Source organism: Podarcis tiliguerta (assembly GCF_965153285.1).
Source record: "Podarcis tiliguerta genome assembly, chromosome: 2".
NCBI lineage: Eukaryota > Metazoa > Chordata > Lepidosauria > Squamata > Lacertidae > Podarcis > Podarcis tiliguerta.
In genome coordinates, this window is record NC_139535.1 from 35,353,257 (window position 1) to 35,613,959 (window position 260,703).

At 42.4% G+C, this 260,703-nt stretch overlaps 1 protein-coding gene across 3 annotated transcripts; it reads right to left on the minus strand.

The window, feature by feature from the left end:
* Positions 1 to 102,302: 102,302 nt before the first annotated feature.
* RAD18 (RAD18 E3 ubiquitin protein ligase) lies at positions 102,303 to 213,594 on the minus strand. 3 transcript variants are annotated; one of them, XM_083426059.1, is made up of 13 exons: positions 213,462 to 213,594; positions 208,155 to 208,236; positions 203,106 to 203,167; positions 201,714 to 201,784; positions 185,619 to 185,956; positions 181,418 to 181,517; positions 174,659 to 174,843; positions 170,637 to 170,713; positions 169,914 to 169,974; positions 155,929 to 156,060; positions 152,134 to 152,296; positions 129,691 to 129,753; positions 102,303 to 102,953 (listed from the first exon to the last, which is right to left on the minus strand). In XM_083426059.1, exons 1-13 carry the CDS (start codon positions 213,513 to 213,515, stop codon positions 102,860 to 102,862), a joined length of 1,482 nt encoding a protein of 493 aa, XP_083282185.1. In that variant the 5' UTR covers positions 213,516 to 213,594; the 3' UTR covers positions 102,303 to 102,859. The 3 variants fall into 3 exon arrangements, with proteins under 3 accessions (XP_083282185.1, XP_083282186.1, XP_083282187.1); XM_083426060.1 differs by lacking the exon at positions 129,691 to 129,753; XM_083426061.1 differs by lacking the exons at positions 201,714 to 201,784; positions 203,106 to 203,167; positions 208,155 to 208,236; positions 213,462 to 213,594 and adding an exon at positions 191,403 to 191,787.
* Between the last annotated feature and the right edge of the window lie 47,109 nt (positions 213,595 to 260,703).

A 260,703-nucleotide genomic window follows, 5' to 3' on the forward strand; every position in this document is an offset into this window, starting at 1 on the left:
ACAGCACCACCCGCTCCCTTAGTTGTTGCTAATAGCCATAGACAGACCTATCCTTCATGACATTGTCCCATCCTTGCATAAAGCCAGTCTTAGTAAGTGCTAAAAGCCATTGGTCTGGATCAAGTCAAAGGCTGAATGCGCACTAGGTTGTCAATGCACATGTGACTTGCACATTTGGTCACATGGGTGCTTTCAACCAGTGCTTTTTTCCTTTAAAAATGTTTAGGGGTACTCTCATTTTCCTACTCATATTGAAACACTGCCCCTCAATGAGGCCAAACTTAGATTCACAAAATGTTTAAGGATATGCGTACGCCCAGAAAAAAGCACTGCTTTCAACTGAACACTTCTCTCAATACTTCTGGCCTCACTAGTGGGCAGTGTTTGATGGCATGTATTCGCACTGTGTATTGTTGTCCCCCTCCCGTCAGTTATTACTTCCCCGCCCTACCTAAGTTCTGGAAACTACAGGTCCATTGTGGGCCCGTGTGCAGGTATTTGTTTACCTATGCACAAGGCCAATTCATTTTTTTTGATGCAGGTTTTTCAAAAGACCCAGTGTCCTTTCTCCAGAGTTTGCCTGAAGTTCTGCCCAGTTTCACAAAAACCGGTTCACAGATTTTGAAAGGGTTGTCTTCTCCACTCGATGCTGGGGATCATAAAGGGGGAGGGTGCTGTCACACTCAGGTCCTGCTGGCAAGCTTCCCATATCCATGTGGTTGGCCACTGTGAGAACAGAATGCTGATCTGGTTGGGCCTTTGGCCTAATCCACAAGCACAACCCATCACAAACCCTTTATCTTCATTTTGTGAAGCTAAAATCCATGTGTCATGCTTCCTGGGTCCAGATTTCTGTGCCAAGTCTTTAGCACGGCTACGAATACTGTGATTTTACTAAGATGTTCCTGTCAAGACATACTCCTGAGCATTGCCTGATTTCTTTTTATTTTCTTTCGACACAGCTTGCAAACTGAAGAGATAAGAATACCAGTATTTCTATTTGACAGGCTACTCAGTACTACAAACAATGAAATGTGGAAAGTTCTCCTGTGGCATAAGAGAGCTCTAATTCTTCCAACAGGCCTTGTTCGAATCTGGGCCAAACACTTGGAGGACTTAAAGCCACAGTGCCCATCTCTACTGTAGATAATTTTGCAAAGCCTAGAGTGGCCATGTAAAAAGCTATTTGGAAAGAACATCCTATCAAGCCTACACCCTGTGGGGCTTAAAGCTTTAATTGATTATTCTCTGTGATTAATTCATTAAAGCATTAATCCTGCCTTGCAGATAAGTACACACACATTTTTTTAAAAAATTAACAGCCCCGCTCCCCCAAAAGACATGCTATTTTGTCTGCCCACGTAACATGTTCCTGTGTGGCTCAGAGAGGCTTGCATGTTAGGTCTGCCAAGCTTCACTTCAGCAAGACATTCACACTCACCCCAGGCATGTCAGTAACTGGGCAGTTATATTAATTTCAAGATTTCTAAAAGGTTTTCAGTTAATTAGTGACTGTGGGGAGCTGCAACATAAGTGGTTGCAGAAGACAGCATGTTCTGCATTTCAGATACCCCAAGGAGAAAAAGATAATGTGTCTGCAGAAGCCGCCGCAGGCAGAGGCCCCTCACGGCAAAGACTCTTCCTACTCCAAAATCTGGGAAGGGCATTCCAACCCCAGGCAAAGAATAAGCTCCTGTCATTAGTATTGAAATTTGTGCAAAGAGAAATTATCAGATTTACGGAGCACTTTTTAAATGGCTTTTCCATCACCCTTGCATCAGCTCTAGAAGGTAGATCACAAACATTCCCCAGTTACAATGGCATGAGCTTTCATAGCCTACCGCCCACTTTACTGAATACTTTGTTATATTTGTTAGTCTTTAAGGTACTATAAAACGATCTGTTATTTGCCCAGGCAGGCGCATTATGTGACCCGTGAGAGCAGCAAAATAACCAGACTGTACAACAGTGTTGGGATAAAATCAGGCCAAATCTTTATTGACAGCAGCAGGCAGGGCCAGGGTTGGCATGGCATTGGGTCCTACGGTCAGTTCATCATTCCACAAGCCCCATGTTGGTGGAATGGATCCGCTGGGTTTGGATCACTCCAAACCTGTATGATGGGAGTCGGCCAGTGTTGAACCTTGCATTGGTGCAAGCCAAGCAAGCAAGGTTTCACTGGGGGACCAGGGTGCAGGTTCCAACCAGGCAAATACCGAACCCACACTTGGGTTTGCCATGGTCAATCCTTGCTCCAGGCCCCTTATGGGGCCCCCTCTACTATGTTGATCCTGACCAATGAATCAGCATTGAAAGAACATATAAGAACAGTTGAAAAATCTCATGCAACAGAAAATGAAAAAAAAATTGTTCCCCAGTATACTGTGTATCCCAAGGGAATACTTTTTTTGCATACCTCCAACTATACATAGATATACATGTCATTTTCAATGCTATACATGTCATGTTCAATGCTATATAAGTCACTTACATTTATACTCATATTGTACTAATTTGGCTATGTGTGTAATAAAATACTGAATTTTTGCATTGTGAAAAACAAAGATTATGATGAAAAGTGAAAAACATGAATTGCAAAAAAAAACCAACCTATAGCTTACAGAACAAAATTAACTTCATATATGAAATCAGCACGTCGAAATTAGGTTAGAACAACTGCAGGTGTCAATGCAGCAAAAATTGTGTTCCCCAGTGATATTCTACCACCTAACAAAGGAAAGCCATAATTTCACTGAGGGAAAGGTGGTGGGGGTGGGGGACCCAACCAAGTGCCAATCAGGTTGAGAGAGAAACATTCCTTCCCAGCCCTGTCAACCAGCGACCCTAAATTGCTCAGTGAATGTTCTAACCTGAGAGTGGGCAGGCAGGAAGCTCTCAAAGCAAAATGGCTGCGAGCTCCAGGGGAAGCAGCGTTATATACGTTTCCTCCTCTCTTCGTCAGCAAGGGCTCATGGGTCACCTTTCCCCCCATGAGCCCATCACACATAGAAGATACTGGGCAAAACCTTGCCCAGTATTTTGCTGCAATCTATGGGACACAGTGCCGCCAGGTAAAGACGTCCAGTGCTTATTGGGCAGAGAATGGGGCTTCCCAGATACACTGGAGAAAATCTTACTTGCTTGCACAGCTGCCAAATCCGCCTGGTTAAAAATGCTATTTAATCATCTGAAACTGACCAGCACACTATGTAGAGTATTCCTTTCCTGTATTACTAGAATAGTAGAAATACTATTCTAGTAATACAGGAAAGGATGCCTCCCACATGACACCACTACTCGTCTGCCGTGTATGATTTCAACCCAACAACACTATGACTCTGAGATATACTCCAGAAATAGGTATATCCTAGGCTACTCAATGAACTTTCTACAGAACAGCATATGCACCGCAGATGTTGGCAATGCTCCACTTTGCTACACACCCAGATCTCCAGACCTACAAGGAACGCATCCTGACGGTGGTATTGTCACCAGATTAAAATAATAACTGAAGAGCTAGCACTGATAAAAAGGAAGCGTGCCACTTGCTTTGCCACAAGGAAAATGTAACATGAAAGCAGCCTTTGCATTGCTGTACACCCCACCACCGAATTCCTACCACGTGATCAGTCATTCTGATTTAATCATCAAAAGCAAGAATCCTGAAATACAGTGAGAAACATTTTCCCACAGCGTATCTTAAACTCAGCAGTCGCGTGTCCACAAAGACCCAAAACTTTAAAGCTCATCAAAACTTCAAAGTTTTGAAAAGTTTGGGTCTTCTTGCTTGCTGATTTTTGGTGGTGGTGGTTTGGTTTTTAAAAAAGTACTATTCCACACTTCTGAGCCTCATTCATCAGTTACTTTTAACATGAAAGAAGAAAATTCAGTTTGATTTCCCCCCCCCCCCCATTCCCTTAGTTCGCAGTGTTCCTGTATTAAGAACAGAGTGCAGTCATTCACACAGAAATTATGTATGGAATATTTTATTGTAATGTCCAGCTCTGCTGCCTCTTAGCAATGAGTGTAACAGAAAGGAAAAACCTAAAAGCTCCTGGTATTTCTTGTTCGACGACCGTACTCCCAAAGGCTATGCGTACATTTGCACGACCCATTCTATGTAAGTCAAGAGGTGTACAATAGAAAAATCAAATGATTTAAGTGTGTGCGTGTGAACGAGATTGAAGCTATTTTATTTATTTATTTATTATTTAAAGCATTCTTACCCTGCTTTTCAGCTCAAAGGGCTCCCAGAGCGCTCATATAAGATCAATAAAAATAAGCCAGTCCCTTCCCAGAGGCTTTAAATCTAAAAGACACAACAGAAAAGGAAAAGGGACAAGGAGGGAAGAAAACAAGTAAACTCAGGCACTGATATTCTCCTCACAACAACACCATGATGACTGTCTCAAGATCACTCAGAGATCTTCATGACTAAGTGGGGATTTGAACTTTGGACTCCCAGGTCCTAGTTCAACACTCTAACCATTACACTACACCGGCTTTCTTTGTTAAATGTATGCCCCTACATTTCTATTTTAAAAAATGCCCCAGCTAGACATAAAAGCTGGCAACAGTAGAAATCCAGTCAGGAAAATAAGACTGGCCTAAATTGACTTGTATACAACAGAAGTCTAGGCATCAGCTTGGTGTCTCTTGGGAGCGTGTTCCAAAGACAGGGGACCATCACCAAAAACATTTTGGTCCCAGTTGCCCCACTTCTAATCTTTGATGACCAGGGTACTAGGAAGTTCAATGGGACTTCCTCCCAGGGGCTGCAGTCCTATGCTTGGAAGCAAGTCCCATTGAATTCATTGGGACTTATTTCCGAGTAGAGATTTAATTAATTGTACTCTTCATATCCTCCCCCCACCAACCCAACCCACCGTCATCTTGTAATTTATATGAGGCAGGGAGCATGGGTTGCTGTTGTCGGAATTATTTATTGCTCTTATTGCTGCTTTTGTTATTGTTATGTTATCATCATTATTTCAAGCACATACTCTAGACTAATATAAAGCTCATCACACAATGTTATATTTCATTTCATTTTAAGTAAAATAACCATCTCAAACCCCAGCTTTGTAGTCCCAGTAAGGGAAGCCACTTGGCGCAGCTACTGCTTCCACTTGAGGAAAGGCTATTGACTTGCAGATCTGAATTGAAAGTCACCCTGGCCCCTTTCCTCTTACATACAGAATCAGTAGCAGAGCTTTCAAGCCCAAATGTTTTATCTGGCCAACTCTCCGTGGGAAAGCATCCTGATAAAGTGGTAGATTCCCAGCACTTAGATCTCATCACTAACTTCCCTTGCAACAAACAGACCAACTTTTTTTAAATTGTGGGTTTCATAGCATTAGGAAGAGCCATGCACCCGGGGAAGGCACAAGCTGCTTGTGAAGGCAAAAACCATTCATTGTTGTTAATCTGCCGCAAGGCAAGCATTTGAAGATGCACTCTTTCCTCTTACCCAGCTTTGGCTACAAAAGGTGAGATTGCAGGGTTTGCTGCTGCTGCAAGGGTAGCCAAAGTAAGCCATTTTGGTGTGGTGGAATTCAGCTCCCATTAGCCTTGACCCTGGTTAGAGCTGATGGCAGTTGTAATCCATGGCAGAGGGCACCATGTTACCTACTCCTATGCTAACAAATGCAACAGGCTACCCCAATGTGGCATCCTCTGTGAAATGTTGAACTCTCATTATCCCTGGCCATTAGTCATGTTGGCTGGGGATGGTGGGAGTTGAAGTCCAAAATATCTGCAAGGCACCATGTTGGGCAAGTCTGGAATGCAGACTCCAAGTCATATGGTTCCAGGTGATTAGCCTATTTTACTTTGATAAGACTGCTCCTACACACTCCTACAGCTGACTTATGGTCAGAGCTATAAAAAACCAGACATTGCGCCTTGTGATAAAACGATATCATGACTTGATTACCAAGGATAAATAGCTGCTATGGGCTCAAGAACATGCCTTGCCATCTCACCTTCCCTTGAATTATTTGACTAGCCAAGGAGGCCTTAAGACTCAGTGCAGTTTGTCTTGCAAGATCAGACTGCAGCCTCCAAATGATGTGTGTACTCCTTCTGACACACTTTTGACTGCACATGAACTGTGTGTTCATGAATAATCCTCCTCAGACACACAGTCCTGCAGCCTCACACTAGTTTTCATTTCTCTGGAAAAGCTCATTTGAAAGGGGGAGACATCATACTTCGCTCACAAAGCCCACACAGATAGGGAAGGAGCTACAAAAGGTGAAATCAATCAGTTAGGGAGACTCCCTTGGTGTGTCTCTGTGAAGTGGATTTCAGTTCATGAAAGCTGGTGCCATCATAAATTTAATAATGTTTAAGCTGCTGTACAACTCAGTTGTGGATTCAACACCAGATATGACAAAAGATCTGTAGGTTTCAAAGACGTATTTTTCTTTGAATGAGATTTGTGTGCAGGGGCTGCTCTGATAGCTCATGCAGAGCAAATTCTAAGTCTAAATCTGGCTTGCCAAAACCAAATTGCATTGCATTGCATTACATATTATATAACCTTATATGGAAAAGTGCATATAAAGTTTTAGCAGAGCAATTGCATCAATGTCCATTCAGAAGGAAGTCCCAGTGGGGCTTATTCCCAGAAAAACATGTATAAGGTTGCTGCCTTATATAAATATGTAAAGAGAGGTAGAATGGATGTATACAGGGGCAAGGAATAGTACTGCAGCAGCAGACTCTACCCCTGACCACAAACATTCAGCAGAGTTTTATGAGCCACCTTGAAAGGCTTTGAGGTCAAAAGGCAGAATATAAATAAACAAGGGAATCAATCAAGGAATCCTTTCGCCAAGCATTCATACTTCTGGAAATAGCCTCAAAATAAATCACACACAGAACAGTAAATTGGTGCCAGTGTACACAGTGTGAATAATTTATTGTGTCGTCGGGAAATGAAGTTTTGTGGCATGTGCAAGAGGGAGTGGATCACACCCTTATTTTGCATCCCAGCCTTTGCCAACCTGCTGCCCTGCAGAAGATTTGGGCTTCAGCCCCATCGTCATCCTCAGCTGCCACCACACCAGGTTAGCAAAGTCTTTTCTATCCCTATTTGAACAATGAACTGGTTTGTTTAATGAGAAAGGTGCGTCAAGGACTTCCAGTTATCTTTACAAGTCTACTCTTAATGAGTACACTTTATTTTACCTGGCATACATTTTATTAATCTTTTCAAGCACCTCAAACTGAAATTATACAAAGCCAAAACTATGGCTGCTACAGTATGTTGGCAATGCAGGCAAATTAAAGTAATGCAGTTTGATTATTTATTTTTCAGAATGTAAGGACAGCTCTGCTGGTTCAGACCAACGGCCTCTCTAGCCCAGTATCCTCTTTCCCACAGCATCCAACCAGATGCCTCCAGGAATCCCTCAAGCAGGCCATGTTGGTTGGGGTTGGTGGGAGTTCCAACAACATCTGGAGGGCACAAGCTTGGGGGAGGCTGGCCTAGACTGGGCTGCATATTCCCTCTGTGTGTTTTCTTTCTCACAAAGCAGGCTGCTCTTTTAACTCCTCGAAGTCTAAGAAGCATTTGAGATGTAGCTACAATGAAGTGCATGTCTCAGCAGCATCCCCCATTGGTATCTGAAACCAGAGAAGTCTAAAATAACATTTTGAGATTACTATGGGAAACTTTATGAAAGGCAGAATAGAGTGAAAAGCAAACCAAGCAGACCTGCGTTCAGTTTTCCAGAAACTGAATAACATCTCTTCAAGTGGAGTATGAGCGTGTCTATCCACTGAGTTTTTATTAAAACCAAGATGTTTCCTTTTTTAAAAAGAATCTCAACTGATCTCTGAAAATTATTTCCACAACTAATACTATGTTTCTATCCATACACATCCTGGACTGTCATTGTAGGAATTTTCATAACCACTGGATTAAGTGCCATGGTTTTTGTTTTGGAAAAACATACTCTTGTAACATTTATTTTGGAAAATAAGCAATTTTTTAAAAAAGGATTGTATTGAAGAACATATTGAGGGAAATGCCATAGGGCAACAGCTCATATGGACGAAGGCAAACCTTAGGAAGTTCTTCTCACAGGACTAAACTAGGAAGCTTGTAGCCTGGTCCTCACAAAATGGAAGGTCCAGTGTTGCAGGTTTTCATGTTACTCTTGCATATCCCACTCAATATGCTAATAAAAGCCCCTGGGATCTCTCTGAATGTTTTGTAACCACAGCTACAACTATCCAGATTTAAGGCCATGGTCCCTGAGGTCAACATAAGAACATCAACACTAGCACAATTAGACCAAAGGAACACAGAAAAATAATGGCAGTGTGCATTTGTTCTGGTAATTTTCTTTATGCTATAACTTTCCCCCACTGTAATACTATTGAATCATAGAATCATAGAATCATAGAATCATAGAGTTGGAAGAGACCACAAGGGTCATCGAGTCCAACCCCCTGCCAAGCAGGAAACACCATCAGAGCACTCCTGACATATGGTTGTCAAGCCTCTGCTTAAAGACCTCCAAAGAAGGAGACTCCACCACACTCCTTGGCAGCAAATTCCACTGTCGAACAGCTCTTACTGTCAGGAAGTTCTTCCTAATGTTTAGGTGGAATCTTCTTTCTTGTAGTTTGTATCCATTGCTCCGTGTCCGCTTCTCTGGAGCAGCAGAAAACAACCTTTCTCCCTCCTCCATGTGACATCCTTTTATATATTTGAACATGGCTATCATATCACCCCTTAACCTCCTCTTCTCCAGGCTAAACATGCCCAGCTCCCTTAGCCGATCCTCATAAGGCATTGTTTCCAGGCCTTTGACCATTTTGGTTGCCCTCCTCTGTACACGTTCTAGTTTGTCAGTGTCCTTCTTGAACTGTGGTGCCCAGAACTGGACACAGTACTCCAGGTGAGGTCTGACCAGAGCAGAATACAGTGGCACTATAACTTCCCTTGATCTAGATGCTATACTCCTATTGATGCAGCCCAGAATTGCATTGGCTTTTTTAGCTGCCGCGTCACACTGTTGGCTCATGTTAAGTTTGTGGTCAACCAAGACTCCTAGATCCTTTTCACATGTACTGCTCTCAAGCCAGGTGTCACCCATCTTGTATTTGTGCCTCTCATTTTTTTTGCCCAAGTGCAATACTTTACATTTCTCCCTGTTAAAATTCATCTTGTTTGTTTTGGCCCAGTTCTCTAATCTGTCAAGGTCGTTTTGAAGTGTGATCCTGTCTTCTGGGGTGTTAGCCACCCCTCCCAGTTTGGTGTCATCTGCAAATTTGATCAGGATGCCCTTGAGTCCATCCTCCAAGTCGTTGATAAAGATGTTGAATAAGACCGGGCCCAAGACAGAACCCTGTGGCACCCCACTAGTCACTCTTCTCCAGGATGAAGAGGAACCATTGATGAGCACCCTTTGGGTTCGGTCAGTCAGCCAGTTACAAATCCACTGAGTGGTAGCATAGTCAAGACCGCATTTTACCAGCTTCTTTACAAGAATATCATGGGGCACCTTGTCAAATGCCTTGCTGAAATCAAGGTAGACTACATCCACTGCGTTCCCTTCATCTACCAGGCTTGTAATTCTGTCAAAAAATGAGATCAGGTTAGTCTGACATGACTTATTTTTCAGAAATCCATGCTGACTATTGGTGATCACAGCATTCCTTTCTAGGTGCTCACAGATTGTTTGCTTAATGATCTGCTCCAGAATCTTCCCTGGATTGTGCCTGGAGCTGGCAATAATGCAGGGCTAGAAGTGAATATGGGAGAATAGACACCAAGAGTGGATACATTAGATCACCATTTTGATTAAAATGAATTTTCAGATTGATATGTCAGGAGTGCAGAAGTGATTCCTCAGGCCATTGCCTCATATCTACTGCCAGTGGGGCCTCCCAGTGCCTCTCAGCTGGGTTGAAAGTGAGCCATTACCCCCAGAACCCCCTGCTTGTTTGACCATGGTTTAGAAGAGCCCTAATTCCCCACCAGGACGGCCACCTGTCCTGTGTTCAGGAATTGAAGGATATATTTTTTTCTTGTTTTCAGGAATGGAAGTATATACTATTTAGTATATATAGTCACATTTAATTGTTTATAATAGCCACGCAGTGTGTTTAATCAGTGAGTTAGCCAAAAAAGTTATAATTTCAGAGGAACCACCATCTTAAAGTGTTGCTATTTGTGACACCTTGAAGACCAACACATGTTATGTATTAAGAAATAAGTTGCACCTAAGTAGACTAGTTCCTGGCAACTTATCCCATAATTAAATTTGTTAGACTTCAAGGTGCCTGAGTTTATAGGTATTCTTGAGGAATAATCACATTGTCTATTGACCTTTTAACTAAATGGTCTCCTGAGGAGGAGGTGTCCATTTATCACACCCAGGTCTTGTACATAGGAAGTGAGACTATCTGGTCCGGCTAGCTCAGAATTGTCTACACTGCCTGATGGCAGCTCTCTGGGGTTTCAGGCTTGGTTCTCTCCCATGCCTATCTGGAGATGCTGGTGATTGAACCAGGAACCTTCTGCATTCAAAACAGGTGCTCTGCCGCTGAGCTAGCAGTGTGGACATACAGGATTCAGGCAATTGGTAACAGGAACAGTCTTCAGGATCTAATTCCAGATGGAGCTTTCTTGTAGATGTTTTTGGCTCACATAGCAAGCCTCTACAGAAACATCAGGAGGACAAAGGAGAGCAGACAATTGCACAATCTCTGCTAGTCGATGTTTCCATATATTGTACCATGGCACATTTCAGCAGTATTGACCTTTCCTCAAAGCTAGTGCAGAGGAGCTTCTAACCTGTTTGGTTGGGGCAAACATGCAACATGTGTGTGCATGTGTTGTTGTTGTTTAGTCATTTAGTCGTGTCCGACTCTTCGTGACTCCATGGACCAGAGCACGCCAGGCACTCCTGTCTTCCACTGTCTCCCGCAGTTTGGTCAAACTCATGCTGCTAGCTTCGAGAACACTGTCCAACCATCTCGTCCTCTGTTGTCCCCTTCTCCTTGTGCCCTCCATCTTTCCCAACATCAGGAGTCTTCTCTTCTCATGAGGTGGCCAAAGTATTGGAGCCTCAGCTTCAGGATCTGTCCTTCCAGGGAGCACTCAGGGCTGATTTCCTTAAGAATGGATAGGTTTGATCTTCTTGCAGTCCATGGGACTCTCAAGAGTCTCCTCCAGCACCATAATTCAAAAGCATCAATTCTTTGGTGATCAGCCTTCTTTATGGTCCAGCTCTCACTTCCATACATCACTACTGGGAAAACCATAGCTTTGACTATACAGACCTTTGTTGGCAAGGTGATGTCTCTGCTTTTTAAGATGCTGGTGTGTGCAATTTTTTTTTTGTCCATTTGTGTGTGCATGCACACACACACAAATGGACAAAAAACCCCACAAAAGTGTAATCTTTTAATTTAGAAAGAAAAATGTCACTACTATAAATCTTTCATCTTGGATTGCTCATATTTTGTGAAGGCTGAAGAATTTCCTTTTGAAAGGTGGTGACATTTACATAATCTACCAATGCAACCTTTTAAATAGCATATAACATGCTCAAAATGTCTGGTGCTGCTGCCATAATTCTGAATCAGCTGATGCTGAATCAGTATCCTCAAGGCGATGCATTTTCTAAGCGCAGTATGAAGTTTCACTCACACACAGCTACTATGAATGTTGATGGGTGTCATGCAGCACAAAATCGATTATGCACTTCACAACATGGTGTGGTTTATATGGCTGGCTTGATACCTGACATAGAAGTATTTGGACGCAGCATTGAGGACCTGTTTTCCTTGTTATATCAGGCACAAATATTCCAGTGATCTCAGTGTTATGGCCTTTTGGGATTTTGATAATTTAATCCAGGGATAGGCAAAATCGGCCCTCCAGATGTTTTGGGACTACAACTCCAATCATCCCTAGCTAACAGGACCAGTGGTCAGATGATGATTTTGTAGTCTCAAAATATCTGGAGGGTCGAGTTTGCCCATGCCTGATTTAATCCTTATGTTGTTTAGATGGGTAGAAATTGTGCCAATCTGAATGGGAAAACTTTAAGAATTCTCCCCTGCACCGCCGAGAGGGACTGCAACACAGCAGAGGCCCCAGGTGTGACTTAGCAGGTGATGGGTCTATCCTCAGATCTCTTAGTTATGCCAGCCTGGAGCCAGCATAGTAAAATAAAAGGAATACCTGTTCCCCACCTTCTACCTTGGCCAGCAGTAGATCCTCTGATCTGCTTCTCCACAGCTCAAAGTTAGGATCACTCTGCTATTTTGACTACACTTTCTGCCTTTGGTCCTCCAGATGTTGCTGAACTACAACTCCCATCTGCCCTAGCAGGCCTAGCCAATGGTAAGGGAAGATGGGAGTTCTGAAAAATTCTAAAGTGCCGTGAGAATGAGGCAGAAATGGAGAAACCTCTTTTGCAGGGGAAGCAAGCTTTTGAGAAATTGGAGGACACATTTTTGGCGCAGCACCAGTTAATATTATTCCAATGGGAGTTGTATGTATTTTTTTGCCTAAAGTGTGTGAAGAAATCACAGTCATCCTTTGGACGAAGGCCTTGGGCCAAATTTTAATCTCCATTTTGAACCTGGCTCACTTTGTTGCTTCTGGATTACTTTAGAATAGATTCATCATCTGGTGACCTGCACTAGGGCTGATGGATGACATCTGTACAGGTCACTTGGATCATCTGCCAGCATGGTGTTTTCGCTGCTAAAACAGATGTCAATTTTTGCATTTCCAGGAAATTTCATAGTGTCTTCTTCTCCCTCGGCAGCCACTCTGAATGGTTTAATACAGGTTTATTTTTCTTTCTTTCTTTACTATGGTAATACTGCACGATCCTTTATCCTTTTCATGAACAACTCTACAAACCAAAATGTCACCAATTCAGATCCTGAAATTATCCCAGCAAGGGAATGTATATTTCCCATACAGCCAAGGAACAGAGGAGTAAGGCTCAGACATGTACGTTTAGTGCTCTTTGGTTAATCACAATATGAGATCCCAGTTTGTGAAGCTGGACTGTGAGGGTTCATGAAGGACAGAATTTGGGTCTATTATAAAGGACGCATAATAGGACTCCCCAGGGTGCATCTGTTGCTGGCATGAGCAGCTGCAGTCCTAAAATTTCTTGGCATTTGAAAGCAGGTCACTGATTCTTCAGCTGATAATAGACTAGACAAAATTCAGGGCTTCTCCACCTTTTGCCCCATCCTCTTCTAGGCACAGGTCCACACTTTAAAGCTCTGTGTCCTAGCTCTCTTCTCTTTTTGCCCAGGTGCTTCCCCTATGAAAATCCACTCTTTAATGCTGAATCGTAACAAATGGCAGTTTGGATTTTCTGTGGATTGTCATTTGCTCCGATTCAGAGCTAAAGAGCTTTCATGGGGAAAAGGAAGTCTGGATGAGCCCTCATTCTATTGAACAAACCCTGGAAGAATGATGAAAGCAAAAGTAGATTTTCTTCTCCTTGGTCCACTTTGTGGTTGTGTGTGGCTAGGCTCCCCCTTCAAACCACAGAAAAACTTCATAACATCTCATCTCATCTCATCTCGTACCGTACCATCTCATACCACACCATGACATACTATACCATGTAGGGATGCGGGTGGTGCTGTGGTCTAAACCACTCAGCCTCCTGGGCTTGCCGATCAGAAGGTCGCAGTTCAAATCCCCATGACGGGATGAGCTCTTGTTGCTCTGTCCCAGTTTCTGCCAACCTAGCAGTTTGAAAGCACACCAGTAGATAAATAGGTACTGCTGTGGCAGGAAGGTAAACAGCATTTCTGTGCGCTCTGGCTTACGTTACTGTGTCCCGTTGTGCCAGAAGCAGTTTAGTCATGCTGGCCACATGACCTGGAAAGCTGTCTGTGGACAAACGCCGGCTCCCCTAGCCTGAAAGCGAGATGAGTGCCGCAACCCCATAGTCGCCTTTGACTGGACCTAGCCATCCAGGGCTCCTTTACTTTTACCTTACCTTTTACCATACCATACCATACCATACCTTACTATGTTATTTGTTTGTTTGTATTATTTAGAATATTCATATTCCACTTTTCAACAAAATGTTCTCAAGGCAATCTACAAGGCAGCATGCAAATATTTTTCAATAAAGTGATTTACATTCATGGCAGAAATGAGATTTTCTTAACAACAGCAGCAGCAACAGTAATAATAATTATATGTGAGCATCCAGTGCGTCTGAATTGTTGGAATATTCAGGTCAGATAAAGGAAAGTACTTCTTCACACAGCTTATAATTACACTATGGAGCTCCCTCCCTTAGAAGGCAGTGATGGCACCAATTTAGATGGCTTCAAAAGAGGACTGGACAGATTTGTGGAGGAGTGGGCTATCGATGCCACTAGCCATGTTTTACTCTAGTTTGAGGCAGCGATGCTCCAGAATACCAGTTGCTGGAAACCACTGGAGCGGAGAATGCTCAAATCCTGCTTTGTTGGGTTGGATAAGGGATACTCTACACTGGTTGCAGGTTTCCCTCAGGCATCTAGCTGGCCACTTTGAGAACAGGATGCTAGACTAGATGGGTCATTGGCCTGACTCAGCAGGCTCTTATGTTCTTACATTTCAGTTTGAACCCTCCCCTGTGTGTGTTTAACTTGCCACAGGATCTTATCCCCATGGCCAATCTCTCCATTCCTCGCAGCTACATGCACATGACATAGGTGAAGCATCACAACTTGGCAGCACAGCACAGCGGCTTCCCTCAAGCAAGCAAGAAGAAAAAAAAAGGTTGTTTGGGCCAACAAGGTCACGGAAACCTACATATATATCTATCTCCTGTAAATGAGTCTGCACTTCAGACACACTCCTCTGTTCCTTCAGGCACAAATAAAATGAAAGCACATTTCACAGCAGTGCAGGAGAACATTTATCAGAGAGTAAAGTAGTACAGGGCGGCATCGCTTTATCACTTAAGGTGATGAGAGCGGCAGGCAAGAAGAAGGGAATTTAAAAGCATGGGAATATCGACAGTATTGACCTACTTTTGAATCAGTTGTTTTTAAACACTCTGATAGGCTGCAGGGAATGCTTTGACATCACTGGAACAACTATGATTGGCCAAGAGCAGCTGAGATTCCAAAACACCACATATGCTTGTACCCAAAGGTACTTTGCTGTGCAATTGAGTTTATTAGTGAAATGTCACACTGAGAGAAATAAGCAAATGTTAATTAGACCAGATGTTGAATATTTATCTTTCTTCTCTGGGTCCCAGGAATCTCCATGAAGAAGCTCTAAGCCACCTGTGGTGAGAAATAATATTTAGGCCTTTCTTCACTTCCACACAGGCTTTAGGGATATTTCTTTCTGCAATGTATGCCTCCTTCTCCTGAATCACCCCGAGAACAGTAAATGTCATACTCATGGCTGCTGAAGTAACTGATTCACCTTTATCAGAGGCTCAGAGGATGTTAGTACAAGTACTTAAGCGTTATTATTCTAGAATATTCTCCATTGTCTGTGTCAGGTATTGCTGAAATGCAGCTATAATCCCAGTAACCTGCACAAGAAGGAGAAGAAGAAGAAAAATTATTAGATGGAGTGTTGCTGCCTATGGATGAAATTATACCGGGCAAAATCCTGCACTGTGCATTATTTATTTAATTTGTTTATTTTGAAATATATATGAATTGCTCAAAATCATAGATCTCAGGGCAGTTTTCCAACAGAATAAAATAAAGAAGAACACACGCTACAAATAAATCAGTAGAGTATTAAAAGTGATCAGGTAAAACTGACATTTCTGAATTGCTTACTGAAAGAAAGATGTTTTCATGACATGCTGAAATCCATAGGATGTCAGTATCTGCCTCACCTCCTCTGGGAGGCTGTTCCATATGCACATAGTGGAACAATATCGGGCACCGTTGAAGCCAGTAGAGTCTGGCGCATTGGGGTAAATGTGGCATTCTCACTGTCCCATCAACTTAAGGGCTGGTGCTATCATTAGGCCAACACTACAATTCTATAATTCTATGATGGGGGTGAGCAGTAAGATCCCTTTCCCAGTCTGGTTCAACCACTCCTTGTACTAGTTATTTGGTTTTTAAAGAGCCTTATGAGGGCAAATGTTGGAAATAACTACCGTAGTTTCTCCCTGAGAGAACACACAAGACAGCCAGCTCTGCTCCCCACCCTAAGTAGTGCTGTGGTTATCAGCAAGTCTATTAAAATCTCCAGAGTGGCTTCAGGGAGAAGCATCAGTGATTTTAGATGCAGTTAAAAGTACAGACAACCACCTAGTTTGGAGTTCTCTTGTCTTCAGATAGGATTGATTCTTATTCTCTGCCCACCTGGGAGTTTTATATATCACCAGGAAGTGAAAAGCAGAACCAATGTATGCCACAGCCCAATTTGTCTGTGGCAAATTATCTCACTTGGGGATGTGGGGTGGGAAAGCATTTAGCCTGTGTGCCTGCTCTTATTTTTCAGACTATTTGTGATTACAGGAACAGGAACACTTCTGATTTCGGCCTATCCCCCTTGAATTTTTAACAACGTGACCGTGTGTCTATTACTACCTGCATTCTCAGTATTCTCATTTCATTTTTAGAAGAAAAAGAAAAGGATAAGGTGAGGTGAGGTGAGGTGTAATATCCATCAGGCTCCTGTGACACCACCCATGTTTTGAGATAGCTTGTCCTCTTTCCTGGTGCCTGAGCCATCCTTTTCGTTTCAGAACTTGTTTACTCGGGTATAAAACAAATGCAGAATAATCAATCAATTGGTTTTAGATTATTAAATTCTATAATTGGTAAGATTCAACAAAGGGTATGCTCCCCATTGCTCCTGGCACCATGGAAAGCTGTTAAAGTTTTTCATCTTGCTTCCTTGTTCTGGGTGGATGGTTGTCCACCCCCCCACACACACACACACTTTCAATCATGTGATTGGTTTTATATGCATCTCATAATTGGCCCCTCATAGCCATTGCTGTGGCACAACATTAATTGTTGGATGTGTGCCAGTGTGGAAGAAAAACAAATATGGATCATCTTATGCAACCCTATGCTCGCTCATCTGAGAGTAAATCACACTTAATCTAGTGGGGTTTACTTCTGAGTAGATGCAAAGAGTATTCCACTGTGAGGCAACTTTCAGTCAAATGCTACTTGTGAGAATTCCACAAAAATTTATTTCCCATTAAGCACTTTTAATTGGCAATGATTAGACACTGTGGGCAGCATTGTCACCTGAGAAACTCCAAAATAAGGAACACGTTGAGAGGCCGTAAAACAATGGCATATTGTGTATGTCAGAACGCTAATGATACTTCATTAGATACCTTTGGCAGTTATGGAGCACCACCCAAATAAATAAGGGTTTGTAAATAAGGAACTACACCTTGAACAACTTCTTCTTCTTTGGCGATCACTCATAGCTGAGTAAGATTGTCTTCCATAAACATGGTTATAACAGTGAGTCCGTAAGTGACTGTGGAGGCCACTATGTCCTTCCACAGTAGGAACATAGGTTTCCAGGTGGGAGTTGATCACGGTGAGGGTTTGCCAAGCATGCCTTCCTCTTAGCACATTACTCCCTTTTGTCTTCAAAATCTATGACACCTTTGGCAAAAGCTGTTCTTCAACTGGAGCGCTTGCAGGCCAGTGGTTCCCAGTTGTCGGTGTTTATACTACATTTTTAAAGATTTGCCTTGAGAGAGTCTTTAAATTTCTTTTGTTGACCACCAGCATTACGCTTTGCATTTTTAAGTTCGGAATAGAGTAGTTGCTTTGGAAGACAATCATCAGGCATCCACACAACGTGGCCAGTCCAACGAAGTTGATGTTGAAGAATCATTGCTTCAACACTGGTGATCTTTGCTGCTTCCAGTACACAGATATTAGTTCACCTGTCTTCCCAAGTGATGTGTAAAAATTTCCGGAGACACCATTGATTGAATCTTTCAAGGAGTTGGAGATGGCGTTTATAAGTGTTCCATGTTTCACAAGCATACAGTAAAGTTGGTAGTATAATAACTTTGTAAACAAGCAAATGTCCTGGTCCTCAAACACTCTGCACTTCAGTTGGGAGAAAGCTGCACTCGCAGAGCTCAGGTGATGCTGGATTTTGGCATCAATGTCAGCCCTTGTGGAAAGATAACTGCCAAGGTAGGAGAAGAGATCAAAATTTTCCTATGTTACACCATTAAGCTGGACCTAAGGAACTGGTGGCAAGTCACATCAAGGCAATTTCACACAGGTTGAATGAGAGAACTCCTCCGCAATCTGAAATTTCTGGCTTTGTGCCTTTACAAAGTACCTTGACTCTTTTCAGAATGATTGCCTCCTCATTGCTTTCGGCTCCTTTGTCTTGCACACATTGTGGAAGGCTTTCAGATCACTCAATTCCATGGCATCATGGAAATTCTTTATCAGTGTGCTGCTTTTAAGTCTCTCACTCTCAGTCCTGACCTTGGCATAATTCAGGTGTCTCTGTTGGGTCTGTGGATAAGCAGCTCCATTCACTTTGGAGAGAATAATACAATGTGCAGCAGCAAAGGGATTGGTCCAGCTCTTATGAAGACTCATCAGCAACAATGAAATCCTGATTTTTATTTTTGTTTTTATTCTTGATTTTTGCAGCTTTCCATTACAAAGAGCAGATCTGTTGCTGTGCACCATTTCTTGCATCTGAGCCAGGAAGGGACGTCTGTGTTCTGCCATAATGTATTCTATCTAAATGGCACCAGAAATTAGGCTGATCTTATTGTACTATCTCCGGGGACGCGGGTGGCACTGTGGGTAAAAGCCTCAGCGCCTAGGGCTTGCTGATCAAAAGGTCGGCTGTTCGAATCCCCGCAGTGGGGTGCGCTCCCGTTGTTCGGTCCCAGCGCCTGCCAACCTAGCAGTTCGAAAGCACTCTCGGGTGCAAGTAGATAAATAGGGACCGCTTACTAGCGGGAAGGTAAACGGCGTTTCCGTGTGCGGCTCTGGCTCGCCAGAGCAGCGATGTCACGCTGGCCACGTGACCCGGAAGTGTCTCCAGACAGCTCTGGCCCCCGGCCTCTTTGAGTGAGATGGGCGCACAACCCTAGAGTCTGTCAAGACTGGCCCGTACGGGCAGGGGTACCTTTACCTTTACCTTTATTGTACTATCTGGAGTCTTTGTTTTAGAGCTATTGTGAAACCTTTCTCCCCACTATTATTTCCCAGTGATTTCTTCAGTTTGAGGGAAAGTAAGTGGCTTTACTCAAAGTAGCCCCAGTGGATGCTTCCCTGATTTAATTCTTCATCTCAATATCTTCCTGACCATTCTGATTATGGAGATGATAGCACATCGCCAGTATTAAAATACTCTTGAGGCCTGTTATCAGCACCCACAACGATTCTGTGGATAAGTCTGTGGAGTCCCCTTTGGGGATTTCTAGCTTGCTGGACTCAATGCCCACTTTGACGTACAGAGTGGCATCACCTCCAGTGCTGCTTTTGCTATAGAGATGATATCCAGAGATACATATGTCCCACTGGTTCTCTGCTTTTCTACCAGGTTTCCATTCTGCTTACTATATCAATGTCTTCTAAGACCAAGCACTTCAGTTCATCCACCTTAGCTCAGAGGCATCTAGCCTTAGCATATAAACCAGGCATAGGCAAACTCAGCCGTCCAGATGTTTTAGGACTACAATTCCCATCATCCCTGACCACTGGTCCTGGTAGCTAGGGATTATGGGAATTGTAGTCCCAAACATCTGGAGGGCCGGAGTTTGCCTATCCCTGGATTGTTTGTTGTTGTTTAGTCGTTTAGTCGTGTCCGACACTTTGTGACCCCATGGACCAGAGCACGCCAGGCACTCCTATCTTCCACTGCCTCCCGCAGTTTGGTCAAACTCAGGCTGGTAGCTTTGAGAACAGTATCCTGATATAAACACTTGTGTAGTGTCTCTCTCTTCAAATGTCTTGGGCACTTGAATTGCTATCCTCTGCTTCTGCATTTAAATTTCCATCCATTTTATCATCTTCATCCCAAGGGGGAGATTGTTCCAAACCTGACCCACCTCACAACTCCCCAACGATAGCAAAAACCGTGCGCACAAAAATTGCAAGGGAATAACTTCTACTAAATTACAATCAACTTTTCTTCAAGTGAAGCACTTATTTTATTCCCCAAAATAAATTTTAAAAATGCCACAGCAATTTGGTGACATTTAACTTTTATTGCTAGAAATTATAACGCAGATAATATTTAATGGCTTGCAGATTGGCTTCTTGGCAAAGGATAAATCTCTGATACATAGTCTGGAATTATATGCCATAGTGCTGGAATATTTTGTTTTGTACAGTGTTACATTAACCCCCTTAATATTATCCAACAAAGAACTCACATAATACTATTTTATTTCTTATACCCTTTCCATCTGACTGTGCGGCCCCAGCCACTCTGGGTAGCTTCCAACAAAAATACAAAATCAAAAATTAAAAGCTTCCCAAAACAGGGCTGCCTTCAGATGTCAATGAAAAATTGTATAGTTGTTTAACACTTTTACATCTGCCAGGAGGGAATTTCACAGGTTGGGTGTTACTACTGAAAAGGCCTTTTGCCTAGTTCCCTGTAATTTCATATCTTACAGTGAGGGAACTCTTATGCAAAATGGAAGGGACAAAACAGAAGCTACAAACATCATGAATGTTGCATCTGAGCCTTATTTGGGGATTCAATGAGAACATGAGGGAAGCATGAAGCATGCAGGTTAGGGCGGTTCATAAAAAACATTTTTTTGAAAATACCTGCTCCAAAGGTCTTATCTTACTACACTAGGGATTATATAGCTTTATCTGAAATTTCATGCATATCAGTTAATATCTTGACCCTCCTCCATGAAAATAGCTGGTTACTTTGATTTGGGTATAACTGTAAGCTGTTTATCACTGTTGTTATTACCATTGTTATTATTATTGTTATTGGTTTTTATTGATTTATTGGTTTGTTTGTTGCTTGTATAGTATATCTTGTTTTTTAATGTTTTATGTTTTGCCGTGTTTTATATGTTGTAAGCTGCCCAGAGTGGCAGCCAGATGGGTGGGATATAAATTTATAATAATAATAATAATAATAATAATAATAATAATTTATTATTCAGCGGTATGAGTGCTTCGTCCGCTTCCAGCATCCCCATACATGCTGGCTGCGCCCCTCACCTGCACTGACTGTGGAGTTCTGAAAGGGGATTCTAAGCTAAGTCTCACCATGATCACCTCTGTTATGATTATGGCTCCTGAACGCAGGAAGGATTCCAAGGCCGTTTGTGAAGAAGCCCCCTTCCACCCAGCAAGCAAAGGTCTGGGGCTACAGCCAGCAGGGACAAGGCTAGATTGCACAGCCCCACTATTCCCTCAACACATCTTCAGACAAGGGCCTAAATAGGGATCTAGGAGCTGGGTTACCGTGAGATGAATTTGACGCTGTTTGGAACAAGGCGGTGGTGATATGTAGAAAGATAGCAAAAGGTTGCCTAAGGGTTGCTTGTTTGATGTGGTTGTGCCGTGTCAGCAAAGGGCAAAAGTTGTTATCCATCATCACTGTGATGAGTTTTTATGCTCATTACAACTACTACCGGGTGACTGGCGTGCTTTGCTGTTCCGAGCCCAAGTGTCATACTGAGGAGGGCTGCACTGAGGATAAATGGTGGGAGCCGCCCCCTCCCCCTGCTCCTGAATCTTCTCAGGAGCAGGAGGACAGTATAGCTTTGGAACAGTGGTTTGCAGAGGGACACAGTTCAGAAGGCAGAAGCTGGGAAGTACTGGATGGGGAACAGCTAAGAGAAGAAGCACTGGGGGGCAGAGAGTTAACAGATTCACTGTCTCTGGAAAGCATTCCTCCGCCCAGCCCAAGGACAAGAAGAGCTGATAAGGTGGCAGCACAGAAATTACGAGCTCAGGTCACAAGACACAGTAGTGACATGGATGACTAGGGAGGAAGTGGGTGGAACCCTTAATTGGGAGCACCGCCATTCCTGTGAAATGGATTCTTTGTCTATCGCTGTGATCATTAACGTTTCTAACTGGTAACAAGACTCCTTTTCCTTTGTTCTGCTTATCTACTGCCAAGGGGGCAAGGAAGCCAATTCCCTGAAGCCTGACACCAAGAGACTGTGCGTTGTGAAGGGTGGCTGTGGAACAGCAACAACCCCTGAGCACACAGATGCTTTCTGGCCTTTGTCTAGGTCAGCAGTGAGAAAGCCTCACTCAGATCCCATATCCTAGATGTAATTTGTTTGCTACATTTGCACCGCACCCTTTCTCAAAGGAGCACAGGGTGGTGCCTACAGTATCACAAGCTGCCTCCAAAGGTTAGTGTGACCGTTTTCTGGAATCAGTGAGAGTCGCTTGTGCAGCTCATAAGAACAAAGTGACAGTCCATTAGGCACCAAAGCACGCCGTCACCTGACAGTTTTATAAAGTGGTTCCCTGGCACTGAAATATATTCACTGGGGAATGAATGGAAGGGTGTGAGGCATGCACCATTGGCTCATAGTTCAGGATCCTGGAAAGAGCCAAGCATGAGCCTACATGTACACATTCCAGTTCCATCAAGGTCCAACTCAAAACGTATTTGGAGTTAGGACTAGAGTGCAATCTAATCACAGCGTGTTGAAATTAGAGATTCTAGGTCACTCTCTTAGAACCGGTTGAAATGTTCTGTCTGGGATTTAGTGACACAGAGAACAGTGATGTTTTGCAGCTCATCCATCAATACAGTGCAGATATGAAGAGTGCCCTGTTAGGCAACCTTCCTCACCAAAGTCTCTATTCTATCTGTAGTATATTTTGAGCTACAACTTACATCAGCCACAAATAAGGATGGGCAAATCTGTCGATTTCAGTTTCTCTCAGTTTTTCATTTTCCCAGTCTTGTTCAGTTCTCTACATTTCCACATCAGCTTGCTAATAGAAATTTAAAAACTAGTTCAAATGAAAATTCAGTAGCATTTTAGTATGAATTTCTCCCAAGACACCCATTTTTGTCTGCAATTTTTCCTGATGCACACATTTGTGGCAAGTATTTTCCCCTTATATGAGGCATTTTTGTATGCTATTTTCACTAATGCATGTAGTATTTTGCACATTTGTTTAGTCGTGTCCAACTCTTCGTGACCCATGGACCAAAGCATGCCAGGCACTCCTGTCTTCACTATTTTGCACACTTCACCCTAATACAAGCATTTTTTTAAAATACAATGTTTGGCTAAAGAGCAACATTGCAAAATTCTGAGAAGTATGAATTTTAACTGATTGCAATATTTGCAATATTACGAATGAGCCACAGACACTGGATTAGAAGGAATCAGCTTTACGTAGCAGCATACTGCTACCAAACCGTATACAAGACTAAAACTAGTCAGATATTAGCTTTCTTTCCTTGCTGGTCGCTCCCAGAACTGATCCCCTGCTTGCATAGTTGTCTAATTCTTCCTGCTCACATGATGTTCTGTATTTCAGAGTAGAATAGCTTCTCCCATCCCAATGCCAGAAAACCCCTCTTTCAAATCTCACTCCCTCATGCAACTTTCCCTCAGCATCAGCACAGCCCCATTGTTCCCCATCAGGAGATCGGGTTAAATATATTGGTCTATTTTGCAGAATTGTTATTTGCATGATCGTTTAAATAACGTGTGTGAAGTGCTTTTAGCAACTCAAACTACAACAAGTAGTTGCTAAGCAGTAACATTATGATCATTATTGTTAGGTAGAACATGATTCAGCTGCGGTCAAGAAATATTAAACCCCTTTGATTTCAATGAATCTTGGCTGCAATCCAATACAGTGCTACCTTGGGTTAAGTACTTAATTCGTTCCGGAGGTCCGTACTTAACCTGAAACTGTTCTTAACCAGAAGCACCACTTTCGCTAATGGGGCCTCCTGCTGCCGTCGCGCTGCCGGAGCCCGATTTCTGTTCTCATCCTGAAGCAAAGTTCTTAACCTGAAGCACTATTTCCGGGTTAGCGGAGTCTGTAACCTGAAGCATCTGTAACCTGAAGCGTATGTAACCTGAGGTACCACTGTACACACTCACCTGGGAGTAAACATTTCAGTGGGACTTACCTGTGAGCCAATATACATACAATTGCACTGTTAGGCATATGGTTAACTTTCCCAACAAAATCAATACACTTTAAAGGTGATTAGCTTTGGCAGGATTGGGCCTTTTTATATATATAGCATAAGTGCTTTACATCTTACATTTTGCATTTCAAGAGATCTTACATTTTATTTCAGGCTAGGTGCATTTGTCCATTTTTCTATGCAAACACTGGTGTTGTTGTGACAACACCTTCTATTCTGAGGGCAATTTTATTTCCAAAAGTGACTGTGGGATTGATTAAATGACTATAAATACATGTACATGCATAGCCTTGCATATCAAGATATATTTTCAGGAGGCTCGTGTTTGGCTTTTAGATGTTCAAGCAAATACACATTTGTTATGTGAAACTGGGTTCTGAACGCAAACTTGGGCATGGAGAGACTGGTCACATTTATCTCCTGCAGCTCAATGGGAAGTTGCTAGAATGTGAAGATAATTTGTATTGGGGCAAAGAAAGGCCAAAACCAGTCACAATTAATAATATGATCTAGTCCGGTGTTTAGTTTGATGCAGACTTCCCTAGGGATGCACAGGCAGTTGCCAGGCTGGGCATGAGATGATCATTAACCTCTCCAAGCATTCATGTCCATCAGTCCAGAAGATAACATCTCCCTCAAGTGTTGTAAATCAGTGTGTTCCAAGAAATTATGTGCCTCATCCTTTGTAATAGGGGCCAGTGGAACAATCCATTGTCTTTGCAGCATGACTGTCTACCAGCATGGTTAGATACAAAATTTGGGGATTTCTGGGCCGCCCAGTAGGTTAATCATAATGAAGGATATGATGCTATAGTGTAGCTTCAGAGCTACAAAGCCCTTCTGGTTTACACCTTCTGGGTTCATCAAGTCTAGATTAAAACATAGTCTCTTGAGTTCCACTCAACATTTTCCCATTAATTTAATTAAAAATAAATAATGAAGGAAATACATTAAACAACACCAAAATATCAAACTCTGAAAAATGTTTTTGAAAAGCACAATCACACAATCTTGAGAGTGAATTTAGAACAGCTAGCTATGACCTAAATCCCTGTTTCAAATGCCCCTTCTATCATGAATTCCGTAGGTGAATTCGTCTTGCAATCTTATCTCCTCCCCACAACTAACAAGATGAAGGTAGTAAATCTGACCTATTAGGATTATCTGTAAGGATTCCTAGAGCTCATATCTCATGATAACACTAAGTTCTATAAATGCTAAGTATTGTCATTAAAGGAGAGCATGTTGTTTAGTTGTTCAGTCGTGTCCGACTCTTCGTGACCCCATGGACCAGAGCACGCCAGGCACTCCTGTCCTCCACTGCCTCCCGGAGCCTGGTCAGACTCATGCCTGTAGCCTCGAGAACACTGTCTAACCATCTCGTCCTCTGTCGTCCCCTTCTCCTTGTGCCCTCCATCTTTCCCAGCATCAGGGTCCTTTCCAGGGAGTCTTCTCTTCTCATGAGGTGGCCAAAGTACTGGAGCCTCAGCTTCACAATCTGTCCTTCCAGTGAGCACTCAGGGCTGATTTCCTTAAGAATGGATGCATTTGATCTTCTTGCAGTCCATGGGACTCTCAAGAGTCTCCTCCAGCACCATAATTCAAAAGCATCAATTCTTCGGCGATCAGCCCTCTTTATGGTCCAGCTCTCACTTCCATACATCACTACTGGGAAAACCATAGCTCTTACTATACGGACCTTTGTTGGCAAGGTGATGTCTCTACTTTTTAAAATGCTGTCTAGGTTTGTCATTGCTTTCCTCAAGGAGAGCATACATAAGTGCAAAAGGGAGGACACTTGAGTCATAGAAGGGATTATGAGGACCATCTAGTTCAACCCCCTGCAATCCAGGAATATGCAACTTTCCCTGAACCTGCAACCTTGGCATTATCAGCACCATGCTCTAAACGGCTGCCCTCTCCAAACCTGCATCTCTTCTTTCCACACAGCCTGTTAAACTTTTAAATTAACCTACAACAGCAAGCTGGGTGATTATCCTCTGCTATTCAACGAGAGCACACCATTCTGAATGGCTAGGGCATCTTAGAGGAAACTGCTGAAGTGCATAAGATTGGACACACTTCAGAACTCTCACTTCATAAAAGGACATGACAGCTGGGCTCTCTGACCTGCTCCACAGCCTGCTTACTCAAAACCAGCCCTTGGCAGACTCAATTAAATATCATTTTAGGGTCTATTTAAACAAAACATTACTTTGAGTTAAATATCCTGAAGCAAGCGAGGTGACCTCCAGCCCAGCTTCAAATGATTAGGATGAAACTGATTTCAGGCAAGCAAAGTCATTTGCTTCATTAGGAACATTTCTTGCTTTCATGGTAGAATGCACAACTGCAATGAATGACATACACTTTGCATGCTTAATGAATATAGGTGCAGACGAAGGATGGGAATGTGTCAATCGACCATGAATTATGATTATGCTCAAGCAAAAACGAGAGCAACTGGAGCTCCTTTATTATGACTAGCAAACCAAGAGGAGTCTGGGCCAATTGTGATGGGTTAGATTTCAAAACTCTCTGAACAAATATTGCATCACAATGACTGAGGCAATCAGTTTCCTTTTGGCTCAACCTGTTTCCTACATCTGACAATCCTCAAAGCATAAGGCTGCATTTATCGGATTAATGCAACTCCTCTCTTCCAAAACGGCAGTGTCGTGAGATAATGTTAGGCAGATTAAAAAGAAGACAGCTACCTTGCACTCCTTACTTAACTAAAGAAATCTCAACTAGGAGGAACAGGGCACATGAGTGTAAAAGGGATTTATTATCTTAAGTGTTTTGAGTTTTGGAAATCCATCCAGGTTTTTGTTTTCTTTTACATGACTGGTTTTTGAACAAATGGGATCACCTTTGTGACTCTTTAGGAAATGACAAATGAAAAACCACTGAAAATCTACTTTCTATAATACAGTGGTACCTCAAGTTACATCCGCTTCAGGTTACAGACTCCGCTAACCCAGAAATAGTGCTTCAGGTTAAGAACTTTGCTTCAGGATGAGAACAGAAATCGTGCTCCGATGGCGCGGTGGCAACAGGAGGCCCCACTAGCTAAAGTGGTGCTTCAGGTTAAGAACAGTTTCAGGTTAAGAACAGACCTCTGGAACGAATTAAGTACTTAACCTGAGGTACCACTGTACTTCTGATAAAATGAAAGAGACTGCCTCTTGTTCTGCAATCTCTAAGGCTGGAACTATGAAAACTTCTGTTTCCCAAATTCTTGTTGGGAATATTCTAAAAAATGCAGGAGTTGTGGAGAACTTGCACAGAGGCATCCCTACTGATGCTTCCCTACAAATTAGTGGGAATTTTCATCCCCTCTCAAAGCCACCTGTTTTGAGAAGAAGAAGAAGGAGAAGAAGGAGAAGAAGGAGAAGAAGGAGAAGAAGGAGAAGAAGAAGGAGAAGAATTTATTATTATGACCATTGGCTGAGCCTCATGGCTATTGTAATCCAACAACACCTGGAAAACCACAGGTTGCTCACCCCTGGTCTACACTCTCAGAGGAGACATTAGCTGGATCCATTTTGATCTCCTTTGAAGCCTGGCTATATCACCAAAATAGACTTAGTCACCCTGGTGGATGACCTATGCTGAAAGAAGGACAGAAGGAGTGTGACAACCATACTAGGTCTCTAGGACCATGTCTAGATTGGGGATTTGGGGAGGAGACACTGTCTTTCAGTGGTTCTACTCCTGCCTTGGTAACTAACTGCGGAAGATGGTACTGTAAGACTGCTTCCCAGACCCATGGCTTTTATCTATCCTACATTGCTATGTCTTGTCCATTTAACACAGGGACAGCCACAGTTGTGCCCTCCAGATGTTGTGGACTACAAGTCCCATCACCTCCAGTCAACATGGCAAATGGTCTTGGGTGATGGAAGCTGCAGTCAGCAACATGTGGGAGGTGTTTTCTTTAATTGCTTTGAACTGTTCTTGTGCTCTGTTGCACTACTTTATCTTGGTGTGGTCAGTAGAATTTTATTGTATTGTATTAGATTATGTTGTTATATATTTTATATTAGGTGTTGTTTTATGACTGCCTGAGAGTACTGAAGGGCTTCATCTCCAACTTCAACTAACTTCGGTGCCCTTCACTGGGCAGCACAAACCAAGTGCCTTACCCTTGCCAGCCGATGTCACCTCCGCCAACATTTCCATTTCAGTGCAATTAAGAAAAACAGAAGCGCTGTACATTAATTGGGGGGCAAGATTGTCTCTTAACATGAAAAGCAATTAGAGCAGATGGCATCAAATGGATCCACCCGCATAATATCCTGCAGATGGGGTGATAGCAGTTGTGTGTGTTTTAATGAATATCAGACCTGGCAGCATGCTTTATCAAGGTTATGTTTTGCACGCTTTGCTGTTGTTATGCACACTGGAAGCTTCAGCAGTTTTGCTCAACGTGTGCATAGCAGATGTGTCGCAGAGCTGAGCAGCTTTGCTCAGTTTGTGAAGTTTCCCTGAATCAACATTTTTCTTGGTCATGGTTATGCCTTGCAAATTGGGCTCGCAATAGGCAATGCAGTTTCGCCCTATTTGGCTGCTCCCACTGATGTGATGCAATGACAAACCTAGACAGCATCTTAAAAAGCAGAGACATCACCTTGCCAACAAAGGTCCTTATAGTTAAAGCTATGGTTTTCCCAGTAGTGATGTATGGAAGTGAGAGCTGGACCATAAAGAAGGCTGATCGCCAAAGAATTGATGCTTTTGAATTATGGTGCTGGAGGAGACTCTTGAGAGTCCCACGGACTGCAAGAAGATCAAACCTCTCCATTCTTAAGGAAATCAGCCCTGAGTGCTCCCTGGAAGGACAGATCCTGAAGCTGAGGCTCCAATACTTCGGCCACCTCATGAGAAGAGAAGACTCCCTGGAAATGACCCTGATGTTGGGAAAGATAGAAGGCACAAGGAGAAGGGGATGACAGAGGACAAGATGGTTGGACAGTGTTCTCGAAGCTACCAGCATGAGTTTGACCAAACTGTGGGAGGCAGTGGAAAACAGGAGTGCCTGGCGTGCTCTGGTCCATGGGGTCACGAAGAGTTGGACATGACTAAACGACTAAACAACAACAATGAAATATGATAGTTTATAAATATGACTTTGTCCATGATCTATATATACACTGTAATTGATTTCTGCCTCTGTACACCCCTAACAAAGGAATCAGTTCTAGACTTGCTGTACTCTCTTTGAACCTTTTTGGTTTTCATGGGGACTCCACTTCCAAGTGTCCTATGTACACTTACACAGTATTTTGAAACATGTACTTTCCTTGGGTTCACAATAAACAAAAATCCTTTGGGATCAATCATTATTAATTTTATTTTACAGGTGGGAAACTGAGGCTGAAAGGTAATTATCTATTGAAAGTCAACCACTGAATTCATGGCACAGTGAAGACTGTTGCTTATATAATTCCACCGCCATCATGGGTCAGTTTTCCTCTAATGTATTGTGTTCTTATTGAACTGTGGATCATGCCGTGAGTCCATATTTTTAAAAGTTCAGAGCATATTGATAGTAAAACTCTTCAGTTTCTCCTGAAGGAATGATAAAACGCTTGATTGAGAGAAGAAAGGCAAGAACTGACCCCCATGACTTCCATTCCTTTACTTAAAATAAGAGACCTATAAAAAATTCAACAGCCCAAGGCATTATGGCTGGCGGCACCTGCTAAGCAACCTTTAGATGAAGTCTATTTTGAGAAGTCTATTTAAAAACCCACATGCACATTTCAAAGTTTCCAAATATAGGGTCAATTTTTCCGACTTGTGGGAGCCAGCATTTCATGATAATAGATCAGCAGGTGTTACTTCTTTGTTCTGTTTTCATCAATGAGCAGAAGCTGCTTTTGAAGGGACTGTCGCTCAATTTTGTTCATTTTCCTCGCTCCTTTGATGTGTTTAGTCATCCCATTAGGTTTTTCTTCTTATTTCTCTTATTCTAAATGTCTTTGATTATATTACCTGAATCTACCCATTACTGACAACTATAATTTCTTTGTCCTCTTCGTTTTAAAGCAAAACCTTCCCCGCACTCCAAAGATTAAAGAGTGTTAAACCACTTAAAAGTGACAAGAAGGAAAGAGTAGTATGTTGACGCCTAGATGTCTAAGTTCCGTTTCCTTGTGTACCAAAAAAGTCACTGCCATCCATTTTTTAGGATGGAAAACGTTGTTTCTGAAAGAACTGGTTTCAAATCCTGTTGTTGCCATCCATAGGAGCTGGGAGGTGTTTGTCCCCCGTCCCCCCCATAAAATTATTTGAGGGGGCTAGGCCCTCCCAAAATTGATGGACATTACCATTCAAAGTGTCTGCATGCACTGCATCATGTGATCAATTATGTGAGGTAGGGCTTACCTGGGCCCTCAATATTTTATTCCAATTGGCACCCTGTTGCCATCAATTTCGGTAAGGAAAGAGGAAGTGCTGTCTCTTCATCTCAGACTGCCTAATACGTGATATGGAAAATGGGTTCTGTGGGGGTGTTCTGTGGGTGAACACCTGAAACAACTGCAATGTACACCCCATTACAAGTAATATGAATACAGTCGTACATCAGAAGTCAAATGGAATCCATTCCAGAAGTCCGTTTGACTTCCCAAACGTTCGGGAACCAAGGCACAGCTTCCGATTGGCTGCAGTAAGCTCCTGCAGCCAATTGGAAGCCATGGAAGCCACGGCAGACGTTCAGATTCCGAAGAACGTTTGCAAACGAGAACACTCACTTCCAGGTTCGCAGTGTTTGGGAGCCAAAACGTTCGTCTCACAAGGCGTTTAGCTTCCAAGGTATGACTGTACTACATAACTGGAGAATGCTACTAGTTGCAAGGTTTACAACAGGATCAAAACAAATTCCAGAAGAGCAAAATCTAGAAGTTGTAGCAACAGAAGCATTTTAAAGAGGTAAATGGTCTTTTGGCTCTCTAGAGGGGGAAAAGGAGCATAAGAAAAGCATGATGGATCAGACCAAAGACCCATCTAGTTCAGCATTCTGTTACCACAGCAACCAACTATATGCCTATGGGAAGCCCCAAAGCAGGACACAGTCCTATCTATGTTTTGCATTTTTATCTTTCAACTGCCTTGAGACGTAGTCTGGGGGAAAGGCGGGATGTAAATGAATATAATAAAAATTAAAATAATAATAATGCCCCAGTCACTGGTATTCAGTAACTGCAGCCTCTATATGCTCAAACATTTCTCCAATGAAAACAGGGAAATCCTAGTTCATAATATTAATAATTTTATTATTTATATCCTGCCCATCTGTCTGGGTTTCCCCAGCCACTCTGGGCAGCTTCCAACATGTATAAAAAACATAATAAAACGTTAAACATTTATAACCTTCCCTGTGCAGGGCTGCCTTCAGACGTCTTCTAAAGGTTGCAAAGTTGCTTATCTCCTTGGCTTGGAGGTCTCATAACTCCATACCCTCCAATGTTTCTCCAGTGGAAATTGGGAGGTCCTAAGGAAAAATGGGACATTCCAGGATCAAATCAGAAACCGGGACAGCTTTTGTAAATCTTGACATTCCTTGGAAAATAGGGACACTTGGAGGGTCTGGGCCTCTGATCCCGGAAGTAGTATACAGCCTTAAGGACTAGTGTCCACTGAGAGCCTTACCCTCCATGAATTTGTCCAATCCCATTTTAACATCATTGAAAGTGATGGTCATATCCATTTTTTCCCCATTCAGGAAGGTTTTTACATGTTCTATATTTTATACAACACCTCTAGCATATTTGGATGGGCAATGTAACAAAATTTTGCTAAATCTATGTGTATGTGATCAAAATATAGTCAAGAACCTACTTCATTTTTCTATTCTGCCAGACTGCCAGGAAGAGATTCCTCACAGGTCTTTTCAAAGTTCAAACTGGATTAATAAATTCCAGCAGAACCCATTATTTGCTGTCTGGTTCAGATAAAAATGTTAGTTTTAAGACAGTAACATTAGTAGTAGCCGCTGAAACAAAATCAGATATAAGTAGGTACCACTGATTGCCATGGAGACCATCTGATATAATATTTATCACAATGCTACTGTTGCAAATGTAAATCTTTCCACCTTTATAAAAACACATAGTAATTTGCTATATTGCTGAGCAAGTGTGGATCTAATACCCTGAGCTATATAGATAAGATACATCATATCTAATACCCTGAGCTATATAGATAAGATATATCATATGTAACATATTGCTTTTACAAGGAATGTTAGTTTAAATAACACATCTTTTGGGGGAAATGGAACCAATTCCATTCTCTTTTTCCCACTGCTTTCCAATGAAATTAGCTCACATTTTCAATTGTCAGTCACGAGGTGTAGAAAAATTAAGCATATATGTGGATAAGTATGTGTAAAGCTGACCTTGATACCTGGCAGCTAAGATGTCAACTCACTCCACTGGAAAGTATTGCATATGAAAACAAAAGAAATGGAAGTTCTTTCTGGGGTGCTATACCTGGGATGGTCCATTGACATATGCAAGTCGTCACTTGAAATTTAAGTCATCCTCAGATAATAAATGTGTGTGTATGTGTGTGGACCTGCAGATATATACCCTCCAACATTTCTCTGATGAAAATAGGGACGTCCTATTCAATAATAATAATAATAATAAAATTATTTATATCCCCCCATCTGACTGGGTTGCCCCAGCCACTCTAGGCAGCTTCCAACATATAAAACAAAATAAATAAACATTAAAAACTTCCCTATACAGGGCTGCCCTCAGATGTCTTCTAAAAGTTGTATAGTTACTTATCTAATTTGGCTCAAGGGTCCAATGAAAATAGGGATTTCCTACCATACCCTCCAACATTTCTCCGATGAAAATAGGGACATCCTAAGGAAAAGCGGGGCATTCTGGGATCAAATCAGAAACCGGGATGCCTTCTGTAAATCTTGGACGGTCCCTGGAAAACAGGGACACTTGGAGTGTCTGCAGATGACAAAGGCAGATAGCAGGGTGGTCAGTCATGGTGTCTCCTGGCCTAGTGTTGTGTTGTGTTGTGTTGTGTTGCGTTGCATTGCGTTTTGACACAGTGCTGCCAAGAACATCTTGAAAGGCACGTTGTCACATAAATGCAGAAAAGTACAACCAAAATTACCATAGAGCTGTGGCAACTCTTATGGAATGTAAGGTTATAACATTTGGAGCTATTCATTTTGGAAAAGAAGCAAGTAATGATAGACATGTATATAATTAGGCATGATGCAGAGGAAGAAGATATAGTGAAGTTTTTGTACATTTCACATAGTTCTTGAATTTAGGATGATCCAGTGAAATAATTGGTGGGGGAGCAGTGGCATAGACGATTCTCCCACACAGGGCACTGAGCTGAGGGGGCATAAAGTAAACAACAACAACAACAACAACACCTATATTTATGCAGGTACCTACAGGAAAGATCAATTTTAAAAGCAACTGTACCAAAAGGAATTTTGAGGAATTGTTGTGAAAATAAGAAATGGAGGGGGACAATTTTTTTCATTGCTCAGGGTGCCACATTACCAAAGTCTACCCCTGTGGGGAATCAGGAGAGACCAATGACTTCTTTGAACTTCCCCAAGATGCAGCAATGGTCAACAACAAGCAGCTTTGAAAAGGAATTAGACAAATTCATATTACAAAATATATGAACCAAAATTCACACTTCTCCAAATTGTGCAATACAGTTCTTCAATCAAGTTATATGTTCAAAACTGCATCTACTAGGATAAAAATGCCTGTATTACCAAAATAACATAAAAATGCATTATATTAGTGTAAATTGCTTTGCAAAATAATATGTTTATATTAGGCTATGTTAGGAGAAATTCACTTACGAATTTTCATGGGGACTTTCTAATTACAGCTGATACAGAAATGTGGAGAACTGAATTCAAGCTTAGAAAAATAAGAAATTGAGAGAAATCAAAATTTGACAGTTGCTCATCCTCAATGACTACCGTAGGAGAGGTCTGTTGCCCTCATGCCCTGACAGTGGGTTTCCCATAAGCATCTGCTTGACCACAGAATGTCAAATTAGATAAAACTTTGGTCTTATACAGCAAGGCTGTTCTTATGTCCTTACATAATCAAATCATTTTTCCAAACTGTGAATTTACAGTGCATGTTCTTCCTATGAATATTTAAAATCTAATTCTCCCCATGAATGCTTTGTGTTGACTTCCATGCTACACTTGTTTTAATTTCGAGGAAGCACTAAAAAGACGTGAAGCATTTTCTAAGTGTTAGGTTGAAGGGAGGGGAATTTTGTTTCTGAGGAGGGCTTTATTTCAAAGAGACTGATATGGTCAGTCCATTTACCTACTAAGTAGTGGCAACTGTATTGTTTCTACTGACTGACTCATTACAACTCTGCCAAAAGTTTATCACTACACTTCCCTAGGCTTCTATTGAATCCTTGCCCTGTGGTTCTTTCTTAATAAAATCTGAATTACTACACCCGCAGTACAATTTCACTAATTTCTAACATTCACCACTGTGAGAACAGGATGCTGGAACGGATAGGCCACTGGCCTGGTCCAGTAAGCTGTTCTTTTGAAGAAGAAGAAGAAGAAGAAGAAGAAGAAGAAGAAGAAGAAGAAGAAGAAGAAGAATAGTAGTAGTAGTAGTAGTAGTTTGGATTTGATATCCCGCTTTATCACTACCCTAAGGAGTCTCAAAGCGGCTAACAATCTCCTTTCCCTTCCTCCCCCACAACAAGCACTCTGTGAGGTGAGTGGGGCTGAGAGACTTCAGAGAAGTGTGACTAGCCCAAGGTCACCCAGCAGCTGCATGTGGAGGAGCGGGGAAGCGAACCCGGTTCCCCAGATTACGAGTTCACCGCTCTTAACCACTACACCACACTGGCTCCCAGTTATAATATTCCAATAGGTTCTGTTATGCCATGCTTAACTAATTAAACTTCAGAACAATTCCAAAGACGGTACTAGAAACTTTTAAACCATCTTAAACTGACTTGTAAAACTCCTTATGTAGTTACTCAGAAAATGCTCTTCCATGGGATACAAACTGGTCCAGGATTACAGATAAAGATAAGTTTCAGTGGTCAACCTGTCTCTGTTTCCGGTCTAAAAAACATGCATTCATAATCCAATATATTTATCCAACTGTAAGCACATGTTCATAGCCCAGTTGTGAAAAGGCCAAATATGGTCAAATTAAAAGTCAATTTCCAATGATCTGTTTCAAAACATGTTTTTCTCAAGACCAAAAAGAACACTGAAATGACGACCATCGTCTTTTAAAAGCATACGCAGTATAAATATATTCTATATCTCATTCTCATCTGGTTATGGATACTAAAATATTTGCTTTCTGTGACTAAGCTTAGATATTCAAAGGCAAACATTATATGAAGGCAGCGGTCCTTGAGCCACAGAATGACATGATGAGCAGCTTCAAAGGGAATTGTTTACAAGGTCATTTCAGATGGATGAACTATCCCTTCTTTCATTCTTTACCTGGTCTTTTGAACAGATAATTCAAGATGGTTCAAGTGGGGCAAAACGAAGACTCAGCATGCACTAGCCAACCCTTCCATAAAACATGAGGACTGTGGTTTCTGCCTCTCTTTGTGTGTTTTTTGTGATTTTCATACCGTTCTGAATATTAACAAACATGCAGGTTGGTTCACCCTCTCTCCCAATCAGCATTTTTAAATGGGAACAATTACATTCTGTTTGACCTTTGGGGGATTATTTCTATTATAAACTTTCCATTGCTGCCACAGTGATATCTCTTTTCTGGTCCAAGCAAGGTTGTTCCCCTATTATGCTTCAGTTTTCGTTTCTATTGACTGTGGCTTCTTACCCATTCCGTAGCTGATATTATTTCGACGTGCTGTTACCTAGAGATAGACAAAGCTGCTGACGAATGTCGGGTTGCTTTCAAAGGCTTGTGAAAGGTGGATAAAGTTTTGCATGCTAGGAACCTTTGGCTTGCCAGACCCTCAGGGCCGACTTGAAGTCTACAGGTTTACCTGCCCACTCTCAGGTGGCAGGGGGAGGGCTTGAAACCCCAGGTGAGTGAGAGCAGCTTCCCTACTGAGGCTCCGTAAGCAGGTGAGAAGGAATGCTCGCCCTCACTTCAGCTAGATCTAGGAATACCCCCTTTAGCTAAGGTTCTTTTCTTTAGAACTACCCCAGCCAATAGAGAGGGTGATGATGCTGCCTCAGGTTGTAGAAGCCCTCTCCCCGGTGGCAGCCCTATGGGCACCCCACTTGCCCTGCTGCCTCCTCCAGCAGCAGAGAGACGCCGCCGCCACCAACCCAGAAGAAGAAGAAGAAGAAGAAGAAGAAGAAGGAGAAGAAGCAGAAGCAGAAGCAGCAGCAGCAGCAGCGCTGATTTCAGGCAATATCACATACATTTGGGGCAAAATCTCACCCACAATTGGTGCAATCTTGCCTGATGGCGCTAGCGTTTTCCTGCCAGTAGCGAATGTGGCAGCGTATGCAGCGGTGGCAGAGAAGACAGTGGCTGCAGTGGCAGCAGGAGCAAGTAGGTGGTGGCACCTCAAACAGTGAAATGGTGCGTGCTACCCTGCTTCTCTTCATTGACATGTTTGCTCATTGGTTAACTTTTGCGTCTTTTATTTGAATGACATGCGCTCAGTGATCCTTGGTTAATGCTTATTGTGTCATGCTTAATGGCAGCACAGGGCCTACTTCCTGTGACATTCCCAGGGGCCACCCCTAGGCCTCAGTTTGGGGCCCTGAAAACTCGGGGTCTGGGGTGCTCCTGGCCTGGAAACCCTCATGAACCTGTGGATTTCTGGTAAATTGTTTTCAATCACATTCTCTCTCCCTCTCTCTCTCTCTCTCTCTCTCTCTCTCTCTCTCTCTCTCACACACACACACACACACACATTATATATATATACAGTGGTGCCCCGCAAGACGAAATTAATTCGTTCCGTGAGTCTCTTCGTCTAGCGGTTTTTTTGTCTTGTGAAGCAACCCTATTAGTGGCTTAGCGGATTAGCGCTATTAGCGGTTTAGCGGCTATTAGCAGCTATTAAAGGCTTAAGGGATTAGCGGATTAGCTGCTAAAAGGCTATTAGCGGTTTAGCGGCTTAGAAAAAGGGGGTGGGGAGCGGAAAAAAAATCTCAAAACTCGCAAGACATTTTCGTCTTGCGAAGCAAGCCCATAGGGAAATTCATCCTGCGAAGAGCATTGAAAAACGGAAAACCCTTTCGTCTAGCAGGTTTTCCGTCTTGTGAGGCATTCGTCTTGCGGGGCACCACTGTATATATATATATATATATATATATATATATAATACTGCCCTTCATCCCTAGATCTCAGGGTGGTTCATAACATTGAGTCTGCAGTCCTATACCCACTTACCTAGAAGTAAGTCTCATTGAACTTTTAAGTAGGTGTGTTTAGTATTTCAAAAAGCAAAAAAGAAGGAAGGCATACAGGTCCATGACCTTGTTTGAAGCGAGCCTAGCAGCAACTTTAAAAAAAACAAAAAAAACCTTTAAAATTAATCATAAGCAAAACCTACTGAGGAAATACCTGCTTGATTTCCTGTACTCTGTTCCGCTCATAGTTCCTGGTCAACATGAATGCTTTTAGTCAACAGAGAATTGGCTCTGGGAGTATAGTTCTGGCAACATTTAAATAACCAATCCAAGCAGAAGACAAAGGCAATTTGTTTCTCCAGACCATGCTTTTTTATTTTAGTCTGTATTTTTAAGGAGAGAACCAGCTGGTAGAAATGTCAGAAATTTCGAAGTGATGTCCTCAACGTGAGTCAATGACCTTGTTCACACATAATGCCAAGCCAAACCATAGCTTAGCACAAATGTGCAAGTGTTCTTCGTATGCAGCACATGGTTTGTTAGAGGAGACAAACCTCAAGCTGGGGTTCAGAAAACACACTAAACCAAACCATAGCTTAGCTGGGGGTAGGGAACTGGATCTGGGCAACTGGGCCACAGGCCACACTGACAGGTAGGTGTGGTTGCCTGGCTGTCAATTACCTGACATCACCATGACACCAGGTGAAGCATTTTCCTTTGTCCACATGATTTAAAATTAAAATCTGCAGGCCACTAATAAGCCTGCCATATTGAACTGATTTGAATAGCATGAACTTCTTGAAATGAAATCACAGGATGAGCAACATTAACTCTGAAAGAGCTTCAAGGGCTCTTGAGATTATTTTTCAAAGTTCCATACAGATAGGTTGTTCTCAACATTTTGCCCCAGTGCTAATTAGACCAAATGAGTTTTACAATGCCTAGAAAAGGAGGTCTGGCCATCAGAAGGGACTCTTGGATAACACACATTTGGCAAGCAATCACTCAGTGACGGGTTGGGAAGCACCTGAAACAGATGCTGATTTTCATCCGCTCTGCCAATTGGGCATCTGAATTTAAGACAGAAAGATGAAAGGCTGGCTTGTCCTTAGGCTGACACCCACCCACAGGAAGGCTCAGCCACACACAGAAACTGTACTCTGGATATCTAAATATCCTGGCACAGACCCCCAATTAGCACCATAGCAGCTCTTTTCTAGTTTATTATTTGTGATCAACTGCTGCCCAAATGATAGGGCTACATTCTTTGGGTGGAATTAAACGCTGAGCTACTACTGAGCTACTACTGTTCAAGCATATCGGCTTGCCAGATAGAACTATCCCCCTCCCCCTTGTACACTGATGAGCCAATTTGGGGAGACACAGGGGTGTGGGGTGAATGGGAGGGGAGAAAGCACAAACCCCATTGCACATTCTTGTTTTGTGATAGCAATGCGCGCGCACTGCAGTCTCATGCAGAAGAGTAAGTTATGCCTGTAGGAATGGGGGTTATTGTTTTGTTCTTTTGCTTTACTTATTTAATTGTGTGTTGTCTTGTACAGTGGTACCTCAGGTTAAGTTCCGGAGGTCCGTTCTTAACCTGAAACTGTTCTTAACCTGAAGCACCACTTTTAGCTAATGGGGCCTCCTGCTGCTGCTGTGCCGCTGGAGGCCGATTTCTGTTCTTATCCTGAAGCAAAGTTCTTAACCTGAAGCACTATTTCTGGGTTAGCGGAGTGTGTAACCTGAAGCGTATGTAACCCAAGGCACCACTGTATTTTGTTCTGTGCAAACAGAAGTGGGGAAATATTGCCAACCCCCATCTCTGTGGCGCATCATTTCTATACATATTAGAGGCATCCACAGTTCTGAAGCGGTCAGCTCCGCGACTGGAGGAAGCTCAGGGAGCTAGCGCCCCTGCACAATCAGGGTGGTAAACAGCATGGGCGTCGACTGCAGTTCGGCAGAGGCAGCCTCCAGAGAACCATGTGCTCAGCCATGTTCTGACCACAACACTACTCTGTCCTACCTTGCCCTGCCCTGGTAGGCAGCAGCAACATCACTGCCAGGAGGGCAGCTCTGTGCACTTGCCACACCGGTCACCCCTGGGGACCCTCCACAAAAAAGGGTGGCTCCTTCCTTCAGGCCTTTGTCCTCAAATTCATGGACTGCGTAGAGATGACATGCTGGAGAGGGCAGGGCTTGGCATTGGGTCCCAGCTTCCTCTTGTGTGTTCATTTACACACAATAAGATAATAATAAATAATAATAATAATAATAATAATAATAATAATAATAATAATTTATTATTTATACCCTGCCCATCTGGCTGGGTTTCCCCAGCCACTCTGGGTGCTTCCAACAAAGTATTAAAATACAGTAGTCTGTTAAAGATTAAAAGCTTCCCTAAACAGGGCTGCCTTCAGATGTCTTCTAAAAGTCTGGTAGTTGTTTTTCTCTTTGACATCTGGTGGGAGGGCGTTCCACAGGGCGGGTGCTACTACCAAGAAGGCCCTCTGCCTGGTTCCCTGTAACTTGGCTTCTCGCAGTGAGGGAACCACCAGAAGGCCCTCGGCGCTAGACCTCAGTGTCTGGGCGGAATGGTGGTGGTGGAGACGCTCCTTCAGGTATACAGGACCGAGGCTGTTTAGGGCTGTAAAGGTCAGCACCAACGCTTTGAATTGTGCTCGGAAATGTTGTTGTTTAGTCGTTCAGTCGTGTCCGACTCTTCGTGACCCCATGGACCAGAGCACGCCAGGCACTTCTGTCTTCCACTGCCACCCGCAGTTTGGTCAGGTTCATGTTTGTAGCTTCGAGAACACTGTCTAGCCATCTCATCCTCTGTCGTCCCCTTCTCCTTGTGCCCTCCATCTTTCCCAGCATCAAGGTCTTTTCCAAGGAATCTTCTCTTCTCATGAGGTGGCCAAAGTATTGGAGCCTCAGCTTCACGATCTGTCCTTCCAGTGAGCACTCAGGGCTGATTTCCTTAAGAATGGATGCGTTTGATCTTCTTGCAGTCCATGGGACTCTCAAGAATCTCCTCCAGCACCATAATTCAAAAGCGTCAATTCTTCGGCGATCAGCCTTCTTTATGGTCCAGCTCTCACTTCCATACATCACTACTGGGAAAACCATAGCTTTTACTATACGGACCTTTGTTGGCAAGGTGATGTCTCTACTTTTTAAAATGCTGTTTAGGTATGTCATTGCTTTCCTCCCAAGAAGCAGGCGTCTCTTAATTTCGTGGCTGCTGTCACCATCTGCAGTGATCATGGAGCCCAAGAAAGTAAAATCTCTCACTGCCTCCATTTCCTCCCCTTCTATTTGCCAGGAGGTGATGGGACCAGTGGCCATGATCTTCGTTTTTTTGATGTTGAGCTTCAGACCATATTTTGCGCTCTCTTCTTTTACCCTCAATAAAAGGTTTTTTAATTCCTCCTCACTTTCTGCCATCAAGGTTGTGTCATCTGCATATCTGAGGTTGTTGATATTTCTTCCAGCAATCTTAATTCCGGCTAGGGATTCATCCAGCCCAGCCTTTCGCATGATGAATTCTGCATATAAGTTAAATAAGCAGGGAGACAAAATACAGCCTTGTCGTACTCCTTTCCCAATTTTGAACCAATCAGTTGTTCCATATTCAGTTCTAACTGTAGCTTCTTGTCCCACATAGAGATTTCTCAGGAGACAGATGAGGTGATCAGGCACTCCCATTTCTTTAAGAACTTGCCATAGTTTGCTGTGGTCGACACAGTCAAAGGCTTTTGCATAGTCAATGAAGCAGAAGTAGATGTCTTTCTGGAACTCTCTAGCTTTCTCCATAATCCAGCGCATGTTTGCAATTTGGTCTCTGGTTCCTCTGCCTCTTCTAAATCCAGCTTGCATTTCTGCGAGTTCTCGGTCCACATACTGCTTGAGCCTTCCTTGAAGAATTTTAAGCATAACCTTGCTAGCGTGTGAAATGAGTGCAATTGTGCGGTAGTTGGAGCATTCTTTAGCACTGCCCTTCTTTGGGATTGGGATGTAGACTGACCTTCTCCAATCCTCTGGCCACTGCTGAGTTTTCCAAACTTGCTGGCATATTGAGTGTAGCACCTTAACAGCATCATCTTTTAAAATTTTAAATAGTTCAGCTGGAATACCATCACTTCCACTGGCCTTGTTATTTGCAATGCTTTCTAAGGCCCATTTGACTTCACTCTCCAGGATGTCTGGCTCAAGGTCAGCAACCACACTACCTGGGGTGTACGAGGCATCCATATCTTTCTGGTATAATTCCTCTGTGTATTCTTGCCACCTCTTCTTGATGTCTTCTGCTTCTGTTAGGTTCTTACCACTTTTGTCCTTTATTATGGTAATCTTTGAACGAAATGTTCCTTTCATATCTCCAATTTTCTTGAACAGATCTCTGGTTCTTCCCATTCTGTTGTTTTCCTCTATTTCTTTGCATTGCTCATTTAGGAAGGCCTTCTTGTCTCTCCTTGCTATTTTTTGGAATTCTGCATTCAATTTCCTGTATCTTTCTCTGTCTCCCTCGCATTTTGCTTGCCTTCTCTCCCCCGCTATTTGTAAGGCCTCATTGGACAGCCACTTTGCTTTCTTGCATTTCCTTTTCATTGGGATGGTTTTCGTTGCTGCCTCCTGTATAATGTTTCGAGCCTCCATCCATAGTTCTTCAGGTACTCTGTCCAGCAAATCTAAATCCTTAAACCTGTTCCTCACTTCCACTGTGTATTCATAAGGGATTTGGTTTAGATTGTATCTTACCGGCCCAGTGGTTTTTCCTACTTTCTTCAGTTTAAGCTTGAATTTTGCTATAAGAAGCTGATGATCTGAGCCACAGTCAGCTCCAGGTCTTGTTTTTGCTGACTGTATAGAGCTTCTCCATCTTTGGCTGCAGAGAATATAATCAATCTGATTTCGATGCTGCCCATCTGGTGATGTCCATGTGTAGAGTCGTCTCTTGTGTTGTTGGAAAAGAGTGTTTGTGATGACCAGCTTGTTCTCTTGGCAGAACTCTATTAGCCTTTGCCCTGCTTCGTTTTGAATTCCAAGACCAAATTTGCCAGTTGTTCCTTTTATCTCTTGATTCCCTACTTTAGCATTCCAATCCCCTATAATGAAAAGAACATCCTTCTTTGGTGTCACTTCTATAAGGTGTTGTAAGTCTTCATAGAATTGGTCAATTTCAGATTCTTCAGCACCAGTAGTTGGTGCATAAACTTGGATTATTGTTATGTTAAAAGGTCTGCCTTGGATTCGTATCGAGATCATTCTATCATTTTTGAGATTGCATCCCAGTACAGCTCTCGCCACTCTTTTGTTGACTATGAGGGCCACTCCATTTCTTTTGCAGGTTTCTTGCCCACAGTAGTAGATATGATGGTCATCCGAACTGAATTCGCCCATTCCCGTCCATTTTAGTTCACTGATGCCCAGGATGTCAATATTTATTCTTGCCATCTCATTTTTGACCACATCCAACTTACCCAGGTTCATGGTTCTTACATTCCAGGTTCCTATGCAAATATTTTCTTTACAGCATTGGACTTTCCTTTCGCTTCCATGCATATCCGCAACTGAGCGTCCTTTCGGCTTTGGCCCAGCCGCTTCATCAGCTCTGGATCTACTTGTACTTGTCCTCCGCTCTTCCCCAGTAGCATGTTGGACGCCTTCCGACCTGAGGGGCTCATCTTCCAGCGTCATATCTTTTATATGCCTGTTGTCTTTGTCCATGGAGTTTTCTTGGCAGGGATACTGGAGTGGCTTGCCGGTTCCTGCTCCAGGTGGATCACGTTTGGTCCAAACTCTCCACTATGACCTGTTCATCTTGGGTGCCCTGCTCGGCATAGTTCATAGCTTCTCTGAGTTCTTCAAGCCCCTTCGCCACGGCAAGGCAGTGATCCATGAAGGGGGCTCGGAAATGTACTGGGAGCCAATGTAGATCAAACACACAAACAGGGATCAATTTACTGAGTAGTTAATGTGCAGAAATCGTAGTAGCTTGCTACAGCCCTCAATCTTTACCACACATTCACATTCAAGACAGGACAAAGATCTTATCAAACTGTCTTTAATTCAGATGGCCAAGCCAACTCAATCGGTAGAGCGTGAGAGGGTTGTGGGTTTGAGTCCTATGTTGGTAAAATATTCCTGCATTGCAGGGGGTTAGACTAGATGATGCCTGTGGTGCCTTCCAACTCAACAAATGTTTTGATTCTGTGATTCCACTAAGTCCTACTCAGGGCAGACCTGTTGTAATTAATGCACCTAAGTTTGACATGTCTATTAACTTCAGTAGATCTACTCTGGGTAGTTCTAGCACTGAACACCACCCAGAAAATCTTGCTACTTGATAAGTTCATCAACCTGTACTTAATTCCTTTCTTATACATGGAATTAGTCACCCTTTAACGCCTCACTTCATTAGGTACATAATGCATCCCTTACTTTTTAAAATGAGCCCTATTCAGTCATTAGCCCTCTTCAGACCTTTATTCGTGACAAATGAATCTGTAGAGGGAGAAATGCATTTGTCATCTTTATTCTAATATGTGTAGAAAGCCTCTGAAAAGAGCTTTTGTTCAAACTAGTAGTTTAACTGGATTCTAATGCTGTTTTTGTATGGTGCTAGGTTATTCAGGGAGACTGGAACTGCAGACAGAATGAAATCACATGGCAGAAACTATTAGCATTCCAGCAATATTGTCACTATCATATGTGAACTTTCTTGCCATTGACAGATACTGTCAGTACCCTGATGAAAGACTACCATGTGGAGAACTGGTACGTGATGTGCATTCCATAAGTGTTTTGTTTTGTGTTGTTTTTGGAAGCCATTTTTATCATTTTGAACTGGCCAGGAACACAGAGCCTTCTGTATATCACAGATGCACACAGACACAGGCATCTTGATAGGTATTGCCACATGTTCTCTCTCTCTCTCTCTCTCTCACACACACACACACACACACACACACACATACATACACACACGGGGGGGGGGGAGAGAGAGAGAGAGAGAAAGGGAAAGAGAAAGAGAGAGATTTTTCTTACACCCCAAATGATTTAGCAGTCACTCCCCACTCCTCCATCACCAGGCTGGTTGTCACAATCACAAAACAACTCTGTGGAGGAACTCTTTATTATGATGTAAAGCAATTGGCAAGTCAGCATCTTCCATGCCCTTCTTGCTATCTCAAACAACAACAACCTGCTATGAGTAGTCTGCATATACATGGCTGGCATGCGGTAGACTTAGGCTAGACCAAAAGCAAAGTGACAAAAGTAGAAATCCTGTTTTGCCTACTGTATTTCAGAATTTGGGGATCTAAACTGTTAACTCCCTGGCCTGCTTCTGTTGTCAAACACCAAGTCTGCCCAGAGTAAACTATCTATCACTCACAGATTGTTCATGGATGAGGGGGCCAATGTAGCATGTATAACTGAGGCTTGGGTGGATGAGCAGGGTAACTCTATGCTAACCCAGCTGCTTCTACCTGAATACTTGGTGACATGCCATGTCAGAGTGTCATTGATAACCATCATTGATAAAAAAAATTCCATCTCTCTTGCTAGGAAACTGATCCCCACTGTGTTTGGGTTTAAATGGTTGTTTGTTACGTTGGATCAGAAAGAACAGGGATATTGTTCTATTGCACTAGAACCTCCCTGAGCTGGCAAGATGTGGTGATGGAGAATCCATCATGGTTGTGTTGGGGGACTTCAGTGTCCACTCTGAGGCTGCTTCAGATGGCCGGTTTGGAACTTCAGGGCCTCCAGGACAACCATACATGATTGGCCTGATGCACGTGGCCAGACGTACCCTGAACCTGGTCTTTGCCAAAGAGTGGATCTGTAATACTCCACTGATGGTGACAAGGAGGGAATCTTTGTGAGTCTGTTGTCATGGGCAGGCCACTTTCTGTCTGTTGTCATGGTCAGATTGACTCCTTCACTCTGCAGAGCTCGCCTTGTTCTCTTGATTGTGATTTGCTTTAAATGATTCTAATATTATATTTTTATAATTATTGTAATTCACCTTGTGACTTCATAGGGAAGGGTGAGTAAGATATGTAACAATAAAGGCAGAAGAAGAGAGAGGGGGGGGGATTTGCCTGTAAAGTCCCTGCTGTAAGCCATCACTTATTCCACATATACCGAAACAGTACCAATTGTATTGAACACACACAGCACATTCTTTAAGCTTATTTATCTACTTGGATAAGGAGTGATTTTACAGCAAGAACAATTCTATTACTTTCATGAGATTTGTTTACAGGGACAGGGACATTGTTAATGGAATACCAAGCTCCATTTGGGACAATCAAATTCCAAACATTTGTTTCCCATGTACAATTTGTTGATGCCTGCGGCAGACATTCTAAATTGCTGCTAGTTAATAATGAACAAAATAGGCTGGTGAAATATGTCGTTGAGTAAATAGATTAGTTCCTGCACAAGGACTCTTATTCCCTTAGAAAAGGCCAGTAAGTACCACACGTGAAAAAAGTTGGCTATGAATATGAGAGCTAATTTCCATCTAATATTAAGTGGCAACTCAAAAGCGCATTCATACATTATATGTCAGATCTAATATATGCTAATATATTAGCAGCCAGAAGCAGTCCTATTTAACTGGTTGCAGCCTCTGGGAGCTCGTGACCAGAACATGTAAACAGGGGCATTTGCAAGGGCATTTTGAGGGGTGAAGGTGGAGTGCTGTCCCACAGTGCATGTGGTAGGACCCAGAGGCATGGATGGCAAGGGAGCTGCTACAGTTGCCTGCAACTCCTGTGCCATGTTTGTCCTCCAGCCTCACAATAGGCAAAACTACACCTGAAGCAAGTGCAAGCTGCTTGCCTCGCTGGAAGAGAAGGTAAAGCAACCTGAGGACCAACTATCCACACCTTGAGTTATCGGGCAAGGTGAGGAATTTCTTGATAGAGCAGAGTGTACCGTCCTGGAACAGTGACACAGGTGGGGTGCCCCTAGGGAGGGGGAAGATCGCCCATTTCCGGAGACAGACCCCTTGAGGAACGTGACACACAGAAACAGGACATTCAGGAGCCATGTTGTGTCACTAGAGCTGCAAAATCAATTCCATGCCCTCATCTCAGACACCAGGGAACAAGGACAGCAGTTGCAGACCTCAGAATGCACCAAGGCAACTGTTGAAAGTACAGCGTACAGAACAATTCTTGCCAATCTCCAGAGGAGGAAAAGACGTGGTGCTGGTAGGTGACTCTCTACTGTGGGGGACAGAGCCAGCAGTGTGGGGAGGTAACAGGATGTCCCGGGAAGTAAGCTGTCTTCCAGCTGCAAAGGCTGCTCAAGCCACACCCAAAACATCTCCACATGTGTTGGCCCCACCTGCATAGTCCCTCGCTTTCCTGTGTTGAGGAAGGAAAGTCTGCAAGGGAAGCACAACAAACAGATATGATTGTATCTGCCATATTTAGGGTACAGAAAGTATTCTCATAGCAGTCCCCCCCCCCCCCGAGGTTGGTTCAGGGAGTAGTGAAAAGGGAGTGGGCCTTTTCAGTTGTGGTTCCCTGCCTGTGGACTGCTCTCCCCACCGAAGTCCACCTGGTGTTTTCTGTGCCAGGTGAAAACCTACTTTTTGTTGTTGTTGCTGGTGTGCTGCCAAAGCTTCCATTGGCTGTTATGGGAGTTGTTTTGATTTATGGTACAGTGTAGGGGTCACAAAGAGTCGGACACGACTAAACAACTAAACAACAACAACGTATTTATATTAGTTGCTTGTAGACCTTCAGGTGAAGTGCCTAACAAGTCTTAATTGATCCATATTCTTATTGTATAATATCAAACAGGTCCCATAGGTACATGAAACTATGTTGAACCTGGGTCTTCGAGAAGGAGCTCTGTTATTCAAAATAAAAATGAAAATCTGATACTTATTTCTTGCTACACATCTTTGCAAAATTTCATGGGTGGTAGTTGAAAGCAATTCTCGAAGTCCATTCAGGGGGCTCACTTTGTGAGGCAATTGATTACTGGGTGGCTTTAGTCCACTGTGCAATTACAGCTTGACAGTTGGAGCCCAAAGTTGTTTGCAAGGCCAACAGTGTCAGGCCTGGTCTCCATTCATCACAGGTCTCCACTTTGGCCTTTCGGAGTAGCATGAAGGACTGAGATGCGATTCAGCCTCAAACCGGAATAACAGCTGACGTCCTCAAAAGGATTAAGCAGACACACATTAAAATGCCATCAAGTTATATAAGCCCTCAGCCAACAAATGTAATAGTTAAAGTTATGTTCTTTGTGTCCTCACAAGCAAAACAGAACAGTATCCAGACAAGATTCTTGGCAACACGCTTCATTATTTTGGTTTCAGAGCTGTTACTAGGTGAAAGTAATGTGGTAGTCATGCCTTGGCCTGCTCAGTGTACAATAGAGCCCTTCTGCCCCCCACCCACTTTTTTTTTTTACTTCCTTCTTTTCACAGCATTTATTATGCTTCCGTACCAAAGCAAAATGCACTCACTCATTGAATAATTGTACTTATTATTCAAAGTATAGTCTCAAAGAAAGGCATCTATATGCATCCAATTAAAAAGCACGGTATTCTTCTGAGTCTCCTGAGTACTGCTGTTTAGGTTCTGAGTCTCTTTAGTACTGCTGGCTAGCATTTTCCTGAGTCTCTTGAGTACCAGCAAGCTAGATCTAAACATGCTGCCTTCACCCAAAGGTGTGCAAAAGTAACAAATTGCTGTTCTAAATTTTTTGCCTGTGAGCTTATAATAAACAGCCCTTGAAAATGCAGTGATGTAATATGCAAAGGATTCAAATTATGTGCCAGCAGCCATACTCTGACAAGTGTTTTTTTTAAAAAAAAAGGAAAAGATTTTAATAATGCTGTGCTTTTTTAAATAGATTTTAATAGATTTGTTTTTATATTGTTTCCATTCTATTGGAGTTTAGTTACTTCTTAATCATTGTCACAAATCTATATATAGGTTTTTTTGTATTTTATCTGTGTGGTTTTAATTTGTGTAAGCCTCCTTGGTTTGTACTTCAGGGAAAATCAAACTATGGTTTAAGACAGGGGTGGCCAACTCCTAAGAGACTGCTATCTACTCACAGAATTAAAAACTGGCAGTGATCTACCCCCTTTTGGGGGGCTCAGGGCAAATTTGTAGAGCTTTCTTTAGGGAGGACAAAAGCCCTGACAGATCACTGGGGAATATACAATAGGAGTATAGCATCTAGATCAAGGGAAGTAATAGTGCCACTGTATTCTGCTCTGGTCAGACCTCACCTGGAGTACTGTGTCCAGTTCTGGGCACCACAGTTCAAGAAGGACACTGACAAACTGGAACGTGTCCAGAGGAGGGCAACCAAAATGGTCAAAGGCCTGGAAACGATGCCTTATGAGGAATGGCTAAGGGAGCTGGGCATGTTTAGCCTGGAGAAGAGGAGGTTAAGGGGTGATATGATAGCCATGTTCAAATATATAAAAGGATGTCACATAGAGGAGGGAGAAAGGTTGTTTTCTGCTGCTCCAGAGAAGCGGACACGGAGCAATGGATCCAAACTACAAGAAAGAAGATTCCACCTAAACATTAGGAAGAACTTCCTGACAGTAAGAGCTGTTTGACAGTGGAATTTGCTGCCAAGGAGTGTGGTGGCGTCTCCTTCTTTGGAGGTCTTTAAGCAGAGGCTTGACAACCATATGTCAGGAGTGCTCTGATGGTGTTTCCTGCTTGGCAGGGGGTTGGACTCGATGGCCCTTGTGGTCTCTTCCAACTCTATGATTCTATTCTATGAAACAAACAGCCTCACTGAGTAAACTCCATCTTCCATTCTGCAGGTTGTGCAACAATGGAGGGCGGGGTGAGGGGCATGAAGGAAAGGGACCTGGTGATCTACGTGATCTACCACAATCTACCAAAACCTCCCAGAGATGTACCAGTAGATCACTATCAACCTGTTGTACATCCCTGGTTTAAGAGGACCAGGCAAACATGTGGGTTCACAGAGAGGACCTTGCAACTTTTTACTCTAGTGTTGTGCTGAGCTAAGCCATGTTTGGTTTTGTCTACGGCTCATGGTTACTGGGGAGAGAACTGAATCACAGATGACTTGCTAACCTTGGATTAACTCAGCATGGTGCATCAGCAGAATAGACCAGGGAGAAGCTTGGTTCAGAAACCCACATATTCACAAGTTCCTAGCGAGTCATAGTTTGGCTTACCTGATGTGCAAACAAGGCCCCAGGAAAATAATAGCCAAACCCCCCTGAGTGCAGGATAACAAGGTGTGCTTCAGGCTCCTTCAACCAGCAACAATCTCTACTAAATACAAACTCTGCTTCCGCTCAAAATCAAAGTGATGCAATTCATGGAGTCAGCTTGTCAGTGCTACTCTTGCCTTATCACAGTGTGAAAAGCTACTTTGTCACCTAGCATCAAATAAGGATAGCCTGCTGTTGTGCCAGGTGGGGAAACAGCAGCCAGAGAGAAGCCTTGTTATTCTCTTCTGGAAGACATCATTTATGTTCCAGTCAGTCAGGCTTTACCCTGGACCAACCAAGCAGACAACAATGTCATGAACCGCCTTGATAAAGGAAATTCTAGCAATTAAGCTCTAGACAAGAAACAGCCTAAATATCTGAAGCTGGGGCACTTCTCCAAACTATTAAATATGCAAGCCAGTGCTTGGAATCAGACACATTACTAAAATAATATAGTGCAAAGTAAACATACTTACTTTGTTTTATTTTAAACATTTATATATACTCCAGACTCTCTGTGTGAAATGCCTAGCAGACCATAGCTCTAAAAAATATGCCAAATAAATTGTCCATATTTTATGAGACAGAGAGCTGAAACAATTCTAAACATATCCGAGACTTCAGGTCTACTTCAGCAGAAGAGTTGAAAGCAGTTTACATAGTCTTAACAATGAAAAACCACTGCTCAATGTAATTTTAATTTTACCTTATAAAGAATGAATACTTTTTTTACTTTCTTTTACTGACAATAAGCAGAAAGAAAGAAAGAAATCAAGGAGCATATTGCTTAAAATGTTAAGACCAACAATATTTCTTTATTAAAAACTATCTCAGAAGCAAGAAAACAACTAGGAATGATAAAGATGTGCTTAAGGAGGATAAAAGCTGGATTTAATTTTATTTTAATTTTTTGCATCTGTTTTCACTAAGGAAGATATATGGCAGATACCCAGGCCAGAACTGACATTTTCAGAAAGCAGGTCTGGCAAGTAATAGTGGCAAAGGGACAAAGGTCTAGGTGAAAAGGGTGAATTTGATGTTAGGGATCATTAGAAAAAGGGATCAAAAATAAAATATCGCTGTGACTTTATAAAAGTCTATGCTGCAACAACATTTGGGTTACTGGGCCCAGTTCTGGTGCTGAGTTGTAGAGTTGGGAAAGGGCAACCAAAGTGAGCACAGGACTGCAGCAACATCCCCCTTGGGAAAAAGCTTCAATCTATGGAACTATTTAGTTGGGGGAGTGAGATGTGAATCATGTGGGGACATGAGAGAGCTGTGCACAGGTCATAAAGAAAGTGGAAGGAGAGAGGTATTTCCCTTCCTCTCTGGTGATACTAGAAACCAGGGTCACCTAATGAAATTGAAAGTTGGAAGCACTACTTTGCACAGAGCATAGTCTAACAATGGGATTTGTTGCCACAAGATGTGGTGATGGCTTTGAAAGGGGGATTAGACTAATTCAGGAGCAGGGATAAGGCTACTGTTGGCTATATATTACCTCCTGTGTCAGACGCCCCAAGCCTCTGAATAACCAGATGCCCTCTATGTGGCTTTGTTACTGTGGAAAATAAGATGATGGATTCCATAGTCCTTTGGCCTAATTTAGCAGGGCTCTTTTTATAGTCCTGTACTCTGTATTTCATCAACTCTGTTGCATGGAATGATGTGATTCTTAAAGAAAAAAAAACTGGAAGGAGGAGCTGGAGGAGAAGAACAGAGAAGCAATAGAACATTTTAATTGTGAACTTTAATGCAAAGATTGTACAAGAATCTGGTGGGAATGGTTTATATTTAGCATATTGTGCCTACGAATATGGGGAAGGCGGAATAGAAGAACCTTTGGTTCCCTGCCATTGTATAGATTTGAAGTTTGTAGCAGCACTAGCTGCAACTTGACAAAACAAAGGATTAAATGCTGCCTCTTTATCCAATTATGCTACCCTGGCACAACTTGTAGTTCCGTTAGTACTTTTCCTAAAGGAAAACGCCTTATTAAATATCCTAACGAATTCCAAGAAACAGATTAAGCCTAGAATTATGGTCCACAGAAGTCCTTGTCCAGGTGATATACCTCCAGCCAAGTCACCCTAGAGGTGAATTACCTCAGAAAGTTGTCATGAAGAGCTGAAGAAACTGTGAATGCCAATAGTAAAGGCTGGGTCCTAAATTATTGTTATTTCATTATTTATAAAATTTCTATACTGTCCTTAATCCAAGGATCACGGGGATGTTTAAAACAAAGGAACAGGGATGTTAACAACAAAGAAACAAGCAAAATAATAACCCTCCTCCCCAAATTATGGGGAGCAACACTGAAATCACTAGAAGCACAATTGCCATAAGGGCTACTCGCTGCATGATTCATTTTGAGCATGCGTAGCTTATATTTAACCCTAGCACACATTGCTTCATTGTGGAATTCCAGTTATGGAATTAACTGTGACAAGAAGTAGTAATGGCCCCAGTTTGGATTTATAAGGGATTTAGACAAATTCATGGAGGATAAGACTTTCAGTACAACATCAGAAGTAGTATGCCTCTCAGTAACCTTTGCTGGCGAGCAAAAGTTGGGAGAGTTTTGTTGCACACAAGGGAATCCTGCCTGTGGGATTCTCATAGGCATCTGGTTGGCCATTTGTGAGAACAGGATGCTGTACTATGTGTGGTCCGGAGAGTAGCAACACGAGAACGGGGCTTTTCTGTAGTGGCTCCCTGTTTGTGGAATGTTCTCATTAGGGAGGTTTGCCTAGCGCCTTCATTATATATATTTTAGGTACCAGGCAAAAATGTTCCTCTTCAACCAGGCCTTTGGCTGATTAATATTCTACAGCCTCTTAAATGTGTCTGTGGGAAGCAGGGTTGTTGTTTGTTTGTTTTAATTATTTACTTGTGTTTTTATCCTGTATTTTATCCTGTGAATTGCCCTGAGATCTTGTGATGAAGGGTGGTATGTAAATTTAATAAAAGAAAAATAAATAAAGAAAATAGACAGGCCTTTGGTCTGACTCGTCTTACTTTCTTAATTGTCCTTCCATGGGGGAGCACACTTCCAGCGTTATGAACACATATGTCTTTAAACACAGGTAGAACAGTGACATCATCATGCCAAGCTGTATTATAACACTTGCCCTCCTATAATCTAATAGTCTGGGATGGGCCGCACCCCTAAGGATAAAGACTGCATTTCTGAATGATAACCATACACCTGCCTGTCCATTAACCACCCCTCAAGTCTTGCACAGTGGGAAAACCCACACCCACGGTAATTCAAGATAATTCATTTGCCCTGTTGCACTTTGCTGAACAATTAGGTATTTCTAACTACTTCTGCGCAACGAAGCTGTTGCCCAGCACATACTGACGCGCACTAATTGCAGAGGATAAATGCTTTTAGTTCTTAATACTGAACTAACAAGCCTGTGTCTTTTTGCCAGGCTCACATGGAGCTTTAAAGGTCATTCTGCCGTCACCAATAATCATTCCCCCAGGGCATGTGATTCAGGAGTGGAATTCACAGCGCCTCTTAACAAGGCTGTAAGCAGCTAAGTGGGAAGATTCGCTCTTTGCCGTGGCACACAGGGTTATATACTGTAGTAGGAGAAACTCACAGGAGTGATCTGTCTCTTGATGAGTATGTTTGCTTCAACCTCAGCGGCACAGAGCAAACAGCTGTCATCCCAGCAAGGAGACAAGAGGGGATTGTGCAAAGCTGAAGGCCGTTGGTCCCTCCAGATGTTGTCCATTGCAGTTCCCACCAGCTGTGCTGACTGTGGCTGTCAAAAGCTGGAGACTAACCACACTGGGAAAGCCACAGTTTCCCCAGCCCTTCTTGAAGCATAAAAACTGTCCATTTAGCAGTGTCCTAAGTGGGGCACATATTCAATTAAAAATGACATTGAAAATACACCACTTGTGAATAATGTGTGAATTCTGCAAATAGCACCTTTTATCAACAAGAGCTCAAAATGTGTCCCATTTTATAGCCTTTAGTTAATTAATTGCTTCCTGATCTTAGCAAGTTTTTGGGGGGTTTTTAGGTGTTGAGACCTTCTGGCTGTTTCACAGTGTTGTTTGACACCAGATGTGTCTTCTAATGCCTGTTCTTACTCCTCTCTAATCTTTCTTCTTCAAAAGGAGCCATTCAAGTTGTCTTCAAACCTAAAGTATCTTTCTTCCTTCATTCCTCAGCCCAAAACTGAAAAAAGGACTAATGAGGTGCAGTTTGCAGGAATCTCTTAACGTAGTACCATGCACAATGCCTAAAATTGTTTGACTAAGAGTGATGAAGCTCAAGTGATCTAAATCCATCACATAATATGATCTATAAATAAATTGATCCCCCCCAGGCCCGGGCCCCAGAGTGATGAACTATTGCAAGATAATAACCAGCAGGTATTCATCTGCCTTTTATAGTTCTGCCAAACACCTTAATTTTGCTGTATGGTTTTAATAGTTCTTGGCGTGTCCCAACATAAATATTGATATTTTCCTTAGATGAAATCAGCTGCCCTGTGAAGACGAGAATCGCTTAGAGACAGCAATTTGAATGAGTATTTAAAGAACTGCTTACACATCTGCTACAATAATGTGTGCCTACAGATGCAGTTCATAAATCCACACAAGCACGGGGCTCCTCTTGCTAGGACTAGCAGGCAGAGCCCTAAGGGCAAACGGCTCTCCTCGTCATGTTGAAACCAAGAATGGGAGACGCCTTTCAGGAGGTGAGGATACGCTGCAGCTTTTTGTTTGCAGGTGCCATTTGCTGTCCAAACTGGACTGAACTACTTGCCTGCAAAAAGCTTTCCCGTGTAGAACAACATCCACATCCTTTTTGCATACTTCGTTCCAACTACATGGCATATACATTGGCCATAAGCTGTTTGAGAGAAGCACTGTGCTAGACTGAGATTTATTTTAAGCAAGAGCCTGGAAATTAAACCTTGTCAGACAAAGACCATTACACCTGTGTTTTGCGCTTATGTGCCTTAATATCAGCAAGAGTGGCACAAATTGAACTCTTGCCATGAAAGCGACCTTTTGCAGAAGGAAACGCCAGGCACACCGTGAAATCTACTGCAATCTGTTTAAAGGTGGCTCTTCCGGCACAACCAGTCTTTCACATGCTGGTGTTACCTGGACCGCATGAAAGAAAACATTGCTTCACGATAGTGGTTAGTTAGTGGCAAGCGTGAACAATGATGTAGTGTACACCTTTTTGGAAAGATGCCTCGATGTGGGGAAAAATGATAGAGCTGTGTTTTAACCAACCCAGACGATCTCTTCTGAAACATCAGACATCTATCAGAGCTTCAAGCAGAGGTTCTCAAAACCATTAGTCATATTTGAAAAAATGTCAGGCAAGTGATGCTAGTCTGTGTTTGTATATGAATTCCTAACAGGAGAGTCATCAATTAAGTGTCAGGTTCTGAGCATTCACTGCCCCTTCATCACAGATAGATCCAGGAGAGTTTGCTCATGCCCAGCTTGCAAGCTTCTTAGAGACATAAAGTAGGTAGGCCCTTGGTCTGATCCAGTGGGGCAACTTTTATGAAGCATACCAGTACAAGAAACAGCTGCAGGATCAGATCAAGTTCAGTCTCACCCTTAACCACACGTGCCTCAAATTTGTACCATAGTTTTGGGAGAGAAGTGAGAGGAGGTGTGGTCAGAGAAGTAAAAACAAATTGGGACTTGAGCTTAAAATCCCCATTTCAAATCATTGGATTCATGAAGACTTTCAAAGGCACAAATGATACAAGGCAGGTTTATAAAGCTGCTGATCTTTCAGGAGACCCTACTGTACATGAGAATCAAAAGAAGTTCCCGGAGGAAGGCTATTTCTCTACGGTTTACTTGAAACAGTACAGTACATTAGACAGCTGCTTAAATACAGGTTGTGATCCTTGCTTGAGGCTCACCTAATACAATTGTTGGAAAGTTATCTTCTGTATTTTGTTTGCGGCCTCACAAGTATATACAGTGGTACCTCAGGTTACATACGCTTCAGGTTACATACGTTTCAAGTTACAGACTCCGCTAACCCAGAAATATTACCTTGGGTTAAGAACTTTGCTTCAGGATGAGAACAGAAATCGTGCTCTGGCGACGTGGCGGCAGCAGGAGGCCCCATTAGCTAAAGTGGTGCTTCAGGTTAAGAACAGTTTCAGGTTAAGAACGGACCTCCGGAACGAATTAAGTTCTTAACCCAAGGTGCCACTGTACAGACCAAAAAAGCATGCTGTCATTAAATTTTATGTGGCATACATCCCTCTTTTGAGATTATAAATAAAATCACATGACAAAAAACAACAACAACAAAACAATGCATTGCCATTCTGCATTATTTCCACACCTGGTTTTTGTCAGCATGCGACTGGATCTCATTCGTAACCATAGCAATGAAAGGAACAGATTTGCATGCATTTAAAATATGTATGCAGTGCTTCTGCTTCCACTTCAATCAATGAGATTTAGCTGTGATTGCTGCATTGCATTGAACTAGATGACCCTCTGGGAACCTTCCAATTCTATGATTCTGTTGTGGATGTGAGGACTTAGTCATCAGATATGAAATTACAGCACACATAGAAGCCTCTCCACTGCCGGGAACCCTGATGAGGCAGGGTTGCAAACCATGGAGAGGCTTCCAGATGTGTTCAACTGATCATGCTTAGAAATCATCTTCAGAGACCTCCTCACCAAAGGTCTGAAGACGACAGCACAAGCGCAAGGATGTTGGAAGCAGGGCTTGTGTTTGCACCCCTTCCATCCTCCCCATTTTAAATCCCCCCCCCCCCAGGTGTCCTGGCAAACACCTGAAGCTAATACAACTCACTTTTCAGCTGGCTCTTAATCCCCTGGGAAGTGTGGACTTGAAATCATAGTTTATGTTCTCATTTGTATTTAATTCTGCTGTTACATTTGCATGACCCTCTCATCTTCTGTTGGCAGGCATTTCCCATTCACTGCTGGTGTTTGTATATATTTGATTGTCTTCCTGTCTAATTTCTTATCGCTAAGTTCATTTTTCTCAAGTTTTGCTTTTGATCTCATCTGAGTGCTTTCTTTCCCCTTGTCTTCCCGAAGTAAACACTTGTTTAGCTTACATTCTCAATTGCTCCCTTTGACTGTTGTCAGAGGACATAAAATGTAAGGTCCTGACTCAGGGTAGTTATCTCTTAATTTCCCATAGCGTTTTTCCCCAAGAGAGGTTTTTGATATCCATGCCAAATTCTTGCTTGAGTTACCGCATTTGGTCAAGCTTATGAGCAGAGCTACACTGTATACTTCCCAGCACAGGCGTCACTGAAAATCACAGGCAAAATCTCCCTTGTACTTTGGGATACTGTTCAATTCTACTTTATATCTGACCACAGGACTATACTGAGATGGGCTCCACTAGACGCCATGAGGCTACGTGGGGAAATGACTTCTTTGCTGCTGTCACTATTGCTGAGATGACCCAACAATGACTTCTAACTCATCTATGGTCAGACTCAGGTCACTTCCAGACAACCTATTTTGATTTGTTTGCACAAAGTTTACGGGTAGGTTAGATGAGCTACTTATTGAGCTTTTATTCTGTTTTGGTTACAGGGAGGTTATGTATAGTGTTTCTTTTCGTAAAAAAATGTTTAGGGGTACTTTCATTCTCCTAGTCATATTGAAATGCTTCCCCTCAATGAGACCAAACGTAGATTCACAAAATGTATAGGGGTACATGTCCCCCCAGAAAAAAGCACTGGTTATATATATTGTTATGATTCTGGGGGTGGGTGGGACCCCTAAACCTAATAAATTAATAAATGATAGGATTTTGATTATTTGGGATATGAAGGGAAAATACAAGCTGCAGAGGAATTCCTAGGCTTGCCTATGCAAAATGGCCTGCCCTGAGATGTGAACAGAGACAGGGGATTTGGAAGGTTGCCGGGGTAACTGTGTGTGATGTCACAGGAAGAGTTTGGGGCCTTTGGCAAGAGGCTTGGAAAAGCTGAAAAAAGGGCAGGATGATCTTGGCTGGCTGAAGGCAGGCTGGGAGAGATGTCTTGGACTGCAGTGCTGCACTGCTGTGGGGAACAAGCCCTTCTTTAATATGCTGTAGGATCTGTACTTCCTCTATGTAGACCAGGGCTTGTCAGCCCGGTCCCTACCACCCACTAGTGGGCGTTTCAGGATTCTTGGTGGGCGGTAGGGGGTTTTACAGCACAAGCTGAATCCTCCAACCATCGAGAAGTGGTGGGCAGTAAGGAAATTTACCATCAAGAAAGATGCATTAGTGGGCAGGTATAAAATGCATTGTGGTAGCTGACTACCCCCAATGCAGGCTATGTGTAATTAAACCATATTTCTAAAGGCACAACAATCTACGCCGCATCTTGAGTCTCACAGGAACAGACCCTGGACCCCTCTAGAACCTTGGCCCTGCTAGGCAGAGATTGGGATTGGCTCCCAATAGCCTCATCCAGAAGTGTGCGTAGCTTAAGCACTACATACAGAAAGTCTCAGATTTCTTTTTGTTTTTAGCTGGAGATGCCATGCATTCAAACAGAAACAGGTATGTGGTGATGGGAGGGATCTCATTCTCAAACCCTGAAGGATTGCTGCTAGTCAAAGTCGTCTTGGAGAGATGGGGAAATAGTCTGATCTGGCAGAAGGCAGTGTCCTCTTGTTACGTTTCCATTGCACTGATAAGATGATTGACAACAGTCACAGTCAGCTCTTCAGTGGGACTAGATCTAAACCTTGGCCTTCCAGACAGCTGGTTGGTGCTGATACTGAATTGGTCAAGTAACACAATACTGAACACCACATCCACATGCATATCTAGTTCTTCATCCAACTAGAGAGATAAACATAGAAGTCTGCTTCTGTTGCATATCACACTTTGCTGGATCAGAACATGTTGCCTTCCTATAGCTAGGTCAAATCCAACCATACATATTCTTAAAATGTATTTTATAGACTCATAGAATTGTGGAGTTGGGAGAGACCCTGAGGATTCTCTAGTCCAGGCATAGGCAAACTCTGCCTTCTAGATGTTTTTTGACTACAGTTCCCATCATCCCTGACCACTGGTCCTGTTAGCTAGGGATGATGGGAGTTGTAGTCCCAAAACATCTGGAGGGCCAAGTTTGCCTATGCCTGCTCTAATCCAACCCCCTACAATACAGGAATATGCAGCTGTCCCATACGGGGATCAAACTTTCAACCTGGGCATTATCAGCACCATGTTCTAACAAACTGAGCATTTTATGGAGAATAAGTAAACTTCTTGTGGCTATTTTCATGCCCACCAATTTGCAAAACACCAGCCTGCACTCAGAGTTGGGTCCCAAACTTCAGCCAGGAGTTGCCTGAGGAAGGTTATGACAGGTCATCCCGTGGACCACAGATGTTAAAAGGACCTCACTCCTCATTAAAACACAGAAGCTTCTGTAACAAGTAGCCGTTGTTATAAATTAATTATCAAAGGGACTCTCCAATGAGAGAGGGTTGCTGGGATCTGATCAAAGCATCTGCATGAAAGTTAGGACTGACCTTTTTTGCTTTTGCTTTTTTAAGATGACTATAAAATATAGTACACTAAAAGATGTGCAGTATGGACTGCCAACAGAGAAATGGAGCCTTTGAACGTTTGAAATGACTGCCCTGTAAGAACTGGTTTAGGTTTTTGGGTGCCTGGACAAACAGAAACATTTTGACCTGCTGCTGAAAAGACAACAAGCTGCCATCAATAGGCATGGCAAGATTGGAGTAGTGCAATGGGAGCAATTGCACCAGGGCCCATGCCTGCAAGGGGACCTAGACTCCAAGCTTCCAAAAAAGAAAGAAAGAAAGAAAGAAAGAAAGAAAGAAAGAAAGAAAGAAAGAAAGAAAGAAAGAAAGTAGCGAGGGCTTACACAGGGCCTGCCCTCTTAGGCAGACCTACACGTAAAGCATGGGATAGGTGGTGAAGCCAGCACTAACTGAGACTAGGGCGCAGCGGGCTTTTATAGCCAAGGAGTGGACCAGAGGGAAGACCTTTTCCCCTCCGGTCCACTCCTTAAGCTGCACCCCCAAGCACGCCTGTGATTGGCCACAGGCGAATGTCGGCAATCTGGTGAAGGAGGAAATGACAGCCTCCCCCAGTTGCGCCACAGCCAGAAGACCACCTTGCCAAAGCCATGCCAGATTGCAACCACCACCTCCTGACAGCCTGTAGGTAAGCTTCTGAGAAGCTGCTCTCCCCCTCCCACCCCATATACTGTCCCTTCCTGCTTCTGTCTCATTTTCTGGTCTTTGGAATTTCCACAGTTTCCCCTTCTTTTCTAGCAACCATGTGCAATCCCATTGCCTTGTATCCTCTCCCCACAGTGGGTGGGATGTGGTCTTTGTTGCATTTCACACCACAGTAGTAGAAAACAGCACGCCTGATATTTTTCTGACCTACGCTTCTTCATGAAATGTCACACATTCATTTAGCTTGCTGCAGCTCCAGATATAAAAGCGATGTTGAGGGATGATTAAAACTAGCCAGCTGTCCTTTGTGCCATCTCTTCTGACGTGAGTCACAGCCACAAATTAATAACAACACAGCGGACTCAGATCAGGTCCAAAGAATTCAAGTTGGCAGGTATGACTCATAGCTTGAAGGAGCGCTGACAGCAAGAAGGGACAGAGTAGCTGTGGCATTGTTTACCCATACGAAGACCCTGAAAGAGAGCATTCTCTGCAAATGGCAAGCCTTGCCTAGAATGCCACTCTCAGAAATTTAGCAGATAAGCTTTCACAGCTGGAGGTACCAATGCTTCTGAATACCAGTTGCTTGAAACCGCAGGTGGGCAGAGTATTGTTGTCCTGCTTGCGGGTTTCCCACAAGCATCTGGGTGGCCACTGTGAGAACAGGATCCTGGATGAGATGGGCCATTGGTTTGATCCAACAGGCTCTTAAGCTTGCTGCTTTCTTCCTTCTGTTCCTAGTCAAATTTCTTGAATCTTGTCTGATGACAAGCCAAAAGCCAGGCGTGCCTATTTGTCCCTGTAATCTCATGCCCAGATCCAGGAAATGCATATTTCTTTTTTAAAAAATAAGAAAGAAATAAATGTAGAAATTTGATGCACTTAAAAAGTTTTACTCCACTCAAAAAAGATCTGAGAAAAGGACAATCCAATGGTCAGAGAGCTGGAGCAACTGTCCTAAGAAGAAAGTCAGTGTGGTGTAGTGGTTAAGAGTGGTGGACTCGTAATCTGTTGAACCGGGTTCGCTTCCCTGCTCCTCCACATGCAGCTGCTGGGTGACCTTGGGCCAGTCACACTTCTCTAAAGTCTCTCAGCCCCACTCACCTCACAGAGTGTTTGTTGTGGGGGAGGAAGGGAAAGGAGATTGTTAGCCGCTTTGAGACTCCTTAGGGTAGTGATAAAGCGGGATATCAAATCCAAACTCCTCCTCCTCCTCCTCTTCTTCTTCTTCTTCTTCTTCTTCTTCAAAAGAACAGCTTGGTGGACCAGGCCAGTGGCCTATCCGTTCCAGCATCCTGTTCTCAAAGTGGTGAATGCTAGAAATTAGTGAAATTGTACTGCGGGTGTAGTAATTCAGATTTTATTAAGATTCAATAGAAGCCTAGGGAAGTGTAGTGATAAACCTTTGGCAGAGTTGTAATGAGTCAGTCAGTAGAAACAGTACAATTGCCACTACTTAGTAGGTAAATGGACTGACCATATCAGTCTCTTTGAAATAAAGCCCTCCTCAGAAACAAAATTCCCCTCCCTTCAACCTAACACTTAGAAAATGCTTCACGTCTTTTTAGTGCTTCCTCGAAATTAAAACAAGTGTAGCATGGAAGTCAACACAAAGCGTTCATGGGGAGAATTAGATTTTAAATATTCATAGGAAGAACATGCACTGTAAATTCACAGTTTGGAAAAATGATTTGATTATGTAAGGACATAAGAACAGCCTTGCTGTATAAGTTTGATCTAATTTGACATTCTGTGGTCAAGCAGATGCTTATGGGAAACCCACTGTCAGGGCATGAGGGCAACAGACCTCTCCTACGGTAGTCATTGAGGATGAGCAACTGTCAAATTTTGATTTCTCTCAATTTCTTATTTTTCTAAACTTGAATTCAGTTCTCCACATTTCTGTATCAGCTGTAATTAGAAAGTCCCCGTGAAAATTCGTAAGTGAATTTCTCCTAACATAGCCTAATATAAACATATTATTTTGCAAAGCAATTTACACTAATATAATGCATTTTTATGTTATTTTGGTAATACAGGCATTTTTATCCTAGTAGATGCAGTTTTGAACATATAACTTGATTGAAGAACTGTATTGCACAATTTGGAGAAGTGTGAATTTTGGTTCATATATTTTGTAATATGAATTTGTCTAATCCCTTTTCAAAGCTGCTTGTTGTTGACCATTGCTGCATCTTGGGGAAGTTCAAAGAAGTCATTGGTCTCTCCTGACTCCCCACAGGGGTAGACTTTGGTAATGTGGCACCCTGAGAAATGACAAAATTTGTCCCCCTCCATTTCTTATTTTCACAACAATTCCTCATAATTCGCTTCCCCGCTCCTCCACATGCAGCTGCTGGGTGACCTTGGGCTAGTCACACTTCTTTGAAGTCTCTCAGCCCCACTCACCTCACAGAGTGTTTGTTGGGGGGGAGGAAGGGAAAGGAGAATGTTAGCCGCTTTGAGACTCCTTCGGGTAGTGATAAAGCAGGATATCAAATCCAAACCCTTCTTCTTCTTCTTCATTTGGGTGTGTTGAGTTTAGAAAAAGATGAACGAGGGGGGAAACGACAGACATATAAAATGGTGCATGCTTATATTTCTCCTCTCTCATAAGAACAAATCCAGTAAAATTGAATGGTGGGAGATTGGAGGCAAACAAAAAAAGGCACTTATCCTCATAGTGCATAAATCATGTAACTTGTTTCCATGAGATGTGGGTTAAGCAAATTAATGAAAGATAACAGGGTCACCAATGGCTGGTAGTCATGATGGCTGTGTGCTCCCTCCAGGATCAAAGGCAGCATCCCTTGGAATAAAAGTGGCTGAGAAACAACAACAGGAGAGGTCTGCTGCACTCATGTCTTGCTTCTGGGCTTCCCCCAGGCATCTGGTTTGCCACGGTAGGAAACAGGATGTTGGTCTTTGGTTTGAGCCAGCAGGGCTCTTCATGTGTATTTGCTCTCTGTTTGCACTTGGCTAAAGTTATGTTTCAATTATGCAAATATTTTGCAAGAGACATTTGATTGCCATGTTTTTCTGCATGATAGACCCAAAGCATTCTACAACATTGATTATTGAGCCTGCATTAGGAAAGGTAGAATTCATTGCAGATGACCACAGTGCGTGAAGACAGACAGTCAGGTCATGCATCCATAGCAGTGATCTGGGGAGGAATGATCACTGGGAGGAGTGCAGAGAGAATAAACACCATTGTGCATCCATAACAGTCAAACAAACCTTCATCTGCCACACCTGCAACAAAATATGTTTATCCCACATCGGTCTCTACAGCCACGGCAGGCACTGCAACCTTCCAATGGTTTGACTTCTCCCTCAAAGGCTCACTCCTCCATTGTCTCTTGAGACAGATGGATGCCAATCAAATTAGGATTGGAGAGCAGCTGGCCAGATGTGGCCCATGGGGTCTCACTTTCCCGTTCACAGTCTCCCCACCTTGCATCACTTCATATCCTCCACTGCCACTGGTCTGCTCCCACCCCGGCAGTGCGTGGGTCCTGATCTGGGGCTGGGGGCATTGGCGGCATGTCTTGCCTCAGGTCACAGTCCATCCTTGCTGTTGATCATTCTGTATATGACAGGACAAAAAACGGGCAGAACTCCACCTAACAGAAACACTAACAGGATACTCTGAGGACCTTTGCAGTGTGCCTTTGGTGCTTGCAGCTAGCTGAAACACAATATTCTGTTGTATTAGGAGTTATGCTTTGTTACACTTTTTAATTTAAAAGTACGCAATATGTTATATCATTACAACAGTACAGCAGCTTCTAAAGGAAAGCAAGAAGGGGGAAGCAAGGGAGGGAGACTAGCCTACCCAAAGACTGCATTTCTTACATGCTAGACAAAGCTTTTCATTATGTAAAGTCAACTGCCAGGGACATTTTTTTTAATCCAATATTAACTCTATTCCCAACGATTTGTTTTGATATGCCCAAGAGCCACAACACTTGATCCCAAATCCCCCAAATTCTCTTTCATTTTCAATCATTGCCAAAGCCCAGGGCCTTTCTTTATAACGAGAAAGATGCAATGCATTGTATAAATTGATCGTAGGCATGAGCATGAACAAATCAGAGTCTGTGGCCCTGGCTCAAATGATTCATCTGAAACTTTGCCCAACTTCTTTATTAAAAGTTTCAGCAATTGTCCCCTGCTCTGCAAAAAGAAGAATTCCAGACTCTTCCGCTGGCTTTCAGGGTGGTGGCGGGGGGGGGGGGGGGCAGGGTTTGGACTAAAGACCCTGTTTTTCCCCTAAACTTTTTGGTATGCTTTGATATTTCTTTATGAATTTGAATGTTGGGTTGTGCTTGGCTGGATGTTTTATTTGCTGCTCTTTGTGTTTCAGAGGGATTCCCTCCTCTCATTCTCATATATTTAAAAGTCAGCTGACTCTGGGATAAATGTGGGGTAAAATGTATTTTAAACACACGCATACACACCCAAGGGCATGAAGTATATTCAAAGGACAATGTCAGTGAGATATCTGGACATGATGAAGGGAAGGGAAATAAAAACATAGGTTGCATACAACAATAAAACCAAACTGATGTTATAGATTTGAGGGAAGGCTAAACCCAAGAAATTAATAAATGGTAGGATTTTGATTATTTGAGAGTATTGAAGGGAAAACTGGAGGCCAATGGGAAAAAAATTCAGGCTAAGCTTCCTTTCCAAGTCAGGTCCTCACCTGAGATAGGGGTGTTAACATGACAAAAGGTGTTGATGACCCACCTAAGAGGAATCCTTGGGCCTGGGCAGACAGAGGTTGTCATGGTGATGGTGCATGTGTGAGAGAGACAACAGGAAAAGAGTGTATTTATAGCAAGGTGTGCTGTGAAGAAGAAGGGGAGGACAAAGACTGAGATCCATTTTGGGCAGGCTGGCTAAAGGTTGGCTGGGAGAGATACTGCTGTCTCTAGTGCTGCACTGGTACAGGGAACAAGTGCTTCTTGAGATGACCATGCTGTAAGTTCAATAGTCCCTCCATGCAGAATGAAGGTGTAAATGTGTGAATAAATCAGATTTCTTAAAGCAATGACAGCCTCCGCTGTGTCTTCAATTTTCAAAATAAGCACAAACCCTGGGGAAACGCCTGGAACCCCCTGGAATTTTGCTACCGCTTGGCACAGAGTAAGGGTGGCATCCAACTTGTGGAACACTGTGGTTCAAATACATGGTTCTCCTGTGACCTACTTAGTGATTTCGCATTGCAATGGAAACAAGAAAACAATAATTACTTAAGATATGCTAAGTAATTATAGCTAAGATATGAATCTGTTACCACTGCTGCATCTAGAACCTTTGCTAAAATCAAAATTTGTTAAACTATCAGGGTCTGATATCTTACTGATGCCAGAAGATTACTTTAGATGAGTTTGGCATCTGCAGTTCCTATCTTTCTACTAGTTTCTACTATTATGAAGAGGGACCATTTTCATTGCATATTCACAGCAGTATCATAGATGACATGCTGTCTGCATAGAGTTTTGTGGGTCAGGAAAATGTTGAAGTGATTATAAATTTGGAGTTGGGATCTGGTGGAACTTGTTACGATTGATTTATATTGAGTGGCTTTAAATGCAACATTCAGTCAAATAAAAGTTTTTCAGTCAGACAACTGAATTACGAACGCAGTAAAAGCATTTTTAAAAATGAATTTTTATCAATGTTCTAAAAGGCAAGGCTACACATCACAAAAACCAACCAACCAAGATAAATTCCCAGAGTTATAACAAAGGCAAGTAAAAATAAAAACAAGATTTTTAGAAACATTGGTGTTTCATCTGATTATTCTGTCTCTTTTCACGAGTTCTGTAGTGTGCAGAATAGAGTTCGCAAGATACTGGTCACCAGTTGAAAGTTTACACAATGCATTTCAAGCTTTTGTTATTTCTTGAAACCATATAATGTACAAATACATAATGCTGCAATTGGAAAACTGACGCTGTGATTGTTTGGTTCATGGCATTGGTATGTTTCCTAAAAAAAGACTCTCCTTTCCACCGTTTACAGGATATGAGGTCACCAATATAATATTTAACTGGGGAGTGGGGAGCCCAGACTATTGTATACCTCCTAATAGACAGAAATATCAGTGCATCTAAGGAATAATCACAAGGTGATCTAAAACACCACAGTTGGGGAAACAGAGGAACTAGAAGCAACAGCATATTTTAATCTCACTTTTATTTCATTCCTAACTACATAACAATCTTTTCTGACAAAGTGGGCTTGAGTCCATGAACGTTTATGCCATAAAAATGTGTTAGTCTCTAAGGTGACATAAGACTCATTATTATAATTTTCTAGATAAGAGGTCTATCATCCTTTTTTTCTTGACTACAACCCACTTTTTCTCAAAACAGTGCCCAGAGTCCCTAAATTGTAAAAATCATAGAATTGTAGATTTGGATTGTAGATTGAGGTACCTCAATGTGAATCTAGTCTAATCCCCTGCAATGCAGGAATCTCAGCTAAAGCATCCATGACAGATGGCCATCCAACCTCTGCTCAAAAACCTCCAAAGAAGGACAGTACACCACTTTTTGAGGAAGTACATTGCACAGTCAAATAGCTCTTACCATCAGAAATATTTCTTTCTGATGTTTCTGACTAAATATCTCCATTCTTTTGGCTCAGGTCTTACCATCCGGAGCAGGAAAAAACAAGCTTGCTGCCATCTTCCATGTGACACCCTTTAGATATTTGAATATGAATATCATATCTCCTGTCAGTCTCCTTTTTCCCCAAGCTAAACATATTTAACTCCCTCAACTGCTCCCCATAAGGCTTGGTTTCCAGACTCTTGATCATCTTGGTTGCCCTCCTCTGCACATGTTCCAGCTTGTCAATATCCTTCTTAAATTGTGGTGCCCAGAACTGGACACAGTACTCCAGGTGTGGTCTGACCAAGGCAGAATAGAACAATACTATGACTTCCCTTGATCTGGACACTAGATTTATGTGGATGCAGCCTAGAATAGCATTAGATTTTTTGCTGCTGCATCATACTATTGACTCATGTTAAGCTTGCGGTCTACTAAGACCCCTAAGATCCTTCTCAAATGTACTATTGCCAAGCTAGGGGCCCTCCCCATTTTATAGTTGTGCATCTGGTTCTTCCTGCCTAAGTATAGAATCTTACATTTGTCCCTATTGAAATTCATTTTGTTACCTTGGGCCCAGTTCTCCAATCTGTTAAGGTCATCTTGAGTCTTGATTCTGTCTTCGGTGGCATTAGCTTCCCCTCCCAGTTTGGTGTCGTCTACAAATTGAATGAGCACCCCTTCAATTCATACATCCAAGTCGTTTATAAAGACATTGAACAAGAACAGGCCCAGGACACAACCCTTAATTTGCAACTTTATTCCAAGATGATGAGAAACCATAAGTCAGCACACTTTGGATTTGGTCAGTCAACCAGCCACAGTACAAATCCACCTTCAAGGCTCTAATCCACCCTTGAAGAAGCAACCCATCAAAAACTGAGCACCATGAAGCAAGGTAGATCTCTCTTCACACATCCCTTGGCTGCTGCTTTCCCTTGCACATGTTCTGCTCACAGCTGGGGTGTATCCCAGTATGTATTTACCCCTCCGTGGGACTGTTCTGAGTCTAGGAAGCAATGGGCAAAGAGGCAGTCTCCTGCTATTTCCTATAAACAACGCAGCTCACTATCATCATCCTGCAGTGGTTACATGGGATGTTATGCACACCAGAAACTAGCCTTCCCTGCCCCTCTTTCAATGAGGCCCCTTGTACTAAGGTCAGGCATTCCCTGGCCATGGCATGCAGAGGGCAGGACCCTATTGGTAATATAATAATTATCATCACATTAAATCAATCTGCACACAATCAGGAAACAGCGAGAGACTAATATAAATAAGACCACACAGTTGTTTGCCTAACACATTAAATGATTGTTTTTTTTACTTAGCAGCATATGCATTTGATCTCGTTCACTTTGACTTCCAAATCAGCCATCACTGTCTTTATAAAGGAAAACAGAGCCACGGTAATCACATTACATTGCAAATTGCTTCATCAGTTTTTGGGGTTGGTTTTTTTTTTAACTTTCCACTCTCGGCCTTGTTCCTCACAAAACCAGTGACAAGTGTGAATAATTTGACTGGTGGCACCCCCTGCTTTTATTTATTTATTTTTAAAATCTAGTGCTGTGTTGGTAAGGATCAAAGTCAAATCGTACAAACACAACGCCTGAAATTATCATCACGCCTAATGTCAACATTCTGGAAACTCTTTCACGACTCCCATTCACGCAATGACCGCTCCCCGCTTAAAACGGGGGTGCCCTTTGCATGGACACGTGCAGCCCCTAGATCTGGAGCGGCTCCATCAGCATAGGCTTGGCTTTGCCTTCCCTCAGGTGGGATACCTGGAGGTCTCCGCCTACCTCAGTCAGTTGTCCAATCCCACCTGGGGGAAGCGTTGCCAAGGAGACCAGGCCAGGGAGGGGAGGGATTACCTGCCCACACAATAGAGGGAGGATCTTACCTGGGAATCCTCACTTGGCTCCAGAGTGTCTCCCACCCTACCCACCCTCAGTTAATGTCTTATTTTGCAGGTTAACTTTTATTCACAGGTATGCGGGCGCTGCTACGTTAAGGTCGCTGTTAAAGGGCCAGAAAGGAATTTCCCTGCATTGGCAGGTTTCGCCTTTCCCGTAGCAAAACGTCACAACTTTGGCGGTATCAGGCCTTGGGTGGAATCCTTTAGTCCATCTTCCTCTTTGCGGTGGCGATACCGTTAAAGGGGTTTCTGAAGGGAGGCTTTGACCATACGCCAAAAGGTCGTCATTGCTCTCCCCTGCGGCGGCGACACGGGGGGCGGCTATCTCTGCTTGAACATATGTCCTCCAGAGCCGACCCATCCCCCCCACTGGATAACCCTGATGCTCCCTAGGTCCCCGGCTGGGGACTGGGGAGGGAGAACGCCCAATGCCTGAGCCAAGGTCTACCCACATTTGAAATTTAATAAAGTTGTGGCCAATTTAATCCCATAGCACGTTGTCTTGAGTCGTTATTCCACATGACGGGGGAGGGGGGCGCTCGGGATCTGGGGACTCCGCCTGTCCACGCAATGCACTTCCCCAGCGGATTGTGTCCAGTTTTAGTAGCTCCCTTTCGTGCATTACTTCAGATGGAGAGTCCTCTTCACATGCAGCAGCTGGGGGAGAGAGCTGCGCTTCCAGCCCCACTCCCAGGGTTGTATCTCCGGCACATGCTGACCTCAGAGGTCTGAAAAGGGAAGTCTTTGTGTGGAAAGCCCCTCCCCCTTTTCAAGCTGCAGTTTGGGGGTGACAGGGAAGCAATATCAGGGGAGGCTCTACGCCTGCAGCCCTGGTCTTTTCCTGTCCTGTTGGTCCAATTCCTGCTGCTATATGTGAGCAGCTTACTTGTGAACAGAGTGGGGGAGGGTGTCCAAGGGTAGTTCCTGTAATACCTCTTGATTTGGGACTTTCAGCAAGCGAGAATTTCATTATTGCTGTTGTACAAAAATCTAGAAAGGAGAGGGGAGAGGGGGGGGCAGTTTAACACAAAATTATAGAGCCCTATTCCGTCATTCATTTCCCTCATGCAATCAGAATCATGTGGCTGGTCTCAACCATTCCGCTGTTTAAGATTCACGGGCTGGCAATTTTGCAACAAAGATAAAGTCTTCTGTGATCAAACCATGTGTGGAACCTGGGCAAGTGCAGAAGGCTCCTCGCTGCAGATGTTTACCTTTCCATACGTGGAGAGCACCAAGCCCAGGGACCTAATAGAGGAGGCAGAACCAAACAACACTTCCTTGTTTCCTTGTGTAAGAGAAACAAATGCCTGAGTAGCACTTGGCCTGACCTAGGGCGGATACAGACACCCATTTCAACCATGCATCATGTGTAGTGAAATCCTCATTACCGCTTATCACAGTAATGCAGGTGGCTCAGCTGCCTGTGGGTGAACAGGATGGGAACTTTGCACCCAGGATGATGAACTGTGTGGGCTGGATGATGCCTGCACACATGTGGACAGACATTTCCACCCGTGTTTAAACTAATCTCTGGTACTTTCTAAAGGGAAGTGATACCAGCCGCCCAGAGTGGCTGGGGAAACTCACCCAGATGGGCGGGATATAAATTATTATTATTATTATTATTATTATCATTATTATTATTACCACCAACATTCTCTCATATGCAATGTGGCATTTGTTTTGTCTCTCTCAATAGAGTTTTAATTGGGTTGTATGTTTCAATAGCTGTAGTTACAACCTGTCCCTTCCCCCTTGTATGTATTTTCTGTTTTGTTGCATATTTTATGGGTGAATGATTTGAAAAGCATAGAAAAAATACATACTGTGTTTTACATTACTAAGTAATGTATTATATAAAATACATACAATTTAAATGCAAATAGGGGGGCATTATTTCCAAAAACCCAGAACAATTTAGACAAAAGATTTATGACTGAGTGCCAACAAGAATGTCAAAAGATGGAATTTGTTGCTCAAGCTGGAACAACTTGGGTATCTCTGACTGGCATCAGACTTTCTTGTCATTCATGTTGGTGGTTCCAATGGGAGTGCAATGGTCTCTGGGGTCATGCCACATGAATGTGAATAGCTTGTTAAGTAGAATCAAAGGGAGAGGGGTCTCTGTAAGATATGTGTTCTTCAGTGAATATGGTTGACGTGAATCCCAATCCAGGTCCCATCTAACAAGAATCCAAGAGCTTTGTTGTAGCAATTTAGTAGGTTCTGTGGCATCAAATGTGGGGTGGCTGCTGATGCTTGGAAACTCGGGAAGGAAGGAAGGACGGAAGGAAGCACATTGTTGCAAGGGGCCTAATTTCTGTAATTCTGATTTTACAACAAAGTGTCAAACTAAGAGAATGGGAAACTTCTGTGTAGACTAGGCTAGCTAGTAATGGAGCTACATTCCACTGTGGAGGATTCAGCACCACTCCCTTTCATTACTGTTTATGTGTTGCACTACAGACTCTGCAGTTTGTTCCATCTCTTCCTTTATTCCATTTCCCCAACTCCTTCCCCCACCTGACAGTAGTATTTCCATCTGTACCAAATCATCAACTCCTACTCTTCTTCTGCCCCATTCAACTTGTTTTTAAAACATCCAGCTGTTCTGATCAACAGCTGCAGTGAGACTGCTCACCCCTCCCTTTCCAGAAACATTGTGCATCAGCTATTCTGAAGGCACTAGCAAGCTTGCCTCCTGTTAAGGAATATTTGGGGCAACCTGGATATGAAATTCAAAATATATTGTGGTGGTGTTTTAGCCAGTTGGTGGGAGCATATAAATATGCAGAGAGTACTTTGAAGTCTCATTTCCTGGAAAAATGAGGACCCACACAAAATATAAACTAAGTTCTGCTTTCTTTTCAACTGTTGATACCACATATTCTCTAGCAATTCAACTATTTGTGTATTTATTGATTATTCTTCTGACATTTTAAATTTGTATTTGACACCTGTTGATATTTCATGTCACAGATTGGTGACATTTCGCATTGAACTATATTTAATTTTTGATTAAATTCTTGATATGCAAAGGTACTGGGAATCTGACTCTGTTGGCTTTTCTGAAACAGGCTATGCTTTTGAAAACAGAAACAAAATGTAGAGGTCTACATTTGCACTGTGCATCAGAGTATATGGGAAAGGCCTGAAAGGATGAGGCAACTTCCTAAAGAGGATTTTCTTGTAGACTGGGGTTTTCTCAGGACAACTATCTCTGACTCTCGAGTGGGTAAAAAATGCAGTTTCTCTGCTTATTTTGAACATATACACATTCAGTTTATAGCATGCTTATTGCTCTGTTTTACATTGTTCTGCTTCTTGTACAGCTGTTTTAGAAGTACTTAAAAACAATTCTGCAAACTTACTTTGCTGCCACACATCAGTTAAAAAGTAATGGGGCCTCTCTTATTTCATGCAATGTTTCTATTACTTCTACCAGTACTTATCTTTTTAGCATTTCACTTCTGCCTCTTTCTCAATCTCATCTTCTGCATGGCTATCATAGAAAAGGTTTCTTGATTTCCTAAAGCTCATGTACGGCAGAGGGCTTCTCAGTAGTGGCGCCCCCCTGTGGAACACCTGCCCATCAGATGCCAAGGAAATAAACAATTACAGTCTTACCTTGGAAGTTGAACGGAATCTGTTCCAGAAGTCCACTCGACTTCCAAAATGTTCGGAAAACAAAGCACTTCTGATTGGCCGCGGAAGCCCTGGTGGAAGTTTGGGTGTCAAAGAATGTCCGCAAACTGGAACACTCACTTCTGGGTTTGCGGCATTTGAGAACCAAGGTACCACTGCAATTGTGTTTACTGCATCAAAAGAGGGTGCAGGTAACTGCAAAAGGAATTGGGCATTTGCTTTAAAAAATGAAATAAAGGCAGCCTATAAAAACCCTCCCCACTCCACAGAGATAGAACATGCATATACTCAAAATGATGGAATCATTCCATGTAAATCATCTAAGCACACAGGGTAAAACAGATTGAATTCAGGAAACACCGCTATGCTTTGCTAGCTGCATAAAGCCCACAACATTTCAATGAATGATTTAGTATTGTGGCAGAAGAATGTATTCTAATATCCGTAGGCAGAGTTGACTTCCAGGGTAATAATATGCAAACCATTTTGCACTTGCAAAATTTAATCTTAGCACAAGCTGGGAGCATTAAACAAGCACAGGAAATCAACTGGCAAGTAGTCTCATCTTGCTTGTATGTCATATATATATATATATATATATATATATATATATATATATATATATATATCACACCATTGCCCTTCTTCCACCATTTTGCACTGGAGAAATTGCATGAGACAAATCAAAACTGAGCCCATTTCAGTGATTTAGCTAAACACTTGCAGCTTCTTGAGGAATGACATACAAAATTCTACCATAAGGTTTCAGATTCCTACCACCAGGTCTGAAATGACCGATTCCTTGTGCTCAGTGGGAACTGTTGGACAACATTAAGCAAAAAGAGATTGTTTCCTCTTGCTGAAATATCTGTGCCCTTGGGGAATGGATCTGTAAAGCCTATTCTGTGATGAACAGGGTTGCCACTACCTTAACAATAAATAGCAATAATATATGTTGCATATGTCAGAAGATGATAGTGTATCTGATAGTATGAAATGCTTCCAGTTCTTTCCCCTACAAAATCAGCTAGCTAGATATTCCCCCCCCCAAAAAAAAAAAAAATTTGAAAAATGCATAAAATTTGTGTGAATGTTTCCATTTTAGGATTTCAGTAATTCCCCATTTGAGTAATGTTTGAAGTCACAATCTATTACAAGAAAATGCTAATTTAATTTCCTCCAACAGTAACAGCAGCCACACAGGTTTTCTTGAATCCTAGATTGAAATCCACAAACATCTCATTCCAAAGATCTTGCCCCTCTACTGTCACCCAAGAGAGCATCAAAACAAAGTTATAGCGGAAGAGTGGAGGTCTGTAAATGTTATTAGGGATACCTAACAGCAGAACTAGAAAAGGGACTGTTATGTGCTGAGTGGTAGAGATTGGCAGGTATGATGGTATCAGCTTCAAACTCTGGCACCTCTAGTTGAAAAGGGGTGAATGAGGAGGAAATGGACCTTTATCTGAAATGCTGTGGCTGAGGATGCTGCCTGCCAGTAGAATTGGCAAAACTGTCCGGGAAGATCTGAGACCAGCAAGACCAACGGTTTGAAAAAGACTGGAGTAAATTTATTACGTATTTGAAAGAATATCGTAAACATTTAACAACACTTACAGGACTGACTTAAAGATTTGCTAGTCAAAAGTAGAAGCTTATTTACAATTATAAGGAATATGAAAGCAAAAAGAAAGGTAGATAGGGGAAAATGAGGAATGCGAATGAAATTATGACTGGAAGTTAGAAAGTCAGTTTGGAGGGATGGAGAGAACTCAATGACTTGAGAGAGTCAAAATATAGGTGATGATAAGAAGTATAGAAACTGTATGGTGTTTTTTGGAAATTAAAATGCTAATAAATATTATTATATATAAAAAGAGAGAGAATGCTGCCTGCCTGAAACCTTGGAGCCACTCCCAGTCAATGAAAGAGATAATGCAGAACTAGGTGGACAAGTGGTGTGATTTGTTATAAGGCAGCTTCCTCTACAGTTTCTGGAGCTGAAGCTCTCTCTCTCTCTCTCTCTCTCTCACACACACACACACACACACACACACACAAACACACACACACACACACACACACACACACACAATTGTCAAAGATTTCACCATCAATTCCCATTCTGCTTCCAAGACAGGAGTTCAAAGCAGTGGCCCTCCTCCAATTAAATAGCAAAAGTGTTATCAACATGATCCCAGTGATCAGAAGGAACTAAAAGAAAGACTTAGACTTCAGGTATTGGAAGGGAAACTCAAAAGTGGTGAAAGTGACCTTCTCCTGGCCAAAAATAATTATTATTTCAGGTGTGGGGGGGGGGACAACTATTTGAAAAATAAGAACATATGAACCTATGGACTGGATCTGAAAAGATGGCTAGAACTAAATTATTTATTGGGAATTATTTTTCCACCACTTTCAAGAAACTACATTAAATATTTAATAGTGCAAAAATAGCTTTTCAGAGACAAATGATTCCAGGGATGGTTGAAGGAACAAATTGGTCAGGAGATGTTCCACAGGCCACTTTTGCTGATGGCATGCCTTATTTATTAGAGTTGGTGCTGTTCTATTCAGGAGACAGGAGATTAGGCTGGCGCTGTTCTATTCAGGAGACAGGATTCCTACGGCAAAAAACCCCAGCGGGGCCCATACCCCAGTGCAGTGCAAGTAGACCAGCAGCAATGCAGCCGCTCTGCAGGATCACTTGCCTTTTGCTGAAAGTCTTTGTGAAAAGGGTTCATTTTGTGAGGCGTTGCTGCTGCTCTCCCCAACTTTGGCTTTCAGCTGCGTCTTCAACTTACCCAAAGCTGTTTCAGAATCCACTGCAACCAAGGCCAGAACAGGGTCACCTTCCCCTTGTGAAGCAGGCTGCCAGAGGCACCTCATTGGTGCACCAGTCATGCTAGGGAAGCAAGCTAGCTATGGGGCAGTAGGGCAGACAGACCACAAGGCATACATACCCTTCTAGCCACTTTCCATGCCTCAGAATTTGCCGTCTGAGGCAGCTGCCTCATACTGGCTCATGGTAGGGCTGGCCCTAGAGTTCAGATTCTGTGGCATGGAACGCGGATGGCGCTGTGGTCTAAACCACTGAGCCTCTTGGGCTCGCCGATCAGAAAGTTGGTGGTTCAAATCCATGTGACAGGGTGAGCTCCCGTTGCTCTGTCCCAGCTCCTGCCAACCTAGCCAGTTCAAAAGTACACCAGTGCAAGTAGATAAATAGGTACCGCTGCGGCGGGAAGGTAAATGGCGTTTCCATGCGCTCTGGTTTCTGTCACGGTGTTCCGTTGCACCAGAAGCGGTTTAGCCATGCTGGCCACATGACCTGGAAAGCTGTCTGTGGACAAACGGCGGCTCCCTCAGCCTGAAAGCAAGATGAGTGCTGAAACTCCATAGTCGCCTTTGACTGGACTTAACCATCCAGGGGTCCTTTATCTTTTTATTGGCTGTGGGTCCAGCACATCAGTACTCCCATACCTGCCTCGCAGTGGTCCTGCTCCTTTAGTTGGCCAACATTAGGAGAGTTGGCACTTGAACTGATTGTAAGCAAAAACCCAGGATCTGGATCAATATTGAAATTCTGCTGGACCCCCGAGAAGCAGTGAACACAAGACTGTATCATATTCAACATACATTTGAGTGGAAGATTGTATAGAAAGTCCAGCCACATTTAATTTCAGAAAAGGGAATTTCTCAAAAGTTGAAGGAATTAGTTTAAAGGAAGTTGGAGAAGTCCCAAATCCTTTCAGGAAGCCTGTCTGTTATCTGAAACCCCTTGATTAGAGGCACAGATAAGTGGGCATCGTAGATTAGAAATGGTGCAAACAATTTCAAGAGGGCGCCGAGTGGTTAAATAGCAGCATTGAGGAAGTCGTAAAAGGCAACAAGCCTCCCTTTAAATAAAATAAAAGTGGAAGTGCTGCCCCAAAGACGAAAGCCACACACACACACAAAAGGAGCAGGGAACACAAACTCCAGCAAAACAAATAAAATTGGTGATAAGGAGAGCAAAAATGGAATTCAAGGAATAGATTGATAAACAACCAATACACTTTCTCCCACCCCCACCCCCACCCCCTCATGAAAGCAACAGAATCCACTATTCCAATTTTAAACACCCCCTTTCTATTTTTACCTAATTTAGTTTTCCCTTAAGATCCTACATATTGAATGCTGGAACCATCTTTCCCCTCGAGTGCACAGGAACCCAATTTTAGGGAGGTGGCTTTAGATAAAACTGCTGTGTAAACACGGAATTTACTAAGCATTTAACTAGTTTGGTTTGGCTGACGTTTTAGGATGCAATACAGGGCTTAGCAAAATACAGTCTTTATGGGTAGCTATTTCATCGGTTATTCTTCTTTGGCAATGAGTTCTTTCAGTTAATTATTCTTGCGTAAATTGCTGCTCTCTTTATATCCCCATTGCATTAGGTTCTTCCTTAGCCTAATCCTCTGTTTTTTCTGTATTTACAGTTTATTTCACACTTTCATTTCCCCTTCGGTTAATCATGACATGCATCTCATATTGTTCTTCAGGGAAACCCAGAGATTTGCAGAAGAAGGAGGGAAATGTTTATAACCCCAAAACAGAGGACTGAGCATGCTCAGCCATCACAGAAGCTGGCTAGTCGGGGGGGGGGGGGCAAGAGGGGGGAAAGGAATGGAGTATCTTGGAATATCTAATTGACTGGAACAGAGAACAGGAGCACTCTGTACTGCAACATTTTGTGGCAGATCTCACTTGTTACTACAAAAGCAAGTAGCTGTTCTCCTAACAGGAGCAAAGCCAAATAAAACTCACAACTGCTGAACTAAGAAAAATCACTCTGAAGTAAATGGAAGAATTCATTTTTCAAGGATCCTGAACTCTTTATTCACATGTTGAATAGGTTCCCTGGAGGAAAAGGATTCATGATTTGAACTGCATTCAGAAATTGGTATAGTACAGTATTCCTTCTGCATGCCAAAGTAGCAGCAGAAGTGCCAGAGGAATTGAGGGTGGGAATGGAAGTGGTAAAAACAGATTTCCATTTCCATTTCAAGTATCTCTATCCCACTTCTTAGGAGAACTTCCCAAACCTGAAGGAGTTTGACTGAAAAGGTAGAATGAGAGCTTAGATACAGGGCTAAAAAATTACACAAATAGATAAGGCCACAGACTTGAATCCTTATTGCAATTTAGAAATGCAGTTCAGAATCAGGAATCTCTGCATCCTATGCAAAAAATCTCTTTTAGGAGGTAAGCCGCAATAGAAGTTCTGTTGTAGCAGAAAGAGCCAACAGATGCAGACAGTATTGCACAGATGGGTCTCTCTCTCCCTCCATTTATATATGTGAAAATATAGCCTAAGCATGCATGTAGCTGTGAGAGCAACATGCTGGTTTCATGTCTAAAACAAGCCAATAACATGCACTAGTTACATCACGGTTTGACTACTGCAGCCTGCTCTACATGGGGCTGCCCTTGGAAACCACCCAGAAACTTCAGATGGTGCTGGATTTTGTTGCCTGCTTGGGTACCTCCATTGGAGGGAAAAGAGAGGCTATCCTTTTAGTATACAGTGGTATCTCAGGTTAAGTACTTAATTCATTCCGGAGGTCCGTTCTTAACCTGAAACTGTTCTTAACCTGAAGCACCACTTTAGCTAATGGGGCTTCCTGCTGCCGCTGCACCGCCGGAGCCCAATTTCTGTTCTCATCCTGAAGCAAAGTTCTTAACCTGAAGCACTATTTCTGGGTTGGCGGAGTCTGTAACCTGAAGCGTATGTAACCTGAAGCGTATGGAACCCAAGGTACCACAATATATAAGATGAAATTCAGTTTCCGTTCTATCACCACTGTGCTCATAACTCAACAGAGCTGTTTCTCTACTGCATTTTTCGGGAACTATGCAGCCAGCTAGGCTGCCAAGGTTATCAAGTCCCAGCAATGAAGTAGATGGATGAAGAGGCCACAGCAGTGAAGCAGTTTCCTGGGTGTGGACACTTTCTAATTTGCCACTAGTCTGCCGCACTCTGACACAGAGGGTCTCTTTTCACCGATAATCAGATGTGTCTAGACTCAGTGAAGATGTCCTCTAAGCTATGATTAATGGACTTGGTCAAGCTCATAAGCACAATATGACAGAAAACAACTCTCGGCCAAAGATACATAAAGGGGCATGTATGCAACCCAACAACCTTCTGCCAGGGATCACCTTGATGTACAAAAATCCTAATCTATCATTCCTGCGGCAGATTTGCAGTGAACAAGTCTCTATCACCCTCGTCCTGTTTCTGCTCATAGCCACTCTGTGAAGTAATTTGATCTAAGACAGCGGTGTGCCTGAGTCCACCTGTGAAATCCATGGTGATGTGCAAAATACACACAAAAACGATCTCCAAAGTTTGAGTACTTTAAAATTATTAGATGATCCAACTGAATTTTTTGGTTTATGTGGGTCTTCTCCGAGTATGACTAACATTGGATATTGATCAGTTAGGTTTTGTCAGATGACAAAGACAAGATGCCACAAATTGTCAGCCATTACTATTGAAAAAGTAAGTATGTAATTTTATGTTGTGAACTGCCCTGATATCTACGGATAAAAGGCAGTATACAAATTTAATAAATAATAATAAAATTCAAAGCAACTCTGTATGTCAATTGCATTAACATGTTTATTTTTTAAAATCTACTTACTGATATTCAATACAAAACACTATAGCATGTCTGTTACCAAATGCTAAAAACTTTTGGCATTTGATAGCTGATACGTAAACACCATTTGGGGCCAGGTACCAAATACTTTCAAACAAAATGTCACAGTTTTTTTATCATAGAATTGTGGAGTTGGAAGGGACCCTGAGAATCATCTGGTCCAGCCCCCTGCAATGCAGGAATATTGTTGGACTACAAGTCCCATGATCCCTGAACACTGGTCAGGCTGACCAGTGCTGATGGGATTTGGACTCCAACAGTGCCTGAAGGGCCACAGGTTCCCTATCCTTCTTTTTAAGGCAAGGAGGACCTAGGATTCTACCTTCTACAAGGTCAGTCTCCTTATCCATGTGCCTAGGATTTTCCTCTTTGACTGGCATTAGCTACCCCTGGCCTCAGGCTGACATCTTTCCCATCACTTGTTAATGGAACTGTTTTGACTGGAGATATGAAGCATGTGCTGAGTCACTGGCTCCTCCCCAAGAGCAGCTGTCACTCTGCAACTTTATAGAGCTGACCTTGTGAATGAAGGAACCACCCTTCCCACTCCTTATTGTCTGAGCGGCTTTGATTGGGGTCACCACCCAAATCAGATGGCTAGATAACATTTTAACAACACACAAAAAAGAACGGCAGGGCTATTCAATTGCTCAGCCTGTTCGTAATGGAAATCTGAGTGGTGCTCACAACAAACAAAAGCTGGGCTGGCATGTACTGGTGAGACTGGTGTGCCTTTCTGACCCGCCCTGGTCCCTGGGCCAGAACTGAGGAAGCTGCTGTTAAACAGGACTTGAGCTGAGCCTTCAGGTTCAACTTCATTGTAATGCTCTGGCCCCGAGCCATTTGCTCAGTGGGGCATCAGAGCTGCTATTCAAGCTCTTGTGGGAAGCTTCTAGTTCTAAGCAAGCTGTAGCCCTGTGAGTCTGCAGAAGGACATGGAGCTCCTTGCATCTCTAGGTTAGGAACCAGCCATCGCCTGCTCGACTCCTTCAGGCTAAGCAGGCAGGAGAAGAGGGTGCTGTTGATACACAGGCAGTTCTAGGGAACGATGAACAGAATCATAGATTGGGAGTATTGGAAAGGACTCAAGGGTCATCTAGCCCAGGGTTTCCCACATTTGGGTCTCCAGCTGTTGTTGGACTACAACTCTCATCATCCCTAGCTAGCAGGACCAGTGGTCAGGACTGATAGGAATTGTGGTCCAACAACAGCTGGAAAGCCAAGTTTGGGAAACCCTAATCTAACCCAACCCCCTGCCACCAATGAAGAAAAGAAGGAGAATCTTGCAGCAGGGCAACCTGGTTTGCAAAAACCACAATAACAAAACAGCATTAATCTGCTGGTACATTTTCGTTCAGAATATGGTCCTACTGGAGAAGTACCACACTGTGGTACAGGTGTGAATGTGTGGTGCTTCTGCACTCACCTGCTTTGTATGTAGTATGAAATTCTTGCTGCACTGGGATTGGCATGCCCTGTAAAGATACTGTTGTACAGGGGGACATGGGTGGTGCTGTGGTCTAAACCACTGAGCCTCGTGGGCTTGCCAACCGGAAGGTCGGCAGTTCGATTCCTTGTGAAATAGTGAGCTCCCGTTGCTTTGTTCCAACTCTTGCCAACCTAGCAGTTTGAAAGCACACCGGTTCAAGTAGATAAATAGGTACCACTGTGGTGGGAAGGTAAGCAGCATTTCAATGCACTCTGGCACATGTCACAGCATCATGTTGTGCCAGAAGCAGTTTAGTCATGCTGGCCACATGACCCGGAAAGCTGTTTGTTGACAAACGCCGGCTCCCTTGGCCTGAAAGCGAGATAAGCACCACAACCCCATAATCACCTTTAACTGAACTTAACCATCCATGGGTCCTTTACCTTTACTTTTTTTTTACTGTTGTAAAATGGGCACACATGCTTCCCTTACAATACAGTCTGTATGACATGAAATTGGTAAGTGTAGATAACTTTTCGTAAGGTAAAAAGTACACTTAGGTGCTTGACATTTACAATTTGAACTCCTAAGAGCTCTTATCCAAACCATATATAGTGCTTTCAGCAGCTAGGGGGTACATACGGCAAAGAAACTGATGGATAGAGAGCTCATTCCAGGATGCAGTTGAAAAGTATAGCTTTTGTATTTCACAGAGAATGAAGGAGCTGCAATTCTCAAGCTACTGAATCCAATATAGTCATTATCGTAAGTAAAACGCCAGTGAAAGTGGTTTAAGGGCACACGTTTATAAATGATGTTCTTCATCTATTGTGGTGAATAAGGTAAGGGTAAAAAGGGTAAAATAACACACACACATTACCACCTGGGAACAATAGTATTGTGATGCGGTCAGGGAACTCCAACTGAGGATTCTTAACCTTAACAAAAATAACAGATCCCAGGATGTCAAGATGTGTGTCTAGCCCTTTGAGTGTCCAGCCGGCAATCAAAGTCCACACCCTTTTTTATAATAGCTCTCATGGGCAAGAGCAATCTTCAGCCAAGAAAACAATTCATGAGAGCAATTTTTGACACTGACAAATAAGAACAGTTTCCACTTCAAAAAAACTAAACAAAAAACCCCAACAACAATAGAAGTGAGTCAAAGAAAAAACAGTCTGCAAGAACGGTAAGAAGCAAGGTGTCCGTGTGTACAGAGGTGTCCAACAACAGTGAATCTCAAGGGGATCTCCCAGATCCTCTCAGATTCAGCCTCCCCTCCACCGAGGTTGCAATGTGCACTAAATCCATACCGCTTTCTTGTCGATCTAATGATTTTCCTGAGTAACCAAGCTATCAAAACCTTCTTTCATAAATCTTTAAGATACAGAATCAGTGTTTGCAATTGAGTTTTCCCAAAAGTGTTACTCACAAGTAAGTTCCACTGAACTAAATAGGCAGCTAGACTGGTGACTGGGGGCGGCCGCCGAGACCACATACCACCGGTCTTCAAAGACCTACATTGGCTCCCAGTACGTTTCCGAGCACAATTCAAAGTGCTGGTGTTGACCTTTAAAGCCCTAAACAGCCTCGGTCTAGTATACCTGAAGGAGCGTCTCCACCCCCATCGTTCTGCCCGGACGCTGAGGTCCAGCGCCGAGGGCCTTCTGGTGGTTCCCTCATTGGGAGAAGCAAAGCTACAGGGAACCAGGCAGAGGGCCTTCTCGGTAGTGGCGCCCGCCCTGTGGAACGCCCTCCCATCAGATGTCAAAGCGATAAATAACTACCTGACATTTAGAAGACATCTTAAGGCAGCCCTGTTCAGGGAAGTTTTTAATCTGTGATATTTTACTGTATTTTTTGTTTCTATGGAAGCCGCCCAGAGTGGCTGGGGAAACCCAGCCAGATGGGCGGGGTACAAATAATAAATTATTATTATTATTATTATTATTATTATTATTATTATTATTATTATTATTATAAATGGAACTTGCAGCCAGGTATGTATATTGTCAGAGTGGTGTTGTGGCTAGCTAGACCAAGGCCTGGGAAATCTGAGTTCAATCCCCCTTCAGTTGTGAAGTTTACTGGGTGACCTTGGGCCAGTCACTTTCTGTCAGCCTATCCTACCTCACAGGATTGCTTTGAGGGTAAAGTGGGGGAGAAGCATGTACACCACCTTGCTATTTATTTATAATTGCCAACTTATCCCACCTGTGGTGTTTACACTACTTACAATGAGTGCTTACTTTGTCAACATTTAGTCTGTATTTCCACAATTATCCCAGTAAGGAGACGCTGCCAGTTTTTAAGCACCTGTGTCTTAGATTTACTCTTTGGATTTTAAATTGTGCACCACTCACAATAGGGTAGAGCTTAACAGCGTGGGATATTTAGTCATTTTGCCCAGCCAAATGCAGGAAATGAATGTTCATCTGCCTGAAAGGAATATTTAAAGCAAACAGAAGCTAATCAAGGAGGAACTGAAAGGATCTTTCCTATCTTATACACAAACAAAAAATTAAAAGATAGCTATTTACCGACCAATAAAGGAAATACTTGGATTTCTAAAATCATTATGTGTTCTTACCTGGTGATCCTACTGTATTTTCAACACTGAATTTCAAACAAGTAAAACTCTACAAAACAGAACAGAACATTCTCCCTCACACATACCCACAAAGGACAGAGAAAGTCTGAAATTTAAACTAAACCTTACCATAACTCAACGGATCAAACTCTGGAAAGAATGTGGGCTCTTATCCCCAGAGTTGTTGGCAGGAGGAGCAGAAGGGGGAGAGAGAGAGAGAGAGGTGTTGGGAAATGTACATGAGGAGAAAATGCCTCTAAATTCCCTTGCCCCTAAATCAGCACAGGAAAAGGTGTGGTGGCAGTAGCAATCAATTTGGCAAATTTTGAAATGAGTCAAACATCTCCATCTGGAATGGGCCACAGACAGAAGGAAGCTCACGCAACATGACATTCTGTGAACACAATGTTTGGTGGTCAAGTCGGAAACGTTCTAAAAATTGCCCTGTGCCTGTGTACAACATATACTGCCATGCCCTAGAAATCAAATCATTTGCTATTCAAGCATGTGCTGTTGTTTCTAAGCACATGCACATTAGTCAGCCTTGAAACACTCTCTCTGCACCACTTTAATTCCTTCTTCTCGATACAGTGGTACCTCGGGTTAAGTACTTAATTCGTTCCAGAGGTCCGTTCTTAACCTGAAACTGTTCTTAACCTGAAGCACCACTTTAGCTAATGGGGCCTCCCGCTGCTGCCGTGCTGCCACCGCACTATTTCTGTTCTCATCCTGAAGCAAAGTTCTTAACCCGAGGTACTATTTCTGGGTTAGCGGAGTCTGTAACCTGAAGCGTATGTAACCCGAGGTACCACTTTTTATTGAATACTGTACTCGGATATAGGAATCTTGTCATACCTGCTGCATCACATTAGTCTAATTTGGGCATTCTTGCCCAATTGGAATAGCAGGAGGAGAAGGGTGGGGCCCCACTGGCTAGTTCTGTCATATCAGCTTAGCTCTGCTGCCCTCCATGCATGTGGGTCTGGGGGCCTCCCTGCTTAACCATGTAGACTCCCTGAGCAGATTTGGGAAGGGTACATAGAGGGCTTCTCCAACTCCACTAGAGAGATTCTTCCACTGGATGATAAGTCTTTCACAGGCAGAAGGTGCCTTTCCTTTCAAGGGAAACAAGGTCTGAATCCAACCCACAGCATGTAACAAAGTCTGACAAAGAAGTTTTACCACAATTCCCCTGGAACACGTGTCAATTCTACTGCAGCCACCGACTGCATGAAGGATTTCTTCCATTATCTCCAATTGTTCTTCATTTGTCTGTGCTTTCATAATCAGCCTCTGAAAGTTGAAGACTGAAGCTAGATGATCCTGTGTATTGGTTTGCAGAGCAGCATTTCCAGCTCATCCTAGCTGTTGCCTTCGGTGGCAGGGGAGGAGTAACCCTATGTCATTTACCCCCCCCCCCAACACACAGTTTGGCAGCATTGAACAAAACAGTTCAATTGCCCGGCTTTGTGCCAATATCTACTTTAATTGGAAAAGCATTCTGTGTGCTTTGCACGCAGGCTTCAATCCCCAGCCGCAGTAGGACTTGCCCGAAACCCTTGATCGCTGCTGCCAATCAGTGTAAACAATGGACCAATGGAGATGGACCAATGATATGGCTTGGGCATCTTCCTAGATTTGTTGCTCTTTTAGTTCTTGTGCCAAGAGACAACGCATAGAAGCAGAGCTTTAAGTACCGGCTCTCCACAGTTCTCAAATCTTCAAAGAATTTTGTATGAAGTAGCAGAAGCCTCACGCCAAATCACCTAATGTCTGTTGAAGAATAGCATACGCTGTTCCAATTATTTTGTCTGCTTTTTCCTTCCCCCAGTTTTTTTGGCTGCACCGTTCCATTTGTAAGACTTAGGCATTTCTGGGTACAGATAATCTCTTGGCACGCCAAAGCTGTCATCCTGCACTACATCTTGTGTTGTTGCCCTACTTACATAATTTTGTTATTATCCGTTGGAATCATTCATGGTCCCTGATGTTTATGCTGTTTATAAAGCCCAGTATTCAGGACCACCTCTGAAAACAAGTTGCTGGTGACCTGGAAGATGTACAGAGAATATAGCCACTGGATTTCATTTACCGTATTTTTCGCTCTATAAGACGCGCCAGACCACAAGACGCACCTAGTTTTTGGAGGAGGAAAACAAGAAAAAAAATATTCTGAATCTCAGAAGCCAGAATAACAAGAGGCAGCGAAAGCAGCGATCCCTCTTGCTGTTCTGGCTTCTGGGATAGTTGCAAAGCCTGCATTCGCTCTATAAGACGCACACATATTTCCCCTTACTTTTTAGGAGGGAAAAAGTGAGTCTTATAGAGCAAAAAATACGGTACCATGCAACTGATACTCAGATATTCGCCGCAGTTCCAGCAGGAACAATATATCTAGCACTGGCATGTGTTATTTCATAATAATGCTGGACACTGTCCTCTACTGATATTGCCAGACCTGTGCAATCACATTTGTGCAAGAGTTTCAGGCAGGTGGAAACAATTCTTGCGTACATTTCAACACTGGTGTTTTAATGGATATGGGTTGTAAGAAATTACATATCTATCATGCGCACCCACCAATTTCCTATGTCCCATTTCCAATACTATTCTGTCCATTCTCTCAAATTTGATACAGGAGATACTCACTCATCTTTGGTCTGGTAACATTTCTTCAAAACTCTTTGGAACCTCCACCCTTCATTCACATTGCTTCTGAGTTAAGGACACCACATGGATTATGAGAAACGTATTTAAATGTATTTGTGACGTCTGGGGCCTAGATCTGGGACTTCTCCTAAAACTGCTAAATTTAGTTGATGTACCTTAAATCTGCTATCTAGTGGTACGAACTTTGATCTGCTCCTAAACTGTATGCTTTTCAGTGCTGACTGAAAACTTTTTTTCTTAAAACAGGCCTTTGCATGATGGAGTGTTCAGACCAAGGGATTATAATACTTTCCTAATACTTTTATGGATTCAGGGGGGGGGCAGGGGGTTGTGTCGTATTTATCTGTTTTTATCTGCTGTGACTTGCCTGAGATCCTGTGTGATGAGGGCCAGGATATAAATCTTATAAATAAAGAAATAAAATACAAGACAGTAATCAAGTGTATATGAGACAACCCCTTCTGTGAAACTCTGTGCCAGGGAAGTAATTTGCAACCTCTCCAAATCTTGTTACATTTCTTATGTGATGCAATATTACCTTTACTGGAAAACTCACACCACAGGTTAGGACATCTGGTGTTGGGCATGAACAATATGTACACATTCTCCTGCCTCTTTGAATTCCATATGAAATAATGTTTTCTCCTTCTTTCTCATTTTCCCCTCCTAAACATGTCTCTTCAGCACGTTTTCCTTTGGAAATGCCCTCATTTTATTTGCCTTTGTCGTTTCCCCAATTTTTTAATGGTTCCTTCTGTACCTAAAAGCTGCCTTATTTCCCTCAGCTACGCTCAGCATATTGTACAGGGAAGGGTCGTAGCTTAGTGGAAGAGCATGCAAAAGATTCCAGGTTCCATCTCTGGAATCTCCAGGTAAGGGTAGGCCCTGGACTTTGACTGAAGTCCTGGAGAGCTGTGGCCAATCAGTGTAGACAATACTGAGCAAGATGGACCAACGGGCTGATTCAGTATAAGGTTTCTACAAAGGTTCCTATGTTCCTACAAAGGCTCTTTATCATTTTCTATCACTGCCTTCTATTTGACAACATCGTTTCAAATCGTTCAATATTCTCGCTGAGAAACATTCACGGTCCCCCGTCCTGAGATGTTGTGATGAGTCACGCACCGCTGCAGTCTTTTAAAAGCTGCATATCACCTTTCTGTCACAGTTGGCATTTAAGGCAACTTGCTAAAATTTAGTTTTTTAAAAAAATGTAATCAAAACACAGAACAGCAGGCACGTGAGGAAGTGGAACATTTTAGTAAGCAGCCATAGATTGTAGTGCAGAGCCTAAAGGTAAAAGGTAAAGGTACCCCTGCCCGTACAGGCCAGTCTTGACAGACTCTAGGGTTGTGCGCCCATCTCACTCAAAGAGGCCAAGGGCCAGCGCTGTCCGAAGACACTTCCGGGTCACGTGGCCAGCGTGACATCGCTGCTCTGGCGAGCCAGAGCCGCACACGGAAACGCCGTTTACCTTCCCGCTAGAAGCGGTCCCTATTTATCTACTTGCACCCAGGGGTGCTTTCGAACTGCTAGGTTGGCAGGCGCTGGGACCGAACAGCGGGAGCGCACCCCGCCGCAGGGATTCGAACCGCCGACCTTTCGATCGGCAAGCCCTAGGCACTGAGGCTTTAACCCACAGCGCCACCCGCATCCCAAGTGCAGAGCCTACCCCCCTCTTTTTGGCTATTTTAAGCATCAGATTTCATAGACCTGAGATGGTGCACAACCTCTCCCTTAAAGCTGCTCTTCTGAAAGTCTGCACACAGTATTGGTAAGCTCTGTTTTGTGAGGAGAGGCAAAAAATAATAATAATGGGGGGGGGGAGGGTTATTAAAGAAACAAGGGTAGCTGATCTGTTATCTGGCTGCGATAGGATACCATTTCTCAAACAATGTAGTTCAAATTAACTTTGACTCCAGAGATATTGGAACCACCACAGGGAACACATATTTGAAAATGCACTGCAAACGAATTACGTAACTATACATGAGCGGCTGAGGCAATTCACAGAGGGGTCACTGGCAGATGTCTAACAGGTTTCCGGATTTAAACACTAGAAAGTAAACAAATGGCCTCAGGCAAACTAAGGATGGGCTTTCATGAAAATAACGCAAGCACCACCTATTTTCTAAAAACTACAGCGAGTGCTAATCACATTCTACACAGCAGGAAACGTGCATCTTCCACTGTGCGCTGGTGGTTCAAGAACCTCCAGTGCCATGTCCTTGCAGACGGAACTCATTTCATACCCTCCTTGGTATAAAACAGTACATATTTCAAAACCCACATTAATCTGCATTGTAGTGTGTAAATCTCCTTTGTGTACAGTTTTCTGTTGAAAGAAGGACTTAAATAATTAGAGGAACAGGAACGCACTGCATACTGTGTGTAAGTGCTCACATAAAGGGAATGACGCAACGGGTGCACCCATTTGCAGCGCATTAGTAGAAACGTTATGGTTCTGGGACTTCTGCAGATGCATTGAATATCCTGCCAGGACATTCAGGTGACTAGAATCTGACTGCCAGTTGGCTGTTGACCAGGTTAAATAGTTCTCTTTCCTGCCTAGATCTTTAAGCAATTCATGCTAGTAGGCCATTCTCGCCCTAGCCACTTTAACAGCATAACCCTGCCAACATTATCTCGCATAATTGCATAATTCCTATTACCTGTGTGCCCCACTGAGACTCCCCTTTAGTCAGTTTCCTTGTGATTTGCCTGTTGACGCTTGGATCTTCCTGTAACCTTAGCCGTAAGTCCTCTTTTTTTGGTCTGAATATTATTTCTTGTCCAACCTAGACAGACATATTTTGCCACCTGAGGCAAAGAAGCATATGGTTCAAAACCCACAATTCCCTGTCCCTTCAACACACACACATACACACAAACCAATTAGCCGAAATGATAAAATAATGATATTTCTCAAAAACTGTTCTTCTGTTATGCTAGGGGTTACAGCCTTATCAGCTGTGGAAGATACCCAATTTCGGCTTGTGGGTTCAGATTTCACAGCCCAAAAGACATCATACCCTCTGATGATCAAGCATGGGAGATTAACAATAGAAAACAATGTGATCAGTATGTAGTTCTAATCCCTTTTCACTAACACCCAAGGTACAGAATCACTGTAGACAATACTTACTCAATGGGTAAAAATTTGTCACCCAGTAAGATTGTTTCCACTGGGAAGTATAAACTTGTTTTGAAGGCTCTGGTGTTGGCTGCTGATATTAATGATACCAATGTGAAAGCCAGACTGGTACAGGCTGGGCCTTTTCTGCGGTGGCTCCCCATTGTGGAATGCTCTCCCCAGAAAGATTTGCCTGGTGCCTTCATTGCATATCTTTGGGCACCAGAGGAAAATGTTTTTCTATAGCCAAGCCTTTGGCTGATTAACATTCTATGGCCTTTTATGTGTTTGTGGGAGGAGGGTTCTTGGTTTGCTTGTTTCTATTATGTATTTTGTGTTCTCATTTTGTAGTTTTTTGTTGTGAACCACCCTATGATCTTCAGATAAAGGGTGGCATAACATCATAGCAGGTAAGATTGCTAGACAAGGACTGGGGAGACCCAGGTTCAATTTTTTTCAGAAGAAAGCACTGTATATATGTAATAAGGTAATAAAATAAAATGGTCACTGCATATCAATAACGACACATCTCGAGTTGGTGGATACCTGCAGGTAACAATAGTGACTGCATGAACTGGCTCACTGGGTACATAGGAAGCTGCCTTATTCTGAATCAGACCATTAGTCCATCTATCTCAGGGCTGTCTGCTGTGACTGGCAGCTGTACTCCAGGGTTTCAGGCGTGGGTCTCTCCTAGCCCTACCTGCAGATGCCAGGGATTTATTAGCTATAGGTTAAACCACAGAGCCTAGGACTTGCCGATCAGAAGGTCGGTGGTTCGAATCCCTGCGATGGGGTGAGCTCCTGTTGCTCAGTCCCTGCTTCTGTTAACCTAGCAGTTCGAAAGCATGTCAAAGTGCAAGTAGATAAATAGGTACCGCTCCGGTGGGAAGGTAAACGGTGTTTCCGTGCGCTGCTCTGGTTCGCCAGAAGCGGCTTAGTCATGCTGGCCACATGACCCGGAAGCTGGACGCCGGCTCCCTCAGCCAGTAAAGTGAGATGAGTGCCACAACCCCAGAGTTGGTCACGACTGGACCTAATGGTCAGGTGTCCCTTTACCTTTACCTTATATAAATATTTATATTCCACCCATTCATAATAGATCAAGGTGGTGTACAACAATATGTACAAATACCATAAAATGTAAGATACATAAAAACAATACAAAATAGTCATAAAAATGAGCCCTGGGCTTCTGAATGAAAACTGGAATTAGTGAGTCAGTGTCTAATTGATCCCCAGGACTCTCTTCCGCAAAGCAGGAACTATGCAGTCATTTTCCAGATTCTTCCTTTCATCTGTCTGGAATCAAGTTTAATCAATGCCTTTTGGGGGCTAATAATCTCTGTGCCTTTGCCATTGCCGAGTCCTAAGCGCTTTGCCTTCATAAACAATCCTCTCCTTTATTTCAAATTTGTTGGCCAGGCTAATGACATATAAAGATATAATAGGCAAGATGAATTTCTGTTAGAAGGGAACGTATCCCCTTTATGTATTCCTTATTAGCTTTTGATATTCTGGTGAGCTAGCTTCCCTACTAAAAGGCTGATATTTGCAGCTGACCTTTCTACTATTGACATTATTATTGTACGTACTTGTTTTGTCGCCTTCATAGTGTGAAATCCAACTGGTGTTTCAAAAAGAAGTCTCCAAGGATACACGCAGCAGTGTCAGATGTTTTAATATCAATATAGAATTTAAGGAATTATCAGGAAAATTAACAACATGGTTACCATATCATCATTTGAATGATGTATTTAAGAGATATAGGATACGAGGGTTTGGGGAACAAATATCACAACTGGAGAGGGACCTGTTGGAATGTAATGTAAAAATGTTGTTTAAAATGTATAAAATATTATTGGAATGATAGACAAAGGATGAGCGAGTAAAATCTGCAATGATACACTGGGCAGTAGATATTAGTCATAATATAGACATGGAAGCATGGGAAGAATTGTGGAATATGGATATAAAATTTACAGCATGTTATGGTCTAGGAGCTAGGGACGCGGGTGGCGCTATGGCTAAAACCTCAGCGCCTAGGACTTGCCGATCGCATGGTCGGCGGTTCGAATCCCTGCGGCGGGGTGCGCTCCCGTCGTTCGGTCCCAGCGCCTGCCAACCTAGCAGTTCGAAAGCACCTCCAGGTGCAAGTAGATAAATAGGGACCGCTTACCAGCGGGAAGGTAAACGGCGTTCCGTGTGCTGCGCTGGCTCGCCAGATGCAGCATGTCACGCTGGCCACATGACCCGGAAGTGTCTCCGGACAGCGCTGGCTCCCGGCCTATAGAGTGAGATGAGCGCCCAACCCTAGAGTCTGGCAAGACTGGCCCGTACGGGCAGGGGTACCTTTACCTTTACCTTTATGGTCTAGGAGAAAATGATATGAAAATGATATATTGATGGTATCAAACACCGAGTAAATTGGCAAAAATTTATAAATCTAAATCAAACAAATGTTGGAAGTTCAAAGAGAAAGAAGGTTCCTTTTATCATATGTGGTGGATTTGCAGTAAGGTTAAAGCCTACTGGGAAATGATATATATTGAATTGAAAAGGATGTTTAAAATAACCTTTGTTTAAAAAAACACATAGAAGCTTTTCCTTTGGGAATTATAGGGATAGAACTACCTAAACTGTATAGAAACTTATTCATGTATGTGACTACAACAGCAAGACTTACTCACCACAAAATGGAAAGAAGCAGAAGTCCCAGCAAAGGAAGAACAGATATAAAAACTTATGGAATATGCAGAAATGGCAAAACAGAAGATGAATAAGAAATCAAGATAACAGACCTTTTATAAAAGAATGGAAATGGTTTATTGAATATTTCCAAACAGATTGCAAACAGATAAAACATTGGCAGGATTATTGTAACAACCTGCAGTTTCATAAGAGTACTGTATATATTTAAAGTAGATAATTAAATGAGCAAATTAAATGAATTTGGATATGCAGAAGATATTAAGAAATAAATTTAAGGAACTGCAGAAAGAGGGGGAAGGAAGTCAAGCCTTGAAATGTTAAAATGATTGCAAAATTAATGAAATGCATAAATTCAAAAAGTATAAATAATTGTTTTTTAAAATTTTAATAGCAATATAGTTGAAATTCTTATATCTATTAATAGAACCTGGACATTTAATACTGTTTATATTTTATGTCCTCATATTGGCAGCACCCAAAATTGTCTTTCTGTTTTAGTTCCCAATTCTACCCTGCCCTTTATTTGCTACAAGGCACAAATATACCTGGAACTTTTAACATTAATTATGGGGCCAAAGAAGAAAATCACAAATTGCTGCAGAAATGTGGAGAACTGAATGTAAGATTGGGAAAAATACAAAACCAAAAGACGTGAAGAAGAAGTTTTCAATTGCAGTTTTCATTTCAAGATTAAGGTTATAGCCCAGAGCTCTTCTGATATATATGTGAAACTGTGCGTATAGAATCTTGGCTGAATAAAATAGAATTTATTACATTTACCGTATATCTCACCTTTCATTTGCTATAGAACTCAAAGTTGTATGCATACGTGGGGTTCCTCTTCAGGTAATGGCCAGAAATAGACCTGTTTAGCTTCAGCAAATTTGCTGTATCTCATAACCTGGGATAAAAGCAACTCTAATCATACACCCCTCTATGTCCCCATCAGAAACCTCCAAGGCAGAAACAAGCACTTCTCTCTGAATCAGGCTCCCTATACTGATACAAAAGGCAATTTATTACACAAAGTAAACTCCATGATACATTTCATTGGAATAACTTTATGGCGGAAATACAGAAAGCCAAAACTAGCTTTTGAAACCATTTCTGGTTTTGTTTTGCATATTCACTTACAGATTGTTCCAGCAAAATATATCTTCTTAAACTGCCCTGTGTGGTTCAGTTTGTGAGGCCACTGTAGTAACAAACACTCCCCCCCCCCCCAAGTGAAACCACAGTGAGGAAAAACAAAGCTGTTTGCAATTTTGAAACTTAAATGTGATCTTTTCCTAGGGATTTTCAGTGTCAAGCCATCGTAAGTAATGTATGAAAACGTTGGTTTCAAAAATGCTTCATAATGTCAAAGGCTGATTTAATAAAGTAGTTTGTCTTGCAGGGTATCCCTACCTTTGCCATATGGCATAAGAGAACACGTACTGGGAGCTACACATGTTCTCTCTCCCCTCTCACGCTGCTTGCCAACCATTGGTCATGGGGACCAATAGCGACATCTTCATGGAAGAAATGGTCAGTAGGGCTATATCTGGGATCCAGTGCATCCTATTTGGAGAGACTGTCGTTTGAATCAAGGACATGTATCAGAGATATGAGTCAAGGCAGGCAATGTTTCAAGTTATCTATCTATCTGTATCTATATATCTATATCTATACACACACACACATTTTCTCAAAATGTAAAATACAGTGGTACCTCGGGTTACATACCCTTCAGGTTACATACGCTTCAGGTTACAGAGTCCGCTAACCCAGAAATAGTGCTTCAGGTTAAGAACTTTGCTTCAGGATGAGAACAGAAATCTTGCTCCGGCGGCGCAGCGGCAGCAGAAGGCCCCATTAGCTAAAGTGGTGCTTCAGGTTAAGAACAGTTTCAGGTTAAGTACGGACTTCCAGAACGAATTAAGTATTTAACCTGAGGTACCACTGTAATGTTTCCACTTGTACTTTCTCCCTTTTCCTACACCTCAAACAGCTGAAAAACCACAACAGAAAACCACAAATAAACAAAAGCAGCCAATCTTTCTGTAAGCCAAACAAGTACAGCCAGCGAAACCAAAAGGTGTGCCTTACAGTCCCCCCACCACCCAAAAAAGGCCAATTACACAATCTCAAGGCAATAACTGTAAAGTGCCACAACAGTTCTCAACTTGAGCAAAATTAAAGCCTCAAACAGGCTGCTCATAGTTCATTAGCCCCTTGAGTTGCCCTGAACTCTCTTCTATGTGTGTTACCTAAGAACCAGGATTTTAAAAGCATCCTGCACTCCAATGGGAGTCAGTGTGGTGTAGTGGTTAAGGGCGATAGACTCGTAATCTGGTGAACCGGGTTCGCATCTCCGCTCCTCCACATGCAGCTGCTGGGTGACCTTGGGCCAGTCACACTTCTCTGAAGTCTCTCAGCCCCACTCACCTCACAGAGTGTTTGTTGTGGGGGAGGAAGGGAAAGGAGATTGTGAGCCAATTTGAGACCCCTTCGGGTAGTGATGAAGCGGGATATCAAATCCAAACTCTTCTTCTTTTCTCTTTTTGTAGCCTGAAACTGAGAATGCTTTCAGGCAAAAGCAGCAACCCCCCCCCCCCCCAGCCTTCCAAACTCATTCAGAATAATCAGATGGTACAACCCTGTTTCAACTATGCCACCTGGGTGTGAGTGAGGAAACTGCATGATCTCCCACACAAAACTCCCTTAACTTGGAAAACTAAAATACCATATTGAAGCCCAATGCCCTCTCTGACATGGTATTTTCCAAATGCTGAGAATTTTGTATTCACATTGGAGAGGAATTGTAGATGCAATGTGTTACCCGTAATCTGAAAAGTGCATAGGCAGAGCCAGAGAAGGGTGAGCCTTAGACTGCTGTGTCAACCCCCTGGCATCAAACACGCTCCCACTCTTACCCAAGGGGGTCCATGAGTTGGTGTGAACATCTGAAGAAGTCTTCTACTCAATGAGAACTTGCCATTGCAAGGAAGTCTCCACATGAACACAGATCAGTTCCCAGTGGAATAAAACCATCCAGACAGAATAACCTGAACTGGTCCCAACGGCCATATTTCTAGAGACAAGGCCAATCTACGCTGAAACACTTCCTAATCTGCACATACGCCATGAAAAGTCAAAGTGCTGAAACAGCACAACTGATCCCCAATGACAGACGTATATTATTTGTCCTGGCAAATGGTTAGCCCACCCTGAAGGATGATGAGTTGAAGTTTCTCCAGCTCCAAATTTGTGTTGTGAAACATGTTTTACAAGAAGAAACTATGTAACACAAAAAGGCAAACTTAATATTGGCAGCCAAGAGTGTTAATAATGACACCCCTTAATCAAAACAAGACCATATGATTGTTGCTATTTGGAGTATCGAAAATATAAAGCAACTCATCTTTGTAAGAGCAGCACTGTGCTGCACTTAAGCATCTTGTGTTTAATTTCAGGGCCTTTTAAAATAAACCATGATGGTATGAAATGAGTTTTATTGGAGGTAACATTGGGTCAGATGCCTGAGCCTTGAATTCTGTTGCTAAAGGAAATGACAACTTCCCAGCCGCCTTCTTCTAAGGCAACCAGGCCTACATGGTTCCCAGTTTCATAGTAATGGGTTCTTAGATATATGGCAATCTCTCCTTCCCTGCCCCAGTACGTGCCTGATAAAACATCCCTCTACCAGATGCAATACATAAAGCTACATTTTTATATCCAATATCTAGCCTATTTTATGAAATTGTGGCTGCTTTTTATTTAGAATCTGAGATGCTTTCACATTTCCCCCCCCCAGGGCAATAGTTATGAACAGACACAAGTGAGATCCTGCTCTTCGATGTTTATCGTGCCAGTGGTTGGAAGGCAGGATTACCCGGACAAGCTGCCAACATCTGGATAAAAAACATAACACTCCACATGGCGTGAGGAGAAAGACTTGGAGGCAGCTTCAAGAAGACAAGAAGAAACTCCTCGTCATATCGCCCACAATACACCCAAACAGCCTAAAACACAGGGAACGTGAACTCTGTGTTTCCTTCATGAGGCAAATGTGGGCATGAAGACACAATTGCAGGGGTCATCTGGAGGGCAAGAAATGATGCTTAACCCTTCCTTGGTTCAATCTCTCATGCAAATGCCCCCTAGCGTGTTTCCCAAGCTGGCTTTAAAAGGAAGTGAGTCTAAGCAGAGTGGCAGGGTGACCTTAGGGGAAGATTTGCAGGGGAGAAGAACCGGCAGCCACAAAACAAACCGTCTCTTGCTCTCCTCCCCACCCCAATCAATTGTTCCCTGCAAGTGGCAACACATAGTACGTGAGATGGAATGTAGCTCTGTCTACACAGGTAGGTCAAACCTGTATCTCTTATACTGGATCCCTACATCATGCTGATTTAAAAACGCTATAGAACAAGCAGTGATTTCCCACTCAGAAGAGTAATAAGGTAGCCGAAATGTTTTGCAAAAGCAAATGCAGCAAGATTGCTGTTTCAGCTTCTGCAAGGCAAATACCAAGTTAATTTTCTGGATCACAACATGGCCTTATATATATGCATATTATTTTTCGAGGGGCTACAGCAAAGAAACAAACACACAATATAAAACAGCTAGCAGTTCAAACACTGTGGTGAACAGTATGATTTAGCCATGGGGAGTGTGCACGATTCTAAATCTCACAACTCCTTTTCAAGAAGATAAAAGGAGCTTTCATTCTGAAGAGTTCCTTCATTCCACAACTGCTCCCCCCCACCCCACACCCCATACAACAGAAGCTAACCCAGCACAAGCGCTCAAGCTCTCTCGCTTTGTTCTTTTTCTTCTTTGGATCACCAGCAGGAGATCTCTCAGGATATGGTGCAATGAAAGCCCAAAATAGGGGGGAAAGAGAAACAACCAACAGCTTTGCTGCCTTCAGACTCTGTGATATGCAACCACCAGGAGTTCTCTGTGAAGTCAGTCACTGAAAGCTTTATTTGAAAGAAGTGTTTTTCTTCAGCTCACAGCATTTTTGCCCAGCATACTTTTCAAAATGGACTTCTAGAAATCGAGATTACTGGGGTTCCTTTGGTTAAGTAAATTCTTTTGGCACATTTGAAGAATGCTGCAATCTCAAATGGCCACTGGAATCCCAAGGATTTCTCCAATAGCTTATTATATATCTATATCTAGAAACACATATTTTTTAACTTGTCAGCCCTAAATCAGGCTACCAAGGAAATTCTTTTTTTAAATTTAATGTACACTACAATTCAATGTATTCAGAACTACACAGACAAGTACTTGCCCCTCTCAAAATGCTAACAACAAAAACCCAAAAACCACACACATTAAATGCAGCCCCTTGAACTCTAAATTGCCTTCTGTGGATGCAGCAGAGTTCCAGTCATGAAATAGTGAATTCCTACATTCCTCTGTTGCCCCCTGAATCCTCGGCTGCTCCTGAAGAATCAGAGACCCTTGTGAATGGCGTATCACACGGTGGCAAGGCTGCAGATAAAAATGGGGAACAGCCCCTTCTTGTGAGTGGAAGAACTTGGGCTCCAGGCCATTAATTCTGGTTAATTAATCAAGGCAGGGGTGCCAACTTGAATAATATATTGGTGAGGCCCAGGTAAGCCCCGCCCCACATAATCAATCACATGGTGCAGTGCACCTACACTATTTGAATAGCAATGCCCATCACCTGGGGGGGGGGGGCTCCATTTTTTTTCTTGGGAGGGGCGAAGACCCCTCGACCCCAGGAGGTGGCTCCTATGAATCAAGACATCAGTCAGTCAGAATACCTTTTGAAATAAGATTCGCCTGTTGTCTTAAAAGTCTACAGTGGTACCTCTGGTTAAGAACTTAATTCGTTCTGGAGGTCCGTCTTAACCTGTAACTGTTCTTAACCTGAAGTACCACTTTAGCTAATGGGACCTCCTGCTGCTGCTGCTGCCGCGCGATTTCTGTTCTCATCCTGAAGCAAAGTTCTTAACCCAAGGTACTATTTCTGGGTTAGCGGAGTTTGTAATCTGAAGCGTCTGTAACCTGAAGCGTCTGTAAGCTGAGGTACCACTGTATAGGACACTCATGTGGGAGGGAATTCCACAGAATATATTACTCCCCACTGTTACCAGTTAAGGCCCTGGTCCACCCAAGTAGCAGAAGGAGGAAGTAGCAATGTTGAGGTGACAGAACAAATTTTACCACTTCACTGTTCAGGCTAGAAGATTTTCAATGCTCCCAGCGAGTAGAAAAGCGGTATAGCAGGCAGCAGGCTGGGTTGGAAATATCCAACTTTTCTGTCTACAAGAAGGTTTCGACATGGGGAACATGGCGCAGTCCTTTCTAGCACCTCAGCATTCTGCATCCAGGCCTTACTTTTGTACAGAAAAGGACATTTCAGTCATGCAACAGCCAGAGGTTTCTCCAGCCACATACACAAGACACATTATTACGTTTCAAGGGCACCTTCCAGCCAAGCAAAGGCACTTGAGGAGGGGAGAGAGCAGGGCTTGTGAGGGAGTGGAGGGTCCCCAGGGCCAGGCGGAGAGGCCTGGGGACTTGTATCAGCCTCGGCACATCTGCTTCCCCACCCCTGCTGAAGACCCTTTTATTCCAACAGGCTTTCATGTCCTTTTTAAACTACTGACCCCGTCTCTGTTTATATCGTAAAACACATAAACTTGTTTTATGGCGTTGTAACGTTGTATATGCTGCAAGCCACCCTGTTTGATGCTTCTACACTAGAAGGGTGGGGTGGTTTTCATTGCAGAGCTTATCTAATTCCTTCATACGGGAACATTTCCAAAGCAACGCACAGCGGATTTTACAGAATCAAAACACGCAAGGTAATAAAAGAGCATGTACAAACAATGTAAAATGTTATCCCGCTGTTATATTATACTGACAGTAGGCATGGCTGGAATCACTCCTCTGAGAAGGCCTGCCTGATTATTATTAAGTTTTCAATAGCCGTAGAAACTCTAATAGAGTTGTCGCCTGTCTATTGCTGTGAGGTGCAACATTATAGTGCAGGTGCTGCCACATTAAAGGCCTTGCTCAGGGCTGCCATTGAGCAGATATCCAGGGCATGTTGCAGCATCAAAAGATCTTTCCCTCATGACTACACGTTGTTAAGGGCTTTATAGACTAACACCGAAACCTTAAATCTTGACCTGGGGTATTGTTTAGGGGGGTTTGTTGGGCCAGGCTTGTTGTTGTTTGTATCTTTATTTCAGTTCTTCCTATTTGTTCAGTTTCACTGTGTATCCCCCCCCCTCCCAGTTTATGACTACTTTTGTTATGTTTGACGTTATGTACAGAGCATGAGTGACGGAAAGTCAGCATACAAATAAAATGATTGACTGATTAATTCAACTTGGCCCATCAGGATATTGGCAGCCATCAACAAATGCCTACTGAGTGACAGTCAGCCACTTCAGCTAGCATTTTAGCTGCTGCCTTCTCACCAAATGCAGCTTCTGGGCCAATCTTAAGGGCACCCCCACCTAAAACACATTGCGATAAACTAGCTCCTAGGTTATCAATGCATCAAAAGTGTGGTAAAGCTCCCCATGTCCAGAAACAGATGTAACTATCTTGCCAGTCAAGGCATTCCAAGCCACTAAGCATACGGGGTGATAAAGATGGATACACAGGTAGCGCCAGACTAGGTACCTGCTTCTTCAGAAAGAGTCCAGCCCCATCCAGAACTGGCAACTGCCCAGTCTCTTAGACATGAGAGCCCCTCATCCATACTGCCTCAGTCCTGCTAGGATGCAGACTCTGCTTTTTCCTAGTTGCACAGAAAAAGTCCTATGTATGTCCAAGTATATACATGTAGGAACTATATATACTGAATTTGGAAGCAGAGATGGCACATATGATCCCACTTCTTTCTTCATGGCGAATCTAAGAAGTGAAAAGTGGTTATATCTACTTTCAATGTTCATCGCCAAGTTCTTTAGCTCATTTTTCTCCCACCTTCAGTCTTGCGCAAAGACTGAGAAACTAATGCAGATTATGTCAAGCATGGTCACTTGCTTAAACAAGGGTCACTGAGTAAAACTGGTTATCTACAAGTTTCCATAACCAAGGCTTGCTTATTTAGATTTGGCCTAGAACTGCTACTATAAACTCTAGATCAACTGAGTTTCTTCATAAATACAACTTGTGTCTCAATAATACGAAACAGTTTACAATGTGACAAAAATGTGTGGGGTACACACACTACTTTCCTGGAACCGAATCCTGCTACAGAAACAAAATACTGGGTTCCCTTTTTCTAGATAGTGCTGTGGTCAGTATGAAAAATGTCAGATCTGCAAGACCACATTAAATGTAGCATGAGACTCTTAATCTCGGGGTCACGTTTCAGTGTATGAAACACTGTGGGTTGTGTGTCTTCATATGCACATGCATGCACAACTGAATTGAGTTTGACTGAATCAACAGTGCCCACACTAAAACAGCCTGGGTGTTTCTTGCTCTGGGGATGTTAAGTTTCAGAGCTTTCCATGAGTAATTAACTTTGACAGGCAACGTTTAGTAAAAAGGATAGAAATTCAATGATTGCAATGTAGATGGAAACATTTAGCTAGCACAGATTCTCTGCATGGCTGTCTAGGAAACTTTGAGCGCACAATCTTTCTTTTCCTTTTTTTTAAAGGGATCATCAATCCAGAAACATTGCACATACATCAGGATTTTAAGGATTTTTAAAGGGACTCAGCATTGTTGGTCAACTGAGATTGACTTTATAATCTGCTGTTGTCTTCAAAGAGGAGCGAGGGGATCATTAATGTAAAATAGGGCAGAAACTCATTGTGTTGAATATCTCACATGCACAGACAGTAAACTCAGAAAGCTCACCCAAACATACCCATATATCATTCACATCAAGCCTGGCAAATTTCAGTTCACATTTTGGTCACATAGTAGGCCAAAAAGAACTAACCATAATATTACTAATACTATTGTTGAATACTCAAGTAGGTATGAGTCCATTCTCCAACAAAAGCTTCTTCCCTGAAAGATTTGAGATGAAATAATACCCTTTGCAAAGGTTAGCAATCATCTGTTAATCTTAGATCAGAGGTTCCCAAACTGCTTCACTCCAGTGGTGTGCAGCATGTTGGTGGAGACAAGAGATGGCAGCACATGGATCATATTTAAGATTCAAGTAGATTTCAAATTTTTTTATTGTATTTTTATTGCTTCTTCTATTTGTTCTATCTTATTTTATTGCAATACAATTTGAATTCTATAGAATTCAAATCACAACAGAATAAAATGCAATATAAAAGCAATAAAAATATAATTAAAAACCATACAGCATCTAGCACAGCCCATTACAATTGCTACAATAGGCAGAAAAAAACATTAAGTGTTCCACCAAGATCCTCCAAGTGGACTGTGGAGAAAAAAATGTTTAGGAACTACTGCCTTAATATGATTAAGAAAGAGCCTTTACTGCTTCATATATTTCACTCAAGTAAAATGCTCAGACGATGGGTAGCTCTCAACCTGCAGCAAGAAAACTAACCACGAATTGGAAAAAAATACCAAACAGATTCAAAGAGATTGGGATACTAATTCATAATTCTTCACTGCTCTGGCTCACACAAGATTCTCTCTTAGTATTTCAATGTGAGGCTCTAGTTTAAGGTCCTGAGTGTCTGCTGCACATATTTAAATCTGGAAGGCATAATGCAGCACGGTGATTGAGTGTTAGTCTGAGAAAAAGTTTCATAATATCTATTACCAAATGTATGTCTCTACATTTGAATTTATCATCCTATTAGGTAGGTAACTTATCTTAAAACCCCTTTTTGCTATTTTATGCAGTGACAAAAAAGCTTGTTGTTGATCATTCACATCAAGCCAAATATAGATTGCACCATGGTTGCCAGCAGTTGAAGGTATGTTGCCAGTCTCTAGGGCAGGCATAGGCAAACTCGGCCCTCCAGATGTTTTGGGACTACAACTTCTATCATCCCTGACCACAGGTCCTGTTAGCTAGCGATGATGGGAGTTGTAGTCCCAAAACATCTAGAGGGCCGAGTTTGCCTATGCCTGCTCTAGGGCATCTCATCCATCTTATTCATTTGATCAGTTAAAATGGGTTCACATTGAAATTGTGGCTTGCATACAGGACTTGTATTTGAGCTTTTCAGTGCTGATGTATAAAGATCTCAGAATCTGGCCGAATCATAGTTCTCAAACACATGTACACTGACTTGGTGAAAGACACTCTACGCTATGGGTGCCACATGGGCACCTGAGAGCAAAGCTGGATCTAAGAGTATCCCAAAACATGACCTTTAAAGAGAAGTGCAAACCTATAAGGAACAGGTTGGATTCTCTTCTCTGAGCTGGTAGACCATCAGCCAAAAGCACCTCTGCCTACTCCAAACTGAGCTGGTGGTTGTTGTTGGTGTGTCATTCTTCAGAATAGGAAGGGCTTCAAATACTAATAGTTGCTTTATTTTTATTTAGTCTGCAGAAATATAGTGAACTATGCCCAAAGTATTATTTGTACTAAAGTGCAAATTTTTTGGGGGGGGGACCCCAACAGCCGTGTTGTAGCAGTCACATTTATGAGATAGATGGCTTAGGAAAAGTGTCAAGGAGATTGTCTGTTAGAAGAAAAAAGCATACATGGCCTCATTTCGCATTTATGTTGTTCTCATGCCAAATCCAGGAATGGATTTTTAAAAAAACCTGGGCTTAAAGAGCAGTTTTCAAATGAAAAGGAGAGTCAGCAAAAATGCAAGTTGTAGGTGGTGGACCTCACCAAAACCAGGTATGCTGCAGACAACATGTATGAGAAAGGGGGGGGGGTGTCTCCAATGACTCAAGGGAACCATACCACAAGCAGTAAAGAAAGATTTTACACACACTGGAGAGAAAAATAAAGAAGGTTGGTGGTTTTTCGTTTTACATTTTATTAGTTTGTAGTACATCCCAGAAGCAAGCTAGCATTAAGTGCTCTAGTGCTACAGAATGCCAAATAAACGGCCTCTTGTAAAAAATAATAATAATATTATACTGTGTGAGGTTTTATAATGTTATTTTTTTCCACAACAATCATGTTTTATGCATATTAAAACCGCCACAAAAGTTGGCAAAACGTCTGTATTCTTTTTTCAAAAAATGAGGTTTGGTTAAGCCAAATCTCTAAGAGATCTCATCAGTAAAGAAATTTGACTGGAATCATATGGCTGATAAATCAGGCAGTGCCAGATCCATCACTTGGTTGTAACTTTGCAAACTATCCCCAAGATTTTCTTTAGTGCAATTGCTCATACCAGGCCTAAGCAGGTTGAAGATGTGGGTGGGAAAGTGAGTCCCAGGTATTATGGAGCAAAGGGGTGATGGGTGGCAAATGATGCAGGTATATGAAAAGCAGGACAGATAAGATTACCTATACAAGTATGTTATATTTTGGAAGTATTCTTAATGCAAGGTAGTATCCAGGAACTTTGCTATTCTTTTCTTCGCTTATGCTTAGGAAGTAACAAGCTGCTTCTAGACTGTTCTGATTTTTGCTTGGTCATTTTCTTATCTGGGAAACTGTTGCTAAAAGAAAAGGAAAAAAAAAGAGAAAAAATTAATCTTAAAACTGAATGTAACAGAAATGGATAGTAGTTATCTTAAGACTTATGAGTCATAAATACAGTGTAGTCACAGTGTATGGGCAAAGGCTGATTAAAATAAGGCAATATTAACATAGCCAAAGGTCAGAAGAAACCACTCAGGATTCTCTAATCCGGCCTCCTGCATGCAGCTCAGATATTTATTACAAAAATCAAATTCACATACTTGAGTTTAGCTAAAGCATTCATTATTGAAGGACATCCAGTTCTGATTTTTAAGACTAAATCAGGGAGAACTGAGCAACCCCTCTGTCTCAAAAGTTAATACCCAAAGAGATCATTTTGTACAATTTTTTTAACATCCAATTTCTTTATTATATGACACTGCAGGCCTTATTAAGCCATCTATACTGATGTAGGAGAGAAACCACATGTGGTTGTTTTATAATGGAGATGATGAGTTTGTCCTAATGAACAATACAACAATTCTGAGGGTGCCTGACGGGAGTCATGCAGCCAGTATTGTATCTTTTGGCTTTCCCAACAATGGATCCGGACAGGCGGTTGGAAATACGTCACCAAAGTGGGGATTTGAACAAAATAGCCTTAAGCAATAAAAGCTTATGCCCTAACCTCATGCTGTGTCTTTTCAAACATTAACAGTAATCTGAATATATAATATATGGGGGGGAAAGAGAAAACTCAAAATCTACAGATGCTTTCAGTCTCCTGCCGTCCAGCCAAGTAAAGTTGTATCCAACATTAATCACAGCAGAGGCATTAAAATTAAGTCTTGACTAACTGAGGTCCATTGACTGCTATGGGTCTACTCTGAGAGTAGAACTGAGTTGGATACAACGTATGGTCCCAGTGCTAATCAGTAATGTGCTGAAAAGACAGGAAGAAAGTTCTAAGAAGATCAGATAAATGCATTAAAAAAATCTGAAAGGTTAAGAAAATGGTAAAATGTTGCAGAAGTGGAAATGTTAACCGTGATAATGAGGATCAGAAATGGGCAAGCACAGATACAGGGCCTTAAGGGGAAACGTCTCCCCCTTTTAATATTACATAAATATACTAGTGACATCTCGTAACATTTAATTTGAAAAGGAATTTCTGCTCAGTCAGAAAAGGTAATTACATTTTCTCCCATGGTAGGATAAAAACCTCAGATTTCAAAATGTAAAGTGCTACTATAAATAAAGGCTACTATTGTAAAGTCAGAAGACAACAGGAGTGAATGCTGAGGAGGAATTTAAAAAGATAAAAGGGTATATTGATCAAAGCTCAAAAATCTATACACAGTCTGTTATAGTGCTGTCATTTTGAAATGTATTGTATTCATTTATTTAAGGCGCAGGGAACATGAGGCCCACTATTCTACCTGGCCCGTAGTACTATTGCCAGGCCCGGCCCGCTCTTCTCAGGCCACAGCGCTCACCAACCCTGCACCATGCCCTCCTTGACTGCTTTCATCTGACTGGAATGTGCCTGTGAACTATGATAATGTCTCTTTCTTAACTGGCTAAAGAGGTAGGTAGGCAGGTGTCTGCAGAAACCTTTGACATTTTCACTGGCATGAGATGCCTGGAAGGCTGACCGTGAGGGAAATGAGGCCTTTGGCTGAAAAGGGTTCCTCACTCCTTAAGTATTTTATATACTCAAAATATATAAGGATTTAACTTATGGGGGTTTTAAATTTCCAGTGCACCTTCACAGCAAGTGAAAGCCTCATGCTTTCACTAAGACCTACAGAACTGCCTTATACTCAGTCGCGCTGGTGGTCCATCTTGCCTAGGTGCCACAGCCACAGAGTTCAGCAGCTAATTGTTTATTTAATAAATATCTTTCCTTTCTCTCAGTGCAGGGCCCAAGGCAGCTCACAGCATAAATGAAAACAGATACAACTAAAACACCCAAAGAACACAAATATTTTTTGAAAAGCAATTAAATATGTAACCCTATTAAAAACACCACTGAAAACCCTCAAAGTGCACACACATCCACACACACACAAGTGCAACACCCACTCTCAAGAAGACCTCGTCACAACAGCCCATTAGTGGCCTGCCAGTGAAATGAAAGCAAAGCCTGGGCCAGCCTAGCCCCCCATGGAATGGAGTTCCACAACCTGAGAGCAGTCCCCAAGGAGGCCCTCTCTCATGTCCTCACCAAATGTGCCTGTGAAGGTGGTGGGGCTGTGAAAAAGATCTTGAAGTCCAGACAGGCTTCTAGAGGAAGTTAAGGCCCTTCCAATATGGTTCAATGTTCAACCAGACTCAGAGTCTGCAGCTAAGGAAATGGAACAGGTCCAAGGCTCTGAATTTGCTCTTGGAAACTGGGAAACCCCTGAGCCTAAGGCCAACTGACAGGAACCCACAACATACATGTATGTAGGCATACATAATTTTATTTGCATGCCACCTTTCTATAGTTCAAACCGTGATCAAGAAGCTTACATTAAAACTTAAAAAACTTACAAGAAACTTAACAAATGTCAGAAAGATCAATAAACATCAAAAGTACAGAAGCAAAATAAACAATTTCCACATATTATATATAATAATATCTAACAAAAATACAAAAATGAATAACAGCCAAAAAACCCCCACCCTAAACAATATCCTAGTCCAAGAGTTCAGCAGCCTCGGGTTTTTGTAGCTGGAGTCAGAGTCCTGCCTTCCCAGGCCAGGTAGAAAAGGCCTGCAAGGCAGGGAACAGGTCTTCCAGGACTCAAATCCAAGTTGGTCTCTGGCCTCTTCAGCAACCTGCCATATCACCAGGGCCCTCATGGGTGCCTTTCCCTGAGCCTGAGGAAGTAAATGCATCCCACGGTGCCTCACCGGGTCAGGTGTGAGGTTACAGAATGCAACAGGGGGAGGAGTGCTCATCTTCAAGTCAAAGGGTTGGCGCTTTAAGAATCTAAGTTACCACAAGGAGTGGAGGAAATGCTTTAAAATGCTCAGTCTGCTCTCAACCTTCATTGGAGCACATTGCTTCCTAGGAGCTATCCATGGTCCTGCAACTCTTGAGCTGCCTTAGCCCATGGGATCCTGCACCAGGTCGGTGGCAATGTACTCTGAAAGGCAACAGTTTCAGTGGTAGCCAATGTGATGCCCTCCCCAGTTGTTCTTGGACTACAACTCCTATCATCCCAAACCTTTGCTGATGGTGGCTAAGGCTGATGGGAGTTGTAGCTCAACTGTGTATCTAGAAGGCACCATGGTGACTACCTTTTTTTAAGTCTCAGAGAGCGGTCTTTCCAGATCCTGTTTTTCAAGGGCACTTTAATTAGAGAGGTTGGACTTCATACATGTTTGATACATGTGCTATCATTTAGCTCCGGCTCCTCCCTGTGACACAAGGAGCTACTTGATTATATGCCAGAATAAAAGACCATGTAGCTCAGCTGCCACTTTCAATGGCCTCAGGCAAAGTAAGTTCTTTCAAATATCTGTTCTTCCTTTTATGTCTCATTTGTCCATGGCTAGCGACATTCCCAAATTGGTCCTCCATTTGTATCTCAACTTTCCTTCAATGCATTCAAGGCTGTTGAGAACAAGCTGCTAGGGAACATACAAATAACCGGAGGTACTCTAGATGAAAATGGTTACGGAGATCAGGTCAGTAGCCATTCTAATGACTGGGACCCGATGACGTGGATGAAGCTCTTTTGCCTATCCATCCCACTACTTGCTCCCTCAACCCCTGCCCCTTTTGGCTTGTTCGTACAAGGCAGAGAAGCTGACAGAGTGGGCTCATCAGGTGGCCAAGTATCACTGAGTGAGGGGGTGGTCTGCACCACTTTGAAAGAAGCAATGGTGCATGTGCTCCTGGAAAAGAAACCTTCCTGAAGATATTTGACAACTACCAGCCAGGTGCTAATACCCTCCCCCTTTTAGGAAAGGTGCTTGAAGCAGTGGGGGTGGTTCAGCTGCAGGCACTGTTGGGGAAAAACTGGACCTGTTCCACTCTTCTTTTCCATTGCCAGGTAAGGGTGTTGAGATCACCACGTAGAACCCAGTTAGTACTGCCACAGCCTGGTGATCCAAAGCAGGCTTCCATATTGATGCTCCATCAGCTTTTGGAGACACAACTGCTTAGGCAAGCATTCCCCTGATCTCCTGACATGCTTTGTTTTCATTGCTGCTTTAACTCTGAAACTCGATGTTTCAGCTGGCTTGTTTTCTTGTACGTTTTCTATGTGCATGTTTATTTTGATGCTTTGATGAAATAATTTCATTGCGCATTGCAATTATGTGTCTTTTGTAACTGGTTTTTATACTTATATACCACTTAGAAGCCATCTTAACAATTAAGCGGTATATAATTGAATAAATAATAAGATGGCAGCGTTAGCAACAATTTTGGTAAGTAATCTGGAAGAGGCAATTGTCTGGACCCAATGAAGCATGAGGAATTCCATGGCATATCTGCTCTCATATTCTGTACAGTAATGCTAGGAGTCTTTCTGGGAACTCCCTCCCAAGAGAGGTCTGCCCCATCCCCTTTTTAATAGCCTTTTTTAAGTTGATGAAAACTTTCCTTTTGGATTTTAAATGACTGATATATTGACTTGGTTTTTGCTGTCATGGGTTTCTATATAATTTTATGACTGCTGTGTGCTTTTTTTGCTTTTTTAGTATTAGTTTATTAAGTGAGGTTTCAGAATGTTAATTGATGGTTTCACCTCTGATGGTGGGTGTCCTTGTACTCATCTGATTGTCTGAAGTGAATAAACAAAGTTTCCAAAAATAACTTCCTTATCAAATAATTGAAACCGATTGCAGAGCTATAACAGCCAAGAGAGCCATGAAGTGTACTTACACTAGAGAGAGAAAGAGAACCTTATTCAAAGAAACTTAACAGTCCCTGAGATTACTATCATTTCCCTGTTACCAAGTGGACAGGCAACTATGGACTCACAAGCTCCACCATATGATTCCTCTTCATTGCTATTATTTTATAAGAACAGTTTTTACACACAAAATGCTTTCATTTTGCTCGCCATTAAAAAGGATGTTTCCATACTGGGGCTGAAGGTCAACCTTTTACTCAATGAACTAGGAGAAAATTCTATTTTCACAGAAATATAGAGTGGTGGTGTTGTTGTTGCTGTTGTTGTTGTACACCAGAAAAATGATTGTGAAATGTATGCCACTTATTCCTAAGTGAGACGACTTCTTAAATCTGCAAGCCAGTTTCCAGGAATCCAACATCACAGTTTATGCATCATTTCAGTTCTACTGCCAAAGGTTGCGCAGGCATCCAGCGTAGCTGTGCCAGACTGGATCACATCAAATTAACACGTAAAGCACTAACTATGCATAATCCCAGAAGGAATGTCTTCCTTTATGGTCACTAATTCCTAGCACATGGTTGCTTCTTCAACTGCACGACAGTAATTGAACAAGACAATAAAAATTGGACAGAAAACAGAAATCACTGATCTGAAAGTCTAAACATGGCATTTCCCCAAATCAGAACTGAAAAATAAATTTGCTGTTTCGTGCTAGAGGAGAACTGTTGTACACCTTGCTGTATAGCTTGGATAAACATGTGAAGCAGTGGAAGATGAGTTCTAACAAGAACTCAAAAGATGCATCAAACTTTGCTACAAAAGTTGCTCAGCTAAAATGCTCTACTAATGAAATTTATAATTGCTGATGTGCTAATAAGTGTGATTTTTTTTAATAAATAAAAAATTAGGATGTGAGTCGATGTGAGTTCTATGGAAATCAATAGACACAATAACTTTGAGCAAATTAAATTAGCCACAGGTTGGAACGAAAGGCTTTCTGCGTATACCTGTAGACGATCTCCTAGTCATTCATGCAATCCTCCTTTTCAAGAGATCTGCAAGTGCATTTTTTTATGGTGACAGAACTATCATGTTATTTATTTGAACAGAACCACAGCATCTGCAAAAGCCCATTTTACACAATGGAAATAACATGTCTCTCTCTCTGCTTCCTGGAAGAAGCTGGTAACCCAGAATGGCTCCCAGCTCAAGAAGGAAAACATGCAAGTGAATGAAAAATAGATTTCTACAGCCTGCATCTTTGCCTGTGCAAAGAATGCACAATTCTTTTATAAGGAAACCAATCTCTCTTCATTTTAAGTTATTTCAAACTTTCTTCCTTCTTTATTTTTTCTGCCAATGGATGGAGACTTGTTTGCTTTAACTTCTGAAACTCGTTGTGACAACCACTGGGAAAAAGTCATGACCCACCTGATGAAGACCAATGATTTAGAGCATGAGACCCTCACAGTCATGCTTGTTGGAGAAACAGGAGAGGGCCTTCTTGGTGGCTACTCCCAGACACCAGAATTCCCTCTCTTGAGAAGCTCCTTGCTTTTCTTTAAATTTAAAACAATGATTTTCTTTATCCCAAACTGTGGATCCAGACCACTCTGAATGTCCCTTCAGCTCTTAAATACGAAGTATGCCAATAAAATTGGATCTTCGGCTGATGAAAATAAATAAAAGACTTAAGCACACTGAGCTCCAAAGAAATAAACTCGCCCCAGGTCTTAGTAGGTCAGGATCATCTTCCAGGTTGTGGTTTCCCTGTGCAAATTCTGTCCTAATTCAGCATCACCAGGACTAACCTTGCAGACAGTGTTTTGAGCCCAGTTTGAATTGCATTTCAAATTCTGATTAGTCACAGAGATGGAAAATGTTATATGTGCATCAAGCCTGCACCCACCAGGATTCGTCATGTCACATTTGAATGGATCCTGAAATCTTTCATGAGACAACAAACCAGTGTATAGTGGATAATCTCCCCCCTGACGTATCAAAATGTATCGCAAAGGTCCTTTAGGTCTGTCTCTCAGTTCTGCCTAACAAAGGAACATATAATAATAAGAAAAAACACGGCACTGCTACTACATCCACTAGAGTCTACAGAATAGCTGGAATGTTTTTTTATACCCAAAAAGGGGACTTCTGTTATTGCTGCTAGCTTAGCTGTCAAAGTAAAATGTGTCATCAAAGTAAAATCATAAATTGCCTTTAGTAGAAACACAAGTTGTTTGATGAACTACTTACAAAATAAGCTGTTCTCTAAAAATGACTGCTGAAAGCTAAAATATTCGCACTAAAACATGTTGCATTAGCAAATAGGTGGGTTGCTTCTTTTGGTGGGGGAGAAAGAGGAAGAGGAAAGAGAAAGAGAAAGAGAGAGAACCATAGGAAAACCTTACAAGGCAAATCCATAACAATCCAAGAAGCACACACATGCATACTTCATGTGGCTACAACTGTCCTCCAAAATGAAGGGTTATCTTTCATATAAGCAAGAATCTGGTAGAATTTCAGCTACTACTGAACTGGAAAATAGTATTTAAGCATTGTAGCAAAACTACCAGAAGCTTTACAATGAAATGCTTGCTTTAGCTGAGTTTTCTGAATATCTCTGAATAATTCTGTTCCCAAAACCATTACATTTCAGTTTCATTGTCTGAACATTTCCCATTGTTTGTGAGTCACGATTTTTATTTTTGTTTCTTATTTTCACTAGCAGCAAAGAAAATACAATTCCAAGAATCAATTTTGTTGGGATTTTAATTTTACCAAGGAATGCGTCCTTGAAATAAAAACCTGGCTGATGGTTAAATAAATGAAAAACACACAGCTGTCTGATGAGCATTTTTCATCTGATTTACATTTTCATTTTATTCAATTGATGATAAATTGTATGGCCTGGAAAATCTCAAAATGTTGTATGCATTTAAATTCCTTGATGTGCCCAGCCCTGAAATTTACAACACAGCAAAATCAAATGATGTAAAAATAAGTCTAACAATAGGATTTTTCAAATGTCACTAAAACAAACACAAACCCTGCACCAACTAAATTAAACCTTCCATAAATCCACGGCCCTTCTATCCACTAGAGAGCAGGGATAACTAACATGGTGCCCTCCAGAACTTGTTGACTACAATTCCCATCATCCCTGACCATTAGCCATGCTGGTCGGGGCTCATGGGAGTTATAGTCCAACAACATCTCTAGGGGTCACCATCTTGGCTACCCTACACTAGAGAAACAGACTATCTACATGGGGATCAGGTCCAAAGAGATCAAAGCAAGTAGGTTAGGAAAGAATAATGGGTTCTGGAAAATATCCATGGTAAGACTTGGGGAGGAAGCGAAGTACAAAAGTTGCGGTCACACTTGGACAGCTATCTTCTCCTATGCCACCAACGAAGATCAGAATGAAGGCAAATCTGAAGACAAAGATGGCAAACTTAAGGAGCGTTCTTTGTTGATGTTAAAACTTTGCATGGTTTACAAAAGAAGAAGAAGAAAAGAAAATAGGGTGGGTGGGTACAAGATAGCTGTTTATTCCGAAAGGAGTCCCATGTAACCAATTTACATACTGACAAAGACGGGGCATAAAATCCAACTAATCAAAACTGTAACAATTCACAGATTCTCACCCGTTTCATCCTATTAGTTGAATTATGATAACGCAGCTTTGAATGCCCTGTGAGACATTTTCCATTGTAAGAACAGGATGCTTACTTTACTCAACGGATCACTGGCCTGATCCAGTAGGCTCTTCTCATGTTCTTATGTCCTGTGAGTGCTTTAGATGAATGCATTCCAGTCTTGGTCTACAAGGTATGGAGCATTCCCTCAAGCTAACTAACTGTCATTAAGTTCAAATCCCTCCCCCCTTTTGTAATGAGGTGTGGAGAACTAAGACTGATGTTGGCTTTTCCGATATAGCTTTTGGAAGCCTAGTTTTGCATGCAGGATCTAATCTAGATTACCTGTGACTTCTACCTACTGGATAGCTTGTATCTATTGAAGGATCTGGAAAAAATCAAGATCTTCCTCTTCCACTTACTACTACCTGCTTCTCTTGGTTTCTTTGCTCCGACTCTAGAACTGCCTCTGGGTGCAATGGCAGTCATCTATTTAACACATACCAGTTTGAAAATGTTTGTAACAAGCACTTTTTGTGGAGCCTTCTGGGCATAACACCTTGCTCCAGACAGTGAAGAGAAGCACTTGCCTAAAGATTTGTGAAATGTTCTGCTTTCTTATTCTTTTTACAAGTTTTAGACCTATTTTCTTCCTTTATGTCTCGATGCCAAAGGGACCCAGATTTCCTTTAAAATAAACTCAATATTACTTTTTAATTGCATATTCTGCCTTGGGGTTTTTCGAGCAATTGTGCACTGACGCCATCCAGATATTATTCATGTATCCAGTCTGGTACAGTCTGGAAGTATCATGCACACTAGACTGATATATAGAAAATATTAGGGTTTTTATTATATTTATTTTTTACACAAGAGGATTTTTGGAGGCTTTCCTGCAGCCTCTGGGATTTTCATTTTTAGGAAATTAGGTGGAAGGACAGAAAGGTCAGGGAGAAAATCCTGTTTCATCACCAACAACACTGCCACCGTCTTCTAAAGCACAGGGCATTTTCTAAGCCCTGATCAAGATTAACAGTTAAAATAGTCCCTGCCCACGAAATCACAATCTAATAAAGAGAAAGGGAGAAAGTAATGGAAAGGGGGAAGAAAGCAAACAAATTCAGGTCCCTGTGCTTGAAGCTAGATAACATCAGCATTATGAGATCTAGTCAGGTGGGCCTTCCTGCATATGCTCAGTCCTCTGTCAGCCCTCAGCCTCTGGCTAATGCCAGAATCCAGCTCTGAGGTCCCGGGGAGACTGGTTGCTGGGGTCAAATGTTCTTTCTGGAAGGGTGGGGGAATCAAGCTCCCAGCTGCTGTTCCTTCTCTGGCCAATGGATGGCGGCCAAGCTAATATTCGTACCATTGATGTCCTTCCTGAGAGGAAGCCACCCCATTAGCAAAACAAATTTTTTTGCATCTGCTTACAGTTGATGGCGATCAAGTTCTGAAACTAGATTAAATTAGCGGTTTAATCCAGTAACAAAGAAGTACTCCAAAGTGGTGTTGAACTGCCTATGGGAGCAGACAGGGGGAGCAAAGCATGTCAATCATGAATGCAGTTGTTGTTGTTTAGTTGTTTAGTCGTGTCCGACTCTTTGTGACCCCATGGACCAGAGCACGCCAGGCACTTCTGTCTTCATGAATGCAGTTAAAGGTAAAGGTACCCCTGCCCATACGGGCCAGTCTTGACAGACTCTAGGGTTGTGCGCTCATCTCACTCTAGAGGCCGGGAGCCAGCGCTGTCCGCAGACACTTCCGGGTCACGTGGTCAGTGTGACGATGCTGCTCTGGCGAGCCAGCGCAGCACACGGAACGCCGCTTACCTTCCCGCTAGTAAGCGGTCCCTATTTATCTACTTGCACCCGGGGGTGCTTTCAAACTGCTAGGTTGGCAGGCGCTGGGACCGAGCGACAGGAGCGCACCCCACCGCGGGGATTCGAACCGCCGACCTTTCGATCGGCAAGTTCTAGGCACTGAGGCTTTTACCCACAGCGCTACCCGCGTCCCTTCATGAATGCAGTTACCTCTTGCTAACTTAAAAAAAGAAGAGATGGGGGCCCTAAGACAACTGAGCAAGGAGAAAAGCGGCAGAGAATAGAAGCCACAGCCAATGCATAGAAAGGAAGGGACAGCGCATGTGTTGTCCTCTAGATTTTGTGGGGCTACATCTCCTCTCATCCTTGGCCACTGGCCATGCTGGTGCAGTTGGTGGGGTCCAACAACATCAGGAGGAAAGTATGTGGGTTACCACAGCTGTAAGGGGGCAAAATGCCAGTCCGTGTGACAAAATCGTGCAACCGTTTCCCCCCTTCAATTCTCTTATCATTGTGCTATCACATATGAAGTTGGCTATTAAAGACAGATGCAGGGCTACCTACTGGAATTATTCAAGGCTAGCAGTTGGAATCCAAACTTGAATCACAGTTTGACAGTGTATTGTAGGCCTTCAAAGAAATGCACTCTTTTGCAGCTCTTAAACTCTTCTTTAATGCTTAAACTAGAAACTGCTCTCCTCAAAACTTCCTCTATTTTTGGTCCGCATTCATGCTCATTCCAAGGGTCTGGAGCCAAGCAAACAAGACATTTGCCTACTGTGTTCAATTTACTGGCGTATTTTGTGCTTGTCGAACTACCAACCCACTCCAGCGTTTTGCTTACGTAAGTTGCAACAGCAGCCAAAAAATTCGGATCTAAGATTATTCCCCCCCCCCCCCACCAAGGGAGATCATGTCTGACATCAAATCGATAAAGCTAAAAATAATTTTTGACACATAGCATGGATAGATGGTAAAGGTAACTAATTCTGTATCTGAATGTGATGTTTGGAGAAAAATAAGACAATTGATTTTTTACTCCAACTTTCTTTTTTTAAAAAAAACTAACTTGATTGAACATTATTCCAATGGCACAGTTTCATTTGCTTTTTCCAAGAAAGCATCCACTGAGCATTCTTCATGGCAAGGAAGAAAATTATGTGGAGATTACTTTAGCATATTAAGAAGCCAGAAATATTTTTTTTAAAAAACTGGTTTTACATAAACATCACTGAGCAGAGAAGTTTGCTTTACAAATGCACAGAACAACATAACAAATATTTAGAAACCTATCCATCACCAGCCTGTGAGATTGACAATTTAGAATTTCATATTCTTATAAATGTGTAAATTTAATTTTTTTTGTTTTGTTTCAATCTTTCAGATTTCATTACCTGGTTTCTTACGTGCTCTGGGGTGGGGATTAACTATAATTTGGGGATTTAATGATTCACCTTAAAGACTAGTAAAACAGAGATTTGTATGAATTCCCTCTCACTATACTAATCCAGTGATAGTTTTGATATTGCCATGGAATATCATAAAAAAACCCATCCGTTCTCCTAAGTCTCGAAAGAAATGCAAATGTCAGGCAGGCAATGACCCTCCTCAGCCGAAAATCTAAGAATCTGAGTAGCCCAGCTACAGAAAAACAGGACCGTCCGAAGATTGCAGTACACAGCACTGAATCTCTCTGCTGCCCCTTTAACTAGGTAAGGAGCTGGGCAGACCAAAAGTGGAAAAGAGGCAAGACATGGGAGGGGAAGACTCAAGGCGAGGCTGTCAGCAGAAGAAAAGGGAAGCTGCTGACACAACTCCAGCAGGTTCTTGGCAAAGGGAGTAGGAGTCTTGAGCCTAGGAGCACAGAAGGCACAAAGAGGAAGGAAAGATCAGGTGGGTGCCTTTAGCGCAAAAGAGGTGGTCTGAAATAAAGAAAGGGTAAAGAGCATGGCTTGGGGCTTCGGTGGCGAGCTAGGAGAGGGAAGAACTAGGCAAGCTAGGTTCAGGGGGGGCACTGGGTTATAAAAACCTTATAAACAGAGAATAATGAAGAGAGTACACAAGCTTTGAGAGTAAGGGAGCCACCAGGAGGTGTCTGGAGTAAAGGCAGACTCAGGGGCTCTCAGGATCCGGGGGATCTTGGCATAGAGTTAAGGAACTTGTCCCAGGACGGTTGGAGAGATTGGGGGGGGGGTGAGGGTTCAGCATTGACTGTAACCTATCTTTCAGATATTGTCCCAACCTTTTCCAGTTCTAATTATGATTTATCATGTGCTCGTATATAGTAGTGGAAAGTAGTTTTGATCACTAAAGTAGCAAAACATATATACAACTAAGGATTCTTATCTACAGTGCAAATATATTCTGGAAAATACCGTAAAAATATTGAGCAGAGGCACAGAGGCATAGCAAGGTCAGGTGGTACCCGGTGGCGAAATTTTTTTGTCATCCCGCCCCCCCCCACACACACACTGACGACTCGGGGTAGGCTTGGGAGTTGCATGCGGGTGGCGCGTTGAATGTCACCCATGTGTCGGCCACCCATGACTCCAAAGCCTCCCCTGAGCTGTCAAAATGAAGGCAAAGCGGCGCAGCTCCCCCCTTCCCCCAATGGCTCAGGGTGGGCTTGGGAGTCGCAGATGGGCAGTGAGCCAAATGTCACCCCCCTCAGCAATGACACCCAGGGCGGTCCATCCCCCCCACATCCCCTTCCCTATGCCTCTGCATATGCAAACTGAAAAATACTGTTCTAAATTTGTGCTAAAAATGTCACTCTATTAATATGGCTGTTTTTAGTCTTTGTGTATTTTAAAGTAAAATTGTTGTGTAATTTTATCTTTTTTAAAGTCCCGTGGCCATCCAAATAAAATGTTACGGTTCTTTCCAGTTATAATTTTTTAAAAAAAGATTTTTCAACTATAAACTGAGTTCAGCCACCTCTGCAGGTCATTCACAAAGAAATAATGGATCACGTGGTGCTGCTTCCAGCAGGTAGTTCCAGTAAAACATATTAATATACTAAATGCATTGCTCTCCTCCAGAGATTCCACTTAACGGCAATTCAGAGAAGGAGCAGTCCACGCAGTAACAACTGGAAAGGGAGGAAAAGCTCTGCCTCTTGTATTGGAAAAGCAATTTTCACAGCTTTCTCACCATGGCCAACTGTGCATCACAAGCTCACAAACTCTTAGTCGTGAGGGTGGGCAGAACATTGCGGCCACCTCTGAAACTTCTTTTGACATTGTAAATATTAAAGCATAAAGAACTGGAAAAAAGAAATGACCAAGAACTCATCTAAACCAGACTTTCTCAACATGGAGCTCTACAGATGTTGTAAGCTATATAGCCCCATCATACATGTGGAACATACCAGGTTGAAGAAGGCTAATCTAAACTGTATATCCACACTGATCTTTTCAATAGGCCAACTGGCACGGTCTAGAGCAGAGGTTTGCAAACTGTGATCCAAGATTCATTCAGGTGATCTACAGCATGTCTGTAAAAATGCAGTTAAAGATTATACAGCATCTAGCACAGCACATTGCAATTGCTACAATGGGCAGAAAAGTGGTCCATATTACTGGAAAGGTTTGGGAACCACTGGTCTAGAGACACACAATGTAGTTCTATTAGTGAACCAGGTCTGACACTGCAAGCTGCCTGAATGGGAGACTTTACCTGGGCAAAAGAGTAGCATCCACCGTAGTTAATGAACAAAACCATTCACCTCATTTACAGACTGAGGCTTCATCCTATGCATACTTACCTGGGAGTAAGCCCCATTAAACACAGTGGGATTTACTTCTGACTAAACCCACATGGGTTTTACAGTGCAGCCATCTTACATATTCTTGTAGAATGACTTAAATTGCTGCTGAAAGAAGTAATTATTTCCTCGGAGGATTAACATTTGTTAATATGGTTTCGGATGCAAAACCCTCATTTGTGTTCTCTCTTGAAACCACCCCATCCCTTAATATCCTTGAATAAGGGTGCTGCATTCTGCGTCATACTAGAGCAGATTGGATCAAAATGATTATTCTACAAAAGAACATTTCTGCCACACAATGGGAAAAGCAAAAGCAATTTAAATTTTACACATGCTTTCTGCCTAATTTGGTGTTGAGCAAACTACCTCCCAAGTGATGTTATTGCACTTAGAAATGTTATTAGCTACCATCTTCCAAACTTCTAACTGCCAGGTTCACATCAGCCTCGAAATCTTACTGACTTGGAAGAGGCTCTGCAAAGAGGAGTGGGACAAAATACCTCCTGAGATGTGTGCAAACCTGGTGGCCACCTACAAGAAACGTCTGACCTCTGTAATTGCCAATAAGGGTTTTGCCACCAAGGACAGATCGTGAAGCTGAAGTTCCAATACTTTGGCCACCTCATGAGAAGAGAAGACTCCCTGGAAAAGACCCTGATGTTGGGAAAGATGGAGGGCACAAGGAGAAGGGGACGACAGAGGATGAGATGGTTGGACTGTGTTCTCAAAGCTACTAGCATGAGTTTGACCAAACTGTGGGAGGCAGTGGAAGACAGGAGTGCCTGGTGTGCTCTGGTCCATGTGGTCACAGAAAAGTTGGACACGCCTAAACAACAACAACTAAGTCATCTTTTGCAAAGGGAACAAATATTTATTTCACTCATTATAATGCACATCAATCTCTGACTTTTAACTAGTTGAGTGCTGCAGAACCACCTCATCTATTTTTTTTGTCCAGAATTAGGGAGTTTGTATATGCAGACTATAGAGAGAGCTAACACAAACACTGCTCAATTGAAAGCCCCCCCCCCCCCGATGGCGAGACAAGATGGGAGAGACATGCTTTTCTGATTTTCAAGATCGGAATTCTTTCACTACATTGCCCTTGCCCTTTCCTTACCCATTTCACACAGTACACAACAAGGAGGCTGCAAATTATCAACCATTATTAGGGTACAAGCACCAGGCAGTGTGAACCAGCCCTGATCGACACAGTGATGACTAACAACACATTCATCTCACAGTTGTGCCTGTACCGACAACACTCTCAAATGTTCCGCTTTATGCATTAACAACTAAGCTCCCCAAACTGCCTTGGCAAGAGATGGGCAGCCCATGAATCTTCCATTCAGCTTCCACAAAAATACACCATCTGGAGAGGCAACCTGAAGAAAGGACAAGGCACAGCATAATCCAGATACAAAGCAGTCTGTGGGAAATTCTATGCCTGCAGAGGTTTTGAGGCTTCTCCTTTTGAAAGAAGAAATGGCCAGGCTTCTCCCAAGAAGCCCTTCACATCTTCCATCAGCCCTGACCATTGTCCATGTTGACTGGGGCTCAGTTCAAGAACATCTGGAGGGCACCAGCCTGGGGAAGATTCAGTTCAACAGCCTGTATCCAAAAGCAACTAGCCAAATGGGCCTGAGAAGTCCACAAGAAGAGCCTGAAGGACATTGGCCCCTCCTGCTTTCTGCCACAATCCCACAACAAACGGCATTCAGGAGAACACTACTTCTGAAATCCAGAGGCCCCAGCTAGCAGTCATGGCTGATGGTAATCAGTAGGCTTTCCTTCCATACAGTTGTCTATCCACCTAACCCCGTGACCATTGCCAACTCTTAGAACAAAGCCCTCGTAAAGCAGGCCACCTTTCGTAGTTCAGCAACCTGCATCCCACAGTGGCTAACCATGTAAGCCCCCAAAAAGAAGTTGAAGGCCACAGTCATCTCCTTCTGTTGCTTCCCTGGAATTCTGTGGCACATAGCCTCTGAACAATGGATGTTCCATGTAGCAATCATGACTTATACACCATGAATTAGCCTAGTCCTCTTTTTAAGTCGTCTGAGCCAGTGGCAGTCACCATACCGTGTGACAGTGAGTGCCATAAAATGTTACATATACACAATTACTTTCCAGAGCAACAGAAAATGTTCTCCATTATCAATGTGATAGCCCTCCAAATATTCCTTCAGCCACCATATTGACTGTTAACTGTCTCTTCAGAAGGCTAAACATAGCCAAAGTAATTTGAAGGATGCCAGCATAAGATAGCACTGGAATAAATTCAGGGCTAGATTTAGGTTTGATGAGGCCCAAAGCTACTGAGGGTAATGGGGCCCTTTATATGTCCCGCTGTCCTTTGTCAACAACAAATTGTCACTGTTTTTTGTGTTGAATATATGCTATATGGTAATTTATGGACCTAATAGGTATCTAAAGCCATTTGCACATGTTGCCATGCAACCAGTCCATGCAGAACGTAGGCGCCCTATATATAGAAATGAGCAAACCAGTGATATTTGAGGGAGCAGCCTAGCAGGTGGGGCCCATTACTTACATCACAGGAGCCTACACAACACAAAACACTGTTGCTGTATGTAGGTTTTATTTTATTTGTTTTTTATCTTATATTTTGGAAATGTACATCCAGGTTTTTTCCTTTAAATTTTTTGGGGGCCTCCAAGAGAGTGGGGCCCTAAGCTACAGCTTGTTTAGTTTATACGTAAATCCGGCACTGAATAAATTGCTTGGAAGGCTCAGTTAACTTCCTCTCATAAAGGAGTACTAATTTATATTGAAGTTCACGTACTAGTTGAAGCACCAGTTCAAGTTTCCCCATGGCTGAGGTACTACTTTCCCAAGCAGTTGCTTGTGCAAGTTCAAAAAGGTTTAAAAAGAACAGTATTTGGAATCTTCCAAAACTACTTAGATTACTTTGTAGGCCAACTAACCTCAGGCACTGGCCGCTGAGGTGGGGCACAGTAATTTGGTTTAAAAAAGCACCGCCTTCACAAGACATAACAAAGATCTGTTGCTTGGTGGAAGTCCAGGCATGTAGCAGTGGCTTATTTTTGTTTTGTTTTGGGGGGTTCAAGAGGATTTGTTGTAGTCTGTACAGCAACCTGCTCCTATTTCTGTAGCCACAGCTCCCTGTTCCTCACAGCAGAAGCTGGCCAATTTCTGAAATCAATCATTTTCACAGGAGAATGCTGTGACTGCAACATCGGTGTGCCCAGATGCTCACCATGTATTCCCACAAGGTGGGTTGCTGTTGTTGTTTTTAAAAGCACAAGCAAGAACTGAAATCCACAAGGACTATCTTTGTTGTACACCACCAACTGCTATCAGAGGGGAACATCATTCCTTGCTTTTGACTGACAAACCTGCATCTATTATGACATTTTCTGAAATTGACGCAACATTTCCACTTAAGATAAGAAAAGGGAAAAAAGCAGATGACTCCAATGTTAGTTCTACTCTGAGAGACCCATTGAAGTTAATGGGCATAGCTAATTCAGGTGCACTGATTTCAGTGGGTCTATGCTGATTAGATCTAGCATCTGAATACAGCCAATGATGATCGCTTCGCAATGGCTGCCATAATGCATAGAGCAAAGTCAGTGTAATACTGCTCATGTGTCCAGTCAGTGCTGGATCAGATAAAGGTGCACTTAAGTCAAAGATTCCCCCCCCCCAACTGTATCCAGTCAAATGGAAGCTCCTACGCAGACTGTAAAGGTGGTGGTGATCCACTTAGTCCCTAGCAGCTGGCATTCAGAGATATAAACCTCCATATGTGAAGTTCTATTTAATTTGACATTCTTCTTCTTTTTTTTACAAAGCCTTTGAGACAACTATCTTGAACTCAAACTCTGCTGTAATGTACCCTCATTATGTGGAACTTAAATAGCCACACATTCTTCTCATTACTTACCTATGTCTTGATTTCTCCCTCTTTTGACTACTCCAGTATAGCAGTTTGATACACTATTAAAAGATAATTCTATGGAAAAGAGAATTCCAACACCAGTTCACTGCTGGACCTCTGCGAATTGATCTGGATAGGTCACTACAGAAATAATTCCAACAGGAAAGAACTGACTCCTTGGAAAAACAGGGTAACTCTGTTACTACATTATTCGAGCTGGATAGAATTCAAAAAGTGCCCCGGAGGTCATGCGCTGCAAAGTCAAATGCTCCCAAGTTTGCTACGTAGGTCATTTGGCTTCGCTGAGAAGTTGGGAGATTAGCTGAAGAGTTGGTTTTTATTTGAGAAGCCCAGCCTGGGATTAAATATGTTAAGGCAATTTTTCTGCAACAATGAATTAACTGTCCTGATCAGAGAGCTTAATTTTCTTTGAAAAGCAGCCAGATTAATGTACAGTGATTACAAGAAACTGGAGCCTGTCCAGCCCATGCCTAAAGAAATTAAGCAATGTCTCTTCATGTGTGCTTTGCTTTAAGAAAGACATTTTAATTTATTGCAGCTATGTTAATTGTTACAATTAAAGGCATAACATGTTTAGATATGCTTCTTCTTTTTCTCTGGCGATTACCTGTAGCAGAGTAAGATTGTCTTCCATAAACACGGTTTTAACAATGAGTCCGTAAGTGACTGTGGAGGCCAATTCTGGATCCACACGTCCTTCCACAGTGGGAACATTGGTTTCCAGGCGGGAGTTGATCACGGTGTGGATTTGCCAAGCATGCCTTCCTCCTAACACACTTCTCCCTTGCGTCATGAGTTCAAGTGTCTTCAAAGCCTACGATACCTTTGGTAAAGGCTGTTCTCCAACTGGAGCGCTCGCAGGCCAGTGTTTCCCAGTTGTCGGTGTTTATACTACATTTTTTTAGATTTGCCTTGAGACAGTCTTTAAACCTCTTTTGTTGACCACCAGCATTACGCTTTCCATTTTTAAGTTTGGAATAGAGTAGTTGCTTTGGAAGACTATCATCAGGCATCCGCACAACAAGACCAGTCCAATGAAGTTGATGTTGAAGAATCATCGCTTCAACACTGGTGATCCTTGCTGCTTCCAGTACACTGGTATTAGTTCACTTGTCTTCCCAAGTGATGTGTAAATTTTTTCAGAGACACCGTTGATGGAATCTTCCGAGGAGTTGGAGATGGCGTTTATAAGTGTTCCATGTTTCACAAGCATATAGTAAGGTTGGTAATACAATAGCTTTGTAAACAAGCATTTTGGTTTCCCTGTGAATGTCTCAGTCCTCAAACACTCTGCGCTTCAGTTGGGAGAAAGCCGCACTCGCAGAGCTCAGGTGATGCAGGATTTCGGATTCAGTGTTGGCCCTTGTGGAAAGATAACTGCCTAGGTAGGAGAAGTGATTGACATTTTCCAACATTACACCATTGAGTTGGATTTGTGGCACTGCAGAGGGGTTATTTTGTACTTGTTGGTGAAGCATTTTGGGTTTTTGGATGTTGAATGATAGGCCAAGCTTCTCGTAAGCTTCTGCAAAGATAATTAGGATGGTTTGGATGTCATCCTCTGAGAATACTGAAGCTCTATGATGGAAATGACGGTAACCTTACTCTTTGCTTTCAGCCTGCTCAGATTGAAGAGCTTCCCACCTGTTCGACAAATGATTTCTACGACGGTGGGGAGTTTCCCATCGACAAACTGTAGGATCATGGCAATGAAAATACTGAATAGAGTTGGGGCAATAAGGCAACCCTGTTTAACACATGATTCCACTGTGAATGGTTCACTTTGAGAGCCACTGTTATTTGCGATTGTTGCTGTCATATTATCATGGAGGAGCCGAATGATGTTTACAAATTTATCTGGGCAGCCAGTTTTCAGAAGGACAGTCCACAGGGCATTACGATTTACAGTGTCGAAAGCCTTAGTCAGGTCATCAGAATGTCTAAGCAATGTTTCTTATATAACGCACCTCCCCTCTTGGCAGTAAGCTTCACCCCTCTGGAAAGATGAGAGCACACTGCAGGGCTGGACCTTAGCACCTCACCTGAAATCAACATGGATGGAAAATGCTACCGAAAGATATAGCTTGTACTGTAATTATGCAGCACTTTCTGCCACAAGCAACATGAAAATGAATTAATGAAGAGCAAGGATACTGCAGTCTTCTCCTGACAAGCCCACTATACTATGGATGATGGGGACAAACATAATGGCATTCCCAGTCCAAAAAGCTTCATGCCTTATAGATCTGAGCTCATGGCCTTTAGAATTCAGATCCAATGCAAAATTAGATTCCCAGCACAAAACACAAAAATCTCTCCTAAAACTATTTACTCTCTCCCTTAGGGGGGAAAAAAACCCCAGAAACGTGGCCTCTCTTTATCCGGAAATGTGCATGCTTAGGAGTCAGTTCTTGTTGCAGAACATTTGGACATGGAGAACATGGGACATACAACTTGTCCACACGACATACTGTGACCCTGAAACAACATCAATCTCAATGCTTTTCTCCTGTAAATTCGGGATTACCTGATACAGGTACAATCATATAAGTTGGAGGAAATCAGGCTCAAACCACTCTATTTGGAGTTGCAGGCAATTTGTTTCGGTGTCTGTGTGTGAGTGGACACAATGCTTTCAATTCTTTTCCTGCCATGCTCGGAACTATTTCTGGTGCACTTCTGTATAGGGGAATATTTTTATTCTTTCGATACTTGAGATTTTGCCATTGCTTTCATTTATTTTCCTGCGTGCTAGTAGGGATGCACCAGGAACTTAGATGCTTGTGCCTGCGCTCACATATTTCTTTTGCTCTCTCTGATTTGCACACAATTAGAAAACTACACAAGCAAACTTACATCAGCCTTTGTGCTTTTGCGCACTCCTTGGGCAGGGGCACTTTAAGCAGAAAAAAACAAGGTGAACATGCAGCTATTTTTGCGCATGCCCCGTTGGTACTTAATTGGTCTAAAGGAATCAACACATTAGAAGGCAGGGACAAGGATAAAAGGGAATATCTACTGGTATGAACAGGAATCTCAAAAGTTCCTCATATAGACAAATTCAAATACATGCAGGTATGCACTAGTCTAGTTTTAATCCGAATGGAAAAAATGTGAATTAACAACTAAATAATTCTCAAATGTGGACAAGCCAATAGTTTCTTCTGCGTTCCGAGTCCAGTTGTCGTTTAGTCGTGTCCGACTCTTCATGACCCCATGGACCAGGCACGCCAGGCACTCCTGTCTTCCACTGCCTCCAGCAGTTTGGTCAAACTCATGCTGGTAGCTTCGAGAACACTGTCCAACCATCTCGTCCTCTGTCATCCCCTTCTCCTTGTGCCCTCCATCTTTCCCAACATCAGGGTCTTTTCCAGGGAGTCTTCTCTTCTCATGAGTGGCCAAAGTACTGGAGCCTCAGCTTCACGACCTGTCCTTCCAGTGAGCACTCAGGGCTGATTTCCTTAAGAATGGATAGGTTTGATCTTCTTGCAGTCCATGGGACTCTCAAGAGTCTCCTCCAGCACCATAATTCAAAAGCATCAATTCTTCGGCGATCAGCCTTCTTTATGGTCCAGCTCTCACTTCCATATGCCACTACTGGGAAAACCATGGCTTTAACTATATAGACCTTTGTTGGCAAGGTGATGTCTCTGCTTTTTAAGATGCTGTCTAGGTTTGTCATCGCCTTTCTCCCAAGAAGCAGGCGTCTTTTAATTTCGTGACTGCTGTCACCATCTGCAGTGATCATGGAGCTCAAGAAAGTAAAATCTCTCACTGCCTCCATTTCTTCCCCTTCTATGAGTAAATCAAAATAATCCCATGCACCTTGGCAGCAAATTGTAGCCAGTGAGCATCGGATGTGTACATTTTCCTGTTTCAGTTTGGGATAGAGAGGAACTTCACTTCTGGCTATGCTCAGAAGCAAAATTTCCAGTTAAGCACTTCCACATTTTGCAAACCCCTTCTCCACTTGTTACTAAAGGCTTTTCCCCTCCCCTTGGAAATTGGGGGGGGGGGGCTGGTAGGTGAGAGGAGTATTCCAACTATTTTTTATTAGCTTTCCTTAATAATACTAACCTCTCCAGGAAAAAAGAAAAAACACACTATTTCCCTCCTAACGCTTTTGGAAAACCGCAAAGCTTAAAATGAAGGTTTTCAAGGTTAGCTGAGGGGTGTTTGCTCACCACTACACCAAAGATCAGAGTATACAGCGTTTATGCCACTTGAGGTTAAGAGTAGCTTATCAAACTCAGGAGTAAATGAAATAAAAAAAGAATAATTCAACAACTCTGCAACGTAATTACTTCATCAGTTATTTTAATTGACATACCCTGACAGCACTTACATTTGCTCATTTAGCAATCACCTTCTGAACCAGAATCACTAAAATCTTTTAGTCTTTAAGTGCAGTGATTCCAGACTATATAGTATAAATTGTCCTGATGACCCTTATTGTAAGTTACAAGAGTTTTAAAAGGAACCTAAGCGTAAAGGGAAATGTATGATACCCATTAGACAACCTACTTAACAAGCCAAGTTGGAAACGTGTTTGCATACAAGAAAGGAACCACTTTGTGGTTTGTTTTTAATATATAAAGAATGCTTCTCTTTAATACATTTAGAAAAGTTTGGAGAAACTGAAAGGGTTATCACACTGTTATGATGGATACAACTGCACCATCAAATAAAAAAAATTTGCAAGTCTCATCTTCTGGGCAATAATCCAGATTCGATGTTCAAATCAAATAAAGTGGAATAGTAATAAAAGCAATTATACTTTTGAGTATTAATCAAAGGGTATTTTTCACAGAGGCATGCCACATAAATATGGGCCACGATCCAAAGTGCTACTTAGTATATACTGGTACCTAAGACACTTCTATGCACACACACAAAGACGCAGTTGATTCCTCCATTTGGCTGCAGCTTTTTACACCACTGAATGCCACTCTGTGCCGCATTGAGAAACAGCTTTTGGGGGACAAAAGGACTGCAGTGGAGATGTGAGATAGGATCTATAATGTATTCTGAATTTCTGCCAAATACCAAAAAAAGGGGTTGTCTTTTCTGATCACAAATGCTGTTTTCGTTATTAAAACATTGGATAAGAAAACAACAACATCATCAACAACAACAACCAACCCAGGATGAAAAGACACCCTGTTGCAGGTACATGGAAACAAATGATACTGAAATAAAACATGGTGATATGCACATCTTTATTAGTATGCCCATGGTAAAATAGCAACAGCGCCTCATGGTTGCACTGTAGTTATACTCAATTCAGATAAACAAAAAACAATTTGCCAACCACCAAATTCCATGCAAATTCCATGCATAACAACAAGCTTCAGATATACCCCTGGAAGACTGCTGGAAGTAAAAAACAGTTAGTGGCATGTAACTATTTCTGTTACAACAAAAACAATGAAGGGTTTTCTCTCTTTTCTCTCAAAGGAGCCCAGGGCAGCAAACCACAAGGAACATAGCAATAAAAACACCTTAAAACGTATTAAAAACAGATTTGAAAATCTTAAAGCTATTTAAATAAATAATTCCAGTATGGATGCAGAATGGTAATTGGTGCAACTCTGGAAGACAAAGCTCTTTGGTGGGGTCAACAGAAACAGCACCTGTCTAATTGTCAAGAGGAGGCAATTCCCAAAAGCAGGTGCCACAACACTAAAACCCTAATGCCTACATTGCTCAGAATGGACTGCCTGACTTATTCATGCAGCTGAATGTGGTAGTAGTCTCAAAGTAGTAGAATGGCCCAGGTCTAAGACACCACATGGCACAGAACCACAGAATTGTAGAACTGGAAGGGACCGCAAGGGTAATCTAGTCCAACCCTCTGCGATGCAGGAATCTTTTGCCCAATGTGGGGTTCAAACCCACAACCCCGAGATTGAGAATCTCAGGCTCTACTGACTGAGCTATTCAAGCATGGTGGGCAAATGCTGATGCTAATCACCAGCATTCCCTTTTATTTTCAATATTCAGGCAACAGCGATCAGTTCAGTGCTGAGAAGGGAAGCACCAGGCAAAGCTGCTGTCACCATCTTAATCTTTCCAGTCTCCAAACCCCACTGTATTAGGATTCAGTGGCATTCTGAGTAAAGGAAGCCACTGTGTCACCCAGTCTCCTGATTTTCTCTGCTCCAGGATGCCTGGGTAAGCTTATTTTGGTTTGCCACTGGGAAAAGGTCCGGTGGGGTTGCCCAAATTGCCCTCAAACCTGATGCTGGAACAGGAGCCTGAATGGTACTTTTGCACCAGTTAAGAGCCAATTACTGTGTGTTTATGAAAATTTATCATGCAAGTCCTCCCCTTCACTTCCTGCTGCTCTAAATCTTTTGCAGTGAAAGGCTTCTGAAGATTAGAAATTCAGAGTGGGCTGAATTATATTGCTGTTCTTATACCTGCAACACCTGCTCCTAGAATACATAGAAAGCAGCCCTTTGAAAAAGAGCTCACATTTCATTCATTATCAATGGGAAGGAGGGAGAAACCTCTCCACTTACATGTGAAAGATTAAGAGGCAGCCAGTCCCTCCATCCTACAGAGGAAGCTGTGATTTCTGTAACCAATGGTGTTTTAAATTTGATTAACAATTAGAAAAGTTTTTTGGGGGGTGGGGTATGCTGTTGGAATGCTGCTTGGGTTCATATAAGGTTTCACTGTCCATTTGCTTTCCCCAGAAAAGAACTGAAAAAGATAAAACAAACTAAATGTCGAAGAATTAACATATAATGTAGGGAAATAAAGAAACAGTAAAGAAGAGAAGGCTCAGCATCCCAGCTTCTTTTCTTCACCTTCTCAACTGTAAAGAGGCAAAATCTAGTCAAATTCACACACACAGGGATAGGGAGTCTGCATTATCAGTTCATACATTCATATGAAATAATGTCTTTATTGACTACTTAACAATCCAACATTTTTTTTCCCTGAATCAGTTACTGATCTGTAAGCCTTGCGTTTGGATTTACCCCTCAGCAAAAGCTTTTCTTTTGACACATCTCGCAATGTAACAAACATTTTCAATTAAACTCAGCTGGAAAAGTCGCAGCTTTGTGGAACTGCCTAAACTTCTGAAACCGATGCTATTATTTCCAGTTTTTTGAGAAACACTTGAATGGCCACAAATAGGCATAAGTAATCGCAGTGGAATATGGGGATTCAGAACAAAGAAATACCATTAAAATAATTTACGGTTTAGTTTATTTCCATGCCATTTCAAATTGTGTTCATTGCTGCCCTTAACGTTTGATCCGGAAGCTGCAGCTAGGGCAGAATGCTGCAGCACGATTGCTGACAGAAGTGAGGCCTTGTCAGCATGTAACACCTGTGGTCAGAGATCTGCACTGGCTGCTGATTTGCAAGTTCAAGGTGTTACTATTAGTATATAAAGCCCTTAATAACTTGGGAGCAGTTTACCTACGAGCAGTTTACCTTACCCTACATGTGCCCACTCAACTGCTTCAATCGGTGGAATTGGCATGACTACAGGTATCCCGTAATACCCATTCCATACTCAACCATTTAGAGTGGTGGCGGCTACACTTTGGAACTGCCTGCCTAATGAGATCAAGCAGGCACCTTCAGTGTACCTTTTTAAATTTCTTTTAGTATTTTAACTTCTGTATGTTTAGAAGTAGGGTTGTGGTTTTCTCTCTCTTGATTTTACTGTTTTATCTTTTGTAAACTGCTTTGAGGTTTTGTTTTTTTAAAAACAATCAAGCGGTGTATAATTTTTATGAAATAAATAAATCAAATATTGCTTCAGAAAAAGAATTTGACAGGAAACCGGGGTGGGGAGAGACAAAAATAGGATGGAACTGAGACAAGTCATGGTAGAAGACCATATAACACCAGTCCTGAAAGATCTTCACTGGCTCCCAGTACGTTTCCGAGCACAATTCAGAGTGTTGGTGCTGACCCTTAAAGCCCTAAACGGCCTCAGTCCTTTTTACCTGAAGGAGCATCTCCACCCTCATCATCCAGCCCGGACACTGAGGTCCAGCGCCAAGGGCCTTCTGGGGGGTTCCCTCACTACGAGAAGTGAGGTTACAGGGAACCAGGCAGAGGGCCTTCTTTGTAGTGGCGCCTGCCCTGTGGAACGCCCTCCCAGCAGATGTCAAGGCAATAAACAACTATTTTACTTTTAAAAGACAACTGAAGGCGGCCCTGTTTAGGGAAGTTTTTAATGTCTGATGCTGTACTGTTTTTAATATTCAGCTGGAAGCCACCCATAGTGGGTGGGGAAACCCAGCCAGATGGGTGGGTTATTATTATTAATAATAATAATAATAATAATAATAATAAATATTCAGAAAAGGTAGCTCTCCCACTCACATCCCCTTGAAAAGTCAATCCTGAGAGCTGAGAGACCATCTTGAGTGGGATGACAGGACCTCTCAAAGAAGGTGCTTCTGCTCTATTTTTTTTGTCCACCTTTCCCCATGCAGTTCTCCATGCTTCAGTCCACCCTATTCAGGAAGTCTCCCCCATCCTTCGGAGAGACTTTGGTGGGGCCCTGGGGGAGAGCAGCCGGGGGAGGAGGGACTTTGGGGGAGGGCACATGGCCAGACGGACACCTTCCACAGGTGTTTTTCTGGATCAAATGCCAAAATATTTGGCTCATTTTCAACTCCACTGGTCTAGTCTCCAGTTAGCTGAGTGAAGAAGAAAAGAATAGGTGACAACTTTTAAGACACAGAAAACCATTATTTTACACCACACTTACTTCTCTGATGAATCGGAACATCTCCCAGCAATCTCCAAATCCCTTATGATGTCTGAACTTGAGCTGAAAAGTAAAACAAAATTTAACCTTAATGAGCAGTGTAGTACTTTTCAGATATTCCAATCGAGTAGGCAAAGAAGCCATGCTACAAACAGAAAGAAAGATGAAAACAACGATTATATCAGAATGTGGCTCCAGTATCAACAAAATGATCACAAACCAAGCTACTGTCCTAAGGCACTTTCAGTTTCTTCCAGATTTTCAGATCTATTTGTACTCTGCATACAAGCCACTGACTTACAGAGTGTTAGACAAAGACTGAGACGATCAGAGTACAAATTATTTTCAAGCATAACCTACGGTACAGGATTGGTTTGAGGATAACATGGAGCACGTGTTGCAAGGAGAGATGGAAACCATGTATGCTGCTTCGAGTTCCTTGGCAAAAGTGCAGGGCACGAATAAATTCCACCTCCACCCTTCCTTTCCCATTAGTCACCCATATATATTGGGGAGTGGGATCTCTGATCTCTTCTAATAAACTTGAAATTTTGGGGTTCATATATTCACAGCTGCCAATGCAGATGCATTCAAATGAGGACTGTTCGGCGACTGAACAATCCACAATGGAGTTAACATTCCAGAAGGTGCCTTCTCCTAGGAGACCTAGAGTTTAACAGGTCCTGGGCCGACCCACAGTCAGCTTGCCGAAAAGAAGTACCGTATTTTTCACCCTATAGGACGCACTTTTTCCCCTCCAAAAATGAAGGGGAAATGTGTGTGCGTCCTATGGGGCGAATGCAGGCTTCGCGTACCTCTCCGCAAGCAGCGGGAGCCCAGCGTTGGGCTCCCGCTGCTTGCGGAGAGTTGCCTGCAAGCTGAAGCCTGCGCGCGCTGAGCTCAGCGCGTCCAGGCTTTGCGGACCTCTCAGCAAGCAGCGGGAGCCAGCGCTGGCCTCCCACGGCTTGCAGCGAGCTGCCTGTTTGGGGGCTTCCCCCGCCCCAACCCCGCGCCTGGGGGGGGAAATTTTTTTTCCCTTTATTAACCCCCCAAAAAACTAGGTGCACCTTATGGGACGGTGCGTCCTATAGGACGAAAAATACGGTAGCTTCAGAACCGAAAAGAGTCTCCCCAAGCTCTATATTTGGATCCAATACCCAACTGCTGTTCAATAGCCAAGGTTAGCCAGGCATCTTTTTCAGAAGGCATGGTTTCTTACAATGCAGAAAATGAACACCTGGTTAGAAACTGGTCCAATGTGACAGAAGTCATGCAGTTTGTTGGATTACGCCCAAGTGAAAAAACTATCCAACATTCAGAACAATAATAACAAACTATGTTTCGTAATTCTAACAGTGGAAGCATTTGGCCCACAGTCACATGGGAATTTATGCTAGGGGGATTCCTTGGCTGTTGGTTGGGTGGAGGTGCTGGTGAGTGCGACATTTGGCAAGGGCAGCCAAAAATTGTAGATCCCTTAAGAATAGAATGGATTCACTTCAGACATGCACACTGAACTAAAATAGCCAAAGATTGTTGTATTAACATTTATAAAAGTTTTTAAAAAATGAAAAACCCACACAACCCCAAACTAAACCATGTGAAGGGGAAAAGGAGACATCTACATACAATACCCTAAAAGGTTTTTTGCTCAGCCTGTCTCCCCTGTATAACCTAGTGGAAATATGTAAGCATACCACAGTTAGTTGAGGCAAAGATTAAAAATTAAAATTATTAATAATTTCAAACACAAGAGAGGAGAAATGAGCAACTCCTCATTTAGGAATCAATGTGATATCCAATCTAGAGCTGTTGCAATGCAACTCATAAGGGGGGGAATCTAGCTTCCATGTGGAGCAAAAGATATGCAAAGATCCTTGGCAGCATCCACAATTTCCAAATTTGAACCACATCCATCTAAAGCATTCATATAAAGCTGGGAGGGCTTGTAAACTGAGCTTCAGAAACCTAAAATGGTAGGCAAAAGCTTCCAAGCAAGCACTCAGAATGAAACGCTCCACTCCCCTTTTTCTTTGGCGCGCATATCTAATAATTAATTTGCCTTTAAAAATAAACACAGCTAAAATTTGCAAAGCTTTTGAGAATATGTAATATGTTCCAGAAAATCCTACAAACTGGCAATGGACATTTGCAATAGAGTATCTAAAACTGCATGAAAACTCTAATTTATCATTTGTCCAGGTGGGGATACAGGAGTATCATACACAGGTGTAGAAATGGACTCTGCCTTTCTCAGGACATTCTGCCTGCAACAATATACTTTTTAATCTAACTATCCAAGCAGAAGAAAGAAGAGTTTGGATTTGATAGCCCGCCTTTCACTCCCTTTAAGGAGTCTCAAAGCGGCTAACATTCTCCTTTCCCTTCCTCCCCCACAACAAACACTCTGTGGGGTGAGTGGGGCTGAGAGACTTTAAAGAAGTGTGACTGGCCCAAGGTCACCCAGCAGCTGCATGTGGAGGAGCGGAGACGCGAACCCGGTTCCCCAGATTAGGAGTCTACCGCTCTTAACCACTACACCACACTGGCTCCCAGTGAAGAAAGAGCTAAGTTGCCTCTTCTGATCCAAACTCTTCCACTGTGATCCAAACACAGGCCACTGTGACAGAATCCACAACAATGGCCAGAGAAAAAAAGTATCACTTTTAAAAACTGATGTTAAACTTTTGAGTCCTCAGGTGTGGAGACTGATATTAGGAATAAGTTGCATATTTTTGACAGAAGACCAGCAATTTCGCATATGTCTTCTTTAAGAACCCTTGGGTGGGTGCCATTCAGATTGAGCAATTTGTCAGTTTTATTGTCTAGTAGGCCTAGAACTTGTCGCCACTATTTGTCTCAGTTTCTCAGACTCCATTACTGCACAAGTTAGTTCAGGCACAGGGATCTATCCAACATTTCCCACTGTGAATACAGATGCAAACAATCAATTCAGTTCCTTACTCCTCCTTTGGAACGTCTTTAGACTCCCTTATCGTTCAAAGGTCCAACGGCTTCCCAAGCCTATTAATGCATTGTATGTTGTTGGCCTTTATATATTTAACAATGTGCCCCTCAAACTGTTAGCATCTGTTATTGACTGCTTGATTTTCCATATGTAAAAAGCAATGCATATGTTTAAGTTAAGCGCCCATGTTTCAGTGTAACATAACAAATCATAGTAGCTGAGAATTTTGTTCAAATAAATAAGCTGCATATTTACAGTGACAACTCACTCATGGAACAGAGGGGAAATGAATTGGATTGGTACTGTCCAATAAATTCAAATGTTAATCTGGAGCTGGTTAAGCAACAGAGGATGCTATTGCATTCTTGAAAGAATGCTTAATTTGCCATGTCCTCAAACTCCCATCACAAGGGAGCATACATAAAACAAAGGGCAGGAGATAATAGCTGTTCCTATCTCAGCTCCACACAAATAGGTTACTTAAGGTCTTCGTGTATTTCTGGCAGACCGATTGAAGCAGAAATGAAAAATGTGGGTTGCTTTAAAAGTTCAGTTAAAAGTGATATAATTGGATGGCCCCATCGGGTGAGTAACTGCAAATACTTTCAGATGCCTTATTCAGGTGTGTTTTGCAAGCTGTTCAGCTAGAGGACAACTGAGAGACCGTCCTGCTGACAAGGTGGGACTAGAAAGCATATTGGTCTGGGCCAGTATAAACTAGGATCCTTCCAAATTTATGCATTAAGGTGAACAGGTAAAACTTCAAGTTGAACAAAGCTTTGATAAAGAGAGTAAATTAACTTTCTATCTGCCCATCCATGTAGGAAAGGTACTGACCATTCTGGAGTGGCTTATGGAATGAGATTAAGGAATTCATTACATACAGTTACTGTCATAACCCCCCCCCCCCATGTTTCCATTACATAGGGCTGGAAAGGAATTCTAGTCTGGGATACATGCCCTCCGGACTTGTTTTATAATATCATTGTGCACACCCAACTCTCACATTTTGTTGCCATTTAGGACGGGAGCGCTACAAATCCAACCGCGACTCCAATTTCAGAAATAAAAATGGCCAAAAGCTGTGCCATCCAACCACCTGTGTCATTCAGTCAGTATGCCTGGATGCATTCAATAAACAGCATGCTGTTTTGATGGCTGTGCCTCTTGAGAATATGTTTGTGACTAGAATCGGTTCCAGCTGACTAATGCCTGGAAAGCCAGAGTGATGCAGTCGTTCGTTTAGCTTATATCTTTGGGTTGATTCACTCATCGCAAAGGGAAAAGGTTTACCGGTCCTCCTTGCTGCATCAAAAGCCTGCCTACATTTGTAAAATCGTAAGCACCAGTCAGAGTCATTCCCTGTAAAATATCCGAAGGTAACTGGGCAACTGCGGCTTAAGATGTGCATGAGAGAGGTCAGCAAAGATGGGACTGATGTGCCAGATTTGAAGCTTCATACATGGGCTGGATTAGTCCCAAAACAACATCCAAACTAAGCTACTCATGGGTTTGGGCAGGAGACACCCACGTCACGAAGTTCACTAAGTGACTCTGGGTATGGCACCAACCCTCAGTCTTGACGTATGTCTCTGCCTGCCCCTGATTTAACCCTTCATGTGTTCAGGATAATGCCTGAACAAGGCTAGGGAAAAATCTAGTTCAGAATTTGTTTTTCCTGGAAGTTAACAACTTTTTAAGCCCTGGAAGCTTTTGACATGTGTAGAATTCACCGCCATAAAACTGGGAATAACACCAAAAACAGATTATAGCAGTTTAGGTGCTACAAACTCCAGGTCCTTTCCGAAAGAAAGAAGAAAGAACATTTATTCTTCAAGGACATGTTTTTAAAAACAATGGTCACACCCAAGACACACTGCGCTTCCCTCTTTCAACAGAAAGTCAAGCAAAAATGGGTTTGAGATAAAAATACCTTTTTGCTGCCCTCTCTCTTCTCCCTTCAGAATGAAGTTTCTTAGGGCTTTGCCTCTGACCTTGGCTGGCAGCAACCTATAGAGATAAATCTGCCTAATAGCCCTGCTGACACATAGAGACAGTTTGCAATTTATGAGAAGCTGGATTAACTTGTTCATAAATGACCTGGAGTAAGGTGTGAGGTGGCAAAGTTTGCTAATCAAACAAAATTGTTCAGGGTCATTAAAACAAAAAGATTGCGAAGAGACTGCTCCAAATTGATTAAATGGGTGTTCAAATGGCAAATACAATTGAATGTAAACAAGTGTTAAGTAATGCATGTTTGGGCAAAAGAAAAGAATCTTATTTTCAGTTTAATGCTCACAGAGTCTGACTAGTGGTGACACACCAGGAATATGACCTTGGGGATAGGTCAGTGGAGGTATTGACCCAGCGTATGGCAGCTGTGAAAAAGGCATATTCTATACCAGGGGTCATTAAGAAAGGAACTGAAAATAAAACTGATGATATCATAACGCCTTTATAAAAATCTGTGGTGTGACCGCATTTGGAATAGTGAGTATGATCCTGGTCACCTTGCTTAAAAAATATATTGTAGAGTTAGAAAAGGTCCGGAAAAGAGCAACCAAAACGATCAAGAGTATGGAGCCTATGAGAAAGGTTATAGCATTTGGGACATTTTTTTTAGTTTAGAGAAAAGATGAGCCAAGAGGTAAATCTTGTAAATTTGTAAAATTATGCATGGCTTGGAGAAAAGTTTTCTCCTGCTCACTAGAACATTTGACATCCAACTAAGATGTCGGAAGATTTCAGACAGGTAGGACAACTTCTTCACACGGTGTATAATTGGAACTTGCTCCCACCAGAGGCAGCGACAGCTGCCAACTTTAAAAGAGGATTAGACAAATTAATGAAGAGCAAAGCCATGAATGGCTACCAGACACAACGGTCATGTTCTACCTCCACTGTCAGAGGCAGTATGCCTATTAAGACCAGGTGCTGGGAGTGGCAGGTGGGCAGAGTGCTGCTGCGTCCATGTTCTGCTTGAGGGCTTCTTCCCACAGGTATCTGTTTGGTCACTGTGAGAACAGGATGTTTGACTGCTTCAGCAGGCTCTTCCTATGTTCTTCTATTCACGAGATAAAGGTTTTCTTAAAAAAAAAACACTTCCACCTGATTATCTCAGGCATGACTAAGACTGCAAAATTAATCGGAGTACAGCTGGAAATTTTCACATGGATTCTTTTAAAACCGAAATGGCAAGCGTTAACAACCTGTATCCTGAAGTGAAGACCTGAAGCAGGTAGATAAGAGAAATGAGCCATGATTTTTGACAACGGGAGCAAGGATACAGTTTAGGAGGCAATTTATTAACTGCTAGGGTTTTGGTTTTTTTAAATGAAAGGCTGGTTCAAATAACCAGCTACTTTTAAAAACTAGCTTTTAAAAATATTTAATTATCTCTCCACTACATACTTCTAATCATGTGTGTGTATGTGTGTATGTATATATGTGTGTGTGTGTATATATATGTATATATATATGTGTGTGTGTATAGTATGTATGTATATACTACATACTTCTAATCATGTGTGTGTATGTGTGTATGCACAGTGGTGCCCCGCAAGACGAATGCCCCGCAAGACGGAAAACCCGCTAGACGAAAGGGTTTTCCGTTTTCAGAGGTGCTTCGCAGGACGAATTTCTCTATGGGCTTGCTTCGCAAGACGAAAATGTCTTGCGATTCTTGAGGGGTTTTTTCGCTCCCCACCCCCTTTTTCTAAGGCGCTAAGCTGCTAATAGCCTTTTAGCAGCTAATCCGCTAATCCCTTAAGCCGCTAATAGCCGCTAAACCACTAATAGCGCTAATCCGCTAATAGGGTTGCTTCGCAAGACGAAAAAACCGCTAGACGAAGAGACTCACGGAACGGATTCTTTTCGTCTTGTGAGGCACCACTGTATATATGTGTGTGTTTATGTGTGTATATGTTTTCTCTCACACACAAACACCTCTCTAAAAATATATATAAATCTGTGTCCTATATTGGAAATACAATTGCCTATTTTGCCTTGTCAGCAGATACAGTAGATGTAATTTTGACCTCAACTGCAGAAACCTAGATTAAATTTCACATTCATCACTTAAAAACAGATTATTTAAAACATCCCAGCCCCATCTATATGATAGCTATGAAAAAGATGCCTTTTTTTACACCACTAATAAAAGTTCTTTTCTGTCAGATACCTTCTATCGATCAAAGCATTATCTCTCCCATACATTTCATTTCCTAGAATTGCTTCAACTCTCAATAAATATCTTCTATATTTAAAAAATGCTAGGTGATTCAAAGTTAATCAAATACACGAAGAACACATAACTGTCTTTGCTATCTAATACTTCATGAAAGTTTTAACATTCTATAAAAAGAATCCTAGGATTTGAACAATTTTCAGCTTCTCACATGTCAGAAAGTGATAGTACCCAATTTTCAATTAAGTTGGGAAGCCTAAGGAATCTATCATTACCAACTTTTTTGAAATCTTATTTCCAATTATATTTCTCTTACAAAAAAATAATATTTTAAACAGCAAGCCTAGGTAGAGCATACTTGCTATTTTTAAGCAGCAGATTTTTATGCCTGGCTGCAAGACAAAGGAAGAATTTCAACATTGTGCTCTTCTGATTGTTCCACCAGGATAAGCACTTGAGCTAGTGTGCTGGGTTAATCGAACCAGGGCCCAATGGTGTTGACTGGCCATCAAAAGTCATATTGCAAACTTGTGATTGATTTCTGTTTGTTATTTACACTAACTTCTCATTTCTCAATGAGATTTAAATTCTGTCATGCCGCCCCCTCAGAGAAATCTCAGTGTTGCTTACAACATACCAAGAAAAACATATAGCGATAAATTGATAAGACTGAGGGCACAAGGAGAAGGGGACGACAGAGGACGAGATGGTTGGACAGTGTTCTCGAAGCTACTAGCATGAGTTTGACCAAACTGCGGGAGGCAGTGGAAGACAGGAGTGCCTGGCGTGCTCTGGTCCATGGGGTCACAAAGAGTCGGACACAACTAAATGACTAAACAACAACAAAGATTTCTACCAAACACAAGATCCTAAAAACAGCCTATTCAGTTCTGCCAAGAGTGGCTAAAGTCACCCTCTCCCTTCTTGATCTCATTAAGCGGCCAGATTACCCTTCACCCCAGGAAACCATTCTCTTCAATTCTCCCTCACCTTCAGTATTATTATAATTAATAAGATAAATCAACTGTGGTTTAGTGCAAGATGCATCCTAAAACCAATAAAACAGCAAGATAAAAACATAGATACAGATCCAAAAATCTCTGGGGGAGATTTTTAGTACTAGTCACTACCCCCCCCCCAAATTAAATAGACTCCATGTTGATGTGACTCCCGAATGTGTTTTTTAAAAAACTATCTCACAAATCCACAGTTTTTGTCAAAGAACTGTGAGGTGAGCCGTCAAGAAGTTCAGTCTCCATTGCTCGTACTAAAAAGTTCGCTCTGAAACTGTCCACAGAGTTTAAGAATTTATGTAATTCAGTGTCTTGGCAGATGTTTATGGGGAATCACAGTAATCCTGGTAAATGAAATGCATCCAAGAAGAGCTAATGAAGTTTATAACTGAGTTCTTAGCTTACTACATAATGTCTTAATTTGTGAGAGGGTGAGAGGCTTGTATGACTGCTTGAAACGGGAATAAACTTAGTTGGTCTCTAAGGTGCTACTGGACTATTTTTTAATTTTTTATTTCCTTTTCACCTGGTTGATATTTTCAACCAATTTTATTTGGTCCACAGCACCGTTTTTCAGTCAAAGCAAAACTTAAAATGAGGCACAAACTTTCAGCACCAAATGACCTACTAGCAAGACTATTTTCTCTATAGGAAGCACTAATGGTGCAATGCTATGCCTCTGTGAACTCCATTATACCCATTAACAAGTAACGATTGCAAGCTTTTAAAACTAAGCCACTGAACACCCAATCCACAAATTATTATTATTATTGCTATTAAGAATGAAAAGAGCAAAATGTTTTGCAAGACAAACATTTGCCATCATGATGAGCTTTGCTGCTTTGCTTTCTGGGAATTCTAGAAATTCTGCAAGAAATACTGCAAGTATGCAGGCTCCTCTTCGCCCAAGTAACCAGCGATAAATATTCTGTCAAGAATGACTTGACAAAAAAAAATAAGGAGGCTTCTTATCAATGAGAATAGTGTGGTCAGCTTAGAGTTAGACACTTTCAGTTAAATCCTTGGCCATCTGTCAGGCATTTAGCTGTGATTCCTGCAATGCAGCGGGTTAGACTAGATTATTCTTGGGATCCTGTCCAACTCTACAGTTCTGTGATTCCACTTCCACCTCTGTTTTGTACTATATTCTTGCATTTTCAGGATTTTCAAGCCCATTAAGTGTATTTCTAAGGACTACTGGTTTTCCTACTATGCCAATTGGAGGTGTAAGTGACCAAGACATTACACAAAATTCCCAAGACCCTGTCTAGTCTCCACAACAATGCCTAAGAGAGTTTCTTTCTTATACTTAAAAGCCTTAAAAGTACTGATGTTTCAGGATTTAAATATAATATTCCAACCCTAAATATTCTCACCCGGCAGAGCTATAAAGACCCTAAATGGCACTTTTTATGTCGGCTGCTGCTGAGGTGGTCCTGTTGCTTGTCTGCCCCAAAAGGCAGCTGACACCCTTCTCAAGTGCATCACTGCGCTTGGATTTTTGTCACTGCATTTGGCTGACCCCACAAACATCCCTCCACCCCACCAGCTGTAACACGTCCCTTGGCAGGACGAGGCAAGCAGATTTAATATTGCAAAACTTCTGCTAGTAAAATGCCTTGCTAACATGCTCAATGCTGTCAACAACTCCCTGTTTTTACTTAAAAGGACCACTTCTGCCTAACCAGACAGTGGATAAAAAACCATGTTTTTCTTATATAGAAACAATTGGATTAATACATATATATATATATATATATATATGATGGATGATGGATATGTATATATGATGGATGATGGATTTTGGGTTAGATCCAAAGTGCATCTGCAGCCCTTGATCATAAAAGGTTTACTTTACACTTGCAACTAGAGGTTTGCAAGAGAAAGGCAAAACAAGCCCAAAGGTGGTGTTCTGCTTGCTCTAAAGCAGGGTTTCCAAAACTTGGGTCTCCAAGTGTTTTTGGACTACAATTCCCATCAGGTCAGGGATGATGGGAATTGTAAGCCAAAAACAGCCGGGGACCCAGGCTTAGGAAACACTGCTTTAAACCTTGTGCAGCAGAAACAAGGAGGTGATGTGGGAACAAGAGGAGAAAACCTTAAGATGCACTAAATTACAATTTATCCAGTTAATCTTAGCCGGATAAATGACAAAATTGTATGCAAAAGTTGTGCAATCGTTTACATGTTCAGAAGGATGAGAATGGTGATAGAACTGACATATAGCACCATATCTACTTCTGCACTAACTCTTGTTAAGTATTTGTGAAAAGGCACTAGCGGCTACTTTCCTTCAGTTCATGATTATTTCAACCCAACATCTGAGTGTGTGTGTGTAGATTTTTTTAAATGAATGGGTGGAATCCAACTGGTGCACTATCTCACGGAAGGGACTGCAATCCATCAGAGGCATCGATACGATGATCTTTACTGCCATTGTCCCATACAGAACAACGAAATTGAAAAAATCTACATCAGACATTCAAAACCCAACAAGCCTGCTATCTCAGCTATCCCAGCCTGGTTAGCCCCCTAAAAACTCTGATACCCCATAATTAAATACAATATACTCCCATAGAGACTACCTTAAACTGCGTTTAAAACCAAGAGACAAAACTAAGAGACAAGAGGGAAGCCATTTTTTGCTAAATTTGCCTTTCATCTTGTCACCTGCTATGCCACCTTCCAGCCTGTTCTACAGGGCCCTCCAACTCTTTGAATCTGTTTTTTGGTGGGAGCTGCAAGGAAGAGGGAGAAATTCAAAATCACCTTCCCTCATCTTCCATTAGCAGGTGCCTCTGCTACCATGAACATAGGGGAGCCACCCTACATTCCACCCTGTCTTATTCCTTTAAAAATAAAACTGGAAAAATATCCCTAGAATGTAATCATACTTCAAGCAAAGGCAAAGGGACTCCTGACTATTAGGTCCAGTCGTGACCGACTCTGGGGTTGCGGCGCTCATCTCGCTTTATTGGCCGAGGGAGCCGGCGTACAGCTTCCAGGTCATGTGGCCAGCATGACTAAGCCGCTTCCGGCAAATCAGAGCAGCGCAGGGAAACGCCGTTTACCTTCCTGCCGGAGCGGTATCTATTTATCTACTTGCACTTTGATGTGCTTTCGAACTGCTAGGTTGGCAGGAGCAGGGACTGAGCAACGGGAGTGCACCCCGTCACGGGGATTTGAACCGCCGACCTTCTGAATGGCAAGTTCTAGGCTCTGTGGTTTAACCCACGTCCACGTCCCAGTAATCATACTTAAGTGCCATTAAGAAAAAGAACAGATATAACGCAAATTTGGGTTCAAGGTTCGATATGTTATTGTTAATATGCTGCTGCAAATCCATGCCCATGTCTAATACAGTAAGCCTGTAACTTATGCACATATAACTTGTGCACTTGGCAAGAATAACATTTTAAAAAATAAAATAAAAAAGGGGCGGAATAGGGAGCGGGCGTCCAGAAAAATCACACCTGCTATTGCATCCAATGTGTTTTGAGTTTAAGCGCAATCCTTGGATCATAACCCCCATGTAAGTTGAGGGCTTGCTGTACTTAGAAGTGCTTATGAACTGAATGTGAAAGAGTACAATTATTATTTATTAGTAGAGTTTGGTTTTGAAAACATCAAATGTGACAGCTGTTTCTCCTCCCACCCCCCTGCAAGTTCCCAAAAATGTACATCACTTTCAAGACGATTATTTCTGCCATAGGTAAACTTAGCTAAAGGGAAATAGAGACCATTCAGTGCTTATTACTCTGAGATTGAAAGCCACCTTGAGGATAGGACAGCTAGGCACATGGGATATGTAAAGAACAGGAATAAGCAGCTGTTCCATCTTCTTCACTTGACTAACACCCCAGAGCTGCCTAATCCTATTTTTAAACAGTTTACACCTGAGAGAGACTTTTCCCTCCCAAATGGCCAGTAAAATCAAGCGGAGGTAATTGTTGTGAAGTTTGAGATTTCATATCTCTTCCCCTTCTTCTTCAACCTACAGATTGCTCATTAAGCAAAAGGAACAAAGATTTGCACATTACTTCCAACGTGGTTTAAAGGAATTACTTCAAAAGACCCGATAAATATTTCATTTTCTGTTCCAAACCTGTTAAAACTAATTTTGTACAGCGGGGTATCTGAAAGATGTTTAAAATTATTAGAGATCAGAAGCAGAGGTGGGTAATAAGGAGAGGGGGGTGACCTTTAAATCTACATAATACAACAGTTCATTTTAAATTAATGCTGAGCAAACATGGTAAGCAGCTGTCTTACAAGTAACAAGTGATGTGGAGCAAACACAGCAAAGGAAGGCCCTTCTTCAGGGTTTCTACCAAAGGGGTACATTAAGTGACCCCCCCACCCTACATAACATTAACAATACAGTCATACCTTGGGTTGAAGTAGCTTCGGGATGAGTATTTTCGGGTTGCGCCCCGTGGCGACCCAGAAGTAACGGAGCACATTACGTCCGCTCACACAGACGGTCAAAATGATGTCACGCGCATGCGCTGAATGGTGAATCGCAACCCGCGCATGTGCAGATGCAGGTTGCGTTCGCTTCAGGATGAGAACAGGGCTCCGGAACAGATCCCGTTCACATCCAGAGGTACTACTGTAATACACTGTGATGTAGAACCATATACACAATATACATTGTATATACAGTGGTACCTCGGGTTACATACGCTTCAGGTTACAGACTCCACTAACCCAGAAATAGTGCTTCAGGTTAAGAACTTTGCTTCAGGATGAGAACAGAAATTGTGCTCTGGTGGCGCGGCAGCAGCAGGAGGCCCCATTAGCTAAAGTGATGCTTCAGGTTAAGAACAGTTTCAGGTTAAGTACGGACCTCTGGAACAAATTAAGTACTTAACCCGAGGTACCACTGTATTACATACAATATAAAAATTACATTGGACCATTACAATCAGATCGTCTGCATCACGTTTTGGAGTTGGTAAGTGAATAACAAAGAAGAGACTTAGTAAGACCAGCTCCTCCAGATGCAAAATAAAACCTGGAACTCAAGTCTGAGGCTTGGCACAGCTGCAAACACAGCTGCAACACAGAATCCCTTGTGGTGTGAGAAATCACAGAAAAGCCCGTGTGTTGTTATTCAGAGGATCTCTCAGGATGACTGACAGAGAAAATGCAAAGATGGAGCAAGTTGCTTCATTTTTCCCCTTTGGAAAATTTTGCTGATACAAACTGCCCTGCTAGAAAACTCACCGATGTGCGTTGGTTACAATACTAAGATTTGGCCGCTTTTACTTAGGCTGGCAAGTTAGAACAAATTTCTAACTGAAATTTGCACCAGCCAAGTTTGCACTTTGGGACCTGGCAGCCAATATCAAAAGCCCCCCCCCCCGCCCCGCCCCCCAAAAAACTTGCCCCAGTCATTTAGGTTTTTACTGGCCCAACTAGAGCAAGGGAATGCTACCCCCTGAGGATGCAATGCAAGGTTTCCCTGGTGTCTCTCTCACCTTTAAAACCCCTCACACTTCCTACTTGTTACAATGCAGTCCTTTCACCAAAAAGACTTGGACACAGAAATACAAAATACCAAAGAAGAAAGAAAGAGGCATTCCGGATTGATAAGAATGAAAGTCCTGAAATGTTTTGCAATACAGATTAGTCACGGAGACAGAGGTCTAAAACCATTTGTATGCGTATGTTTAGATTCTGACCACACTTATTCTGCATTTGTGTCTTTTGGTTTCTTGATTCCCAGAAAATGTGTTTAGAACAGAATTAGAGGCAATGTTTGTGAATTATCTTTGTAAAAGGACATGTGGCTTAAATTTGATGAAAAAGCAGAAAGAAAGAAAGAAAGAAAGAAAGAGGAAGGAAGGAAGGAAGGAAGGAAGGGTCAAAAGCTTGGAAAGCTCTTTCAGAAAGAAAATGTGTGGCCAACAGCTCTGCAATGCCACCAAAGGCCTAGAAAACTTACATGGCTATAAGCAACAGTAACCATTCTGAATAAGAAGCAGCACCATTTTAAATTCTAGTGTATTTATTTTTGTATGGAGCATAGGCACATGTATTTTAGAATAAAAACAAATTATTGCTAATTGAGTAGTTGCACTATTGAAGACAATATAGGTACAATACAAGAATAAGCTACCTATGCACTTAGATCATGGAATGTAACGTTATGAAGCAGTGTTTTAATGATTAATCCATCCTTCCTTCTCAACGTACCATTTTCAACCACTATTTCATTGCCCCAATCAGTTTTGAAATTAAGATAGTATTTATCTGCAGAACATCTCCATGGTCATGGAAACCAGGAAGGGTTCCAAACTGAAATCACCATGACGTATAGATTATAAAGGATTGCAAACTGATTGCACAATAAAACAGCAACCACACTAATAATAAACAGCACTTTTTAAAGTGGGGAGGGGGGCGGAGAGAGAGATTCTGGGCAGGTTGTGTTTGAAACAGTTTACTTTTAGGGGGAAACTTACAAAGCCAAGTGTCTATTGCCATTTTCTGCTGTTTGATAACACTAAATAAAGTATGAATCAATTTTGAATCTGAGAAAGAAATACTGGAACCCAATCTTTTCAGAGCAAAAAGACTGCCACTAAGCATTTAATACTGAACAAAACCTCAGGATCAAATAAAACTACTGGGTATAGCAGGCTGTGAAAATAAAGGTTTATAATCACCATCCAACATAAGAAGCACACTAAGTTGTAAACTCCCGGTATGTTGTGAGAAATTAAAGGCTTATGTGAGGCCCAAATGTTTCTTTATTTGCACCCCACCTTTCTTCAGTTGTGGAACTCATGAGAACCAGTGTGGTATAGAGGTCAGAGGACTAGAATAAGTCCAGGGTTCAAATCCTCACTTGGTTATGAAGCTCATTTGGCCAGTCAGAGCCAGTATGGTGCAGTGGTTAAGAGCGGTAGTCTCGTAATCTGGGGAACTGGGTTCGCGTCTCCGCTCCTCCACATGCAGCTGCTGGGTGACCTTGGGCCAGTCACACTTCTGTGAAGTCTCTCAGCCCCACTCACCTCACAGTGTTTGTTGTGGGGAAGGAAGGGAAAGGAGAATGATAGCTGCTTTGAGACTCCTTCGGGTAGTGATAAAGCGGGATATCAAATCCAAACTCCTCTTCTTCTTCACTCTCAGGCTGACCTACCTCACAGGGTTGTTGTGAGGATAAAATGGGGAGAACTATGTACACCACCTTGAGGTAAAGGTGGGATTTAAATGTAATAAACAAACAAACAACAAGTAAGAAGCTTTATATGGCGTTCCCAGGCAGACTTGGATCCCGGCACTCACCAGAGCTAAACCTGCTTAGCTTTAGTAAAGTGTCTGAATCAAGTTCCCTTATCTCCAAATGATGCATCTGGCCTGCTTTCTCGATTCAGACTCCACTGAGGCTGGGTGATCCTGCAGTTTTATCATTCACAGACTCCTGATGCAGCCACAGCAGAACTACCCACCTTCAGAGGCTGCACATTTTATATTTGTATGGTTCACTGCCATAGGTTTGCCTCTTTCTAAACCAGGTAACCCTCTTTGCTAGCTGCTCACTTGTTTACTTTTCAAAACAGCAGCCTGCTTTACGTTGTGCAATACCGCGCTTTTATTTCCAGCTCTACAACGTCATTATTTTTTAGAAGTGGAAACCAGAACGGAAGATACTATTCCAAGCGCAGTCAAACCATATTTGTACGGCAGCATTAGTATACTGGCAATTTCATTTTCAGTCCCTTTCCTAATGACACCTAACAAGGAATATGCCTCTTTTCACAGCTGCTGCACCCAGGGTCAGCATCTTCATCAAGCTATCCACCTTGGTTCCATTATCTCTTTCCTGCTCAATCACCTTCAGTTCAGTGTAAAGCCCATGTGGGGAAACTTTTGGCCTTCCAGATGTCGCTGAACTACAACTCTCATAATCTCTTGGCATTGGCTATTCTTGCTGAGATTGATTGGAGTTGTAATTCAGCAATTCATGAACAAGAATCACATGTCCCAATTTGAACCATGGGAAGAGTCCACTTTCTACATCCCTCTATTGGGAAAACTGTAATATTCTCTACTTTCCTTTCTTAAACCAGTTACTGATCCATAAGTATAATTGTTTAATTGACACTGAAATGGAGAATGCCTATGTGTATTGCTGAAAGGGTTTAACTGGAAGATTCCATTGAATCTAAAGAGAAGCAAGAAGAGCTCTCCTTGACAGGTTGTTAATTAACTGTTATTGTTCTCTGGTAGCTCTGAGGAGGTGTTTAACTTTAGATGACATGGGAGGCCACTGAATTAAAAATTCGCCATCTTGGAAGGGTGGTGGCTGGAGACTTTGTTCCTAGGCTCCATGGAAGTAGGGTGTAAATAATGAAGCACTTCAGGAACACACAGCCTCAGACTGTAATGGGGGCGAGAATCATAGAATCTTATTGTTGGAAGGGACCCCAAGGGTCATCTAGTCCCATCTGTAATGAAGGAATCTCAGAGAGACAGAATTTTGATCTAGATTCTGATGCAGAGCCTATGCTGCCCTAAGCCTATTGTTATGAAACTGTTTGGATGTATCCTTTACTTTTTTCTGTTTTGAAGAAAGTTCTGCAAGTAACGTTTTGACTAATGTCTAATAGGTCTGGACAATGTTTCATTATAAAAAAGTCAGTTTTTATTCATCCATTCTCTTCAAGCTGTGAAATATTAATACCTACAATAAAGAGGTCCTGTCCTCTTACCCCTTGACTGTTAAGTTGATTTGGAAGTTTACTTTGAAAGTCCAAATACACAATGTCATCTCCTAGCCACATGCTTAATGACTCTCTGAAAGGACTCTAAAAAGTTGGTCAGACAATATTAACCTTTGCAGAAGCCGTGTTGGTCCTCAGCAAGATGTGTTCTTCTAATATGGCAATTCTGTCTTTAATAATGCTTTCCAACCATTTCGCCAAAACAATGTTAAGCTAATCAGCTTGCAATTTCATGAATCGCTTTTTTAAAGTTGGTGCTACGCTGACCACTTTCCAGTCCTCAAGTACGGAGGCTGACCTTACAAACAAGTTACATCTGCTTTTTGTAAGAAAGTCAACAGCTTCACATCTGAGTTCTTTAAAAACTCTTGGAAGGGTACCATCTTGACTTGGTGATTTGTTGGTTTTTAATTCATCAACCCCTGACATATCCAGTTAAAAGGATCAGGTAGCAGATGATATGAAAGAGACCCTGCAAATCTACTGTCAGTCGGAGTGGACAATACTGGCTTTGTACAAGGCAGATTCCTATGTGCCTTTCTTCCTAAAATAAGCTGCCACCACAAGAATGGCTGTGAGCATTTGTTTCTGCTAGTTGATGGCTCATAAAATTTGACTTTTCAGACACAGACATAAGAGGCACAACTTTACTCAAAGTCATAGCCAAAATGGGTTAAAAAAAACTATACTAACAATGGTCAGTGATTTGACTGCAGTACATAGGGACAAACATTCTGCTAGCCAGAGATATGGTAGCAATGGGAAACATCTGTTCCTTAAAACATGTTGCAAATTTACATTTTCAAAAGCTGTTTTCTCAGAACGCCATGGTCATTGCCAAATTTCCCCCTCGAAATTCTTTCACATACTTTACATTCTCATGTGCATTTCTGTTTAATTATTCTCTTTTGTATTGAAAACAAATATGAAAGTCAAGTAAAGGTCACCCATGAAGCATGAATGGACAAATCATGTGCACATGAGGGCCCCAAGGTAAAGACACCAACCCATAGCTGAACAATATGAAATCATGCCAAAGGTGTAAAGAAATTGCAAAAGACCTAAATTAACTCCCCAATACTCCCAAGCTGCAGTGTCAGAAAGGCACAAAGCCTTCTTAAGATGGGTTTTTATTATTCTTATTTTAACTTCAGAGTTTCTTTGCATGTTTTAACTACAAATTTTCAAAGGAATAGTCATAGCTCAGTAGTAGATTACACGTTCCCCTTCATGGATCACTGCCTTGCCGTGGCGAAGGGGCTTGAAGAACTCAGAGAAGCTATGAACTATGCCGAGCAGGGCACCCAAGATGAACAGGTCATAGTGGAGAGTTTTGACCAAACGTGATCCACCTGGAGCAGGAACCGGCAAGCCACTCCAGTATCCCTGCCAAGAAAACTCCATGGACAAAGACAACAGGCATATAAAAGTTATGACGCTGGAAGATGAGCCCCTCAGGTCGGAAGGCGTCCAACATGCTACTGGGGAAGAGCGGAGGACAAGTACAAGTAGATCCAGAGCTGATGAAGCGGCTGGGCCAAAGCCGAAAGGACGCTCAGTTGCGGATATGCCTGGAAGCGAAAGGAAAGTCCAATGCTGTAAAGAAAAATATTGCATAGGAACCTGGAATGTAAGAACCATGAACCTGGGTAAGTTGGATATGGTCAAAAATGAGATGGCAAGAATAAATATTGACATCCTGGGCATCAGTGAACTAAAATGGACGGGAATGGGCGAATTCAGTTCGGATGACCATCATATCTACTACTGTGGGCAAGAAACCCGCAAAAGAAATGGAGTGGCCCTCATAGTCAACAAAAGAGTGACGAAAGCTGTACTGGGATGCAATCTCAAAAATGATAGAATGATCTCAATACGAATCCAAGGCAGACCTTTTAACATAACAGTAATCCAAGTTTATGCACCAACTACTGGTGCTGAAGAAACTGAAATTGACCAATTCTATGAAGACTTACAACACCTTATAGAAGTGACACCAAAGAAGGATGTTCTTCTCATTATAGGGGATTGGAATGCTAAAGTGGGGAATCAAGAGATAAAAGGAACAACTGGCAAATTTGGTCTTGGAATTCAAAACGAAGCAGGGCAAAGGCTAATAGAGTTCTGTCAAGAGAACAAGCTGGTCATCACAAACACTCTTTTCCAACAACACAAGAGACGACTCTACACATGGACATCACCAGATGGGCAGCATCGAAATCTGATTGATTATATTCTCTGCAGCCAAAGATGGAGAAGCTCTATACAGTCAGCAAAAACAAGACCTGGAGCTGACTGTGGCTCAGATCATCAGCTTCTTATAGCAAAATTCAAGCTTAAACTGAAGAAAGTAGGAAATACCACTGGGTCAGTAAGATACAATCTAAATCAAATCCCTTATGAATACACAGTGGAAGTGAGGAACAGGTTTAAGGATTTAGATTTGCTGGACAGAGTGCCTGAAGAACTATGGATGGAGGCTCGCAACATTATACAGGAGGCAGCAATGAAAACCATCCCAATGAAAAGGAAATGCAAGAAAGCAAAGTGGCTGTCCAGTGAGGCCTTACAAATAGCGGAGGAGAGAAGGCAAGCAAAATGTGAGGGAGATAGAGAAAGATACAGGAAATTGAATGCAGAATTCCAAAAAATAGCAAGGGGAGACAAGAAGGCCTTCTTAAACGAGCAATGCAAAGAAATAGAGGAAAACAACAGAATGGGAAGAACCAGAGATTTGTTCAAGAAAATTGGAGATATGAAAGGAACATTTCGTTCAAAGATTACCATAATAAAGGACAAAAGTGGTAAGGACCTAACAGAAGCAGAAGACATCAAGAAGAGGTGGCAAGAATACACAGAGGAATTATACCAGAAAGATATGGATGTCTCGTACACCCCAGGTAGTGTGGTTGCTGACCTTGAGCCAGACATCCTGGAGAGTGAAGTCAAATGGGCCTTAGAAAGCATTGCAAATAACAAGGCCAGTGGAAGTGATGGTATTCCAGCTGAACTATTGAAAATTTTAAAAGATGATGCTGTTAAGGTGCTACACTCAATATGCCAGCAAGTTTGGAAAACTCAGCAGTGGCCAGAGGATTGGAGAAGGTCAGTCTACATCCCAATCCCAAAGAAGGGCAGTGCTAAAGAATGCTCCAACTACCGCACAATTGCACTCATCTCACACGCTAGCAAGGTTATGCTTAAAATTCTTCAAGGAAGGCTCAAGCAGTATGTGGACCGAGAACTCCCAGAAGTGCAAGCTGGATTTAGAAGAGGCAGAGGAACCAGAGACCAAATTGCAAACATGCGCTGGATTATGGAGAAAGCTAGAGAGTTCCAGAAAGACATCTACTTCTGCTTCATTGACTATGCAAAAGCCTTTGACTGTGTTGACCACAGCAAACTATGGCAAGTTCTTAAAGAAATGGGAGTGCCTGATCACCTCATCTGTCTCCTGAGAAATCTCTATGTGGGACAAGAAGCTACAGTTAGAACTGGATATGGAACAACTGATTGGTTCAAAATTGGGAAAGGAGTACGACAAGGCTGTATTTTGTCTCCCTGCTTATTTAACTTATATGCAGAATTCATCATGCGAAAGGCTGGGCTGGATGAATCCCTAGCCGGAATTAAGATTGCTGGAAGAAACATCAACAACCTCAGATATGCAGATGACACAACCTTGATGGCAGAAAGTGAGGAGGAATTAAAGAACCTTTTATTGAGGGTGAAAGAGGAGAGCGCAAAATATGGTCTGAAGCTCAACATCAAGAAAACGAAGATCATGGCCACTGGTCCCATCACCTCCTGGCAAATAGAAGGGGAAGAAATGGAGGCAGTGAGAGATTTTACTTTCTTGGGCTCCATGATCACTGCAGATGGTGACAGCAGCCACGAAATTAAGAGACGCCTGCTTCTTGGGAGGAAAGCAATGACAAACCTAGACAGCATTTTAAAAAGTAGAGACATCACCTTGCCAACAAAGGTCCGTATAGTAAAAGCTATGGTTTTCCCAGTAGTGATGTATGGAAGTGAGAGCTGGACCATAAAGAAGGCTGATCGCCGAAGAATTGACGCTTTTGAATTATGGTGCTGGAGGAGACTCTTGAGAGTCCCGTGGACTGCAAGAAGATCAAACGCATCCATTCTGAAGGAAATCAGCCCTGAGTGCTCACTGGAAGGACAGATCCTGAAGCTGAGGCTCCAATACTTTGGCCACCTCATGAGAAGAGAAGACTCCCTGGAAAAGACCCTGATGCTGGGAAAGATGGAGGGCACAAGGAGAAGGGGACGACAGAGGACAAGATGGTTAGACAGTGTTCTCGAAGCTACAAACATGAGTCTGACCAAACTGCGGGAGGCAGTGGAAGACAGGAGTGCCTGGCGTGCTCTGGTCCATGGGGTCACGAAGAGTCGGACACGACTGAACGACTAAACAACAACAGATTACACGTTCTGCAAAGGGAAGGTTCTCAGCATTACCAGGCAGGGCTCAGAGAAAACTTCCCTTCAGAGGCCTTGGAGAGCTACTGCTACTCAATGTAAAACAAGCGGAGAAGAACCTGATGCCCTCCAGATGTCGTTGGACTAAATTCCCATCAATCCCAGCCAGTACGACCAATGGTCAGGGATAATCAGTTTAAGAAGCACATGTTTCCCTGCCTCTCAAGTAAATAATACTGAGCTTGGAAGATTGGTGGTCTGACTGAAACTGCCTGCAAGTTGGAACACACCACATTCATGGAAGAGATAATGGGATAATGCACTTAAGTCCACTTGCAGGTAGAAAGAAAACACCGGCTGAGATACAAAGTATTCACAATGAATTCTGGGAGCAGATGGCATTTTGGGAGTATGTTTCTTCAAGAGAACCCCCCACCCCAATTCCACAGCATCTAAACATAGCTCAGATGGTTAGAGCGTGGTGATGATAATGCCAAGGTTGCAGGTTAGATCCTCGTAAGGGACAGCTGCATATTCCTGCACTGCAGGGGGTTGGACTAGATGATCCTCAACTCTATATAATTCTATGACTTCCCAAAGCAGACTGCAATATGCCATTAAACTCTGCTATTCTCTGACCTGTAAAGGTAAAGGGACCTCTGACCATTAGGTCCAGTCGTGGACGCCTCTGGGGTTGCACACTCATCTTGCTTTATTGGCTGAGGGAGCTGGCGTACAGCTTCCAGGTCATGTGGCCAGCATGACTAAGCTGCTTCTGGTGAACCAGAACAGCGCACGGAAACGCCATTTACCTTCCCGCCGGAGCGGTACCTATTCATCTACTTGCACTTGACGTGCTTTCAAACTGTTAGGTGGGGAGGAGCAGGGACTGAACAACGGGAGCTCACCCCATCGCGGGGATTTGAACCGCCGATCTTCCGATCAGCAAGCCCTAGCGCCACCCACATCCCTCTCTGCCCTGTAATTACCTATATAAATGAAGTCCTCTCACCTTCAACGTTCATCTTACACTTATGGTCTCGTGCCCTGTGTTGAGAAAAGGCAATACAAACCCAAAAGGCTTTCATGCAGACAAACCTGCTTGAAGATTCAGAGAACTGATGGGAGGGAGTAGGAGACAATCCTCTGACTTCAGAGTAATCAGGAAGCTGACTTCCTCCACAATCAAGAGCATCTATTTTGAAAGAGGGGTCTGTATGGGGGACCAAGTCTGTTTGTTCTTCAACACTCAGTTTTTCTCCTAGAAAGAAAGAAAAAAAGCACAACCTAAAGGAAAGTAAATGGACTCAGCGACTGTTCAATTGATCCCCCCCCCCCAACAATGTACCTGTAGTCTTCTGCGTATAACTAGAACATGCAGAGATGAAAACACTGGGCTTTTGTGACTTGCACATTGCACGCCCTTTTAAAAATCCATACTTTATAATAAACTACTTATGGTGAGACTTCAACAACTGTTTCAGCAATCTCTCTCTCTATATATATGCCTTCACAGAGGCTCAGAGTTAAAGTGAAAGGAGAAATTACAAGGAATGGATTTCTCTCCCTACTACAAAACAACAACTACTGCACAAAAAGCCAATGAGAATGAGTGGAATGCATGTGTTGTTGTATGAGTGAGATGTGTGTTTTTTTTCCAATCACAAGATGAAACTAGGATAGAAAAAACTAGAAAAAAAGAAGCACTCTCAGTGATGGCTCTGAATTATTCTCCTCATAATCACTGAACAAAGAAGTCATGTGGTGTTAAAGCTTTGTAACTCAAATATTATCTGGGTGCTCTTCAGTAAAGCTTTAGAATTTAGCCCTCTGCATAGCACAATTAATGTTCAATGGCTTGGCTCCCAAAGTGCAGTTGCATGAGGGGAAGGTAATTTTGCTCAGGCAAGGAAGAATCCACAATTTTCACCAATTTCTCCGCTTCAGTTCCTAACCCCATCCTTCAGGGGCAGCTTTTCAAGAAGGCTGGGGTAGGTTGAGACTGCAGTGAATGGGGAAAGGCAATAAAGCTGCAAGTGGAAGTTAGGACCCAAGCCAATATATCAGCACACAATATTTACAGTACATTAAAAAAATAAATCCTGTTACTCAAATGCTTATGACTTCCATTTTACAAATGGAGAACCAGGAATGGTACACCTTGACAGAACATGCCAAGAAAGTTCATCGTTGAGCTGTAACAAACCAGAGGTCTACAGCCATTCAATAGACCTTATTGGCTTAGGTATAATGGATACAATTAGGTATTCTATCACCTATTGTTATTAACTGGAAAACAGTGTTCTCCACATGTTGTTGGACTACAGCTCCCGTTGTCCTTGACCATGCCATGCTGGCTGGGGCTGATGTACGACAACTCCCATCAGTACTACAACAACATATGGAGGGAACTATGCTGATCCTTGATCTCATGGTACACCCTTTCCATAGCACTATAATGGAAGAATAGTGCACGCTTGGCAAATCCACACCAGGATCAACTCTCACCTGGAAACCAATGTCCCCACCATGGAAGGACGTGTGAATCCAAAATTGGCCTCCACAGTCACTTACGGACTCCTTGTTAAAACCGTGTTTATGGAAAACAATCTTACTTGGCTATGAGTGATTGCCAAAGAAGAAGAAGACAACTCCCATCAGTACTACAACAAGGGAAACAGTGTTGCCCTAGAACAGGCTTCCTCAACCTCTTCCCTCCAGATGTTTTGAGACTACAATTCCCATCATCCCTGACCACTGGTCCTGCTAGCTAGGTATCATGGGAGTTGTAGGCCAAAAACATCTGGAGGGCAGAGTTTGAGGAAGTCTGCCCTAGAAGATAAGCTGCATGAAGCCGCTAGCCAAGTTTTGTGGCTTGCCAGATATTTGCCAGTCCCAAGGCAAGCAACAAGAAGGACACTTTTCAACCCCCTGATGGGCCACCAGAAATCACCAGTGGTCTGTATTGGGACATCAGTTGAGCAGACCTGATTTAAGATATGCCTTGAAACCAAAGGGAATCTAGCGGCACCCACATTTCAGTTCTGCCTCTGCTGTGGACCCACACTTTGATTCCCAATACTTTGTAAACCGCTTTGTGATATTTTCTGGTGAAAAGTGATTTATAAACTTCCAACCCTACAATTCTATAATTCTATGAAATAAGTGAGCAAATAACACTACAATGCAATCAGCTGGGATAGCTCAGTCCGTAGAGCATGAGACTCTTACTCTCGCGGTCATGGGTTCGAGCCCTGCATTGGACAAAAAGATTCCTGAATTGCAGGGGTTGGACTAGATGACCCTTGTGGTCCCTTTCCAACTCTACAATTCTATGATTCTAATACAGACAGCATCACCATGCTTTTAAAGAACTATGCCATCTGTTGTAAAGGAGATAATTGTGAACATTTGTTGACCTTATAGGTCACCCTCGTATTGTGGCTTTTATTATGTTATCTAAATGTGTTGATAGGTTTGCTAGTTTTTTTGCAAAACAATCCTTCTAAAAAGAGTGCAGAGAGAGAGGAATGTAAGTTTGGACTTCTTCCATCCAATAATATTTCGAAATATAGAAAGCGGGACAACTATCGCCAAACAGGCTAAACGTGATAACTTTTATTCTTGGAAGCATCTCAAGCTTGCTTTGGCTTCAAGAACTGCATACGATGTCAGCGATAAGGTTCAAAAAACATCTTGGTATTTCTATTTATTTTTATTCAAGAGGGCTTTTGCTAAGTGAAACAAGTCAAGAGCCTCTGACAGGACAAAATAGCAATCTTGTTAACTTGAGAAGGGCTGGGATTTAGAAAACTTAAACGAAACCAACTGCCAACATGAAAATGCAAAAGATGCAGTCAAAAATGAGGCTCCCCATATATGGGATAAAAATAACAACCATAATAATTTTAATAACAAACCAAGATTAAAAAACACAGTTTGATTCTGGTTTGCATTATCTAACTTTGATCAGAACAGCCCAGAGTTTCTGAATTCAGAACACATAGGATGTGTTCTGATGTGTGTCTGAACCAGCCTGGGATCTGAAAGAAAGATTATTTTGAATTACTAGTAGTCAACACAGAATAAAAGTAAGGTTCAGTGTAATAAGAACACCCAATTCCCCCCTGAGCTGGAAGTCCACAATGTACTAAATTATACCACACATTTCAGGCCCCACCATGGTTAAAGTGTCCACTAACAAGGAGCAGAAATGCCTTCCAATGTCAAGGGCTAATAAGGAAATCTGAAGTTTCCAACAAGTGGTTTTACATGCTCACATTTAAAAGAGAGAGCGGATTCTAATGAAACACTGACAATGGCCGATGTTGAAATACAGTAAGCTCACAACTTACATGCATTTAACTTATGTGCATTCAGCTTTACAGGCTTGGCAAAAAAATAAGAAGAAAGGGGGCGGGGACAGAAGTCCAGGAAAAAAGACTCTGGCAATCCTACCCACCACTGGTGTTTTGGCTATATGCAATTTTGGCTTTAGGAGCAATCCCTGGAATGTAAACCTTGCATAAGTTGAGGACTTATTGTACTACCTTTCCAGACTCAGCTTAGAATACACTTACATAAATACAGTAATAATCTGGCTTAAAGTTAGGCAAATATTTCAGAAACCTGTCAAACCAAGCTCTTGGAAAATCAAGCTTCCATTCTTTCAACAATTAACATCCAACATTAGTAAAGGTAAAGGGACCCCTGACCATTAGGTCCAGTCATGGCCGACTCTGGGGTTGCGGCGCTCATCTCACTTTATTGGCCAAGGGAGCTTCCAGGTCATGTGGCCAGCATGACTAAGCCGCTTCTGGCGAACCAGAGCAGCGCACAGAAACGTCAGACTTTAATATCCAACATTAATTTGCCTTAATCAGCACTGCGTACCAGTCTCCATAGGTAGTTCTTGAGAAGTTGCCTCTTCCTGCTCTGGTACTTCTTCCTTTATTTTACTTGCATTTTTCTTTCTCTTGTTCACTTGGTCAATTAAAGCCTGAAATTCAGCCTTATGTTTTTTTCCTGAAAAACAAAATCACATTGGCACATAAGGAGCAAATGGAATACATAAATATACTAACAGAATAGAAAGTGCTGGTGAAGAGCTGGGGCTGGCGGAAGTGGGAGGCCAGACCATCCTGAGGGCACCACGTTGACAAAGGCTCCTGTAATTACTCATTCACTTTCAATTTCAGGTGCATTTTCACCTAAAGCGATTCACAGCAACAGATCCTCACAACAAACTGGTGGATGCTAGCAATTACACCAGGCAATATAAAGTTGTAAATAGCCACTTGCCCATGGCTAAGAGCAATTACTATCAGCCAAAAAGACAGGAGAGGGTTTTAAAAAATAATAAAAATAGAAAGAGTTGGCACTTCCTTCCTCCTTATCAAGGATTCAGGTGCATCCCAAAAGGTGCAAAAAAAAAAAAAAAAAGGTTTGTTGACTAGTAACCTTTCTGGACTCATTTGCAAGGCAGAAATATTTTCTGCTCTTAATGCAACTTCATTCATTGCTCCTACTCACTGTGGAAATAATGAAAATAATGGTTTTTAATCTTTTATTTTTATGTTGTGAACCACCCTGAAATCTACAGGTGAAGGGCAGTATACAAATTTAATAAATAAAATAAACAAACAATGATGCTGTAACCCACATTAAATGACATTATGGAAATATCACAAATACTGCTTTGACAGAAAGAGTAATTTACTTAAAAATCACTTCACAACAAGCTTCACACCCGCCAATTTCATTGTCCAGATATTTAATACTGGTAGTGCTGTACCCATCAAAAACAACAGTGACATTTCCATCTGTGACTGATGTCAAATATGATGCTGATACGCTCATTTGCGGGAGGGAAAGAATTACAATTAGCAGAAGAAGGGGATGAGACATTCACTGCTGCCAAAACAGATATCCTGATCCGTCCCTTGTATCTTGGAAATGATGGAGGCTACAACATCCTCAAAATATCAACCATCTTACTGCTCCTGAAAATGCTATGAGTGGTTGTGCTACAATCAGCTCTATTCCTGGAAGGTACATATATCCCATCTCTATTCCATCTCCTTGCCAAAAAACAAACCAACTATATTGCCCAAAAACCAAACAAAGAAATGTCCTCAAGGATTAGCTTGAGGACAGATCAAGTGCAAAATACTGCCATCTGTATATGATGAAAATCCAGACTGATGCAGTGAATTGCCACTTGTGCAGATACGTGTGATACGACACGGGGATGGTAACTTTTGCATGAGGAAAGGTCTGCTCAGTGGTTTGCAAACACTACAGTGGAAGTTCCTGCACAAATATGTCAGCGATGATTAGTGAGGAGGAGGAGGAGGAATAAGCAGCAGCAATACATGTGCTCATTCATTTAAATTGGTTCAATTGCTTCACAGTATTCTCTTTCGAAGGCCTTTATGGATGGTTTTCAATAAACAATAAAGCTCAACAACAGAAAATGATCACCTTTCCCTTCTTGTGCGACTAGATATTGGTAAATGCTGAATACATAACAAAGAGGCATGAAATTAGAATGGTAATTTTTTGAGTTAGATGACATTAAGGGCAATCTTAGACTTTTCTCTTCTACAGTAATGGGGAAGAACACACACACACACACACAGCCCCTGCATGGGTTGTTGATTTTCTTACAGTTCCCGCTGCTAAAAGGACTGATGTAACCAGACTGTATTTTTACTGAAATATATCAGAGGAGCTTCACCTACACAGCCCACATAGCAGTGTTATCAATTTATCGAGAGAAGCATGTCCATCCTGCTCAGCTAAAATGCTCCAATGCACAGGTCTAAAATCTCCACTGCTTTTCCCTCCCTGAGCTTCTCTGCTTTATGAGCAGCAGCTCTCTTGTCAAAGACATCAATTTAACCAGGATATTACTGAAGGGAATATATGTGTGTGTGTCACATACAAATTCTACTCTATCTGTTAGCAGAGGATTCAGGGTACTTATGATGACTGCATTCATTTCATCATCTTCTGGTATTTTGTGAAAGGAGTGCTTCTCCTTTTTGGATATCCCTAATCCCCTCATTAAAGAGTTTGAAAAATGAGACAGCAGCTCAGGTAGAAGATTATCTGTACTGGGCATCACCTTCCAGGTTCCATCAGAACACATTATGTACCCAAAAGTGTGGGGAGTACATCATTTAAAGGGCTCGTAGGGAGACAAAACATAACTGTTTAAAAGTGATTTTAGTGTTGAAGAATACTGACTCGATATTTTGGTTTGTTCCAAGGCCAAAACTATTTATTTGGCTTGTGAGAGTAACATCTTTGAAATGACAGAAAAACTGAAATAAACAGAACACTCATTTCCTTTTAAAAACTTAAAGAAGTCCTAATCCCAAAGCATAGCATGTAATAAAACTTCAGAAACATTCTTTAAAAGTTCAGATCTGCTAATAAAAAAAGTGACTGCTCAAGAAATCCACTAAGAATCTCTGAGATGGCAGAGGGCTCTGGTGAAAGAGGAAATAATAATTTGATTAATGACAATTTTGATAATAAATGATATAGCAGCCCTCAGCAACTTACTTAAAAGGCACTTTTGAAGACTTCGCTGGATAACTGTATTTTGTATGCAAGCACAATACACATACTCTGCCTTCTCAGAAATCCATCCAAACAGGCCCTCCACAGAGACTTCTGAATGCCAAACCATCCATTAAGCAGAATGCAAGCAGATGGACAGGCTACATTGTTTGCTGCTTATTCCAAAAAGTGGGAAAATGAAATGTTTTCCCAACACTATTTGACAAACAGCATTAAAAACAACAGTCCAACAATAAGGATGCAACCCTTCTTTCCTGTGACTATTTACTGCTAACAAACAAACAAGCACACACGCTTGTGCTAGTTATACAACTGTAGAAATCTTTAAGAGAATTATGCAGAAGAGGAGTTGACAATACCAACTGACAAACAATAAATTCTACTGCAACCCAGGGATGACACCAGGAAACAATTCCCCCTATATCAGAGCAAGAAATATTAAATATCTGCATTGTGCCTCTTTTCCCCCTAGTGAAGCTAATGCCAGCTCTCCCCCCCCCCAAGGGGACGGATTGTTCCAGAAAATGGCATGTGGGAAATGCTTAAACGCATCTTCACTGCTGCCACCACTCAGATCAAAATCAAATCCACAACGTGCTGAAGATAACTGCTTCTAAGTTTTAACAAACAATTATTAACACATTTGGGAGATCAGGTTTGGATTTCCATGTCACGTCTGTTCTGGCCCTAAGACAGCACAGTGGTACCTCGGGTTAAGAACTTAATTCGTTCTGGAGGTCTGTTCTTAACCTGAAACTGTTCTTAACCTGAGGTACCACTTTAGCTAATGGGGCCTCCCGCTGCCGCCGAGCAATTTCTGTTCTCATCCTGAAGCAAAGTTCTTAACCCGAGGTACTATTTCTGGGTTAGCGGAGTCTGTAACCTGAAGTGTCTGTAACCCGAGGTACCACTGTAATTGTCTGTTGTTATTACTGCTACATCAACCTTCATCCAAGAAGCTTAAGGCAGTGCGCAGGAATGTCACCCTCTTTGAATATTACAACCCACCCTCTGCTTCTCCTGGCACTCTCTCTACTACCCCACGTTGCATCCTGATTGAATGCTCCTAAAGACATTACCCACACTTCCTTAGTTTTGGTCTCATTAACCTAATGGTTTAAAAACAGGACTGGGAAACCTGCAAATTTCTGCATGGCTTCAAGGAGTTTAAGCACCAGCTACAATTAGCTACATTGCTATGTATCTTAAATCTGTAAGCTAAGGAAAAAAAACATTTGCACAAACTGTAGCGTGACATTTGCTGTTTTCAGAAACATTATAAACAAAAACATGTATTAGCTTGTGGCTCTCTAGCAGCCTGTCTCGTTCCAAGCCGAACCCTCTGCATACCCAAGCCTAAAAATTTATTACAACACATTCTGCCAAAGTATCTTATTTACATAACAGAAAAATAAAATAAAAATAAACCCTTCATGCTTTCAAGTTCCAGTGCTACTATTGCCAAGTGATCTGAAGAAAATAAAAATGAGCTTCTTATGATACTAAGTCAGGCTTCCTGGTCTAAGGGCATGCATTCCAGAGAATTTAAATTCTAGGCAAATGGAAGGAGAGAGGATCGCATGATACAGAATGTAGGGGGTGGACCAGAGAAGTCAATAATGAGACATACCCTGTGGGTCTATCTAAGCCAGTATTCTCTGATCTGCCTTCAGAGATGTTCTACAGGGCCTCAAGCAGAAGATTTCCCCATCAAACATGGCATCTGATCCTAGTTTTAACTAGAGATGCCACAGAATGAATGTTGTTTTCTACACGAAAGCATGCACTCCAATGCTTAGCTACGGCCCCTCTGCCAAATTTAGTAGCTTCATATACGCTCAGATGTTCAATTTTCATTCAGAACCACTACACATGCAACTCAAAAAAAGGGCCTGTGTCCTTTGTTTTGATTTCAGCAAAGAAGAATGTAGAGCTTTCTGGCTGTTTTGCTGAATGCTTAAAAGGGGCAGTTACAAGGCAACTTGCCAGTTTCAGCCTGCCAGGACAGGTTTAAAACCCCCAGCGCCTACTGCAGATTCAATGCCCTGAAGAAGCCAAGAACACGCATAAATTGAGAAATGAACTCAACACTGTAGGGAAGAAATGGTTCAGTGCCACTGCTATACTTGAAAATTTTATAGTAAAAAAGGTCTTTCCAACTTTCAGAGGTGATCCAGCTTTCATATACAAAGCTGGTTTTGTGATGCAAAGATCCAATTAAGCTTTTGAGGTCAAACTAATCTAGCTAGCACCTATCTTACAGTAAAGAACTGTAGTATCTTACATTTTAACCTAAAAGTAGTGCAAGAACCAACATTGTGCAAGAAGACTTTCATTCACCCAAGAGGACTTTTGAGGTCAAACTAATCTAGCTAACACCTATTTTACAGTAAAGAACTGTAGTATCTTACATTTTACTATAAAATAGTATCATACAGAGTGGTGCATGCTCTGGTTATCTCCCGCTTGGACTACTGCAATGTGCTCTACGTGGGGCTACCTTTGAAGGTGACTCAGAAACTACAACTAATCCAGAACGCGGCAGCCAGACTTGTGACTGGGAGCGGCCGCTGAGACCACATAACACCGGTCTTAAAAGACCTACATTGGCTCCCAGTACGTTTCTGAGCACAATTCAAAGTGTTGGTGCTGACCTTTAAAGCCCTAAACAGCCTTGGTCCAGTATATCTGAAGGAGCGTCTCCACCTCCATCATTCTACCCAGACACTGAGGTCCAGCACTGAGGGCCTTCTGGCGGTTCCCTCACTTCGAGAAGCCAAGTTACAGGGAACCAGGCACAGGGCCTTCTCGGTAGTGGCACCCTCTCTTTCTTCTCCCTCCCTCTGCAGCCCCACTGCCCCATCCTGCATCTGCTTTGGAGGATCCCCCAACCCTCCAGAGCAGATTGGGGTGGGTGGGTGGTTGTATGGGAGAAAAGAATGAATGGAGGCCCTGTTGCATGAGCAAAAGACCATCCTGCTATTGGCTGGACACCACTGGAGGTCACCCAAAATAACTAGTTTCAGTTCTCTCTAACTTTCTCCTTGGTGAAGATGTTAATGGACCCATTTGGCACCTGTGCTGTTAACAATGACCGGTCATTTGTGGTGGTTTTATTCTATTTAAAAGTGTTTTACTTTCCAGAGCAGTGAATGATGAGGTTAATGGGATGAGGACAAAACCTCTTCAAGCACACCGCTTAACTTCTAACAACCATCACGGTTTTTTGGTATGAATCAACGTTGACTAGCCAAGGTTTCTATGAAAGCTGACGCAAAATCCATAATAAGAGAAGGCAGATTAACTGGGAGGTCATCGGAGCCATCCACCAAGCACTCCTCCATACAGTTTCATTCTTTTCAAATTGCCATGAGCAGGCGGTTAAAGCTTTACTTGATGAATTATACCCACAAAAATCAACAACTGCTATAGTAAGTGAGGTTCTATTCTACATCTAAATTTGTTTCCAGTTTTCAAGCATGATTCACAAAGAACTTTCTATGACCTAGACATGAACCCTCTTTGCAGCCTTCTCTAAGGTATTAAAAAGATCCCCTCTCACAGATCAATTTAATACAGATCAATTTAATACACTTCAAAACAGTCTTCAGTTAACCCTATCAGATTGGTTGCTGCGATAATTATGTGGATCACTGAACGCTCAAAATGAAGCACATAAAAACAGGCCTGGGAGCTGGATTAGTTGGCTCTGGGGACTGTCTCTGAGCCATACCCCCCCCCCCTCCTCAGGGGACACTCTACACAGGCTCTGCTCTGCACCCTCCTCAAACGCTTTCATGTGGTTGCAATGTGTCCCTGAACTGTGATAATGTCTCTCGTTTGTGAAGACAGCACAGATCCAAAAATCAGAGCAGATTCACTGGTCGAACCATTGAGTTTGGCAGCCACCAAGAACAAAAAGGAACGGTTCCTCACACGGGGCAATATGTAGCCCAGGGCCTGGGGTTAAGCCAGGCATTTCTGCTTAAGAATTTTCTGGCAAAATAATGCATCAAATAGGCACCAGCACTACTCAGGCATTTGTTAACTGTATCCATGGAAGAGGGATGCATGTGTTATCCCTGGCCCTCTGCCCACAACCTTCTAACACTAAGTGGGAAGCATGTTCAGCTGCATGCTGGGGGGGCTATTATCACACTCAAGAGAATGCATATACAATCCTCCTTCAAACCTTCCACTTCAATGTGAGGAGGTCAGGAGACTAGGGGCAGGGGTCATGCTCTTGGCCCCTCCTGGATAAAATTAACTAATACTCGGGTAAGAACCATGACCTACTACATCAATGTTCTCCAACTTGGTGCCCTCCGGATGTTTTGGATTCCAACTACTACCAACCCATCCATGGCCAATGGTTCATTAGTTCAGTTTGTTTAATTTTCATACCACATTATCACATGAATATATCTATGCTGTGTACAGTGTAACAAAACCAATACAGAACGAAACAAAATCAATACAACAACTGGAGGACACTGTGGACTACACTAGGTTATAGCAGGCTTCCTCCTCCACCACCCCTTCAGAAACTGAAAAACAGCTAAGAGGAATGTATCATTTCATGTGATATCCCAGTTCAGAGTTCTCCATGTGATATGGCCAAAGACAGTGGGCAGCACTTGCCTGGCCATATCAGGAGACATGAACCTTCTCTTACTGCTGCTCCCTTTCCAAGGTTTCTCCTGTTTCAAAAATCACCATTCAGCATTCGCTTTAGGGGGATACAAAAGGTAGGTGAGTAGGGAAGGAATTGAAATAATGTGTCACAGTGAAGCTTTTGCAAATATACATTTCAGACAGCTGAGATTTTATGCAGTCTGTATCTGCACTTTACCCCACCATAAATATTTTTCTTTTCCTGTTTCTATTTATCAGGGGAGGGGTGTCACTTATATACTGTAGACAGCAATCATAGTCCAAAAAAAATCCTGTCCGCCTCTGAAACACATGGGTCAGAAAACTCCTCAAAAGCAGGCAAAGTCTCTCCCCCCCACCCCGGTCCATCCCCACCTGCTTTATTCCTCAGTCGCCTACTTGGTACAAACCAAACCTAAGGCATCTGTTATTTTCAACTGTAACATCCCTTCCAATTTCAGCAAAGAGCTGAAAAGGAGCAGAGCGGCCTATCCTGGCAAGACATCTGCAATGAAGAGAGTCCAGCTGCCAAATTTAAGACACTAGTGAAATTCAATGGCCAAATTCGTAAGGGGGAAAAGATTCAAGCATAATAATATTATAATAAATAAGGGAGCAACGTATGTCCTTGTTCCACTGTCCCCATTCATTTCAGCCTTAAACTGGGAAAACGTTAAAGCATTAATATAGCTTAGAATCAGTCTATATTTAAAGTTTGCAAATTCTAATAATGAACTTCCTATGCCCAGGCTAAAACAATGCAAACCTACAACATTTACTCAGACAAAAACACGACTGAGTTTAATGGGACTTGCACCCAGGCAAGCCTATATAAGATTGGATACCTCAGATTGCAGCCTCTGTTTTCCACTGGTTTTCATAGTTCTCAGTTGGAAAAAAGGGTCAAAAAACATTTCAAAATGTGTATTTAAATGGGATTTTTATTGCAGATTTTAAAAACAAGAAGATTTCACACAGTATGGGTGAAAACATGTGTTTCTGCCTAGAGCAGTGGTTCCCAACCCTTTTTTTTGGCCATGCCCCACCTAAACATCTCTAAAATCCTGATGCCACCCCCTCCGTAATTCTTATTATTCAAAAAGTGAATTCCTATTCACATGGAGGAAGCCTAAAAGGCCATTAACTGTTAATAATGCATTCTCGAATTACCCTCCTTAAAAATCAAATTGCCCCCCTGTGGGGCGTGTGCCCCATGTTGGGAACCACGGGTCTAGAGCTTGTACTCAAAGCTATCTTTGACCATTATTTCACTTTAACTACTGAAGACTCGATCTTCTTTCCCCAATATGAATGCATGTATGTATGAGCATCCTTGCAAAGTCAGTGCTAATAGATTACTCTGGTGTATTCTCACCTTAGAAAACAACAAAATAGTCATTCTAACCCATCCTAGTTGAACAGAGGTAAAAGCATCCATGAATGTCTCAATGAAATGAATGGAAGATATGGACAAGCAGTGCTTGGTAACTTAGGTCTACCTAGCAGCTTCTCCCAATCGTGGTTCAGTAGTATGGCAACAACTGGAAGCCCAGGAATTTCTCTTGTAAAAGGCACAACACTCAGACTAATTCTACAATGGTACTGGTATGTCCTTGGTATTGACACGGCTGATGTGCCCTACATATGAGTAGTGTAGAAATCAGGTGCACTGAGACACATGCTGTATCCCAGGATGAAGGCGAAGCAGTGGACATCCCCAAAATACCCAGCAAACATGGCATTAACAATGGGAAATGCATTCTTCACCCTTGTGTAGCCCAAATATTTTGGAATTAAATCTAAAGCTTTTAAAAAACTGTTTGACAAGACACATTTTATAGTCTCATACAAAAAGTTAACAGTACGGCTGCAGTTAGTGCAAATGTAGATCAGAAAGGAAATGAACACTTGTAACTCAAAGCATAGGCTCATAAAGGGCAGAAAAATTCAGCAAGGGATTTCGTCTGGAAGAAGATGGCTTTGAAGCATTCATCCGGGTGAATGCAATGACAAAGCATCCTGTCTGTGGTCTGCTGAAAAATGCCGGCGGTGTTAAGGGTAATCAAACTGGTCCAAGAGCCAAATCGCCTTCCTGACATCTCAGGCTGAATACAAAAGAGCGGCAACTTCCCATTCACCTAGAGCACAACTAGTTGCGCTGATTTCCAAAAGAAACGGGGATTGACAGTCTCACTTTACAAGGGCTCAGGCCAGACTCTCGCAAAGTGAGAAAAGCCCAAACCTGCAACTCCAGTACCAGGAGAAAAGGGGAAGGAGGTTTGATCCTTGCACCCTCCCTAAGTTCTGCCATTTGCTTTATCTCCATGCTTGCTTGATGCAAGCGGAGAACTAAAATGACCTTCCATGCCCCCCGCCCTCTCTGGCTCTGAGCTGGAAGGCCTGGGGGTAAAGGCACATCAGCTTATCTCTGTGCCTGTTGGTCAGTTGGAGTGGAGCTCTGAATGGCTGGGAAGAGCAGAAACAGAGAAGGTTGGAATGCCTCCACTGCCCCTCAGTGGCCCCGAGGTGGAGGGCGGCAGAAGTGTGCTGATTTGTCCATGACGCAGTACAAGATACAGCATGAGGTATGCATCAAGTCTTCTCCCCCTGGAGCAAGTGAATGCCCCAATAATCAGAAATTATCAGTCCCTGGTTAGATAACTGGTGATCAACTGCTAGATGGAGTCCTATTCCACACTGATAGACCAATATAATTTGGATACTTTGCGCTTATAAATCTGTTTGTACATACACGCACATAAGCACACCTCAAAATAAATTATCTTTGGGGGGTTTTGAGGGGAGCACTAAAATGCTTGATTAATCCATTGAAACCTTAGCGTTACAGTAATACCTCCGCAAACATCCACCTTGTCTAGCGTCCATTCCAGCAAACGTCCGTGGCAAACCCGGAAGTATTACTTCCAGGTTTGCCACTTGGGCATGCACAGAAGTGCTAAATTGCGCATGCACAAAATCACAAACCCCTCCGTGTGCATGCGCAGACACAGTGCTTAGCTCTGCATCCTTTTCGGCTAGCTGCCGGGGCTCCAGAACAGTTCCCGGCTGCAAAATGAGGTACAACTGTATATGTGTAGTATGAGGTGTGAGGCTCATGAAACACAGCACTGAAAGTTCATTGATGCGAGCCTTTGTGAGCATGATGTGTTTGGAAGCCAAAGCTCTTGTTGAGTATCATCTTCGCTGGTGTAATTGCCAGAGCTGTGAATCAGGCAAAGCCTTTTCTCCTTCTCCCTCAAGAGCCCAGACGTGCTCAAGCAGCCATTCCAGAGTTTAGCAAGCCTCCTGCTATCTGAGCAAACTGTCAGCTAGCTGACAAGCAAAGTGGGATGCTTCTATGAAAATCTGGTCTCCAGGAAAATATCTGCCAGCTTCACGATTGCCATTTCCAGAACTGAGAACCAATGCCTCAGCAGTCTGAAATGTGTTCTCTGAGAAACCTTTTCTCCTTAGCCTTTTCTACCACAGCTCTTTCCTTCTCATTCATTCTCACGTAACACATTCTACGCTCTCCCAACATCAGAAAGTGGGTCTAGTTGGTGTAGCCAGCCAATGTTGATTCAATGCGCTGTTTCCGAGCATGGTTTATGTTCCCTGGCCAAAATAATTCACAATCTGCTTTGGTTAAGAATGTAAGACAAGCCTGCTGATTCAGACCAATGGCACATGTAGTCCAGCAACCTGATCTCACAGTGGCTGAGCAGATGCCTGTTGGAAGCCTGCAAGCTGGCCATGAGCACAACAGCACTCTGCCCATCTGTGATGCTCAGCAACTGATACTCAGGGGCATAATGCTCCTGACAGTGGAGGTGGAGCACAGCCATCATGGCTAGCAGCCACTGGTCGCCTTATCCTCGTGAATTTGTCCAATTCTTTTAAAACCATCCAAGTTGGTACCCATCACTGCCTCCTGTGGGAGCAAGTTCCATCGTTTAACGACGTGCTGTATGAAAAAGTACTTTCTGTTGTCTGCTCTGAATCTTCCTACGTACATTCAGCTTCACTGGATGAGTTCTGTGTCATTTGGAGTCAAATATCAACAAAATAATGTCACACGTGTGAAGATTTTTCAGTTACAGTGGTACCTCGGGTTAAGTACTTAATTCGTTCTGGAGGTCCGTTATTAACCTGAAACACCACTAACCTGAAGCACCACTTTAGCTAATGGGGCCTCCTGCTGCTGCAGTGCCACTGCTACACAATTTCTGTTCTCATCCTGAAGCAAAGTTCTTAACCCGAGGTACTCTTTCTGAGTTAGCGGAGTCTGTAACCTGAAGCGTATGTAACCTGAAGCATATGTAACCTGAGGTACCACTGTACTAGAACAGGTGTGGGCAACACAACCACCTGCACTTTGTGAATCTTTTGGTGAAAAAAAGATATATAATTCTGACCCAATCCTTTCCAACAGACCCAATGTTGGTTCCTTTTTGAAACAATGCACTTTCCCTCCTCACTATATGTAGTAATTAGTTCTGGGACTATGAATTTCACTCTCAGAAATTTACTTTCCTGTAAATTGGAGTGTCCATGTACTGTAACTGTGAAAAGTGTGTCGGACAATGACCTGGGAAACTAGGGTTTGAATCCTCACCCAGCCATGACCTTGGGCCAGTCACTGGGTAATCTGGGTAACCTTGGGCCAGTCACTCTCTTTCAGTCTAACCTACCTCACAGGTTTGGGGGTTTTTTTAGGATAAAATGGAGAGGAGAGAACCATGTACACCTTGAGCTCCTTGGAGGAAAAGGAGGTCTATAAATGCAATAAATGAATGAATAATCCCTTCATTGTTAACTATTCCACTGGTCTATCTTAGTCTTCCCAACCTTGAGCACCCTGGTGTTGCTGAACTACAGCTGCCATCATCCCTGACTGTTGATCTAAGGCTAAGGAAGTTAGGAGTTGAATACAACAACATCTCCCTCCTGAGGGACTTGTCTTTAGATCCTTGTATTCATTGTGCTTGGATATGATCACACCTTTAACCATTCCTTAGGTAAAATTCTAAGAACCCTTGTATCAAAGCAAAGTCATTCATTGAGTATCTGGGCACAGACTGCTATTAGTCAGTTTCGATGTCCCTAAAGTCCCATATGGCTGCAGAATATATGAACCTATATGGCAAGTGAAGCAAATTACTGGTCAGGAACAAAATGCATGGGGACGAGCAACTCATCCATAGAAGGCAAGAGCAAATGTACAGTATTCTAGCTTCTCACTGCTCTCATTAAAAACTGATCAGTTTCATTTGTGATGCAGTACTTTCATTCACCTGTCATGCTACAGTGAAGAATGACATGCATACATATTTTTTTCCAAATGTTCCATTTGCATAATGCTGCTACAACATTTCACATTACGCTAGTTAATACTAGTGTTTTGACATTTATAAAGCATCGACTGGGAGCCAAAAGAGGAATTGCTGGACTATCCAGTGTAGAAAAATTAGCCCTGAAATTAAATAAAGAATGAACCAGGTAGGATCAAAATTATTCCCAAAATCAAAGTTTAAAAATAATTAAGAGCAGCATGTTAAAATATATCCTAAACTCAATTTCATGAGGCAAGCTTTTCTAACTAGTTCAACATCCTGCTGCACTCCCAAAGGACATTTAGTTACTAAATATGATGAGGAACAGACACACAGCAGTCCTACATTGGGTTGATCAAGGGTATACCTGAAAGTAAAGTGGTACCTCTGGTTATGAACTTAATTCGTTCCAAAGGTCCGTTCTTATCCTGAAACTGTTCTTAACCTGAGGTACCACTTTATTTTTATTTTTTTAAAACTGAGGTACCACTTTAGCTAATGGGGCCTCCCGCTGCCGCCGCGGCGCAATTTCCATTCTCATCCTGGGGCAAAGTTCTTAACCTGAGGTACTACTTCCAAGTTAGCGGAGTTTGTAACCCAAAGTGTTTGTAACCCGAAGCATTTGTAACCCACGGTACCACTGTAAGTTGAACTCTAAACCAGAGTCATAGTCAACATTATATTAAGCATAATTTGATATGACTACAAATCTAATGATTCCTTAAGACTTCTTATTGGACAAACTATGAGGTTGCAAGCTAACAGTTAAAATAAAAAAGCATTGGTTCAGTTCAGACAAAATGTGAAACTGTGGCTTGGCACTATGTGAACCCCCACCCCACTGCAGCTCCCATGCTCTGATTCAATTACATACTCTTTCTTTAGCATAAACCATAGTTTTTTCCAGTATATCAAAACCTACAAACTATGGTTTCTGTTTCCCATCAAAACCAGGGTTGCAAACTAACTTCAAACTACAGATTGTGATCCTATTTGCAGGACAGATGTAACTAACTGAACCAGAGTATGCCTTCATGTTGACACCAAAGCTATTATGCCAAATGTGGAAGGAAGAGTGGAGAGTTTTGCTTCCTAGTCATAGCTCCCTGCAATTCCATGATGAACTGCTCGCATTTTATTTTATTTTCTTTCTTTTCTTGGGCACATTAGTATAGGTAAACAATGATGGGGAAAAGGGAGAAAATGAGTATTTTAATACCAGTTCCATTTGTAATTTGTTCATTTCCTAAGAGGTAATTTCCTTTTTTAAAAAAATGCAAATGAAATAATTGCTTTACTTACGATAATCTCTGTGAATTTCATCTATTTCTTTCTCTGTCTGTTTTTTGGTAAATGTCATACTCTGCAACAGTAGAACAAACATTACTTTTCAATGAAGGATGAAGGATATAAAGCCACACACCCAAAAATAATCAAGACATAATTATCTAAAAGGGAAGTTTTTATATTCTCCTCACACAACCCTCCCCTCCCCTGACAGCTGTAGTTTAGCACTCTTTCTATACACTCTCAATTGCATTTAACGTGTGCTAGTCTACCTAAAGGGAGATCCTTTTCTCTACAGGGTCAAATTCAAGGTGCTAGCACAAGTGCATAAATCTTTAAATGGCTTGGGACCCAAGTACCTAAAAGAGCACCTTCCCCAATAGCAACCATTTGACATCCTATAATTGGCAAGTGAGGCCTTGTTGGTGGTGCCATCACCAGGGGATGCCCAGTTGGTGTTGACTCATGACGGGGTCTTTTCAGTGGTGGTTCCCCAATTGTGGCTGGCCCTCCCTACTGAGGCGTGCCGGTCTCCGTCATTATTAACTACATCTCATAGATGTGTAGAGTTGGAAGGGATCCCAAGGATCATCTAGTACGGTCCCCTGCAATGCAGGGGGTACACATATGGTACATCCTCAGCTGTGGTTTGAAAAGCTCATTGTGGGATTTTCATCACATGAAGTGGCACATGCTCATTTCTTGTCACTAAGCCTCAGTCAAAGTTTATCAACTTACGCCTCTTCTAGGTTTACTGGATTCCAGTTGTGTTCGAGTCTTCTCATTTTCTTCCAGCTCTCCTACAATTTCAGCAACTGTGGAAATAAACGATTGCCGTAAGCAGAAGCCTAACGTCACGGGGGGCGCCTCTTATATCAAGGCACAAAATGTTTCTGAGAGTATATTCTTTGTAAGAACTGAAACATGCTAGTCTGAAGTGAAAACACATTTTCACCTATAATGAAGCTTTTTCTAAGAGACGGGGAGTACGAAAGAATGGAGGAAGGTGCAGTTCACCTGCTTGTGAAAAGTAAGACCTGAATAGGGGAATAAAGACTGCATCATTGCTGAAAGGGGTAGGAAACATCAGTAACCACATGCTAGCTGCCAGAAGGATCTCAGAATTAGGACAGATTTCTCGTGCCATTCTGAGCAAGCTCTAAGAGGCTTCTCAGGAAATCCTTGACTTAATGTATCTGAGTATTAGACAGTATTTTCAAAAGCAGCAATGGTTTCCTGATAAAGGAGATCACAGAGTGAAGGAGAAAGGTAAATGAAAGAGGAAAAAGGCAAGAGGTTCTTCTTTGTGACTGGCTGCGTTAACAGCCCCTGATTCTGCAACAGTAGCCCATCTCCTGCCCAACAAGCACTGCTTGTTTTCTGCTCCTTGTGTTTCCTTCCCCAGAATCTATCCACCCCAGAGCTATAAGCAACAAAGACAAATCAAGGACTAGAAGACCTCAACAGAAGACTGTGCTAAGAGAGTTTTGAATGTCACTACAACAAGGTCCATAGATCTCCAAGTCACTGTTACATCTCTCATTCGTCAACTCCCAACTGCTGCTGCTATTATTATTATTATTATTATTATTATTATTAAGCTTCTGGAATTCCTAAGCAGCTTCCTCTACTCACCACCCATGTGAAAAGAGGGGCTATGAGCATTAATTGTCACTGCTGTCAGTACTAGCAGGCAAACATTTCTTCAGAGCTAACAGAGCTGAAGCCATATAAAAATAAATGTATACATGTGCATGAACAACATTATGTAGGTGGATAATGATTGAGTTTTCATGCATCAATATTTTCTACTATTCAACAGAACATCTCTAGTTAGAACTGAAATAAAAATTGTTGGCAGGGGGCGGAGGAGTCAGCATGCCCCTGTGAATGTTGTGTAGGGTTAGAGATTAAGATCCTAGACTCTGAATCCCCGACTTGTAATCAAACTCCCAAGACAACAGCTTTGGGCAAATCACTCTCCATTTTGGTGCCCTTTTTTGTGAAACAGAAATATAATTGACCTGTTTTACAGACCTGTGAGATCAAATGAACCAAGCATGGGAAAGATTGGAAACAGTGGTCCTTGGTAGCATTCTTGCCTGTTAGCGCCACCAAGAATTATTTTATTGTTGTTGTTTTTTATTTCTGGTCTTTGAAATTCAAATGGCTGGCAAAAACAAAATAGCAGGACAATTTACAGCATGCTATAAAATGAGAGTTTCTGGCATCACAAATGGATTGTATTTTTGTTTGCAATTGACATGTTTGTTGATTTTAAGTCTGTCCTGCGTAGAGATCATTAATTTAGAGCCTATGGATTTTTCTCACGGGAAAACGGAACTCAAACCTTACTTCCATCAGGAATTCGATACCTTCTTAAAGAAGCTGCTCCATAAATAGATATCTAAGAAATAAGCCCAACATGACTCAACAGTTGGAAAACCTCTCCTGATTTGTAGAAAAATCCAGACTAGATTGAGCAGTTTAGGGAGTGTGATAGGGCCTACAGATGTTGTTGGATTTCAACACTCCCCAGCCTTGGCCAACATGGCTAAAGGTCAAAGGTGGTGGGAGCTGTAATGCAACATGTGGAGGGCCACAGTTTTGCCATTCCTGGACTAGAGTCAGAAACCCAGTTGCTTCTAATGTAAATCACAATAGCCTGAGTTGTATGTAACATTAAAATATGTTTTAATGCTATGGATGAGCTCACACATGCCTGTCTCCAATCTCTTCCTCCAGTGTAGCTGCCAGGAAACTGGAAGTTTTTGCTTCAATTTTCAATTAATCCCAGTTAAGAGGTTTGTTCGAACCATAAGCTGTGGCTAATCTTAACTATGGTTTCAGGCAATTGAGCAAAACCACCATCTGAAATTGGTTTATTTCCCCATACCATAATTACCGCCCCATGGAAAAACTGTGACCAAAAGAAAACAGGCAAGTAAATGTAGGTGACTAGAGAGAACATGATAGATGCTTATAAAATTATGTATGATTCGGAAAAAACAAATTCCGAGCCATATTGCATGTCATGCTTCTCGTCGTTTTACTCGCATCATTTTAAAAGTGTTGCCAGAAGATAAAACTTTGGGAAATTGTATTTTAAATGACCTAGAACATGTTAACTATACAGTGGTACCTCTGGTTAAGTACTTAATTCGTTCCGGAGGTCTGTTCTTAACCTGAAACTGTTCTTAACCTGAAGCACCACTTTAGCTAATGGGGCCTCTGCTGCCGCCGCGCCGCCGAAGCATGATTTCTATTCTCATGCTGAAGCAAAGTTAACCTGAAGCACTATTTCTGGGTTAGCGGAGTCTGTAACCTGAAGCGTATGTAACCTGAAGCATATGTAACCTGAGGTACCACTGTATAAGAAAATGAAAAATGGGTTGACATTTTCATTGAGTTACCCTAGTACATCCAGGTTTGTAGGCATCATGCCTCTGAATGCCAGTTGCCGGGGAACATGAGTGTGTGGGCAGGCACTGCACTTGTGTCCTGCTTGTGGGCTTCCTGCCGGCATCTGATTGGCCACAGTGGGAAACAGAACACTGGAGAAGGACCCTTGATGTGATCCAGCAGGGTTTCTCTAATGCTAACCACCATCATTCATTTTTCTGGAAAAAAACCAACTGTATTTCTCTAGTTCTTGCAGCGACAAAAGTCAAATCAAAACACTCAGAACAGACACTTCTGTTGTTGCCTACGACTACCGGAACCAGGGCAAACACGTTTTAAGAGGTAAGTGGTCATGTTGTCTTCCCCTAGACAAATATTTGTGCCCTCAAGTCGTATTTTCAAATTGTAACTCTAGAGGTCATTTTGACCTTTAGCGGAAATGATTTCCTAGCTTTCTGTTAAAATGGGACAAGTAGAACTGAATCAGAGATTCCTCTCCTAAGTTCTCTTCAGAGATTTTTTTTTTTTACTTTTAAAGTGTGTTGTGCAACTATGTGAGAGTCATCATCATCATTATTATTTAGATTTCGTACATTTTACTGAGTAGGTTACAATTATGCTCAAGAAAATGGGGGGGGGGTTTCCTCAAAATGTATATATCAGATGTGAAAGGCCAGGGGAAAGAGGTGAGTATGTGTATTATACCTTGAGTTTTATAATACACACAGGTCTCACATGACGTTTGGGTCCCATTTTCTTGTGTTTGGATAAGTGAATTTTCGTATAGCGAGTGTTTGGATAGTGTAGCCTGTGTGTATAGAGTTGATTGGCTAGAAGCAAACAATTTACAGCACCCATAGCTAAAATAGCGCAAGACGGAATGGGATGACCACATGCATTGCCGCCACCACCACCCTGGATGAACAAGGACATTCACCAACAATAATTAAGTCTGTAAGGCTGACTTCACTCTATAAACACACAAATAAGCTATTTGAAGTCGCATCCATGTAGCAGCTGCGCAGTGTGTGTGGAGACCATCGTACCACTGAGAATATTGCTGCCAGGGTTACAGGGGAATCCCAACGCCATGTGGAAAGCAACCACTGGACACAAATAGCTACCTTGCGCTGAGCTGACCTCATGCCAATGAAAATTCAAATGGCCTTTCAGCAGAGTGGCTGTTTCGTGCGAAAAGAGTCCAAGACCAAATACGTCCAAAGAGAAATCTGGAATAGGCATGCTCGAAATGTTTTGTTCTCAAATAAATAAAATGGTAGGTAAACAAGCTGTCAGAAAGAGGCATACTTTATGAAAATGTTGGCAGTTTTCAAGGAAAACCATTATCAGCTTCCTACCTGATTTCGGATTTAAAGAATCGCACTCTGAATTATACATGTGCACAAACTCCTGGTGCCTTTTAATAAGCTGTTGTTTCGTTCCCTGAGTGGACAGTCCAAGTTCTTTCAGCCTTCTTCTCAGATCGCGATCAGACAGTAAACTGTACACCACTTTAGACAGTAGCTTTCTTTTTTGTCCAGAGCTGAAATAATTTTAAAAATATCGGAGGGAATCAATAAAGTTTTTCCGGTCAGGCATTTCAACAAATGTATGTGTTTTTTCCTACATTATAGTTACTCAAAAAAACAAAAGCGTGGGGGGACTCACACACAAATGCACTGCAATAAAAGATCAAATACGTTAGAGGACTTTCAGGTCAGCACAGATGGGTGGTGGTGGATAACAGCATTCCTGGTACTTTTCCTAAGCATCTCCACTTTTCATCCCTCTCAGTCGGGTATAGCATTCCTTTCCCAACACCAAGTATTATTATCATCGTCGTCATCATCATCATCAACATCATTTTTATTAAATACTGTTATAACCTGTTTCAGCTCCGAGGAGCTCAATGTTCTATCCACTTTCTACTGTCAGAACCATCTTGTGATGTAAGCTAAGCTGAGGGGATCAGGAGTTTGATTGAAATAAAATGTTAAAAAACTATCACATTACAGAATATGAAATGCCATGAGCCAAATACTTTGGGTCTCTCTTTCTGATATTATACAATTATATAAATTATATTCATTTTTAATATAAATTGTTAATACAATGTGTTAATATGACCAAATTCCTTCGAGTGCCAGTTAATGGAACTTGTTATTAATTATCATTTCAAGTGTTTTACCCAACCTTTCTCTTAGATAATGAAAACCTCTTACAAAATATAAAACCAACAATAGGACCAACAGTTTAGAACATCAGTAATCAGAATTTAACACAGACAGCGGCATCAGTACATTGTTACTAAAATGCCACAACCCCAAAAGGCTTGCTCAAAGAACTATCTTTATTGCCCACCAGAAAATGATTAGAGGTTGATCTAGGCAGCCTGACTTGGGAAGGGCATCCCACAGCAAAAGCTCTGTCACTCACGCCTATCAGGTGCACCTCTGATGAGGACAGAAAGCAAAGTCTCTGAAATTAGCTTCCATGCTTGAGTTGTATTCATATTAGAATCTTCAGCATACCAAAGATGCCATCAGCAACCATGAGGCCAAACTTCATCATCCCAATGGATACTTTCACCCCGCAACAAACAGTTTGGCAACCTCAAGGGCTCCAACAACAGAGGGCCTTTGTGTCAAATGTAAAGGAAATGGTCTTCCAGCTGTTCAGCAATGGGAAAGACGATTTTGCTTTGGAAGTGTGTTTTACTGGCAAGTCCTGAACACTTCATATCGAAAAATGAAGTTAAATGTATTTGAAAGCAAGCTTTAATTTTAACTGCAGTTTTAATCAGAGCGTTCTAATTATCATAATCTTTGTTTTCTCTAATGCAGGTGGCGAGAAGATACACTTTCTCTATGGGAGGCAGTTCTTTAAGATGCTGGTAGGGAATGCAATTTTTCAATGGGTAAAACTGCATTATATTACTTCCAACCATCCTAACAGCATAAATTGCAAACAAACCGAGAAGGCCCTCTGTCTGGTTCCCTGTAACCTCACTTCTCGCAATGAGGGAACCGCCAGAAGGCCCTCGGCACTGGATCTCAGTGTCCGGGCTGAACGATGGGGGTGGAGACGCTCCTTCAGGTATACAGGACCGAGGCCGTTTAGGGCTTTAAAAGTCAGCACCAACACTTTGAATTGTGCTCAGAAACGTACTGGGAGCCAATGCAGATATCTCAGGACCGATGTTATGTGGTCCCGGCGGCCGCTCCCAGGCACCAGTCTAGCTGCCGCATTCTGGATTAATTGCAGTTGCCTTCAAAGGTAGCCCCACGTAGAGCGCATTGCAGTATTCCAAGTAGATAACTAGAGCATGCGCCACTCTGGCGAGACTGTCCGCGGGCAGGTAGGGTCTTAGGCTGCATACCAGGTGGAGCTGGTAGACAGCCGCCCTGGACACAGAATTAACCTGCGCCTCCATGGACAGCTGTGAGTCCAAAATGACTCCCAGCCTGTGCACCTGGTCCTTCAGGGACACAGTTACCCCATTCAGGACCAGGGAATCCCCCACACCCACCCGCCCCCTGTCCCCCCAAAACAGTACTTCTGTCTTGTCAGGATTCAACCTCAAAGTTCCCTCTTCAAGCCTTCCACCCCCCTACACATGAAAGTTTGGAGGGTGAAGCTGGCAGGGACAGTTGTGTGTCCTGTCCCCCCCCCCCCGCTCATTCTTTGAATGCACGAAGGCTAATGAAGGTTAGGTTTTCTTTGTCATAGTATAGCTTAATGTGCAAATAAGCCTATGAGGCAAAGAATCTTTGTTTAAAGAAAGAATGGGAACTGAGCTTTTTCAAGAGTCTGCACTGACAACCAGCTCCACACATCATTTGAAGCACAGAAAACAGAAAAAGGTTAGCATACTTGTATACAGTTACTAGATTTCCTGTGTGAAACCCAGAATCATAAATAACTGCCCCTCTGAAATACTGCTTTAAAATATATGTTGGCCATTCTCCATGTGAAGCAAAAAAACCCAAAACCCACCACAGATAATATTCCTTACAGGCAAGCTAAATGTCCTAACTGCCATTGTAAGGAAGTTGAACACATTGCCAAGGTCATGCTCAATAACGTTTAGTAGCTAAATCTTTTGAGACAAGAATCTTCTCAGAGGCTGTTTTAAACTGCATGACGCCTAGACAAAAATAAACCACATTACAGAAAACAGCCACATTTCTTAGAATTCCAGAGGGAAAGCGTGTTCCAGCCATATATAAATCTTTACATCTGCAAGTAATAACAAAAATCAAGAAACAGTCAAAAAGCTGTCAAAATAAAGATGCTAGCACCTGTTCAGAGTGCAATAGAGAGACCTCTGTGGAAATAAGATGACTTGCAAACATTTGTCATTGTCTTTCCATGGCAAAGTGCTAACACATGGTAAGCTTGTGGTATTTTGCATTCAGTATAACACTAAGAACTTTTAGTAATGAAAGCACACATTTGAACTAGAGAGAGCACAAGGGAAAGAATTAACTACTGAGCAAATACAGAGATTTCAAAATCCCAGTGCATCATTTGCAAAACAAAATTAAAATGGCAGATTAGCCATGCTCATATTTCCTACTATTCCACTAGGAATTAAATCAAAGTTTGAAATCAGGGCTGGAGAAATGGCTCAATAAATTTATATCAGAACCGACAGCACAACTACTGCTCAGTGAGTGTGCAATGCAGCCCCTTCGTGTGATGTGGAAAAATAAGCCAGGAAATCTTTAACTATTAGTTTCTTGCTTCATGAAACCAGGACACTACAGTTAATGTCTTTAGAACAAGTTATGATTTTAAGCAATCTTTGAACCATAGCTTCATATCCTGGCTTGTTCCAAACCTGTTAGCCATAGTTTTCCAGTTCAAACAAAACAGGAAACTATAGTTAATGGAAGACTTTGTAATCTGTTTGCTCACTCAAAGAAGCTGTGCACGGGCACCTGTTCCTATCTCGGCTGTTGAACTTATCATCTACACACAGCCATTGTGCCCCTATAGTTTGGATCACAAATCAATGAGTCCTATTTAGGCACTTTGTTCCAAACAGGTGAAGGGGACACATGGGGCTACCCCTCCTCATAATGAAATAAATTTGCTGGTCATGTTGTTGTTGTTTAGTCTTTTAGTCGTGTCCGACTCTTCGTGACCCCATGGACCAGAGCACGCCAGGCACTCCTGTTTTCCACTCCCTCCCACAGTTTCGTCAAACTCATGCTGGTAGCTTTGAGAACACTGTCCAACCATCTCGTCCTCTGTCGTCCCCTTCTTCTTGTGCCCTCAATCTTTCCCAACATCAGGGTCTTTTCCAGGGAGTCTTCTCTTCTCATGAGGTGGCCAAAGTATTGGAGCCTCAGCTTCAGGATCTGTTGCTGGTCATACCTGGAGCCAAACCTTTATCTGCATTAGTTTGAAGCTTAGGCCAAGAGTGAGTGACTGGCCCAAGGTCACCATGTATAGGGTTTCCAACATGAGGACAAGAACCCTCATAGCTGAAAATGCTATGTGCATCGAAGGTCATCATGGGTTGACTGGGGACACACCTATAGCTTATTTGACACATTCAATACTCATGGTACTGAAAGCCTGAAAAGGCCTACCACTTTAGAAATGACAGCACTCTGTTAACAAGACTTCCTTTTCCTGTGTTCTAAATCACCAGTATGCATTTGAGGGTGGCATGGAAAGAGGTATGTAGAGCTTTGCCATAGTTGTGGAGCTCATAACCACAGCTACAGTGCAACCTGCATGTGTACCCCATAGTAAATGGGTAAGCCAAACATTTCGAGGGTCAACATACTGGAACAAGTTGCAGGTGGTCATCCTCCCAGTGGGCCAGTGTGGTGCAGTGGTCACAGTGCCTGTCTAGGAGCCGGGGGACCAGGGTTTAAATCCCTACTCAGTCATGAAGCTCACTGGGTGACCTTGGGCTATTTGAATGTACACTGTGATCTCCGAGACACAATAGAAAACAAATAGTCTTTGTGTAACTGAGGCCTTAAAAAGCTGGAGTCTGCCTTACATAGTTATGAAGAACTCCTTAAAGAAAAAGGCAGTGTATATATCTTAAGCTTGTTAGACCCCATTGCATTCCCATCAAGCATGATATTCTGTTTCACTGGAAGTGAATTCTATATTCCTAAGTGGGAAAACAAACAATAATGAAGAGGCCCATCTCTGCAATCACGCCTCTCTATTTCTAGCAGTCACAGATATAGTCAATGGGTACACGCAACTGCATTCCCTAACTTGACTAATTTGGCACCAGCGCCTCTTGTACTCCACAAACTTATCTAATCCCTTCTTGTTTATTTATTATTTCTAACACATATGAATCACTGTCCTGCCACAGGCATTCAAAACAATTTGCGACAAATGCCACCAATAACGTTCCCTAGCAACAAGCTCAGCTCCACAGGCAACTCACGCGTTTCATCTCTTTAAAAAAATAAAAAATCTTTGACATCGTTCACCCTGTTTGTGCTATTGCTATTTCATACAGTAATGCAGAATAAACCATTCTACCCTATTCACAAATGAACTCCATTCATGATTCTTTTATTCAAGGTGATTGTAGGATTCTGTCATCTACACAAGACTTTATATATGATCTACTGGGATCAATTAGAGATGTTACTTTCCTACTAATGACATTAGTTTCCTACTAATGAAATCAACTAAGGCTGTCCTCTACCCACATTTGTATTGTGCAAATAATGTATCACACACTATGCTTCTTGATGTTGTTGTTGTTTTAAATGGTTAAACATAATCACTGCATTTAAACTTGTCCACTCACTATCCTGGCTTTGTGTGTGCCTTCATGAGAGAAAACAAGGAGAAGGGATTAAAATACATGGCTAGAAAGCGTTTTTCTATGTCCAATGCAATGCAACAAGATCACCGATCTTTAAGAGCAAAAGCAAACTCACTGGTATGGCAATCATTAGTACATCATGGGTAAGCTTGTGGAACAATTAGAGGAAAACACCCTAAGGAGAAGCTCACAGACTACTGAGATAGATTGGATGTAATCATAGTAAAAAAAAAGATGTGTGTCTGTACTTGATTGGATGTGATCAGAAGCTTGAAGGGCTTCTAACATAGCAAACAATTGAAATCCATAGCACCCTAACATATTTTCTTCAAAATAAAGCTTTCTGGTTTGTTGTACTTGCTGAGCAAGTTTGTACATAATCAGTCTCCAAAGCATTCGAATTTTGTCAATCCATGGCTCTTTAGAAGACTATATGAGAATCTTCTATAGACTTTGCTGGTCTATATAATTGCTTCATTAGGTCTTGATGCATGGACCCAGCATCATTAGATTCAGAAGCATGGCTTTAAAAAGTTACCTGCAGTTATCTAATAATAATGATGTGCAGAAATTCCTGGAAGTAATCAGGAATCACACTGCAGAACATCCACACTGTTGGATAGTTCCAAAGTGGGGGGGCGGGGGAAGATGAATCAATCTGCCTATGCCTCTTCCAGTAAGTATAACTATAATTTGGATATAGCCAGTGAGGTCTTGCAAGGGTAGTGCTCCACCTACTGAGAATTTTGCACTGTGCCTCCTTCTTATTTGTGTTGATTGACAAGGTAGAGAAAGAGGTCCAGACATAACGCCAATCATCTTTCTTCCAAAGATTCAGCTATGCTATGTTTTATATGCCTGTACCCAGGCTGGGCTGTCATCCAAAAGTGGTACCTGAATGATATTATAAATAAACATAAATGATGCCTTTAGCTAACAATACAATAGCATCTATGAAGGATTCAAAGGAAGTCAGTGGGTGCTTGCTTTAAGTCTGGCTAAGAAAGTGACAAAGACCCAAATATTGATACAAAGGCAGCAAGACTGGTTCAGCTTGTCTCCAAACAACTGTGCAGGACAGATGTTCCCCTTTATTCAATAAATCCAATGACTTTGAATAAATTGAACACCTGGAGTATTGTTGTTGATAATGGCATTTCCCCCCTTTTGGGGGGTGCTTAATAATATCGTTTGTTCACAAGCAAACGAAAAAGCTTGGCACAATCTGGTACATAATGGCATCTCCTTGCAGCAAGCATGGGCAGCATTCACCAGAAGCTCACTCACTCAAGTAACTTACCTCCGGAGACTGTCTTTCTTCTCATCTCTTCTCAAGCAGCCATCAAGGTGTTTATTTATATGAAGTTCTTGAACAGGAACCCCGCAGACAGGGCACTCCACTGAAACATTTGTAAGCATTCATGTTAACACAAACATTCCTAAAGAATGCTTGCCAACTGAAGAAAACCATTTATTTTCATAAGGGAGGAGGGAAAGGGTTGGTGTTTTTGTGCAAAGCAAATGCAGATTTTGGGGTGAAGGTGTTCCTAATTTATGAACACCATTTCATTACCTGTTCCAAATGGAGCTTGCTTCCGCAAAAATACAAGTACAGACCTCACCAGCCACTTTCTATATAGAAACATGTCTTTCCTCTAGCAAATTTAGGATATTTAAGATTCACAATGGCACCAGCAATGCATCCTCGTCTAGATTTTCCCAAACATGATTGCATTTACCCCAAATGACACAGCCCAGTGGTCCAGGTCTGCGGAACATTTCCTGCCAGCCTGGAAAAAAGGGGAGCTCCGTTCTCCAGCAGAAAATTGAAGTCAAAAGTGCATATTAATTCACATCCTAAAATCCAAAGAATCACTTTCTCTTTAAAACAGAATCAGAAGGAGCCATTTGTAGTTTTCAGTTGTACCTCGCACTCTAGCTTTGATAGACCTGACTAAATTTTACCTGGTTTTAACTTGCACTGACAGATGCAAGTTTTCAGTTGCACCTTATTTTCACCCACAACAACAGTCTAACATTTATAATATAGGGGAACAGAGCTTATGAAGGTTGAGGGGTGTTTTTAATGAAGGTTAAGCCCACCCTTTTTAAAACTAAGCTGATTCTCCCACTAGCAAGATCTGTGTTTTATAGAACTATATATGGTGGCGTTTCCTCCTTTTTATCCCTTCTCCAAAATGGAAGCTTTTAGCCTAGTTTACTGTGGCCCCTCCAGCTTCCCTGCAGAGTTAGCTATAGGCTTCGTACCCATAGAATGTAGCTCCTGAGTTATGAGTTCTTTCAGGATCTGGCTCCTAGCATACAATTATCTTACACTGGATCCTTATTATTCTGAACTGTTTTAATTAAATAAATGGGTGCTACCTACCTTGCATATCTGCTTAACTGCCTTTCTTGTTTGGTCATCTCAGGCTCCCTTTAGCACGTGGCGCAGGGCAATGTTGGATTTTATAGCTGGATTTTATTGTCCTACGGCTGGTTTGCGTTATTGATTTATGGCTTTATTGAGTTGCTGTGTCATGCTTTAATTTTGTCTATTTATTTATCTGTGTTATGTCACCTAGAGAACATTTTTATAAGGCAACTTATGCAACAAATTAATTGTATACAGATATTCAGCTCAGCTATTCCACTGTAAGTCAAAGCTTTAAAAGGTCCAGTGTATGTTTCAGAGACATAAAGGGGGAAGGTAAAATAGAGTAGTACAAAGCCAGAGGACAGAAAATAAAAAATGGAATATAGTACTGCATTTATTTTCCTTATGCTTCAGACAAGGAAGGGGAATATTTTATTTATTTACTTGCTGTTTTTATATAAAGCCATCCAAAAGCATTATTCTCTGTGTGGTTTCCAACATAAAACGATAAACACCATTAGAAACACAATATCCTTAAAACACAGTAATTATTCCTATATAATAATTGGAATTATTCCAACTGGAATAATTGGACTGGAATTTGGGAGCAGGGAGTAAAGTTTATTTTTCATGGGCATAGAGACTGGGAAGTCACTTACTAATGTAGCATTTCTTGAAATGTTAATTATTAAAATGTGTTCTGATGCTTCTATAAATAACACTGAAAAAAGAGATCAGGAATGCCAAATTCATCTAAGCAATAATGTTTTGTTTCTAGGCCAACTGGGTTCCCACACTGTATTCCAAATAACATATAAATTAGCAAAGATAATTATATATGATATAAGGTAGTGTACAAAGGATATCGTTGCATTTCACATTTATGACTCAATTCACAAGATGGAGTTAGAAGGTTTTCACTCTTTCCCCTTTCATATTAAGGCAGCCAAAAAAAATGCCCATTAAAATATGCAAGAACAACAATGGAATATCATGAATGTAAAGGCTTTATTACTGGCAATTTAAAAACATAACCTCTGAATTTTTCACTTCTTTTGGAATTAAGGAGGTTTCAACTGCAAAGCACCACTTGACTAGGGATTCTATAAAAGTCCATTTTTTAACCGAAAACTGTTCAACTGAAAAAACTACAGCAGAATCCTTTTAACATTATCACCTGGTGGGCATCCTACTGCCTTTTTCTTAAGACCCAAAAAGAAACAGGATGTTACACTGAGCAAGAATTTAAACACAGTAGAAAACATTCTATTACACAACTCTATCTTCTCTTAATATATTTAACATTTTCTGTGTTAATAGGAATACCTTTCCATCAGATGGCTGAGCACTATTTAAAGCACCTATGTGCTGCATCATCAAGAAGATTGTCGTTTAGGAGTCAGTGCCACACTAGCTGATACTAGTTGATTGTTGCAGAAGGCATAGTTATGGCTGAGTGCACCAGATTCATTTTTTTTGGCCACTGTAGCATGATAATTGAACTATGGGCTGGTTTACTATGGTAAACTATACTTAACATTACAAGAATGAATCTAACCTTTCCCCAGGCTTGTTCCTCAAGAATGGCCACAAGAATGAGTTCAAAAACTTCTACTTCTGCTCCAGATTTTTAAGATAAACCCTAACTTGCCCTACCATCTCTACCCAGACAAACTGTGGTTACTCTTAAGCTGAAATAAGGAAAGTGCAAGCCATAGTTTCTGAAGTTGCCTGGTGTCCACTAACACTAAGATTAACGACAATTTAGGTGTCAACAAAATGCTAAACTGTGGTTAATTTTTAAAGGGAATGGACACTTCCAATCTCCTCTTTACCGAGGAAGGAGGGGCACGCATGAACCCAGCAGGAAGCTAAACCATTAGGACGAGAGATCACTTTGTACACATTTCCATTTAAGGTGCCATAAAGAATGCACAGGGATTGTTTCAGAATCAGAGAGAGAAAGCAGTTTGTGAAACCAACTTAAGAAATGAATATGAACCTTACATTTCACTGGAGTCAATGTTTCAGAAACTCATGATTGAACCAAAAACTTACCGTAAATTTCGCTCCATAACACAGTTTTTTCCTCCTAGAAAGTAAGGGGAAATGTCTGTGCGTGTGATGGAGCGAATGCCTACAGATGGCGGGGGAATCTGCTGCAGTCGTGAGCAGTCCGTGGCTCGCTTTGAAACAGCAAAGCGGGTGTAAGCGGCTCCTGTCAGCTAGCAGAGCCGGGGAGGAGGGAGAGAAGCAGAGCGGGAGTTGGCTGCTTTAAAACAACCCCTGCTCTCTGTCCCTGTCTGCAGTTTTTTGCTGTCCGATTTTGGATTAGCCACTGTAGGGGCTGTGTGTGTGTGTGCTTGAGCTATCGTTCTCCTCCTGCTTCCCCTTCACTCTCCCTGCGCCCCTGCGTCTTTAGAACTGACACTCTGTGTGTCTCTGTGTGTGTGAGGGCTCCTTCTCCTTCTCTTGCTTCCCGTTCACTCCCCCAGTGCCCCTGCGACTTCCAGCGCCCTGCGCCTTTAGGGCCAGTTCTCTGTGTGTGTGTGTGTGTTTTGACCTCACTGCGCTTGTTGGGGGAGAGTGTTGGTCGCAATTTTTCTTGATTTGTCTCAGAGTGGTTACTATCATGGTTTCCATGCCAGGGAGGAGGGAGAGAAGCAGAGCCTGCTTGTTTTAAAGGAGCAAAGCCGGAGAGGAGCCTCTCCTGCATTATTAGCAGCATCCTTCTCCACCCCCCCCCCACGCGTGCTCCTTGTCCCTTGAGTGCTTTTCCTTCCCTCTCCCCACTTAAAACGTGGTGACAAAGCACGGATCCACATGGATCCTCAGGATTTTTGCACTGGGTCACCCCAAACTCACCGTCAGTTCACATGTCTGTGGCCACAGCATGAACCACAAAAAACATACATCCACTGTTTCGTTTAGAATATTTTTTTCTTGTTTTCCTCCTCTAAAAAATACGTGCGTGTTATGGTCAGGTGCGTGTTATGGAGCGAAAAATACGGTAAACTCCTTAATAATCCAACCCCAAAAGACCCATCTGAGTACAGATGAAAAATCAATGTGGAACCTTGGTGCATACAGAAAAAATAACGATAGAACAAAACCAACAACTTACCCTTTGGGATAACTTTTATTGCAGATGTGGAAGGCGTTTCAGGGTTTCTGGTGCCTGCTGCTTCTGTGTGAAGACTCTCTTGGTCCTCTTGAGAGCCACATGGGATCTCCTCCTGCTCCATTTTGATCTGTTTACTTTCCTTTTCAGATGGGTTTAAGTGCTTTCTACGGGCTGGAATGGTCTCTTTGACTATAAAGGTATCAGCAGATTGCTGTTCTTGTTTTAAAACAAGACCAACCGAGGAACTCAAAATATGGACTTGGTCGGAAGCCTTCTTGGTAAGCGGCTTTGGAGAAGAAAGTGCTGCAGGATCTAAGACTGCCTGGAACAGCCGCTGTCTAAGAGTAAACACAGAACTATGTCAGTGTATTACTATGCTATGTATTTTTGTGTTTTTATATTGTAAACCGCCCTGTGATCCTCAGATGAAGGGCAGTATAGAAATTTAATAAATATAATAAGAAAAATAATAATTACTATTTATACCCCGCTCATCTGGCTGGGTTTCCCCAGCCACTCTGGGTGGCTCCCAATGGAAGGTTAAAGATACATTAAAACATCAGTCATTAAAAACCTCCCTAAACAGGGCTGCCTTCAGATGTCTTCTAAATGTCATATAGTTGTTTATTTCTTTGACATCTGATGGGAGGGCGTTCCACAGGGCGGGCGCCACTACCGAGAATGCCCTCTGTCTGGTTCCCTGCAACTTCGCTTCTTGCAGCGAGGGAACCGCCAGAAGGTCCTTGGCACTGGACCTCAGTGTCGGGGCTGAACAATGAGGGTGGAGACGCTCCTTCAGGTATACTGGGCCAAGGCCGTTTAGGGCTTTAAAGTTCAGCACCAACACATTGAATTGTGCTTGGAAACGTACTGGGAGGCAATGTGGTTTTTTCAAGACTGATGTTATGTGGTCTCAGCAGCCGTTCCCAGTCACCTGTCTAGATTATTCTGGATTAATTGCAGTTTCCGGGTCACCTTCAAAGGTAGCCCCACGTAGAGCGCATTGCAGTATTCCAAGAGGAAGATAACCAGAACATGCGCCACTCTTGTGATAATGATGATGATGATGATGATGATGAATAATGGTTCCTCGTGACACATATATGTTCATTCCAGCTATGTATCATCATCATCATTTTGTTTGTATGCTGCCTTTCCATGGTTGAAACTATGCTCAAGGCACAGCTTCTCGGCCTTTTGGCTAAGATCAAGTGTAGAAACTATGCTCAAGGCTGCTTACAACACAAGATTTACATAATTACAAACATAACAGAAATCATAAATAATAAATAGAACACATCAAAAAGTACACAACCAAATGGAAACAATTTCCATGTAAATCGTAAGATCTAAAACTAAAGGTACAACAATAATATCAATAACAGCAACAGCTCTCTCAACCCCCCATAAACAATACTCCAGCCCAAGAATCTGTTCAACAGCCTCAGCTTTTGTAGCTGGAGTCAGTCAGCGCACCATTCTCCCAGGCCAGATGGGAAAAGGCCAGCAAGGCAGGGTGCAGGTCTTCCATGGGTTCACAGCCAAGATGGTCTCATTTAAAACAACACAGATAAAAATTAAAAACAATTTAAAAGAGGAGCCCTCTCTGCTAAGCTGCAGTCCTTGTGAAGTCTGTCAAGCCCCGCCCCAAACCAGGTAGAAAAGGGCAAGGGCAGGGCTCTTCAGTGAACCCTAACCCTCAGCAGGCAGTCTTGCATATATATATCAAACAGAAGAACCAAAAAGCAAAAACGTAACACAAAAAGATGACTGTAGGGATGGACAGTGGGGTCCAGAAGGAGCACACTTTCCACCAGCAGGCAGCCACAGTCTGCCTGCACACGTGACCTTGGGGTGCAGGAAAAACTCCCCCTCAGACAAGTCATAGCTGTTCCCTATGTCTAACCTTTTGCGGTCTCAGCAGTCAGCGGTGTCCTGTCTGTGACCTTTTGTCCCTGAGACCTTTTGTCTCCTTCATCATACACTGTGCAAGGGGAAAATGACGCTGTGGAAACAGGTGCCAAAATAGCTTTGTACCACCCCACGATATAGGAACGGAAGATGTGTAAAGGTCACAGCCCAAAAATGTATCTGCCTAGCTTGCATATTTGTCTCAATAAAAGGAGGCTCCACAGGAATGGCAGCAGCTCGCTTCAGCCCACCTGTGCGCAGCTCACATGATGATCAACACCTGTCTTGGGCCTTCACTTCAGATGACAAAAATATTGCTACTGAAATTATAATACTCATTCTTTTCATAACTTCAATAAGCTAAGTGGTGACATCTAGTGGTCATATATTGGGTGCAACCATACCACATATTGGACCCAAGAGACTGGCTATTTATTTATTTATTATTACCCACCCTTCACTAGAAAGTCCTAGGGTAGGTCACAACAATGTGAATAATGGAACGCCATGGGTTCACTGTAACATCTGGAAACAAGTAGCTTGGCATATTTTAGACTCAGGTAGGTAGCCGTGTTGGTCTGACGCAGTCGAAATAAATAAAAAAAATTGTCCAGTAGCACCTTAGAGGCCAACTGAGTTTGTTCTGGGTATAAGCTTTTGTGTGCATGCACACTTCTTCAGATACACATGCAATGGTACCTCAGGTTGCATACGCTTCAGGTTACAGACTCTGCTAACCCAGAAATAGTACCTCGGGTTAAGAAGTTTGCTTCAGGATGAGAACAGAAATCACGCGGCGGTGGCACAGTGGCAGCGGGAGGTTCCATTAGCTAAAGTGGTATCTCAAGTTAAGAACAGTTTCAGGTTAAGAACGGACCTCCAGAACGAATTATGTTCTTAACCCGAGGTACCACTGTAATTTGTATAATTTTAGACTTAGCACAAGTAAAAGAAGAGATGGGCACAGCAGATGTCAAAAACTTAAGAGGATTGGGGGAAGACTCCTACCTCCTGTATTTTCTTTGGAGGTCTGAAAATCACTTTTGGTCACTTCTCAAGATTGCTTAGATGAATCCTAACCCTTGTTTTCACTTTGTGTCAATTTGACCCAATGAGTTTTCAGGGGCAATGAAACACAATGGCCAAAGGGGGCAACGGAAGAAAGCAGTCGATAAGTACACACAGGTTTGCCCAACCATTTAATGTTTCTCAATCTAAGATGACAAGGCTCCTGGAACCCCTCATAGCAAAAGACAATGCACGTCACATGATAACGAAACAAAGCAGGCAATTAATCAATCATGAACAGCATACATAATTGCTGGAAAACAACAGTGGGAGAGTGCTGTGTTGCCATGCCCTGTTCAGGGGTTCCCCGGACGTCTGGTTCCCCCGGGGAACAAGAGGCTGAACTAAATTGTTCTTTGGTCTGATCCGTTAATCATGCAAATTTATTTTATTGATTGATTGATTGATTGAATATATACCACCCTATACCTGGAGGTCTCAGGGCGGTTCACATAAAAATATATAAAAGCAATAACCCAATAATACCCCCCCCAAAAAAAAAACAGCCACATTTTAAAGGGGTGTGGGATGTTGATCAGGTCGACCAAAGGCCTGGTTAAAAAGGAACGTTTTTGCGTGGCGCCTACATGAATTTCAGTGGGTCTACTCTGAGTAGGACTAGTATTGAACTAATCAGAATAGGAAAGATCTCTACACATCAGAGCAATACTTTCTGTGCTGAGAAATGAAAACTGACATAGTACTGGCTGCAGCTCTACATAAATGTCACTAAATAAATAAATAAGCCTGTATAAGCTTGCAAGAAGAACCCCGCCATACCTCTTTTTGATATGTACTGCATAAACCTATTTACAACTCTTATCAAGTAACGGTTCTCCACCAGGACAGTCTGGAATATGAGCACTTTGAAATTGAATTTCACATCTCAATTCCTTGAAAATGTCACCCTGCTAATAAATCCCGGTCTCTGCTTTCAGGCAGGAAGGCTCTGTTTGTTTGTTTGTTTTCATGTGAGCTGAAATTTATTCAGAAAGGTTTGGGTCAGTAGCCTTCAGTCCTAGACAAAGGACAGACATCCCTAAGATTCGGATATATTACAAAGCAGCCCAATAAAACCACTCCAATCCCCTTATTTTGTGGGGGTTCTCATTGACCTTAACGCCAGCTTACCACAATTACCACCAGGTCAGTATTCTACTGAAATAAAATTATATTTATTCACATAAACCCAGAAACTGGAAGGGAAAGAGAAAATAACTTATATGGTTTGGATCCAGAAAATTACTTAATATAAGACGTTTTGGTGAAGGTGAATTTGTACCTCTTCCTCAACTGGCAGTCTCCCGAAGCCCTCCAAATGCTTCTCACAAAGGTCAGGCAACCCTTCTGAATGGGCCACAGTGGTGGGATAAGGGAGCAACTGCTGAAAAGTGAGCTGAGGCCCCGCCAAAATTCTACTATAATATTCCCCCCCCAGTTTTTTTAGAACTATCAACCAAACAACCACCAAACCCACCTTTGAAAGGAGGAAGGAAAAAGCTATGCCTTTCACAAACCTACCAGAGTAGAAATCCAAAAATTTTCACAGCTGCGCAGTAAAAGCCACATTTTTCAATGATCAATTGAAGTTGGGAACATTTCTTTTAACCTTAAAACACAAACCAGCCGAGCGTTTTCACCATAATTATTTCTTTATTACCTCATAAAATATACAATGGTTCCTCTATAAACTCCATCCCAGGCCTGTGTGTGTTTGAATATTATGGACGCCATTAATCTTCTTAGATAAGAGACGAAATAGAACTATTAACACACAACAGACTGCTTTTAGCAGCGCACGCTCTTTCCTTTGAATTCTAGAACTTATTTTTATGTTTTATTTACTGGACATTAAAATGTGTCCTGGGTACACAAATCTAAGGAGACTGGGAGAGGCATGTTTCTTGGGAAAGTTTATGGCAATTAAATGGTCGAGACCAGGCTTTGTACAGAGTGAAGATGTCAAAGAGACTAGAAGGCCAAGATAGGCCACAAGAAACCACTACTCTGCTCTGGGTCTGCCACATATATCTCGCCAACACTGTAGAAATCAGAGAAGGCGGCAACACCAAAAGTCTCTATGTGTAGCTGGTTTACAGCAGAGGAAGCCAAAGAAATGTTCTGCTTTGTTGTGGACTCCAGCTCACATCATCCCTCACCAGCAGCCAAGCTGGCTGGGGCTGATGGGAATGGTAGTCCACCACATCTGGAGGGAACTGCACTGCTCTATAAGAACAAAAAGTAACCTCTCACTGATGATGAATGTCTTTGCTGCCAACAACAGACCATGGATAAATTATGCTACTTCAAAATGGGTTGCTTGTTTTTTTTTTGTAGCTTCTTGCATGACGTTATCAGGGGAAGAGCCTTCAGACGCTGAAGGCAAAAGAAGTTGTCTTTTATGTTATGAACCACCCTAAGATCAATGGATGAAGGGCGGTATAAAATCTTAATAAATAATAAATACTGTGGAACCTTGGTCGCCGAACGTAATCCGTTCCGCAAGACCTTTTGACTTCTGAAACGTTTGACAACCAAGGAACAATTGCCGGTCAGCAAGTTCCATTGAGAAAAATGGAGAAACGCACCTCGGAAGCTGTTCGACTTCCGAGGCGCATTCAAAAATGGAAGCATTCGCTTCCGGGTTGTTGGCGTTCGAAAGCCAAAATGTTCAACTTCCGAAGCATTCAACAACCGAGGTTCCACTGTAGTAATCATCATTCAGTGCTATTTTTATAGAAAAAGAGGTGCAGGGACTCACCATGAATGCCTCCCTTATGCTCTTATAATGTCAAAGGCGCCCACCTGAGAAGTGCCAGAACTGAGTTCCAGTGATGGAAATTCCTGATCATCATTAGAACTGTAGAGCTTGAAGGGTTCTCAAAGTCACAGAACCCAACTGCCATCTTCACACACGCAGAGACATACACGAATGCCAGATAAAGGGTCCTCCACAAGTCCCTACAGATCTTATCCCCCCACCAGGCTGATGACTCAATTGAGTAATAAAAACTTCCTATCACTAGTCAGCTTCTTCCAGAAGAAACATTCACAGGAATCCTGTCCTTGTAGCAGTCTACTGTCAGTTTCCCCCATGCCATGCAAAAAAGAAATAGCAGTACCATTTTCACACGCAGAAACATCAGTGCCTAGCATAGTTATTCCCATGACTGCAGTACCTAAGAAGTGCTTTTTCAATTAGAGAAAATGTGACTGGCCTTGCAGACAACTTCACTGTCCAGAAAGTGGGAGAAGCAACAAGAGGAACAGCCATTTTAGATCTGGTCCTAACCAATGTTTATGACCTGGTTAGTGGGGTAGAAGTGGGAGGATCATTAGGCGCGAGTGATCATGCTCTTCTGAAGTTTACTATACAGCGGAAAGGAGCAGCTAAGCATACTAGGACTCAATTTCTTGACTTCAAGAAAGCCGACTTCATAAAACTTAGGGAAGTGCTGGGTGAGATCCCATGGACAGTAATACTAAAAGGAAAGGGAGTTCATGATGGCTGGGAGTTTGTTAAGAGGGAGATAGTAAAAGCACAACTTCAGGCAATACCAATGAGACAGAAACATGGAAGGTGCCTAAAGAAGCCAGGGTGGCTATCTAAAGAACTTTTAACTGAGTTAAGACTAAAAAAGGATGTGTACAAAAAATGGAAAAGGGGGGAACCACCAAAGAGGAATTCAAACAAATAGCCAGCACGTGTAGACACAAAGTCAGAAAAGCTAAAGCACAGAATGAACTCAGGCCTGCTAGAGAGGTTAAAAGCAACAAAAAAGGCTTTTATGAGTATGTTCGTAGCAAAAGGAAGAACAAAGAAACAGTGGGGTCACTCAGAGGAGAAGATGGTGAAATGCAAACGGGGGACACAGAAAGGGCTGAACTCCTCAATGCCTTCTTTGCCTCAGTCTTCTCCGATAAAGAAAACAATGCCCGACCTGAAGAATTTGGAGCAAATGATTCAGCAGAGGAAACACAGCCCAGAATAACTAAGGAGATAGTACAAGAATACTTGGCTAGTCTAGATGTATTCAAGTCTCCAGGGCCAGATGAACTGCATCCAAGAGTATTAAAAGAACTGGCAGATGTGATCTCAGAACCACTGGCAGTCATCTTTGAGAATTCCTGGAGAACAGGCGAAGTCCCGGCAGACTGGAGGAGGTCAAATGTTGTCCCTATTTTCAAAAAGGGGAAAAGAGAGGACCCAAATAATTACCGCCCAGTCAGTCTGACATCAATACCAGGGAAGATTCTGGAGCAGATCATTAAGCAAACAGTCTGTGAGCATATAGAAAGGAATGCTGTGATCACCAATAGTCAGCATGGATTTCTGAAAAATAAGTCATGTCAGACTAACCTGATCTCATTTTTTGACAGAATTACAAGCCTGGTAGATGAAGGGAACGCAGTAGATGTAGCCTACCTTGATTTCAGCAAGGCATTTGACAAGGCGCCCCATGTAAAGAAGCTGGTAAAATGCGGTCTTGATATGCTACCACTCAGTGGATTTGTAACTGGCTGACTGACCGAACCCAAAGGGTGCTCATCAATGGTTCCTCTTCATCCTGGAGAAGAGTGACTAGTGGGGTGCCACAGGGTTCTGTCTTGGGCCCAGTCTTATTCAACATCTTTATCAACGACTTGGATGATGGACTCAAGGGCATCCTGATCAAATTTGCAGATGACACCAAACTGGGAGGGGTGGCTAACACCCCAGAGGACAGGGTCACACTTCAAAACAACCTTGACAGATTAGAGAACTGGGCCAAAACAAGATGAATTTTAACAGGGAGAAATGTAAAGTATTGCACTTGGGCAAAAAAAAAAATGAGAGGCACAAATACAAGATGGGTGACACCTGGCTTGAGAGCAGTACATGTGAAAAGGATCTAGGAGTCTTGGTTGACCACAAACTTGACATGAGCCAACAGTGTGACGCGGCAGCTAAAAAAGCCAATGCAATTCTGGGCTGCATCAATAGGAGTATAGCATCTAGATCAAGGGAAGTTATAGTGCCACTGTATTCTGCTCTGGTCAGACCTCACCTGGAGTACTGTGTCCAGTTCTGGGCACCACAGTTCAAGAAGGACACTGACAAACTGGAACATGTCCAGAGGAGGGCAACCAAAATGGTCAAAGGCCTGGAAACGATGCCTTATGAGGAACGGCTAAGGCAGGGGTAGGCAACCTGCGGCTCCGGAGCCGCATGTGGCTCTTTTACACCTTTGCCGCGGCTCCGGGGCAGATACTAGTGAGGGGAGGAGGCGCATTGTGCGCCCCGACACTCCCCACTGTGGCGGGTGCTGTACTGGCTGTGACGTCGCATGGGGGCGGTGTGTGCGTTAGTCACGCACCGTCCCGACGTCACCTTCCTGCCCGCCCGCCCGCTACATTGTAAGGGGCATGTACGCTGGTCACTGCATTGAAAGGGGGCATGTACGCTGGTCACTGTTTTGAAGGGGAGTGAAGAACACACACACACAAAAAGGTAACTTGTTAATTTAACGTTTATTTCTATGAGGAGGAGTAATTCTGAGAGGTCAAACAAAGAACTAATAAAAAAAAACGTGACAAAAAAGTTATTTTTATAATGACGAGTTTTGCGGCTCCCAGTTTATTTTTCTTCGGAAACGGGTCCAAGTGGCTCTTTTTGTCTTAAAGGTTGCAGACCCCTGGGCTAAGGGAGCTGGGCATGTTTAGCCTGGAGAAGAGGAGGTTAAGGGCTGATATGATAGCCATGTTCAAATACAGTGGTGCCTTGCAAGACGAAAAGAATCCGTTCCGTGAGTCTCTTCGTCTAGCGGTTTTTTCGTCTTGCGAAGCAAGCCCATTAGCGGATTAGCGCTATGAGCGGTTTAGCGGCTATTAAAGGCTTAAGGGATTAGCGGATTAGCTGCTAAAAGGCTATTAGCAGCTTAGTGCCTTAGAAAAAGGGGGTGGGGAGTGGGGGGAAAACACCAGGAATCGCAAGACATTTTCGTCTTGCAAAGCAAGCCCATAGAGAAATTCGTCCTGTGAAGCACCTCCAAAACGGAAAACCCTTTCGTCTAGCGGGTTTTCCGTCTTGCGAGGCATTCGTCTTGCGGAGCACCACTGTATATAAAAGGATGTCACATAGAGGAGGGAGAAAGGTTGTTTTCTGCTGCTCCAGAGAAGCAGACACGGAGCAATGGATCCAAACTACAAGAAAGAAGATTCCACCTAAACATTAGGAAAAACTTCCTGACAGTTAAGAGCTGTTCGACAGTGGAATTTGCTGCCAAGGAGTGTGGTGGAGTCTCCTTCTTTGGAGGTCTTTAAGCAGAGGCTTGACAACCATATGTCAGGAGTGCTCTGATGGTGTTTCCTGCTTGGCAGGGGGTTGGACTCAATGGCTCTTGTGGTCTCTTCCAACTCTATGATTCTATGATTCTGTGAGTTGTGTAGAGTCACAGTTACACTATTGTTTCCCCTTGTGATCACACCACTGCAGCTGCTCAGATGTAGGCGACTCTCTGGAGATGTGACTTCAGTCTTAAGAACTTGAAGAAATCACGCTAAGCCCAACCACTAAACATAATGAACAAAAACACGATGAACTCTCTTAGCCCTTTAGTACAGTTTGCTAAACTCAGCACCAGAGTTCAACACTTTGGCAGCTTCTAATGTCTCAAAGGAAGAAGAAAAAGGAAACAAAGACTGTAAAAGAGCAAGGGAGAAACTATTTGTGGTCGCAAAGGACAAAGGACACATAATTAGGACACAAGGACCTAATGTCTTCCTATCTGCCTGAAGATACTAAATCATACTAGCATTTCCATAAAACCAAGTGAGACTTCTTTTTTAAAACTAATTTGTGGTACCCAACATTAACACTTAGAATATAAAAGTGTGACCAATCCTGAGACTACAGGCTTTTTTGTGGTGTATTAATTGTACATCAGGTTAGCCAAGGACACTGTGCTGAGCATTGATTGATTTCATCTGCATTGGTAAGCTGATAGCCCTTTGGGCCACAGAGGAATAGATTGTTCACCCTCCCTGATTTATAAGATATGTTCAGATCCATTAAGGAAATCCGAAGTAGTTAAGGATTACAGCCTAGGATCAGAATGGGTAGAAGCAGCACAACTTGTTCTTTGGAATACTGCAAGAAAACAATAAAGGTGCCGGTAAATCTGCCCCTAAGACAATTTAGACGCAAAGCAGAAACTAAAATATTTATGTTGTGGGATTTAAAACAATCATTTCCAGAATATCAATAGTTCTTAAGAAACAGAGGCACCTGGGAATCAAACACTATTTATATGATAGATATAGGTGCCACGTTAAAGTCAAGCTTCTTTTTGCTTCCTGTAATTTGTTCTAAATATACAATCCATAAATGCAAAAAGAAAGGAGAAGTAAGGAGAAGCACGCTTCATGAATATGTACCAAATTTCAGCTTTGCCAGTGGCCTGAAATTGTCTTAACCATTTTGACATCACTGTAGCCCTACTTGGGTGTTCCACCTACTCGCATGCAAATAAATACGCTAGAGGAAGTGGTGGTGTACTACTGAGCCATGCCCCATTTGCTGCATCATCATCATTCCACTAAGAAATGTACTGTTTCCTAATATATTGAAATTAGGTTGGCTACTCTAAACAGCTATTTTTAATTTAATTTAATTTATTTATTTTATACACTGCCCTCATCCAAGGATCACAGGGTGGTTTGCAACAACGAATACAAATATGCTTAACATAGTAACAAACAAAAACAGTAACTTCCCATTCCCTCTTTGAAAGGCCACATATTGTTTAAGCCAAAGGCCTGAGAGAAGAGAAATGTTTTTGTTGGGCACCTAAATAAATGTAACTAAGGAGTCAGGTGGAGAGCATTCCACAAAGGGAAGCCACTACACAATAATCCCATTCTTGTGTTGGGACCCTCTGGATCTCTCATGGAGAGGGCACACAAAAAGGGCCTCAGAAGGGCCATATGGGCTGGTACATTTGGGGAGAGGCAGCCCTTGAGGTATTTGAATTGGGCCCAAAAACTAACTGGCAGCCTGTGAAGTTGGGCCAATTTTGGCGTTATGTGCTCAAACCGTGTTGCCCTGGTGAGCAACCTGGCTGCTGAATTCTCACCAGCTGAGTTTCCGTACTGTCTTCAGAGGCAGCCCCATGTATTGTAGCAATCTAACCCAACAAACCAAAGCTGATGAAAGGCACTCCACACCACCAACACCATCTGAGCCTCGAGCGACAACATAGGATCCAGAACTACCTCCAAGCCACGTACCCGCTCCCATCAGGAGCAGGCAACCTCCCATTCATCTGGTCTAGGGAGCCTAACAGTGTCTTATCTGGCTTGAGCTTCAGTTTGCTGGCTCTCATTCAGTCTATTACCAAGGCAAGACAATATTCCAGCACATCCACTGCCACACCTGCAGATGTAAAGGAGAAGGAAAGCTGCGTGTCACTTCATGTCAACAGCCTGAGCCATTCAGAGGCTCCAGAGGTCAGCCAGGGCTTTGACAAGAGTGTCAGTTGTATCAGCCAGAAAAAAACCCAGAGCCATCTTGGGCTCCAACAGCCTCTTAGGGCGGAGCATCCTAATAGATTCGTTGACTCTGCAGAGGGAAAATGGTGCTGAAAGCCTAAATCTCAACAGAAAGTCATCTGACCAAGACAAGGGACTGATATCAATATCCCCCACTTTCAGATCACAGTACTCCCACACCGTTGAGAAAGTAAGGTCCAGAGTGTGGCCTGCCACATACACTGGACTGGTGACATGCTGGGACAGCGCCATGATCATCATAGCAGCCACGAAGTCCTGAGCCACCCCAGAGCCAGTCGCCTCAGCATGGATGTTGAAGTCCTCCCAAACCAGTTGTCTGGGAGTCCTCAACACTACCTCTGAGATGAGCTCTGTCAGCTCAGGCAGGGAGAATGCTGGGCAGCAAGGAGGACGGTAAACCAACAGAATCCCTAATCTGTTCCGGTTGCCCAATGCCAGGAACACCCAATCTAGATCCTCCCAAATGGACAGAGTTCCTGGAAAGGGAGGAAGGGAGAGGGAGGGAAAGGGAGAATATGTCTATAGACCACAGCAATTCCCCTTTCCCAACCCTCAAGTCTGTCCGGATGCTGCACCAAGCAGCAGGTGGGCACAGCTGGGTGAGAGCAACTCCAGCCTGCTCACCCCCTCAAGTCTCAGTGATATCGACCAGATCGGCTTCCTCATCCACAATCAGATCATAAATGAGGGAGGTCTTATTCAGAGCCAATCTGGCATTCAGCAGCAGCTGCAGACCCAACGGCTGGCTGATACAATAACCACAATACCCCAGGTTGAAGCATCTCATTTATAGGCCTCTTGTACATGATGCCCCCCATAACTGAGTCAGAGCTTGTATGTAAATATAACATACAGTATGTGCTTTATATTTTTCCTCATGGCAGTTTCAATTCCTGACAAGATTCCTAGAGTTTACACAAAGACCCTTTACAGCAGGGGTTGTCAACCTGGTCCCTATCGCCCACTAGTGGGGGTTTCGGGATTCTAGGTGGGCAGTAGGGGGTTCTACGGCACAAGCTGAATCCTCCTTCCGTCAAGCATTTGTGGGTGGTAAGGGAATTTTACCATCAAGAAAGATGCATTAGTGGGCGGTAAGTATAAAAAGACTGACTACCCCTGCTTTACAGTATTGAAACAAACACTGTACCAACCCCAAAAACACCATCCCCCCCAAAAAAACCAGAGCGGGCATCTTCAAGCAATACTTGAAGCAGTCTCCTATGAATAACCAGATAGCAATATTGAAAATTATTTAGCACAATAACAAGTTTCAGCATTGCTTTCCTAAGGAATATACCCAGTGGAAGAAGCAAAGAAGAAGACAATCCAACCATGAAATAGAGAAGAGGTTTCAGTGATACAGCAAGTAAAAAAAAAAAAAACCAACACCTTCAGGGAAATACTTTAATTCCTACAATTTTCATATTTTGTGGCATCTGCCCAATTCATTTAACAGCTGGGTTGCTGCTGCTGCTGTTTTTTTATTCCTCAAGTCTGAGTAGAGACCACAAGCCTCGAGGGTTTATTTCTTCTTTGAGCTCCTTTGTAAGAATTTGGGAGGGGCCAAAGGTGAAGTGAAAGAGGGACAGAATGAGCGAGTATTTTAAGGGTTGCCGTTCGCTTCCGGCTGGGACACCATCCACCAGCAGCAAGCGGGACATGATGGCTTAGCCCATGGGTAGGCAAACTAAGGCCCGGGGGCCGGATCTGGCCCAGTCACCTTCTAAATCCGGCCCACGGACGGTCCGGGAATCAGCGTATTTTTACATGAGTAGAATGTGTGCTTTTATTTAAAATGCATCTCTGGGTTTTTTGTGGGGCATAGGAATTCATTCATTGTTATTTTTTTCAAAATATAGTCCGGCCCTCCACAAGGTCTAAGGGATAGTGGACCGGCCCCCTGCTGAAAAAGTCTGCAGACCCTTGGCTTAGCCCCAAGGGAATGCAGCCATTGCAAGACAAGACGTTCCCCACCCTGGTTTAACAGTTATACCCACCACCACCCCGGACAAGAAGTCCTCTGCTGATCTCTATTTTAACCCAGAGCCCTCAATACTCAAGAAAAATAGCTGTGTAGGATCAAGCAAGTTCAAAATAAACAAGTACCTTACCTGGGCAATGCTATTACAGTAATAAACTTCTACATGTTGAAAATTCAGGAACATTCCAAAGTTTCCTAACTAGTGTTCCAGAGGACAACAGATCAACCTATGTTATCAAATGACAACTTTTTCAGAGTTGTTTTGTTTTTTTAAGTGTGGCTTATTGCTCTGACGTTCCTTCTTGCCCTTCCACTGACATGTGGGAGCACCAGTAAGACTTTAAAGCAAATAAATAAATAATAATAATAATTAATAATAATAATAATAATAATACTGTAGTTATGTTTTACAGGTTGGCTCCCTTTCAGAAAAGACAGTCTGGTTTATATGGATTGTGGCTTTTCTCATCTTTTCATGTGTCACTAAAAAGTCTTCATTTCATGGTTTGCTGTCCTCTGTTTCCTCCACAAGCTACAACTTGTCATACCAAAACTAACCCTTAACATTCAGAGATCCGAGATACCTCAAGAGGAGTTAGTGAAAAGAACCAAAGTATGCTGCCTCCTAGAAAATGGAGACTTGTGACATGACTTCATTTAATATATATAAACAAGTGTTACGTGTTCAAAAGAGAGGGAAATCCCAGAGCTGAAAAACCCAAAGGAAAAGCCAAAGCATGTTTTTTTAAAGTAACGAGAGACAGTCATGGCACTAAAAACCAACACAGAGTAGGCCACAGAGCAGAGATCGAGAACCATGGCCCTCCCATTGGTGTTGGACTCCAACTCCTATCAGCCCGTCAGCACAGACAATGTTCAGGGATGATGGGAGTTGTAGTCCAGCAAGTTACCTCACCTCTGCCATAAAAGCTGTCAAGTCAAGCAAGAAAATATTCTGAGTTGCAACTCCTTTTGAGTGATATAAACATTCTTCAGGGTCAGATCCTTGGTGGTCGGGATATGGAAATAGCAATCTTATTATCACATGGTATGAGCCACATTTCAAAGAATAACCTCCTTTAAAAAAATAAAAAAACAACATAATATATGTAGGAATTGCTCCATTTCATTGCATTCTCTTGGCAAGGCGCTTATTTGATGAAAGATTCCACACACACCAAGAAGTGCTGAAGAAGAAGTGCTGGGTAGCCAAAAACAAGTCGGAACTCAGGATTTTTTTCTTGAATCAATACATTTTCTACAACCTTGCCTACATTTTTAAAACACAATTTGCTCCACACAGAAAGGTTAGAAGTTTAGATGAACCCCTGAGGTACAGAACTCTGAGTCATCCAAGTAAAGAAATTACACTGGGGGAGCAAAACGGCAAAGCAGTCGATAGTAACACAGTTCAGACACCCAAACGGCAGGAAATATCCAATTATTAACAGCTTCTGGTTAAGAAAAGCAATTCTTGTTGTAATTTACAATGGAATCAACAGCCATTCTCTTACAGAGTGCTCGCTGCCACACATTTTTTTATTTTTTTAAATTACCTAACAGTCCCTTTTCGGCAAGTAGTACTCTTGCCAGTTGTCTTATGTAGGTTTCATTGTCATTCTCGTGCATCCACCTTCTTGAATGACTCCCAAAACAACTCCTGTGTTCCCTAGTCTTCCTTGGAAAGACTCAAATATTGCCATTATTGACTATGATATTTATTGATGCCATTATTGCTACTCGTTAGAACCAGAACATGGTGGTCACAATGAAGCACTGTCACGAAAAATGACTGGTATAGGGAGGGTGCTGACCACCATACTATATGCTGAGGGTTCACTTCTTCTCTTGAGCCCTACCCTGAAAAAAACTACCCTCAGGAGATGACTTTAAAGGCAGTGATGTTCATGTAAACGAAGTGCGTTCCAGGTCAGCCCTAGTTTATATTCCTTTCAAAGCCAACAGGGTGCCTGAGGCCTATCAAGCGCAAGAGAAGAAAGCTGAAACCACTTCACAATTTTATCTCGCTCCTTGCCAAGTGATGTCTCCTGCTTGATTTCCTGTCAGGAAACGCATTTATTTGTGGCTTTCGCTTTCCTTAACTCCCTGCCATTTGGCAGGCCATTAACCTGGAGGAATTGATGTTCTGAATATTAAATTGCTATTAGGAAAGCAATGAGCACCACGTTCTCCCAATCATTTGTTTATTATTTTTAAAAAATAACTTGGGAGGGGACAATGAGAAAGATCGAACGATTTACCTCCTAGTGGTGCAGCAATAGCGTGATTCTATGTTGAGATTCCTGCATTGCAGGTCTTTGGTTGCTCTGAACAGCTTCTAACCACTGTGGTACTGTAGGAATTATACATGAATGTGTCATCCAAAGTTCCATATATGTATGTATGAGTGAAAGGTTTCAAGAATATAGGAGTATCTACTATGGCCACTGACCAAATCAGAAGTTAGTCAATATCAGAATCATCACAGGTCTAGATTTTTAACTTCAGCATAACCTGTATTTCCAAATGGAAATTGAGTCACATCCGCATTCTCAGTCTGAAATTTACAAAATTATGTGGGGTACCTTGCATAATCGAAGGTTTTTACCAGTTCATCTAATATCCGGTTATTTTTCAGGTCAGGTTCTGTAGCTGCCTAGAAAAGAACAAAGGGGGTGCTAATTCGCTCATACATTTCCAGTATCTCAAATCATCTGCACAAAAATTGCTATGTTGAAACCAAAACATAAAAACCAAGTATGCATCCTTTTCCCTTAAAACATCTAAGCTGCTAGAGAAATCACCTCTTTTACCAAAAAATCTGAGAAATGTTTTATACATGTAAGTTTCTTTTATCAAATTATAAAAAGCTATTACTGGCAAACTAATAAACTCTTAACTCCAATTGCCAGAAATTCACTGTTTTATTATGGCTGCAACGGCTTTTTGTAAGGCAAAAGGATATATACTGAAGATGCTAATATTGAGGCACATTCAGGGGTTGGAGGAGAAATTAGAGAGAGAACTTAAAAAGGATAAAACTTCAATTAATGGTGGAACAAACAGATACAGATAACACAAAGGTTTGCGGCATATAAATTATTCTTTTTATAAAAACTGCCTGATATTTATCTTTCTTCTGCTTTTAGTTGCCTTGTATGGTGCCAAGCTGATACATACTGTGTTTCATTGAAATAAAACTAATTGTTTGATGTAGACGATACAAAGGCAAAAACAAGTTATTTGCTCCAGACATATTTACAAAGCAGTCTTCAAAACCAGCACCAGGCGTCAGGGGAGACAGGAAGCTGAGACTTCCAACTTTCCATTCTTTGTAGTCCGATTCATACCTTCAGGAGGAGGGAATAAAAGGCAAACCTACTTTGCCAGTGCTTATCAAAACCTCTGCTTCAATTTTTAGTGAAACTTATCATTTTAAGAAGCCTACTAAAGTCCAACAAGCTTGAAGCGACAACTAATCCCAATATGGTTTAGGGTAAATATGGCTCCCTGCTATTTACTTTTCCAACAATGGATTTAGAGCCAACATGCTGTGCATATATAATACAGACTTCATTTGCTACTTAGGAGACATTACTCCCAGATTTGCTACAGTTCCTCAATGCTGAACACCATCTCATGAGCTATAAGGGTTTGGGTACACGTCAGTTATTCATAAGATCTCAGTAATTTAACTGCATGCACATTGTGCTCTACAAATACTTACAAGTGACAGCAGACTATGCTGGAAAGAAAGTTAAGCATTTACCATACGTTGTGCTACTGGCTTGCTCACCATCCAAGTCATACATCGAATGGGGGGGGGGGGGCAGGTTGCTCCATTTAAGATCCCAAAATGCCTAAATCAGGCACTGATTGAACTAGAAACATTTTCCAATACCTCCAAGTGTTCTCAGTTTGTAGAACTGTAGAGCATTTGCTTCAACAGAAACAGTAGGACAGGAAATAACACTTACCACACAACATGTAGGGCACTGAGTTTTGTAGGACAGGGACTTGCGAATGCAGAGAGAACAATCTGGAGGAAAAACAAACACAACATAATTAGAACACCAGGCTACTTGGCAGCGCTAGAAGTGCTGCAGTTTGATTTTCAGTTGGCAGAACTTGGAGTGTAAATTTCATAATTGGTTTCAATTTCCCTCAGCGTATTAACTTTGTGCTCATCGTTTTAATGGTGAAAAATATTTATCAGAAGAGCAACCTCACAAAGTAGAGGAAACTATACAATGCAACCTTGCAAGTAGGATGAAACACATTCATAGCTCATAACATACATCTAATGGACAATAATGGACCACATGTAAACAGGAAATGCTACCCCATACTTTGGTCCTGCCAGCTACTTCCTAAGGTAAACAAACCATACATTTCAGAACATCCCTGTACAGGTGATGTACACCTTGGAGTAAATGTACACCAGTTCTTTCTACACAGAATTCTAACTAAAGCCAAGACGTGTGGATTTTTAAAAAAAATTAAAAACATATGCAATTAAAAAAATATTTGATTAAAAACATATTCAATTTAAAAAAAATAAATAAAAACAGGGTGCTCTGGTAGTGCAATCATTAGCTCAGGTGAGAACAAAATTACCTATGGGTTGGGTTAGATGACCCTCGGGGTCTCTTCCAACTCCAGGATTCCAACAAATGCTGTTCCAAAGGTTTCGTGGATTGTTAGGTTAGTTGACATTCCCTTGTGTTTTTGAAGGTAAAGATCCAGCAACCCATGTTGGCATGGAAACCTTTTGCATCAGGCACCCATGGTCAATGGTAGCATAAGCTTAGGTTTTTTCTTCAGTTTAGCACATGAAACTCATCCCTGTTCTTTAAGTTAGACAGTCAGAAGCCTGTGGCAGAAAAAAATAGCCTACCTTCTGTCACGAATATCAATACTTTGTTTTGGAAAAAACATCTTTATTTCAGCCAGATCCTAGACAGTGGTTTAGGCAACCCCTCCTTTTAGGAAACAAAACCTTTAAGTTTTTGTCCTCAAGGGACAACATTGTTTAATCCAACCATTTGAAATCAACAAATTTATTTATATGCTTCTTATTCCAAAATACATTCTGCTCAAATCAGCTTACAAGAACAGTAAATATATAGCCCCAACCAGTAAATGAATGATATAGTTATACTAGCAAGCCAACAAATATTACAATTAGAGCTACCCTGAATGTATGAAAAACGTTTCTTTCACAAGAATTAAAATATCCACATTCAACTGAACAATTTTTCACTAATGAATCCAAATCACAAAGGGATCTGCAGCAGAAAAGGCTTTTAAGTATCAAAAGGTTACATTTTAAACCAATTAATTTCCATCACAGAAGCAGCATTAAAATAAGGCTGGGGAAACTGGAAGTTTGTTCATCTTTATCAACGTAAGAGCAGCAAAAAACAGGCTCACAGAAAAATCCAATACCAAGGAAGTTCACTAGTTCTCACAAGCAGTAACTGGACAGCCCATCTCTCAGCTGGACAACCTTGTATCCAAGCTCTCATCTAGGGCATCATCAAGGCTCAAGGGCATCCTCCATCAGGAGCTCCTCCTCGTCTCATCAGACAGCCCATAAACCTTTACTACCAATAATTCTTCCCATAACAAATTGAGTGTGGTTTCTCTCTAGGCTCCTTTAGCAACAGGAGGCTATGTAACTGGAATCAGACAGTTCCCACCCTCCAGGCCATGTGGAGATGAGACAATCAAAGAAGCAGCAACCAGGTCTTGCAGAACCACTATACCACATTAAGATGTGTTTTGAATAAGTGACAAATTCCTTGTTCACTATAGCACTGGTGTTGATGCAAGCTTAAAATTAGTAACTAATCCATTTACATCACCTTTTATGATGAATACTAAGAAGCACTGGAGCCATTAACAAAGTTCCTGTTCAACATCTACCCTGTCAATCAATTAAGTAGTCGACACAATTAATGATACATAATTCAAAATGCCATATATGAAAATCCATACTGGAAGGGAAGCTTTGGAGCTGAATGAATATGGATCAGCTTAATTGGTCTGTCTTGCAATCCCTTGAGCACCAAGACATTTTAGAACGTGAAAGGACTGGTTGATGTTATGTTCAATATTAATGTCCCGGAGGAGCTGGAACACACTTAGAGATAAACACTGAAGCTGAACCGAAAGAACAGTCTTCAGCACTACACCTCATTTATATTTGCGGTGACATGGCAGTAGATCTCTGTCTGGAGAACTGTACCTACAAAACTAATTACAGGACTCAACTGAATCGCCAAGTCAGAAGAGCCAACTACTGTCCAGCCCAGTCTCAGGAATATCCAACTACATTAAACACCAGAGAAAGGAAAAATAGGACAAGGGACCCCAAGCTGTTCAACACAGTCAGAACTATACCACAATGCCAGCAATGTTTTGATAAAATCTGAGCTATAGCCTTTTTTATTATTTTTACAAAGGTGGATGAAGCTCTCTAAACGATATGATCTTCACAGTGCCACTATACAGATCTATGGCATATTCAGAATGTTGTCTACAGTTGCAGTCATCCCATCTCAAAAAGGGTTTCATAAGAGCAGCAGCAGCTACAGGAAACTACAGCTGAAAAGAGCATGAGTGAATATTTTTCCTGCAAAGAAATACTAAAGAGGCAGAAACTTCTTTGTTCAGAGAAACACATCTAGGAGACCTAATAGAAGCTCATGAGGTTATGAATGATGAAAATAGAGTAAACGGCGACATTTTCTCACACTATGCTAGCTTTCGGGATCAGTTGTTTACTGAATGAAGGATGCTCCCAGGTGGAAGTTTATTGTGGAATTGGTGTTAATAATGCACAGAAGGGTCTTTTTTTGCACTGTGCACAAGACATTGCCATCATCAAAATGCCAGCCTGTCATTTTTTCTTTTTACAAAAAACCCCACACACGTTTAAGTTTCTATCTTACCACAGAAAATCTGGAAAGTAAACTTGTCATGTATCTGCAGTCACTTGTGATGGGGAAGCACATTAGCACAATTGTTAGGTAAGTAGCTTGTGGCACACATGACGATATTTTTGTGGCTGGTCTTATTGACACACCCCTATTTCCATTTGCTCCTCGCATGAGAATAACCAAACCATTTTGTTTCTGGCTGCTCACAATGCTAAAGGAAAAACACTTATTTCCTCTGATAGATGCATGCAGAAGGCATGCTGGTTTTCAAAGGGGTGAGTCACTCAAGATCTCTGCAAAGTAAATGTGAGCGATTACCTTGGAAACTAATCAGAGTACCTGCAGCAGGCTTTAAAAAAATAATGTGGAGGTCTTGTACAAGACCTGTTGATCACTCTTGTGCAAGCCTTGTACCTTAGGTAAATAAAGCTCTTGACATCAGTATTGCAAGATTAACAACAAATAGAAATGACTATTTTGCATATCCCTCCACCCACAAACCTTCATTTGGCTCACTGAGAAACATGATAGCTAAGGTTGGTAATGTTCACTTCTGCACACTTCCTGAAGAATTGGGTTTTTTAAAAAGGTGCTCATGCAAAGCTCCAAAAAGATCTACATGCAAACCAAGAACATAAAAAGGTAGTGCAGACGACAGAAGCGGAGTAATTGAGGGGAGGGGCAGAAAAAACTCAACTGAATACTGCAGGTCAGCTAACCATAGCATATGGTCAATAGCCTGCAAATCTCATGTTTTAAAAGGTAAATCCACTTCTGATAAACATCAAACAAAAGTAGAAAAAGGGAAGTCATGCTTGCAAACAAACAGGCTAATCCAGAAGACCTAAGGTGGGAAAAACATACCGCTATTTCCAAGTCACTTTGAGTATCTAATAATTTGATTGTATCATACTACTGTAATTAATGATACAACTATTCTAAAATCAATTAAAATAAGACCCGATCACAAATAGTTTTGTTTAGCAGCCCCACATATCTTTTTGCTCCATAAATAGTTTAGACCCTTATATTTCTAGTGTTTGCTGTGATAAAAAGCTGCCTTAAACAGAGTCAGACCATTGGTCCATCTAGCGGAGTACTGTCTACTCTCAATGGCAGGAGCTCTCCAGGATTTCAGACACGGTTCTCTCCCAGCTCAACCTGGAGATTCCAGAGGTTGAACCATGGAACTTTTGCACACATAACAGACGCTCTGAGCTAGGACTGCTTCCTTACCATCTTCATTATGACAGCTATATATTATGACTTTCATGTCTTCCATAGGCCCAGGGCAAGTGCTAAGTTTTGCGGTGAAGGACCTTGAGAACAAATGAGAACTTACATCCTGACCATCCATGAGAACGCATACTGAGAGAATGGCCTCTGCCTCCCTCTCTCCATCCCCAAATGCACTACTGACTTTGACAGCTGTCTGCGCCTCCTCCTGGGACCCATGTTTTTACATATGGAAGAGTTTTTAATATTTTTTAATTATTATAATTGTCTTTTATATATGAAATTGGGTATTTTAAAAAAATTATGAAGTCACTTCAATATATTTTATAGGCAGTGACTCATATATGGAATTAAACAAATAAAATAAATAAAATAAGCATATCCCAAACTTTAGAGTCCTGGACCTTAGCTATGGTCCAACGGCCATATCACTAAACACACTTATTCAGAAATAAGTGCTACTTGCTTCCAAGTAAATATGCTTAGGATCAAGTTAGATGTCAGGTCAGCACCACCAGGTTGTATTGTACTGGTTGCCTTGCACTCAGGGCACTGTAGCATAATAGGTTGCAGGCAACCAAGAACCTCCTATTTAAAGCAGACAGCAAGAGCCACTTATGACGAGCATAACAGAACTATAATGAAACCTGGTGAATCAACAAGTCTGCCATCAATTTCTGTAAATTACAGACTCCCAATACCACCCTACCCTAAAGATTTAAATTTCTAGTTTATGTATGTTAGCACTCACATATTGGATTTTAAAAATTCAAAAATAACTAAGCACTGATATAAAACAATACAATAACAGGAAACAAAAATGAAATAAATAACTTGTATACTTACAATTATGTGAACACTGAGGAATGATCATTGCAATATTGAAGTAGTCAAAGCATATTCCACAACGCAACAAGTTATCCACTTCCTGAAATGGGATTTTAAAAGTTTGTTTATAAAGATCTGGCAAAATGAACAGTTCAGACTGCATTTCAAAAGTAAAGTTTCTCATTTGGAGAAACTATTTACTGAGAAAGAACAGCTGGATAAAATTACCGCCACAATTACATAATAGAGGCAACATAATAACTTACTGACAAAATATACATTTATTGTGCTTAAAATTGTTTAAGTTGGTATTCAACTAAGTTTTACTCCGAGTAGTCCTATTGAAATTAATGAAAATAACTAAGTTATGTCCTTTAGTTTCAGTAGGCCTACACAGATGAAAACTTAGTTGACCATCCTAAGTACTGTACAAAATTAAAAAATAAAATCAGGCGCTGCCCACAAGCTTACAAACAGCGTTAAAAAAAAAATCTAAATCAGTATTTTGACAATACTTTTAGCCTAATAAAGATATTGCCCCAATGTCATGGCTATCTGTTTTTTATTTGATTTCTGCTCTCTATTGATAGAAACACCCACAGGTGGTTTATCAGGGGCCAAGCCTGAAACCATTTTAATCCTTTTTGAGAAATGATACCAAGTTACCCTGCGTAAACAGACACAGATCTTTTTCCCCGACGCATTATTTTTAAAACAATGTAGATATGGCAACCACCTTTTCCACATTTATCATGGCAGATGAACAAAACACACTAAAAGAAAGCGCATGCATACAATGATTCACACAGACATACAGAGACACGAGTGAGGTGCAATTTTCCTTTGTGACAGCTTCAGTACAGTTTTATAGAGCTTCAGGGTGAAGCTAAATCCTTTAAAAGGGCAAAGAATTCAATGTCACAAATGTTCCAGGTGCGCTAGCGTATCAGCTTGCCTGACGAAACAATCCTCGCTCCCCCTGCATGCTGTTCTGGGGGTTCACCCAACACTCAGAGGGATGGGGGGGAGCCCTGTTTCAGAGGTGCAAGTGTAAGGTGAATCCTGCCCAGTGTAGGAAAAAATGCAACTATTTATCAGCTACCTCTACCCCTGGAAGTTTAGTAAAACAAGAAGCCTGAATTTAGAAGAAGAAGAAGAGTTTGGATTTGATATCCCGCCTTTCACTCCCCTTCAGGAGTCTCAAAGCGGCTAACATTCTCCTTTCCCTTCCTCCCTCACAACAAACACTCTGTGAGGTGAGTGGGGCTGAGAGACTTCAGAGAAGTGTGACTGGCCCAAGGTCACCCAGCAGCTGCATGTGAAGGAGCGGAGACACGAACCCGGTTCCCCAGATTACGAGACTACCGCTTTTAACCACTACACCACACTGGCTCTGAATTTATGAGAAAGTTGCATTTTGTTGCAGGTCTCACTTGCAGTTAATATTAACAGCTGCATCTAGCACCATTTTCAGGGTTTAGACTTCATCGTTAAGAGCACTTTATCAATGTGGCTAGTAAATACATAGGCTATATATAGGTGTGCATGCACACCTGCATATATCACCACCTGCCAAGCAGGGCCGGATTTAGGTTTGATGAGGCCCTAGGCTACTGAAAGTATTGGGGCCCTTTACATGTCCAGCTGTCCTTTGTTTTTTGTGCTGAAAATATGCTATATGGTAATTTATGGACCTAATAGATATCTAAAGCCATTTGCACATAACAACATATGCATTTTATCAAAGTAATTGTTGAACTGAAATACAATTAGGAAGTATATTAATAGTGAAACGCAATTAAGAAGAAGGATATTCATAGTGAAATAATTATTAAGCTCTAACTTTAAATGATTTTTTATTCATAACAAACTTAATAATGCAAACACATTGGCATTTGGCAATAACGAAAGTTCCTTTAGAAACACAATTTACAAAGACTCATAATCTAGTCTCTAGAAACCGTAACATGAAATAATAACAGGTGTAAATATATGATGCAAACTACTAATAATTATAAATAGCAGAATGTAAAAGGTAAAGAGAACAAGCTGTTCTGTCAAGAGAACAAGCTGGTCATCACAAACACTCTTTTCCAACAACACAAGAGACGACTCTACACATGGACATCACCAGATGGGCAGCATCGAAATCAGATTGATTATATTCTCTGCAGCCAAAGATGGAGAAGCTCTATACAGTCAGCAAAAACAAGACCTGGAGCTGACTGTGGCTCAGATCATCAGCTTCTTATAGCAAAATTCAAGCTTAAACTGAAGAAAGTAGGAAAAACCACTGGGCCGGTAAGATACAATCTAAACCAAATCCCTTATGAATACACAGTGGAAGTGAGGAACAGGTTTAAGGATTTAGAATTGCTGGACAGAGTGCCTGAAGAACTATGGATGGAGGCTCGAAACATTATACAGGAGGCAGCAACGAAAACCATCCCAATGAAAAGGAAATGCAAGAAAGCAAAGTGGCTGTCCAATGAGGCCTTACGAATAGCGGAGGAGAGAAGGCAAGCAAAATGCGAGGGAGATAGAGAAAGATACAGGAAATTGAATGCAGAATTCCAAAAAATAGCAAGGAGAGACAAGAAGGCCTTCTTAAATGAGCAATGCAAAGAAATAGAGGAAAACAACAGAATGGGAAGAACCAGAGATCTGTTCAAGAAAATTGGAGATATGAAAGGAACATTTCGTTCAAAGATTACCATAATAAAGGACAAAAGTGGTAAGGACCTAACAGAAGCAGAAGACATCAAGAAGAGGTGGCAAGAATACACAGAGGAACTATACCAGAAAGATATGGATGTCTCGTACACCCCAGGTAGTGTGGTTGCTGACCTTGAGCCAGACATCCTGGAGAGTGAAGTCAAATGGGCCTTAGAAAGCATTGCAAATAACAAGGCCAGTGGAAGTGATGGTATTCCAGCTGAACTATTTAAAATTTTAAAAGATGATGCTGTTAAGGTGCTACACTCAATATGCCAGCAAGTTTGGAAAACTCAGCAGTGGCCAGAAGATTGGAGAAGGTCAGTCTACATCCCAATCCCAAAGAAGGGCAGTGCTAAAGAATGCTCCAACTACCGCACAATTGCACTCATTTCACACGCTAGCAAGGTTATGCTTAAAATTCTTCAAGGAAGACTCAAGCAGTATGTGGACCGAGAACTCCCAGAAGTGCAAGCTGGATTTAGAAGAGGCAGGGGAACCAGAGACCAAATTGCAAACATGCGCTGGATTATGGAGAAAGCTAGAGAGTTCCAGAAAGACATCTACTTCTGCTTCATTGACTATGCAAAAGCCTTTGACTGTGTCGATCACAGCAAACTATGGCAAGTTCTTAAAGAAATGGGAGTGCCTGATCACCTCATCTGTCTCCTGAGAAATCTCTATGTGGGACAAGAAGCTACAGTTAGAACTGGATATGGAACAACTGATTGGTTCAAAATTGGGAAAGGAGTACGACAAGGCTGTATTTTGTCTCCCTGCTTATTTAACTTATATGCAGAATTCATCATGCGAAAGGCTGGGCTGGATGAATCCCTAGCCGGAATTAAGATTGCTGGAAGAAATATCAACAACCTCAGATATGCAGATGACACAACCTTGATGGCAGAAAGTGAGGAGGAATTAAAAAACCTTTTATTGAGGGTGAAAGAGGAGAGCACAAAATATGGTCTGAAGCTCAACATCAAAAAAACGAAGATCATGGCCACTGGTCCCATCACCTCCTGGCAAATAGAAGGGGAGGAAATGGAGGCAGTGAGAGATTTTACTTTCTTGGGCTCCATGATCACTGCAGATGGTGACAGCAGCCACGAAATTAAGAGACGCCTGCTTCTTGGGAGGAAAGCAATGGCAAACCTAGATAGCATTTTAAAAAGTAGAGACATCACCTTGCCAACAAAGGTCCGTATAGTAAAAGCCATGGTTTTCCCAGTAGTGATGTATGGAAGTGAGAGCTGGACCATAAAGAAGGCTGATCGCCGAAGAATTGACGCTTTTGAATTATGGTGCTGGAGGAGACTCTTGAGAGTCCCATGGACTGCAAGAAGATCAAACGCATCCATTCTTAAGGAAATCAGCCCTGAGTGCTCACTGGAAGGACAGATCGTGAAGCTGAGGCTCCAATACTTTGGCCACCTCATGAGAAGAGAAGACTCACTGGAAAAGACCCTGATGTTGGGAAAGATGGAGGGCACAAGGAGAAGAGGACGACAGAGGACGAGATGGTTAGACAGTGTTCTCGAAGCTACAAACATGAATCTGACCAAACTGCGGGTGGCAGTGGAAGACAGAAGTGCCTGGCGTGCTCTGGTCCATGGGGTCACGAAGAGTCGGACACGACTGAACGACTAAACAACAACAACAACAAAAGGTAAAGGTACACCTGACCGTTAGGTCCAGTCATGGCCAACTCTGGGGTTGCGGTGATCATCTCGCTTTATTGGCCGAGGGAGCCGGCGTACAGCTTCCAGGTCATGTGGCCAGCATGACTAAGCCGTTTCTGGCAAACCAGAGCAGCGCAGGGAAACGCTGTTTACCTTCCCACCGGAGCAGTACCTATTTATCTACTTGCACTTTGACTTGCTTTTGAACTGCTAGGTTGGCAGGAGCTTGGACTAAACAACAGGAGTTCACCATGCCGCGGGGATTCGAACCGCCAACCTTCCAATCAGCAAACCCTAGGCTCTGTGGTTTAGCAGAACGTCAGCACCCTACATATAGAAATGAGCAAACCAGTGCTATTTTAGGGAGCAGCCTAGCAGGCGGGGCACATTAGTTACATCATAGGAGCCTACACAACACAAAACACTGTTGCTGTATGTAGGTTTTATTTTATTTGTTTTTTATCTTATATTTTGGAAATGTACATCCAGGTTTTTTTCCTTTACATTTTTGGGGGCCCTAAACTATAGCTTGTTTGGCTTATACAATCCGGCATAACCACCCAAAGAGCGGCAGAGGATTTGAGGACCTCAGACAGCAACCTTTCAAGAGAGATGCCCTTCAAAGTGGAAGCTTTAAGTGTGGTCCCTCTGCCGCCGCCCCTGAGAAGCTTCGCCTCCAAGGCGAGCCTTTCGAGAAGCGACCCGGAGGCCCCAGCTTCCAAAGTGGACAAACCTTGATTTTTGCTCCAGCAGCCATTCCACCCACCTACACACACATACGGGGCTGCGGACGGCTCTTCCGCGGCAGGCACTCCGCACATGCTCAGAAGCGCTCTTGGGCATTTCTTGCCTCGCTTGCCATAGGGATAAGGGCCCCTCCGGCCTCGCAGGCAGGTTCTTCCCCGCCGCTTCCTGGCCCCTTACTTACTTTCAGCGCCTGGAGAGGCTGAGGCCACGGAGACTCAGCCGCCGGGACAGACATGATTTCCCCGCCGGTGCCTGAACTCCGCCCTCCTCGCCTCCCAAACTCTGAATCACCCGCGCTCTCCGCCTTCCGGAGCGCGCGGAACGCCACGCACTCGTATCCGGCGCCGAGTCTCATGGGTAATGTAGTTTGTTGTGTGTCCCCCCCCCCCCCCCGGTGTTTCTTAAAGCAGAGGAGGGGGCAAATCGCGCTCCATGCTAATTCCCTTGCAGCGCGGCAGAAGCAACCAGGTTATGGAAAGGAGGGCAATTGACTCCGCTTGCTACGCCGCTGTTAGCTAGTGGAGCAGGCAGGCTGATGATGAGCGTGTTTGGGGAATGAATTTCCTTCCAGGTCAGCCTGCAGCCACCTGGTTTCCCACCTGGAAGAGATGTGGGGACTCAAGAGTCTTGTATTCAAGGGCTTACTGTACATAGACGTGTGTATGTTGATCATAATATTTATTTATTTATTTATACATACATACATACATACATACCCCGGCCACTCTACAGTCATACCTCCAGTTAAAGACGCTTCAGGTTGCGCGTTTCGGGTTGCGCACTGCGCCGAACCCAGAAGTACCTGAACAGGTTACTTCCGGGTTTCGGCGCTTGCGCATGGGCAGAAACACTAAATCACACTTTGCACATGCGCAGAAGCATCGAATCGCAACCCGCACGTGCGCAGACGCGGCACTGTGGGTTGCGAACGCTGCAGGTTGCGAATGTGACATTCGCAACCCACTGTACTGATAGTAAGGGAACGGAGGTGGCTTCCAGTTCTGCTTGATTTCCTGTTGGAAACATAGGGATCTGCCTTGTGAAAAGCTAGAGCCATGGTTATTCCCAAACTTTTTCTGGCCACTCCTCCCCCCTTGGTTCTGTAAACTCATTCCCAGTCCCCACCCTCCCACCCCAATCCTACCTACAAAAGAAGTATTATCCAGAATAGCGGTTTGCGTGACCCACTTGGGAAGATAATAACAACGCAATTCAAAGCATCGCCAATTTATTTGCACATTTATTCCAAATTCAAATAAAACTGGTTAGATTCATTAAATCAACAAAACTGATGAACATGATCCAGAGATACCAGCTTTACAAAGACTTTGATATAGACTTTGATATCAGGTTACAAGGTTTTTTTCAGTGAATCCGGGGACACTTTTCAACTTCCTACTAAACAGATGGATTTTGTCAGGGGACTGATTTGTAAATCCGGGGACTGTCCCCGGGAAACGGGAATGTCTGGTAACCTTACTTTGATAGCCATTTACAGCTCCAGCGCCTCCATAGGCAATCCTGCTGCCCACTTTGGGAACAGCTGAGCTATTGATCCATTGATCCATCTGGCTAGCTCAGTATTGTCAGCACTGACTGGGAGAGGCTTTCCAGGGTTTCTCTGGAGAGCTCCTCCCAGTCACAGCCTCCTATATACAGTACACAGAAAGTAATCTAGCACTGCACTCAGCAATGGCACGGGTGGAGAACTTGCGATCCTTGTGGTATTGTTTGACTCCAGCTCCCATTGGACCCAGCCACTATGCTGAATGGTCAAGGATGATGATACATCTGGAGCATGCCAGGAGCTGTTATAGGGAATTGCTATTATTATTACTATTATTATTATTAATACCCTGCCCATCTGGCTGGGTTTCCCCAGCCACTCTGGGTGGCTCCCAACAGAGGACTAAAAACAGAATAAAACTTCAAACATTAAAAATTTCACTAAACAGGGCTGTCTTCAGATGTCTTCCAAAAGTCCGATAGTTGTTTATTTCCTTGACATCTGATGGGAGGGCATGCCACAGGGCGGGCGCCACTACCGAGAAGGCCCTCTGCCCGGTTCCCTGTAACCTCACTTCTTGTAGTCAGGGAACCGCCAGAAGGCCCTCAACACTGGACCTCAGTGTCCGGGCTGAATGATGAGGGTGGAGATGCTCCTTCAGGTATACTGAGCCAAGGCCATTTAGGGCTTTAAAGGTCAGCACCAACACTTTGAATTGTGCTCAGAAATCACACACTATGATCAAAGCTGCCTGGAAGCCTTTGGGCATGAAGGTTCTTTCCTGTATCCCAAATGATGGAGAGCAGTGACTCAACAATGATGAGAAACATCTATATACAGTGGTACCTCGGGTTACCGAAGCTTCAGGTTACAGACGCTTCAGGTTACAGACTCCGCTATCCCAGAAATAGTACCTCAGGTTAAGAACTTTGCTTCAGGATGAGAACAGAAATCGCACGGCGGTGACACGGTGGCGGCCCCATTAGCTAAAGTGGTACTTCAGGTTAAGAACAGTTTCAGGTTAAGAACGGACCTCCAGAACGAATTAAGTTCTTAACCCGAGGTACCACGGTATACTTGAAAGCACTCTCTTTTGACCCTACTATAAGGCAATGCAGTCCACCAGAGGTGGCTGGTTTGGGAGTACCATTGAAGGACTGGCACTTGTAAGTTATAGTTTTACAACCATTGCAGGAGCAGAAAAGGGGAGGGGATGCTTCATGAGACACAAAAATGGGTTTCCGTAGGACTGCAGAATAGAGTTTTATGGTGATGAAAACAGCTGTGGAACTTCAGAATTCTGCAATTGCATAGAACTCCCCATTTCCATAAAATTTCATCAAATACAAGTGTTCAATAGTCTCTACCCCTATATTTGCTTGTGCATTTTTATATATATTAAAAAGCGTGCAAAATATATTATTCAATACGTACTGTCTTCTCGTCTTTAACATTGTTTGCTGTTTATGTTTGCTTATAATTCCACAGAGAGTGGTGAAAGTGACCTTGTTCAGTTTCCAGTCTTAAGTGGTGTGTTTTTGTTCACTGGGTCTATTTCACCAAATTGTTTCTAAATAAGTATTCCACCTTTGCTGACTCATCCGCATCCTGCCATAAGTCTTCGGGAGTTCCGTTAAATGTTCTTGTTAGAAAGTCATGTTGACACTGTGAAGGTGAAGCAGACATGAAAACAATACCTGATGAGAGCACTGTTGAGGTTAGGAAGGAGATATGAAATAGGAGTCAGAGACTGGAACTTGCCCCCAGAGAGTGGCTAGCAGAAGCCATATACTATGGGCCATGCCTTGAACCAGAACTAATTGCTCAGATTGTGTAAGATTGTATTAATGCCTCGGCACTTGTGTACTCAGAATATACCGCATGCTTCTTTCATTTTCTATGTCTGTCTGGGAACTTTAAACACTTTTACATAACAATATTAGTTTAAATTCAAAGTGCAACAGCAGATAAAAATGAAGCCAATTAATGGTTTTCCACTCTGCTTATTGGACACTGCCTGTCAACGCAATTTGCAAAAAAGGCCCTTGAAAGGTTTTATTTAAAAGGATGTCGTTTATCACTTCCACTTCAATTTTATTTCTCTGTTGGCTGGTACTTTTAAGAGATGTCAGGACAGATCTGAAAATACAGTCTAAACTATCTCTCAGCGGCAAGAAAACAAAGAAACCATTTGTACTGAATTATGTCACAGTTTCTCTGTGTTTGATTTAACTGGACTGAAGAAAGCCACAGAGACTGTATGTCTAGGGAGACTCAGGATGCAATGGAGCCTGGGTCCAAAGCCTATATGCTGTATAAAGCCACACACACACACACAAAGGCAAGGAGTAAGAAGACTTTCTGAAACTCTCCATTGAGGTCAAGTACAGGACTCCTGCTTGCTCTGGGTCAATGGGGCAGAATTAGCTGACCAATAGCACACAACACGTTCCAAAGGTACAAAAATTGTTGAACAAAACACATCTTACATAGTCCAATGGCCACAGTACCTATAATGCATTTGTAAAGCAGGGCTTGTATTTTATCTGTTTGGGAACTTCTCAACACTCTAATCAATAGGTCAGTTACTGTTACTTACTGGAATCATATATCAAAATCCACTTCTTACTTCCATTTTTCTTCTATCCAGGGCCTATTCTTTCCACAAAAGCAACATCAGTCTGCAGTTTGATGTGGCTGAGATTTTTTTACACAAAGAGTCACTAGGACTTGGGTAGCTAATCTATTACCCTCCAGACAGGGCCAGCCCAATAAATTTTGTCACCTGAGATGAACCACATAATCCTCTCGAACCATGCAACCTGACTAGGATATTTTCCACATTTCTACAGCACCAAGCACTCACAAGCAATAATGATGATGATGATGATGATTTTGAATTCCTACAGCACTGAGCACCTGAGGAATTATCCCCTGCAGGTTTACGGCTAAGGCAAAGCACTTCCAGTTATTTGATTAATATGTTGTGGTAAATCTCGTATCTGCCACAAATTCATTAGAGTAACTGGAGAGGACACAATGACCAAAAGATTACATCTAGCAGGTGGTGCCGGGAAAAGGTCTCTGTAAAGTTCAGCCATTTCTTGTGAAATAAGATTTTGTAATTTACACTTCCATGAGTTCTTGGCTGCATCATTTTTAATCTGAAAACGCTTTTTTCATTTTGCCAGGGCATGACAGCAACAACCCAGCAGGTCACCCAGTTCAGCAGTTAGGAGATAACAGTATATCCATTCTTTAGATAAGCAGGAGTTTTATTATAGGGATATGACCTGACATGCCTTATCCACAACGTAGCTTTAAGGCAGTGTTCTTTTAAAACAAATTAAGTGCAAACTACATTTTTCCAAACTTCCCTTTTATAACTGTTGTTGAATTCCAAAGGACTTTCCCCAGGTCATTCATGTATATAGTGTGCCATTTGATGAATTCAGTTAGACATGTTGTATTTCAGCTAAGAGCACCCCAGCAGCACAGATGGGAATCTGAATGAATCTGAATTTGCAAAACTAAAATGTAGGTACTGTGGGTTTTTATAAACAGTAATATCTCCAAGCTGCCCACCCTCTAGGGCAGACAGTGGCGTAGCGTGGGTTGTCAGCACCCGGGGCAAGGCAAATAATTTGCGCCCCCTAACCCGTGGATTTGCGCCCCCTAACCTGTGGATTTGCGCCCCTAACCCTAACCCCCAGATGTTGCGCCCGGTGCGGCCGGCCCCCCCTGCACCCCCCACGCTACGCCACTGAGGGCAGATACTTCTGGTAAGGTGTGATAATCAGGAAATCGCCCTGCTTTCTAGGCTCCCAACATACTATGCAGTTTACACTAAAAGGTAAAAGTAAAGGACCCCTGACAGTTAAGTCCAGTCACAGACAACTCTGGGGTTGCAGGCTGAGGGAGCCGGCATTTGTCCGCAGACAGCTTCCAGGTCATGGGGCCAACATGACTAAGCCGCTTCTGGCGCATCGGAACACCGAAACCAGAGCAGCGCACGGAAACATCGTTTACCTTCCCTACCTATTTATCTACTTGCACTTGGGGGGGGGGGTATGCTTTCAAACTGCTAGGTTGGCAGGAGCTGGGACCAAGCAATGGAAGCTCACCCCTTCTCAGGGATTCGAACTGCCAACCTTCTGATCGGCAAGCCCAAGAGGCTCAATGGTTTAGACCACAGAGCCACCCGCGTCCCTTCTACAGTTTACACTACTAACATACAAATGAAAGCTTTTCTATCCTTCAAGAGACTCTCATCTGAGTCTGAGTAGTTATGAGTAAACATTGGCAGAATAAATTTTAGAAAGGAGGGTTTTTGGGGGGTGGCAGGTGGGGTGGGTGTGTTTCTGTAGCATTCATTATACCACAAGTTTCTGTGAAATGACAGTGTTGTGAACGATATTCAGGAATAAGGACTGTCCCTCATTATAAAAGAAAGTTGCATACATTGGCAACCACACTGCATCTTTAGTTATTTCCTAACATTTATACACAGCTTGATTGTAATTCATGTTTAGTGAATTGAGCATCAATTTGAGGCGGATTTCATTCTTTTAGCAAACTACCAGTTATTGCAGCCACAGGATGCTTGGAGATGTGTTGCCTTTCTTAGTTAATATATTGCTGCAGGCAAGTAACTTGTTGAGGAAGGAGGCAATAAATATCAAATCAGAAATATGGAGGTAGCAATAATAATAATGTACCTAACAGAACTTTAGCTGAATATAATTTATGTGACGTGCTTTGAATGTGCTGAAAGTCTTCTGTATTATTTCTTCGCCCTCTTCCATTCATCTTGTTGTTTTGGTTTTGGTTTTACTTTCCCAAGATATCATTCAATCCATATAAATAAGTCCAATTACAGCAGGATTTCCCACACAGCTCAATTTATAGACAGTTGTACAAAACCAGAGCTTCCCTTTCACAGTATGTATTTCTTTGTAGGCTTTGGGGGCTTCTGCTATCAACCAGGCATCTGCAGATAGTTTATTAAACTCGCACTTATATTCCCCTCCAGGGTGCAGAGGGAACTACAAACATGTGGTTATTATTTATAGCAGCCTCACACTCTGGATGTGTTCCCATCGAATGGGAGAGCAAATTTTTACAGCACTTCTAATGACATTTCCAACATATCCTGTAAACCTTAAATCGATTACAGTGGCAACTGCAGGACAAGAAAGAAAGAAACCCTGACATTCTGACAATCCACCTTCCTTGTGACCTTAGCAATATTATCTGCTCAGTGTTTTTCCATTCCCTTTATTCTGAATGGTACAGAAGCAATTTTCACCATCTTGGCACAGACTCGCCTGCTTTTCTGAATCACATTCAAGGACTTCTAAGGTCATCTTAAGCTGCCATTCAGTTTATTTCCAAATGCATCATAATGTTATATACAGGCTGAACATCCACCACAGGCTGTTCCTTCGTTCCCAATTGTTTCTGCCTGGTAAACTGCCGTGGTGCCCCCAAGGTTTAAAGGGCACACCAGTTTGAAGAACACAAGCCTACTGTGTTGTTAATAAGCATTGCACTTGGGCCAAAATGGCTCTGTATAGCTAATAGCAATAATTGCCCCCAGACCGTTGCATTCTGAGCACCTCTCTTAGTCTTAATTGTTGTGCCATTACAGTCAGAATCCACCCTGCCATTAAGCATTTAGCATACCTTGCTTTCATTAGACATTGTACACATTGTACTTGTTCATACAGAACTTGTGTGTTGACTGCATGTATGGCCAGCAGATCCACAAAGCGAGACACATGGTGCCCACTCAGCAGTCATGGTGAAAACTAAAAAGGAGCATTACTCTACTGACACATACGAAGGCATAAACAGTATGGTAATGAGTCTACACCATGTGTCCTAGAGCGCTAGAAACAAGGATTGTAAGTCCAGATCCTAGGCTCTCTCACCAAGGTGTAACCTATTGCATTCAGAAAAGCCTGCCTAATTCTGACTAAACTTGCCCTTGGTCACCTCCCTCACCTGGCTGGTGGGATTGCATAAAAACAAGGGGGTATTCAGAATGAACGACAGACAGAGGTTTGTGTAGGGGGTGATAAAGGTAAAAGTAAAGGTACCCCTGCCCGTACGGGCCAGTCTTGACAGACTCTAGGGTTGTGCGCCCATCTCACTCAAGAGGCCGGGGGCCAGCGCTGTCCGGAGACACTTCAAGGTCACGTGGCCAGCGTGACATCGCTGCTCTGGCGAGCCAGAGCCGCACACGGAAACGCCGTTTACCTTCCCGCTAGTAAGCGGTCCCTATTTATCTACTTGCACCCGGGAGTGCTTTCGAACTGCTAGGTTGGCAGGCGCTGGGACCGAGCAATGGGAGCGCACCCCGCCGCGGGGATTCGAACCGCCGATCTTTCGATCGGCAAGCCCTAGGCGCTGAGGCTTTTACCCACAGCGCCACCTGCGTCCCGTAGGGGGTGAAGGGGACTGCTATTAGGAAAATTACATTCTTGGTACGAGGGAGAGCTTTGTAAGGATTTCAGGGACGATGAGCAAAGTAGGAAAAGGGCACATGGATGGACAGGAGAAGCACAGAGAGGTGGAGGGGCATTTTAGAGGTGAAGAAACAGGGCAGACCAGTGTTGGTGTAATTTGGAAAAATGGGTGAATTTGCACTAAGTGCTTGGACCATGTCTTGAGGAGCCCACCTGCCACGTCTGGATTTTGTTAGAGAAAGACCCAGCTGCACAGGAAACAGCCCAAGGCTTGAGGGACGACGACTCTCCCTCCCTCCCTTTCTCTAAGAAATGTGTGTACGTGCAGTGGCAGGTATAAAGCCAAGGTCGGCTTCAGCAGCATTGGTGAGAAGTATTCACTGAGAGTAAGGTTTTTGCTCAGTGCAAGGTATCTGTGGCGAAGCTGACAGTTACATGCTATATGGTTCGGTATAGCATGGTGAGCTAGCATAGTGAAGTGCTAGTGGATCTCTCTGTATGCTTGCATCATTACAAGGTTTATTTCTAAGACCAGAGAATTTCATTACCGTAGATTAGTTAATGGTGTACCAGCATCTCCTAAAGTTTATGTCCCTAGTGTGCTTATGCTCGTCTTGTGCCATGAGGCAACACCTACTTTGAACTGAGCTGAGTGGGAAAGGAGGTGTTTTAACTGGGGACTCTGAAAAAGGGTAACTACTGGAAAGCAGGAAAACCCTGATGTGCTTGAAGTCTCTTGAGAGCAAGTGTGGTGTAGTGGTTAAGAGCAGTGGACTCGTAATCTGGGGAACCGGGTTCGTGTCTCCGCTCCTCCACATGCAGCTGCTGGGTGACCTTGGGCTAGTCACACTTCTCTGAAATCTCTCAGCCTCACTCACCTCACAGAGTGTTTGTTGTGGGGGAGGAAGGGAAAGGAGAATGTTAGCCGCTTTGAGACTCCTTAGGGTAGTGATAAAGCAGGATATCAAGTCCAAACTACTACTCTACTCTGCTGGACTTGTGCATACTCTGCTGATCACAACAGTCGAAGTATAGTGTAGTATCAACAATGCATGGTGGGCCCAAATCTAACACATCCAACACCCAGAAGGCCTGCACAACAGAGGAGGAGTTGAATATTTGGGGAAGTTAAGGGGTGGGTCACATTAGGAAAGAGGGAGAACCTTGAAGAACTGAACGTCTTGATCATGCTCCACAGTTGCGCTTGCCTGCTCACCACAAGTGAGCATGTCTTTTGATCTGGTGAGGGCAGCATCAGGAAGCATTGGTGTGCTTCTCCTGAGCATGAAGAAAAGTGTGGACTTCTGAGATGCTTGGAGAGCAGTAAGACTTCTCTGCTGCTTTTGGAGTATTTCTGGGATTCCCCCAGCCCCCAGTGGAGAGCTAGAAAGGAAGGAATCCCCAGCCACCACTGTTGCTTTGAGCATGAGCTTGTGTCTTATAAGATTCTGCCACTCCTTCCCATATAAACAGAATGTGTTTTTAAGAGAATATGTTTTTGGTTGAAATAAATATTACCATATTAAAATAAATGTGGATTTTTGTGCCATATCACATTGAAACAGTTTTCATTTTCATTCAGAATGTGTTCTTGCATTCACAATAAGAATTTAATTTTAGATAATATGACCTTCAGTGATTAACTTCTTTTCTCTCTTCAGTGCTGCATTTCTGAATATAAATTTTGGTGTTTTTGCTGTGTAATTGATTAATGTTGCTAGCATTTCATTGCATTTCCCAGAATATAGCAAGCCTTCTGTTCCTTTCTTCCCCTATACTGCACCCAAACAGCAATAACAAAAAAGCAAAGTATTAACATTTACCCTGCAGGTAGATAGGTAAAGTGACAGGATGCTACCAGCAGTAAAATCCACATCTTTCATAAGAGAGCCTATTGGACACATTTGTGAAACAGAAATGATTGCAACAGATAAGTAATCTCTTTTTACATCAGTGGGTGTTCCAGAGATCTTATAAACTACAGCTTCTAGGAGGAAGTGTGGGAGAATAATACTAAAATGCAATAGCCCAACCTTTAATCTGTAGTTCTCCCTTTCTATTTTGTAATATTTACCCTTCATTATAGCCATTCTACAAGGCAAATAGCATAATCTCATTTTGAATGCTGTATGATATGAATCATTGGTTTGCAATTAAGTTCTGTCATCTAGAAACTGTCACGTGAATTGTATTACTATAGAAACTATTTTTTGCATGTCTAAGCAGCGTCAAAGTGCAAGATTCATATTCCTGTTGATAATCTTGCATCATGTTGTAAGTTTGGGAAGGTTAGCCTGTATGATGCTGAGTCTTTTCTAATTTCTGGGTTCCTGGATCCACAAGGGCTAAAATCTAATGATGGATTCAGTTGGTGAAGTGGCCAGGCCAGCTTCTTGGTGACTTAATGACCTAAGCATGGCCCTTAGTTGTTGGTATCTGCCTGTCTTGAGAGACAATGGAGAGCTCCGCTGGGGTGAAGTCAAACTACTGGAGAATCACAGTGCCTGCTGTGGCCACAGAGAGCGGTAACTCATAACTGTTGCCTCTTGTATTGTTTTTGTTGTGTTAGCAGCACAGACGTGAGCTCTCCAGGGCACAAGCCTGGGCAGTGTGTATAGAGGTCCTGGGCTGCCCAAATGTCAAGACCCCCTCTCAGCTTCACTGGTGTGGTCCAAAGGAAAGCAGAGCAATACATTTGGCACCAGCTTGGCTGCAGGAGTTGCCAGAAGGAGGTGTACAAAGCATCATCCAACCGTCTTAGGGACTCGACTCCAGATTTGTGTAGGGTTTACTTTAAGAATCACTGAGTAGTAGCCACAGAATGCTAAGTGTCTGTTGCAGGGGTTGGAGTTGAATGGAAGGGGTGGATGGATAGAGCTTCCACTCTGCACTGCAACATTTTGTTCCAGGCTTTTTTGTGTGTGTGTGAATGCTTGTATACACATTGAAGTAATGCACTGCTATAAATTGCCTTAAACCTGAACTACATAATAATTATTTTACAGCTTCGTTTTAAAAGGGTACAATGCTCATACTTACGGTGGCTGTTTACTAGTGGTTTAGTCTTAGATGTGCCCATACAACTTCACCCTTATCTGGGAGTAAGTCCCATTGACGTCAGTAGAGCTTCCTTCTGAGTAGGCATGTGCAGGATTCCATTGCAAGTTATTACTCAAACACCCAGCAGCAGTTAAGTCCTGTTTGCCTTAGGCTGTTTTGTATAAAATGGTGCAGACAGTTTCTATCAGCATTTATTATAAACGTTGACAGTTAAGATTAATTCACATACTACAAATGGCCTGCAAGAAACCAGTTCCTTCCGAGTTATCAGTACAGTGGTGGTGTACCTTGTAGATGCCTGGAGGAAGTGTCAGATCTTATAAACAACATTGTCTAGACAAACATGTTGGAGGTGCTAATGATCATTAAGGCAACTTAAATTTTGGCTCAAGATAATTCACGATGTCACAGAGCACAGGATTTTCCAGAAGCACAGAAAAGTTCCAGATAGCTTATTGTATGAGGAGCAAATCTGATAATGGACAAAAATGGGTGTAAACAATTTCAATGAACTAAAAAAAAACATAAATGTTACCATATGAGAGGCAAGGCTGCCAGGAAAATTATGGAGTTGTTGTTGAGTGGTTTTTTAAATGGATTCTATTGATAAGCCAACTGGTTTCTTTGCGCCCTGTAATAAACTGTATTCAACCACATGTGTAGCTAGCCCAAGACATAATGTCGCCTGATGCAGAGACCTAACGGCAGAGCCAGCCCCACCATTATGTAGAGTAAGATGGCTGCCTCAGCAGGCAAATGCTAGGAGAACAGCACTAAGATGTTGATATGACAGAGTGGTGTGTACCACATGGCCTGCCCTATGCCAGCCTACTTCTCTCAAGTGCACTGCACGTGGCTATCCCATCTCCGGTGTGGAAATAATTTTAATTGCTGGTGATATTGAAGCACATCCCATGGTAGGGGAAGCCATCTTGATCTTTAATTCAAGCAGCAAAATGCCTTGATCCAGCCTTGCCAAATGACTTCCCTTCCCCCCACTAGGGCAAATAATTTGTTTATTTGTGTTTATTTTTGTAATGTCTCCATTACAAAAGAGCAATGTGTTGACCAATATTTTATTAATCAATGTTGCATTAAGCACTCATTTGAAACATAGCCACCAATTTTCACTTACATATTTTCAGAGTCAGAGATCAAAAGTAGAATGCAAAATATATTACAAAACACAATGTAACCATAGGATTGAATAGCAGCCCTCTTACACACCTTCCTTTTAGAGTGAGCATATACCATAAATGGGAATTATTTTTCAAAGAAATGGTCCTTGAAATGATGGGGGCATAGAAACCTTAATTTGCATAGCTATTTTGTGCATTGCAAGTAACACCAATACTCAGACAAATGTTGTAGGCGATCCACTGGGTCACATTTCCATGTTGCACATGTGCATTCAGAAAGTCATATATGCTCACAGAATTGGGTTTCTTGGAAAGATACCAACCCAGAGTAATAATTTGCAAAAGCATCAAAAATTCTTAGCTATAAATTAATCTCCCTGGCCATTTATCAGTGGCACTATTTTTTCCAGCACTTTGAAAAGTCTTGCTATTCAGACACTCATTTCATCCATCTTCCATCTATCTTCCCTGACAAAAATAATGTACTGCTGAATCAGACCAAAGGCTTATTTAATCTAGCATCCTATTCAGCACAGTGGCCAACCAGATGCCTATAGGAATCCTACAAATAGGACATGACCTGGTGTTCCCTCTGTTATCTGGTACTCAGAGACTTACTGCTTCTGATCCTGAGGGTAGCATCTTGTTATCATGACTAGTAGCAATTGATAATCTTATCTTCCTTGAATTTGTCTAATCTCCTTTGCATTAAACCATTGAAGTTGGGAGCCATGGCCACATCACATGGTGCCACTCAAAGTTGGTTGCTTCCTGGTGGAGCCAGCCCTGAAAGTGAACAGAAATTAAGTAAGGCCATTGGACTTGGAGGAACATCTGTAGAATTGGGCTGTTAGTCGCACACAAAAGAGAGCACTTGAGTACTTGTTTCTCATTGGCCACAAGTTCCAGAGCTCCAGTCTGCAGATAAAAGATATGCGGCAAAAGATAAAGAAGTGTAACAAATTAAGAAGCCTCTTTTACCGTCCCATGTTTCAGTATTGCTAAAATGTATGTCATGTTCTTTGTTGTGAATGAACCACAAACAGTTCCTTCTATGCTGCTGACATGTGCAACCTAGGTATAACTCCTTCAGATCAGATCAAAGACCTTGGCTGTCTCAGGCATCACAACCGAAGATGAATGAGTGTACCGCCTTGGGAAAGAAATCAATCCATCACTTGGCATTCAAGGACTGACATATCCCTGCTACCCACATGCCTAGACGAGGGATGATCTATGAACTGCCTTTCTGAAGCATTTAAAGATTCATTTCTAATTTAGAAACAAACTTGTTCTGTACCTTTCTTTTAGAAGCAAGTTTAGAAATAATATGGATCCCCTTCTCAAATATGGATCCCCCTTATTAAAAACAAACTTTCCATAATAAGACTGTATTTTTAAATCTTAGAAAGAGGACATTCCCCTATTCAAAGAATTTCAAAGCATAGCCCCGAGGAGCTGTCCCGGTTGAACCCCATTTAAAGATTTAAAAAAACTATAGGACGTTGTCCACCAATAATCAGCAACTAGACCGCATACAGATCACCTGATCACAGTTTTCCACAGTATGTGTTTCTGTTTGAATTAGAATAATTGTTTCAAAATTTGCACTTAAACATACCAATTAGAATACACACATTTTCTGCATATCTGTGTCCCCTTTTGTGGTAAAGCATTTCTCTACTGAGACAGCAGCAGGAAATGCCTGTTTGTGGGTCTCCGCCCTATGGTAGGGTTGCCACCATATCCTCTTTTGGGGTCCTACTTGCCCATCTGGGGGGAATTTTACATTTTAACAAATATCCTGGATTTGGGTTTTTTTAAAATGTATGAGCGGCTCTGTTTCAAGCTCTGGCATGAACTCTGGCATGATCCGCTCCAGCTATCGGCAATTGTCCTAAAAGAGCTCAGCAACTTTTTCTGTCCAGATTTTTACTTATTGAAATATGGCAACCCTACCTATGGTATTCTGTAGGGTGGTGGCACAAGTAGAATCTCCTCAGGTGAGCAAAGCGATCTTACAGTCTATACAGGGTCAAGCTGTCTTCCAGGCAACCTTGGCCAGAGCTGTTCATGAACAAGACATTGAACATGACCTGGTAGGTGATCATTGGCCAGTGCAGTTCTCTCAGCACGGGTGCAATAAGAGCATGTCCAGCTGCTGCACTCAACAACCTGGCCATAGTATACTTCACCAGTGGCAGCTGCCAGATCAATCCCCATAGCACCACAAAGAATGAAGAGCAGTAGTTCGGTTGTGAGGTTACCAATGCATGAACTGAAGTGGCTAAGCTACTGTGTAGATAAGGGGTCAGCAAACTATGGTCCCCGGGCCGGATCAGGCCCACCGGGGCCTAAATCTGGCCCACACCATGAAGCCAGAACCTGCCATGAAGCCAAGGCTCCTGGCGATGGTGACGGAAGAGGCCGAGTGGCGGCAGCTCTGCCACTCAAATGCCACACCTGGTTTACCTCAGCGGTGTTTGATTGGCAGAGATGTCACCGCGCCGCACTGAGGTAATCCAGGGACGGCATTTGATTGGTAGAGCTGCCACCGCTTGGGCTCTTCCTCCTGTCGCCGCCACCGCCGCCGCTCTGGTGCTTCTGTGGGCCAGAGAGCAGAGTAGACGAGCTCGCTCTGCCTACCCATGAGAAGCAGCAGCAGCGGTGGTGGTGGTGGCGGCAGCAGCCCCTGGGAAGGTAAGCGCAGCAGCTGGGGTGGGGATGAGGACTACTTGCCCCCCTCACCTCTTCTTCCAGCTCCCCCCCCCCCCACGGTGCCACTTCTTCAGCCCGCCACAAGGTCTGAGGGACAGTGGACCGGCCGGCTGCTAAAGAAATTTGCAGGCCCCTGGTGTAGATCCAGTGAAGATCCCGCACTGACCATGGAGAGGACTAGATGGGACCCAACTCTAAAATTCTACGTTTCTTTAATTCTTAGTACAAAGAGGCTGAATGTGTGGTATTTGAGAAGTAATAGGCAAGCAACAAGCTCATTTGGAAATCCTCCAAGTCTGCTTTTGGCAATAGGCTCTACAGGCTGGGCTCTATCCAATTATTCAGCTGTTCAGCAGAGATCAGCATGAATGAGCAAGCATTTTAACAGAGGTTAAAGATGATGTGAAGTACTATTGGCCATTAGTAAAAGCCTGTGGCAAGGAAGCAGATATTGCATACAAGCAGCTGTATAAGACTTAAGCCCGGGAACGGAATGGCCGGCCCTGCAAATGTGGTTTTCATAGCGATGTGGGTAGGAAAATAAGAAACCATAAAGAGAAAAAATGACAAGCTTTCTGACAGATGACGGTTCAGGCTGTGGTGAGGACAATGAGCTTGACGGTGAAAATGATTGTGGACTGTATCAAATGTGTGTGCCCTGGGAGGCTTGACAGCAATAAACTTGTAGGCTTTTAAATCTTTGACTGTCTCTGATCTGCCCTGTGCTGTTTTTCAGCAACTGAGCTTTGTCAATTAGAAGCATCAATCAGGACCTGTCTAAATTTACGAGAGCAACTGTAAGTTTGCAACTGCAGTGAAATCAATAGGATGCCATGAACTGCTACAGCTGACAGGTTTTTGGATCACTAAAGCTGATCTACCAGATCTGGTAAGAAGCTTTGTATACTGCAGCCTCCACACTATTAAATTATTTTACTGTTTGGCAATATGAATGAACATCGTTTTGGCAATTAGGCAAAAATTGCATACAAGTATCTATATGATATACCTAATTATTTAATTTGTTTAATTCATTCAAGGATCACAGGACAGTTTACAGTACAAAAACACAAAAATGCATAACATAATAACAAAGCCATAGGTTGTTTAATTAGCCAAAGGCTTAGTTGAAGAGGAATGTTTTCGCCAGACACCTAAAGATGTGTAACGAAGGCACCAGGTGAGCCTCCCTGGGGAGAGCATGCCACAAACAGGGAGCCACCACAGAAAAGGCCTGTCTTTGTGTTGCCATTCTCCAGACCTCTTGTAGAGGAGGCACACAAAGGAGGGCCTGAGATTATGATTGCAGAGTTATCGGGGGGGGGTCTATTTTACTAAAACATTTGAGGGTCACAACTTTCATCTTTTAATCCCTTGTCTTCTCCTTAAACTGAAAAATTACAGGGAGATTTTAATTAGGACTGCAGCATGCAGGCAGGAGTTCATCTGCTCCTGCTCCAGATACGATCCCAATGAAAATCCACACCACCAGCTTGGCACCAATAGGAGCTTTCATTCCCACAGGGGTAATAGCAGCACTGAGAGAAAGGAATATTTTCATTGAGATCAGAGCTGGAAAAGGAAGAATTAAAGCAACCCTCCCCATATCCTGCAATCATCAACCCTGTGCCACTTATATAACACAGACAGAGTCCAGAGAGAAACTAAATCCTGATAATACTTCACTGAGGAAAACTTGATCAAAAACAGCATATAATTTGAGGCAAAAGGAACAGAGATGTTTTGTCTTTCTTCAGACCTTGTATATAACAGGTCATTCAACCAAACATGCAGAGGGAAAGCTCAATTAGAAGAACTCAGCTAGTCATGCCACTCTGCCTGGTTGCTAAGCAATACCTCAACCAACATTCGTCTAGGCTAATTGACTTTACTTCCTGATTCAGTCCTATCAGTCATGTTTCCAAAAGAAACTCCCTGTTTTTTACTGCAGCAAGTGTTCATTGTTATGTATGTAATGAATTTTGTAGAGATCATTTTTGATGACCTGTAGCAGATTGTAGTAATTTTTCATAATTCAAAGATTGTTGATTATTCTCTCAGCATAAAATTAGCTGACTATGTGGAGAGGGGGGGAAGTTATGTCAAATTTTTCAGGCAGGAAAATTATAGTCATTTTCTTTGAAAAATGCTTATGCTGACAATAAACTGATCTAACTTTTGTGTCTGCTTGCAGCAATCAGGGAATGCAAAGTCTATAGAACCAATTAACCCAGGCCATGCACTGCTGCATTAAAACAGCAGTTAGTGCAACATTTTTAAAGAAGAAAAAAAGTTATCTTATTGATTTTGTGTTATGTCAATTCTATGATCTTTCAAGCAGCAGATCAGGAAAGGAAGTCAAATTTATTCATTGCTAGCATCCATTTTAATACTAATACTTTATTGCAGTTTTTAGTTTCAATCACTTCTCCCCTGCCCTCTTTTTTTCTTTGATTAAATCACGGCGCACACAAAAATCCCTTTCATATGTGAGTTCACAATGGGGAGAAGGTGCTTTCCGCACTGAAATTTAATCAGTGCACGTGAGAAATCTGGATAGATGGAATTTCATAAGTGTCCCAAGTTGTGGTCTTCACTTTCAACATTTCTTAGAGCCTATGTGCAGTGCAAAATTAGCACATCCTATCCCCTGAATAGGGACGTGGGTGACGCTGTGGCATAAACCACAGGCTCTTGGGCTTGCCGATCAAGAGGTTGGCGGTTTGAATCCCCGTGACAGGGTGAGCTCCCGTTGTTTGGTCCCTTCTCCTGCCAACCTAGCAGTTCAAAAGCACCCCCAAAAGTGCAAGTAGATAAATAGGTACTATTCCGGTGGGAAGGTAAACGGCGTTTCTGTGTGCTGCTCTGGTTCGCCAGAAGCGGCTTAGTCATGCTGGCCACATGACCCGGAAAAACTGCCTGCGGACTTTAAAGCGAGATGAGAGCCGCAACCCCAGAGTCGTTCGTGACTCGACTTAACTGTCAGAAGCTAGGATGGCTTTTGTAATTCCAAGACTGTCTCTGGAAAATAGGGGCACTTGGAGGGTATCTGCTGATGGCCTTCAAGGGAGTGGGGCTAAGCCAGACATGGCCTAACTTGGTCTTCCAGCTGTTTGGGGACTATAACTCCCATCATCCCCAAGACCCATCAGCTAACAGGACCAGTGGTCAGGGATGATGGGAATTGTAGCCCCAAAACAGCTGGAGGGCCATGTTTGGCCATGCCTGGTAAGAAGTTAGAACTCGCTGAGCCTCTGAGAGTGGCTTTCTCTAAATGGCTTTCACACTCTACTTTCAGGAAACAGCTTTCCTTGTTGATTTGTACACCAGAGATTCTCTGCAATTTATTTATTTATACATACATACATACATACATACATACATACCCCACCCATCTGGCTGGGTCTCCCCAGCTACTCTGGACAGTTCCCAACAGAATATTAAAAACACGACAAAACATCAAACATTAAAAACTTTCCTAAACAGGGCTGCCTTCAGAAGTCTTCTAAAAGTTAGATAGTTGTTTATTTCCTTGACATATGATGGGTTCCAGAGGGCGGGCACAACTACCGAGAAGAACCTCTGCCTCTCCCTGTAACTTTGTTTCTCACAGTGAGGGAACTGTCAGAAGGCCCTCGGAGCTGGACCTCAGTGTTTGAGCTGAACGATGCGGGTAGAGACGCTCCTTCAGCTATACAGGGGTGAGGCCGTTTAGGGCTTTCAAGGTCCACAATATTCTAGAGTACAGTGGTGCCTCGCAAGACGAAAAGAATCCGTTCCGGGAGTCTTTTCGTCTTGCGGTTTTTTCGTCTTGCGAAGCAAGCCCATTGACGGAGTAGCGCTATTAGCGCTATTGGCTAAAAAGGGGCTAAAAACGGCTTTTTTAGGGGGGGATTAGCGGTTTTGCTGCTAAAATGCTTTTAGCAGCTTAGCGATTCAGAATAAGGGGTTTTGGAGCAAAAAAAAAAAAATCGATTTTTTTTCCCCGTCATTTTTCGTCTTGCGAAGCAAGCCCATAGGGAAATTTGTCTTGCGAAGCGCCTCTGCAGACGGAAAACCCTTTCGTCTTGCGGGTTTTCCGTCTTGCGAGGCATTCGTCTTGCGGGGCACCACTGTATTTTCTTTAGAGCACCTATTCAAGTCACACAGAGCATCAGCCAGATCTGTTTGGTTCATCACCACCCATACAAATTGCAAGGGAATAGTGGACCTAGTAGGAAAGGTGTATTCCAGGAAAATTTGACTTCGACTCCTCATTGAGTGAACCCCTTGATGAGCTTCCACAGGACCCTAAAGTCGAATACATATTGAAAACCGCTACCCTTTATAATCAATCTATTTTAATTCGGCTAGCCAAGAAGGCTGATCGCCGAAGAATTGATGCTTTTGAATTATGGTGCTGGAGGAGACTCTTGAAAGTCCCATGGACTGCAAGAAGATCAAACCTCTCCATTTTGAAGGAAATCAGCCTTGAGTGCTCACTGGAAGGACAGATTGTGAAGCTGAGGCTCCAATACTTTGGCCACCTCATGAGAAGAGAAGACTCCCTGGAAAAGACCCTGATGTTGGGAAAGATGGAAGGCACAAGCAGAAGGGGACGACAGAGGATGAGATGGTTGGACAGTGTTCTCAAAGCTACCAGCATGAGTTTGACCAAACTGCAGGAGGCAGTGGAAGACAGGAGTGCCTGGTATGCTCTGGTCCATGGGGTCACAAAGAGTCGGACACGACTAAACGACTAAACAACAACAACAAACAATGTGGTGCCCTCCAGAAGCTGTGGACCACAACTTCCATCATCCCTGACCATCGGCCGTGCTACCTAGGGATGATGGGGATCATAGTCCAAAACATCTGGAGGGCACCACAAAGACTACCTCTTCTCTAAATAACCCCTAAATGCCATGTGCTAAAACCAGTGAATTTTTTTATGAGGGTACTCAAGTGTGTGCAATAACGGCACCTTCCCCCCCCAAAAAAAATGTTAAAAATGTGGCACTTACTGTAACAACATCATGGTTTCTTTCTTTTTAAAAAATAAAAAGCACTGCCCAAAACAATGGCAGAACATCGTTGGCATCTGCCTGTCGAGAGACAACCGAGGACGCCTCCAGGGGTGACGTCAAACCACTGGAGAATCACAGTGCCTGTTGTGGCTGCAGAGACTGGTGACTCATAACTGCTGCCTCCTGTGGTTGTCTTTGCTGTGTTAGCAGTACTGAAGTGGCCTTTCCGGTCCTTTGAACAGAATGGCTTCAGGTCCAAATCCAGTCATTGCTACGAAAGTTGACTGGGTGGCACTCGCTGCTTTTATTCTAGAAAAATAGGTGGCAGTACTCACCATGAAGTTGTTACAGTAAGTGTAACATTTTTAACAACAATAACAATAACAAAGGAGTGTCGGACTGAGTACCCTTGAGTACCCCTTGTGGGGGACAGTGGTGGCACTGTTGTTGGGTTGTTGTTTTTTTAAAAAAAAATGTAATTACTTGAGTGTAGCCATTGCTCAGCTTCCATGATCTTCAATATAAACTCAAACTTTTCAACTCAGTGAAAGAAGGAAGGAATATTAAGGCAAGCAGCAAATAAAGTTGTTGTACAGCACAGAATTGGATGCTATGGAGGCAGGAGAGGGGGAAGGAAAAGAAGACTAGCGGTGACTTATCTTCTAAATATGAACACATTTCAGCCATGGTGGAGCTGACAGTATTGCACAGCCCTACGTGATGCCTGAGATACAAGAAGGTGTTCCAATAAAATGCAATACAAGAGAATGGGTTTCTTGCTATCTCTTATTTTTCCCTTGATGGGCATATAAAAATCAATAGGTAATGCACTGATGTCACCAAAAACTTTCTAGCTACATAAGAAAGATGGGAGACTGACTACAAGCTCTATGAAAGCTCCCTTTACGATATTTTTCTCTTTTCCTTTGAAAGGTGGAACAGGGTAAATAGAAGGGAAGTGAAGAATGCCCCCGTCTTTTATCATCCATTAATCTCCTGTGGGCTGCATGTTCTGACTGACCTACCCATTCTCCCCTCAGGAAAAACAAAGATGGAAGAAGGCTTTGCTATATGGGTTTTCAAAAGGTCAAGGTATTTATGAACCACCATGCTTCAGTCTGGCATATTTGCCAGAAAGCTAGTCCCACTGAATTCATAATGGGCCCTGCAGGTATTTTTATTTTATTTTATTACTTCTTAGCATTAGTAGTTTATTGTTAAGATACCCCATTACTTATAACCATGACATTAGCCGATAACAACAATAAAGGAGAGGAATTATAAATAAAATTACAATAAAAAAATAAAATAAATATTTAGGATCAGACTTTAAAGTTCCGTGCAGTAAGTTAAGAGTCTAAACCAATATGTGCTTTGCCAATTCTCAGTTTTACAGTGTATCTTAATTTAGTTATTGAAAACAAACAGTATTACAAGCTCAATTTCACAAAAGGCATTTCACAAAAGGCGAGAGCCAGTGTGGTGTAGTGGTTAAGAGCGGTAGTCTCGTAATCTGGGGAACCAGGTTTGCGTCTCCGCTCCTCCACATGCAGCTGCTGGGTGACCTTGGGCTAGTCATACTTCTCTGAAGTCTCTCAGCCCCGCTCACCTCACAGAGTGTTTGTTGTGGGGGAGGAAGGGAAAGGAGAATGTTAGCCGCTTTGAGACCCCTTCGGGTAGTGATAAAGCGGGATATCAAATCCAAACTCTTCTTCTTCTACTACTGCTCAGTAAATCATAAATCTGGATTCAGTTCAATTATCTCATGCAGGGAGGAAATGAAAACTGAAAATGTTCTAATGGGCCAAATAGCTATAGAAAGGCATGCTCTAAGAGCGCAATAGCCATAGGTAATGGTAAGAGTACAACTACAATTGCCCCATCACCTCTCTTGGCATGAGGCCTTCGTTTTTCTCCTGTGTTGTTTTTGTTTTCTTCTGAATACTGAATACATCTGCTGAAGCAATTCCCCCGACTCACCAGTTCCACTTTTCTTAGATGCTATTTCAGGTTGCTTTCTTCCTTATTTTCTTACAATGTGTTTGGGGAAGCAGTCAGCCAATGATCAAAGGTGCACGTTTTGCAGCGTGCACTTCCCTAGGACAGCACAGACAATAATTTTGTTCAATAATGGCATATTTTCTTGTTTTTTTGTTTCAGGGTATCTATGCATCTTGCCTTATATGCTTTGCCTAATTTACACCTTGTCCTAGTTCTCTAACCACATTACTTTGGAAATACTTTCCTAACAATAAGAAAAATGGGATCCATGCTCCCTGCCCACAAAACAGTGCCCATTTTCAATTGCCATATAGAATGTAATTATGTGACTGGCATGGGGGCTTATTTAACATGCCATGGATGGGTTGTGAAAGTGTTACTGCAGTATCTTTACCCAACAATCTAAATTCGGTTTCAAGGGCTTCACATCTCACTCACGCACTCACTCACTCTGCACACACACACAAACACACACACACACACAAACTCAAGACATCATACATGATTCTCCCCACACCCCATTCCACACCCCATTGTGAGATAGGTTAAGGTGAGATCAAGGTCACTCAGTCTGCTGTATGGGATTTGAACCTAAGAATCCCCAGTCCTAGGGTGACACTTTAACAGCTACATTACAACAACTCTCAAACTGTCTGTTAGCAGTGCTTTCTTTCTATATAAAAATAAAATGCTTAGGGGTAATCTCATTTTGACTCAAGAAAATCACCTTTTTATATTTCAAATTGGGGGAAATGTATACAGTAAATGGCCCACAGTCTAGTTTCTTTTCTATAGTGCAGCCCTTGCTCTTTTCCATCGCATAGTGGTACCCTTCCCCCACCCACAACCTTCTCCACTGCTCTCCTTCTGTCTTGCTGCTGGGCTTATCACCTCAGGATACATTCCTTATACAGTGGAACCTCGGGTTAAGTACTTAATTTCATTCCGGAGGTCCGTTCTTAACCTGAAACTGTTCTTAACCTGAAGCACCACTTTAGTTAATGGGGCTTCCTGCTGCTGCCGCACCACCGGAGCACGATTTCTGTTCTCATCCTGAAGCAAAGTTCTTAACCTGAAGCATTATTTCTGGGTTAGCGCAGTCTTTAACCTGAAGCGTATGTAACCTGAGGTACCACTGTACTCTTCCCTCTTTGGCTTCCCTGTCAGCCTCTCCCCCTTCTTTGCGACTATCTCACACACACTCTATCCTTTGGCTGTAATCTCTCTCTCTCCACCCCTCTCACCGCCACCATCCCAATCCTTTGCTCTCTTTCCACATCCATGCACCCATAAATTTCCTGGGGTGTCTCTGCTGAGCCCTGCATCTTGCCTCTTCTGTAGCTGCTGTGGTTATCACTGCAATGGTGCACAGCAGCTGCATTCCTGTTGCCTTCCTTTTGGTTTGCCTGTGTCTTTTCTATAAAGCAAGCTGGAAGAGGAACGCCATCGGAGGTGGTGGCACTCTCCACATACTCCCAACACTGCCTGGACTCCTACCCAACAAGGTGCAGCCATAGGATGATATTAGCCCATCACCTGCAACGTGGGACCTTTTCAAGCCTTCATAATGGGCTTTGCTAAATATGTGAGGAGGGCAGAGTACGCACAAGAGAGTGCTAGTTCCACCAACATCCCTGTTGTCCTCCACACATTCAAGGATGACCAAATAAACATTAGGAAGAACATTAGGAAGAACATTAGGAAGAACTTCCTGACAGTAAGAGCTGTTCGACAGTGGAATTTGCTGCCAAGGAGTGTGGTGGAGTCTCCTTCTTTGGAGGTTTTTAAGCAGAGGCTTGACAACCATATGTCAGGAGTGCTCTGATGGTGTTTCCTGCTTGGCAGGGGGTTGGACTCGATGGCCCTTGTGGTCTCTTCCAACTCTATGATTCTAAATGTGCAGTGGGGGAAGCTGTGCTCCTAGAGGCTCCCACATATTTCTCGAGGCGAAAGCCTACACAAGGAATGGGGACTCAGCTAAAAAAAAAAAAAGGTAAAGGACCCCTGACTGTTATGTCCAGTCGCGAACGACTCTGGTGTTGCGGTGCTCATCTCACTTTACTGGCCAAGGGAGCCGGCGTTTGTCCATAGACAGCTTTCCAGGTCATGTGGCCAGCATGAATAAACTGCTTCTGGTGCAACGGAACATTGTGACGGAAACCAGAGTGCACGGAAACACCGTTTACCTTCCCACCGGAGTGGTACCTATTTATCTACTTGCACTTTGACATGCTTTCAAACTGCTAGGTTGGCAGGAGCTGGGACTGAGCAACGGGAGCTCACCCCGTCGTGGGGAATTGAAAATATATTTTTAAAATGCTGTGAAAATGCTTTTTTAAAAAAAAAAGTTTTGAAAAATACAGTGGTACCTTGGGTTAAGAACTAAATTCATTCTGCAGGTCCAGTCTTAACCTGAAACTGTTCTTAACCTGAAGTACCACTTTAGCTAATGGGGCTTCCTGCTGCCACCACACTGCTGCCACGAGATTTCTGTTCTCATCCTGAAGCAAAGTTCTTAACCCAAGATACTATATCTGGGTTAGAAGCGTCTGTAACCTGAAGTGTCTGTAACCCGAGGTACCACTGTACATGTGGCATAACTCATTGTCTCCATCTAGTGTCACATTTGTATATTGCGCTTTACAACACATTTAGAACGTTTTAGGAACTCAGTTACACAGCTGCAAACAAAACGTTCTAAATGTGTTATAAAGTGCAATATACAAATGTGACACTAGATGGCGACAGTTAGCTATGTCAAACTCAATGTATTTTTCAAAACTTTTTTTTAAAGCATTTTCACAGCATTTTTATATATATATATGTAGATTCCACCTAGGAGGTTTCCTGCAGCAAATAGTTGCCCTTGGGCAATGAAAATGGAGATAGAGCACTTAGGCATGTGCTTCCCTTCTTGCTTGTTTAGTTAGACCTAACCTGAATGCCTGAATAGGACCATACAGCTTGCATAATTCAGCTTTTCTAGGCACAGGTTTTGGGTTACCTTGACCAGATTTTTTTTGTTGTTGTACTTTGAACACAGAGCTATGGCAGAAAGCCTAGAGATAGATGGTGACAAGGGAGGAAATGTGATGCATTTGCATGAAATGAAAAGTATTTTGGGTGGAGAAACAAAGGCACATAAGAAATTACTCCAGGTTTTCTAAACACTGCTCCTCTCTTCTAGCCAAGGCTTCCTTCTATCAGTTGAAACAACTCTTTTATCCCCTGGTTTTTGAAGTGTCATTTTGAAAATGGAATACAAAAGCAAATAAAACATTCCCACAACAAATAAGCACATTTCTAGTAAAACACATTCTGGACGTGGCGTTCTATTTTTGCTCAACTGCGAGGGATTTTTTTCTTTGTTTTCAGAGTATAGCAAGGTTGTCTCTGTAATTCACAAAGCACCAGAAGAAGAATGGAAAGCAGCGAATGTCACTACTAACATAATTATTTGGTATTTAATGTTCCCTCTCCAAGGCTAATATTGGCTTAAGTGTACTGTGACACTAGGTAAAGGAATTCATAGTTTCATTCTGGGGGCTTGACCGGGTTTACTTCCCCGCAATGTGTGTGGAAACACACAAAGTTGACCCTATGCATTTCAATTTATTATCACAAACATCCGACTTGCTTGGTTCTGTATCTTTCTTAGCCATCGTATGTAGAATTTAGACATATTTGTAATGTTCAGATAAGCAACATAGTTGAACCTCCATAGCAAAGTATGGGATGGGGGCATTCATGTGGGCCACCATAAGCTGTTGCTGCTTACCAGGAGGGGATGATACAGCAGCGAGTTTACCATTGTGCAACGGCACTAGCAGGAGCATCACATCGGCACAGCACCAACTTCCCTGTTGCCCAGTGCCTCCCACTTTCCCTCCCAGCAAGCAACAGCGACTCACACGTTTCCTATAAAAATAAACAAATTATCTCCTATATTTCTATGCTGCCTTCCAGGACAAGCCGTCCCAAAATGGCTTACGCACATGATTAAAAACATGTCCATCATGCAAGGGAAGTGCGATGGGCTCACGAACTAACGGTTCCTGGGCCATCTCAGGCGCTCTCACCTCCAGAACGTTTGTGTGTTGGCAGCAGGAAACCTGCTTACCCAGAAGAGCTAGGTGGAGGGACACCCTCTGCCCAATTCGAACTTCACCTAACCTGGAGCCAGAGGGATTTTGATCGCTGTTAGCTGTGAGGGGAAATATATTTCCCTTCTTATTGAATGTTGATGGAGGAAAACTTTTAGTACTATGTATGGTTATACAGTGGTACTTTGGGTTCCAGACGCTTCAGGTTACAGACGCTGCTAACCCAGAAATAGTACCTCGGGTTAAGAACTCTGCTTCAGGATGAGAACAGAAATCGCGCGGTGGCGGCGGGAGGCCCCATTAGCTAAAGTGGTACCTCAGGTAAAGAACAGTTTCAGATTAAGAACGGACCTCCAGAAAGAATTTTCTTAACCCGAGGTACCACTGTATTGGTTTTGTCCATTTTATAGTATCTTTCTGTTGTCTGGTTTATAGTATCTTTTGTTTTATAGTATCTTTTTATTGCTTTTGTCTGTTTTATAGTTCTCTTTTGCCCTGCATGCTAAGACAGGCTCTGTTGGATTGAGCCAAGGAGACCAATAGTGGGTCCAAGGGTCAAGAAGGCGGTTTCTGTGCATGCTGTAGAGGGAAATCAGGGGGCAGGTGGGGCTCGCTAGCCCGTTTGAGAGAAGGAGAACTTTGATCCTAAACTTCCGCTGCCGTAAGGAGATGGTTGGATGGTGCCTTGTACGCCTCCTTCAGGCAACTACTTCAGCCAAACTGGCACCAAACATATTGTTCTGCTTTCCATTGGATCACATCAGTGAGGCTGGGGGGGTGTCTTGTCATCTGGGCTGCCCAGGACCTCCATACACACTGCCCAGGTTTATGCCCCAGAGAGGTCACTTCAGTGCTATGATTTTACTTCCCCCGCAAAAGCACACTCCATTGTCTCTCGAGACAGACAGAAGTATCTTTGTGTTTTTAATTTGTAAATTGATTTGAGAACCCTTTTGTAACAAGTAGCAATAATTATTATTAATAATAGAGTTCTAAATCCACAAACAAATCGTATGAGACAAGAACTGAGTGGGAGTCAGTGGCTGCCTTTCATTCGCTGAGGTAATTCCTTGGCCCCTTCAGGCCTGTGCTTGAGACGATTGAATCATTTGACTAAATGAAAGAAAATCTCTCTCCCTTCATCCAAAAATGCAGAAAGAGACCGAGAGGGAGAGAGGGCGAGAGCGGCAGAAAGAATGCTTATATGTCCCATGCAGAAAATGGTAGCTGAAAATCAATGCTACAACTTGGCACAAAATGTAAAACCACATTTCGAGAACCACAAAATGAAAACAGAACATTTAAATGGAATTAGCTTCTAGCACTCTCCAATGTACAGAAGTATGTTTTCGATTAACTCTAGCTGGGCCTGTTTTTCATGGCTTCACAATTTCCATGAGATCCAAACCATGCCATATAATAATAGATGCCCTGAGAAGAATGCCCCATTTTGAAGAGATTCATAAATATTTGCTTTGGTGAGTTTTAAAGTCCATTCGCTAACCCTATCCCAGTTTTTGAAAGGTGTTTACCATGTGAAATCTTGTCTCGAAGCAGCAGCAGAAGAAAACCTTATTTTTCATCTGGATCTTGGTTAAATATAATTTATTTGTGAAAGTCTCTGGATGTGACAGGTTTCTGGAAGAGGGAATGTGAAAATATTATTATTAAAATTATTATTTTTGAAGGGAGATCATGTGACATAATAGCACATGCATTGTTTGATCATGAAGTCATTTTCCTGTGCTCTGCTGCAGTGAAGCAATAACTCAAAAGATCTTTAGAAGAGAGCAGGAGCCAATACAAGGGGACACCCATATTTCTTATCTGGTGTTAGGATCCAAACTACACATTGGGGCCAGGGCTTTCTTCTTATTATCTGCTGCCCAGTCAGCTATTGGCTGAAAGTGGGGGGGGGGTCCCAGTAATATGAGAAAGAAGCTTCATTGGCACTCTACATTTAAAGCAATATCTCACCACTTTAAACAGTCATGGCTCCCCCCTGCCCCAAAGAATCTTGGTAACCGTAATTTGTTAGGGGTGCTGAGAATTGTTAAGAGACTCCCTGTTCCCCCCAGAAAACTACAATTTCCAGAGTGCTTCAACAATCAATCTCTCTTCCCGAGGAACTCTGGGAGTTGTAGCTCCATGAAGAGAACAGGGGTCTCCTAACAACTCTCAGCATCCTTAACAAACTGCAGTTCCCAGGATTCTGCGGCAGAAGCCATGACTGTTTAAAGTGGTACCATAGTGCTTTAAATGGCGACAGAAGAAACTTCCTATGTCTTTGAATGTGTTTTGAAAGTGTGTGTTTAATAACTTTCAAAATATTTTTTTTTAAAAACCAACTCAGTCACCTTCTCTTTTAATTCTGACTGTGTGTGCTACTTTTGTTGGTCTTTATGGTTGCTATGGAGTTTTGTTGATTCATCGTGATTATTAGTTATACATGTTAGTCACATTTTTGCACTCAGGTGTCTCAAAGCGACTTACACAACAAAAAATAGATGTTGCAAGATATTAAAACCAGATATTAAAAAGCAATAAATGAAAATGCTCATCCAAAAATGTGTTTAAAAGGAACAAGTCCTACCTACCCAACTTAAAGGATTTAATTCCATGGGAATTACTCCCAGGTATAGCAGTCGTGTGGAACCTGTGACCATCATCCCTGGCCATATTTGGTCATGACAGCTGAGATTCATGGGAGTTGTGGTCCAACAACCTCTAGAGGGCCATGAGTCATGACTTTGTGCAGAAATTGGCAAGGTATTCTCTCCTGTGGCCTTTCCTCTCTGTAATTGCCCCAGTATAAGAGTCAGTAGAGAGTTCATCAGGTTGTGGGGTTTGGATCTCAGATGCACCAAATAAGCATCTTTAGGATAGCTCAGTTGGTTAGAGCGTGGTGCTGATAACACCAAGGTTGCAGGTTCGATGCCTGTATGGTACAGCTGCATATTCAGGTTGAACTAGATGATTCTAAGTCCATAAGAAGTCAAAGTGTGAACATGTGCCAGGAAATCACTGTTTTCATAAAATACAGTCACTGCTTCACAAACTAGGCTACATGTATCTACCCCACTGACAAGAATATTAGAGTTGGGTATGTAGGGGTGGAAGAATCTCTATGCCAAGGACACTAACCTAGGACATAAATTATACAACCTGTCCAAAATTATCAGACTATATTGGACAGATGTAGAACCTGTGGGGCTCCGGATATTACTGGACTTTGGCTTCCCTCAGTGATGATGCAAGTTGTAGTCTAACAACACCTAGAGAGCTACAAGTTCACCATTCCTGGCATGCTGGAAAACAATTCTCTGTCTTTCATCAGATCAAATACCTGTCAGCTAATGGAAGCTGCAGACTAAATTGTGTCTCCTGATATAGAATTGACAGCACTTTAATTGAGAAAATGGAGCCTGTTGCTGTTTTATAGGAAAAACAGAAAGAATTCAAAGGGAGAGGAATCCTTGCTGGCCTTCAGGTCCATTCGAAAGATGGCATTCAGTACCTGTGAGACAGCTTTAACAGAGATGATCTTCCTTCAAAGCAAAGATGTAACTTCCCTGAGCTTACTTCATTTGCCTTTTGAACAGAAAGATGCAGGCATAAATGATGTTTAGGGCATATCAGCCTGGCACTGGATTCAAAGGGATTTTTTTTCTCCTTGTGTGTGCTTACTGGGTAACAACTGACTCTCTTATTTATTTCATTTTATACTTACTTTGTGTGGAAATGAAAGTAACCCACAGGAAGTCACTCTATTCAATAAATAGCCTACAAGCAATCCATAAAAGTATACTTAATTGTGATTCTTCCAACAGTACTTAGCCTTATTATTTAAACTTATTTGCCACTCTCCTTCCAAATAAGCCCTGACCTGCTTACATATAGTTCCTAGGCAGTCACCTACCATCATCACACAGTGACTGGTTTGCTTAGCTTCAGCCAGAAAACTGCCCCAAATGTTTTATGGCCATTCTATGTGTTAAGTTGTGGGTGAACATATCAGACAACACATCGATTCTTCAAACAGCTCTTGTTTATTCATAGGCCAGAATAGAACTGACTGAAGGGTTCAGCCAACCTGCTTATATAGAGCTCCACTGCAAAGCAACAGTAACAACTTTCTGAAACTATCCAATCACTGAACATCACTTTCAATTCCTTTTTTGCATATGCGGACCTGAGTGAAAACTATCTACAGTATCCCCCTGCTGGCCCAGGGTGAGAACTTCAGTACATAACACTGTGGGCATTACAGCACCATCAACAGAGTGCTTTCTCCCGTGCATCTGATCTCAACACTGGCATTTACAGGAGCACAACAATATTCTAGAAGGCATAATATTGTCCATTATGCATATGCACCAATGCAGTGCATTTTCATTCTAAAATGCTAGATCCAGAAAATCCTGGTACAATCTCAAAGAGGCAGCTTGGGAAAGGAAAGGAACCATTCCATTTTCTTATTCAGGTCCAAGCAATGTTTCTGATGGCTGCTTTTCATGGCTAGTTAGAAAATTCTTGTCAGAGAGCTATCAGGCTTTGGGGAATGGGCTCCCACCCCCAGCCGTAAATGAGCAGATCAAACAAAAGGGAATTCTTACTAGTTAGGTAGTTTCTTTAATAAAAACAGCGAAGGACAAAAGAAAGCATCTAACCAGAATGGTGGTGCTCCCAATTAAGGATCACATCCCCTTCTGTCCCTATTAATCTACATCACTCATACGGTTTGTAATCTGAGTTTGTACCCTCTGTGCTTTCTGTTTTGAGACTTTCTGAGCTCTTCTTGACCTTGGGCTAAATGGAGGAATGCTGTCCAGAGACTGTGAATCTGGTAACCCTCTCTCTTCCAGTGTTTCTACTCCTAACTGTTTCCCATCCAGTATTTCCCAGCTTCTGCCTTCTGAACTGTGTCCCTCTTCAAACCACTGTTCCAAATCTATACTGTCCTCCTGCTCCTGGGAAGATTCAGGAGCGGGGTGGGGGGAGTGGCTCCCACCATTCCTCCTCAGCACAGTCCTTGACAAGACCACTATTTTGCCTTCATTTTATGTGTGTTCTCTCCCAAGCACGTTGGCTAAAAAGATTCAAGGAAGGCTGGAGAGATCTGCCAAGTTAGGTGTCAAGGGCTGTCAGGAGAATGGAGGTCTTTCACAGGTCAGGAAAGGGACTTGAAATGCAATTAGCTGTTATTCTAATTGCAAAAATAAAAACACAACAGAGTCCATCTGAGCTAGTCTCCCCTAGTTGAAGATGTTTCTGGAACTGATGTCTGGCCCCTCCTTCCCTCCTTCCCGTCTGGACTCCTCCCAAGCAGCCATAGACTGCGACAAGGGGTAGGGCTTCCCCTCTGGGCCTGTGTGGCCCATTGCTCAGCAGTGAGCAGAACTGGCTGTCAGTGGAGTTGCCAATAGAAACAGGATGGCCCAGATGCTAAGCTGCAGAAGCAGTTCTGCCTCCTCTCTGTCAGCGTCTACACTCACCCTGAGAATCTCGGTACACAGCTCTGTCCTGGAACGGCTTCCTTCTTCTTCACTTTATACTCTGTATATTTCCTAAATATCATTCTCACCTAAGATATCTGTGTTCATCGATCGTGCATGATTTTTTTGTCAGTGCAGGTTTGCTATAGTATCTATTAAGAGCCCATAAACTAAATGGATCACACCGTTATGTAACTGTAAACAATGAAACATTTTCTACAGAACATTATATACTTTTGGCCTGAAGCCCCCATTAAAATGAAAATCCCTTTCCTGTGTTTTTTGGTTTTCTTGGCAAAGTCCTCCTCAGCAGTGCGGAAAGTTTAACAAGGAAAAAAGCCAGTTGTTTAATTTCAAGGTCAAAGGTCAACAGCAACATTTGAATTAGTTTTCATCAGTCACTGAGAATGTTTGTGGCCTCTTCTGTGGATTCCTCACCTCCCCATCCCAAAAACCTTATTTGTTATTGGTCACTTCAGGATACTTACAGACCATGAAAATGTTTTGCTTTCAACTCAGCCTCGAAGTAGTTCGTGCCAAGCATCACTAAATGTCTGGTCTGGCCATTCAATGAAATAGGTTTCGCTGAACATGGAAGCAAAAGTTTTATTAAGGTTAAAAAAAATCTATATAGTCCAATAACTTCAGGCCAACATAAACCAGTGAAAATATCCAACTGCGCTGCTCAGTGGTATGGATTGAGATAGAAAACCTGTTGGAATTGCTGTCTAAAGACCTTTTTCTAAAACAGCCAGGAACAATATTTAATCTTTCTCTGCAGCCATTATGCATGAGAAGACTCATGGTGGGGAAATCATACTGGGAATCTGCCTTGTGTACCATCAGAAACCATGGAATTGAGGTCAAATATCAAGAAGATGAAGAGCAAACCAGAGCAATACCCCTTTCCTCCATAAAGGCAATTCCTAGTGTAATCACATCCGATATTACTTCTGGTAACTTTAATCTTGGTCTCAAATGGATGTTTGCCCTTATAGTCAAGCCAGGAAAATGCCAGCTATTCCTAAACAGATAATTGAGCCCATGTTTTGATTTTCCAAACAACACTTGGAAGTTATTTCATTTTTACCATTCACTAATTGTATCGGTTTGTTCCAGAAAAGTATAGCGCACACACACACAAACTTATAATCAAACTTTGGTTCCCTTGAAACCATTCACTCATTCATTATTTGTTTGTGAGCTGCTTTCCCGCAAATGCTCAAAGCAGCTTACAACAAAGAAAACAGAAAAGCATTTCAAAACCAAACAGTGCAAAAGCAATTTCATAATGACATAATAAAACAACACCACAACAGCAAATTACAAAAAAAAAAAAAACCAACACCATTTCAGTGCTGTAAATGAAACAAGATTACATTACAGCTCCTGGCAAATGCCAAAATAACAAGGGAGTTTAATAGTTTCACCTTTATCCTATCAGTGATAAATCACCATTAATTGCATATAACCATAATTTCACCTTAATATTGTGATCTTCCAGTATTTTCAGAACTAGCTCAACTGCCCTTAAATCCCTCCAGACCATAGCTGTCAACTTTTCCCTTTTCTTGCGAGGAATCCTATTCGGAATAAGGGAATTTCCCTTTAAAAAGGGGGAAAGTTGACAGCAATGCTCCAAACACCATTAGGGCTTCATTTCTGGGATTAGTGCCTGTAACATATTCTTTCACTGACTCCCTGGCAAGTTCAGAACATGTTATTGCAGACCTATCAATGGCATCATTAGGTAAGAAGAAATAACCAGTTAGTCTTTCATCATCTCTAATCCCTGTCACCTCTTCAGATTTCGAGAAGAAACTGTTTTCTATCACTACATGCTTTGGTGACTCCTTAGATTGATATCAGTGTAGGGGCTTCTAATCACAGCAGCCTTATTGATAAGTCCCCATTTATGCACTGAATGTCCTTCGTTTTTAATAAAAGGCAAAACTGAAAGATCATCTAGAAGATATGCCATGTACGGTTTCTGTGCACTATAGTTTTGTATTTGGTTCCATGGGACTAATATGCTAGAGTGAAGAATTATTCTGTTTACTTGATATAGCTGTAAATAAATGCTGTTTTTACAGAAACCTGTAGGAAGTCCTTTGGTTACATCAGTACCAGCCCAAGAGGGTATAAATTCTAGAGAAACTCAATGTTGCTATTGTAATCATACAAATGTGGACAAAAAAAAGGTAGAGGAGAATGGAGCAGAAAAGGGAACAGATGGGTGAAATCAAGAGGACAGGATGTTGAAGATCTACATTATAGTACAGGTCTGCACTGTATTGAACTCATCTTGAGACACATCGACAGATCAATAGATAAACAAACATTGTTAAGTCACAGCATGAGAAGGGTAACGAAGTTAATAGTTTAAATCTTTCTGGTATTAATCAAAGCCTTGGCTTTGGTTCCAATTCTCTGTGGCATATTGAACCTTTGCCAAGTAGTTCTCTCTCTCTTAGACTTGAGGATGTGTTTTTCCTGGATTATGGGGAAATCCAAATACCATCACACAATGCAGAAGATAAGAACATTTATTCCAGCTCTGAACTAGCTAGATTTCAGTAATGGCTGTTCCTTGCTGATCAAAAAGTTAAGTCACAATAGTCTCCCTACACATCATGTGTTTGCAGAGTACTCTTTTGACGAGGCACCCAAGAGACAGCTAGACTGTTTTAGATGGTCAGGAAATAAATGATGAAAGTGGTTAGAATTCCAGCGCTGGTTCAAAACTCAGGATCTGATATTAAATGTTTCTATGAACTTCAACATTTAGGGTAAACAAAGTCTTCCTTTTCAAATGCCCCCTGTACAATCTTTTTCTGGCAGCTCATATTCCCTAAGATCCAGTGGTGTTTTATTTGAAATGCTAATCATGGGGAAATGGCCTTGAACACAAAGCAACTTTTAATTAATTAAAGATAAGGTTATATCTTGCAATATCTTGCCCAGGGAAATATGCATTTTTATGTCAACAAAAGCAACAGGTACCCAACATTTTACCGTGACAATTCTTCTAATTATGATCTTTGCTGGATAGGATGCATTGATTTCCTGCACAGAATAGCCAATGCAATTAAAGGGAAACATTCCAAGTAGATGATTAAGTGGATGATTAATGACCCAGAACTGAAGGGAAATCATAATAGTTGCTGTCCAGATTAGCCTCCACTAGAACTCAGGATATAACTGTTAGAAATTTGCACATGGAGGTTTCCCAGCATATTAGTTGACACAACTCCAGCTACACCATTGAATAATTACCCTCTAATTTAATTTGGGTCATAAATTATGGTCATACATATAGCAAGCAAACTATCAGTAATTGGTAGCACACTACATCCCTCCAGCTAAATATTGATTTGGTTTTCTACTGAATTGTGTTATGAGTTTGGGGTGGCATGCAACACTATCATGTAACTACTGTCTCCATTTAGACTAGCCTGTGGGGATCTAGCATGCTCTGAATGGGTTACGCTCCCACTGAAGGAGCAGATCCAGTGCATTTTTTCTTTAAAAAATGTTTAGGGGTACTCTCATTTTCCTACTCATATTGAAATACTGCCCCTCAATGAGGCCAAACTTAGATTCACAAAATGTTTAGGGGTATGCATACCCCTGCGTCCCACCAGAAAAAAGCACTGAGCAGATCCATAGCTTGGGGATACTTCTGGATCCGTTGCTGTTGTTTGACACACAGGTGGCAAGGACCACTGAAGATGAACAAAGGGACTTCAGGCATGGGGTTAGTTACACCTTTCGACTTTTAAGGCCCCTTACAACTCTATAATTCCGTGCTGGATGAACCCACCATTCTGTAACCCAGAAAGCTAGAAGGCCCCAAGGAACTTTTCCATTTCACCCACTGAAGAACTTTGTTCAACCTTGAACCCATGCATAGCTATATCAACATAATATGTGTCTTAAAAATATTGTTTGATCAGATATTTCCTAATGCAGGGTTTTATGTATCCCACAAAGTCATCCCATTAGTAAAAGGCCTTCCATCTGCACAATGGGACTTCTTTTCCTTCTTCTCTTTCCATACACCACCTACACACACCCTAAATCTGTTCTAGGGTTCCTGCAACCCTCCAGAACAGATTTGGTGGGGAAGGAGCATGCAAGGAGAGGAGAGGGAGAGGAAGTCCCATTGCACCGGCAGAAGTTCTTGCACTAACAGGATGACTTTGTTGGCTACAACCCACAGTTTTAAAAAAATAAAAAATGGCTTGGCTAGAACATCTTGACATTGAGGTTGTCCCAGTCCTTTAAACTGCTAGTCCATTTTACTGAAACAAGCTGCTTGTTTGGACCAAGATCCAAAAAAACAGGAAACCAATAAGCCTACAGTCAACCATCTTCCTCACTTCAACAAACTGTTTCAATAAAATATCACCCTCCATGTAAAGGGTGTTGGATCCAGATAATAAAAACAAGAAGAATTGTCATTCTCCTAAAATCCTCCAAAGCCAGTGAAGTATCTCGATCTCTAGATCTTATTCCTGACTCGACATGTTCCTCTGGCTATCTTTTCGTAAGTTATTTCATCTGCAAAAGAGATATATCTTCCTGCTGGGAACAGAGTGAAACATAATTAATCTTCATAAAGCACCACGTGGGACTTTCAAGGGAGCTGCCATGAAATTGGAAAGTTACTAATAATAACTTCCTTCATTTAAAAAATATTTATTTATTCCTTCTGTGATGATATACCAACTTAGCGTGCAATCCAAAGTCTATTTGGTAGGGCTTCGGAGGAACTGGGCAAAAGTGTCCCTCTGCCCAGCCCGGCCCAGCCCAGCTCTACTGGTCTTTGCTGGCATGGAACTCCACGTTCCACCCACCAAATGTGCAGGTGGTCAGAAGTCCACCTGGCAGCTTCCATGCCAGTGGAAAAACCTGAAACAGCCCCATCAAATCCTGATCACTGCACCAGCTCCATACCTTTCGCCCCAAGTAGATGGCATGGGAGGGCTGCAGATGTGGTGGTGGTCCCACCACTCCATTAAGCCCTGTCAGGCAGCAGGCAGGGTTAGGGCTGTACCCTTATCCAAAATAAGCCACACTGAACTCAGTGAGATGTGTAGGATTGCACTGTTAGTCATATGAAAATCGCAAGCGAAAACCCGTGATCTTCCATTAGTCTTGAGAGCTCCATCTCTTATGTGACATTGCTAAAGTCTTGCCTTCAGGCCCTCCTAATTGGCAGGACAATGGAAGCCATAATTTTAAAGCACCTCTAAGCGCATGACTCCCCGAAAGAATCTTGGGAGCTGTAGTTTCCCCCTCACAGAGATGCAATTCTCACTACCCTTAATGAATTACAGAGAATGGGTAGTGGCATCTGTTGTACTGAGCCCAGAGCTGGAAGGGAGCCCAAGTGAAGCTGGCAAAAGGCACTCCTAGCCACTGAGGTCTCTTGGATCCGAGAGCAACTCTGGTCCTTGAGGGGGAGTATGATCCCACTGATGTTTGATTAAATGGTCCTAAACATCTTTGGTCCCAGATTGTTGATTGAGCCTTTCTCCTTGTATGTCGCAACCAGGCTACTGAAATCTTTGGAGGAGGCCCTTCTTGGGGCCTCAAGGGGTGGCAACCAGGACTAGAACTTCTTCATGGTGTAAACCACTTCATGGAACTTCCTGCCTCTGGTGGTGTATTAGGCAGTGTCTCTATTTTAATTTCACTGTTTGCTTAAGGCACACTTCTTTCCATGGGTGTCCTAATGCTGATCTAACTGGGTGTTCCAATCCATTAAACAGCCGATTGAATGAATTATCTCACTGCTGTTCTTAGTCATAGTTTTGAGGATTTAAAATATTGTTTTATACTCCTTGCTCCTTGTTCATGTGTTTTATATTATCATTTATTAACTACTCTGAGATTTTGAATGAATGAATGTACCAATAAGGTGCCTGGAAGTTATGGAAATGCTGAAGTGAAAAGAGAAGATTTGCCTGCCGGAAAAAGAAAGGTGGGATTGTTTATGAATGAACAAAATAAATAAGTGAAGTTTTGATCCTGGATGCTTTATTTTTTAATAAAGAAAAATGCATTAGGGCAAAATTCAGATTTCATGGCTGCCAAACAAATCCTTAAAACGACCTCCATGTGCAGGTGGGGGTATCAGTTACCTCTTTGACAGTTTTTATGATTGATAAATACATATTTTTCTTGAACATTACAGTTGCTCTAAAATCTGTCAGTCATCTTGAAACCATTGCAGTCTACTGCCTTTGATCGGTTATTCCCCAGCTGTTATCAGCCAATAAATTTTTCTCGGAAGAGTATTCTTGTCATCTGCCATCAGTCTCCGAAAGCCTCCTGGCATTGGCTTAATTAAAAGCAAAGGGATTTCATCTGAAATAGCTTGGAACCCACTGTGGACTTCCTGCCTAAAGTTACTTAGGAGACAGGAACGTATTGCTCCTTCATGCTCTTCATAATAACCTCCATTTCCCCTCAGGTGTTTCCTTACCTGGGAGGGAAATGTCTTGTTATGCAGCCTCAAAGCCTTTCCCCATCTTTCAGAGATTATATCAGCTGTCTGCACTCTATTAGTCCCTGGGAGTGTGTTATCCTACTGAAGAAATAAACATAATTCAGGCGTCCCATCCCATTATGGAAATGTTGTGATGAAAGGATTTGCGCCCATGAAACTTCTCTGTTGTCCTCAGAGTCCTTGAAGTGTCAGAAGCCATTTCCCATTTAGGTTATTGATTTGTTTGATGATACTGGTTATGACTCCCGACAACTCTGGACATGATTTTGTAGCCCATTTCCATCTGTCATCCCAATGTCAGTGTGTGCCTTGTAAAATAAACAGAAACTATGTGTTAGCCTAAGTGGAGTTTGTGATCAAACTGTTCAAAGTTCCCGCTCTACAAGAAGCATAGTCCATTCTACTTTAGTTTACTTTTTTGCAAGTTAAGCATGATACTAAGTGTGTGGTCGATTTCTATCTTGCAAAAAGATGGATATCTTAGCAATACCAGATGAATAGATTAGAATGTTGGGCACTAGACTTCTTAAGCAATGAGAGTGGAAGCACAATTTAGCAGCAGCTATTCTAAACAACATGTAGAGAAGAGTAACAGTGTTACGAGCTTTTATATCCACTCCATATTCCTTCGTTTTATTATCTTGCCTTCTGTTTTGTTTCATCTCATACACAGGGCCAGCTGGTTTACAACATGCATACATTCTTTTTTTCCGTTATGAAGGGGAAGGATTCCTGAAAAATGAAAGTATCAAGGTTGATCCAAATCTTGAACATAACATCACCTTCTGAAACAATTAAATAAATAGATAAGCTTTCAGGCAAGAGCATAGTCCACAAGCCCTTAATTTAGTGCTTGTGGGCACCAGGCACCCTTATAAATGCCTCTTGGCTCTCCTAATTTTTTATTTTTTTACTCATGAGCAGCACCAATTCCACAATAAATTCTGACCTAGAAGCACCCTTTGTGATGGATCCTCATTTGACTCAGACAGGTATTTAAAGCCTTTGTGGGAATGTGAGTATGCTTACCCGTTCTAGGTCACAGATGAACCAAACATCTGTGTTAGAATATCTCGGTTCCTATAAAACTCCCAGTATTCTTATGAGAGCTATTAAGAACCGTAGCAACAGAAAATATCTTGTTATACTAATTCTGATTAGTCATTAAAGTGATCTTTATAGTTCTGTACCTGCTGTCCACATAAGATACAGCATGGTTTTAGCAGGCAGTATAAGCATCACAGGCCTCATTATGTGCAAACATTCACATAAAGCAACATGAATCTGAAGTTAGCAAAAAATGAGCTCTGTGCTGCTTTAAAAAAAAAAAATCACTGTTTGGTAAGTTTTTCTAAGAGCAGGCTTTCATTTGGAATGGTACCCTTAGAAATCATGGAGGGAAAGCGTGTTCTCCAATAAATGAGAGCACGTGTTGCGGTTTGGGCCACCGGGCCAGGCCTCATGTTGCCAGGCTGGTTAATAGTTATTGCCTGGCATCTGTTATTGGATAACCGGGTTGCTGGGGCAAATTGTATGTTGCAAATTGAGTGGGTGGGACCATAGTCTTTAAATATTGGTGCACTCTGGTTTCTCTTTCTCTTTGCAGAGTGCATCGGATCACCCGCCCACCCGCCCTCTTTTCCAGTTGACCTTGCTTTGCCTGTCATGGGGGTCGTCTGCCTTGGCGCAGGGGCCTAGTAGGAATTTTGCCATTTGGTGATTGGCTGTGCCATTTGGTTTTTGCCTACCACTCTGCAATTCGTCACAACTTGTAAGGTTGCGGTTAGGCATTGGTTATAATATGCTGGTGGTGGAGGGGGCTGAACAGGCGGTGCCTGCCCCTCCTATTGCGATGAAGGGAATTCCGTTAAAGGAATCCTGGGGCTTGCCATGATTTCGTCCAATCCCTGTTATGGGACCAGGGCCGCCCAATCCCTGTTATGGGACCAGGGCCGCCCAATCCCTGTTATGGGATCCCTGTTATGGGACCAGGGCCGCCCAATCCCTGTTATGGGAATCCTTGTTATAGGACCGGGCAGGCAAGCTTTCGGGGAGCTGCTGGGGAGAGCGGAGTGGGTCCGACGCTTAGCTCAGGTGCCCCCCCAGTTTGACTTTCTCTTCTACTGGCTACCGATCGGACCTCGGGATGCCAGTTCTGTCCCAGGCGGGGGGACAGATAGTCATAACCAATGTCTAAACAACCACTCACTGATTTTGTATTTTAATAAAGTTGTGGCCAAAATAGTGCCCAAAAACCAAAACTAAATTACGTGTTATGTGTGAAGTTATTTGAGGGGTGGCCTGGGGACCTACACGCGCAAAAGGTGTTGACACATTTGACAGCACCTGTGCACCCATTGTTGTAATGCCAGAAGCTTGTAAATCATGTCCTCCCTAAAAGAGGGCACGTGTTGCGGTGAGACCTGGAGACTGACCTCCTGTGTTGTGGATGGGTTAGATTGGTCAGCCACAACACCCGATTGGTAGGTCCCTTGATGTTGGGTTCAATCTGACCAATGGGGCACAGTCCAACCAGATCGAGGGACCTATATATACCCATGCATGTGACCCAGAGCTTCCTCTTTTGGTTTGTGCAGTGTCCTCTGTGCAGCTGAGAGACTTACCTTTGACGGATCGTCTTGGTGATTTCTTTCTGTTATTCTCCCCCTTTCCGTTATTACTTTCTTTATTTTTTCCCTTTTGAGTTGTCCCCTCCCCCCCCCCTTCCTTCTCCTTCCCTCCTGTCTAGCAGGGCTTTGCCCCACAACCTAGAAGGTCTTGATGGCGTGTATGTTTTTCTCCAAGTCCAGATTTTGAAGCATGAATTACTTAAAGCAAATTATGTGTACATCACAGAATCATCCTTATACCACACACCCACATCCTGAGCATTTTGTTTTCCAAAACAGGGCAGGAATCATTGTCTGATTTTTGACCGTTGCTTAGATTTTCCTTGCAGCATTTACCAGCATGACACCCAACCACACACCCTCCTGCATAACTTCTATTTATTCTGAATTGGCAAAGCATTATTGAATTGCTCAATTGTTAGTTATGTTGACAGGGTATTACTAGCAGATTTATTCATCAGTTCTCGGCAAGTAGTAAGAAAAACAGAGGACAGGCAGAATCCAATTACCAAAATATTTAAAGGAAATAAGCTACAAGCCCGGGAGAGTCAGAATATCAGATTACAGACCAGGGGGCTGTAAGGCCATAAGTGCTAGTGTTGGGGCCAATGACTTAAGTTTGATAATATTTAATCAGTCTGTATTTGGGCGATACACTTCTGTTAAATTCTGTGCTGCTTGTGGGGCAAGAAGCATTTTGCAAGCTTGCGAGAGAGAAAGGGCACCAAATGCTCCGTGTCTCTTTTGTGGAGGGAGAATAGAAAACCAGAGGTGGGGATAAGTGGGAATGGATTAGACAAATAGAGCCAACTGTGTTTACCAGCCATTGACAGCTGGCTCCCTGCATTGCTCTTTGATCAAAGAGAAGTTTAAAAAGAGTATATTGTACTTACTTCCATCACCCTCCCAACTTCTGGAGCAGCTTACTGCTTTCCTTCTGCATATACCGGTAGGTATGATTCCTCTGAGGGAACTAGGCCTCCATTTCCTTTTCCTGCCACTACAGCTCAGATTTCATTGTCTTCTGCCTAAAAAGTTCTGCTGGAGGGTTGTTGTGTGTTGTATTCCTGGCACATACCTGGCCAAGACAAGGAAACATGAGTGCTACATTGTCTGTCAGAGAGTCAGAATGAAATTATAGACTCTGTAAGACAATTGAAGAGTTTACACAGAAATGTTCTTATGGGGGTTTCTTAAACACTTCCTGGTATCGGGGAGGAGGAGCGACATGTTCTCAGCTTCACCAGCTTTGGAAATTCCCCAGATGGGCTCTAAGAATCCTCAGATGGCCCTTATGCTTATTTGTTCTTTCTTCTGCATCTGGTGCCAGCAGTTTGTTACGGTTACTGCTTAGCAACAACCAATGTGGATAGTGGCATTCCGCTGGAGGAATATAGCTATCGCTAGCAACCGTGAGTCCATCAAACTATTCATTATCTGGGAAAGAGGAAGGCAAAATATATTTGTGGCAAACAACGACAAAAACTTGAAGCATGGTTAGATATGTCAGCAGCACTGCGATGACTTCTGTGTACCAAACTCACAAAGGAATACCCAAAACCCAAAATGAAAAGTTTGCGGTTGACAATTTAAAGACTAAAGGGAACATAAGCAGTTAAGCCTACTTCCTTTGCTTTGCTTTGGGGCATGAGTGGTGCTGCGGTCCACTGAGCTTCTTGGGTTTGCTGATCAGAAAGTCGGCGGTTCGAATCCGCGCAATGGGGTGAGCTCCCATTGCTCTGTCCCAGCTCCTGCCAACCTAGCAGTTCGAAAGCACACAGGTGCAAGTAGATAAATAAGTACCGCTGTGGCGGGAAGGTAAATGGCGTTTCTATGCGCTCTGGTTTCCTTCACAATGTTCCGTTGCGCCAGAAGTGGTTTAGTCATGCTGGTCACATGACCCGGAAAGCTGCCTGTGGATAAACGCTGGCTCCCTTGGCCTGAAGCGAGATGAGCGCTGCATCCCCAGAGTCGCCTTTGATTGGACTTAACTGTCCAGGGGTCCTTTACCTTTTACCTTTACCTTTTACCCTTTGCACCAGGATGAACTGGAGAGTGAAGGAGGGAGGAAGCAGAACTAGACTTGGACTTCTCAGCTCAGAGGACCTTTAGAGGCCAAAATGCTCGCTTCATGTATGTGATATGCATTATGAGTCGCCAGTCTTCATATCTCGGAGTCAGAAAATATGATTAGCTGTGGAGTAGAGAGAGATCAACTGTACAATCCTATGCTTGTTTAGACAGAAGTGTACACTTGAGAGTAAGCTGTGTGGAACTCAGTCAGTGGAACTACATTCTGAGTAAGCTTCTGTGTAAGCAAGCATAGGAGTGCACAATTAATCTCCCTCCTGTTCATACTGAACCAGTGTCACATGTACCAGGGCAATATATCTGAACTGTAAAGGATCCATTTGTTCTATAGAACCACACATTCAGCATAAGAATAGTGGCACCAAAGTACATAGCAATAACCCTATTGGTTCAGGATCCTGCTCTCACTGTGGCTAACCAGATGCCTGCGGGAAGTCTGTAAGCAGGAACTGAGTATGTTGTTGTTGTACTATTGAAGTCCTCTGTTTATATGCTGAAGGTTGGCTGTGTCTCCTACTTTGTATAACAAGGGTTCTTATTAATCAGCTGATTGCAGGAGTGGGCTAGAACATTGCTCATTGAGGAATGGCAGTAATCTTCCACAGCTATTAGTCATTATGGTGGATATCTGCTCAGAAATAGTATTTTTCCCTTCTTGGAAGCATAACTGTTTTCTAACCAGTGCCTGATGTTTCCTTCTTCTTCCACGTGAGCGGATAATGCAGGACTGGGAGTCTTTGTCTCTAGGTTCCAATTCATGAAATCCTACCCTCCTGTAGGAAGGCACTCCTGTAAATTGTAAACCACAAAGAAGCGTAAAAGAACACAAATGAAGAGGGAGACCGAGGAAGAAGAAAATAATAACAACAACAATAATAATAACAGGAAGATTCGAATGTATTGAAGCTTGAAGGATTTTTAATTAAAACTAGAGAACGTTTCCACTTCCCCCCAGAAAACATGTGATTCATTGAGTTGTAGTGCAATGGTACAAGATTTGTCATTTTAAATATTTGCTTCCATTGTTGACTAAAACACGTGCATAAGAATACGAGTTCGCATTTACAAATGATATCCAAGAACAATTGACAATGAAAATAGCTCAGAGACACACACAAAAAGATTTTATTTGGGAAGGATTGTGACAACTCCAGAATATTCTTGTGAAGCCATCACAATACCTCTATTGAGGCAACTTCAAGCAGCATAATGTGGGGAAAGAGTAGCCAGATTGGTTGGACTCATGGCTACTTCCCCTTACATACAACAATTATATTCTGCAAGGCCGGCAATCTGTTTAGGTGGTTCTCAGATGGATTCATGATGGATATATCATGAGGAATGGAGTAGAAACTGGTAGTGGAGTACTGTAGACCTACAGTACTCCCGTCTATCAAAAGGTTCTTCTTTGACCCAAAGATGCATCTCATTCAGCAAAAACTAATATTCTAGAATTACTGCATGCCATGGTGTCAGAGCTGGCTCCTGGTCCCAGCTCACAGAGGACCAACGCTAGCCGGTAGTAATGTATCAAAGTCTTTATTGAAGTATAGTTTCCATTTCCAAGCTTCAGCGCCCCAGCTCTACGTCTAGGGTCTAGACCGGCGAAGCTCCATCTGAATCCCCGCCCCCTGTACACCAGTTTAAGACTCTAGCCTTACTCCACCTCTTCCGTCTCTCCTTTCTCCTCTGGGTCCTGCTACCCCCCGGGGTCCCTTCCTTCCTGGATTCTTCCGACGCAGACGTGGACCCCCCTGACTCCTCCCTCTCTCTTCGGCGGGCTTTAGGACCTGGCTCCCTATCCGGGCTGCCAACTGCTGCACCCTCCTGTACATTTGAACTTGGCGCGCGCGCGCAGCCTTCCACCCTCCTCTCGACCGTTTCCTCGCTCTCCGATGGAGGCGTGGCCACTCCTGCCTCATGTCCTCCCGCTGGCAGCGCGCTGCCTGATCCCGATGCCTGGGACTCCTCCCCTCTACTGCACTCTGGTGTGGACGCTGGTCCGGATTTCCAACTGCTGCTCTCTGAGTCCCCCCTGGCCCCTACTTCCTGGGGTGTCCCCCTCGGCACCCCCCTTGCCCTGACCATGGGGGCCTCTTTCTGTGAATCTTCCGATTCACTGGAAAGACTCAGAGACCTCGGACCGCTGTCATCGCTGACATTTCCTTCGGACTCCCCCCCCTCGCTCTCTATTTCCTCCCTCTCCTGTGCCTCTGCTCCTGAACCCCTGACACATGGCCTCCACCATAAATGGTTACCTCTGTCCCCGAGGGTGTTGGTGGTGCAAGACAGAAGTCAGATTCCTCATTGACATGATTTGGAGTTGCCCACGTGTAAGCTCTTTTGGGAGTAAAGACTCGATCATCATTTTCATCACGGAAACTGCACTCCATTTGGGAACATAGTTAGCTGTAATCTAAATCACTGAGCCTCTTGGGCTTGCCGATTGGAAGGTCAGCAGTTCGAATCCCCGCAGCAGACTGAGCTCCCATTGCTTGGTCCCAGCTCCTGCCAACCTAGCAATTCGAAAGCATGCCAGTGCAAGTAGATACATAGGTACCGCAGTGGCGGGAAGGTAAATGGCATTTCTGTGCGCTCTGGTTTCCGTCACAATGTTCCATTGCACCAGAAGCAGTTTAGCTATGCTGGCCACATGACCCGGAAAGCTGTCTGTGGACAAACACCAGCTCCCTCAGCCTAAAAGCGAGATGAGTGCCGCAACCCCATTGTCTCCTTTGACTGGACTTAACCATCCAGGGGTCCTTTACCTTTTACCTTTACTGAGTCATATGAATTGGTCCATCTAGAGTAAACTTTCTTACTTTGAGATGCTAGGGATTTAACTTGGGACCTTCAGCATACAAAGCTGATCTTCTGACACTGAGCTATAGCTCTTTTAAAGTTACATATATTTTGCAGAATCACATCCCTGATATTCAGAAATTGTTGCAAACTGTGGATCTTTTCAAAGGATTCTACTTCCTCCTTATTCCTCCTTCTCTTTCTTTTTGCTCTTATTATACTTAAAATGTAGGTGCAATCAAAACAGCTGTTGCCTACTTCATCATTTGAGCTGAAGAGCCAAAACCCATGAGCAAATGTTATTAGTTCACATTATGCTTCAATAGACTGTATATTTTTCTAAATAATTACAGTACTGATTGGAATTCAGCTTTGCACAAACAACTCAGAGCTACGTGTAAGCACATATGAGTTCTGGCTACTGGTTAAGCCATTAAAATATACAAACCAGCATAAAATAAAACTATAACTTAAAGCCCATAGCACATCAGTTAGATGCAAGGTAAGGCTAGCTTAAGAAAGCCTAAAAAGGCTTAAATATTTGGTCTCCATTGTTGAGGACTGGAATATAAAATGAACATAACCTAACAAAGCTTTGGTCCCCCGCCCTGGCCCCTTAAGACTGGTTCTGCTTCATATTGCCATTGCCTGTGCATTCATTTTGGCTGGAGATTTTATTTTTAAGAAAGTGTGATGAAAGAGGCATACTCTCTCACACACTTCCCTCCTTCTCATTACTTGTGCACCCCCTGGAATTGGCTCAGGGAAGGTCAGGAGAACTCCAAGAAAAGAGCATGGGGCAGGAGGAGAGGAAGGTTCCCATATGGGAAGGCAAAATGACAGAACGGCTGCCTTAGCTTGACGCTGAATTTCTCTCCTAAGAAGCTGCCTTATACTGAGTCAGACCATTGGTCCAACGAGTTCAGTACAGAGTTCTTCAACCTTGATTCTCCATATGTTGTTGCACTACAATTGCCACCATCTCCAGGCAGTTTAGTCGATGGTCATTTGGGGATAATGGGGTTGTAGCCCAACTTCTAAAAACCCGTGTTAAAGAAGGCTAGTCTGCATGGACTTGCAGTGGCTCTCCAGAGTTTAAAACAGTGTTAGAGGTGACCCACTGGATGGTTCACACATTCAAAGGTGGCATTGCTTAGCCAGAACACCCCTTTGGAATTTTCTTTGAGTAGCATTGACTGGTGAGGAACCAGGGTAGGGTGAACTTTCATTTAAAACTGTCTGGCCAATCTCTTGCACTATACCTGCAGCTCAAAACATGCCCTGTGTGCCTATGCTAGGTGAAGCCATAGATATACAGTGGGAACATCCTATCCCATCACTGGCCTTCCTGTATAAATCATGATTGGCACAGTGTGATTTGGAATGGTGCAAAAGTGTTCATTCCCTGTGTATGAGATCAGCTATGCTACAAAAAATGCATTTCACATCTTGCAGTTTGGGGTCCTTAATTCCAATTTCCTTTTGACTTCCAATAATATATTAATAATCCATTTCCAGTGTTCTGCTTGTTTTTTGTTGTTGCTTTTTAAAAAAACAAAAACCAACAACCTCATTAAGCTAAGCAAATTATCCTCAACATCTGAACATTGTGTTGCCCCTTCAGAAATGGCCAGTGAGGTGCAATGGCTCTGAGAACCCCTGGAGGAAACACTTCATTAACTGACTGGCGGGCGCATAAAGAATTCATCACAGCTTGCGTACACTTGCTGTCCACTATGCACATAACTCATAGCATGCATAACAACTCATAGCACAGTTTCTTTTCTTCTAATTACAGACTGCTCCAGCTCATAAGGAAAGATCTGATTATTTCCAAAAATGTCTGCTAATTTGGCACATTATCTGCTTGTTTGTGACTTGACC

Excerpts from the sequence above, each read along its gene's own strand:
- RAD18 (XM_083426059.1), bottom strand. The coding sequence starts at position 213,515 with ATGTCTGTCCCGGCGGCTGAGTCTCCGTGGCCTCAGCCTCTCCAGGCG. Across the intron at positions 208,237-213,461 it reads AGCCTCTCCAGGCGCTGAAA|GAAGTGGATAACTTGTTGCG; the intron begins GTAAGTAAGGGG and ends ATCCCATTTCAG. Across the intron at positions 169,975-170,636 it reads CCAGTAAACCTAGAAGAGGC|AGTATGACATTTACCAAAAA; the intron begins GTAAGTTGATAA and ends CTACTGTTGCAG.